We start from the raw sequence: 286666 nt of genomic DNA, 5'->3' as shown, positions 1-286666 counted from the left end.
GTTGTGAAGCACTCTGTGCTATTCCTGAGTGCTACAGAGAGTTAATAACACAGCGGACAGTGAGGTTTAGGAATCCAGCCTGTTGCTGTTTTATGGACTTGATAGTTCAATTGCTCCTTTTGTGTGGAGGGAGCGGCGGAAGATAGCGCATGTCCTCAGGACTAGAACACTCACAAAGCTCTTTATTCCAGGGAGCAGCTGAGCTTCTGGCAGTGATAGTATCACATCTTCTGCACCAAGGATCAGTCTAGTGTTGTTTCCCCCATTTGATTCTGTCTTCTAACCTTCATTTCATCTTTCCAGAATGATTTGCCCAGAGTGACTCCAAAAGGCTTTCCTGAATCCATTTCCTTCACCCCCACTGGAGCAGGGAACACGTGCAGTCAAGAGCTCCCATTTGCTGGTCCCATTTTACTGTCTTACAGTACACTGTTCAGTAAACACTGCTCTCCCCTGGAAGGGCCTCAGCATTCTGGACTTTGCACACTGGAAGTCTTAGTGTGCCTGACATCTTACGGAGGTGATCAGGTGACTTGGTGTAAGCAAGTTTTCCGTATTCATAAGGATTTCGGTGATGTGAGGTTTGTGTGTATCCCCTGGCAAAGGGATTGAATTATGTGATTGAGCTCGGATTGGAACCCCAGGACTGATTTGAACTCTTTCTTGTAATTGTAAAGGAAATGGCAAGAGAGACTAGGGAGTACTTTTAATAGATTTTTAAATCCTCTTCAGATGGGGAGGTACTGCTGGCCTGGGCGGAGTTTCACAGCTGCATTTACAAAGGGATCAAGGAAAAATCTGGGAGTTGCCTTATACAGGGCCTTGACCTGAGACTGAAGTAACCTTGTGATCTTGATCCCTTTTCGGTATAGATGTAATTAATCTCTCTTGAGTGTACCCATTGCAGAAAGAATGCGACAGTGCCCCATGAAGTTTTACCTTGTATAGGGTGACCAGATGTCCCGTTTTTAAAGGGACAGTCCCGTTTTTTGGGACTTTTTCTTATATAGGCACCTATTACCCCCCATCCCGTCCCGTTTTTTCACAGTTGCTATCTGGTAACCCTAACCTTGTATATCCCAAACATATGTACAAGCCACATGTTCTGGCTTCCAGTGTGTATCTTTGCTGTACACTCTGAGGCCTTGTTTACAGTGGAATAATTAGGACCTGTAACTCGCCGCTGGTGGTGATAGAACAAGTGGAAGCTATAGCATAGACAGAGAAATGATGCTCTGTTGTCTAACCCTGTCTTGAGTAAGTTTAGATGATACAGTGGTGAAAATGTCTGAGCCCTTTCTGAATTTATAGCTACAATCAGTGCAGCTTTGTCCATGGGGAATTACAGGTCCCATATCTGCCAGTGTAGACGCAACCTGAATGTGGTACACTTAGTACTTTTAAATATGCTCAGCTGTGAGGTCCTGTTTCTCATTTGGTTGTAAGGGGGATTGTTGCCACATCAAGGCCTGTCTAGCTGGTTGTTCCCAGAAACTATAGGTCCCAAGCTAATTTTGAGTTGTTAGTAGGGGTTATATGTAATGGTTATCTCAGAACTAAAAAACTCCATTCATTGATAGTCAGTAGGAATGTTTTCCTGTTTCCTAAACTATCACATTTTCTGTAGAATTTCACTTTTCATTTAAATAACTACAGTCCTACGCCACATGGTTGTGAAGAAAACCTGTAGCACCTTCTTTGCTGCCTCTGTGAACTGATGAGGGCAGTTACCTAGGCAATGTAAAATCTTAGTGAGAGAGAGAGAGAGATTTCAGCCTACTTTTTCAAAGATGTTCACTTATTTTGTGTGCCTCAGTTTTTGTTGAGACTCATGAGACCTGGTTTTTAAGGTGACTGAGATTGCACACCCAATAACTGAGGCAACCTAATTTAGTGGACATTTTTGAAAATTGGGCCTTGACTCATTATAATCTCAATACATCAGAGTCTCTTTTCTTTTGCTTTCTTCACAGGTGTCTAATGCAATGTTCATTCCACTTTGCCACCTGCTGCTGACTGGGTAATGGAATGCCTGTGACTCAAAGGAACTTGCTTGCAGCAGGCAGGGGAGTTAAGATGGCTGTTCTAGCTCTGTATCTCTTTTATGTGATATTTTGCTTTTGAGTTGCTTGACTCAACAAAGCCTGGCTATCCCAATTCCTTTTCCTCTGTCTGGGTCTGAAGATGAGTATTTGTGGAGTGTTTCAGAGGCTTGAATTACCCCCACCAGCACCACTGCCAGCATATGCTTTCACCCTCGGAAGTGGCTTTTCATTTCTCACATCTTGCTTAGTCCCTCTTACTTGTCTCCTCTCTGTCTTGCTGGAGTGGAGTGGCTGCTGGAATTGCAGCTCAAGCACAGGCGCCGACTCAATGGGTGGCCAGCCCTGGAGCACCCAGCAAAAAAAATTAGCTGGTGCTTAGCATGCACTGGCAGCCAGCTCCCCACCCTCCCCCCCAGCGCTTCCCACCTGCCGGTGTCCCCGCAGATCAACTCCTCCCCCTCCCTCCCAGCGCCTCCTTCCCACCATGGATCAGCTGTTCCGCGGTGTGCAGGAGGTGCTGGGAGGGAGGGGGGAGCGGGGGATGGGGCGCGCTTGGGAGGGGGCAGGGTAGATGTGGGGTGGGGACGGAGTGGGGGCGGGAAGAGGCAGGGAATAATGGGGGTTTGGGGGAAGGGGTGGAATGGGGGCAAGGCCTGGGTTTGAGCGGGGGTTAAGCACCCCTGGGGAAAATTGGAAGCTGGCACCTGTGAGCTCAAGATCTACCCATGGAAAGGAAGTGAGGCTGTTCTTATTGTATCCTCTGTGGGCATTTTTCCCTTTTCCAGGTGTACTCCTGCCTGACAGCTGGAACATCTTTCAAGTTTCAGGGATGCCAGGAGAGATCAGTGGACTGCTAATGAATTATTGATAACTTCATTGTGCTAGCATTTTTGTTTCTTTTCTCACCATGATGTTCTTTCTGGACAGTTGGCAAGACTATCTTCTCAATCAAAGCAGGATCCTACGTGCTAATGCCTGCTCTTCTGCTGCACGGTATGAGCCCAACTGGGATTGAGAGAAGGACACAATAGAGAAAGGAAGGAATATGTGGGCACTCCTTTTATCCTCCTTTAAGGAAGCTCAGACTTACAAAGTGTTGGACAAGACATTTTGCTCAAAAGCTGAATACTGTAGCAGACTTCACTATGTTCTGGGCTTGTTTGCTATTGTTCTTTGGTTCTTTGGACAAAGAGAGTGAATTGACACCAGGTAAAAATAAAGTTTTTTTTCAGAAGCAACATATAATTGACCCATGGAATTTGCTGTCACATGATATTATGGAGGCAAAAAAAGTCCAAAGGGCTTGTGTACATGGCTGGCAGGGAGTGATTTCTAAAGCACATCAACAAGTTGTGCACTAACTAGCCCATGTAGACCCAGCTAGCATGAACTAAAAGTTCCCTAGTGCGCATTAACATAGTGCTGTTTCAGTATTATTGCAATAGTCCACCCTTTGGTGAGAAAAGCATAGATAACTGCACAGTTAGGTTCATTTTAAGAGATTTTATGCCCTTTATCTGAAACATCTAGAATTGGATACCAGATGAGCTGTGCCATTGACCTATTCTTGTCTGGCAATTCTTTTCATCACACTCTACTTGCTCCTGGGTAAGGCAGCAGATCTTGCTTACTCTTCACTTGCTGTGCACTGGCCCAAAACAGACATGTCTTTCGGATGGAGTTTCTAACTAAACTATCTCAAGGCCTGGTAGGCAGGGGTCGTGGCTGAAGGAGATACCAAGTTCCCATTTCCCACACACCACTTCTTCTCTTTGGTGAGCTCAGCTGCTTTTGTTGAGGGCAATGGTTTTGTCTCATTCACATACTCTTCTTTGTTTTAGTAACCTTGGTTCTGATTTTTGTTCTGAATGGTTTCCTGCTGCTTTTTCATACTTCCTACCATAGGCTCATTGCAGCCTGTAACATTGGGCTTAGTGGAATCATGCTATGTGTGACTAGCCCATGTTTCCTATGTACCATTAGCTTATGGAGCAGGAATTCTTAATCTGCTTTTCCTCCCCTAGAAGTTGGTCTCTTGTTGTTGGTCATAGATACTTTGTAATTTGTACTCTCAGTCTAGAAACGTTAATGACCATAGAGAATTGGTGCAATCTGAGGAATTAAGCTCAGGATTGCAAATCAGAATGTGACTGTGTGTTCTGATCCTGGTTCTTCCACTAAGATTTTGGGCAAGTATTTTATCCTCTATGTCTTTGTTCCCTCCCATAGTTAAAAGTCTGCACAGCTGTTTGAAACTACAGAGTGCGGTATTGCTAAGTTTTCTTATTTCCATAATTGGGGCTACAGCTCTCCTTGAGTTATGCAAGAGGTTCTCTTCTCCCCCAGCCCTCCTTGCCTCTCTTTACTGACTGGCTTCTGGCACTGCGCTGAAGCAATGCCACTCCTGCAGTGACATGCCATCCTGACCCTACACTTGAGTGCTCAGTGATTCCTTGTTTTCTCATGTCCGCAGCTGCTGGAGAAAAGTCTGTAAATGAGGGGGAGAGGTGGCAGCAAGGAGGAAAATATTTTTGGCTTAATAAACCATCAAGGCAGTCAGCTGGGACATTCTATCAAGACTTCGATTATACACCGAACTGTACAATTCATTGAGAAACATACACACCCCGGAATTGTGTAAAGGAGTACACCATGGTCCACACAGGCCTCTTTGTGTAAGTCTCTCTTCTGGAGCCTGATTAGTTAAATCAGCAGAAAATAACTTTTAATATAATGCCCCTTTTAGAGGATTATGGCACATTTGAGCTGGAAGGTTCCATGGCAGCTGAGAGTTGCAGAAGAAAAGAAGTAATGTGCCCCAGCCCCCTGGCCCAGCCCTGATCCCCCTCCTGCACCCCAAATCCCTCATCCCCAGCCCCACACCAGAGCCCACAACCCCACCTGGAGCCCTCCCTCCTTCCCCCCGCACTCCAACCTCCTGCCCCAGCTTGGTGAAAATGAGCGAGTGAGTGAGGGTGGGGAGAGTGAGTGACAGAGGGGGGATGGAGTGAGTGGGGGGCGGGACAAGAGTGTTCAGTTTTGTGTGAGTAGAAAGTTGGCAACCCTAGTTTCAGTATAAAGACTCCAGAGACCTCCAGGGAAAAGGAAAGTTACTGAGGAAGCGAAGGGATTAGCAGTGTGGGTAGGGGAGGGTGTGGCTGTGACAGAAGAGATAAAGAGGTTTGGGAGAATATCCTATCAGGCACAGCAGAGATGATCACAGGGCTCATAACTAGAAAATTAGAGGATCAGAGAGTTTAAATAGATCTTTTAAAATTGGGTTAGCTGATTAAATCAGAAATGGTCTAGAAACTGCTTCCCATTGTCTGCCATCATCTCCCCTCCGGGATCAGGGAGAGGGGTTGTCGGAGGTGGTGGGAAGCACTTTCTGTGTAATCTGAGGACCAGGCAGAGGTCAGAGGCCTGTTACATAGGTTTATGCAGAAGATATATGTATGCAGATGATGTGCTGTATGTGTGTGCAGAATGTACTGTGTGATGTGTGTGGGTGTTGTGGAGGAGGGGTGTATGCTGGGTATTCAGAAGTGTAGCGATTGGAGGGTCTGTTTGTGAAGAGAAGGGCTCTTAGCTCTGGGTTGCCAGAGGCTGTAGATGAGGTTTGAATATGACACAAGTTCACAGAAATCCTGGGCTTGAGGGAGATGAGAATCGGTTTCCTGCCTGCTCTTCCCTACCTCAGACATCTTCAAAACTCACATGCAAGAAGAGCCCTGTCTTTGTTGCCCCCAGCCATAGCAGGTGGTTCTCCAGCTATGTACCGGGAGCAGAGTGAGACTGATGAGGATGATAGCCTCTTACCCTGCTGCTGCTGCTGCCATTAGAGAAGGGCTACCAGTAGGAGCTCCTGGGAGAAAAGGAGGCATTTAATCTCTGCACCCCCATCAGCATCAGCATAGGGTGATGCTGGTACCCGTGCTTCTCCTTTTCATCTGTGGGCTATGTGGAGCAGAGTTCAATTGGCAGGATTTGACTGCTTCTGTGACGATGCAGCGTGCAGGAGTAGCATCAGCATCAGTAGCACAGGCACAATCCACTTATGGGTCGGGAAGGAAAGGGAGACTGACAGAGCAAGAGGGAACTACACCCGTTGTGTAGTCAGCATTAGCAGTAGTTTGGGTGTCAATTTGGTCCCTTGTTTCTTCGGCCATCAGGGAGTAGAGTGTGCTGTGGAGACAGTGGGCTCAGTCCTAGCAGGGAGGGAGCATCCTGAACTTTTCTTTAGCTGACTGGAGGAGCAGTGTTGACCCAAGCTTCAGAAAGAGCCGTCTGCAGCAGGAGGGCGGGTTTTGGCTACACTAGAACATTTTAGGGCCGCTAGATAATAAAAGGGGAGAACTGGGTGGGGACCTGTAAACCAGTGCAGACAAGGGAAGCATTGGAAGACGTGAAGATTGAAAGGGAAGGAGGGGAAAGAGAGACTGGCGGCAACAATGGAGGAGTGGGTTGGAAGCGGAAGAGAAATGCATGTAATGGAAAGGATGGGGTAAAGACAGGGAAGGCAAGCTTGTAGGGGTGGTGGTGGAAAGAAGTGTTTTGTGCATATTTCTAGCTGATCTTGGTGTGTGTGTATTGAAAATGCATGTATGTATACTATGTGTAGCGGAGATGTGTGTTTACTGTCGAGTGGAATGCAATTTTTAGTGCTCGTATGTGTGTATGAGAGGTGCCCTGTGCATAGGGGAGTGCAGGTTTTAGAGGGTCTGTGTGAGGTGACTGGGATTCTGGGTTGTCGTACTGCAGTGCTGAGCCCTGGAGAGTGTTATTTATAGCAGCAGCCGCTGAGGCAGGAAAAGTTTGCTCAAGCTGTCATTTGTGTGAGCTGGAGAGCGAGTCTCCCTCCCTCCCTCTCTTGCTTCCTTCTGATTTTCACTGTAATTAGTGAGCTTTCCATGAGTGGAGTCAGGAGCTGGCATCTTCCTTTGGAAAGACAGCATTCTTCGTGCAGGAATGATAAGAGTTGACCCTCTGGGACTCTTTAGCTGTGTTCCCTGCTGTATCTTGAGTGACTTTCTGCACCCAGATTCCGAGGTAGAATTAGAAGGGAAGGGGTATTGCTGCAGACCCCTTCTTACATTCCAGCTACAAAACCCTGTTTTCTAGGGTCCACAATCAGAACCTAAATGTTCCCTTTGGGCTTAGATGTGACAGCAACATTTGTTTGTCGAATGAGAAGCTAAAATAATTCTGTTTGTTTTAGCGTTCAGGCTTGGGAACAATGTGTTTGCTGATAGGAGGCCATTCTGTGCTCCTTTTCTTCTAGAATCTGCTTCCTCTTTAAAACAGAAAAGGTTCCTGTTGAATGCAGCAAATAAAAAGGACAGAGTGATAGCGGCAAAGGGTCACTGCACAGGTCCAATATACACGCACTGCACATGTGTATTGCTACAGTACAGTACACACTAGCAGCTTCTTCTTTGGCAGGTGATATAAGGTCTCCCCTTCTAAATATACCATTATTGAGTAAGGAAAGAAAATATCAGGTTGGGGCTGCAACTCTGTTGTGCTTCAGGCCTTTTGCAAAAATTGGGCAGTTCTTGTGCTTTTCAGATACATTTTTGCATATCTCAGAAAGTACAAGAGCACATGCATAAATGGATAGGGTCATAGAGTTTAAAGCCAGAAGGGACCACCCGATCATCTAGTCTGACCTCCTGTGTACCACAGGTCGCCAATACCAACCAACATCCGCACATTAAACCCAACAACCAAAATTAGACCAAAGTATTACAGCCCACAGAAGAGGAAACTATTATGTGCCATGGGTGGAGAATAGGAGGGAACGAGGTGCACCAATGCCCAAGGCCCCTGCAATGCTAGTGAATTGATTAAGTGAGATATATATACTCAGATAATCCCGGCAAGTGACCCTCATTTCATGCTGCAGAGGAAGGTGAAAAAACCCCAAGGTCACACTGCCAATCTGAACTGGTGGGAAATTCCTTCCCAACCCCCATATATGGTTGTCAGTTAGACCCTGAGCATGTGAGCAACAACTAAGCTAAGCATATGAGAGAGAGACTACTCAGTGCCACCTCAGAGCACTGGCCCACCCCATCCAGTGTGCCATCTCCAGCCATGGCTATCCCTGATGCTTCAGAAGAAGGAGACCAAAAAACAAACAAACCCCAGAATACATCGGGGGGGAAATCCCTTCTTGACCCCTTCAGGTGACCAGCTGAAACCCTGAAGCATGCGCTTTAGGAACATAAGACTCAAACTAGAAGGGTTCCCTTAAGGCTGCTGAGCCCTGCCCCCACCATCACAAGCAATCCTGTTCATAAATTTTTCCATCTCTCTCTTAAAATGAATTAAATTGTTCGCTTCTATGAGGAGGCTGTTCCAGAACCTCACTCTGATGGTTAGAAACCTTCTTCCAATTTCTGGCCTGAATTTGTTCATGGACAGTTTATATCCATTGTTCTTGTGCCAGTACTGTCCTTGTGGCACTTCATGGAAACATAGGTACAGGTCCAAACATCCACCCCAGCCTGTACATGCAAACACTCATGCTTATTCATTGTCGTGCACATGTCCTTCACTAGACAGAGCTCCTGTTACTTTGGCATTTGATCACAGCTTCCTTAATGCAGTAGGGAAAATGTTAAAAGTGAAACTCTATACCTTGTGATGTTGTTATGTGGCCTAGATTAGTCCTGAGCTGAAAGAAGCCCTGTCTTGAAAAGCAATGTTCCTCTGGACTTCAGAAGATCATTCACTGTGGTGTCTCACAGAATCTTACTGGAAAAGTGAATTCCAGCTACTTTAGATAAGAGACCAGTTACATGGAGCGAAAAGTAGCTGGAAAGTTGTATCCAGGTGGGAAATGTTGCAATATATAGAGTTAGGGAGAAGTTTCAAAGGGGGGGGGGTGTGCTGTAAATATTGATGCTGGGTTACGTTTTATTAAATTTTATTAATGATGAAGAAAAGAATAAATGAAAACTATGTGTGATCGTAAATTGGAATGCATTGCAAACAGCAGGGAGGGCACAGAAATAATAAAGAGGCATCTAAAAAGTCCAAAAATATGGGCAGGAAATAAAATGAGATTCCATCTAGAAAAATGCAGGCTAATACTTCTAAGAATAACCTAGTGCAGGGGAGAAAACTGGAGAGCAGGAATGCTGAGGGAGACTTAGGGGTGATAGTGAACAGCTAATGTAGATATGTGTTTCAATGCAATATGGCAGCAAAAAATATTGGGATTTTGCAGAGGAATTATGCCACAGAGAAGCTACTTGATAACCCCTCTTTCAGAGACTGATGATAATAAGATGGCACCTGGGGTCAATGGAAGTTATTCCTGTCCTGAAGGATGTCTCTATAATAATATGTAATTGTCCTAGGTACCTCCTTAGTAGATAATTGGAGAGAATTTCAAGAGCACTTTCAAAAAGAAAAAGATTAAGGGAGCTGGAGGGATTGATTTATGAGGAAAGGTTTTAAAAGCTAAGTATGTATTAGCTTGACTAAAAGACAGTGGTGAGGGAGGGATATGTAACTGTCTTCAAGTATCTTACATAAAAATTAGGAGGGAGAGGAAGTGTTTATGGTTGTCTGTGGGAAAATAATGGGCTAAAATTGACCAAAGGACAGTTTATATTGAGTATTAGGAAACATTTCTTAATGATGAGAGTGGACTGGAAGAGCATCCCAAGGAAGTAGTGCAAACTTGATTGTTTGTCATTTAAAACAAAAAGTAGAAAGAGGAATCCCAAACTCAGATCCTAGGTAATTTAGGTGCTTTCAGGAAATAATAAATAGAATAAATAGGTTTGTCAGAATTAGATTTGTATTTTTTTTTATAATTTTGACAGATAATATTGATGTTTATTTTAAGTGTTTTTTTATTTTATCAACTTAAATTTTCACAGTTGTGCAAAATCATGGGTTTTAAGCATTTTTATTTTTTAATCTATCTAAATAGTCACAGTTGGTGGATATTATGGGGGAATGTCAGACAATAATTATTTAAAGACAGTAGATATTGAGATTCAAAAAGTTAAAGCTTTATAATCATTAAAACACAAATTGTTAACATCACATGTCAAAATATACAAAGTAAATATCCTTAAATCAAACTCTAATAAGTTCTCACACAGCATTTTTCTTACATTGCCTATCTGTAGATTTTGATTATTATAGATGGAAATAATTTTGGTTTGTGTGTGTACAGTGAAATTGGCGTTTTCTGACATTTATCAGTAAAAATGGAATCCTTCCAAGCCTAACTACAGCAGACAATCTTGCATTGGTCCTGGGGTATATGGACTAGAAACTAGATGATCTTAATAGGCCTTTTCTGTGTCTAATTTCTAGGAGTCTAAGATGCATGTTCCTCCTCTGCAAAGCAGAGAATGTGAAACAAAGCAACCAGTTGCCATAAGATTCAGCTGGGTTGAGAGATCAGCAGATGACACATTCAGTGCAAATGTAAAATAACTTTGAGACCAATGAACCAATGTAAGGACCAGGCATTACATTATAAATGGAACTATCAGGCCAACATACACTGATCAGGAATAGGATTATGGGGAAATCTTTGAACCTCTGAGCCCAGTGCTCAGCTGAAGTAAATGAGCATAAAAACATGTCCACCGTAAGTCTTATAACAGTATCTGAAGCTACTTTCCAACATAGTTACAGCCTACCAGGGTTGCAATACAGTTTGCATCTGTGTTTGATACAGTTAAAAATCATGTTATGGTCCCCAAACTGTGGGGCGGGTCCCCCTGGGGGGCATGGAGGGCCTGGGCCAACAGCCAAGGGAGGCAGGGAGGGAGCCCCACCCCACCCCACCTCCAGCTCTGCTCCAACCCCAGCCCCGGCTCCCAGCTCTGTGCCTGGCCCTGTTCCCAACCTCAGTGCGGCTCCGCACTCTGCCAGGGGCCCAGCTGCTGGCCCCCACCACAGCCCGACTTCAGTTCCGTTCCCGGCCAAGGGTAATGCTGGGGCGGGGCCAGGAGCAGAGCCACACCCAGCTGCGGGCCTGGCTGCTGACCCCCACCACGGCCGAGCTGCAGCTCCGCTCCTATCCCAGCCTTGGCCCCTGGACGTGGCTCCAGCCCAGGCCCCGTGCCCAGCTCCAGCCCCACCCCCAGCTGTGGCCCCAGCCTTGGCCCCTTACCCCTGTCTGCGTTTTCCCCCCTCCCTTCCTGAGCTGCGTCCCTGCTCCTGGCCCTGGTTCCGGGGGCGGGGGGGGGGGGGGCACAACCCTCAAAAGTTTGCGGACCACTGTACTGTACACTGTATCACACTGTCTGGAACAGTTCACGACTGTTAGTGCCTATCTCAGGGCAGAATGCCAAAAACAGGGCAGACACCCCAAACTGGTGGTATGTTCTGTAATTAGATTTCCCCAACCGAGTAACAAATGTGAACTCCCAGATCATTATAACTCAGGGGTGGCCAACCTGAGCCTGAGAAGGAGTCAGAATTTACCAATATCCATTGCCAAAGAGCCACAGTAATACATCAGCAGTCCCCATACCCCCCCCCCCCCCGCCGCTCCCAGGTCCTCCAGCCCACTGGCAGCTCTGCTGATCAGCGCCTCCCCATCCCTCCCCGCACCTCCCGAAAGAGTCCCGATCATCTGTTTCGTGGCATGCAGGAGGCTCGGAGGGGGAAGAGCGAGGGCATAGCAGGCTCAGGGTAGGGGGCAGGAAGGGATGGAGTGGGGGCAGAGCCAGCGGTTGAGCAGTGAGCACCTCCCAGCACATTGGAAAATTGGCACCTGTAGCTCCAGCCCTGGAGTCAGTGCCTATACAAGGAGCCGCATATTAACTTCTGAAGAGCGGCATGTGGCTCCGGAGCCACAGGTTGGCCACCCCTGCTCAGGGCCGGCTCCAGGGTTTTTGCCGCCCCAGGCGGCAAAAAAAAAAAAAAAAATTTCACGAGCTGCTGCGGCAATTCGGTGAGAGGTCCTTCGCTCCGAGCGGGAGTGAGGGGCCGTCCGCCGAATTGCCCCCAAATAGCTGGACGTGCCGCCCCACTCCAGAGGGGCCGCCCCAAGCACCTGCTTGGCAAGCTGGTGCCTGGAGCCGGCCCTGCCCCTGCTATAACACTACAACCTTGGAGTCACAGACAGTCCCCTTAGGCTCTTCAGTCTACCTTGCCACCCAAGCAAGCTGGACTTCGTGATAAATGGTCACTTACACCAAAAATCACAAAATATTCAGGTTGCTCCCAGTCCCCAGAGACCAGTCACTTACTCCGGATCAATTTGTACTTTAGATCTCACACCAAAGACAACTACTGTAACTAATCCTGTAATAACCTAACTAAAGATTTACTATCTAGGAAAAAGAAATGAGAGTTATTTACAGGTTAAAGCAAGCAAGCATATGCACATTAGTTATCATATATGGTTCCTAAAGATGACGGAGATGCAGTAATCTGTCCGTTCAAAATGTCTTTCAGGGTGAACTCAGGGGTAACCCCTAGGGATCTCTGCCTTAGTTTAGAGTCTCTGATCCTGTCAGAGTTCAAACAGCAAGGAGATGAAAAATTGTCTTGTGACTCTGTTTTATCTTTTACATTTAGTCTTCCAGTCCATGAGACCAGCTTCCTTGCATCCTTGCACGTAGCATTTCCATGGCGTGATAGGGCCATTCACCAATCCTTTGTATTGTGATGTTCCTTAATGGCCTATTTAATCTTGACAGGTATTCTTAATGGGCGGAGGAGGGGAGAATGATTCGCATCCCTGGGTTCACAAGTTCAGAGCAAACATTTTCAAACTTATAAAGCAAAACTTACATATTTCCTTATAGCATAGAATATAGACATTAAAAGTGAGATTAATGCATGCAGCAATTTACAAGCATTTCATAAAGTCTAAAAACATTCTTCTAAGACTAATACCTATTTTAAGCAATATTGTAGTAAGAAAATAGCCTGTTTAAAGTAAATAAAGCAGTCTAATTGGCACTCAAATATTCTGTTTCATAAGTATCATTTCCTAGTATAGCCAGCCCTAGCAGACATCACTAAGCCCTTTGTTTTTCTTACTGTAGGCAAGTCGAGAGTTGTATAGTTTACAAGCATGAATTAGTATATTTTGAATACACCTTTAGGATATTATAACAAAACCACAAACTACCATCTCCAGTGCATGTGTCATGGTAAAATTAACAACCTTTGGGCTGATGCCTTTGTAGCATACGCGCACGGGCTGATTTTCGGACGTAGTGAACACTTGTAGCTCCCATTACCTTCAGTTGGGTTTGTGTGCGCTCAGTATATCTGAAAATCGGGTCCATGCTGCATCTGCAAACTCTCTTACAAATGTCACAACCTCAATCTTATTTCTTCTCTCAACACGCTCTCCCTATCCCACTCACAGTGACGGAATCATCAGGCACCAATATCCCTAAAAGCTGCCTGTTGGCTCATGGCAGGTTGTAGAACTCTGTGGAGAAGTTTTAGGCCATGTCTCTATTACCGAACTTTCAGCGGCACTGCTGTAAGCTCACTTGTGTAGCTGCTCTATGCTGATGGGAGAGAGCTCTCCTGTCAATATAATAAAACCACCTGAACGAGTGGCGGTAGCTATGTCGGTGGGAGAAGTTCTCCTGCCGAGATAGCGCTGTGCACACGAGTGCTTATGCCAGCAAAACTTGTGTTGCTCAGGGGTGGGTTTTTTCACACCCTTGAATGACCTAAATTTTGCCAACATAAGTGGTAGTGTAGACATGGCCTGAGTGAAACCCTGTAATGTCTGTCATTTTAAACACAGATTTCTGCAATTACTAGGATGGTATTTTAGCTCAAGCTTGGAATCATCAGCTCAGATTCTGGTCTTGTAAGCACCAAATGTGGGTAGTTGCAGACATTGGCATTGACACACCACCTGTGTGTTGTTTTTAACCAAATTAATGTCACTAGACTTTGATCATCTTCCAAATGCAATGGTTAGTCTTAACCATATCCAAGGCAGCATTATCTGTTGGGTTTGTCAAAGTCATTCCTTGGTGAGTAATACATGGAGATGTTTTGTGTTCAATTATTCTAGTAAATATGAAACTCTGAGATCAATCTGACCCATTCAGATTAAAGGCAAAAGTCCCAATATTTGAGTGGAAGCAGGACTGGGCCCACTGTCAGCAGTTTCCATATTTCACAAAATTTCCTCTTTCCTGGACTTGGGAAGCCAGTTTAGGACTTAGAAACCTGATTAGTTTCTTCACTTTTGGTGATCACTAGCAGGCATATTCTGACTAGTTTGTCACAAACCACCAGTGCTGTGCTGCCAATATTTTAATAAGTGTGTGTGTACCCCCCTCCTCCCTTCAAAAATGTCCCTCCTGGTTCTGTGATAAATCCTTGCACTGGGTGTGTCCACTCATAGAAGGGAGAGTATGGGATTGAGGAATCTACTCATTTGTTTCCCCATTTAGACAAAAATGCTTTCTCATAGCCACAATTGAAAAAATGTTTTCTTGCATGGAATCATGTGGTGCATTCTGCTATGAATCTGAGTCCTGGGGACAAATCCTGTTGGCCAGGGATAGTTTAGCAGTATCGAGAGAGGGGGTGCCTCCAGAGACAGAGAAATCATTCCAACTTCTCTTTAATTTGGTTGATCCTCCATCCTGCCTTTCACTGCTGATTGTAAGGCCCTGGGAGGGAAGAGCAATATTGCAATTAGCAAAAGTGTAGTTAGCTAGGGAATTGATTGTCTCCATGTAGGACTCCTTCTGATCCCTGCGCCAAAACCACCATAAGTTGTAAAATAGTCTCAGCATTTTTTGCAGAAATGAAACAATTGCTGCAAAATAGATATTGAGTGAACACCTCAGCAGCTCAAATGTTGCTGTATTAGGGTTACCATTCGTCCGGATTTACCCGGACATGTCCTGCTTTTTGTGTTAAAAATAGCGTCTGGGGGGGAATTTGTAAATCACTAAAAATGTCCGGGATTTCCCCCCCATGCAGAGCGAGGCGCGGCTGGGAGGGCTGCAGGAAATTCAGCCGCTCGCATGGGGCTCTGGCAGCCAGAGCCCTTCCCCCGCAGCTTGCCGGGCTGGACTCCGGAGCAGCTGTAGAGCTCCTCCTCCCCGCATTCTGAGCCGGCCGGCCGGCCTGCCGGGCCGTTTGCATCGGGCCTCGGCAGCTCCTCCTCCCCTGCTGCCCAGCGCCCCGCTCCGGCAGCACTGGGTGGGGTGGGACCGGGTTGTGTGTTGCGCTGGGGAGCGCAGCCACGTGTCCGGCTCCGCACAGAGCCCAACACCATGTTCTGAGCGGCAGGGTAAGGGGGCCAGGGGGCAGGAGAAGGGGCAGGGAGATTTTGGAGGGGGCAGTCAAGAGACGGGGGGGGGGGGGTCGGGAGTTTGGGGGGGGGGCTTTTGGGGGGGGTGGAGAAGGTTTTGGGCAGTCAGGGTACAGGTAGGGGGTAGGGTCCTGGGGGGCAGTTAGGGTGGGGGGTCTTAAGAGGAGGCAGTTAGGGGACAAGGAGCGAGGGGGGTTGGGAGTTCTGGGGGGGGCTGTTAGGGGGCAGGGGTGGGGAGAGGGATCGGAGCAGTCGGGACAGGGAGCAGAGGGGTTTAGATGGGTCGGGAGTTCTGGGGGGGGCTGTCAGGGGGTGGGGAGTGGTTGGATGGGGTGTGGGAGTCCCAGGGGTCTGTCTGGGGGTGTGGATAAGGGTTGGGGCAATCAGGGTACAGGTAAGGGGTAGGGTCCTAGGGGGCCAGTTAGGATGGGGGGAGGGTCTCAGGAGGGGGCAGTCAGGGGACAAGAGGCAGGGAGGCTTAGGTAGGGGGTGGAGTCCTGGGGGGCAGTTAGGGGCAGGGGTCCCAGGAGGGGGCAGTCAGGGGACAAGGAACGGGGGGAGGGTTGGGGGTTCTGAGGGGGGCGGGAAGTGGGAGGGGCAGGGGCGGGGCTAGGGCGGGGCTCCTCCTGTCCTCTTTTTTGCTTGCTGAAATATGGTAACCCTAGCTGTATGTTTGTCTCAAGGGATTGCAAAAAGAGGCTCCTTTCAAAGAACATAATGAACTTGGTAAAGAACACCTTCATGCCTTAAGATAGCATTAATACTGGCCAGTCGGCTCTAGAAAAGCAAGCAAGGTACTAGGTCGGTAAGGTGATACTGTGGCTATATGAGGCATTTGTTGGATTTCACCTTGGATACTATGGGCATTGCCTGGTCCCATCCCATGGGAATAAGTTAATCAAGCAATGTTGTCAACTTTCATAATATTTTGTTCATGGGGTCATGTTATTAGGTGAGAATCTCACTTTTTTTTTTTTTTTAATGAAAGCTGAATTTCTAGCCTTCATGGTTGAAGAAAATACGTGAATCCTAAAGGCTAAAAACCCAGAAGACAAATAAAAAGAATCCTAAATTTACTATTTCTAAAAACTCATGATTTTTGAGCCTATTTCATGATTTTTTGAAGCCTGACTAATAGTTATAGATTGCTTGGGGTTGGCCATAATATTATTGCGTAAGAGAAATTGATACAGTGATAGGCCCTGTGTCGGATACTGTATGCAGTGCTGTGAGCACTGTCCTACAGCAGTGATTCTCAAACTTTTTTTTCCGTGGACCATTTGAAAATTGCTGAGGGTCTCGGCAGACCACTTAATGATCTTTCCAAATGTTGTTTGTACTATTAGCTAACTATTGTAAAGCACTTCGGATAAAAGCGCTATATATAAAAAAACTTAATAATAATTAACTTTTTTTGTTCTACAAATAAAAGCACACTACTCATATTTTAATATCAGTAGTCTTACCTTTCTAATGCGATGGATGTGCCCTCTCTCCCCCGCTGCAGCAGCCCCCGAGCTGGGGATGGGAAGGAGGGGGGTCTCTCCCTCTCTCCCCTACTGCAGCAGTCCCTGAGCTGGGGCTGGGAAGGAGGGGGGTCTCTCCCCCGCCACAGAGCTGAGGCTGGGAAGGAGGGCCGTCTCCCCCCAGCAGCTGGGGAAAGTTGCCTCTTTCTCTGGCCGCCACAGCCCTGCAGGTCCCAAATTCCCACCACCCCCTCTTCTTGCCCCACTGCCCTCTCCCACCTACTCCCTCTTCCCCCAAGGCCACCACCTCACCTTACATGTGCATCTTCTCCAGAGTCCAGGCACCTAATTAGTGGAGCCATGCCTGTGCGGTTCCACTAATTAGATGGGTGGCCCTTTATTCTCTCATGTGTGGCCGCCCAGGCATGCACCTTAGAGGGAACCATCCGCGGACCACCTGAATGGAGCTCGCGGACCACAGTTTGAGAACCACTGTCCTACAGGAAAATAATTGTCTTGGCGAGGAGAGTGAAGATGATACCGCTTCTGATTAATCTAATTTAAAGAAAGGTTTAGAGAGTTGGGTTTATTCTAGGGCTGTCAAGCAATTAAAAAAATTAATCGCGCTTAATCATTCTGTTAAACAATAATAGAATACCATTTATTTAAATGTTTTTGGATATTTTCTACCATGTCAAACTTTAGAGCCTACAGGTCCAATCAGTCCTACTTCTTCTTCAGCCAATCGCTCAGACAAACAGGTTTGTTTACATTTTCAGAAGGTAATGCTGCCTGCTTCTTGTTTACAATGTCACCTGAAAGTGAGAGCTAGCCAGCGCCGCAAGATATTTACATGCCAGATGCGCTAAAGATTATGTCCCTTGATCCTTCAACCACCATTCCAGAGGACATGCGTCCATGATGATGACGGGTTCTGCTTGAAAACGATCCAAAGCAGTGCGGACCAACATATGGGGGGAGGCATAGCTCAGTGGTTTGAGCATTGGCCTGCTAAACCCAGGGTTGTGAGTTCAATCCTTGAGGCGGCCATTTAGGGATCTGGGGCAAAAATCTGTCGGGGGATTGGACCTGCTTTGAGCAGGGGGTTGGACTAGATGACCTCCTGAGGTCCCTTCCGACCCTGATATTCTATGATTCTATGTTCATTTTCATAATTTGAATCAGATGCCACCTGCAGAGGTTGATTTTCCTTTTTGGTGGTTAGGTTCTGTAGTTTCCGCGTTGGAGTGTTACTCTTTTAAGACTTCTTTTAAGTTGTTCCACACCTCATCCCTCTCAGATTTTGGAAGGCACGTCAGATTCTTAAATCTTGGGTCGAGTGCTATAGCTATTTTTAGAAATTTCACGTTGGTATCTTCTTTGCGCTTTGTCAAATTTGCAGTGAAAGTGTTCTTAAAACGAACAACATAGAATCATAGAATATCAGGGATGGAAGGGACCTCAAGAGGTCATCTAGTCCAACCCTCTGCTCAAAGCAGGACCAATCCCCAACTAAATCATCCCAGCCAGGGCTTTGTCAAGCCTGACCTTAAAAACCTCTAAGGAAGGAGATTCCACCACCTCCCTAGGTAACCCATTCCAGTGCTTCACCACCCTACTAGTGAAAAAGTTTTTCCTAATATCCAACCTAAACCTCCCCCACTGCAACTTGAGACCATTACTCCTTGTTCTGTCGTCTGCTACCACTGAGAATAGTCTAGATCCATCCTCTTTGGAACCCCCTTTCAGGTAGTTGAAAGCAGCTATCAAATCCCCCCTCATTCTTCAACATGTGCTGGGTCATCATCCGAGACTGCTATAACATGAAATATCTGGCAGAATCAGGGCAAAACAGAGCAGGAGACATACAATTCTTCCCCAAGGAGTTCAGTCACAAATTTAATTAACGCATTATTTTTTTAACGAGCGTCATCAGCATGGAAGCATGTCCTCTGGAACAATGGCTGAAGCATGAAGAGGCATATGAATCTTTAGCACATCTGGCACGTAAATATCTTGAGACGCCAGCTGCAACTGTGTCATGCGAACACCTGTTCTCACTTTCAGGTGATGTAAAAATAAGACACGGGCAGCATTACATCCCATAAATGTGAACAAGCTTGTTTCTCTTAGTGATTGGCTAAATAAGAAGTAAGACTGAGTGGACTTGTAGGCTCTAAAGTTTTACATTGTTTTGTTTTTGAGTGCAGGTATGTAACAAACAAAATCTACATTTGTAAATTGCACTTTCATGATAAAGAGATTGCACGACAGTACTTGTATGAGGTGGATTGAAAAATACTCTTTCTTTTGTTTATCATTTTTACAGTGCAAATATTTGTAATAAAAATAATATAAAATGAGTACTGTACACTATGTATTCTGTGATGTAACTGAAATCAATATATTTGAAAATGTAGAAAAACATTTAGAAAAAATATCTAATAAATTTCATTTGGTATTCTATTGTTTAACAGTGCGATTAATCGCGATTAATTTTTTTGAGTTAATCGCGTGAGTTAACTGTGATTAATTGACAGCCCTAATTTATTATCATGAGGGAAAGGGGGCCTTCTAGGGGTGACTGATGGAGACTTTTGAAATTCCAAAAGAGATCAATAAATGCAGTAAAGCTGCTGGAGCATTCAGCTATGTAGAAGATGTCACCTCAACTTGAGGAAATAGGGAACTTGGGAGAGCTACTTCGTACTAAGGGGAAAGAAGTATGTGGAGTAAGTGACCAAGGGGATGATTTAAGTTTGGACAATGGAAGTGCTCAGAAGACATCTTGATTTGTGTCTGCAGCATGATGAGGCCTGGGAAAGGGATTTTGTGAGAAAGCAGAAGGCAGGAATAAGATAAATTGGAGATGGGGCAATGTGTTGAGCCAGCTGGTTGGTCTTTTCTAGCTCCTAACAATATCTTTTGTTTTGTGGCCTACGTCATTCCACTTGCAGGAGTGAGATCTTGCCAGATCTCATAAGTTAAGCAGTATTGGGCCTGGAGGTAAATACTTGTTCCTTGGGGCTTGCAGGACAATTTGATTTCCAGAATTTAGTTTGGGTGTCTGTTTCATTAGGTAGTGATGCTGCACTAGACATAAGCACATTATTATAATGTCATTAATAAACTAGGTTGGGTTGTGGTGCAATGGCTTTGTCTTGGGCCACATAAGTCTGAAATACGCCAACCCTAGGAGTCCTGACCTAAAGAGGCTTCTTGAGCCTTTCCCTTCTCAAATGGGGAACAGAGGCCTGGTCTACAACCAGAACTTAGATCAACCTAGCTACATCACTCAGGGCTGTGAAAAATGTCATGTTCTGAGTAGCATAGTTAGGTTGACCTAACCCCTGGTGTAGATGCAGCAAGGTCGACAGAAGCATTCTTCTGTCCACCTAGCTACTGCCTCTTGGAGAGGAGGATTACCTACATCAACAGAAAAACCCCTTCTGTTGGTGTAGGAAGTGTCTGCACTACTACGCTACAGCAGCACAGCTGTGGTGCTGTAGCAACTGTAGTATAGACATACCCTTAGTCCTGTCTCTCTTGTGGTTGCTTCATTTCATTTTCCCTCTCTTGTCTCCCATCATAAAGGACCTGGAGAAGAATAAGGGAGAACCTTTAAAATCAGGTGTGAAGTTGGAACTTGTGATAAATTCCAATATTAAGTCCCCATCAATTTCCCCATTATTCCCCACCCCATATTCAGGAACCCTTGTCTTTGGAAGCTTTAGCTCTAAATAGAATGAAGTGGATTTTTTTTATTCCTAATAACTGTTTACCTCAGTAATGGGCCCATTCTCCAAACGCTCCACCAGCCCGCACACCAGCTCCTCTTATGGGAAGCAGAGAGGTTCTTCCGGCAGTTGCTGTGGGTTTCCATCAAGAGAAATATAGTCTTCTACCAGTAAAACACAGCCCTGCCCTCCTAGAGTGTCAAGGAAATTCAGTCTCCCTGTTCATTCAGCCTTTAGCTTCTCTCCCATACTGCTTCCAGAGTGGGACCCAGCCCTGTCTTGGAGACACATTCTACTTCTGGGATGAGAGGGGAATTCAGTTTCCCTTTATTCTGGGGTTCATCCCTTGATGCTTTACCAACTCTGCTTGGAAATACTACTAATGCTTACATTTGTCATGGGCAAATTGTGCAGGAGAGTGATCTAGGAATGCAGCCTTTCTGTTCAATTCACACTGGCATGCCTTCAGAGTGCACACTGTGAGCCTCGCACAAGATTCAGCAGGAAGAGATGTTTCTTTGTAAGTGTGCAGCCATAGGCAAGAAAGCACCTCCCTACCAATCTTAAAACATTTCCTAAGGATGAAATCACATCCCCCCCAATAGAAGAACAGTTCCCAGATTGTGAGGATCCAGACTCTGAAGCAGAAAGAGCTCCATTTAGGGGCTTTAAAAATAACCGATTGAAGACTGATCGTGTTTTGTACAAGTTCTAATTGCTGATTTCCGCGGGAGTCGAGTACAAGTACGTGCGTGTAGTCTGGTGTACTCACAGGAACAGGGAGGGGCTCTGTGTGCGGCACTTGTGGTGACACAGCACGTGAGTTATGGGGCATGTACCATATCTGGCACACTTGCGTGGTCAGGGGGAGTGCAGGTCCCAGGAGAACACTCTGTCTGGTGGAGTTGGAAACCTGTCCAGTGGTGATGTGGTTTGTTGGGATGTGTGGTAGTAGGCTGTAATCCAGTGGACGCTCAGGGTATAGCGAGAGTGTGGTGAAGTGTGCTCATTGGCTTGTGGGCACCTGAGATAGACTTGCTTGGCTGCTTTCAACTGCTGGTACACTTTTAATTATTTTCTTCAGTACAGTACAACCTTTGTGGCATCTGTATGAAATATACAAACAAACTCAACACATTTAACAGAGTTAAATAATTTCAAAAGGGGAGAGAAATAAAAGTGTACAGGCAAGGGACAATAGGATTCCATCTGAGAGGTGAAGAGATATAAGATGCCACAGAGAAGGTTCTTACAGCTACAGTGGTCAGACTGCATGGCAGGATAGAGAAGAGGCCAAGGCTAGATGAAGAGAGGAGGCAGAGAGAAGGTTTTGAGGTCACCTACACTCCTACAGCATGTCCTGGGATGGTTTTAAGAACACTGAGGGCAGTTTTGAACCTAACCTTGAAATGAGTGGGGAAATGATGGAGTATTTTGGGGTGAATGTGGTCATTCATCTGTGAGTGTGTGTGAGAAGGTGGCAGCAGCATTTTACACATGCCAGAGTCTCTGGAGCCGGGATCATAAGGAAAAGGAGTTTCTGTAGTCACAGGCAGAGGAATGAAGGCCTGGCTGAAGATTTCAGAACACAACTGTTTTCTCTCTTTTGGGTTTCCCGTTAAACGCTGCGAGCCCCTCCTGGAGCTAGGGTTGGGGAGATGGGTTGACAGCAGGGGGGTTACAAGTGTGTCACATGGATGAGATTGGTAAGGGATGGTTTTCAGTGCCTGTGTTATGCCACACACAGCCTGCTATCTCATGCACGGATGCTGATGGCGAATGCCTCGCGACAGCAGATTCACTAAATCTCAGGGCCTCTCTACGGACATTCCCTAGCAAGACTCTCTCTTTCCAGCACGCCTGTTTGAGTCTTAACAAACTGTTGGTGCCACAGGGGACCCAGAGTTTGGCCACTTGAGGGCCTCCTGCTTCCTTTTCCCAGGAGAGGGCAGATGACGGGGGGGGGGGGGGGGGGGCTTGAGTGGAGAGCCGATAGCAGGTAAGCAGTTTCAGGATTATACAGGTGGTATACGTGAGAGTGAGCCCATTGCCTGTGTGGATTGGGGGGGGGGGGGGAGGAAGAGTTTCAGATGAGGGATTACTATGGGCTGGTGGTGAGACTGTGTGGGTATAGGTGTTGTGCCTTGGGTGTCTGCATGTGACGGTGTGAACATGCCAGCTCATTCCTCTGTGAATTTGGCTAATGGGGAGTGGGTGATTCTTGGGTCGGTTTGTCAGGGGCTGTGTGGATGCAGGTGGTGTCTCATGTCTAATGGGATATGTGTAAACCTATTTCCTTAGATTGCAGCTGTGTTCAGCTCATGTATTTACTTGTATACCTTCTTCTGTGGTTAATGTCACACATGAGGATGTTGGATTAAACTAAATCTAGGTTTAGCTGGAATCTTGTCTTGCTGTAGCATGTCTCTCTCTCTTGCTCTTTTCTCTAAGCCTTCACCCGACAAAGCTTTCTCTACCCCTCCCCCATGTCCTGCCATACTCGCCTAGAGAGCATGTCACAGGGAATTAAGGGCTGAAAAGGCCTGGGAGAGGCTGCTCCTTTTGAACAGTCCCTCCTTTCTCTGACCAGGAGGGTGGCCCCTCCTGGCTGCCCCTTTCATGTCCTGTCCAATTCCCCTCCTCCCCTCTGCATTCAGCAAATGCCAGCGGATAGACTAGTGCCCCAGAGCCTTTCCGAGCTGTCCTCCAGCAGCGCTGTCTCTGATGCCATCCACTGCAGGGGAAGGGGGGGTTCCTGCAGGCAGCCAAGTTCCAGGACATTCCCAAAGGATCGCTGCAGCAAGCTCAGTCTTTTCTGTTTCCTTGTGGCAGAGGGGAGGCGGTTTCCGTGCTGCTGCACTTGCTGGCTGAGAGCTCCCTCCTGTCTCCATCTCTCTGTGTGTTTCTCTCCCCATGATTCTGACAGCATCTCATGCTCTCACTTTCAATCCTTCTTCCCACAATTCACACACAATCTCCTCAGAACAGAGATGATGTCACTTCCTTCTAGAGTGTGTCGAGAGGGGGTGCGAAGGGGGGGAAGTCACGACCCCAGCTCATTCGCTCCGAGCAGCCCCAGTTGAATAAATGAGGTTGCCGTCTTGGAGGGAGGGAAGTGCTCTGAAGATGATGCCTGGCTTCCTTGGCAGACAGTCATCAAGCTGTCCTTTCCTCTCCTGACTGGGATTTTCAATGGCTGCATGAAGAGTTCGCTGTTTCCTCCTTCACTCGTGATGTCTGTCTCCATGGACGCGCACTTTCCCTGAAACACCCTCTCGGGAGAGAAGAATGTGCTTCTGCTGGACCACTTGCCATGTAAGCGTTTCTGATTCCCATAGATCTCACTCTGGCCTGAAGGGTCGGGGTCCTGGGGCTCCTTGCACTGAGCACTTGGGCATGCATGTGTTTCCCCCTAGGCGGGGCTCAGGGTCCCAGGGCTTCTCACACGCAGGGCTCTCTCAATCTCTGACCCAGGTTTCAGACTCCTGGGCTTCCTTGTGTTGTAAGTGCTTTTGCATGCTGTAACCTGGGGAGCAAAGTCTGGGGCTCCTTGCACTCGGAGCAGTCTCTAACCCACTGTTTTAAGGTCCCAAGGCTCTTCTGCACTCAGTCCTCTGACTCTTTCCCTCCCTTCCCAGTCCCCTGCTAGGTTCATGTCTTCAGGCCTCCTCAAATATAACTCTTTGGCTGCATCCCAGGGTTCCAGATCCCAGGACTCCTCCCCCTGAGAGCACTATTTCTATCTTGCTGTAAGTCAGGTATAATAGTAACAGGCCGTCTCTCACTCCTCTCTCTTGCTGTTTCTAACACGGGGGGCAGGGCCCCAGGCTTCCTGGTTTAGATTTCACACAGACGATCATTAGGAATTAATTGCACTCCATCTACCCCTGGTTTCCACATTATTATGTGTAGGGTCTTTGTAAATAGAGGACTAGCAGCATCAGTCCCACAGTATTTATCATGTTCAATAATGAAAGGCCGGATACCCCATTCCAAGCCCACCTGTTGATTTTCATCAGGAATCTACCCTAGGACTCACTTTTTTCTGCAAGATAGCACTGCTTAATCTGGTAGTAGGCAGGAAAGTCTGCAAAGTACAACTGCATGTACTGCTAGATGCAGAAAAATGATGGAAAATACATTGATGGGGCACACTAGTAAGCCAGGGAATGCTGGGAATGTCTGCATGGATAAAGAGCAGTTGCAGGTAGGGAAAGGCTGGGAGGTACCACTGTGTTCATGGGCAAGGAGCAACAGCATGTAAGAGCAAGGTGAAAAGTATCTCTGTGTGCATTGATTTAGGGTAGCATATTCAAGGTAAAGGTGGAAAGTACCACCATGTGCCAGTGGTAGATGGTAGGGTTGTTCATGATAAGGCTAGAAAGTATTGCCATATGGCCAGTGGAGTGAGCAGTTTGAAATGTACCAAGTGCGCTTGACAAGTGTGCGCTAGGGGAGTGTGAATCCAAATGGTGTGTAGTTATTTCATATTGTTTTCTGTTCTGCTGAGCATGGAATACAGTGTTGCCTTTACCAAAGTGAGTAACACGCTGGAAGTGTGTCAGCATGTTAATTGTGGAATTTCCTGAAAAGTGTTAGAGGTGTGTGTGTAGTCACTTGCTGCTGCGTGACAGCATGTGTAGGAGAGCAAATCCAACTGAACCAGGGTGACAGCAGTTGGTAGTGGACACGGGACAAGAAATGCTGCCCAGTTCTAGGATGAGCTGCAGTTCTTGTGTGCAGATTAGAGAGCAGAAACATAACTGACAGGTACAAAATGCCAGATCTTGTGACCTGTTGTAACATCAGATGTTCTAATAATGTAGCTGTGTGATGCTGCTAGGGCAGCTCGTGGGGCCTGTCATGAGCTGCAAATGTTTTTGTGGTTTGAAGATTCTAGTTAATTTAAATGTGATCACTCATCAAGTCATTTTATCCAGAGTATTTGAATTGGATTTTGAGATCTAATGTGAAAGAGCTACGATCAGTTTTGAGTTAGGACTGGGACATGGCAGATTAGTGTAGTAGTTTGTCCCTCTGAAAGCCTGATGCAAATCCTGATTATATCACAAGTAATAGAAATGAGATGTTTTTATTTTTGCCTCTGTGGACACTTGACTAGGTTATCCTGCTTGTCAGTACTTCATAGAGACAGCACTGGACTAGCCCAGTTGCTGTAATTTGGGATTGAGATGCATTGTCAGCAGTGTCTGGGTGTGAAGGAGTAGGATTAGAATAGCAGGGGGTGCTGCAGATTAAGGTTGAGGTGCATGGGCAGAGCTGCATGGTGACCCAGACTCTGTAATAGCATAGGAAGCTGCAGGTCAGCCTTGAAGTGCATTGACAAAGCTGAGGGTGAAGGAGAGACTGGAATTGCAGGGGATTCTGAAACCTCACCCTGGATGTACACGGGCAGAGCACAGTGGGTTGCTGGTGAAAGCTAGAAGTGGAATTGCCTGAGACGCTGCAGGTCCGGATAGAAATACATTAACAAAGCCATGCAGAAGTCACAGGTCGCTATTGAGGTGCAGCTTCAGACTGAAATAGCAGGGGGTGCTCCAGTACAGGATTGAGGAGCTTCGGCAGAGCTGCGTAAGGGGGAATCTTGGACTAGAATAGTGGGGGAAATGCTGCAGGGCAGGATTGAGGTGCAGAGCTGCGTATGCAGGGGAGCTTTGTATAGCCTCTGACTTCTGTTGCCAGTGCTAATTAAGGATCATCAGGTTGAAAAACTAATAAATAAAAGAGAGAAAAAGGGAGAGAAGCAATTGTCCCTTAAATCTCCAATGACTGAATGCATACAGGAGGCAAAGTGAGGGCAGAGCAAACGGGGGCTTCTAAACAGTCTGCAGTCAAGATTGAGATCTCCTTGGACGCTGCTTCCTTAGCTTTGGCACACCATGGAGGCTGTAGGGTGCACACCCCCAAGAGATGGGAAGGAGATGTACAGCTTTCCCAGTGGTGTGTGAGGGCCAAGTGTTAATGGATGCTTTGGAGCACCTGGCTGGCTGAGAGGAAGGTGTTGTGAGGAGGCTTTTGAGAGAAGAACCTGGTGGCAGATGTGTGGGAGAACACGGTAATAGGGAGCTGTACAGAGCTTAGGTTGGCACAACCTGTCGTAGGTGCCCAGCAGGGATCACTTACAAACACAGAGCTCTGTAACAGGATTCCAACTAATCGTGTAAGCTGGTGTTCGGTGAGTGTTAATTACATTCAGCATGAGCTACATACCTGTTTAAGCTAATGCTTACCACGATCTTTGACTGCCTTTCTCTTTCCCTGCCTCCCCACCTTGAGTTTGGTATGCCCACCCCTCTTTGCCTGCTGGTGATGAATGGAGGAGATATGATGCTGTCATGGGAGTGGGATGGAGAGGACTCTCAAACAGGACCCTCTCCTTGGTGTGTGGTGGATAGAGGGGATTTTAAGTCAGCACGGGGTGCATTGAGGGACTGGAGGGGACCTGCATCCTTCATTCCAGCATTTCTGTTCACTTTCAGGAGATGAGCATCGTGCCTGCTGAGCCTCCTCAGACCCGCTAGCCATGCCAGGGATTGTGGTGTTCCGCCGTCGCTGGTCTGTGGGCAGCGATGACCTCGTTTTGCCAGCCATCTTCCTCTTCCTCCTTCACACCACCTGGTAAGTGGAGAGCACAGATGCTCAGAAGAAGGCTGCTCTGCAGCAACTCATGACTTCCTTTTGCTACTCCCATCTCCAGTGGCTGGAGTTCTCTCCAGTTCCCCTGTATAGCGCAGGAAGGTTGTATTGGACACTTATCACTGGTACCAAATTGTTCTGAACTTCTGGTCCCTCTTGCTTTCCCCGTTCCTTGGATCAGTGCTATTTAAAGCCCTTGTCCCACTTTCACAGGGGAAGCCTCTGTTAGAAGCCTGGTGCCTGTGACTCTCTGATACATCCTCACCCTTTATTCTGAGTGGTCTATTGAAATTTTGGGGTGTGCTTCTTTAGAGGGGCCCAGAGGACAGTGATTTGAGTGTGATGTGTCCCAGGGGATATCTCAGAACTGCCAGATAAACGCAGGATACCAAGATGGTGAGATCTGGGCAGCATGTCTCCTGGCATCTGGGAAAGAGAATTCAGGACCAAATTAATATATAGATGATCTGCAGGTGAGTGGGAGAACTAGCAGGAAATGTACAGGCCATCTCGGGTTCCTTCTTTTAGTCCTAAGGATAAAAAAACCTGGCTGTGAGGAGACTCTAGTTGAGGAAATATTACCATATGCTGGGCTGCTTTGCTTGGTGTTGCCACTGGTAAATAGTTGGCTTGTGCATGGCAGGTTTGTGATCCTTTCCGTGGTGCTCTTCGGGCTGGCGTACAATCCCAACGAGACCTGTTCCCTTAACCTGGTGGACCACGGCAGAGGCTACCTGGGCATCCTGCTCAGCTGCATGATCGCAGAGGTGGCAATCATCTGGCTCAGCATGCGTGGCAGCATCCTGTACACAGAGCCCCGGGACTCGATGCAGTATGTGCTCTATGTCAGACTGGGTAAGAGGCAGCAGCATAGGGCCTTCTAACCACTTACCCTCCACTCTGCCATCTGTCACTCTCAGAAGACTTTTCTTCCCTACACCCTGAGAGACACCTAGATAGCCACTCTTCTGTGATATGCACATGAATAGCTATGGAGCTCTTCTGGAATGGGTACACAACCCCCTGCCCTCCCATACATACCTTCACCCACCACCCAAAACACCCTCCCAGCAAACGTTTCATTCACTCCCCCTCACTGTGACACCTCATACACCCCATGCCTACAACAAATACATTCATCCTTCTTCCTGCAATACAATTGTACACCCACTTTGTGACACATTTACACCTTTGCCCCCTCCTTCTCCACAAGATTTCCCATAACACAAGTATATGCCTCAGTACAACACGAGCATGCCCACCCCAAGGCACACACGTGCCCTTCCCTGTCACACATATACACCCAGCCTTCACCCACCTACTTTAAGACACCACTTATAGGCCACCTCTCAATACACTTACCTATCTAGCAGTGTGCTCGTAGATAACCCACCTCCATAGCGATAACTATATTTACTGGATGCCCACATGACTCCCCTCCAGTCTTGAGCTGTGCGTACAGACCTCTTTTCCTCCTAAGAACTTTCTTCCTGTCACACCTATCCTGAGCTCCTCAGAGTCATACCAGAAAGGGGAACAGACACTGGTCTCTTGTGCAGGTGTTGGGATATCCCAACAAAGGGTTTCTCACTCTATCCTTCTATTCATCCCCCAAGGTATGGAAATGTATTTAGGCCACCACATCTTCTCCCTGGGGGAAGTATTTTTATAAGGAGCCTGGTGGGGAAATCTTTTGGATAGACAAGGATTTGTGCCCCTTTTAAACGTGAGGGCAGGGCAGCCTGTTGCCTGTTCTTGTTTTGCTGGCTTCTTTCCACTTAGGACTTATCAAAAGCCCAGCATCCTCTCTTAAAAGCTCTCTCCATATGGGAGGCAGTTCCATCTTTGCTGAGTGCTAAGTGCAAACCATTAACGAGCAAAGCAAACAAATCTTCCTCTCTCCATCTCTCCCAGACACTGTGGAGTCTCCCAAGGGAAAGGAGCGGAGCCTGGCAGTTTGAGACACACTGTATTAAATCCAGGCTGAGTGGAAGGGGCAGAAAAAGGGAAAAACCAAGTGAAAGATCTCTCCCCCCCCCCCCCCCCCCCACATCTCCCTGCAAAGTCATGAAGTCCTTTAATACCATGTCTGCACTGGACTTTATCCATGTTAAGGAACTATATTGAAACTTAGTCTTGGGCCTGTCTGTGTTTAATTCCCAAAATTTCTCACTGTTGCTACCACAATTTCATCAGTTCCTCTGGTATTAGCAGTGTGGGTGTTACCACTAGTGTAGTCAAGGCCCCTGTGGCTGCAGGATAAGCACATGCCATTCGACCAGCTCTGAGCCCCCAGAAGTCTTGTCTATGCTAACAGTCCCATAGATGGAGCTGATGTGATGGTAGCAATGGTAGGAATTGGGGCGGGGGAAGAGCCAATGTACACAAGGCCTAGTGCACAGTTTTTAAACATGCCACTGGCTGGCCAAACAGCATGAGAAAGTGTTTGCTGGAACTGTATTTAAATCAGGCTCAGTAAGATGGTGCAAGCCCATGGTTGACAGGGCCCTAGAGATGACAGGAGTGTGAGTGCCTGACAGGTCTGCAGTTAATTGAAGAAACAACAGATCAATGTCTTGGGTGGATGCCTGTGTCTCAGTTGAGGGAAACAATTCCAAGGACTGAGATGTACCAACTAGTGAGGGAAGTAGTACCCGAAATGCTCAAGAAAGACAGAGGGTTCTGGCCTTAAAGAAGTGGCAGCATGTGACTAGAACAGACCTTGAGTCTGCCAGAGCATCCCCTGCTCCTGGAGCTGGCAGAGTTGGGGGGTATAATTCCTACCCCAAATCTGGCAGAGCCCAAGGGAGGTAAGCTCTCCACGTGTTCTCTCAAGTCTGCCAAAGCTAGTTGGGAACAGACCCCGCGTTACACTTACATCCTCCTGGGTTTGCTAGAGCCCGTGGGAAATTAACCCCGCCCTGTATGCCCCTTTCTGAACCTGCCAGACGCAGGAGGGATTATCTGTGTCCTGAGGCTGCTAGGCTTGGGGCCTTAACATCCCCCCCACCCCCCCGCACGCTTTGAGTCTGCTAGATGTTCCAGTGGCTAGGATGCTGGTTTGGAACTTGGAAGACCTGGCTTCAGTTCTCTGCTGTACCACAGACTTCTTGTGTGAGCTTGAGCAAGTCAGTTAGCTTCTCTGTGCCTCAGTTCCCCACCTGTAAAATGGGGATAATAACATACACCCTACAGTGGTGTAGTGAGGATAAATACACTGAAGATTGTGAGGTGCTCAGATACTGAGGTAATGGGGGCTATATAAGTACCTAAAATAGAAAAATTCCCTTCCACACACACCAGATTTGCCAGAATGTACAAGGTGGGATTAATCACATATACAAACCCTCCTAAATTTGCCTAAGGGAATTAACCTCTCTCTTACAAATCACACAGGCAGTGTATCATGGGGAGGCAGATGCATGGGTACATGGTGGTACATTACGTAGGAGTCTCTGTGAATTGGAGTGGGGGTGCGGGAAAAGGCTAGGTGGGGTATAACTGTGTGTCTGAATCAAGCCGGTGTTGCGGCTCTGTGTACGTACAGTCAGGGTGTAACACAGGGGTAGGGGCTGTTGAGGAGCGAGTGGATCTCTGTAATCATTCCTTGAGGATCAACTCCTAAAGCACTGTGGCCAAAACTGCAAGGTAATCCATTTTGTGCTGCTCTCCTGCTGGAGAGCAGTGCCTATCCTAGTGGGGCACGAACCAGCCACTGGTTAGAGTTCATTCAGCATTAGGAACTGGGATTTCTCTCTTGGCATGAGGCTGCTGCTATGTGACACAGGTGGGATTGACAGAGCTGGGGCTAGGAAGATGCCCACCTTTCTGGGGAGAAGCAGTGCTTAACTGTTAGAAATTTGCTGCTATTGCGCTCTGTGTTCCTATTGTTTCAGCCATCCTGGTGATCGAGTTTGTGTATGCTATTGTGGGCATCGTTTGGTTAACACAGTACTACTCCTCCTGCAATGACCTCACTGCCAAGAGTGTCACCTTGGGTATGTATTTGGGTGTCCTGAATGTAGTGCTCAGTTAGTGCATTCATGTGCTCCTGTGCATGTAGGGGGTGCCCCTGACTGGGGAGTTACTCCATACATGGGGAGGTACCCCTGGGAACGGATTGAAGTACTGTCACTGTGAATGTAGTGCTTGCTGTCTGGCTATGTCACTGCACAGAGCAGACGTTGTATTCATATGTTTGAGCTGTCTCCAGAGGGACAGGAATCCAAGTTCCCAGCATTGGGTCTGGTGGGTGAATCTGAAGGATTCTGTCCTTTACAATTTGTTCTGCAGAGACTTAACTAGTTATCCAGATTTCTTTTCAGGATCTCAGCTAGTCTTATTGGGTCCTAACACATGCCCTGGAATCCTTCTAGATATTGAACAGATATTTAGGTGTCTCCCTCTGTGTGGGTAACTTCCAAGCAAGAATCCTGAGGCTGGAGAACCCAGCTGTGATCAGAGACCCTCCCAAAGGAGTTCTCTGCAGGAGTGAGATGGTTAATGCCATTTCTTTGCTCTCTTTGCAGAAATGGAGAAATGAGCTGGTATGCACACAAGAGATTAGGGTGGATGAGCCATTGCTGTGGCTCCAGGACAGACCCCCGACTTTCCCCCTCTTCTCTCTCTGCAGGAATGGTCGTCTGCAACTGGGTCGTCATTCTGAGTGTCTGCATCACTGTCCTGTGTGTCTTTGACCCGACGGGACGGACCTTTGTCAAACTGCGAGCCACAAAGAGGAGACAGCGTAACCTGAGGACGTACAACCTGCGGTAAGGAAGCAGGGCACAGTTCTCCAGAAAGAGGAGGTCTGAAGCCCATATTGATCTGTCCAACTCTTGACTCTTCCCCATCCTACCTCAGGGTGCTCTCTGCTGCAGGCATCTGTGCATTTCTCTGTTGAGCATCATTTCAAAAGAATACAGGTCAGATGCTCCAGTATATTCATGCTGTGCAGCACATGTACATCAGTGTATGTGTCTGAAGTGAGAGGTCTGATTGGATCCCAATGTAAGCCAGGGGTTTTGCTGTCCCCAGTGAGCCCTGGTGCTGCAGTGCATAATATCCTATACTGGTCATCCTTTTGCATGGCTGTTTACCCTTCTACAGTGCTGCAACGCTGATGCTCTAGTTAAGGTTGAAACAGCATCTTCATTCCAAGCCCCTTTCTTTGCTCATTGTTTGTCTTTTTTCGAAATATTCCCTTCTGGTATGTTTTGTCTCTGCCCAGAAGCAATTACTTTTGTGTTGATAGTTAGACATTATAATTAAGAACCCATTGTGCCATTTGTGAGTAACCCAAAATAGAGGAGAGGGTTTTTTTTCACCCAGTAAGACATTTTTTGGATTTTTTAAAAATGCTGGACAGCACAAACTGGCTTTGTTTTCACCTGCAGTGTGGACATGTAGATAGCCCTTGGTGAGGAATGTGGCTTTGCCAGTTGAGGCTATTTCCTTTTGCATGTGCAAAGGTGTGACCATTTGAAAATAGCCTGCAAGTAATGTGTTTCAAATCAAGAATAAACAGTGAGGGGTGGTGCGCCAAACATTTGCTCCAACTTTGGCTTGAAAAGGGATCATTCAGATGCTGTTCACGTTTTGGGAAAGACCCTTGGACCATTAAAGAGCCATACAGCAAACTCATGTACCCTTTAAGGAGTTTGGATTTTTTCAATGGGGAGATCCCTCCTTACCAATCAACATGTCACTTGCATCAGTTCTGGATCTCCAGGGCTCTTCAGTACCCTGTTAGTCTATCTTTCATGCTTCAAGCTTGCTCCGTTGAAATCAGGACAGTCCCGGGAAGGTCAGGATCCAGCTCTAAGACCACATGCCAAATCCCAGCAGGTTTGATTCAGGTCTTCCTCTTCCTGAGAGAGAGAGAAACTGAGCACCCTGCAGTCTGAAAGGTTCCTTTTGCCTGAGATCTTAAAATGTACTGTTCTGTGGATATTAAAGACCCCAGGGCACCATCGGTCAGGGTATGGCTTTGTCCCAGTGTCCTTGACCAAATTTCTCCTCCCCATATTGTTATGCAGTGTGCTATGAACCTGCTGTTTACAGCCTTCCACCCTGGAGATGGCTGAATTTCAGTGGTGATTGGTATATGTAACTAGAGATCTGCTGGGATATAATGTTATATAGAAAAAATGCTATGATGTATTTATTATTATTATTATTATTATAACACTAGCCCCCCAAAAGGTTTATTTTTAAATCATCTTCTGGTCTTGGCCCTAATCCTGCAAGGTGCTGGGCATTGTCAGTTAAAGGGATTAAAGGGAGTTAAGGACACTCTCCGCCTTGCAGGATCGAGCCCTTAGTCCTCAATGGCAAGTGCCTATGACATGTAAGGGTCAATGTGACCTTTGTAAATGCATTTTAAACTTGATTTAACTGTGTTTTCACTGTCTTAACCAATAACAGAGGCTGTCAAGATGACAGATTTCCTTTGGATTTATTTGTCACATTTAGGACAGTTCATTTTTGGTGGCTTCCTTTTTGTGCTACTCAGCTGTTGTTATTAGACTCTCTGTTGTGTTACATGGCTATTTTAATCCTCACAGAAATCAAAGATAGTTCAACTGATTATGTTCAGACTTACCTGACAAATTCACCTTTGGGCTAAGACTAAACACTTGTAAGTCCAGCCCCAAAAGATGGGTTTATGCCGCCCTGCTCCCCCTGTTAGAGCATTTGTGAGGTCCTTGACACTGACAGAGGAAGTACAAATTCTGCCACCTGGGTTCCTTAGCATTTCAGGAAGCTGATGATTCTCTCTAGCTCAGTTACAGTACAGTGCCAACTCCATTTTAAAACAATATTCTTGTTTATCTTTTGGAATCTTAGTTGCAAGTTATGGGCTACTTTTTAACCCTTTACATATCCCCTTTCAGGCACTATATGTTGAATTGCTTGACTGGGTCCCATGATTCTATAGGAGGCACCCTGGTTACCAAAATCGTTTCCCAAAAGCAACCCACTGTACTCATGAGCTTTCCCCAGCAGGATCCTGTGCCTGGAGAACAGGGTTGAGGTGACCTGTTTCTAATCACACTGAAGCACATTAAACCTTAATTCATCTGTGCTGGCACCAACAGAGCGAGTATCTGATTGGGGATACCAAGGGCTGATCCCTATAGTAAAAGACTTTCAGCAGAGAATCAAAGACACTACCATCCCCAGCCTTAAAGTGAGATGAATTTCAATTTGCTTGATCTAATACTCTTTGCTTTGCATGTGCCTCAGTCAAAAATAGGGAAGGAACTGGTCACAAAATGTAGTTCCCCAAGCCCAGTGGCATCTGGGCTTGACTTGAGCTCCACTGTGGTGTATTGTAAAATCCAGTTTGCAAGGAGTCAGTTTGTCCCATCGAGGTAAAAGTTCTCTCCTTGTGAATAGCAGTAAATCCTAGGGAAGGCACCTCACCTGCAAACAATTACCTCTAGGTACTCCTCCAAGCTCCAAAGAATGAGACATCCTTGGACATTCTGCTTCTAGCAGACCATGGAACATTAATGTCCTCGTTACAACCATCCAAATCAGAAAAGGACATCATGTATGTGAGCACTGAGGCTTCGCACTGGCCAGACAAGTCAGAACTTTCACGAATGTCTCCCCCTCCCTTCCAACACACTCTACTAGCTGTCAATCAGTCATATGTGGAATACTGTCTCATAAACGATCTCCCCTGCCCTGTGTATGTTTGTCTATATACAGCATGGGCCAGACTCTCATCCACTAAGTCCCCCTTTGTACTGCTGCCAGAGCAGTGTATAGGGGCCTTAGTGGAAATGACAATTAGGCTCTGTATGTATATTGTCCTTGATAGCACATAGTCTGCAGGGTTTATACACCAGGTCCTAGTGCTTGTCTCTCTGTGTTCTTGTTGCTGTTGTCTTCGCTCCTGCCCCTCTGCTATGCTACTGCTTTTCCTTTGTCCATATGCATTCTTTGTTTTCCTGATGCAGGCATCGCCTTGAGGAGGGACAGGCCAGCAGCTGGACTCGCCGGCTCAAAGTTTTTCTTTGCTGCACACGGACAAAGGACTCCCAGTCAGTAAGTAACAAATAGCTCTGCATCAGAGGGCAAATTCCAGGCCCAGCCAGCCTTGTCCTGGGCTTTTCTGAGAATAGCACTGTGAGAATCCCCAAGACTGACAATGGAAGTGTCTCACTGGTTTCAGCAGGGGGCACTCTCACCTGGTTGAAATTTAGGGGCACTAAGTGCAGTGGGAGAGAACAGTGGAAATGTCTCTCTAGGAGCAACAAACTGAATGGCTCTCAGAATAGGTGAGTGCAAAGGCTTGCAGTATAGTGGGTCTCCTCACCCTCCTCTGAGTTACAAGTTTTCTAGAGTAGACTGGCTGATTGTCAGGAATACGAATGATAAGAGAATCTAGAGAATCTAGAGGATGGATTTGGAAGGTGATCACCTGGAGCCCCATCCCTGTATGGCACAGGAAGGACTAGATATAACTGCTATATCCATGTCCAGAGAGGCAGGTCCCCAGGTCTCTTGAAGGTAGATAGCGTTTTACCCATCTGATCCTGGAAATTATAGTCATGGGACCAGGATTAATAAAAGGGGGCATCCTCTTACAGTATTATTTAATACAGCTGTGTCCCATCTGAGTGTCACTATGGTGATGTTCAATTGTTGCCCAGAGTCTCTTACTCCGGGTGTGGGTGAGCCATCCCTCAGTTCCATGACATAACGTAGCATCTAGATGAGTACAATATGAGAGGGAGAACCCAGCACAGCTTGAGCAGGGGAAAATCATGTCTATCTGAGCTTCTGGGATTCTTTGCAGGGGTTAACTGAACAGTAGTTAAGGTGGAAACACTTGATATAGTTCATTTAGACTTTGAAAAAGCCTTTGAAGAAATTCCCTCACAAAAGGTTATGTATGTGGAAATGTAGTAGTTCCTAGGGACACTGTCAGCTTTAAGATCACACTTCTGCCTGAAGTGTTTTTACCTGCTGTTGTTACATGTAGCACCTAAGATTCCTGTAAATGAAGATTAGAGAAAAAAATCTTTTTTACTGTGTTTACTTTCTGCATTTCATGGAACTTTGTGTATAGGCAGCTTCCCTGTTTCCTCTTCATTAACACTTACTTCAGTTTTCCCTGTTGTTTGTGAGAGCCTTTCAAACAGCAGCAAGGGAGAGAGAGAGACATCTTAAAAATACGAAAATGCAAAACTACCAGAATTGGCAGGAGGTCTCTTACGGGCAGATGGAGTGCATAAAACTACTGCTAAATACAGTGACTCAGTGTCAAATTAAGTGTCCCTGTGAAGTCTTGTCATGGCTTACAAACTGAGGTAGGAGACAGTGACCAATTCTCAGTGTGAAAAGTTTAATACTGTAGATCAGTGGTTTTCAACCTTTTTTCATTTGCGGACCCCTAAAAAATTACAATTGGAGGTGTAGACACCTTTGGAAATCTTAGACATAGTCTGCAGACCCCCAGGAGTCCACGGACCACGGGTTGAAAATCACTGCTGTAGATAGTTCCCCCACAGATCTGGCCTAATGGCTTAATCCTGGCTCCCAGTGAAGTCAGCAGAAGCTTTCGTATTGACTTCAGTAGGAGCAGATTCATGCACTAGATCTGGTGTTCACTGTATTTATTAATGGCCTTCTGGAGAGGTGAATAGTAAGGTGGCAAATTTTGCAGAGGACACAGTAATAATTAGGTTAGTCAAAACTATGGAGCATTTGTGAGGAACTCCTGAAGGATCAGACAGAATGAGGGAATTGTTACCGATGGCAGATGAAAGTCATCAAAGATAAGGGCAAGCTAATACACATTGCAATGAACAATTTAAATTACTTGCACACACCGATGGGCTCTAAATTAGCTATAACCTCTCAGGAAAAGATCTAGGAGTTATTGAGGACAGCTCAGCAAAGACGTCAATGCACAGTGGTGGCCAAAAATCAGAAAAGATTTTTGGCTGCATTAGAAGGGAATAGAGAACGATATGGAAAAACTCTAAGGGCATTCTATAAATCAATGGTACATCTGCACTAATTACAGCTTGCAATTTTGGTCTCCTCATCTCAGAAAAAGACACAGGAAAGGTGCAGAGAATGGTACTGAAAGAAATGTGGGGTTGTGTATGTTCTTTACCCTGGAGAGGAGATGGTTCGAGAAGATACAGAGCACTGTAAAGTAGTGGATGGTCTGGAGAAGGCCACCGGGATGCTCTTATTTGTCCTATTTGTAAATTAGAGATTAAAGGGAAGGCTTTGTTAGACAGTGGGTAATTAACCTGGGGATGTTGTTACTGAGCCGCACGGGGCTTAGTGAGAATCACCAAAGGATCAGTCACTTGGCACTTTTGAAATCCCCCTATAGACTGTCACAATTGGCCACCCTGGTTACATGCCCCTGCAGTACTGAATATAATGCCTTGCAAATGCCATAGCATTTCCTGGGAACTTCCGAGCCCTAAACTGATGCCCAACTGACAGTAACTATCCAACATAGCCAGTTTCCACAGGTCAGTTGCTGGATGGAAGATCCAGCTGGAAAAAACAAATGTTTTGTTTCTGGTCAGATCGCTCTGAATCTGAACATTTTCATTTGGGTCATTTTTACATTGTGCCCGCTTGAGCTGTCATGGTGTCTCACTGGAGTTGAGTCTGGGTGCTCGCACATCCCAGATACATCACAGTGGCTCAGCCAGAGAGGAAACTGTGGTGCATTGTGGGAGATGTAGTGCAGTCGGGGAGCCCAGCCCATAGGGAAGAATGGGGCACTGAAACTACAACTCCCATGAGGCACTGTAGTGGCTCAAGTAGACACAGTTTAATATCTAAATAACCCAAAATGAAACATTCTGATTGAGGAATGTCAACATTTTTTGTTTTGACATTTCTGAATCAGGTTTTTTTGGTACTTTTCTTTATGTGATAAGTTTCAGTGGCCTGATTCAGGGTGAAAACAAATGTAAAATAATCAAAATGTTCTGTGAGATGGAAGTTCTGTTCTTCTGTCAGCTCTAGCAAACACTAGTCTGGTCTGCATGGGGATAGGAGCTCCCATCTTTGTGATCCAGAGTTGCAAGATTGGGGGCAGCTCCCCACAGAGAGGGAAGAAAAGTCTTTGTCCTCATTCTGAAGTTTTGTAGTCATGGCTGCCTGGCCCAGGCCTCAAGGAAAACTTGTCCCCCTCAGTCTGTGGAAAACTGTGGTCATTGTCTAGACACACAAGTGGAGTGTTGCCAAGTGGATATCACCCTGAACTACTTGGACAGAGATGGTTATTGTGGGATTGGGGAGTGACCTTTGCAACAAGGAGTCTATTAGTGCTGGTCTTGTGCACTGCAGGTCCTGCCCAAACAACCTACACTGTCTCTCTAGTCATCTCAGAGATCTTGTACCTACTTTTGAAAAGCTCCAGCACAAACCTTCCTTGCTGAGCAAGGAATAAGAACTCAACTTTTACGCTGGCCTCTCCATCTTGACAAAAGGTCTGGGAAATCTCACCAGTTCCCTCGGACTTATGGGAACTTCCCCTCTTCTCCTTTAAGGCCTTTTGCATTTCCCACATGCCACTAGTTCAGGGAACTGTGGGATAGGTACCCAGAAGGCAATGCAGTTATAATGCTGCAGTACAGTGCTAGGATTGGTACAGGTCAAAACTGCATTTAAAACAATACAGCAAGTGTAGAGATTGTGCATCATTGGTACTTGAAGTCCCATTGGTTCAGTCACTGATGATAGAGATCTCTAGTGCAGACTGTGCAAGAGCTGGAGGGAAATAATCTCGCACCCCAGAAGCCTGCCCTTCATAGTTTGCCAGAGGTGGAAGCATTTACCTCTGGAAAAGTAGAGCTTCCAAGCAGTGGGCAGGACAGGAGAAGGGAGACCATGTTCTCCAAACCAGACTCTGCTTTCAAGCACATTCTCCAGTCAGGGAGTTACATGTCTAATGACCACATTCACACATGCAGACCAATTGCACACAAAATCACAGTTGTAAATTTAGATGCTGGGTGAAGGTTCCTTTGAAAGTATGGGCCGACAGTTCAGGGTAAAGACTGTGACAAACCTCCAGGAAAGATTAAGTGATGAGGAAGAGCCAAAGTAGTGGCTAGGTATGTGCTACAGCCCTAGCTGAGCTCCGCTTTGTGGTTAGACACTCGGTTGCTATATTGGACCAAATCTCTGGATCCCATTGCTTTTAAGCCTGCTGGATCTGAGCAGCATCCAGATACCCTCTCTTAATCTGGCCTCTCCTGTCTAGACTCCTCCTTGGGATATGGGGCCCTGCGGCCCAACTGCCCTTGGCCAGTGCTGACCCCCCATGTCTCCCCAAGAGCATAAGCATGCTCTCCTCAGAGCTCCACCCTCCTGGGTACCTGCGTTAACAGTTTAATTCTTTGGGGACTATGTGACAGCTAAAGCATAGAATGCACAGACTTTGCAAAGGAACTTCTAAACCATACCCCCTTTTCTCATAGAGGTACACCTCTATCCCGATATAACGCTGTCCTTGGGAGCCAAAAAAATCGTATCGCGTTATAGGTGAAACCGCGTTATATCGAACTTGCTTTGATCCGCCGGAGTGCGCAGCCCCACCCCCCCGGAGTGCTGCTTTACCGCGTTATATCCGAATTCGTGTTATATCGGGTCGTGTTATATCGGGGTAGAGGTGTACATGGGAGTTACCAATCTAAGCAAAAATAGCACCTGTTTGCAAGATCCTCAGTCCTGCTGAGAGTCACTTGGGTCTTGAGCAGCGTCCTTCAGTGACTCAGGGATCCTCCTGCATGCTGCTCCTCCTGCTCAGTCTTCTCTTCCTTGCAGTGCTCTCCCCCTTTGTCTGTCAGGGGCTCAGCTTTTAACAGTTCCAAAGTCCTTTGTTCCAGTTTTCCCCTGTGTCAGTGCAGGTGGTGAGCCTCAACATAGTCTGAGCTAGACTTAAAGGGTTTGTCATCTGTATTGTCCCCTTAAGTTGGGGTGACTGGGATTATCCATAGCCATTGTTTATCTTCCTGCAGATGTATAAAACCACCCATGTTTGACTTAACTCATTGAAACCATGTAACAAACATGATGGCAATCAGATAATAGTTGTAAAAATAATACAGCTATCTCCCCCATTCTTCACAGTATGGCTGGGACAGAGGGGCTTGGAAGACTGTCCGGCTTCAGTATACTAGAGGTGATCATAGGACTCCCATCTAGAGAATGATGAGGTCAACAAGTAGAGGAAATATGGGGGATTTTCTTACTAAAATGAATTGTTCAAATGAAATTAGTGTTAAAAAGGAAGGCTGGCCTTGAGGTTAAGGCGCTGGATTGGGACTGAAGTTCATTTCCCAGCATACTCTCTTTGTGCCGCAGTTCCTCATCTGTAAAATGGGGCTAAGAATACTTCCTTTCTCTCCGCTTTTGTCTGTCTTGTCTATTTTGATAGTAGGGACTGTCTCTTAACATTCATGCATCCAGCACAGTGTAGCTCTAATCTCAACTGAGGCCTTTAGATGGTACTGTAATATAAATAATACATATTAATAATCATTAGACCAGAGACTTTTTCCCATGAGGTCCCCTTGGGAATGTTTTCCAGAGATCACTCTGGGAATGAGGCCATCGCTGCCATACTGATTCCCACTCACTCTTTCCCTCTTGCTCCTTCCCCCAAACTCCTCTTCCATAACCCTCCCCTCTCTCTGGATTCCACAGGATGCGTACTCTGAAATTGCCTACCTTTTTGCTGAGTTTTTCCGAGACCTTGACATAGTCCCGTCTGACATCATCGCGGGCCTGGTCCTCCTGCGTCAGCGGCAGAGGGCAAAGCGCAATGCAGTGCTGGATGAGGTGAGCGCATGGAGTGCGTCCGGATTGCACTGTCCCAATGGGGGTTCTGAGACTGCGACGCGTGTATCTCACTCATTTCCACCTGGCCCCTGTTTTACCTGCCTCAGTGTGTGAGAACCCCATGGCTCTGCCCACTTTGTTTCAGTTGTATGATGGGCTGTTACCAGTCACTGGGTTGTGAATTAAATATAAAATACTTAGTTCTTCTGTAACACCTTGATCTGAGACTCCCAAAGTGCTTTGCATACAGGGATCTGTCCTGGTTCTGGTTCTATTCAATATCTTCAGAAATGATTTGGACAATTGCATAGCGAGTACACCTAGGGCAAATCTACACTACAGCACTACATCGGTGCAGCTGCACCACTGTAGCGCGTCTGGTGAAAATGCACTATGACGATAGGAGAATTCGATGAGAAGTGAAAGCTATGTCGGCGGGAAACTTGCGTCACTTGTAGGGGAATTTTTCACACCCCTGAGTGATATAAGTTATATTGACTTAGGCTGTAATGTAGACCTGCCCTATGAAAATTTGTGGACAATACCAAGCTGGAAGGGATTGCAAGCGCTTTGGAGGATAGGATTAGAATTCAAAATGATCTTGACAAACTGGAGAAGTGATCTGAAATAAATAGGATGAAATTCAGTAAGGACAAATGCAAAGAAGGAATAATCAATTGCACAAATACAAAATGGAAAATGACTGCCTAAGAAGGAGTACTGCAGAAAAGAATCTGCGGTTTATAGTGGATTACAAATTAAATGTGAGCCAATAATGTTGCAAAAAAAAGTGAATATTGTTCTGGGACGTATTAGCAGGAGTGTTGTAAGCAAGACACAAGAAGTAATTTTTCCACTCTACTCAGCACTGATAAGGCCTCGACTGGAGTACTGGGCCCAGTTCTGGGCTACACACTTTGGGAAAGATGTGGACAAATTGAAGGAAGTCCAGAGGAGAGCAACAAAAATGATTTAAGGTCTAGAAAACATGGCCTACAAGGAAAGATTGAAAAAATTGGATTTTTTTCATCTGGAAAGGAGAAGACTGAGGGGGAGATAATAACAGTCTTCAAGTATGTAAAAGGTTGTTATAAAAAGGAGGGTGATAAAATTGTTCTGCTTAACCACTGAGGATAGGACAAGAAGTAATGGGCGAGCTTAAATTGCATCAAGGAAGATTTAGGTTAAACGTTAGGTTAGACTTCCTAACTGTCAGGATAGTTAAGCCCTGGAACTAATTACCTAGGGACCTTGTGGAATCTCCATCATTTTCAAGAACAGGTTAGACAAAACCTGTCGGGGATGGCCTACTCTAGATAATACTTAGTCCTGCCTCAGTGCAAGGGGCTGGACTAGATGACCTATTGAGGTCTCTTCCAATCCTACATTTCTATGATTCCATTAAGGAATTAAACCTCATAACCCCTTTCTTTTTGTAGGCGGGTAATATATGCAGATTTAGTGCATTATAATTATTTAACTATGTACATCAAGATTAGACCCCCTTCTATACTTTTGTGTAAAGAAGACTCCTGTATCCAGCCAAAATGACAGGGGGAATATTAGGGATAGTTACTGTACCCAGGGAGTTACTGAAATTGAACTTGGCTGATTGATACCCCTGCAGAAAAGTGCCATGGGAGCAAAGTGGTTCAGGACCCCAGTTTTCAAGGCTGTCGTGCTAGTGATGAGAGATTCAAAATCAGGGGACTAGAGATCAGACTGGGTGGGAATTGGAACAAAAATAAGCTCAGAAAGCTGACCAGATGGTAGGGAAAAAAATCTCATAGTCTGCAAGTTGTGTTGGCACAGAACAATGGGAACTTGCCTTCCCTTGTGCACAGCCATTGTGTCTTTGTGGATGGAGGGAACTCACCCATATGTGTGTGTGATTTACAGGCAAACAATGACATCTTGGCCTTTCTGTCTGGGATGCCAGTGACCAGGAACACCAAGTACCTGGATCTGAAAAACTCGGTAAGTCACTAGCCCATGGACTCACCTGCTCTGTGCAGATCCATAAAACAAAGAGCAAACTGACTGTCTTCTCATAGCTCATTTCCCTTTGTCTCTTAGCTGGTGTTTGCACTTTCATTTATTTCTTTCTCTGTCTCACATAATCAAGGAAATTAAAGATGAAAAAGACCTATTAGATGATAATAACAATAAAGCTTAGCTCTTGCCTTGGTCTTTCAAAGCTTTCTAAAGCATTATCCTCACCATGTCCCTATGAAGTAGGTGGTATTATCCCACATGGAGGAGAAAGAGCAATTAATTGACTTTTCCAAGGCAACAAACGAGGAGTCAGTGCCACAGGCAGGGTGTTAATACAGGACTTTCATATGGAAGTGCTGCCAGCATAGAACAGGGTTCTATCTCGATCAGAGCAGAAGGCCACCTACATCAAGATGGAACATTGCGTGCTGGAACCAATAGTGTCTGCAGGTTGCAGTTCTTTAATGAAGGTGAAGACAGCTGAAATCTGTCCTATTTTGTGCAAATTCTGTTTGGCTTTTGGTCTCCCGGCATGTTGCCATTGCAGCCCTTAACAGGGCACACTTTGGCCATCTTCCTGGATTGTTGCAAAATCGCTGAGGTAGACGACCCAATCCACGTCTTTTCTGATCAAGTGATTCTGTGATTAATCTACCTGTGGTTCCATTCTGCTCCACTGGGTTCCACTTTGTCTTCAGACTGCCTCTCATTCTAGACAGGTGGAGAATTGCCTATGTGTCTCCTTTCATAGACAAGGTCAGCACTGACCCACACGTGCTTTGAGGCACATGGCCCTAGACTAGAAGAATGGCTTTACAATTCCATCTCTGTGCATCTCCATGACCATCTGTGGCTATATGGGAACAATATGTTAGAGCAGTGGATCTCAAACTGTGGGTCGGGACCTCAAAGTGGGTTGTGACCCTGTTTTAATGGGGTCACCAGGGCTGGTTTAGACTTTCTGGGGCCTGGTGCTGAAGTCGAAGCCCGAGCCCCACCGCCCATGGCTGAAGCCAAAACCTGAGGGCTTCGGCTTCGGCCATGGATAGTGTGGCTCAGGTTACAGGCCCCTCCACCCAGGGCGGCGAGGCTGGGGTTTTGGCCCCCCGCCTGGGACAGCGGGGATCGGGCAGGCTCAGGCTTCGGTCCCCCTCCTGGGGTTGTGTAGTAATTTTTATTGTCAGAAGGGGGTTGCGGTGCAATGAAGTTTGAGAACCCCTGTGCTAGAGAGATCCTGTTACTGACCAGTAGTAATCTAGTGTCTCCTCTCCTCAATTAGGGCAGTGCAGGGCACTCTGGGTTTTGTGTGGACTGGGATCTCCTCAGTGTAATAGAGCTAAGACCACTGTGGGATGGCTTCCCTTGCAAAAGTTTGATAGTTTGCTGATGTGCTGCAGGAATATCTTTAGATCTAATTCTAAACGTTATTAAACATTTATGGGTGAGAGCCTCAGCTGGTGTTAATTGCCGTAGCTTGGTTGATTTACTCCAGTGGAGGATCTGGCCCAGGATAACCAATGTGCCCTCCACAAGGCAACTGATGATATACTCCGAGGTCTATAGCTGCTCTGGTGGTGGGGATAGGGAGGGCTGACGTAATATGCAGACATCAAGAGGAAACAAGGATGCACGTCCCTAACACATATTAGGGAGTTCTTGGTGGGGAGAGCGCTGGATAAGGGAGGCAAGGTGAGGCAAGCGCCACCAAAGAGAATATGAAGGGCACTTAATCTCTCTTGTCTCTTTCAGCAAGAGATGCTGCGGTACAAAGAGGTCTGTTATTATATGCTGTTTGCCCTGGCTGCCTATGGCTGGCCCATGTACCTGATGAGGAAGCCCACCTGTGGACTCTGTCGCCTGGCCAGATCCTGCTCGTGAGTGGCCTTGCCTGCCTCTCCATCTGCCTTCACTTTCATTTTCTCTCCCCATTTTGCTCCTCTCTCCCCTTTTTCATTTTTCCCTTCTTTTTCCTTTTCTTTATCCATCTCCCCTTTCTTTCCATTTCTCTTCTCCTCACCTCTTTCTTTCTTTCTTTCTTTCTTTCTCCATTCCCTCTCTTCTTCTCAGTTACTTTCCCCATCCCTTCCTGCTCTTTCTTTTCAGACCCTTACTCCCCACTGCTCATCTGTCCTCCCTATTAAATAATCCAGACTGTGTCTCAGTATGCCCTCTCTGACATGCTAAAGACCTTGCCAGACCTGTGTGCTTCATACAGCCAGCATGGGGAATTGATTAAGACGATATTCACTGAGTCAGAATTGCCATCTCATAGCTCTGGGAAGCACAGAAATGCAAGGAGCTGACATTTGGCGTCAATGAGATTTGGCCAGGATCTGTGCTCCTTGGTGTCTGGGATTTATTTCTGATGCCAGGAGTAGCATGGTCACCTCCAGGTAGCAGCACTTCACTTAAAGTGAGGTAGCACTTTCATTTTAAACATTTTATATTTTCAGTTGCTTGGAACTTTCTCATTACTTTCTTTTTTGGGGGGGGAGCGCGGGGGACGGGGGTGGGCGGGGGAAGAGCTACGCTTCTCAGGCACAGTCTCAGTCCAGAAGCTGTTTTGATTTTTAGGAACATTTGTAATAAGAGTCTGTCCACTTTTCAATCATCTGTGCATGAGGTGTAGGGAAAGACATTTTTCAAGTCCTTTTGGTGGTTAGGTTTGGTGGTTAGCCTCCAGAACTGCTTTGTTTTTTACAGACATAGACCTGAATGAGGGATGGCCTCTTTGTCTGTTACAAGACATTTGGGACTGCAGTAACAAAGGTATAGCATCCCTCCAGGCGTTCAAAGCTGTGGAGTGTTCAAAGATCCCACAGTCACATTGATGCTTCCGTCGTTAGTTGCACTGTTGCTCCTCCTGGTGTCCGCAAGCAACATTGCACCCCCTCATGATTTTACATGGTGACACTGAAAAAGAGGGTGTGTCTACTCTGGGAAAAACTAAGCATTTTTTGGCATGGGTGCAGCTCCACCTATAGTATAGGCGGGCATGGGCATTTTTACTGCCATGGCATCTAAACCTACTCAGGTCACAGTTAGGTGGTAAAAATGCCTGTGCCTTCTTGTCTATGCTCCAGCTTCATGGCACCAGCGCATAAAAAACAATGGCCAGAGACTCGCATGCAGAGTCTCTCAAACCCCCATAGTATCTCCCTGTTTCCCTTTCTTGGCTCAGTGCCTCTCCTGCTTGCTGCTTGCCCTCCCCTCTTCCCAAAGCCCCACCTTTCCTTTTTCCTCAGAGTAGTTCTTTTTCTCTGCAGATGTTGCTGTCTCTGCCCCTCGCGGCCTCGCTATGCCCCTAGTGTCACCATTGAGGAGGATAACTGCTGCGGCTGCAACGCCATCGCTATCCGTCGCCACTTCTTAGATGAGAATATGACTTCAGTGGACATTGTCTACACCTCCTGTCATGATGCGGTAAGGAGACTCTATGGCAACTGCTGTACTCTGGACATGTTCCCCAGCCACTTCCCCATGAGAGCTATGTGCTCTCTAGCATGGCTGGAAGGCCCCTAAGCCATTCCCCCGGCACTGGAGATCCCCCTCTGGACTGATTGCACCACGTGTATACAAGTCTTTATGCTACTGCTGACCTTGAACAGTCCAGAGGGGAGATCTGTCATGCAGGTGGTCTGCTTCCCTCTAGCTGGGAGGGAAAAGATGTGTGTGGGGGCGGGGGGAGGGAAATCACAGCTAGGTGGGGCTGAAGGTTTTAACAGAGTAATGCATTTTCCCCAGGTCTATGAAACTCCTTTCTATGTGGCTGTGGACCATGAGAAGAAGAAGGTGGTCATCAGCATCCGAGGAACCCTGTCTCCAAAGGTATGTGTGCTCTGTGATGGGAGTCCCCTGGCGCTCACCCTCACCAGCATGCACCAGCTTATGCTTGGTCCTTGGAAATCTCCTTCGGTACAAGCAGAGAGCTCATTTCACACTCTTGCTGTCTCTCTTTTCTCTCACTCTCTGAACTGTGTTGGATTCTCTCCCTCCAGGATGCCCTGACTGACCTGACGGGGGATGCAGAGCGCCTCCCAGTTGAAGGTCACCATGGAACCTGGCTGGGACACAAGGTACTCAGAAAATGCTGCTTATTTTGGCCTTCTAAGTTTACAGTGTAATCCCAACCCCTCTCCCCCAAAATGTTGTAAGATTCATTAATTATTTGAGAGCCTTGGATTAAAAAAGGGGCCGTATCATGGCCAAGTGGCATTATTAAACCCCCCAAAACCTTCTAAGGTCACTATGCCATTAATCAAAGAAAAGAAAGATACACAATTAATAAAAATACCACTTTAATAAAAGGAATCTGTTAAGGTGGAAAACAAATCACTGACAGCAAATTCTGAAAAGCTCAGTTGAAAGAAATATAAATTTAGCCCTGACAGAGTGTAACAGTCTCAGTGTTGCAAGGCAGATGGTCACTGACCCACACCAGAGCCTCGTCTCTATTGAGAAAACTTACATTGATGTAACAAAATTGATGCAGCATGTCTATTTTAGAGATCTGGCCTGGTGTAATTAAATCGATTTAGTTAATACAGAGAACACCTTCGACCCCAATACAGCAAAGTGCTAAATTTAAAGCATGTGCTTAATTTTAAGTACATGAGTATCTTAGTCAAAGGGACTAATCCCATGCTTAACGCTAAGCACATGCTTAAGTCCTTGGCTGGATAGAGGTGTAAGATCCTGATCCTGGAAGCCTTGCTCATGCAGGTAGTTCTTATTCACATGCATACTGTAGCTGGTGTCACTGGGACTCTGTGTTTGGTTAAGGATTATATCTATGGATAGGCTTGCAGAATGGGGTCATATTGTTGAAACCAAGCTTGCATTCTTGCTCTTGTAAATGTGAATGCTGTGTTTTAAGCTTTTGAAGTAACAAAAATTAATCAGCATAACAAACTATTATTCAGAAATAAATGAGGTAATGTTTTTGTCATATAATTGGCATTCAGAAATTTAAAATCTATGCTGCTTGTTTCATTTACTAAATATTATGCTTATCAAAAGGAGTTAGCACTAACATCTCATGCTGTTGAACTAATGCATTTTGTTCAAAATTACGTAGTATAATAATAATTGTAAACAATTTTTATGAAACAAAAAAGATAAAATTTAAATCCAAATGAAAATGACATTAATAAACTGAAAATCTAAGTTACAAGTATCTTATTATCTATTGTGCAAATCTAAAATCCATGTTAGAGGTAAAAATTTTCTCTTGACTGACCTTTTTAGAATATTTGCATAAATATGTCTGATTTTATTACATATTTTATCAGAGCATTTGCTGTTTTCTTTTTGTATTTGTTTGGCCTTTTAATTAAAATTTTCTTTGCTGTTCTTTGATTAATGGCTTTGCAACTTCAGATATAAGTAAAAGAAGTTTAGTTTGTTTTTTATTTTATAAAATCAAATTATAATTATAAAATAGTTTTGACTATATTTTTCATATCTTAGATATCACCTATTAATAAATAGCAAAGACAAATACAACTATATTTTAAAATACTGTTATCAGGCCTGCTGAGGGAGGGGGCGGGGGAACAGAAAGGCAGCAATTGCCCAGGGGCCCCCAGCTGCTGCCACAGTAGCGGTGGTGGCGTCCGGGAGCCTCAGGCCCTTTTAAATCACCCAGATGGGCCGCAGGGCTCCTAAGCACGCGAGACCGCTCCAGGCCCCGCAAGCCGATGTGATTGGCCAGCACGGGCAGTCCTGACAGATTTGTCACTTCCGCCCCAGGCCCCGCCCCCTCAGGGAAGGCCCTGGCCCTGGGGCTCAGAATTTCTGTTGGCGGTCCTGACTGTTATTAATATGAATTACTGGATAATTAAATGCTATTGGCTCCCAAGAAAGACTAAAAAGGATAATATTTTGTATGTCTCTTGATACATTTTTAATATATTGTATAAAAATCAAAAGTTTAAGTGAAAATAAATGAAGTGCTTCACTCATACTCACATGTATCTTGGACAAAAGTATATGGCAGTGTTGGGACTTACCATAAGTTGTTTTGTTTTCTTGTGTTGATTACTTTTTCACACATACACAAGTAACAGGAATAACCCACTTCCATTTGCTGAGCCAGTTTACTCTTCTGTTTCATGTACAGTTTATCATGTGATCTACAATTGGAAACTCTTGACAGGTTTGTGCTGACCTTACCACCGATTCATTACAACTACAATAGGAAGGGAGTGGTTGAGTCACATCTGTTGTCATAGTTACATTAGTTAAGAATGACCTGAGCTATTGCTGGGGCCTTGACTATATCTATATTCAAGGTTGGCTGGTTATCATTGTAAAAGTAGGGTAAAATCACAAATCTATGGGAAAAGTAATTTCAAAAAAGTCATAGGGTTACATTATATTGAGCAAAATGCCCTTAAAACTCAATCTAGTTGTAGTCATGTTGGTCCCAGGATATTAGAAAGACAAGATGGTGAGGTAATACCTTTTATTGGACCAGCTTCTGTTGGTGATAGAGTCAAGCTTTCGAACCATAAAAGAGCTCCTTGTCTCTCTCACCGACAGAAGTTGGTCAAATAAAAGATATTACATCACCCATCTTGTCTTCTTAAAACTCGGGTTATTCTTTCATGGGCCAGTGCAATGAACATATCTCGAGCCAAATTGCTAAAGAAGAAACAAAATAATAAGGTAATGGAGGAATCTTCCCTGGTAGCAAGCTAGCCTGGGTGACAGGGACCATGACTTGTAACAAAAAGCCTTAAAAGTTATGGCCATGACAAATATCATGCTCTTTTAACTATATCAGCTAGATACAACAGTTCCTAATAACAATTAATTACAACCTGCCTTCTTCCAGTAGAGCCTATGTATGGATTTTCAGAGATATTTACCGATGTGGAAAATGTGAAGGGGTTTTGAGCTAGAGCAGGGGCGGGCAAACTTTTTGGCCGCATCGGGTTTCATAAATCGTATGGAGGGCCAGTTAGGGGTGGCCCGGCCCCCACCTCCTATCTGCCCCCCCCGGACTCCTGCCCCATCCAACCCCCCCAGTTCCCTGACAGCCCCTCTGGGACCCCTGCCCCATCCACACACCCCCGCTCTTTGTCCCCCGGCTGCCCCTGGACCCCCGCCACCCCATCCTACCCCTCCTCTCATTCCTGACGGCCCCCCAGGGAATTCTGCCCCATCCAACCACCCCTTCTCCCTGTCCCCTGACTGCCCCCAGAACCCCTGCCCCTGACTGCCCCCTGCCGCCCCCTCTCCTTCCTGACTGCCCCCTGCCCCCATTCAACCCCATGTTTCCCCCCCGACCACCATCCACACCCCCACCCCTGCCCACTACCCCAAACTCCCCTGCCCCTCTATCCAATCCCCCCTGCTTCCTGCCCCCTTACTGCGCTGCCTGGAGCACCGGTGGCTGGAGCTGGGCCATGCTGCTGCCGTCGCCACCACGCAGCACAGAGCACCGGATCAGGCCGGGCTCTGCAGCTGGGCTTCCCCAGGAGCTCACAGCCCCGCCGCCCAGAGCATTGCGCCGGCGGCGGAGCGAGCTGAGGCTGCGGGGGAGGGTGGGCAGCAGGGGAGGGGCCGGGGGCTACCTCCTGGGCCAGGAGCTTGGGGGCCGGGCAGGATGGTCCCGTGGGCCGGATGTGGCCTGCGGGCCGTAGTTTGCCCACCCCAAGCTAGAGGGATCCAAAGTAATATTAGACTACCCAGATTTCAAAAAGGAGTCATTTTTAACTCCTTAGAACTACAGAACAGTACAAAGTATTTTCTTGTAACTCCCCAAATTCTCCTCTCTGCCCCCTATCAGTGATGTGCCAGTTTTTAAATTAGGCCCCATTTTTTATTCCTTCATACCTTACAGCAGGGGTCGGCAACCTTTCAGAAGTGGTGTGCCGAATCTTCATTTATTCACTCTTATTTAAGGTTTCGCGTGCCGGTAATACATTTTAACATTTTTAGAAGGTCTCTTTCTATAAGTCTATATTATATAACTAAACTATTGTATGTAAAGTAAACAAGGTTTTCAAAATGTTTAAGAAGCGTCATTTAAAATTAAATTAAAATGCTGATCTTACGCCACCAGCCTGCTCAGCTCACTGCCAGCCTGGGGTTCTGTTCACCTAGGCCGGCAGCGGGCTGAACAGGGCCTATGGCCGGGACCCCAGACCTGGGGGTGTGTGTGTTTCAGGGGTCAGGGCAGAGGGCTGGGGGAGGGGGTTCAGGGCAGAAGGCTGGGGTGTGTGTTGGGGGGTTCAGGGATCAGGGCAGAGGGCTGGGGTGGGGGGGTGTAGGGCAGAAGGCTGGGTGTGGGGGGGTTCAAGGGTCAGGGCAGAGGGCTGGGTGTGTGTGGGGGGTGCAGGGCAGAAGACTGGGTGTGTGGGGGGGTTCAAGGGTCAGGTCAGAGGGCTGGGGGCTGTGGGGGGTGCAGGGCAGAAGGCCGGGTGTGTGTTGGGGTGTGGGGGGTTCAGGGCAGAGGGCTGGGGGTGTGGGGGTGCAGGGCAGAAGGCTGGGTGTGTGTTGGGGTGTGGGGGTTTCAGGGCAGAGGGCTGGGGGGCGTGGGGGTGCAGGGCAGAAGGCTGGGTGTGTGGGGGGGTTCAAGAGTCAGGGCAGAGGGCTGGGGGTATGGGGGATGCAGGGGAGAAGGCTGAGTCTGTGTGGGGGGATTCAGGGCAGAGGGCTGGGGCTGTGGGGGTGCAGGGCAGAAGGCTGGGTGTGTGTTGGGGTGGGGGGGTTCAGGGCTGGGGTGTGTGGGGGGTGCAGGGCAGAAGGCTGGGGTGCTTGGCTCGTGGGGGTGCTCCCAGCCCCCTGCCCTGAGTGGCTCATGGCAGGGGGCTAGAAGGGATATGTCCTGTTCCACCCCCTTCCCCCAGCTCCGTCCCTACCTCTCTCTGCCTCCTCTACGGAGCTGTGTGCACGCTGCCGCTCTTCCCCCTCCCCCTCGCTAGGGCCATCAGCTGATTGGCGCAGGGACGGAGAGGAGGAGGGGCAGGAAAGCACCACGCTGGGGGAAGAAGCGGGGGAGGGGGGAAGATTGGCTGCCGCAGAACCAAGCGTCTGCCTCCTGCCCCCGCAGGGGAGAGCGGTGGGCGGTGGGGGGGGGGGGGGGGGGGGGCTAAGTGGGGCTGGGGGCTGGGACCGCGGCAGGGAGCTGCATGCCACTCAAAATCGGCTTGCGTGCCGTGTTTGGCACGCGTGCTGTAGGTTACCGACCCCTGCCTTAGTGATATCCCAGAATATCCCAGTTTAACGAAAACTAAATGCAGCTCTAATGACAATGATGAAGCCCAGAATATCCCAGTTTAACGAAAACTAAATGCAGCTCTAATGACAATGATGAAGCTATGACTATGGTTCCATAACATTAAAAGGACAGTGTGCATTAGACTATCAGTATCAAGAATATATCTATAAGGCTGACTAATTCAACACAGTTGTAACATATCATCATGGATTCAGGTCAGGATTTTCAAAAATAGGAGCCTAAAATCCATGTTAATTATCTAAATAAGTGACCTGATTTTCAGACATTCCCATTGAAGTTAAAGATGAACAGGGACTGTTCTTGAATGAGGTTGAAGTGGAAGAGCTGTCAGAAGGCCTGGAACAGAGACTTAAATGATCCTGATAGCTACTTTTTGATGATGATATTAGCATCACAGATGTCTCATTTGTAGGTTCACAGACTCATCTGCTCTTCACCTTCAATACCAGTTTCATTCAGTTCAGTGACACATTTGATCTTGAAAAATTTGAAGAAACCCAAGTTGCTGCCCATTTTTGTGATGCGCATGGATCCCTTATATCTTAATGGACAAAACTTGACAATGTTCATTTTTTACTTTAGAGATGTTTTAGTTATTTCAGTCCATCCAATCCCTTGTTTCCTATCATATTCTTCACCTTTAGGCAGATTGAGTCAGGTGATTAATTGTAATAGGGTCCTCTGCGGGCACAGGAGCCTAGCGGCAAGTGTCTGCTCGTTGCGGGGGCAGTGGTAGGGGAGCCTGGGCCTGCCCACTCCACCGGGCTCCGACCCAGGGCCCTAGGAAGGTTAGCAGCGTTTGGCCTTTGAGGGGGGCCCCTCTGAGCTACCTTCCCTGGGTTGCTTCCTACCACTGCTTCTGGTCTCAGATAAGAAGAAAAACGAAGGAAACCAAAACCTGCTGGCCCCGTCTGGGCTCTGCATATGGTCTTGTCTCCTCTGGGAGGCTTCTCCAGCTCCTTTTGGCAGGAGCCTTCTGGGTAGCTCTGCACTCCTTCCCAGCCTCTCCCTTCTGAGATGGGTTGCTCCCTTTTTAACCTGTGTCTCCATGCTCTTGGGTTGGAGTGGGGGGCTAGCTGGGCCCAGGATACTCCTTCAATCCCTTCCATCGCAGTGTGGGGTTTGTATACCCCATCACAGTCATACATCGGTGTTAGCTGATCACTAAAGACTAATCATCTGTTGCAGTATGGATCAGCAGCCTCAATATTTACTATGGATAGAATGAGAAACAGCCATGTACTGAATTCAACACTGTGTAGACTGAAGGCAGACAAATAAGATGAGCTGGCCAGCTTTCTATAGAACTGTGTTATCAGGTCCCCAGCCACCTTCCAGAAGTTTCTCGATTCTACCCAACTAAAGTCCCCCAAATAGTTTACAACTACAAACCCACTCCGATGTCTTCAGTATCCATTCACCAGTGGCCCCATTCCTCTTCCCATCTGGGCTTCTAGACAATTTTCTCACTCTCTGTTGCTAGTGAGCATAACAAGAACCTTGATGTTCTCATTATTTTCCTGTTAACTTGTTAGAATAGTTAACATTTTTATTTACAGATTGAAATTAGAGAGGAACATGGTTAAAGTGCTAGCACTCAGGAGATCCGGGTTCAATTCGCTGCTCTGCCAGAGACTTGCTGTGTGACGTAAATACCAAAGATAGATGGCCTAATGTTCCAAGTGTCAGAAAGCTTTCAAAGATATGTTGGGTTCATACTTCAGAATGACAGTGGGCCCTAGTCCTGACTGGAGCTTCTGGGGGCTACCCAGTGGCGTAGCCAGGTGGAGGGAACAGGGGGAGCAATCCAAAAAAAAGGCGCCACCCGCTGCGGTGCTTTTACTCACCCGGCGGCGCTCCGGGTCTTCGGCAGCGGGCCCTTCACTTGCTCCGGGTGTCTTTGGAGGCACTGAAGGACCTGCCGCCGAAATGCCGCCGAAGACCCGCAGAGCGAGAGAAGGTCCCGCCGCCGACATACCGCCAAAAACCCGGAGCGTCGCCGGGTTTTTAAAAGTGCCGTAGCAGGTGGCGTCTTTTTTTTTTTTTAATCGCTCCCCCTGTTCCCTCCGGGTGAGTTAAAAAAAAAAAAAAGGCACCAAGAAATTGACAAGGCGCCACTTGTGCTCAGTGGGGGAGTGGCCGCTGCCTCGCTCCCCCCCAGCTACGCTACTGGCACTACCATAATATAAATATTTACTACTTCTGCTACTGTATAGCAGTCCACAACCCTGCTAACCAGACACATACCTGCTGATACCCCAATTAATTCCTCTCCAAATGAAATGAAAGGGTGAGTCAGTACTTCCCCCATCACCCCTTGGGTGCAGTCCAGAGCCTTAGCTGGAAAGCTCACTAACTCCTTTCAGTAATTTGCTGGCCTGTGTGTGTTGAGACTGTGCTGATATGCTAATGATCACATTTTGGTCTATGCTCCTTGGTGTCTGCCCTCAGGGAATGGTGTTGTCTGCTGAGTACATCAAGAAGAAATTGGAGCAGGAGATGGTGCTTTCTCAAGCCTTCGGACGTGACTTGGTGAGTCCTTGCTTTCTTGTGCCCCATGCAGAGTGTTTAGGAGATAGGATTCTCCTGTGCCACTGGTATTGTCCCTCCATCCACACTTCCCTGAAACAGCTGTAGTAGAATTGGTCCCAGGCACTCAAAGCTTTCTTCTGATTCCTGCTGATCCTAGCCATCAGAGCGCCAACTTGTTACCTGTTACTCCAATGTCCTTGTTTCCTCCATGCTCCCTGTTCTGAAGGGTTCTCCACACCAGTCCTGCATAGCTCCAGAGCTAATTCTTGAGGCAAGGCTCAAAACAGGAAGTCATCCTATAGTGACACTGAGCAGAGAAACATATCAATAAGACTAAAATCTCTTACCCATGGAATCCATTAGTTTAGAGAGAGACTACTGGGGAGCAATGGCCACTAGCATTCATCTGGACAGCTCAGATATATACTTTTTGCATGAGCTGATCTTCCTGTACCATGAAGAAGACCATACCACAACTCCAGAATGTTGCCCTCCAAAGTGAATGTAAATTATACCACACTTTTAGCTAAGGGAGGGCTTCTCTGGACTGTCAGATTCCCTGCTATGAGAAGATTGCCCTGTTCTCGTGTCCAAAGAAGGCCTTGATCTGAAGATGGACTATTGGGATTTAGCAAGCAATCTAGAAACCAAAAAGGAGAGGAAGAAGGAAAAGAGGGATCAAAGAAGAATGGCAGATTGTAGGACTTGATAACCAAATGCCCCAATGAGATGTCCACCTTGTAATGTGTGGTAAATGGATGGAGGGATGCACAGGTCACTACTCTGATGATTTCTTAATATGATGCTCTATTCCTTTCGCCCCAGAAAGTGGAAATTGGCCTTATTAAGTGAGCTCTTACTCATGAGAGGGAAATTTTCCTGCTGTTCCATAGACCTCAATAATTGCTGCCTGGACTTGCAAGAATATAGTGGTGTTAGAAGCTCTGATACCTTAATTCTCTTCTGCACATTGTACACACAAATCTTGGTTTTGTTCCTGTCTAAGTAATACTTAATCATCCATCTCACATCAAGGTAATTTAATTTGACTTCCTTTGGGTAAGATTGTTTTAAATATGATGGGTCCAATCTTCAGCAGATGTAATTTGGTGTCGCTCGGTAGGATCTGGTCCCGGGGAAGATAAGGAGATGTCTCCATTAACGTGCTCTGGGAAAGCAACTTTGTGAAATAGTCAAGTGCTGTCTGAAGGACAACTTTACCAGAAAGAAGCTAAAGAAATGGTTCTTTGATGGACAAAGCATTCGTTTCACTTACCCTCCTAGTAGACGCGTTGGCCATTTAAGAATGCTACTTTAAACTGATAAGAAAAAAAGCAGTATTGTAGAGGTTGCTTCTAATAGTTCCATTTTGTGTCCTAGTACCAGATTTGATTTCCCATCTTAAATGGAGGGAAAGGTTTGATCCCTGACTTGATAAACGTGGAGTTCTGAGGATGTGATGGTAGACCTTCCTTATAGCCTAGGGGCCGCTAGTGCTGCTGTTGGTCATGCAGAGAACTGAGGCTATGTCTACACTACAAAATTAGGTCGGATTTATAGAAGCCGGTTTTATAGAAACCGGTTGTATGCAGCCGATTGTGTGTGTCCCCACATAAAATGCTCTAAGTGCATGAAGTCGGCGGACCGCGTCCACAGTACCGAGGCTAGCGTCGACTTCCGGCGCATTGCACTATGGGTACCTATCCCACAGTTCCCGCAGTCTCCGGCAGTCTCCGGCGCCCATTGGAATTATGGGTTGAGATCGCAATGCCCGAATGATGCAAAACAGTGCCGCGGGGGGTTCTGGGTACATTGCATCAGGCCCCTCCCCCGCCGTCACAGCAACGGCAGACAATAGATTCGCGCCTTTTTACCTGGGTTACCTGTGCAGACAACATACCACGCCAAGCATGGAGCCCGCTCAGCTCAGCTCACCGTCACCATATGTCTTCCGGGTGCCGGCAGACGTGGGACTGCATTGCTACACAGCAGCAGCAGATAACTGCCTTTTGGCGGTAGACGGTGCAGCATGAGTGGTAGCCTTCATCGGCGATCGGGATGCTGGTAGCTGTGGGGCTGGCAGCCGTAGGGCTGCATTGCACCAGCCCCTTGCCTTTTGGCAGTAGATGGTTTATTACGACTGGTAACCGTCCTCGTCAGACAATCATGGATATCAGTCATAGTATATTATTTTCTGCCAAGTATTGTCTGCTGAGCACCCAGAAGAGGCCGAGGGCGATCTGGGTGCTGGCAGACATATGGCTGGCACACGTGGGGCTACATTGCTACACAGCAGCAACCCCTTGCCTTTAACCGTTCTCGTTGGACAATGATGGCTACCAGTCGTAGTATACTATTTTCTGCCAAGTATTGTCTGCTAAGCACCCAGAAAAGGCCGAGGGCGATCTGGGTGCTGGCAGAGATGTGGCTGGCACACGTAGGGTTACATTGCTACACAGCAGCAACCCCTTGCCTTTTGGCAATAAATAGTATATTATGATTGGTATCCATCATCATCATACTGGTACGCGCCCAGTATTTGCTGCCAAGCACCCAGAAAATGCCGAGGGCTATCAGTCATGCTGCACTGTCGTTTTAAGATGTAAAAAATAGATTTGTTCTGTATTCATTTCCTTCCCCCCTCCCTCCGTCAAATCAACGGCCCGCTAAACCCAGGCTTAGGAGTTCAATCTCTGGGGGGGGGGCATTCTGTGTGACAGTTGTTTGTATTTCTCCCTGATGCACAGCCACCTTTCTTGATTTTAATTCCCTCTACCTGTACGCCATGTCGTCACTCGCCCCTCCCTCCCTCCCCTGGTCTTTAGATACTAGTTTCGCGCATTTTTTCAGACCAGACGCCATAGCTATCACTGGGATCATGGATCCCGCTCAGATCACCGCGGCAATTATGAGCACTATGAACACCACGCGCATTGTCCTGGAGTATATGCAGAGCCTGGACATGCCAAAGCAAAACCAGGACCAGCTGAGGAGGAGGCGATTGCAGCGCGGCGACGATAGTGATGAGGAAATTGACATGGACCTCTCACAAGGCACAGGCCCCAGCAATGTGGAAATCATGGTGTTACTGGGGCAGGTTCATGCCGTGGAACGCCGATTCTGGGCCCGGGAAACAAGCACCGACTGGTGGGACCGCATCGTGTTGCAGGTCTGGGACGATGCCCAGTGGCTGCGAAACTTTCGCATGCGTAAGGGCACTTTCATGGAACTTTGTGACTTGCTTTCCCCTGCCCTGAAGCGCCAGAATACCAGGATGAGAGCAGCCCTCACAGTTGAGAAGCGAGTGGCGATAGCCCTGTGGAAGCTTGCAACGCCAGACAGCTACCGGTCAGTTGGGAATCAATTTGGAGTGGGCAAATCTACTGTGGGGGCTGCTGTGATCCAAGTTGCCAGGGCAATGAGAGACCTGGTGATATCAAGGGTAGTGACTCTGGGAAACGTGCAGGACATAGTGGATGGCTTTGCTGCAATGGGATTCCCAAACTGTGGTGGGGCGATAGACGGAACCCTATCTTGGCACCGGCGCACCAAGCCACCGAGTACATAAACCGCAAGGGGTACTTTTCAATGCTGCTGCAAGCCCTGGTGGATCACAAGGGACGTTTCACCGACATCAACGTGGGCTGGCCGGGAAGGGTACATGATGCTCGCGTCTTCAGGCACTCTGTTCTGTTTCGAAAGCTGGAGGAAGGGACTTTCTTCCCGGACCAGAAAATAACCGTTGGGGATGTTGAAATGCCTATCGTGATCCTTGGGGACCCAGCCTACCCCTTAATGCCATGGCTCATGAAGCCGTACACAGGCAGCCTGGACAGGAGTCAGGACCTGTTCAACTACAGGCTGAGCAAGTGCCGAATGGTGGTGGAATGTGCATTTGGGCGTTTAAAAGCGCGCTGGCGCAGCTTACTGACTCGCTCAGACCTTAGCGAAAAGAATATCCCCATTGTTATTGCTGCTTGCTGTGCGCTCCACAATATCTGTGAGAGTAAGGGGGAGACATTTATGGCGGGGTGGGAGGTAGAGGCAAATCGCCTGGCCGCTGATTATGCGCAGCCAGACACCAGGTCGGTTAGAGCAGCACAGCAGGGCGCGGTGCGCATCAGAGAAGCTTTGAAAACTAGTTTTGTGACTGGCCAGGCTACGGTGTGAAACTTCTGTTTGTTTCTCCTTAATGAAATCGCCGCCCCCCCCCCCCACCCGGTTAACTCTACTACCCTGTAAACCAAGCACCCCACCCTCCCCTACCCTCCCCTCTTCAAGCACCACTTGCAGAGGCAATAAAGTCATTGTTACTTCACATTCATGCATTCTTTATTAATTCAGCACACAACTAGGGGGATAATTGCAAAGGTAGCCCGGGATGGGTGGGGGAGGAGGGAAGGAAAAGGACACACTGCACTTTAAAACTTTAAAACTTTAAAACTTATTGCACTGGAAATCATCTAGGCTGGAGTGATTGGGTGGCCGGAGGCCCCCCCACCGTGTTCTTGGGCGTCTGGGTGAGGAGGCAATGGGACTTGGGGAGGAGGGCTGTTGGTTACAGAGGGGCTGTAGCGGCGGTCTCTGCTCCTGCTGCCTTTCCTGCAGCTCAACCATACGCAGGAGCATATCACTTTGATGCTCCAGCAGCCGGAGCATCGACTCTTGCTTTCTGATTACAAGCTGACGCCACTTCTCCTCTTCAGCCCGCGTTTCAGCACGCAACCTCTGCTCTTCAGCCCGCCACCTCTCCTCTCGCTCATATTGGGCTTTTTTAAAATCAGTCATTGACTGCCTCCACGCATTCTGCTGTGCTCTGTCAGCGTGGGAGGCAGTCTGTAGTTCAGTGAACATTTCGTCACGCGTCCTTCGCTTACGTTTTCTAATATTCACTAGCCTCTGTGAAGGTGAAACATTTGCAGCTGGTGGAGGAGAAGGGAGAGGTGGTTAAAAAAGATACATTTTAGAGAACAATGGGTACAGTCTTTCACGTTAGATTTTGATGTTCACATCACACAGCACATGTGCTTTCGTTACAAGGTCGCATTTTTCCTCTTATATTGAGGGCCTGCCGGTTTTGTGTGAGAGATCACTCACGCAGGGCCAGGCCACAGATTTCAGCTTGCAGGCAGCCATGGTAAGACACAGTCTTTTGGCTTTTTTAACCTTGTTAACAAGTGGGGATGGTTTAAAACAGTACTGCTCTCATTAACCATACCAAGCACCCGTTGGGTTGGCCATTTAAAATGGGTTTGCAATGTAAAAGGAGGGGCTGCGGTTTCAGGTTTAACATGCAGCACAAACCCAACTAACTCCCCTCCCCCACACACCCAATTCTCTGGGATGGTCACTTCACCCCTCCCCCCCACCGCGTGGTTAACAGCGGGGAATATTTCTGTTCAGCAGAGCAGGAAGGGGCACCTCTGAATGTCCCCTTAATAAAATCGCCCCATTTCAACCAGGTGACCGTCAATGATATCACTCTCTTGAGGATAACAAAGAGCGATAAGGAATGGATGTTGTCTGCATGCCAGCAAACACCGGGACCATACGCTGCCATGCTTTGTTATGCAATGATTCCAGACTACGTGCTACTGGCCTGGCGTGGTAAAGTGTCCTACCATGGCGGACGGGATAAGGCAGCCCTCCCCAGAAACCTTTTGCAAAGGCTTTGGGAGTACATGAAGGAGAGCTTTCTGGAGATGTCCCTGGAGGATTTCCGCTCCATCCCCATACACGTTAACAGACTTTTCCAGTAGCTGTACTGGCCGCGATTGCCAGGGCAAATTAATCATTAAACACGCTTGTTTTTAAACCATGTGTAATATTTACAAAGGTACACTCACCAGAGGTCCCCTGTGTGCCCACAGGGTCTTGGGTGAGGTCGGGGGTTACTGGTTCCAGGTCCAGGGTGATAAACATATCCTGGCTGTTGGGGAAACCGGTTTCTCCGCTTCCTTGCTGCTGTGAGCTATCTATGTTCTCTCCATCCTCATCTTCCTCGTCTGCCGAACCCGCTTCCCTGTGTCTTTCTCCAGTGAGGGACTCATAGCACACGCTTGGGGTAGTGGTGGCTGCACCCCCTAGAATGGCATGCAGCTCCGCGTAGAAGCGGCATGTTTGCGGCTCAGCCCCGGACCTTCCGTTTGCTTCTCTGGATTTGTGGTAGGCTTACCTTAGCTCCTTAATTTTCACGCGGCACTGCTGTGCGTCCCTGTTATGGCCTCTGTCCTTTATGGCCTTGGAGACCTTTTCTAATATTTTGCCATTTCTTTTACTGCTTCGGAGTTCGGCCAGCACTGCTTCATCTCCCCAGATGGCGATCAGATCCCGTACCTCCCGTTCGGTCCAGGCTGGAGCTCTTTTGCGATCCTGGGACTGGGACTGGGACTCCATCACGGTTACCTGTGCTGATGAGCTCTGCATGGTCACCTGTGCTCTCCACGCTGAGCAAACAGGAAATGAAATTCAAACGTTCGCGGGGCTTTTCCTGTCTACCTGGCCAGTGCATCTGAGATGAGAGTGCTGTCCAGAGCGGTCACAATGAAGCACTGTGGGATAGCTCCCGGAGGCCAATAAAGTCGAATTCCGTCCACACTAACCCAATTCCGACCCCCTAAGGCCGATTTTATCGCTAATCCCCTCGTCGGAGGTGGTGTAAAGAAACCGGTTTAAAGGGCCCTTTAAGTCGAAAGAAAGGGCTTCGTCGTGTAAACGTGTCCAGGCTTAATTCGATTTAACGCTGCTAAAGTCGACCTAAACTCGTAGTGTAGACCAGGCCTGAGACTCAGAGCTTTGATGAAGCCAACATAGCTTTTTATTAGTAAGCTTTATGATTCAGGCCATGCCTAGAGCTTCAACTTCTGAATTTACACCAAATGCAATAGTAAAGCTCAGAAGTGGATTTTTTTTTATTACAAGAGTAAGTCTGCCAGCTATTGAGAATATCTAAACTCCAGAAGATGCAGCCATTCAAGTTCTAAGAACTAGTTTGAATTTCTCAGTTTTTGGCATCTGATTGGACCTTTAGTGGGAGATAGAATTCAAGGGAACAAACTAACATTTCTAGGAGCCAGGAAAACTAAGGACTGTGGGGCCAGATCTTGGTGTTTTCAGGAGTACTCTGGCTACGTGAGCAAGGAGCGGGAAAGGAAAAAACGCCCACATTAGGGGACCAGACTGCTGAACTGAGAATGCATTGATTTTTCCATGCCTTCCTCTCCCAGTGACTGCAACAAGAAAAGTCCAACAAGGCAAACAAATTGATCTGTGGAGTTCTTCATTCCTGAAAATGAACTGATGGAGGTTGTCTATTCATTTCCCATTCTCCGTGGGCACAGAGTCTGTTGACTCAGCTGTTTGGCCTGAATGTTGTGTTTGCTTTGTACTTAGGTGGCCAAAACCAGCAGCTTCCACTTTTTCACCAGTGTAAAACGCGTAGAGTCTCTATTCTTGGAGGAGAGATTGAAATTCCTCATGGCCATTTATGTAAGCTACTATTGCATAATTGTCACTCTGAACCTAGACGAGGTCAAGAGGGGAACTAGACATTCCATGGCCTTCCTGATCACCCTCAATTCCAGCAAATTTATATTCATCCTCCTTTCCAGAGTAGACCATTTTCCCTGGCAAGTGTGCAACCCATTGGGAGCACCCCAGTCTGTTAGTTATGCATCTGTGGTTATTCTCGCTGCACATATCTCTAAGGTTTCCCTCTGAAAAGGTTTCTGGAACTAGTCCCCCTTGTCCTGAAAATTATTCAAGTTGCCTCCGTGAATGGTAGTGGATGTGGTTACCCGCATTCTGTCTCCAGGCTCATGGGTTCCCTGTTATGAGGAGACAAATTCACAGGTAGTAACAAAAGTGTCCTACTCTCATCCGTCAGATGGGGCATAGTTGGGCCCCTGCTAAGTTATTGATGTGACTGCTAGGACTGAGGGAATTCCACTTTCACTTCAGAAGAAGGGTCCTTCCGGGGCAGGGATGGAATTTGCTTGGTGGAACTGTCATTATGTATCCTAGACTGAGGCAGCATGGAATCTGAATTCCATGACCACTCCAGAAAGTGTCGTCCTACCAGGCCATAATTAATTTCCATTGGTGGAAGGAGGGACGGTCTGGAGCACTAGTGCATGGGAGAGTCAGCTTTTGCTAAGCCTGGAGAGCATCGTAGAAAGGTGCCCAAATTCTTCCAGTATCTCAGCTGGTCTTTGTTTTGCAGGGCAGAGGAACAAAACACTATGGGCTGATTGTGGTGGGCCATTCCCTAGGGGCAGGCACAGCTGCCATTCTGTCCTTCCTGCTGCGTCCACAGTACCCATCGCTGAAGTGCTATGCCTATTCTCCCCCAGGGGGGCTGCTGAGGTATGTGTTGGAAGATGAGACCTGACTGGGGGGTTGCAGCTGATCATTATTGTGTGTTATTTGTACTATGATAGCACCCCAAGGCCTCATTGTGCTTGGTGCTGTACTGAAAAATAGCAAGAGACAATCCCTGCCCTAAAGAACTTACAGCCATGGGGGGCGATATACTATAGAAGCTGATGTTGCTGTTGGTTGTGTCCAACAGGCCTGGTTCTGTCCGTCTTGGTTTTGGATCTTGATTTTGATGCCAGGTGGACAGCTGCCCCGGACACTCACTAAATCTGTGAAGTCACATGGTACAGGAGTCCCCTGGCTAATACTGTAGCTTCACCCTGTTTACAGTAGCAAGCGCAAGCCACAGTCAAGAGGCTGGCAGCCCAGACAATGTTTCCCTTCCCACATCCTTCACTGCATATTATGTGATTCAGGGCGCTGTGCTCCTCTGTCCATTGCAGATAGATATACAACAGGTGACTCATATAGTAGTTTTAAAAAAAAAATTACCCATCTTGACCAACATAGAGAGGGGTGGGGTCCCTTGAGCAGTCACGACTGTCATTGCAGGGGGTATTTACAGCAGCTGCAGAGACTCGTCCATGATGATAGTCCTGTGTCTCTGTAGCACCCAGGGGGGGTTTCCCGTTACGGTAATCACTCTGGGCATTATCCTTCAAGACAGTTACCATGATAGGAGTCTCCACAGTATCTGTTGGACAGAGTGTCCTCCGCAGTGACTGTCAAAGGAATTACTCCCCAGGATAGTCACTGAGGGAACTCTGTAGCTTATCTATTCGCATTTCCCCTGGCAGAAATCCATTAGGCTGTTGTAGACACAACCATCGCTAGAGTGTGCTGGTAAACCTCAGACTATCCAATAGCTCTAGGAGGTGCCTCCACTTATCATATTTCTGATCTTCATTGCACTCTAACGTGGTTTGCTGTGACGTCTGTAGACCCTGTCATTTGACTTCTGTCAATAGTGTTGGCCTCTAGCTATTGAGGCCATGATTCAGAGAGAGGCCAATGAAGATGTAAATCTGCATAATGAACAGCGATCTGGGAGCCTTGGCTCACTTACCTTGGGCCAGCAGGGATGGGATGGTGCAGAAAGTGATGTTCTTAACCCCATAAGCACCATGTAGTGTCAGTCTCCGAAGGGCATGGGATGTTCTGTCCTTCCTATCTCTCTCAAGTGTCCTGGCCATCCGAAGACTATGGGAGATTCAATTTGAGGCATAATATTTGAGTACTTCCTTTCCCAAGTGTATGCAAGGGCTAATAGTGCCTGGGGCACAGGGAGTGGATTTCAAGCCTAGCACCTGTGGATCAAGGCAGAAACCCCAGATGCCGTGAGGAACAGAAATTGTGGCCTGCACAACACCACAATCCCCCAAATCCAGCCTCTTGGAAATCAGACCCTTCAGAGGCCAAGAGCAATTTGGCCATGGAATGCCGGTCTCTGCCAGTGAAATCCTACTTGTTCTTGGATCCTATTTCTCTTCCAGTGAGGATGCCATGGAGTACTCAAAAGAGTTTGTGACTGCTGTCGTGCTTGGCAAAGATCTAGTTCCCAGGCAAGTTGAAAAATCTCTGAATTCCTCACTTCAGTATCCACTTGTTTTATACCAAAGGCACCCGTTTCCTGTCTGAACTCCCCTCCCCCCCAGATCATATCTATCTCCAGTTTCCTCATTTACCTGTCCTCATGTGCTTCTTACTTGTCCCTCTTTTCCTAGTTTCCTGTATTGCTGTATCTTTTACCTGGACACCTTTATTGGTGTATCACACACCTGTGTATCCCTCCCCTCTCTCTCAGTTGCCTGTATGAATAAAAAGGTGAATATCCTGACTTCACAATTATGTTCATTGTTACATCTGATATATCTCTGCCATCTTCATGGTATCTGTATTGTGTCATCCCACACCTGTGTACTGTCTCCCTGGTTCCATGTGCTTTGTCATCTCAGACCTGTGTACCCTCTCCCCGGTTACCTAGAGTTGGACATCTCACACCTTTTTATCATCACATTGGAGATGTGTGGCCTAATGGCTGGGGCTTTGGACCAGGAGACCTGGGTTCTATTCCCAGCTCTACCATCAATTCATGGTGTGTCTCCCCCGATTTTTGAAATGGGGATAATGACACTGACCCACTTCTGTAAAGTGCTTTAAGATCTCTCGAGGAAAAGCGCCCTGAAGTACTGAGTATTATTATTATTGGTAATCTATATGATGACATCTCTCATCTGTCCATTGTCTCCCTGATGATCTGTATGGTGGTGTCTTACACTGCTGTACCATCTCCTTGGCTTACCTGTTTTGTAGTCTCGTATATCTCTGAACCATTTTCCTGGTTCCTCGTATTGTGACGTCACACCAGGTACTATATACCTGTCTCATGCCATCTCTCACCTCAGTATCCATCTCCTTGGTTATCTGTATTGTCACATCTCATACCGGTACACTATCTTATCAATTTATCTGTGGCTTCTTACACCTCGTTACCTATATTGTGTAATCTCACACCTCTGTGATGTTTCTTGGGTCATCTGTATCGTGGGGTCTCCCAAATCTTTGTACCATCTCTTGTATTGTGGTATCTCACTCTTCTGTTCTGTCAGTCCCACATCTCCTTGGTACCTGTGTTGTGATGCTTACTTCTCAGTAGTCACCTGTGCAGTTGTAGCTAACACCCTTTCTCTCTCTCTCTTCCAGGATTGGTCTCTCACAGCTAGAGGGATTTCGCCGGCAGCTTCTTGATGTTCTCCAGCGAAGTAACAAACCAAAGGTAAGAAGATTCAAATCCACCTGGAATGAAAAGCCTTGACAATTATTTGCATGGAAACACCAGACCGAATGAATAGGTGGTGTCCTGAGCTGAATCTGTTTAGGATCTCACACTCCAATTCTAGCTCTTCCTGGCCTTTAGTGAGCAATAGCCAGTAATGGACTAAGTAATGGAGCGGGTGTGGAGTTTTATACCCATGGCTCCATGGTATCTATTTCGTTGTGCAGTTTTGGGTTAAGTAGATTATGTTAACCCTTTGGAGATGGAGGATTTATATGTATACTATGTCGTAAAGATTCATTTCCAGCATACTGGGAAATGCCAGCATTCTAAGGCAGTGGTGTCCAACCTTATTACCACATAAACCTAAGCACAACCTTGTGTGGGCCAAACAGATTCAACCTGTTTCAATAAGATTTAAAGTCACCCATATTGATTTGTATTTTAAGTTCAGCTTGTTTCATATGTATTTAGATAGCTTGTTTCTAGGTACAGTATCGTCTATTTACACGCTTGTGTAAACGAAAATGATGTAAACAAATGCTAATGAATTGGCCGTTAGTATATTATGTTGAAGCAGGCTGTGGGCCTTAGGAAATGCTCTGGTGGGCCGTAGGTTGGGCACCCCTGATCTAAGGGATAACAGAAGCCTTATTAACACTAGTAGCAGTTTTAATATCAAGAATTTTAAAGGTGACCTGTAAATGGGGAAAAAGGACTCTGTGTCTTTTTGTGTGGTTGTGTAGTGTGACATGCTTGAAAGGGTTTTTTTGTTTGTTTGGGTTGTTCGTTCTCTGCTTGTTTTTCACATTAGAAATTCAGCTCTTGTCTATGCTGCTTGTCTTGCAGTGTTCTGTGGGTATATAAACTGTTGGGATTATGATTTCACAAGGACCAGGGAAGCGAAACCTGGTTAACTGAGAGGGGAAGTGGTTTTCATGCAGATTCTTTAGAACTTTGTTTTCTTTCTTTTGTTGCTAATGTCTACTTAATTCAAATGCCTAATAAATAGGTATGAGAAAATATCTCTTTGTAAAAGATTCACCATACCTGGCCCTCCAATGCAGGGCTGATAACACTTCCACGCCATGTCTCTGGCTCCTCTAAGGAAACCTTCAGCAAAAACAGGGAAGACAAGACTTTGCTATTTCTAAGGTAAAAACAAGCAGGAAAAAAACCTTGGGGTGTGGGGAGACCTTTTAACTTTCCTTTGTTTTCTGATTAAGCAAATAAGGGCACAAGCCCGATTTTGTTGTTTTGGGACACTCTTAAGGTGTTATATATCCTGTTTAACCAAACCCAGCAACAGTCTAATGTGAAGTGACCCTAGGAATATGACACTGTGCGCCCCCTTCTCCCCTGGCTTTTTATCCTATTCTTTTTTCTCATCTCCACACTGTCCCTTTCTGTATTTCGACATCACGATCCATTGCATCACCTCATTCTTCTCCTTTCTCTCTTCTTGGACAGTGGCGAATCATCGTGGGAGCCACAAAGTGTATACCCAAGTCAGAGCTCCCAGAAGAGACGGAAGGGAATTCAGTGACCAGTAACCGTCTCTGGACTCACCCCAGTGACCTAACTATTGCTCTGTCCGCCAGTACGCCACTCTATCCACCTGGCCGCATCATCCATGTGGTGCACAATCACCCTGCCGAGCAGTGCTGGTAAGTACAGCTGGAGCTGCAGCCATGCTGCAAGCCAGTGCCCAGGGCAGGGCGGGCACACTTCTGTTTTGGAAAGGGACCCAAGAGGATAGCCTTCAGGAAAGCCACAGCTTGCTTTGTCTGTAAGTGGGAGTTATTTAGCACCATCCTGTGATGGTTGTGTCTGTCCTGGGGAGGAGATAGAAGGAGGGGAGATCTTGCATCAGGATTGGGAGCAGTGGCAGCAGTATATGTAACTCAACGTCTCTTCTCTTTTACTGCCCCCCTTCCATTCTCTTGTTCTCTGTCTCTGGCCCCCACTGTCTCCTTCTCACATTCTCCCTCCTTCCCCCTCTCTGACTCACATGCTCTCCCATGTCTCCATCTCTCCCTCTCTTTTGATCCCTGACTTCTATTCCAGTTGCTGTGAACAGGAGGATCCCACTTACTTTGCAATTTGGGGTGACAATAAAGCATTTAATGAAGTCATCATCTCCCCAGCAATGCTGCATGAACACCTCCCTTATGTGGTCATGGAGGGGCTCAACAAGGTAATGCTGAGTGTCTGAGTCTCTGGTATCGGGAGGGGCAGGGGGAGACTCAGCACGGCAATATAGCTTCTGAGTCTCAGACCCTGGGAGTGGCAGGAGATGGGGAAGTTGAATGAGGGCATAAGTTGGTGGAGTCCCCACTCAGCTGCTCCAAACCAAAGCTATACCCTTGTTGGAGAGTCGAAAAGTCACGTGCTGGCACCTGGTTTTAACAACTCTTATACATAGTAGTGTATTCCAATAACACTGAGAGGCTCCAACCAAGATTGGTGCCCATTGTACTAGGCATTGTATATACACATAGTAAGAGCCAGTCCCTGCTCTAGAAAACTTACAATCTAAATGGACAAGATGGTCAAAGAGTGGGAAGGGAAACTGAAGCACAGAGTGGGCAAGTCTGGCCCAGGGTCACATAGCTCATTCATTGCAGAGCTGGAAATAGAACTTGGGTCTTCTGAGTCCCAGTTAAGTGCCCTATCCACTTGACCATGCTGCATTTCCAAAACAGCACAGTGTGAACCCCAGCTTCAGCTGTCTCCTTAGTCTTGTCTGCTCCTTGGTTCCTTCCTTCAGAACCTGCCCATCCCACACCCTACCTCTCTCTGCCAAAGGACTGCTCATGTATTCAAAGTTAATCTAATAAGCCACAACTTCCTCAGTGGGGCAGCAGTGACGCATGTGGAGGTCCCTGAGTTATCCAGCACCTCCCAACATGCTAGAGCCTCTGCAGAATCTTTCCACTGTGCCACAGAGGCAATATTAGGCATCTGCATGTCACACAGCAGGATGTGTCTCAAGTCATTGGGCCTGATTTTACAACCCTTATTTAAGTCAATGGGACTGCTCATCTGAGTGCCTACTACCACACATGGGTAAGGGCTGCAGAATGATACAAATACAGTTCCTAGTCATGAGGCAGTGGCACATAGCTTTACCCGGGTCTCCCAGGCCCCGTTAATCGTGGGGCTACCATAGGCAGGGTCCCTAGTTGCTTTCCCCCTGCTGGGTTCCAGCAGTACATACTGACAGTGTGGCTTTAGTGTCAATATTTGTATAATATCAGCGTGTGTGATCCTAGGTATGATCCTTGCCTTTGAGATCCCACTAGGCTTGCAAAGGCTGCTGATAAGAAGCAAATCGGGGATAAGTTTGCTTGTCTGAGGGATGTTCAGCAGTCAGAACAGAAACGGTCACTGAGCAAAGCTGATCTTATTTTGACTAGGTCCTGGAGAATTACAACAAGGGGAAAACTGCCTTGCTTTCTGCAGCCAAAGTGATGGTGAGTCCAACAGAAGTGGATCTCAACCCGGAATTGATCTTCCAGAATCAGCCCCTGCCCAGCGGACCCTCATTACAGATCGGGATTGGAGCCATAACAGTGGACAGAAGGAACAGCAGCGTCAAGTAAGGATGTGCCTTTAATTTCCTTGAAAACTTTACCCAAGGCCTGTGGAGAGGTTGTTGCCTCCCACAGGATCCCTGATCACTGCCAAGCTGTCCTGCAGTGGCTCAAGAGCATGAGACCAACCCCCGTATAGACTGTTAAGGAGCAGGGCACAAACCCCAAATTGGTTGTGAGATCTGTACTTAGATTTCACCAAGCTATTATCAAGTGTGAACTCCTCAAGCACTACATCAGCCTTAACATGGAGCCACAGACAGTCCCCTTGCGAACTCTGATCTATCTTGGCACCAAGGTAAGCTTACCTTTGATAGATGGTTCCTCCCACCAAAGATCCTAGTAATATTCAGGTTATTCCCAATCCCAAAGGACCAGTCACTTACCCCAGGTCAGTTGCATTTTAGATCTCATACCAAAGACAACACTTGCAGCCAGTCCTATAATAAACTATTTAAAGATGTATTAACTAAGAAAAGGAAATAAGAGAGTTATTTACAAAGGTTAAAGCAGTTAAACACATACACACACAAATGAGTTCCAGTGTTAAGTTTATAAGGTAATAAAAGCTTCTATAATAAGCAAGCTCTCTATGTCCTTTAGGGCTAACCCAGACCAGGCACTGGGGATCTTTTGCTTATGCTTAGTCTTTTTGCTGCTCTGAGTCCAAGCAGCATAAAATATACTGTTTCTCCTTGTTAGGGCCTTTTAATCCTTCCCCACTTCTGCTTCGAGTTGCAAATTCAGCTGCCAGATTAGTGATGGACAGGGAGCAGGCCAGGGCAGAGAGAGTTGGGAAGGGAGTAGGCAGTGACTGTGAGGCTGGCTGGAGCCAGACCATTGGGAGTTATAAAAACAAGGAAGGTAATTTTCAGTCAGAACGAGATGGGGAGCCAGTGGAATTGTGTAGGGGAAAGGGAATGAGTGTGGTTGCACTCATTTGTACCTGTGTGAGGGTTTGGGGCATATGCACGTGCTGGGATTGGCAGAGCTGGGACTGGGGAGGCCACAGAGTGAGAGTTGCAGTAGTCAAGGTGAGAGGAGGAGAGGACTTGGATGAAGATTGCAGAAAACGTGAAGCTGAGGGAGTGACTTATGGACATGGTTGCATTGGAGATGGAGGAGGAAGACTATAGATAGTTGGAGCAAATGGGGGTGAAGAGACGGAGCAGTGCTTGAAGGGGCCACTTCTACCCCAGAAAAGGACTTCTGTTTCTGAGATTTCAGATAAAGGAAGCTGAGAGGAAGCCGTGCACTTATCTGGCTAAGATAGATAGGGAGGCCGAACATGATGGAGTCATTAAGGGTGTTGAAATATGCACCCCTGGGATAAAACTGAGTAGTATCTGAAGTTAAAGAAAAAGATGAGATGAGAAAGTAGGAGAAGGCTGGAAACAGGGATTCTAGGCCCTGAGCAGGAGCCATCACCGGAGACAGAGTGAGAGGCTAGGCAGGGGCAGAACCATGACAGTAGAGCAGCCAGAGGAGGGAGCAGTCCTGCCATGAGGGCAGGGGACTGGACTAGATGACCTCTCAAGGTCCTTTCCAGTCCTTGATTCTATGATTAGTGAAGGCTACAATGAGGCCAAAAAAGGGAGGTAGGAGCAAGCAGAGAGGAGGAAGAGGCTGTTGACTATCCAGAGGAGAGAGACTTCCATGTTCTAGCCAGAGCAGACTCTAGAATGGAATAATGTGAGGCTATTCTTGTTTTGGAGGTGGGTGAAGGGGAGAGGAGGTTACTCTCTCAAGCCTTGTGCTGTGAATGGGAGGGTCAGAGATAGGGCAGTCCAGGATTGGAGCCTGCTGCTGCTTCACTTTCCATCATTTCCTTCCAGGGGAGAGGCTACTCAGGGAACTAGGTACAGGGGATGGGTTAAATTGGTGGCAGGCGAGAGCTTTAACTGACAGTGTTGGGAGGTAGGAGGTGGAGATTGAGATGCTGACTGCCAAGGTGTATGTGATGGTGCTGGGCCCAGAGGTGATATCTGATGTGCATTCAGTAAGCAGAGCTATGCTGGTGCTGAGAGATGGTGTCTGGGACTCCCTCGTTTACACAGGAATGAGCTGGTATCAGTCAGGTTTCAGAGTCATGCAGCTGCCTCATGTTTCTGTTCTCTCTTTGCAGGAGCAAGTCCCATTCTGAAATCAGTTTGGAGGGGTTTTATGAGACCAAGCTCCTTTCTCCTGTGCAGAAGGACCCTGTGGAGCTACTGCTTCTGGATACCAAGGAGCGCTTGTCTGTGGAGCTGCAGGACCGTCGCGCTCCTCTCGCTACCATGGAGAGTCTGTCTGACAATGAGTCCATCTACAGCTTTGAGTCGAGGCGCTCCTCTGGCTTCCGGAGCATCCGCGGTTCACCCAGCCTCCACGTCGTCATGGAGAAGGATGAAACGCACTGCTTTTATATAGACCCCGTTATCCCTGAGGAGAACCCCTCCCTCAGCTCACGGACAGAGCTGCTTGCTGCTGACAGCCTCTCCAAACACTCCCAGGAGACCCAGCCCCCGGAGGCCTTGCACAACAGTGGTGGCACTACTCCCCAGCGACGCGGCAGTGAGGAAGGAGCTGGTAGCGAAGGGGACCACGTTTCCTTCACCCCTCGGGAGGAACTGACCCTCCAGAATGGACGGCTCACTGATGTGCCCAGTCCACAAGTGCTGGAGTTTGCTGAATTTATAGACAGCCTCTTTAACCTGGACAGCAAAAGCAGCTCCTTCCAGGACCTCTATTGCATGATGGTATCTGACAGCTCCAGTGACTTTGCTGAGATGCCTAAGTCAGTCAGTGATCAGGAGATCCTGCTGAGAGCACAGTATGAGCCCAACCTAGTCCCCAAGCCCCCTAGGTTGTTTGCTGGCTCAGCAGATCCCTCTTCTGGCATCTCAGTCTCACCCTCCTTCCCTCTGAGTTCGTCTGGGGAGCTTATGGACATCACTCCCACAGGCATGAGCAGCCAGGAATGCCTGGTCACTGACAAAATCCGGACTTCCACTCCAGCTGGTCATGTGACCAGCCCTGCCAAGCAGGAGGACCTCATGATCTCAGCCCTCTAGTGCAGGAGTGGAGGGGTGAGGCTCCAAGAGCCAATCCCATGAGCTGAATGCTGGGATAACACTTGGAGGAGCTGGTCATTGGGCAGTTCGGAAGTGGGGGAGACGCCTGAGAATGTTCCTTCTGGGGTGCCATGCTGGTGGCATAGTGACGTAAGGGGGATGGATTCTGTATGCTGGGTCGTATGCTTAAGTTTGGGAGAAGATGTACTGCCTCTCAAAGCCTGCTACACTAAGAGGGGTCTCATCAATGGAGTTAGATGTTTGGTTTCCCTACCTCAGCCTACTGGATTAAATCAGGGGGCAGATTCCCTGCCTCGGAGCATCTGCTGAGGCACAGGGCTCAGATTTCCTGCTTGAGGGAGTCTGCTGGAGTCAGGGGGTGGATTCCCTGAGGTTAGAGGACTGGATTACCAAAAGTAAGGGTCGGATCACCTCCCTGTTGTCATTTAAGTGGTGTCAATAGCGAGCAGATTGCGACTTTGGGCCCAATTGCACTAACACGTCATGTCTGACCCAAGCACCAATTCGTCATCCTTTTATGGTGTTTGTTTTTATAAGACACTCTCTCCCGTTTTAAAGCCATTGGAGCTGTATTCCCGGGGAATGCAGCCACCCTCTCCCTGACCAGGCACAGCGAGAATCAGGCTGGCACTGTGTGTTTTCGCTCCCCCAATTACCTCTGAGTTCATTGACTACCAGGCTTCTTCTGAGAAGAAAGGAAATCCATGTACTAGAGAGCCGAAGGCCACTGCTGCATCCGTCCTCCACAAGAGGGGTGGAGAAGGTCTCTTGGGCCTCACCTTCATCACTTCACAGCTCCCTGGACTACTCAGAACTGGAGATGTTCCCACCACAGACTGACAGGATTTTCATCTCAATACCACATGGATGGATTGGTTTAAACTAGCTTTTGGTATTTAAAAGGCTTGCCAGTGCCCAGCGTTATCTGCCAGGTCCCTGTGGAGCCTGGGAGCCTCCTTGGGCCTGTTCCTGGTCGTCAGTCCACCTTCCCCACAGACCAACGCTGGTCTCTGCCATCGGAGTTCAGGGAAAAGATGAACCTTTACCAGGTGTTGAAATCTCATGTATGTTTACAGAGCTGCTAAGCTTTTCAGAAGGTATTCATTACGCAAATTGGAAAGCCTTCCTGGAGCAAGAAGAATGTTCTCTCTCCCCTTCCCTTGCCGTTCCCTCAGTTTGGGGGCTGAGGGGAGAGTGGAGGGGGCAGGAGGTGCTGTTATTGCAAATCCTTGTTTCAAAGTGGAGGCCCTTTGATCCAAGCCCAAGGGGAAGCTGCATGCCTCTCCCCCCCCCCCCGGGGTTCATCCCTTTCACCCCGCTGCACGACAGCTCGTTAAAAAGCCCCAATATATTGTCAACAAAATTGTGACTGAGCAACCACTCCTGTTGCTCTCAATTCCAGTGCCCAGGGTAGCCTGCTGGCTCTATTGAATGAATGGAAGGGATTTTCCGATGATGGAAGCAGGAGGGAGACTAACTGCCTAGGCAGTTAAACATACTGTGACCTACAAGAGTCCTCTAACTGGAAAAAGACTTCATATCAGAACTCAGCAGAATCAATCCGTGTCTCTGCAGCTCTGCCCTCCTTCACCGGAAAAGAATCTCCTGTTTGAGTCAGCAGTAAAATGCCCCATCTTACCGGAGCCCTTGGCTGTGCAATTCCCAGTACAGTGAGAATTCCATGCTTCTGATAGGTTAGCCCCATTACACAACAGGAATCGATGGGTCCAATCCACCATCACGGTACATCTTTGTTGTTGGTTGTTTGTGGTAGGTGCTGTACAAACACCAAACAAAAAATAGTGTAAAATGGCACCAAATAAGAACAGGAATGTTTTTACCCCCACTCAGCATGGCAATGTTGAATTGGCTCCTATGTGTCCAGTGTGACAATATCATGTAGGGTAGATTCCCCAGTCCCCACCATGAAGTGCTTAGTCATTGGGAGTGCAGACGTTTCCATTTATAAATACTAAAACAAAATCTTTTAACTGTCCCAGTAGTTTAGATTCCAAATGTGACCTTTCTTAAGACTCCGGCAATCAGAGGGAAGAATGTCCTCCAGATTCTAAATATCTTTTTTTTTTTTAATCTATTAGTTGCTGAGCAACAAAGTTCCTCTTTTTTTTTTTTTTTTAAATAGGCCCTACCAAAAAGAGCAGTGTGGTGTGTTCCCCTTGCTGGCTTTGCAGCAACAGTTAACCAGCATTGTGCTGACAACATGAATGGTTCTGGCACCTATACAAGAACAACTATTAATACCATCCTCCATTGGAAGTGCAGGGCAAGAACGCATGGTAAGGGAATTAAAAGGTGATTTTCAGGAAGGCATTACAATGAGCAGTACAGTTTAGAATAACAAGGGGAGTTTGCAGAATTTAGGGAGTCAGACTAGCAGGCTAGGCTCACCACCTGCAGCAGTCTGCTGAGGGTGCTGCAGTGTGGACAGGGTGACACCCTGCCTCAAGCCGTCTGCTAGCCTTGGGGAAAGGGCGCATGTTCCTGCCTTGCCCAGTAGGCTGAGGTCGGGTGGTAATAATAACACTTAGCACTTACCTAGCGCTTTATATCTTCAAAGCACTTTACAAACATTAATGAAGGAATCATCCCAACCTCTAGTAGTTAGGTACGTACCTACTGTATTAGGAGATGCCTCAGAGAATCTGCTGAGGCTAGGTGAAGCCGGTTCCCAATTTTGGGAGATTAGGGGGTCAGAGTCACAGAAATTATGGGATCAGATAGCTTCCCTGTTAGTGAAGGTTTTGTTAGCATTTAAGTGATTTCACTAGTGACCAGATTATAACTAATGGGTCACACTATTGCACTAAGATGTCATGTCTGACCTGGGCACCCCTTTGTTGCAGTTGTATGTTTTAACAGTCTCTACTTTTTCAAAGCCATTGGATTACAGGGAATTCAGAAGCTCTCTCCCTGACCAGCTGTAGAGGAATCAGGCCAGCAGGGTGCTTTCTTGCTCCCCAGTTTACATGCTCTGTGGCTATGGAGCTTCTGCCCAGGATTTGGAAATATGCAGCCTCCGGTGTCCCAGGGCTGCCGCTGACCAAAGAAGAGGGGAGTCGAGGTGTGAGAGGGTCCAATTAGCAAAGTTTCCAACTCCAGTATCTCATGGCCTCCCCTCTTGTAGTCATTTTTCATTGTCCCCTCCTGGGAAATCAGGACTCTTTGCACAGAGTAAACCCATGCTCTCTGCACCAGCACTGCCCAAACACACGTTAAATTTCCCCCTTGAAGTGACTGATGCGTAACTCCACCCCATTGTCTTATGCATTATAGAGAGCATTTGCAAAACGCAGCCTCCCATTGCACCCAAAAGAACATATCTGATGTGTTCGTGTTTAACACTGAACCCATCACTAATCCGCCATACACACCCCATGCTGCACTCCACCTTCTCTGCCTTTCCTCTGCTCTGATACGTTTTCTGAGACAACCATACCTAGCACTTAAGATTCCTTCACTGCTTGACTGCTGGATCTTATCCTCCAGCTCCTGTGCAGCCACCTTGTGCCTTTAATGTTTGGATGGTCCATTGAAATGTCAATGGGACATCATAATGTGACTGGGGCAGTACTGGATGTACCTGACACGTTAGAGAGCAGCTAAGCTGTTTAATCGTTTATGTCAGTTCTTGGGGCACACTCTTGCCTTCCATCCCAATCAGTGGGTGATTGGTACTGGAGTGCCGTTCCAGTGAAGGATCAGAGCAGAAGGCACCCAAATTGCTGGAGCTGAGAGGCTGGGTTTTGTGCACCTTAAAAATTAAAATGTATAAAGTGAAACCTAATACACCAATGCAGCTTTGCCAAAGAGTCCTACAAAGAAATCTCCCCAATTAGGCACTTTGTGGTTAGCTGAATAATAATGAGACTGCACTTGCATAGCATGTTTTATTTTCAAAGCCCATAGCAGACTGTGATGGACTGTAACCCTGAAACCTTGGAACATTCAGGGACAACATGGGAGGCTTTAAACCATTGTAACAGCACCAGTTTAACTCCCATATTTCCTAGGTCAAAGAGAGATGGGCTCTAATCCTATCTCTGAAAGTAGTAAGGATCCATGAAGGGCCATGTGTGCTTGGGTGATCGATATTTCTCTTGTGCTTTTTCAAACACTGGCATATTTCTGAGCTGCCCTCTGAGCTTTAGGAGCTTGATCCAAAGCCTATTGAAGTTAATGGAGAGATTCCCGTTGACTTCAGGGAACTTGGATCCAGCCTTTGGAGCAGTTTTACATCAGGTTTTAATGTGTGGAGATCCTTTCATAAATTATTTTCTTGTTTGTATTGTGGTAGCGCCTAGTCAGGGACTCTTGTGGTAGGTGCTGCACAGACACAGAACAAAAAGACAGTCCCTGCTGCAGAGAGCTGATGATCTCTCCACTACCCTTCCTTAGATCTGCACTTCTAGTTTGGGACCATCTCCTGCTGCTACTGCTTTCCTCTCTTCTCTCCTAAGCTGGTGTCTGCCTCCACCCCTTTCACTCAGTCAGGAGCCCTCTCCTCTCTTTTCTTGGTGCCCCAGATGGTGAGGTTACTCTGTGTCAAGAAGATGGTGCCCCAGTCCACGTCCTGTTTGGCACCAGTTGCAGTGCTGTATCCCACCTGCCCAATCCTGACTCCATCCACCCAGCTCACCATTGCCTTGGCTTCCGCACTGCTGTCCACCTGTTCCCACCTGGAAAGATGCTGAGCTCCTTCAGTGCCTGCTGGCATCTATGGGAGTTGAAGGTGCTCAGCACTTCATAGGAAATGGTCAGGACTTTGCAGCTTGGAGCCCTAGGTGCTTACTCCACCTTCTGATGTATGATTTAGGTGTACATTTGCAACTCTAGTAGTTTTTCCTCTTAATTTTATTCAGAAGTAGTGGTAGTTAATACAAAACACTATAGACTTTCCAGAGCTCTAAAATTGCAAAAATGGTCTAGAGCAGGGGTGGGCAAACTTTTTGGCCTGAGGGCCAAATCGGCTTTCGGAAATTGTATGGAGGGCCGGTTAGGGGAGGTTGTGCCTCCACAAACAGCCAGGCGTGGGCCCGACCCCCGCCCCCTATCCCTCCCCTGGGGAGGCCCCCCCGACTCCTGCCCCATCCACATACACTCCGCTCCCTGTCCCCTGACCGCCCCCGAACCCCCACCCAACCCCTCCTCTCATTCCTGAATGCCCCCCCCCGGGGCCCCTGCCCCATCCAACCACCCCTTCTCCCTGACCGACCCGGAACCCCTGCCCCTGACTGCCCCCCGCTGCCCCATCCAACCCCCCCTCCTTCCTGATTGCCCCCCGGGACCCCTGCACTCATTCAACACCCCTGTTCCCCACCCTCTGACCACCCCGACTCCTATCCACACCCCCTGAACTCACCTGCCCTCTATCCAGTTCCCCCCACCCCGCTCCCTGCCCCCTTACCGCGTTGCCTGGAGCACTGGTGGCTGGCGGCGTGGTTGTGGCTGGAGCCAGCCATGCCACCGCGTAGCACAGAGCACCGGGTCAGGCCGCGGCTCTGCAGCTGCGCTGCTCGGCCGCCCAGAGCATTGCGCCAGCAGCGCAGTGTGCTGAGGCTGCGGGGGAGGGGGAACAGCAGGGGAGGCGTTGGGGGCTAGCCTCCCGGGCCAGGAGCTCAGGGGCTGGGCTGGAGGGTCCCGCAGGTCAGATGTGGCCCGCAGGCCGTAGTTTGCCCACCTCTGGTCTAGAGTGTAGACCTACAAATCATAACAGTGTACTCCCCTGAGTTCTATCTTTATGCTTATAGGATACTCCTACTAGTATTTTAATTTTAATAGCATTTAAAGGCCCCAATCAGGAATTGGATATTAAATTCAAATGTTTAATTTGTACACAAAGAAGGAAGTATGCAATAAACAACGAATAAAGAAAAGAAAGGGGTAGGCGAAAGAAGGAAACTACTAAACATAGATTCATAGATTCCAAGGCCAGAGAGGACCATTGTGATCATCTAGTCTTAACTTCTGTATAACACAGGCCATAGAACTTTCCCCAAATAATGCCTCGATCATGTCGTTTAGAAAACATCCTATCTTGATCTAAAACTTGTTAGTGATGGAGAACCCACCACAACCCTTGGTAAATTGTGCCAATGATTAATTATTCTCACTGTTAAAATTTACTACTTATTTCCAGTCTTAATTTGTCTCATTTCAACTTCCAGCCATTATATCATGTTACACCTTTCTGTGCTAGATAGAAGATCCCATTATGAAATATTTGTTCCTCATGTAGATACTTATAAACTTTCAAGTCACCTCTTAACCTTCTCTTTGTTAAGCTAAATAGATTGAGCTCTTTGAGTTTGTCACTGTAAGGCATGTTTTCTAACCCTTTAATCATTCTTGTGGCTCTTCTCTGAACCCACTCCAATTTATCAACATCCTTCTTGAATTGCAGGCACCAGAACTGGAAACAGTATATCCAGCAGTGGTCGCACCAGTGCCAAATATAGATGTAAAATAACCTCTCTACTCCTACTTCAGATTCCCCTGTTTATGCATCCCAGGATCACATTAGGTGTTTTGGCTGCAGCATCATGTTCAACTGATTAGCCATGGGGGATTTTTCACAAGGGGTTTCAATTATTTACATGACTTGATCAGTATGATCTATCAATGCAAATACAAAATTCACATAGGAATATAGAAATTGTCATACTGGATTAGAGTAGTGGTCCATCCAGTTTGCAGTCCCATCTCCAGCGCAGGCCAACATCAGTTGCTTGCTAGGAAAATGCAAGCAGGATGGGCAATTATTGAGTAAAATTCTAGTAGGGACATTTTCCTCCTGATCCTCTCAGCTACAGTTTGACTTGTGTCTTGAAACATGGGAGTTTATGCATCCTTGAACTTCGTTTTCTTTTTATTTTATCTAATGTAATTCTAAATGTTCTCATTGTCCAAATAAATGTCCATTTTTTAAATCCTGCTAAACTCTTAGCCCCAGTGATATCTTGTGGCAGGGAGTTCTGCAGGCTAATTTAACATGTATAAAAAAGGCTTTTCCTTTTTATACATTTAAATATAGAATCATAGACTCGTAGGGCTGGAAGGGACCTCGAGAGGTCATCTAATCCAGCCCCCATTGGCCTGGAGCGGCAAACCGCGGCCAGTGGGAGCCGCGATCTGCCGAACCTGCAGACGCGGCAGGTAAACAAACCGGCCCGGCCCGCCAGGGGCTTTTCCTGAACAAGCGGCGGCCCAAGTTTGAGAACCACTGATCTAGACCATCCCTGACAGGATTCTTTAACCTCCCTAGGCAATTTATTCCAGTGCTTAATCACCCTGACAGGAATGTCCTAATGTCCAATCTAAACCACCCTTGCTGCAATTTAAGACCATTGCTACTTGTTCTATCCTCAGAAGTTAAGGAGAACAATTTTTCTCCCCCCTGCTTGTAACAACCTTTTATGTACTTGAAAACTGTTATAATGTCCCCCCTCAGTTTTCTCTTCTCCAGACTAAACAAACCCAGTTTTTTCAATGTTCCCTCATAGGTCATGTTTTCTAGACCTTTAATTATTTTTGTTGCTGTTCTCTGGACTTTCTCCAATTAGTCCACATCTTTCCTGAAATGTGGTGCCCAGAACTGGACACGATACTCCAGGTGAGGCCTAATCAGCATGGAGTAGAGCGGAAGAATTACGTCTCGAGTCTTGCTTACAACACTCTTGCTAATATATCCCAGAATGATGTTTGCAATAGTGTTATACTGTTCACTCGTATTTAGCTTGTGATCCACAATGACCCTCAGATCCCTTTCCGCAGTACTAGGCAGTCATTTCCCATTTTGTATGTGTGCAACTGATTGCTTCTTCCTAAGTGGAGTGCTTTGCATGTGTTCTTATTGAATTTCATCCTATTTACTTCAGACCATTTTTCCAGTTTGTCCAGATCATTTTGAATTTTAATCCTATCCTCCAAAGCACTTGCAACCCCTCCCAGCTTGGTACTGTCTGCAAACTTTATAAGTGTACTCTCTATGCCATTATCTAAATCATTGACAAAGACATTGAACAGAACCGGACCCAGAACTGATCCCTGTGGGACCCCATTTGAATTACTGATAACTATTCTCTGGAAATGGTTTTCCAACCAGATATGCACCCACCTTATAGTAGCTACATCTAGGTTGTATTTCCCTAGTTTGTTTATGAAGAGGTCACGCAAGACAGTATCAAAAGATTTATTAAAGTCAAGATATACTACATGTACCGCTTGCCCCCCATCCACAAGGCTTGTTACCCAGTCAAAGGTACGGTCCCTTTCAGTTTTATTGAATGTTCCTTTGTACTGGAACACCTTATCTACCTTCGTGATATTATTCAGTATTTTATATATCTTTATGATGTCCCCTTCTGATTTGTCTCATCTCTATACCTATGCAGTCCCAATCTTACCCATATCTTCATATGGAGGTTTTTCCATGCTTCTGCTCAGAACTGCACACACTATTCCCAGGGAGGATATCTCATTGACTTACAGAATGGCATTATATAATATTTTCAGTATCTTTCTCTCTCCCATTCTTCGTGCATTGTAATATTTTGTCTGATTTGTTGACCACAGCTGGGCATTGAGCAGAGGTCTTCATTGAACTGTCTACAATGATGCCCAGGTCTTTTTTCCCTGAGTTGTTACAGTTACTTTGGAACCAGAAAGGCATATGAGCAGTTCAAATTATTCCTTACAATGCCCATTAGCTTCATTAATCAACACTGAGTTTCAGCTGCTGTTGTGTTCCCCATTTGCCTTTCTTGGCTAGACCCTTCTGAAATCCCTTAAGATTTTAGTCTTCTCCAATCTTGGCTAATCTAAAATTTTTTTTGTCATCTTCCAGTGTTTCCACCTTGCTGCTTACCCCTTTTCCAGATCATTGTTCCATATATTACATAGCACTGGTTCTAGTATGGAATCTGGAGAGCACCCCACTGCTAACAAGGCAGAACAAATATCACCCAGCCTATGCAAAATGTTCATATTTTCCTTTGCAGGTTTTACTTGCAGAAAAAGCAGGTCTATAAATTCCGTGTGGCAGCTTGGAACGTCCTGGACTGCTCAGTTCCAGGCTATCTGCCATTCCTCTGCTTGTGTACATGCGCACACGCACACTGGCAAGTACCTTGTGTACTTTTAAACGCCACCTGCTCCAGCTAAGTCTCACTTTACCATTGTGCAGGAGGGCAGCCTAGTAAAATGTTTAATTTCCCATGGTGATGAGCAGCGCTTTCTCTGCGGTAGGTGCCTTGGGAACTCCCCCCTTCTGGTGCTTTGCTAGAGCCTGGTCTTCATTATGCTAAGTAAAGCAAGCACACTTACATTTAACCAAAAGGCTAACCCCAATTTATCCCTTCTCCCCATATACACAACATACGGTCAGTCTGGCTGCAGAGACTTTCTTACTTTGTGGCAAGGACAGTGGCTTTTAATCTACTCTTTCTGGTTACAGTAGCTCTGTGTGATTTGTATGTTCTGTAGATAGCACATAGATTTTAATACTTTCCTGATAAGGTGATTAAGTAAATAAAATGCCATAACACTTGCTGGCAAGACATCCTAAGTTAACCTATTGCAAACCCCTACTAGTTCTGCCTTTTATCAAAGTCCCTCCAGCCTTCCACCAATTTGCAGAGTTAATTATTTTATTTTTTTCTGTCTGTAGTACGGTTTTAAGTCTCAGATTCTTTCTTCTGAAGAAAGAACCGCACTGCCACCAGTTTGTCATTGACATCTCTTATTTGAATCTACCCAAATTGAAGCTGGGTTTTTGCTAAGAGAGTCATTGTTTCGTTATGTTGCCCCAACCTTCGCGCGTTCAGTTTCTCTGCATTTTTTCAGAGCAAAGGGACAATCCCCCTGATCCCTCTTCTTTCAGTTTAGGGTGATATTGGAAGTAAATGACTGTTAGCTAAGTGCATGCTCCCTCTGTATTGTTCCTTAGCAACAAAAGTTACTAGTCATAAGAGTAGAGGGAAGTAAAAGAGTAATGGATTAAATGGGTAATGTATTAAGTCTGAGGACTCAGTGTAAAAGAAAAACCCAACATAGAACAAACAGGGGCAGTATTATTATGAGTATTACTAGTGTGGTAGGCGCTGTACAAAATGATACATTACATGAACTATTAAACAAGGAAACAATAAATAGATTTAACAGTGTGGCAGCCTGCCCAGAGCAAGGCATTATGTGCAGCGAGCTCGGTGTTGGTCTTTTAATAGTTAATTAAAGTTAAACTCAAAATTTGGCTGTCCGCACCTTTAAACTTGTAAACAAACACAAAAAGTAACCGCTTGGTCACAACATGCAAATGAAGGTCCTGACCCAGCCCAGGGTTCTAAGTTAGGACTGAGGAAGTCCTCTCCTGGCCCAGCTCAGGGCTGGCTCCAGGCACCAGCAAAGGAAGCAGGTGCTTGGGGCGGCCAATGGAAAGGGGCGGCACATCCGGGTCTTCGGCGACAATTTGGCGGCAGGTCCCTCAGTCCCTCTCAGAGCGAAGGACCTGCCACCGAATTGCCGCCGAAGAATGAAGCGGCGCGGTAGAGCTGCTGCCGAAGTACCGCCGATCGCGTCTTTATCTTTTCTTTTTTTTTCCGCTTCGCTGCTTGGGGCGGCAAAAAAGCTGGAGCCGGCCCTGGCCCAGCTCCACCCCGCACTCTTCCTGGGATGAAGCAGGCAAATGTTCTTAATTTGCCTGTGCTTTCCTGTTTGGTTAGTGTCTCTTTCCAGATCTTCTAGGCTCGTGGAGGACTAAGTCTTGGTGGTACCCAAGCCTGAGTGGGTTTGTCTCAGGCAGGGTGGTGTCGAGTGCTGACACTTCCAGCCAGGAGCAGAGAAGGCCTGATAGAGCATTGGCACAAGCAGCAAATAGTCCTTATTGTCACTGAGAGATGACACACACATGCTCATAGGCGCCAACTTTCTCCGGCGCCGGAGGGTGCTCACGCCCCCCCGCCCCTGGCCCCGCCCCGACTCCACCCTTTCCCCGCCCCTGGCCCTGCCCCCCTTCCAACCCCTTCCCCAAAGTCTCCACCCCCTCCCTGCCCCTATTGGATCCCTTCCTCAAATCCCCAGCCCCACCTCTTCCCCCAGCACGCTGCATTCCCCCTCTTCCCCCCTCCCTCCCTGCCCCACAAAACAGCTGTTTTGCAGCGCAAGCGCTGGGAGGGAGGGGGGAGAAGCATGACGCAGCAGCGCGCTCGCGGAGGAGGCGGAGGTGAGCTGGAGCAGGGGGGCAGGGCCACAAGGAGCTGCCGGTGGGTGGTTAGCACCCACTCATTTTTCTCCGTGGGTGCTCCAGCCCCGGAGCACCCATGGAGTCGGTGCCTTTGCACATGCTCATTCCTCACTAGCAGTGCACACAACCCCTCTTACGCTGTCTGAAGGAATGATCTAGAAATCCACTGCTCATTTTTCACAGACGTTCTCTCCTCTGGTCTTCTATATGAGAGATTGTCCCCCTCTCTGTAGCCTCCAGCAGGACTGGCACAACCAGGAACTCCACTCTTCCTTTTCAGTGGCTACCGTGGAATTTAAGGTCTCTGTATATTCCCACCACCACTCTCTTCCGAGCTGGAGCATCTCACGTCCTCTTGTTAATGTCCAGATTTGCAGTCAGCTGTGAAACTAAACTAACAGATGTCAAAGCCACATCTCTTGTCGATGGGTTCCCTCCAATGTTGTCCCTGAATGGTACAAGGTTACATTCCATTGCACATGCTGTGACTGAGCAAGCCTCACTGTCCTGCTGTGAGTTAGGCAACTATTATCCCCAGGAAAAGCGAGGAAGAGACGTAGTTACGTGCCCAAGGTCACATAGTGAGTCTTTCTTAGGGCATGTCTACACCTAGCAGTAGATCCACACTGCTGCAATCAATGCAGTGAGTGTCGATTTAGCGGGTCTGGTGAAGACACACTAAATCGATGGGAGAGTGCTCTCCCATCGATTTGCGTACTCCACCTCCCTGAGAAGCATAAGGGAAGTCGACGGGAGACGCTCTCCCGTCAACACAGTGCAGTGTAGCCACCGTGGTAAGTGGATCTAACTATGTTGACTTCAGTTACGTTATTGACGTAACTGAAGTTGTGTAAGTTAGATCAATTTGCTGCGATAGTGTAGACCAGGTCTTAGATATATGATTAGAATTTGGGAGTTCCTGGCTCTGAAGCCTGTGCTCAAGTCACTAGATCATCCTCCTCTTGCAGAAAAGTTTGTAAAGAATGTGTGAGATGGATTGAGCAGTGTTCTTTTCCCTTCAGCCTCAAGCCCCTGTTGGGGTGTGTCTCCTATGTGCTAGTAATATTCCCTTCCCACCTACTAGGATCCCTTATTATGATAGAGGCCACTCCTGGCACCTCCTTTGCCCCCACAACAGGAAGTTGTGATATAGCAGGGATCATCCCATGGAGACTGCAGTTCCTGTTTGCTTTGATCAGTGTTTTACACCCCACTCTAAGAGTCAGGGGCTTCACTGCCAAGTAAGATGCTAGGAAACCATATTAATGTGGTGGGCAAAGACTGAAACCCAAATCTCTGTGAGTATAAATCCTGTGTAACAGGAATTCTGATGAGTTCTCTAGAAAGGAAGCCCCTAAACTATAACTGTAGTCCCCGAAGTGTGGGGTGCTGTTCTCCCCACATCAAGAGGCTAGTTGTGGGGCTCTCAGCTCCCTCAATGAGGTGGGTGTGCCAGAGGCAGCATGCTGCCTTGCTGCTTCTGTTCCCACATTCCACTGTGGTGGGTTTCTGCTTCAGCATCTCCCTGCCAAATTCATGCCCTGTGCTTCTCTCAGAGCCATCTCACTCTGTATCCTGAGCAGGAGAGGGGATGAGGATGCTGTTGGCATAAACTGTGGCTCTTTAAAGGCATATACACTGGAAAATTCAAAACAAAACCAGGGAGAGAGCAAATCCAGTTCCCCGATGTATGAATTTTGTCATAGGAAATGGTCCCAGGAGACATCAGGAAATGTACGAACTTGCCTTCAAGCACTTTGCTGTCTCCATTAATGTTGTTTTCATTGCTTCTGTGCTTGGATTCATGTCTTTGTTGTGCCTTTGTTTTCTATTGCAATGCAAGGATCCTGTTTGGGACAGGACACCTGGCCTATAGTTTCCTTTTCCCACCTACAGAGACAGGTACAGTGCTACTACTTGGGAATGGGGAAGGAAGGGAGATGACAGGTGGGGACTGGACCAGCATCACTCTGGCTGCCAGTCTCTGTTTTCCCATCTTGGTTAGGCCATGCCATGTTTCCTCGCTGTCCCCTGCTCCCTCAGGTTGTCTTAAAGTGCCAATAGCAAAGCCTGACTGATCTGAAGCAGGTCTCCTTCTCATACCCACACAATCATATAAGTCACCCTGCTGGATCGATCTAGTCTGGTATCTTGTCTTGGGCAAGGACAGTTTCCTGCTGTACTATGGGAAAGTGACCCCCGACATGCACCATGTCTAGCCAGTCATGCAATTCTGTATTTGTCCCCCAGCTGGAGATCAGAAGATCTAGTAATAATAAGCAAAACTGCCCCTGTTTTTAACTCTGGTTCTGTTTTGCAAGATTTCATGATGAAAGGAACTTACTGTGTTTAAACTGTGCATTGTATTTATGGTGTAACTGACTGCACTTAGATTGTGGCTCTAGAACAGTGATCTTCCAACGCCAGACTCAGACATTAGTGGGGTGGGATTTCTGCTCCTCTCATCCCTGTGTTTGAATCCCCTGCTAACATGGCCATGCCTTGTATTGCTTTTCTGTTACTAGGAGAGGTCCATCCAGCCATTATGTCCATGAGAGAGGGAAATGGTTATTTTGCCACTAGTTTAAATGATTTTGCAAAAATAAATACAATGCAGTGTGGGCAAAAGCCTCCATCAATATTGATTGGAGCTCCACTTTTCTGCTGTTCGTCATAGTCCTAGTGAAGTTCTGATGTTCCAAAGTACATGGTACATGGGCAGTACTGGAGGGGCGTTTTCCACTCCCACGTAGCATGTATGTTACTCAACATTCAGACTGGTTTATTGGCAGTTGCCTGCATGGTCTGTCTTGTCTTAATACACACTTTGGGGGCACGGTGCATACAACGCGCTTGCATCAGAGGTGTGATTGATGGATCACTCCCATGCACCATATCATGTCTCAACGCCCATATCAGCATGTCTGTGGCGCCCGCTGGCGGCCACTGTCTTGTGGAGAAGTGACCTCATCTGCGACGCAGAGGCCTCTGCTCCAAGCTCCCCCGCCAAGCTGCTGCAGTCAGAGGTAGAGGTCAATTCAAAGCAAGAGCCTCAAGCTCCCAATTCAGTGACAGACTGTTGATAAATCCAGTGAATGGTTTATAGGTGGTGAGTCACCTCCCCATCCCTGTGGTCAGAATGGTGGCCATCAGGAGAAGGGATGCTGCTGCCTTTTAAGACTCTTTCAATTAGCCTGGCCTTTTGCAGGAGAGTCTTGTAATGATAACTGCCTGCCTGCCTGGCCTCCCAAGTATGCTGCTGCTCATGTGCAGATGGCAAGAAGAGAGGAGCCCAGATGAAGCTCTCTTTATGCCCTAGTCTGCTCACTTTCCCTGTTGCATGCCCCTTGGGATGGAGCCCAGTTACATGGACTCAGTGTTACAGAACACCCAGCTTTGTTCTAATGGGGCCTTTGGGCCCTTGCACTTGTGGGGGGCGAGGGGGAGCCTTTAGCAAATGATTGTTGCTATGGAGAAAGGTTTGTGTACAAGAGATCACACTCCTTTCCCATTCCCCATTCCCCTTCCCTTCAACAGAAGTCAAGGCCCCTCTGTGTAGGAAAGCCCCACTGCCTGCTTCTTTCACCCTTTTTCACAGCTTGTGCCGGGGCAAATTGGACCAGGGCAATTTCTAGCAAACTCATTCACCCCACATGCCTGTTTAGAGTTTAGAGTCTTTGCATCATTGGGGAGAAGGCAACCCCCTTCTATCCAGCCCTGAGCTGCTCCAACTCCCTCTCCTGGGCCTTAGAGAGCCTTCATATGCAATCACTGGGGAAGCAGCAAAGGAGCCCATGTTCTCACACTTGCTCAAGAGGTCACTGCCCTTCCCAAGAATGCTGCCTGCTGGATCCCTGCTCCACATTGCCCCAGCATGAAGGCTATAAGGAAACTCAAGCACTCTTCATGTGCCATTCTCACGTGACTTTTTTGTACCTATGTATGAAAGATCTAAACTAATATTGCTGTAAAGAAAGATACAAATTAATATAGCATATTATATAAAGATATATGTATATAAAGGTTTCTGTATATTGTATAGAGCTGTGTATAAAATGGATGTAGAAGTATGGCTGGTGTATGTGCCTCCCCCAAGCTAGGCCTGGAGAATGGTAGAGCCATATAGTTTGACTGATGTGATGTCTTAAAGGACTGTGAGCAAGGATGAAAGAGTTGGGAGAAAATAACCCTATCTCTGTTGCCAAGACCCAGGGAACAACCAGATACTGCTTCATCATTAAGGCTGCCTGGGGGGTTTCTGTGGAGAGGCATTCAGATGATGCTGAGGTAATCTCCGGGGCCATGTATCTCCCCTCTATAGATCCCTGGGTTCTGTATCTCTCCCCCATACAGCTCTAGAGCCGGTATCTCCTCTTCTCCTTGGAGATCCTTGTGGCCCTGTATTTCCTTTCCTCTTCCCAATCCCCTGCACCCATTCTGACCTCTAAGCCTTGTATCTCTCCCTGAAAATACTAACCTCTCTGTGTCCCTGGGCAGCTTAACATGGATCATAAAGGAGAATCCTGATAGCGACAGGAAACTCCATGAGCTAGAAAGTAGAAAATGCAACCTAATTGTCTTCTTTCTAGTAAGGAGGAGTTGACTAAGAACGCGAGGGTTACAGGGAAGTTTGCTACTAGTACCTATCAGCTATCTGAAATCAACATGCTGAGAAATTGGGTTAACATGAACAAGGGCAGTAGATTCAAAGAAACAACTCCTTTTGGCAAAAGGTGTGCAGTGGAAGAAAGTATGAAAATCCACCAGTGTGGAAGAATGCTGGAAAGACGCCATCAGAAAGAGGCCATAATCCTTCTGCAAAAGAAACATGCAAGGAAGAAGTGGTGACCAGTGTAGCCTCATAGAGATCTGAGAGTAAAAGCTCTTCAAGGCAAAGGATATATCTTAATTGATGCTTGTAAAGCTGTTTGTGACTGTAAAAGTGCTGCTCGCATTATTTTTATGAATAATAATAGTAAACCTGTCCTGGAAATGGAAAAGGAGCAAGGGAACCAGACAAGAATACACAGGTAAGGAGAATATGGGGAACAATCTGGATGAGATCGTGCTGCACAAAGGGACTAAGGGGAACAGGAGCATGGACAGCTGTTAGAAATATATGGGCAGAGGGAAAGAGTGCTAGAAAGAAAATACAGTAACTCCTCGCTTAACGTTGTAGTTATGTTCCTGAAAAATGCGACTTTAAGCAAAATGATGTTAAGCGAATCCAATTTCCCCATAAGAATGAATGTAAATGGGGGGGGGGGGTTAGGTTCCAGGGATTTCACCAGACAAATATATATATATATATATATATATATATATATATATATATATATATATATATATATATATATATATATATATATAGACACACACACACACAGAGTATATGTTTTAAACAATTTAATACTGTTCACAGCTATGATGATTGTGAAGCTTGGTTGAGGTGGTGAAGTTAGGGGGTGGGATATTTCCCATGGAATGCCTTGCTGCTAAATGATCAACTAGCACTCGGCTCAGCCCTCAGGGATTAACACGTTGTTACTGTAGCCTCTCACACTCTACAAGGGAGCAGGAATGGAGGGGAGGGGAGATAGCATAGCAGACAGAGACAGACACACACCTTGTGTGTGGGAGAGAGAGAGAAATGCACACTGCCCCTTAAAGTAAGTTGACCCACTCTTAAGTGCATTGTCTTTTTAAGTGGATCAGGAAGTTGAGACAGCAGCTGCTGCCCCAAGCTCTCTCTGTCTCTCTCCGTCTGTGTCCCCTCCCTGCTCTATATGGAGAAGGGGTAAGCAGGGTGTAGGAGCAGGGGAGAGGGGGACACCCTGACATTAGCCCCCCCTCCACCTCCCCTGCACAGCAAGCAGGAGGCTTGGGGAGCAGCTCCAAGGCAGAGGGCAGGAGCAGCACATGGCAGTGGGGAGAGGGACAGCTGAACTGCCGGCAATTGCTAGCCTGCTGGGCAGATGCTGCACAGGGAACTTAGGGGACCAGGAGCTGATGGGGGGCTGCCAGTCCACCCTGGTTACAAGCCCCCACCAGCTAGCTCCAACAGGCTGCTCTTCCTGCAAGCAGTGGACAAAGCAGGAGGCTGCCAAATGATGTTAGAAGGGAGCATTTCTCAACTTTAAACGAGCATGTTCCCTAATTGATCAGCAACAAAACAACGTTAACCGGGACGACTTTAAGTGAGGATTTACTGTAGCCTCATTAACTCCCTATGTGCGGGTTAGACTAGATGGCCCTTGTGGTCCCTTTTAACCCTATGATTCTATGATTAATAAATCAAGTGGAATAGTTCTCTGAATATTTATTTTGGCCATTCCCAGGTGAGACCCAGGGCTGTTGGGGGAATTAATAACTCCTAAAATGACTGAGCTATTGAACTACTTATAAAAATGTCTTTAAAAAAAGAGGAGTTTATATATATATTTAATAATCCATAAACAGAAACAAGTAACCATGTAAATATAGCCACTGGTGAGAAAAAATGTGAATATGTACAAAGCAGGCACTCTGGATGTTAAACAACTTACAGTGTTAAGGGAACTAGCTAAGGAAGCACTGACCATTATTTTTGAAAAATCATGGAGTACTGTGCAGGTACTAGAGAACTAGAGAAGCAAATGTGATGACAGATCTTCAAAAAAGTAAAATAAAAGGATGACCCTGGCAATTGCCATATGGTACATAATTTCTATTCCTAAACAAGAGATAGTGAGAGCAAATCTGTAGGGGTTATCTAGGAGATGATGGTATGAACTGAATACAGGGCAAATCACACCAAATGAATTTGGTAATTGTTAATCAGATTCCAAAACTGGCAGACAAAGTAATAACTAGGGCTGTCAAGTGATTAAAAAACAATTAATCGTGATTAATTGTATTGTTAAACAATAATAGAATACCATTTATCTAAATATTTTTGAATATTTTCAACATTTTCAAATATATTGATTTCAGTTACAACACAGAATACAAAGTGTACAGTGCTCACTTTATATTTATTTTTATTACAAATATTTGCACTGTAAAAAACAAAAGAAATAGTATTTTTCAATTCACCTAATACAAGTACTGTAGTGCAAGGTCTTTATCATGAAAGTTGAACTTACAAATGTAGAATTATGTACAAAAATAACTGCATTCAAAAATAAAACAATGTAAAACTTTAGAGCCTACAAGTCCACTCAGTCCTATTTCTTGTTCAACCAATCGCTAAAACAAACAAGTTTGTTTACATTTGCAGGAGATAATGCTGCCTGCTTCTTGTTCACAATGTCTCCTGAAAGTGAGAACAGGTGTTCACATGGTACTGTTGCAGCCGTTGCCGCAAGATATTTACATGCCAGTTTTGCTAAAGATTTATATGTCCCTTCATGCTTCATCCACCATCCACCAGAGGACATGCGTCCATGCTGATGATGGGTTCTGCTCGATAATGATCCAAAGCAGTGCAGGCCAATGCATGTTTATTTTCATCATCTGGGTCAGATGCCACCAGCAGAAGGTTGGTTTTCTTTTTTGGTAGTTTCTGCATCAGTGTTGCTCTTTTAAGACTTCTGAAAGCATACTCCACACCCCATCCTGATCAGATTTTGGAAGGCACTTGAGATTCTTAATCCTTGGGTCGAGTGCTGTTGCTATCTTTAGAAATCTCACATTGGTACCTTCTCTGCGTTTTGTCAAATCTGCAGCGGAAGTGTTCTTAAAATGAACAACATGCTGAGTCATCATCAGAGACTAATATAACATGAAATATATGGCAGAATGGGGGTAAAACAGAACAGGAGACATACAATTCTTTCCCAAGGAGTTCAGTCACAAATTTAATTAACGAGTTATTTTTTAACGAGCGTCATCAGCATGGAAGCATGTCCTCTGGAATGGTGGCCGAAGCATGAAGGAGCATACGAATGTTTAGCATTTCTGGCACGTAAATACCTTGCAATACCGGCTATAAAAGTCCCATGCGAATGCCTGTTCTCACTTTCTGGTGACATTGTAAATAAGAAGTGGGCAGCATTATCTCCCGTAAATGTAAACAAACTTGTTTGTCTTAGCGATTGGCTGAACAAGAAGTAGGACTGAGTGGACTTGTAGGCTCTAAAGTTTTACATTGTTTTGTTTTTGAGTACAGCTATGTAACAATAAAAAATCCACATTTGTAAGTTGCACTTTCATGATAAAGAGATTGCATTACAGTACTTGTATGAGGTGAACAGAAAAATACTATTTCTTTTGTTTATAATTTTTACAGTGCAAATATTTGTAATAAAAAATAATTATATAAAGTGAGCAGTACAGTTTGTATTCTGTGTTGTAATTGAAATCAATATATTTGAAAATGTAGAAAAACATCCAAAAATATTTAATAAATTTCAATTGGTATTCTATTATTGTTTAACAGTGCGATTATAACTGCGATTAATCGTGATTAATTTTTTAAATCGCGAATTATTTTTTTAGTTAATCGCATGAGTTAACTGCAATTAATCGACAGCCCTAGTAATAACCTGTGTAGCTGTATTGTACTTAAGAATTTTTACTAAATCATTTGAGACAGTATTTTACAAACTCTTACTTAAAAATTTCATTCAGATGGTCTTGGCTGTCAGGCCTGTAAGTAGACGAGAGCCGTTATAAATGGTAGTATGTCAGGTGAGGAGAAAAGTGCTAATGGGATGCTCAAAGAACCATTGGTTAGGCCCAGTTTTATGAGAAGGGTAGATTAATGATTTATGAAGCCTCTTCCAACCCAGTTATGTAGCGTTACCTTGATCACTGTGGCTTTTAGACTGAAAGAGATGCCCAGTGCCACACCAGTGGAGTAATATCTGTTGAGTAAATATTCTCTCCTACAGCAGGTGGCACTGTCTCCCTTGCACTCAATCCACTGCTCTTCCTTAGTGCAGAATCACCTCTCCCTGGAGGTTTCAGGCTTCCCGTTGCTCTGAGCCAACAGCGAAGTGACCAGAATACTGTTCACTCTGTGGGAAAGGTTTCTGGGGGCTTGCTGAGGTCATTCCCTGGCTAGGCCCCTGACCAGTGCTCCTGTACCGGGCACTTGTATTCTGTGCAAGCACTTTGCAAGGTATCATATAGATACAATCACAGGACTATTTTATATAGAAGAGGTATCCAAAGTTTTCAGAGGTTTCTAAACTGTACTAGTTCTCCCCTCCCTCGGAGATCTGTTCAGTTGGGCTTGTGATGCTAAGTCAGCCTAGCTGCACTGCAGGAGGCTTATGAAAGAGTAGTAGTAATAGAAATATTCAAAACTCTCAAACAATTCTGAAAGTTACCGCATAGGCTGGAGCTCGGGCTCTGATGCCTAGGGAGTGGGGTGGGCTTCAGAGCCCAAGTTGTGACTTCAAAGCACTGTTTACATGGTTATTTTGGGGGTGCTAGTGTGAGCCCTGCTAGCCCAAATCTCTCATCCTGATCTGGGAGATTAGCTTCGGCGTACTCAGTGTGGCCCCAGTGCATTGAGCGCTAGACTGGGACTTAGGAGGCCTGGGTTCTAATCCTCTGTCTACTGGGGGACCTTGGTTAACCCCATTCCTTTCTGGTGCCTATAGTACAATCAGGAGCTGTGATACATGATCTAGCTCCCAGTGTAGCCACAGTGGCATGGGCCAGCCCTGCCCAACCAGGACCCTGGTCTGTGTTCATGCAGCTCAAGTCTTTGCTGCTGTTGTTACTCAAGCTAGTTTTGAGTTAGCTTGCTCAGTGTGTACGTGTTCTGCACTCACAGTCCCAATTGCAATGTAGACATACCTTCTGTGCCTCTGTGTCCCTCTGTCTTGTCTAGTTACATTGTGAGCTCTTAGGGGCAAGAGCTAATATGTACACAGCACAGCGGGGCCCTGATCTCGGTTGGGGCAGTAGAAACAGGAGCAGCACTTGCTTCTTCCTTTGAATGCGTCCAACATATCAGACCTTACATTTAGGTATATTAAAATATTAGGTCTATTAAAACTATTTTAAGTCATTTTTATGGCTCCCTTTGAACCATACACAGCTGGGTTGATGGTAACTACAGCACCTTGCTTCATAGGGGAGATACACAGAATACCTCCAGTATGGTTCTGGTTCCATATGTACATAAAGAGAAGCTGCCACTGTGGAATGGAAGTTTTAGAAGGGGCTGGTTGGAATGATTTGCCTATCTCTTGTGTGGCTTTGCTACTTGTGAATAATGCAGCCATCCCAGACTCGTGTGGGTAACCCCTTTCTACCACACCATCCCACATTTCTTCTCTCTACCTACACACTTAAGGGGAGGCTTTCAAAAGGCATAAGTGGGAGTTCGGTGCCCAAATCTCCTCAACTTCCAATGTGAGTTAGGTGCTGAACTCCCTATGTGCCTTTGGAAATCACTCCAGTACGGAATAGTGAAACCACATTCGACTATTGTAGCTTTAAAAAAGTTAAAATTCAGAGTTAAGTTGCGCAACCCCCACCCCCACCACCCATGTTAGGGTTAGGACGATTCTGAAACATCACTCGCTTTTCTAACTTTTGAAAGGAACAATGAACGACTCATTTTTGGCCTTACCCAGCTCCCACTGAAGTCAATGACTCCCATTTACTTCAATGGTGGCCAGGAGAGCCCTTTTATGCATGGCATCCTTCAGTGTAGAGTAGTCAACTCCATCCCTCATCACGTCTTCAGGGTAGAATGGGGTGCTGTGGAGACTGCAGCCAGTATCTGAGGATTGAAAGTTATTAAGGTGGCTAATTGTTTTTATGTGGAGGGGAAGTCACTGGGCTGTGGAATAAGGTAAGTAAATAGGGGTTGCATGGGACATATTGGGCTTTGTATCTTATAGTAGAAGGGTTGAAGAGGAGGACATTTGTGGACTGCATGTATGGGATAGAATTCATATTTTATGGTCTCTTGACTACAGAGGGTAGGTGGGGAGGGAAGGGCCTGGTCTTTGGTCTGTGTATGGTGGGCTGGAAGGGAGATGTTGCAGCTGGCTCGTAGAGGGAGAGTGAATTGGGGGAGGGCATGTTAGGTGGCTGATGTAGTGGACTGGCTTGTACGTGAGCGCATTGAGGGTTTCTGATGTCACACTGGTAGGTGCAGTGGTAGAGGAGAGCTACGTTGTCTCACTCTATTGCAGAAGTGAGCAAACTACGGCCCGCATGCCGCATCCGGCCCACGGGACCATCCTGCCCAGCCCCTGAGCTCGCGGCTGGGGTGGCTAGCCCACGGGCATCACTCTGGGCGACGGGGCTGCGTGCTCCTGCCGAGCAGCGCGGCAGCATGTCTGGCTCCAGCTGGGAGATGCGGCATGGTAAGGGGGACGGGGGGTTGGATATGGGGCAGGAGGTCCTGGGGGGCAGTCGGGACAGGGAGCGGTTGGCTGCGGCAGAGATTCAGGGGGGGCAGGGGATGGGGAACAGGGGGCATTGGATAGGGGGTGGGATCCTGGGAGGCCTGTCAGCCGGCAGGGATGTGGTTACGGGTCAGGGCAGTCAGGGGGCAGGGGGGGTTGGATAGGGGGTGGGATCCCAGGGGGCAGTTAGGGTGGGGGTCCCGGGAGGGGGCAGTCAGGGGACAAGGAGCGGGGGGGGGGGTTGGATGGGTGGGGAGTTCTGAGGGGGGCAGTCAGGGGGCGGGAAGTGGGAGGGGGTGGATAGGAGGCGGGGCCAGGCTGTTTGGGGGGCACAGTTTCCTACCCGGCCCTCCATACAGTTTCGCACCCCGATGTGGCCCTCGGGCCAAAAAGTTTGCCCACCCCTGCTCTATTGGTATGGGAGGGCATATGTGGGGCAGCATACATGGTTCCTATGAGAAAGGAAAGGAAAGTGGGTGTAAAGACATCTCAGAGACAGAGGTGTTGGATTAGGGATTCAGGGGCCAGGGCAGCGTTGAAGCATATGGAACCTTAGCTTGTGAATGTTGCCTGCTTTTTGTAACTGCGCTGTTCTAAGACGGTTCCTTCTGTTGAACTTACAGGGGTTGTCAGAGCCACCCTTCTATGTGGTGTCTTGAGAATATGAAAGTGTGGGAACCGACAGGAGGAAGTGCTGGAGCAGTATAGGGGACAGTGTCATTCACTCCCAGGTCATTGGCCTCGTTGGCTTTCGCACATTCTCGTTAGCAATGATAACACAGGTGATGTAAAGTACATCCCAGATTACCTTCTCCTGTACCATGGGAACAGCCCGTCTCCACACAATGGAGAGAGAGGCTGAGAGCAGAAATAAACCATAGCCCTCTGCCTCGTGAGAGCACTCCCTGCTGGTGCCAACAAGGCACTTCCATTCTTTTCACTCGGAGTCTGAGACCCCTCTCCCATGGCACTGTCACAGCACTTCAGCTGAGAGCGCTCCCTGCTGGTCCACAGAATGAACTTGTGCTAAGGGCTGGACAAGAGAATCCAGAGCAGAGAGTAACGGTCTGTAAATCTCCACAGTCTCATGCCCGTGAGGAACCTCTCCTTTTTGTGGGATAATGAACGTTAAGCACCCACTTAGTATCACTGGAAAACAGGAGCTCACAACTGCCCTAAAGGTACGGTCTGCAGTCACTATAAGTTCTCACATCAGGGCACGCTGATATCTTGCCAGATTCCTTGGTCTCTCTCATTGTCTTTGTGTTCATATCATTTCTGCCCTTCAGGACTCTCTCTCTGCTCGGCCTCCCTCAGCATGCCTTCTGCTATATCTCTCCCTCTCAGGCACTCAGATTCCACGGTGATGGGCAGGTAGCCTTATAAAATTAAACCAAATTGGATTTAGTTCTCTTCCTTCCCAGCCCTATCTCTCTCTCTTTGTGTGTGTGGGTCTCTCTCCAGGCTGCCTGATAGCTTTTATCTCTGTGTTATAGCATCTCTTGGCCTCAAACACTGCTGCAATTCTTCCCCTTGTCAGCGAGCATGGTTATTATGGGAGTCCCCGGCCAGCTGTGCAGAACCCTGCCATTTCATAGTGGAGGTTGTGCAGTCACCTAAACAAAACCCTGCTTGCTTGGGCTGCCTCTCACTAGTGCTTCAGGCAAACTGGGACTCCACAGCGTCTCTTCAGGAGCCTTCGCCCCAGCCCCAGGGGAGCAAAATGCTCAAGAAAACTCAGGATCCTCACTTCCCGTGAGCAGCATTTGTCTTCAGAACACCGTGCAAGTCACATCTCTTTGGGCAGACGGTTTTGTAGCAGTCAGGCAGAGGCACCTAATCCCTCTCGGTGTGGGCTCCTTCAAGTCAGAGATTCAGAGCGTGGGTGCAAAAGGAGAACGGCTGTACTCCATTCACAGACAGTCCCCCATACTCCGTTAGTGACCACAGAAGTGGACCCCACGGACGTTCACCTATAGTGCCAGTAGTAATCAAAGCCAGGGATGGTGTCCCTCAGCACTTTGAATGGTTTATAGCCATAAACTCATCAGCATCTTTATTCACAGCCCACGATGGAAGGGCACATGTGCACATGCCAGCTGAAAACACACACACACGTGCAAGCCTCTCAGTAATCCACCCCTGAATCCGCACCCAGGCGAATGCACACTAGTATGGACAGGACAGGCGGGCACAGTCAGGTCTGTCCAAGCAGAGGGTCCTTCCATAGGGATGGTCTGGTTTGATGTGGACCTCCCAAGTGCTGGGAATGAAAGTCCATCTGTGTAGGGGCACCTCACTGGCTAAATCTGAGCTCCCCTCCCTGAGACCCCCATGCCCACTCGCTGGCTGAAACAGACGCAGAGCTGGGCTTATTCTGTTATCTCTTCTCAGCAAGGGAACTGCACTGATAAATCTCCCGCTGGTTGGTTACTCATTAACCACAAAGGCCTGTCCCTGAGATGGCAAAAACGACGCCATTGATTTAAAAGAAATAAAGGGAGGTCGCACAAGGGAGCGTGTCCATCCGTGCTGGGGCTGTGTGGAAGTGTCCCAAAGGGGGGCTTGTCTGTGTGAAGGTTACAGGATAGAGGTGCATGAGCAGCAGTTTGGGGATCACATGCGGCTGTAAGATCACTGGTTGAGTGTGGGTCTTTGAACATGGACTCAGGGTAGGACACTGGAGCAGATTAATGTCGAAAGATGGAAAGTGCCAATTGCCAAGTATTATTCATTGCCGTTGTTACTGTCTACTCCAGTACTGACCTGCCCAGGAAGTGGAATTTCCAGTGAATGGGCACAGAGAAGCAGCCACTGCCCAGTAAAGCTCTGGGACTAGAGTAATTCTTCATGGCTCCTGCCACACTGAAGTCCCAGGCCCTTCCCATGGTCTCCAATACACCTAGCTGCTGCCGGTTAGGAATGAATTTGCAAGACTTCCAAAATGACAGCTGCTATTGCAGGGGAAATCCCATTCCTTCACTTGTTACTGATCAGCTAGTTCTTATTGGTAAACAGTCATTGACCTAGCTTTATATATAGAGAGAGAGTAAATCAAACGATGAATTCACACTACTGTGGCTCTTTTGGGTAATGTTGATCGTTAATTTGGCTCCTGAACCACTGAGTTCTCAGTATCACTGCTCTAGGTTGTCTAAGTTTTTACGAGTGTGCTACACGCCTGTTCATATGTGAAGAACCTACTGAGGGATAAGTCAAAAGATTTGTCTTGATTGGGATAAAAGGTGTTTTTAGAACATGATACCTATGATGCTCTGACTAACACATTCTGAGGCAAGTTGTACTTGCCCAAGTCTTCAACTTGACTAGCTAGTGCGTGCTGAAGTATAGCTGGCCTCATCTGCCCTAGAGTTTTAGAACGTGCTAGCTACTGTGTTCTTAAAAACACACACAGCTTAGCCTAATCCCGACGTACCCAAAGAAGGGCCTTTTGCATTTGCTTTTGGAAGTGGGTAAGTCAACGCTCATTTTTCGCTCTTGCAGCAGTGAGTTCCCTACTCCAGCCCAGCTCCTGGGAAAGTTCTGTCTTTTGCACTCCTGGTCCCCCCTCCCCTCCCCCCACTGTTATTGGTCAACAGTTTGATTGATCCAGTGGAAGATAGCTGTCATGGGAGGGTCATGGCTGCAGAAGCCAAGGCAATCTCTTAGATAGCTAGGACTTAGTGGGAGGTTTTGAATATCAGGGCAGAGACCTTGAACTGGTCCTGGAGTCAGTGCAAAGAGCAGATTACCTGGGTGGTCTGTTCATGGGGACTGCGCTGCTCAGCTTTTTCAGTAACTTCATTCCTAGAGAATTCCCACAAGACCCATCATTAATAAAGAGCTAAGGCTGATCCCGTGCAATTGCCATTGATGCAAACCTTCAGAGTTCAGGAAATAAACAGTTACAACCTAATCCAAAGCCCAGTTAAGTTAATGGGAGCCTCCCGTGATTTCAATGGGCATTAGATCAGACTCTAAGTCCATATGTGCCTAAAATGTTAAACAAACAGGTACACACTCGCTACATCCCACGGTAACATTCACTCAAGAGACAGCCACAGGATTCATCCAAACTATTTCATCAACTGCAGCAACCTTAATTGTGATCCCCGGGAAGCGCCACACAAAGTATGTCAAGCTGTGGTGTGACAGAGTGCAGCATGCCAACAGGTGCGTCTGCACTCTGATCACTCCAGTGGTAATTAGTCCCCCTTGAGAAAGCTGATGGGGTGGCAATTAGACAATCAGGCTGGCTGGCTGGTCTAAGGAGCCCATTACCCCATCAGCCCAAGGAAGAAAGGAAGTGTGGGGGGGACCTCAAGGGAGGGGGAGGGGGAGGGACCTCTGTTCCCCTTGGGTCCTGGGGAGAGGGCCAAAAGTGCTGTTGGCACTATAAATAGACTGTTGCACAGGGATTGTTGTAGAAATGCTGGAGGGGGCTTAAAACAAAAGGATACAGTGAAGGCACAACCGCTGGAGTCCATGCCGTTTCTGTGGGGCGAAGGTGAAAGGAGCCACGCCCAGTGACATATGGTCTTGCTCAGGGGTGAAAGTAATATTAAATTCTTACCCGTACGGGGGCCCGGCCTTCCTGGCCCGCGCTGCCCGGGGTGCCGGCGGCAATTTAAAAGGTCCCGGGGCAGCTGCCCCTTTTGCCCTCCCCCCCCCCCCCCCCCGTCGGCAGCCCGGGGCGGGGAGGGCAAAACGAGCAAAGACGTTAAAGCGCTGCCATGGCAGTGCTTTAACGTTGGCTGGGTATGGGACAGTACTGGCTCCTTACCGGTACACCGTACCGGCTCACTTTCACCCCGGTCTTGCTTCTTTCAACCCAACAGCTCTATTCCCCAAAACACCCGATTAGCCGCATTAAAAGGGGGACCTCTGTTCTACACTCGGCATGCCAATTTATAAGCACAACACTTGTCTTTCTCCAGTTCTGTGTCAGCAACACAAACAGACCCATCAAATAAAAAGTAATGAGCTGAGGCCATGGGGTCAAAATAACCAGCACTGACACAGTAGCAATGCCCTAGGGTGACCAGATGAGAATTCCAAAATATCGGGACCGCCGCAGGGGGAGCGCCTTTTCAATTGTTACACTCACCCGTCCGAGTCTTCGGCGGCACTTTGGCGGAGGGTCCTCCAGTCGCTGACGGTCTTTGGTGGCATTTCAGCGGTGGGTAATAAACATTGCCGCCAAAGAAGGAAGTACCCACCGCTGAAATGCCGCCGAATACCGTCGGCGATTGAAGGACCCGCCGCCGAAGTGCCGGGTGAGTGTAACAATTCAAAAGGCACTCCCCCTGCCGGTCATCGCCGCCTAAACAACAAGGGGAGGAAAAAAAAAAAAGTGCCCGAAACAAAATATCGGGACAAATGGCGTCCCGACCGTACTTCGGTCGGGACGTGGGACAAACTGCTCGATATCGGGACAGTCCTGATTTTATCAGGACGTCTGGTCACCCTACAATGCCCCTTGCTCCCAGTTCACAGACAGGGTTACAATGACCCTCCCTCCTTGTTCACTAGCAGGTAAAAGGTGATTCCAGGTATCTATGGTATCTATCCACATCCCCACAGCTTGGCTTAGTGATTCCAGCTCCTCTGGCCCCGCTGACCCCTTTCAGCTGGAAATAGACACAGGCATACCCATAGGCTGCTGTTATAGGCTGGTGTGCCCCACCTTGGTGTAGGTGACATCAACAGCCTTGTACCCGAAGGAATCCCCTTTAGCCACTCTACAGGGAATGAGGATCCTGCCCTGGTTTGGTGTTGAGACAGCAAGAGGAAACAGGCCAAAGGGCTCTGAGGCTCTGTCTCTGTTGGAAAGGCCTGGCCGTTCCCTGGGATTTGGAGGGGGTGTTTAATTATTTTTTGTTGTAATGCTGGACTTTGAGATTTAGTGCTGAACACCTTGGGTGAGTAATCCCCCTCCCTCCTCCTGGCTTGCACTCAGAATCAATCTATCTGACATAGAGGGAGCAGTGTTTACAGACAGCGGGACCTAGAGGATATGAGGAAGGGAGTGTGTGTGTGAGGGAGGGAGAAGGATGATGGAGGAAGACACAGCTTGCAAGAGAGAAGATGATGGAGGAAAACAGCAGAAGGGAGAAAAAGAGCAAACAACATGCCATGAAGGGGACTCTGGAGAAAAGCAAAGAGAGGCACCTGCTGGGGTGACCCTAAGGTCTGATCCCATGATTAGGCCCTCACAGAGTTTACTTTCTAGGTTACAGTGGTGGGTTAAAGCAGCACTGCTTAATTTCACAAGGTTAAAAATCTCTCCTAGAGCTCATTTGTTAATTACACAATAACCCCTATGTAATGGCGAGTCCTGACTTGTTCTGGAAGTGACTCTTCTCCCTCCTTTCCACAGCAGCTAAAACCGGGCTCATTCCTCACCCTCTTCAGGACCATGTGCACAACACATCTCTTACCCTTAATCAGATCCAGAGAGAGCGAGCAGCAGCAGTTCCTCTTCAGGCCAGGGATCATGATGAAGGCCTCTGGGCAATGCTGGAATTCGCTCAAGTAGAAGAAGGTGAGCAAGGGAATGAGCGTCTTGCCTGTTTCAGGAAACGGGGAGAGAAGAGTGAATGTGGGTAAAAAACTGAGTGAGACTGAAGTTGGCACTCAGCTGGGACTAAGTCTGTGGAATTAAAACTAGGTCCCCTCTCTGGGTGAAGTTGGGAAGTCACTGCATCTATCCTTTGCCTCAGTATCCCAATTGTCAATTGGGGGATAATACTTCCCTATCTTAAGGACAAACTCCATTAGTGATTGTGAGATGCCCCTGATGCTGTGGTGATGAGGATAAACAGAACCTATTAGGTGCTCAGATACCATGGCGATAAGCTCTGTACAAATACCTGGCAAGGTTGATACTATTGCCCAAAGTCACCAAATTATTCCATAAATTATTTCTAAGTCATTAGCCTGGTTGTTCTTATAACAACCCTGTAGAGCAGACACCAGAAACCAGCATGTGTTTATCCTGCATCCCCAGGGTACAGGCTGAATGTATGCTCAGAAGTTACTATGTAGGAGGACACTTAGCCAATGGTTAATAGTTACTCTCTGTTACAGTTTAAGTAGTTAAAAGGATACTCTCAAAGGGCCTTTCATCATTCTTAAAATCTCCTCTCTGTTTCTAGTAAGCAGGGTAGCCCACGACTGCCCTGTAGCACATGCCTGTGTATTGTGTTGGGGTACAGGGCTCTGCACACTGTTATTGGAAAGGTGTGCATGGGGGCTGAGCAGTGCACACTGCCGGGCTGTAACGTTTCTCGTGGCGCTGTGCAGTGCACACCCTCGGGCTGTAGCATTTCTCGTGGAGGATGAGCAGTGCACACCGCCGGGCTGTGGCGTTTCTTGTGGACAGGGCCGGCTCTGGCTTTTTTGCCGCCCCAGGCAAAAAAGCCTCCGGCCGCCGCCCCCCCCCCCCGCGGGGGGGGGGGGGGGGCGGAGTCCGGGGGGGGGGCGGCGAGACCCGGCGGGGGCTCTGCTCTCCCCCCGGCGGCCGGGGGGAGGGCGCCGGAGGGGAGGGCGGCCAGAGCGCCGGGGGCAGGGCGGCGAGCCCCGGCGGGGGCAGGGCGGCGAGCCCCGGCGGCCAGAGTGCCGGGGACAGGGCGGCGAGAGGGCGGCGAGCCCCGGCTGGGGCTCGGTGCTCCCCCCGGCGGCCAGAGCGCAGGGCGGCGAGCCCCGGCAGGAGCTCGCCGCTCTCCCCCCGGCAGCCGGGGGGAGGGCGCGGGGGGGGGAGGGCGGCGAGCCCGGCTGTGGCCCCGCTCTCCCCGGCGGCCCGAGCGCCGCGCCGCCCCCCTCCAGGTGCCGCCCCAAGCACCAGCTTGGTTGCCTGGTGCCTGGAGCCGGCCCTGCTTGTGGAGCCTGAGCAGTCCACTCCCTCAGGCTGAAGTGTTTCTTTTGGGGGCTGTGCAGTGCACACCATCGAGCTGTAGCGTTTCTTGTGAGGGCTGAGCAGTACACACAGCTGGGCTGTAACGTTTCTCGTGAGGGCTGAGTGTGCACACTGCTGGACTTCTCGTGGGGGCTGAGCAGTTCACACCGCCGGGCTGTAACATTTCTTGTGAGGACTGAGTGTGCAGATCCTCAGGCTGTAGCATTTCTCGTGGGGCTGCGCAGTGCACACCATTGGACTGTAGTATTTCTCATGGGGCTGAGTGTGCATACCGCTGGGCTGTAGCGTTTCTTGTGGGGCTGAGTGTGCACACCACTGGGCTGTAGCATTTCTCGCTGGGGCTGCGCATTGCACACCCTCGGTCTGTAGTGTTTCTCGTGGGGCTGAGTGCGCACACCACTGGGCTGTAGCGTTTCTCGTGGGGGCTAGGATGGAGGCTCTTTATTTTCCATTTAAAACAAATTACACTGAGGAATTTGCATTTGGGGAAGTGTGGGGGCAAATCCCATTGAAAGAATTACACAGACTGCAAACAGAAGGGTATAAAACCCAAGGTAGATCAATATTATTGCCAGCCTGCTCTAAAATCTCTTCAGTATCTTCAGACAGTTTTAAACTGCTCCCTGACAGATTGTCACAACCGACAGGAACTCATCCTCCTTTCAGCTGGGCCTGTTTACAGGTTCTCTTCACTGCTTGACGGTCACTAGCAAAGTGACCCACAATAACCCTGGTCTCCTGATGTAGCTTTGTCACACTTGGTTAACTGAAGCCAAGACTACAGATCCTCCTGCTACTCCTGCAAATTGTCTCCTGCCTCCCAGTTCATTACAGGATAGTCAATGGGCTCCAGGGAGCTCCTGGAATTTCCCAAGCCCTGGCTGACCCCCACACTAGAATTGCAGCCAGCTAGCACAACCACCTAACATATTTTCTCCCAAATGTTCTCCCCTCTTTCCTGCCTGTCAGTCTCCTGGTCCTACATGACAATCTATGTCGCTCCTTTCCTAGCATTCTCAGTGATGAGGGAAACTGAATTGCCCTCTTCCCCAGGTGTGGGGGGTCTTGCAGGAAGACCTGTGGTCAGGAGGAAGAGCTGTGTGCAGGGGATTAAGCTAAAGATTTAATTAGCCGAATTCTTGGTGCAAGGACCGTGCAGGATAGGAGTGAGGCCTGCGAGTGGTCAGTGCCCAGCATTGGCGTAGCTGTGCTTCCGTTGAAGTCAATGGTCTAATGAGCCACTGGTTTCAATGGGGGGCACAGTGGGGGCAATGTCCATTAACTGCATGTGGAGTTAATGGCCAATGCAGAGCTCTTTGGAAAATCCCCCCCTAAATCCGTGTCTGGCCTCTAGAGAGGGGACTCCTTTTAGGACAGGGGGCAGATCGTCAGCTGGTGGAAATCAGCATTGTCCCTTTGACTTCAATACAGCTACACTGATTTCCATCAGCTGAGGATCTGGCCTAGAGTCTGGGTCCCTTGGCTGAGTGGTAAGGGAGGGAGTGAAGCCCAGATCTAGGGGAATAAGAATATAACAATGGCCATACTGGGTCAGATCAATGGTCCATCTAACCCAGCATCCCATCCTCTGACAGTGGCCAATGCCAGGTGCTTCGGCGGGAATGAACAGAACAGGGCAATTATTGAGTGATCCATCCCCTATCGTCCAGTCCCAGCTTCTGGCAGTCAGAGGCTAGGGACACCCAGAGCATGGGGTTGCATCCCTGACTATCTTGGCTAATAGCCATTGATGGAGCTATCCTCCATGAACTTATCTAATTCTTTTTTGAACCCTGTTACAGTTTTGGGCTTCACAACATGCCCTGGGAATAAGTTCCACAGGCTGACTGTGCATTGTGTGAAGAAATACTTCCTTTTGTTTGTTTTAAACCTGCTGCCTATTAATTTCATTGGGTGACCCCTAGTTCTTGTGTTATGTTTCACTTTCTCCACACCAGTCGTGATTTTATAGACCTCTATCATATCCCCCCTTAGTCTCCTCTTTTCCAAGCTGAACAGTCCCAGCCTTTTTAATCTCTCCTCATGTGGAAGCTGTTCCAAACCCTTAATCATTTTTGTTGCCCTTCTCTGTACCTTTCCCAATTCTAATATATCTTTTTTGAGATGGGGCGACCAGATCTGTGCGGAGTATTCAAGATGTGGGCATACCATGGATTTATATAGAGGCAATATGATATTTTCTGTCTTATTATCTAATCCTTTCCTAATGGTTGCTAACTTCTGTTCACTTTTTTGACTGCCACTGCACACTGAGCAGATGTTTTCAGAGAACTATTCACAGTACAGACAGCAAGAGGCAGATTTTCAAAAGCACAAATCCTGCCCCATTGAATGACTGCTTTTCAACATCTCCGTTCTCTTTTCATCCGGGAGCCCCATAGTAGAGTGATGAAGTGCAGGATCTGAATGAACAGAGACCTGCAGGGCAGAAACGGGGTTCCAATGGCAGGACAGGGAGCTGGTGGGGGTAAAGTCCTCGTCAGCCCCCTTTTCCCCATAACACATTGTCCCAATGCTTAACATGATCATGGAACTGTATAAAAACCAAGAACAAATCAGCCAACCCACCCACGAAAAGAAGAATAAGGGAGTGAAAAGTGACTGAAATAGCAGAGAAGCATGTGAGGCATTTGCTTCTGAAAGGCCGGATCCAGCCATCTGCACTCACATCGAGTAGCAACTTAGTCTGCACGTACCTGTGCTACATGAGAAATAGGTAGCTATTCTTTGTGAGTAAGGGTGACTGGATCTGGCCTTTAACTACCAAACAACAGCTCAAATCTCCAAGCAGAAACAGAGGGAAATAAATAAATTCATTAGAATTGGTCCTGGCCAATCAAGAGCTGATTCTGTGTGTCATGAGGTTCAGGGGTGTCTAATTCCAAGGCTCTGTTTTGAAGTCCATCACTGCGTGTGGGGGGAACCCGTCATTACATCCAGATCCAGCTTTGGGGGAGCATTTGGAGCTGAGTTTTGATTCAAGTCTTGTGGCTAACGTCAACCTCCGCAGAGAAATGTTTTGCTTCCTACCCGGGTACATGCAGCTTGTGTCTGTGGGCAGGGGGAGTGTGTGTGTTTGGAGGGGGAGCGGGGGGGGATGGGATGTAATGGAGAATAACAATTGTCTTAATGGAAAGAGAGAGAGAGGGAAAAAAGGCTGTTGAGCTCTTGCTTTCCAACCCCGAAAGAATAGACCTATTACTATCCCCAAACCTCAGCCCCCTCCCCACTCCTCAGAGAAGAATTGGTCACTGCACAGCTGTGTGAGAGAGAAAAATATATTTATATATATAAGAGAATCTGCCCTTCTGAATTGGTTTGTGGGGACGGACAAAACCTCATTGTGTGCTTTATCTGCCCAGAAGATAATGGGCCCACAGTCTTCTGCTGGCAGGGGTTCTGCCTTTGGTTAACTGTGGTCAGATAACTGTAACTTCATTTAGCTACTGTACTGTTACGTTTTTTGAGGCATTATTATTGATTGTGGACACATCTGGGGAAGAAAACCCAAATGTTCCCTCCCCCCGTTGAAAGAAAGAACGATGACAGGTTTTAAGAATGAGGATCGGACCCATGGGCTTGTGCAGAGGTCTCAAACCATTTGTTTTCCACCTCTTGCTGTTAAATTTAAGTTGTGATTGGCAAAAATAATGATAATGTTAATGAGGCTCTTGTCTGTAAAGGGAGTGTCAAGGAACGATTGTTTCTTTCTTTCCTTCTGGGTCTTCTTCCTAGGGGTGGGAGTTGAGTGCTCAGAACCTAAGTGGAGTGGGGCCCTGGCAGGACACTCACTCTTTCTCTCATGACACTGGCGGTGATGGAGGGGTAAGTAGTTTGTATGAAACATGCGGAGGGCATTTCTGAAAGTGACAAATCGGTTAGTGTTGTCTCATCTAGGGAGGTGAAACTGGGCCATAAGGCCAGAGGTCTGACTGGGCTTTCTCAGATCTCTTTGTAAACTAGCTCAGGTTCTCTTCTCAAAACACATGCTTTGGGGTTATTTTTCAGCGGTGCTGGCAGTCTAGCTCCTGTCAGCGACCGTACACTAACAAATCAATGCAGTCCAGACTCCCCCAGACAGCCTACAGTGTGGGCAGGCTAGTGTTTGTGAGTGACCCTACAAAGCCCTGTGTTCAGTCCAAACCCCCACACCCCAAACAACTCTACATTAAGGAGTCAGTGCAGGCAGGCTTGTGTTTGTGAGCGACCTTACATTAACAAATCAATGTGTGCACCCCTCCCCTACCATTGTTCCTGACCTTAACAAAGCAGTGGGCTTAGCTCAGCCTGACAAAAGGCAAGGCCAGTAACAAACCAGTGCTTGACTGACCCTATAAAAAACAAACCAGTTTATGCAAGCCACCCTACAATAACAAACGGGGGGGGGGGGTATTGTCAGAGTCACCCTCAATGGGGGTGTGCGGACCTCCCAGAGCTATCCTACATAACAACAACGCTTGCTGGAGAGGAAGGGGGGAATGAGGGTGCCAGCCCCCGTGTGGGAGTGGGAATGGCAGGCGCTGTGCAGGCTTGGGGGGCAGGTGTGCTGGGGTGGGTGCGTGAGGGGAGGAAGGTGAGCCCGGCTGCCCCTGGGAAGGCTTCGGGACTATCCCAGGGCGATGGAGGGGAGCGGCTCCCCCCGGCGGGGTGCTTGCATTGCCCGCGGCGGCCAGCAGAGGGGCCGGCCCGGCCCGGGAGGCGGAGCCGGAGGGAGGAGCCGCTCGGCGGGCAGGGCGCCCCGGAGCCAGCCGCCCAAGTTGAGTGTCAGGGCTGCTGCTGTTTCTCGGAGGCCGATGGGCAGCTGCCGGGGCCGGACGGGGCCGACACCCCCCGGGGGGAGCTGCGGCGGCTGCTGAGAGCTCCGCAGAGGGGCGCGCTCGGCGGCGCCGGAGCCGGCGGACGGGCGGGAGAGCGGAGCGGGGCACCCGGAGCGCTCAGGGGCCGGTCCCCGCCGGCGCTGCGCGGCCCGAACCCCTGGGCGTCCCCTCTGCGTGTCCGGGGGGATGCCCCCCTGCGGGCTCGGCCACTAGCCCGGCGGCCCGGTGCATGGCCCAGCTATGGAGGTGGTGGATGAGACGGAGGCTCTGCAGCGCTTCTTCGAAGGTGAGAGACCGCGGTGGGCAGCCCGGGACCCCCGGCCAGAGCGGGGCGCAGACACCCCGCAGCCAGCGCCTGGCCGCATCCCCCCGCATCCCCACTGATCCCACACATCTGCCCAGGCACCTGAGAACACGACCCACCCCGAGCAGGGACCTGGGTGCAGGCCACTATCCCCTCCCCTGTACCCCCCAGCAGGGACCTGGGCACAGAAATCGCTCTGAGAGACTGGTGCTCATCCCCAGCTCTTGCATCCCCAGCGGGGAGCTGAGCCCCGGTGGCTGCCCTTGTGACTGGGCACCTGCCCTCACCGCAGATGGCGGAAGTTGAACACAAGCCCCCCTCAGACTGGGGTTTAGGTATGGGTTCTGTCCATCTCCCCGTGACAAGGCCATCAGCCTGCCGCCTCCTTACCGCAGAACAGGGGCATGTTAATCCCAACACTACCAGCTCAGGGACACAGGCTCCCAGCAGACACATGCCACCATCATAGTCTTCACTGTAGCACAGAGCCCAGCACCAGGCCAGCCTCTACAGTCACCCCCAGACCAAAGGCCTCCAGACCAGTCCCCTGAGCCATGCACCATGGATGTCAGGCTCCTTGACTGAGGACTTCAGTACGTCTCCATCACCCCATGGCTTGCAGTATAGATCCCCCTGCTCCCAGACCAAGGACATCAGCACAGATTCCCTCCCCTGTTCCCTCTGTCCCATTGGAAAGGGACTCCTTACAGAATGCTTAGTCCTCTGCTCCAAATGCCCCACCGATTGATCATACCTACAATAACATTCTGTGCTGGGGGCTAATCACCTTTTTAATTAGCTTCCGTAGGCTGGCGCTGCACAATCAGAGACACAGATTCCCCTCAATCCCCAGAAGACCTCGGCTTGTATTCTCCTCTTAACACCAATGTGAATCAGGAGTGACGCCGTTGAGGCCAGAGGAGTTATGGAGTGTAATGTTGGTACAAGAGGAGAATCAGGCCCCTTTTGCTGGGTTCTGGACAAAGATTAAGGGTAGAACGTGACCATTTAGTAATAACTGAATAGTTAGTAAAGTTAAACTGTTGCATTAAGAATCACTCAGTTGAATGAAGGTTATGGAGCAAATTGGGGCCCTGCTGCCATTTCTGACCATTGTTTTAATTCCTCTTTCCTCTCACTGTTTCTCCTCACTGCCTCGTCTTTGTGCACCTCCCTTTGCTCTGTCTCTCTGCATTTCTTTTTTTGTCAGTTCTTTTTCTCTCTCCTCTTTCCCTCTTCTTAATATTGTCTCTTTCCCTTCGTTATGCGTCCCCAGTCTCCCCGAGATCCCTCTTCCTGTGGTCTCTGCTAACCTGCTTTCCAAGGGGAAAGGCGGCAGCAGTGGGAAACTGATTAATGTTTCAGGTGTGCATGTGCAGAATATCTGCCCTTTGCATCCAGCTCATTGCACAAAGAGCCTGTGGCAAAGGGAAGATATGGGGGAACATCCTAGCCAGTTTCTCTTTTTATAGCAGGTCCTGGGAGCTTTTGTTGCTGGTGACAGTATAATCTCCAATTGTCTTGAGGGCTGGATTAATACATTGATCAAACCCAGAGTTTGGCCCCCCTCCTGCTGGTCTTTTAGTTGAGATTCACTCGCTCTGTGTTTGGGGAGTGCAGCTTGCTGATACTGTATTAACAGGACGACAGGGGGATGGGGATTGTATGCGGAAATGATGGTGAGCTTGTTTACCATGGAAGCTGCCCAGATCATAGGGAAATGAATGCATGGTCAATGGAAGGTGCTTTATCTAATGATTTGGACTATGGCTGCTACTCTTTCTGTTTCTTCTCCTGTTCTGGTTTCTGTGAAATCTTTCCCTTTGATGTCTCTCTAGCTCCTCTCTCTCTTTTCCTCAAAAGGAAAATATTCTCTTGTTTTTCTAGTCATGATCCTGAGTCCCATGTGGAACAGGATTAACCAGGCCGGAAGCCTTGCTCCAGAGGCTCTTACATGCACCAAACTGCTTCCTAGTCAGCCTTTGTTTTCAGTTGGGTTTCAGTTGGACATAGTTCCTGGTGGCCCCACTACCAATCCAGCTGCATCCTCAACCCGCTGAACCCCACTCTCCTAGCTTCTAAGCTCCATCCCCCCCCTCCCCACCCTTGGCTGCCCCACTCGTGCTGTGCTGTGTGATATTTAGAAGCAGTGAACTTCGGTTGCCTTTCTCTCGTTGTCACTTTGAGGGGGGTGTTTTGTATTTCACAGGGTTTCGAGAGCCATCTGTTTGATTTATTTTTGGGGAACCCTAAAAATCTCTTGCCCTTGCCTTCTCCTGTGAAAATGGAAAGCGAAGAAAACTGGGGCTGCAGGACACTTCTTTCATGTCTGCATGTTGCTCAACTGTGTAACTTTTTTATGTTCGCTCTTAGTTCGCACTGCAGCCTGCAGCATGGCAGTTTGTTTCCCATGGGCAGCTCATCCTGTTCTGTTGTGTTAATCAGTGTCTGTTACACTGTGGTAGGTGAGGATGAGAGGGGAATGGAGGCGTAAGCTTTAGCACAAAGGATCACTGCCCATGGAAAGGGGTGATGAGATGATTCTTTTCTCTCTCTCATACATGCCAGCTATCCAGGGTGTTTTGAAGGAGTGAACGGTGAAACTGATCATCAGGTATTAGGAGTTGAAGGTTGGTGCCTATCTTTCTAGATTTCCAGCAAGGAGTCTGATTTAACCTGGGATCTCACTGTCCTGAGAGATCAGTGAACTCAGGACGGGTAGTATACAGGTGAACAAACATACCTTGCTTCTTCTCGGTATGCTAGACGTGTATTCATTTACAAGGATAAACTCCATTAGTAGGACCGATTCATATCCACACAAATAAATTCTTTAAACTGAGTATCCCAGTTGCTTCCCATGGAAAGCTGCACGTTTGAATCAAGCCTTCCCCTCATAGAGTGAATTCATTTTTCTTTCTCCATAGCACCCTCCGAGTAAGTGGAGATTTCACAGTAACGGGAATTTCTTTCTGCACATTGCAACATGCCGAAATAATTCGGGGAGTCTATTCTACTTCATTATAAACTGAGTCTCACCAGATCCGAGTCTGCTGTTAGCACTTCCACCATATTTATGAATAATCCTTTAGCACTTGATATTTTCGAAGTGCTGTACAAGGGTTAACTCATTCATCCTTGCAACCCTTTGGAAAGCAGGTAGGATTAAAACCCACGAGATCCTAACCCCTCGCCTCATATTCAGTCTGCTAGACATAGAATCATAGAACTGGAAGGGACCTCGAGAGGTCATCTAGTCCAGTCCCCTGCACGTTGCTGTCTCTGGTATTTACACGTCTATTCATAGCAAAATCCTTCTGTAGAGGACTGTTGAAAGCCTCTATGTGGAAAGGGTTATTTTTCCATGTTTAAACTGGTGTCAATATGGCGCTCGGGGTAGAAGCTTTTCTTCGGATCACAGCATCATCCTTAAGTTTGCACTTTGCCTAAGCAGCCATTTCCTTGTGAGTGAACATCCCTTAGATCCCAGGTCCCCAGCCTTGGGCCCGGCTGGTGAGGAGTGAGCTTGATTCTGGTTCCCTTTGGGTCTGAAAATCTCAGGAGATGGGACTTTATTTCAGGAAGACGTTTCCTGGTTTCAGTCAGACTGGAGTTACCCATCTCTCTCCCATAGGAATTTGCTGCTTTGGCACAGAGCTTGGAGATACGGGGAGACAAAGGAGATAAAGAGAGAATGGAAACGTTTGGGGCTTTGCTCTGAGATTTGGGAGGGATGAGGCGATTTTGGATTAAATGAGGCTTTTAAGGCATCTAGAGGAGGTTTGGGTGCAGGCTTTGCTGATGGGAGGAAGATGCTGTGGGGGAAGGCTGGGTTTGGTAGTGTAGGCTCTGAGGGTTCTCTGGACGGATGTTTCCCTATCCTTAGTTCAAAAGAACCTGGCTCTTTGGGTCTGACTGTGCCTTAGTTTTTGCTACAGCCCATCACTTTACCACCCAGCAGAGCTGCCTGCAGCAAGGGAAATGGAAAGCCTTGTGCCAGAGAGTGGGATGGCGGAGGCTCTGGCAGGGAAGGTAAAGGAGTTAAGTTTGGTCTCTGCAGTGTTCAGTGTTTACCTAGAGCGTTTGTATTTTATATCAAAGGGAAGGTGGGGAGTATAAAAAGCCTGACCCTTGGCTGGCACCCTGCTAGAAACCCTACCTTCCTCCCTGCCTAACACTCACACGAGGGAACCAGTTACGACAGAGCTCAGCTATTCGGGATCCCTCTCTCTCTCTCGGCTAATTTACGAGATAAGAGGTAGTTGAAGAATGTACATCGGGAAAGATGTGCCGAGCGGCTTTAAAAGGAAGAACAAGCAGGACTGGGGGTGGATGGCGGCTTGGCAGCTGTCTGAGGGTTGGCCTGTTAAATCTTTTTGTAGGGTGTTAGTGGGTAAAGTTCCTCTGTGTGTAGCAAGCCTGTGTGTGTGTGTGAGAGAGAGAGAGAGAGAGAGAGTACACAGACTGATTGTGTTTGCTCGTGTGCTCACAAGGGCTGCCATGGCCCTGCTGTTGAATTGTTGCTCGCTGCCTGAAGGGTCACAGGAATCTCTCAGCTGTGAGTGTGAATGAGTGAGTGTATATCGGTGTTTATCAGCCAGGGAGTGAGTGGATGTTTAGTCAGTGTGTGTGTATTAATGGGACTGAGACAGTGCCCTTCTCTGGTGCCTTCCATCCTGGATCTCAGCTGGCTTTCCAGACATTATTAGGGAACACAGCCCCTCTGCAAAGCAGCTCAGGACTGTCATCCTTGTTTTACAGATGGGGAAACTGAGGCAGAGTGTTGAAGTGACTTGCCCAAGGTCAGATGAGGGAAGAGCAGGGAATTGAACCTGCAACTACTGACTCGCATTCTCATCCCTAGGTCTAACCACTCCCTATCCTTTTGTTGGCATGTGGTTATGTCTTCACTATAGCCGCTACAGCAGCACAGCTACACCATGGCAGCCATGCCACTGTAGAGCCATAGTGTAGATCCTTCCCACAGTGATGGAGGGTTTTTTCTGTCACTGTAGGTAATCCACCTCTCTGGGTGGCAGCAGCTAAGTCAGTGTAGCCGTGTCTACACCGGGGTTAGGCCGGCATAGCTGCAGCGCTCAGGGGTGTGAATTTTTCACACCTCCTGAGTGCTGTGTCTGTGTCACCCTAACTGGATAATGCAGTGGAACAATAAGCAATCACAAGGGGTGAGCAAAAATCAGTTGCTGAACAGAGTTGGTCTTTGAAGAAAGAGGGAGCAGAATTCCACTCAGCTGCTGGATCCTCGGCTGGGGCAGAGCATCCCCACTCGAGTGACTGGAGCTTGGCTGATTTACGTCTGCTGAGGATCTGGCTCATTTGTTAGTGAGCCTATAGGGAGGCCTGTCAAGACAGGCGGTAGTTTCAGGTTCCTACCCCACCAGGGTGTTGTGAGGGAGTGACTGGGGGGTCCCAAAGGAGCCAGAGAGAAGCTGATTTGAGGACTTCCTGGGGTACTGCAGGGGTGTGAGGGGGGTTATGAGGGGACCCAAATGGGCAGTTTGGGGGTCTCCTGTGACAGAACTGGCACAAATGGGTTATCATAATGGAAGCAAAGGGAGAAGAGGGACTTCAGGCCTGGGGCCTCCAGGGTGGAAGCTGGAGGCTGCATGCCTAGGCACCAGGCAGGGATGCTGTGTAGGAGGCAGAGGCAATACTATTGAAGTGCCGTGAACATGGATATAGGCTGAATCTGTGAACTTGTACCTCTAACTGACACCACAGACTCAGAGTGCCCTGGCTCTGAGATCCTCCCCACTGCCCTGTGCAAAGGAAAGGTGGCTGTGGGAATGGGAGTGGTGATGCAGCATTTGCCCTGGAGAGGGGTGGGGTGGTGCTTAGGGTTGAGACCGGAGCAGGACTAGGACTGCAGGGAGCTTGCATTTCTGCCGAACCTCTCATCCAGCTGGCTCCCAAAGGACTTCAGACTTTAGTATATTTAGTAGGGGTCACTTTCCCTACCACTGAAATGCAGCCACCTCTGAGGTGGAACGTGGCAGCTGTTAGCGCACACAGCAACGCTTCACATGAGTTTGGGACAGGAATTGACCATGATGCCATATCTAATTGAGAATGTAGGTAGCGTTTTGTTGGCAGAACATAATTATTTGAATTGAAATTTGCCCAGAACACAGGGTTAACACCCCTCCTCTTGTGAAGGTCTCTCGTGACCATAAGAGATCAGAGCCTCAGCTTGATGTCTCATTTGGATGATGGCCCCTCCAGCAGACTAGGATCTCATAGCGCTATGCTGTGGGGCTGGGTCATTCCTGACTCAGAGGGAGGAGCCCCATATACTGAATCACCAGCAGGTGATCTGGATTTATCCAGGGACGGGGCTTCACAAACGCTCTTCAGCCTTGGCTTGCCAGCTCAGCTGCGCTGCTGTCCGGGCCTCAGGGCTTGCTGGCTCAGCCATGCTTCCACCTCTCAGCCTTTGCCACTGGCTTCCTCTGAGCACTCCCCACTGCTGCCATTTCTGAGGAGAGCTTTCCTCAGGGGAATCACACCTCATCCAGTCGGGGTGCAGACACTGAGCGGGGAACCGCAGGTGCTCTGGCTTTGCTCTGGCCTGTGAGTGAATGCAGAGAGCCCTTCTCCGCCCCCTGGGAGAGCTGATGGAGCCACCCACTCCGAACGCAGGACACATCTGCTCCGGGGCTGGTGTCCATGCTTGGCCCTGCTTGTGTGGAGGAGGATGGGGGACAGTGGCCCCACAAGGTGGCCGTCTAGCTAGGGGCTGCTTGCTGCGGGCAGGAAGCTAAGAGGCTTTGTGTGGAGAATTTCACTGAGTAGAGTTAGCCTGTGACAGAACGGCCCTGGGGAAGCTGGTACAGCACAAACACATGACCGGCCCTTTCGGTAATCCCCCCGCAGACCCAAATCCCAGAGGGTGCCTGTTAGAGTGAGGCGCTGCGCAGAGGTGGCAGCCTCCCGGCCTCCTCAGCCCCCCACCCCTCACAGAGAGAATAGAAAACCCGGCCGGCAGCAGCGCTGGGATCCACACAAGCCGAGCGAGACAGCGGGATGACTGAGGGGGAGAGTGGGGACGCTGGAGCGTGACACCTGTTGTCACTACGCTCAGGATGCGCTGGATCCGAGCAGGTAACTGCCCAGGGCCCCTTAACCCTTCCACTGCCGAGCTTTCCTCTCTGTCTGCCTGTCTGCTCTCCTCTATCCTGCCATCTGACCTCCCCAGCCCACCTGTCTGCTTTGGAGCTATACCTGGGTCCCAGAGGAGAGCGGGCAATTTGAGGCCACTGGTGAGCATAGCCCCCATTCCAGGCCTCCTGCAGGGGAGAGGGAGGAACCCAGCACCCACTGAATGCCAGCCTTGGTTCCAGGCACAGGGAGACACAGCAGCTGTGGCCTGTCTTGGGAGGATGGAAGGAGACGGCTCCCAGGCATCATGGCCACATCCTGCTACCAAGTGTGAGCCCAACACAGAACAACTTGCTCCCCCATCCAGGGTCTCACAGTTCTGGCAATGCTTCCCCAGGTGCAGCCCACCTCCCCTCGCCTGTGCCACATGGGTGCCTCTTTCCCTGGGGCTGAGAACATGTGGGAGGGGAGAAGGAAAGAGGAAGTGGGAGAAGGGCAGAGCTGTTAGGATATATGGGGGTAGGGGAGTAGATCCTGGAGGGGGGCAGTTGATGAGGGGCTCAGAGTTACTCCTGGTGCTGCGAATCAGAAAGAGCAACATGCGCTAATGCCCAGAGAGGTTCCCTCTGGAGTTCGGGTGACCAGGGTCTGAGACCTTCCTTACTGCAAGTTCTTCCTGATGTGGGCTTCCATTCTGGCACAGGTGGCTGGGAGTGCTGGCTGGAGAAGGCAATTTGAGGCAGGAGGGCAGGGGTTGAACTGAGCTGAGGTGCTAATTATTCCACCGAGACAGCCTGACGGGGAAGCAGAGCCTTGGGAGCTGCGTTTCCCCCTTGCTTGGTCTGGCGAACCCCTGGAGAATGGAGATGCCCTCTGGTCTTGTCAGCATTGCCAGAGCTGGGCAAACCCTGTGAGGAAGCCACCCTGAACGTTTTGCTCCGACGGTGCCTGCAGCCCTTTCCCACAGTGAATGCTCACGTGCCAGGTGGCTGGTGGGAAGCAGAAGCCTTGCAGACACACCGCGAGCTGGTCTGAACCAGAAGCCACTCGTCCGAGCCCTCTTTCTGGTTTATAAAATTGTGAGTCATCCAATGAGGGGGCACAGACAATAGCAGGTGACCAAAGCAACCTATCGCCCGGCTGGGAGGATGACTATTCAGATAGTTGCCATGAGCAGTTGGTGGGCATCCCTGGGGGTGAGGTGGGTTTGTGTCAAGCATTCATGGAACAGGCTCTGGTGATCAAGCAGGGAGTGCTCACTGTCCATCCGGGAACAGGAGCAGGGGCGCCATTTGCTGGTACGCTCCTTGTCCCCAGCTCGCCACGTGACCTGTGCCAGTCTCTCTCTCATGGTGTCTCTGAGAGGGCTTTGTGCACCGATGACCCAGGAGAATGAAGTCTGCTGTATCCACAGAACAGGGGCAGCGCTGGCAGCGCCACTTCCCCCCAGGGTGCCCCTTGGCAGATGTGTTCCTAGGGGGCTCAAGCCTAAGGGGAGCAGGAAGTTTGGTCATCGGCCACAATCAGCTTTTGACTTCTCTGCTCCAACCGTCAACAGTGAGGCTGCCAACGAGTGCTGGATAGGGTGGGGTTTGCGACACAGACACCGATCTGTTTGGGAGTAGGCTGAGGTCACTGAGCTCATTGAACTGTAAAAGCATCACGTAGGAATGCCTCATAGTCACCTCTGAGCTGGGGCTGGATTGGACCCAGTGAGAGGGGAAAGGCTTGGTGCCCGGCTGGCAGCCCCTGAGCCCGCTCCTTTGGTCCTGGTGGCTACCCTTGCTCCCCAAAAGCTCCACTTGTGCGGTTTGGTGGCCACTTTTTTGTCTGGCTTGGGTGCAGTTGGTGTTTGCGACTGGCTGGCTGGCTGCGATGAGGCGTCTCTCAGCCCTTCGCCCTGCTTTGCTAGAGCAGGGAGGTCACCAAGGTTCTTGGGCCAGCTTCATCCAGAGTGTAATTCCAGGGCTGTTACACCTGGGGTGAATTGGCCCCTTCTGTCTGTTCATTGCCCAGAAGTGCTATGGAGGCTCTGTCTGAGACTAATCTGGCCCTAGGTCAGCGGCTGCTCCCCCTGGGGAGCTCACCCCACCCTAGGGCTGGGGCTGGCTCCTCTCCTCTGCTTCATTCTGTCCTGGTTTCTTCTACACCTGGAAATACAGACAGCAGATGCATTTTAAAGGGGGAGAGAGAAATGGGACCCTCCTAGACTCTTCCTCTCCTGGGCTTGGGCCACATGAACTTACCGGCCCCCGCCCTCCCCCAATGGGGCCATGGCTGATATGTCCAGCTGGGCTGACCCTGTGTGTGCAGGGCCCCCCCCCCCCCAGGATTATAGACTCTCTATTCTAAACAAGGGTCCCATGGACTTCATGGCTGTAACATGGCTTCCCCTGCGCTGCCTGTCTCCTCTCTGGCTGAAGGACCCCAGAACAATACCCTTGTTGGTCCACAGCTCAGGTGACCCTGGGGGTAGACCCCATTGGAAATTCCCAGTGCGGTATGCCATTTGTCACGCATCCAGCAAGGAAAGCTGTGGGATGGCTGCCTTGCACAGCATGCTGGGTAACTCCCCGCTCTTGATTGACTGGGCCTTGCCCTTGGACTTTGCGCTGTCTGATAAGAACCCCAATGAGCTAAATGGATCTGAGCAATGATTAACTCAATGTGTGCACTGCCAGGGAACGGGGAGCAGCTCTCTGGAGACACAAACAGGAGCCCAGCAAAGGACTGATTGAGCCCAGCCTGTAATTCCCCGTTGGGTGCCCCTCCCATGTGCCAGCTCTTAGCACTAGTCATCTCTGGGCAGCATCCTTCATGGGAGACAGACCTGGGCAAACACCTCCTTCCTGTCTCTTCCCCGCAAAGACAAACTGATTGGTGCAACCAGCGAGACAAGAGCAGCCCCCTAGATAAGGGGGAGAGGCCGCAGGAGGACAGCACGCTCCGGAGGGTAAGGTGTGCTCTTAGCAAGGATAGGGAAAGGAATCCCATGGACACATCTCATTATAAAGGTGGCTTCTCCACCCCCTCCCCTTTCTATGCAGTGCCCCCTGCTGGCTGGAACCCATTGACCTGTCCCTGGGGTGCTCTCCTCCATTTCCTACAGTGCCCCCTGCTGGCTGGGACCCATTAGCCTGTCCCCTGAGTAACCCCCTCTCCTCTGTTCCTAGGGTGCCCCCTGCTGGCTGCGGCAGAGTGGCTTCCTAGTGCACACTTGTGAACCAATGCTGTCTGAATGGATAGGGCATGGTAGGGTGATCCGTCATACATGATGGTGGTGGGGTGCCTGGCTGAGCAGGAGTTCCCCCTGTAGCATGCACTGGAGAGCGATGATGAAGGGTGTGTCTGAGCGGAGCGCTTCCCTCCTGTAGATGGAGTGTAATGTGACACCTCGAGCCAGGTACTTATCTTGCTGAACTTTATGATGCCATTACCAAAGATGGCGGGAGAGAGATCTCTGGGAGAGAACTGCAAGTCCCAGGAGACTGGCAGGCTACGGTTGCAAGACACAAATGGTAAGTGGTGTGGGGGAGCGAGTGAGGGCAGGGCAGGGCACTAGCCTGGCCTCTGGGGATGGTGATATGGGCTGCTCTTCTGGCCATGCAGGCGGCTAGAAACACATGGGATGGATTATTAAATGGCCTCATTTGTTCAGTTCCGTCACTTGTGAGGGAAGCATAAATTCCAGCCGATGAGCAGCGGTACATGAGCCAAAGGCTTCAACTTGTCTAATCCTCCACCAACCACTGCTCCCTTTCCCTATCTTCCACCCTCTCCTCCCCCTCTGTCCGTCCGTCCCTCTTTCCCATCCTCTCTCCCACCTCCTTTTCTCTCTCCATATCTGTTGTAACTTTTTTCCACTTCATTGGGGCAGGTGGATGCTTTTATTCCATTCATTTACCATAGTTATCTGCAAACTACCCTAAGAGTAAGAACAAAAAGGAGACAGGATTGAAAACAACATGCTGCTTGGGTATAAATTCAGCAGGAGCAGTGTGGAGGGGCTAAAGGCATGCTGACAGGTACATGCCATCCAAAATGTGGGGACTCCAAGCTCCGTGGTCCCTTTTGGCTTTGGAATCTATGATTCCTTTAAAAAAAACACCAAATGGAAACACTTTTTGGTGAGATTTAAACCTTCCCCACAGAGTCTGTCACCCTAACACTGCAGCACTGGGCTACTGTATGAGAGTCGAAGTGTCAGATCGACTAGGCTGGTTCTGTTGTCGCAAAGCAAACATACCAATTGATGGAGGAGCGGAGCTGCAGAGGCAGCATGGCCAAGGGGATAAGCCACTAGGGCTTCCAAAAGAACCGAAGAGAGTTAAATGCCCACAGTGAATGAGAGCTGGGAGTCTGTCCTGAAGGCTCCTTTGCCAATCCCAAAGATGCTGGGTAACCTTGGGAAGTCGCGTCTCCTCCCGATCATTGTCTGTCTTGTCAATCGGTAAGCTGCTTGGAGCAGGGCCTGTCTGCTGCAATGTGTTTTGTACAGCACCCTGCACAATAGGGCACCGATCTTGCCTGCAGCCTGTATGCAAATGCAAATAATGAAGAGAATTTAAATTAAATCTTTAGTAACTGCTTAGTTGTAATAATCTTAGGTGTTGCTAATAATATTCTCTAGATAAATGGTTTTTAATCTCTTGATGCCTCTTTACAAAATACAAATCAGCCAACCAACAGCAACCCAGATAAAGAGTCAATCAATCAATCAACCAGCTTGTTCCTTGGGCTTTTCTTTTCTGACAAATGGCTGTGATTGGCACTGATAAAGCAAAGCCCTTAAATGCGTGCTTATGCCCTGTCACAGGGGGACTGGCCCCTTTAAGAGGGAACAGGTCCCGTTCACCTGTGACTGGTTAGTTGCCTCCCGGCAGGCCCTGGTAGAGGACGCCTGTCCTCTATACAGGCCCAGGCAGTAGATGAGAATGGGGAACAAGAACGGGGAAAGCGGGGAACACGGTGAGAGATGCCTGGAAAGAGCTGCATGAGGCCTGAGAGCTGGCGCACAGAGAGGACTGATGAGAGCAGTTGGCGAGAACTGGCTGGAGCTGGGGAACCCGGCCCAGTAGAACATTCATATGCAGACTCCTAGGTAAAAGGGAAGAACCTGCTCAGTCAGGGCAGGTTGAGCCCCAAAAAAGAGGGTTGATTCTTCAGAGAGGTTCCCATGAGAAAAAGCCGAGCAGGACTTGTAGGCAAAAGGAGTCTGGGGTGTAGGAGCCCTCCTGCTGAAGCCCTGAGTTGAGGACTGCGGAGAAATGTTGCAGAAGGCATGGCGAATTGCCAGAGGCCCTGGAATAGGGGCCCAGGAATTGAAAAAGAGGGACTGTTCACTCTCAGGTGGCCTGGAGAATGGGGCCCTGGAACAGGGCCAGAAGACCTGGGGAGTGGAGCAGTTAGCTCTTGGGTGGCCAGCCTAGAGAATGGGGCCCTGGAGTGGGGATGGAGAACTGCTGCATTTTAATCTATTTTACTGTGGCATTTCAAGAATTGTCTGTTTTAAGAGGGATCAGCTGGTGGTTGCTGTTATACTAATAAATTATGCCCGGACGCAGGGCTTGAACTGGACTCTGAGTGGGACATTTCTGTCCCTGGAGAGGTGGTAACCATCAGTCTGATATGTGAGGAGAAGATGGGCAACATAGTTGGTACCAGGCACTGTAGGGGAGAGTGGGGCAGGACTTGCCTGTATTGCCACAGAAGGGTGCTCTGTCAGGGAACAAGCCCTGTTATGTGCCCTTTTGACTTCAATGGGGATTAAGCATCTGCTTAAAGTAAAGCATGTACTTAAATGCTGTGCTGAATTGGGGCCATTGGGGGTCTTTCATTATTTGTGGCATACCAGTAGAACGTCTTTGGCACTGAGCGCTGCACAAAAAAAGGCAGTCCTTACCCCAAGGAGTAGAGCCTACAGGTTAAACCACAGGTGTGATCCATTGGCAAATCCTAGGCATGGTTTGGGGTGGGGTGGGGGTGGTTCTTTTTCTGTTTTAATTCTAAACTTGTTTCCTGTGGAGGTTGTAGGAGAAGTGAGTTTCTGGAACGGGGGGGAGGGGGGCGGGAGAAGGGGGGGATGGCTTGGTAGGTGGGTCCCACGCGGAGGGGCAGCCTGGTGACGTGCATAGAGAAGTGTAGGAAACAATAAATGGGCCATTGAGACAGGTACTGTTGGTGAAGCCCCCTGGGAGTGAGGAGGGCACAGTCAGAAATGAGATGGGGAAGGGCTGAGCTGCGGAGAGCTCGGAAGGCCAGGATGAAAAGTTTGAGCTAGATGTGGTGTTGATGGGGGAGCTGCTGGAGGGACTCACAAAGGGGAGTGATGTGGTCAGCCCAAGAGTCAATAGGGAGAATTTATAATTAGAGACATGCTGATTTGCCCAGGGAAATTCTGCTCTTATTGAGAGCTGGGTTCCTCTGGCTTGCGATGTTTGCTTCCAAGATGCTCTGACAGGCACACATGGGGGGAGTCCTATCTCAGGCACCATGGTTCTGATCGTCCCAAGGAATATTTCAAGGTGAAGTAGACAATTGTTTTAGGTGTGTCTGCACTGGGAATTGTCAGCGGTAGCAGCGCTAGTGTTGTCTGGGTACAGCCATTCTCATCATTGTTGCCTAGTGGTAGAAGCGCTCTGTGTATGCAGAGCTTCTCTTGTTGCTATTCTTGGTGGGGCTGCACTGGTTCGAGAGAGGCCTTTGGGGGTGACCACAATCATTTGGTTTAGGAAACCTGAAGGGACTCTGTCAATCAGTTTAGATTCAGGAATTTGGACGGTTCCCGCAGCTGATGTCAATTGGCGTAACTCCCTTGAAACCAACAGAGCTACACTGATTTGCACCCCTTGAGGATCTGACCCATAACATATGGACTGGAAAGTTTTCATTATAGTATCTTTAAATGAAAAAAAATGGTTTATTTTATTTAAACATTCTCCGTGCAGTGCTGGAAATGCAGACACAGCAGCACTGACCAGGTAGTAGGAACTGACGGGCACTAGAAAGTAGAACTGATTCATCTTGTTTCACTGCTCAGGCTGAGCGAAGTTCAGCAACTAAACAAAGAGCACTAGGGAGTGCAAAGGAAGTTAGGGTCCAGTGCTGCAAATTACTCACAGGAGGAAATGTTATTCATGCGAAGAAACCTGTCGAAGACGATGGCTTTGCAGGGTTGGGCCCTCACTAATTCCCACCCATCTGGTTCACAAATCTGATACCTCTGGATTTACTGAGAGCTCTGAACGCACTTGTCCATTAAAGGTCTAATATCCAAGAGCTGTTGTGATGTCTCATGTTACTAAGGTGTTACTCCTTGCTATGATTTGTGTTGTGGTGGTGACTAGCGCCTGCACCTGAGATCAGGGCTCCATTATGTGAGGTGCTGGACAAACACACAGTAAGAGACAGTCCCTGTCCTGAAGCGCATACAGTCCATATAGACAAGCTGAACAAACAGGACTGGCCTCTTTGGGCAGGGGTGCCAAATCCCTGAGGTTTTTTTTGCTTGTGCTATTGGGGGAGGGGTGGCTCTGGAAACATTTTCCGTCTTGGGTGACAAAATATCTAGGGCCAGCCCTGCGCACAAAGTGGGGGAAGAAAGGAAAGATGATTATTTCCATGTTACAGTTGGGGAACTAAGGCTCAGAGAGATGAAGTGACTTCCCAAGGGAGTCAGCAGCAGAGCTCGGAATTGAACCTACATCTCCTGGGTGCCTTAACCACAAGACCAGCCTTCCCCTCTAGTGTACACACTTAACTAGGGAGTGTCACAAATAATTAAAACTTAGCTAAATTGCTAAAAATAATTGAGCACAGTCCAGTTTGAGAGTCCATATCCTTTGTGTACCTCCCCCCCCCCCCATTTGCTTACCTGCAAATTCACAACATTCCATAACTGGCGATGAAATTTTTAGCAAAGTTCTGCTGTGTGTGGTTTTTGTATCTTGAAAATGTCTCTCCTTTAAACAAAGAAGTTGTGAAGTTTCATAGATCTTTAAGCCCAAAGAGGACCACTAAATCATCTAGTCTGACCTCTTGTGTAACATTGGTCTGAATAATACAATAGCCAGCTAAAACTGAGGGGGGAATATATGAAAACGTGGGTGGTATTTACTGCAATTGGAATTTATCCAAGACATTGAGGTTAATACCCGTGTTCCTGCTAAAAGAACCATGGGATTTTTGATCCCGTGTGACCATGGTTTGAGGTCTCATCTGAAAAACAGTATAGCCCCAGAAGACCATCTCCTTCTGAATCCGTCTTTACAGAACCTTTAAAGACCCAAGTTGTGACGTGGCCCAACCTTGTGAGAGCTGCTGGGATCACAACCCATGGTGGCATGTCTGCGTGGGACAGGAGCCCCAGCGTGAGCTTGGGGGAAGGTGGAGAAGTCACAGGAGGATTAGTGCAGATTACCAATTATATATTTCTTTTGAACTAGGCTTTCTTTAAAACAATGATAACGTTTCAAACAAGAACATTCAGCTCAACTGGCAGCCAGGGCTTCTGACTCCCTGGACAGTCATGTTCTCAGCATGGGGTCCCCAGAGGATACTTTGTGTAAATAGGGTCCTTGATCCCATCAGCCTCAGCCCCTGTTACCAGCCCCCCATATGCTCTGTGTTATATCTCAAAGAGGAAGGCAAGGGGGTTGAGTGGACTGGGACCCAGGAGACCTGGTCTCAGTCTATTTCTGGCTCTGACACTGACTTGCTTTGTGACCTTGGGCAAATTTAAAAATTTAATTTAAAGACACTTCACCTCCCTGTGGCTCTCTCTCTCCTTTTGACCTTTGTCTTGTTGATTAAGATTGTCAGCTCTCTGGGGCATGGACTGTCTCACTCTGTGTTTGAACAGCTCACTTCACAACAGGCCTTCGATCTTGGCTCAGGCCTCTAGGTACTAGCATAATATAAATAATTAAGAAGGTGCCCATGAAGTTATTCTCAGCATGGGATGAGCAGAGGGGATATCGAGGGTGGCTATGCTGTATGGATCAAAGCTCTTGAGATGGGGGATATCAGGAAAACTGAAGAATGGAAGAGGAATGCCCTGTTGGCTTGGGTGGGGTGTGGTTGACTGGCCCACTGGCACGTCCCCAAATAGTAGTGCCATCTGGTTAAGAAGAGACTGTTGTATTGAAAAGCACTGTGGGAAACCGTATTTGCCTCTCACAAGATGCTTGTACAGTAGTGAGAGACGGAGGGAGGATGTGGCCTCTACAGCAATTATACCCCTAGTACCTTGGACAGCAGTGTTGTCATTTAAATATGTTTCCTATGTCATTTGTCTTGCAAGAAGCATAGATCTCTGCTCACTTCCCTGGCATGTTTCAAGCTCTAGAGGGAAACGTGAGAATTAACCTCCATATACATCACCCGGGGAAGTGCAGTGGGATGAAAAGAAATTTGAGCCTTCTCCTATGAACTCGCTGTGCCTTTCCTCCATCTGTTATTCTCCATGCAGCACACCTGGGATCTTGGGAAGGTATGGACCATTAGGCTCGTCTTCTCATTCAGCCCTAAACCACAAGAATCAGGGAACATTGCCCACCACTGACAGCCATGGAAGAGACCAGGCAATGCTGGAAGAGACCAAGGAAATCTAAGACTGGAGAAATGCTTCTTTGGAACAGCCCAGTGCAACTGATGGGCCTTTGGGAGAGAGAAATTGTAGCTCTGAATGGGGTGGATCTTTGGAAGGGGACAAGTTTAATTGGCAATGGAGACACATCTTTGCAGGGACCAGGTGCAGCACATGACTTGAAGAGCCAGAGTGCGTGAACCCACCAACTCTGAGAAGGCCGCTCTGGGGTGTAACTTGTCTGCAGTGAAAGCCCATGAAGAAGGGCCTTCTGGGTTCAGAGAAGCATCTGTGGTGTGTGGCAGGGGGAGGTTTCAGGTGGAAATGGAGAAGGGGTTTGAAGATGGCATTAGTATCAGGTGAGCAGGACAGGGAGGTTTGGCTGGAGAATGGGTGGGATGTGGATTTGGATAATGGGTTGTGGGCTTATCAAAGGGAGTAGAGAGTGGGATGGGTAGAGAATGGGTCGCTGGAGGTAGGGTTGGGAGATACTTTCCCGAACCAATTTGTACTTTGTTAAATGGTTCTAGTTTAGGGCATGTGCAACCCACTGGAGAGCTTATCAGAGCACAGAGGTCTGTGTGATAGCGTCATAGAGTTTAAGGCCAGAAGGGACCGCAAGATCAGCTAATCTGAAACAGGCCACCAACATCACCCAGCACTTGCATGCTAAACCCACAACTGAAATTAGACCAAAGTAGTGCAGCCCACAGGAGACTAAACTATCACGTGCCACAGGCAGAGAATAGGAGGACTGAGAGGCACCAAGTCCCCAGCAATGGCAGGAAATTGATTAAGTGAGACACACCCAGGTAATCCCAACAGATGACCTGCACTCCATGCCATAAAGAATGTTGAAACCCCCTGAAGGTCACTTCCAATCTGACTTGGGGGAAAATTCCCTCCTGACTCCACATATGGGGATCAGATAGATCCTGAGCATGTGAACAAAAACCAGCCAACTAAGCACAGAACAAGACAACTAAGCTCTTAGTCCTTATGTCACCAGTCTTCAGATGTGTGTCATCGTGCTCCAAGGACGTTCAGATCACATCTCGTTTTACAATCAGCAGGTCCAGAGAACTTGCATCCAAGAATTTAGAAGAGCTGGCTGAAAAGCTCGCTGGACCGTTAATGTTGATTTTTCAGTAACACTGGGGACGTTCCAGAAGACTGGAAGAAAACTAATCCTATGCCAATATTTAAAAGGGTAAATGGGATGACCCAGGCAATTATAGGCCTGTCAGTCTGACATCGATCCCAGGTAACTTAATGGAGCGGCTGATATGGGACTCGATTAATAAAGATTTAAAGGAGGGTAATTTAATTAATGCCAATCAACATGGGTTTATGGAAAATAGATCCTGTCAAACTAATATGATATATATATATATATTTATTTGGATTACAAGTTTGGTTGGTAAAGTTAATAGGGTTGATGTAATAGACTTCTGTAAGGCATTTGACTGGGTATCACATGACATTTTGATTAAAAAACTAGACTGATGTAAAATACAATGGCAAGCATTAAATGGATTAAAAGCTGGCTAACTGATAGGTCTCAAAATGTAATTATAAATGAGGAAACAGCATTGAGCAGATATGTTTCTAATGGAGTCCCACAGGGATTGATTCTTGGCCTTATGCTATTTAACATTTTTTATCAATGACCCGGAAGAAAACACTGATAAAGTTTGCAGATGATACGCAAATTGGGGAGAGGTAAATAATGAGGACAATCAGGTGACTGATATAGAGTGATCTGGATCACTTGGTAAGCCGGGCACAAGCAAATAATAAGAACATAAGAACGGCCCTACTGGGTCAGATGAAAGGTCCATCTAGCCCAGTATCCTGTCTTTTGACAGTGGCCAGTGCCAGGTGCCCCAGAGAAAATGAACAGAATGGGTAATCATCAAGTGATCCATCCCCTGTCGCTCATTCCCAGCTTCTTACATTTTAACAGGTCTAAATGTAGACATCTGGGAACAAAGAACGGAGGCCATACTTACAGGATGGGGGACTATATCCTGGGAAGCAGCGACTCTGAAAAAGATTGGGGAGGAATGGTGGATAATCAGCTGAACATGAACTCCCAGTGCTAGGCTGTGGCCAAAAGGGCTAGTGGGACCCTTTGATGCATAACAGGGGAATCTTGAGGAGTGAGAGATTATTTTACCTCTGAATTTGGCACTGGTGACTGGAATACCATGTCCAGTTCTGATGTCAACAACTGAAGAAGGATGTTGATAAATTGGAGAGGGTTCAGAGAAGAGCCTCAGGAGTAATTAAAGGATTAGAACCCATGCCTTCTAGTGATAGACTCAAGAAGCTCAATCTATTTAGTTTATGAAAGAGAAGGTTAAGGGGTAACTTGATTACAGTATTTCTTTTTTGTTTTGTTTGTTTTTGTAGGCTTTGTAGGCCTCCTTGGTCCAGTTAGGCCAAGAAGATCCTGTGGTATTACAGTAGGTCTGCTTCTGGCCAGCACCAGGAGGCACAGAGGAATGGGTAGAAATGAGAGAAGGGGAAAAAAACTGATAGAACCTCAAGGAAAGTGTGATTCTACTATCTGAGTCTCTGGTGAATTATCTGTTTAGTTCATCCTGCTACAAACTGACCATTTCCTCCATCCCTACTACTTCCCTGATATGTCACCTTTCAGTCCTGGCTTCCAAAATGGTTCTCAAAACACTGCTGAAATCTCTTAACACCCTTGGGAGGCTGGTAAGCTCCTGCCTGGAATAAGGGAATGATCTTCCTGCTTCGTTTATAGCTTCTGACCCGTGGCTGAAGGCTTATGGACGAAGCATAATGTTAAACCACAATTCTCTATTCTGTTCTGTTCTATGTATATTCTTATAGTGTGTTTGTCACCACAGTATCTGAGCATTCTCCAGCAGTGCATTAAGCAATGTGACTAACATCTGCTACGTTGTTTGTTCTCTCATCGTCTCCTCCGGGGCAAAGTGTAATGGAGTGTTTTGTATTGGTAGTGTGACTTTTTAAAAATTTTTTTTTACCTATCACTCTGTTTTTATGTCAGAGAAGGCAAGGTCAAAGAAATGCACCTTGCACTTGGTGCAGAAGGTGGTGAGGTTTGTCGTGGTCCTGGGAGAGTTCATTCCACAGTCTTGGGCCAGCCCCGGAGAAAGTTGTGGCTCCTGCACACTTGAATTCTGCCCTTTGTGTAGAGAGTTCCATTGTGCCAGAGAAGTACAGTTGTTGACCACAGTCTTCATCCCGGAGCTTTACACCATCTTTTAGATATCCTGGCCCCAGGCCATGGAGCACCTTGAAGATAAAGGACCAAGTCCATGAACTTGACTCGACATTGTATGGGAAGCCAGCGTGGAGAGCAGAGGGCAGGTATGATGTGCTCACAGTAGCCAGTGTTGCTGAGGAGATGCGATGTGGTGTTCTGTGCTAGTTAGAGTTTCCTGAGTGCTGAAGGTTTCATGCCCAGGTACAGTGCATTGCTGTAATCCGGCTGAGAGGTGGTGAAGGCATGAATAACAGAGGCTAGGTCATCGTCTGCCAGGATGGGACAGTCTCCTAGCCCAGTGGAGATGATAGAAAGTGTAGGATACATGTATGGGAGAGCTCAGCGTCAGCGAAGAATTGTGGGTGTGTGTCTTCAGCCAACGGAGACCAACTGCACCATGGCTGCAAGCTCTTCAGAATACCTTCCTCTGTCCATCAGCATCGCCTCTGTCTTGTTCAGCCTCAGCCAGCTGTCTTGGTGGTAGTGGTGTAGTCGTATGTGGCGAAGGATAGGTAGAGCTGTGTAACATCTGCATATCACTGGCACTTGAGTCTGGGTTGTCTGACCAGTTCACCAGGTGGCTGGATGTGGCTGTTGAAAAGGAGAGAGAATTGAGCTTGTGGGACTCTGTGACGGGGTCCTCCACGCACTGCTAGGATGGCGCTGCCTCCTGGTCACTCTGGAGAAGAGCTTGCCAGGTCAATGCCCCTTCCCGCAGTTGCATGCCATCACTCTGTCTTTCTCACCCAGTCTGCAGCCCCCTCTCTCTCCACAAGCTGCTGCTGCCTCTTCGTGACTCAGCCCTCCAGCTAGGTCACTATCTGTGTTTCCCCCTTCTGTGGTATCAAAGTCCCTTCTCCCTAGCAGTCCTAGGCCGTCTTCCCTCTCACTGCCCCATGGTGCCACTCCCTCAGTGGCTGGTAGGGAAACTGAGTTCCAGCTCCGGGACTGTCTAGCAGCCAAGGTCTGTTCTCTTCTAGACTTTACTGCCTTTCCCTGAGCCCCCTCCTCCCATCTGGCACTCCCCACTCTCTGGCTTTGCCAGCTTCCTAACTCCCCCCTCTCAGGAAGTAACTGTGGGCTACCTGTGCCTGTCGCCTCCAAAGACGTCTCCCTTCTTGCAGGGAGTGACTGCAGACTTTCCCAGCAGCCCCCTTTCTGCTTCCAATTTCTTGTCTTTTTATAGTCCCAGCCCAGCTCGCTCGCTCCCCAGCTGGGCTCCCTCACTCAGTCAGGGGATTACTTGGCCCCCTGATTCCCCTCAGCTGTAGCCTGTTGGGTTAATTGGCTCCCTTCCCACTCTGCATTAACCCTTTTGGGGCAAGTGGGGGGTAAACACCCCATCACAGACTCCTCAAGTGAGGGGACTAGGGTGTGTGTGTGTGTGTGTGTGCGCAGCTTTCCATCCCTTCTTGTTGGGTGTGTCCCTCCAAGAAGAACTCACATCATTTTAGTGCATTGCCTTGCACCCCTGCCACCTGTCTTAAGTGAGACAGCAGTATCTTATGGTCAACAGTGTCTAATGCTGCAGAAAAGTCTGGGGGGATGAGAATGGATGTCTGCCCTCCATCCACTGATGGGAGGAGATCATCCATCAATGCCACTAAAGCGGTTTCAGTTCCATGCCCTGGCCTGAATCCAGATTATGCTGGGTCTAGAATATTAGCTTCAGCTCGATAGGCTTGTGCTTGGTCTGTGGTTAGCTTCTTTGAGCTTGCTCGGGCATGGAAGGTTTGACGCTGCATGGTAGTTGGTTAGAACTGATGTGTCCAGGGAAGGTTTCCTCCATTTTGGCTGGACAGTTGCGTGTTAGAAGGAGGAAGGGAAGAGTTCTTCTCTGAATGTTGCATCAGCTATTTGAGTCAGGACTGGCACCAGTTGCTTCTGGCTGTATCATGTATCAATGGATCATATTAGAGGGCAGTGTCTAGAGGGGATTGCACAGCGGTCAGTGTCCACTCTGATTCTATTTAGTGTCTTAATTGATGAGTTGGAAGTGAGAGCTTTTAGTGAATGTTGTTAATGGTACTAAGTTGGTAGGAGTCATGGGCAGCATGGGGATAAGGAAATAGGGTAACATTTTCAAAAGTGCCAAAGTCCCACTGAAAGTCAGTGGGAATTAGACTCTTAAATCACTTAGGTACTTTGTAAAATTTTGCCCTTAATTCAAAAAATGCAACCCCTCACCCCCACCTCCCAAAAAAACCTGGACAATGAGTAAGCTATGGAAGTGCTGTGACTACTGCTTTTCATACTGACCAGTAATGTCTCATTGTTTCCTTCTGCTCCACCATCTGTTTGTTGAGTCCACCTGTCGTCTCTTGTCTTAACCTTAGATTGTAAGCTCTTCAGAACCCGGATCATGTCTTTGTTATTTGTGTGTACAGTGCCAAGCATTTTGGAGCCCTGATTCCTGATTGGGGCCCCTAGGAGCTGCCAGAATATAAATAATAATTAGTAATTTAAAAAGAGTTACAGGAATCAGAAATGTGGACCAAAAATAACAAAAGTGAGAAAGATGGGCCATATCCTCTCACCTGAATTTCCGTTGAAGTAAAGGGAGCTTTGCCGATTTATACCAGCTGAAAATCTGGCCCTCAGTTTGGAAAAATACAAGTTAATTCATCTGGGGAAAAATAATTCCAAGCATGGATACTCAATGGAGGGAGGCTGCTGGGAAGCAGTAAGACTGCAAGATACCTTGGGGTGATAGTGGACAGAAAATTAGATTTGGAGTTTGCAGTGCTATATGGCAGCATGAAAGGTCAATGCAATGCTGAACTGTGTATGAAGAGGCATCACATCACGCATAGTCCTTCTCCATTTGGATGTTGAGTGACAGCACCTAGGATTTTGGGCTAGGTGGATATTGGGTTTGGGGATCACATTACCAGACAGCTTGGAGGGAGGTCAGAGAAGAGTCACAGAAATGATCAGGGTCTGGAAAGGTTGACTTATTAGGAGAGACTAATGGAGTTTAGCTAAAAGACAATAGTCTGACTATGGAACCCATATGTTGGCCAGCAACAATTTATGCCAGTGGATCCCTTGATTTCACTGGTTCTTTTGATTTAATGATTCACGCAACACTACTTGTGTAATTTCCCTTCCTTCCCACTCCCTCTTGTCACCCATCTCTCTGTTAAAGTTGCACAGGCTGCCAGTGAAACTGAGTAACTGGTTCAAACGCTTATTGCTAAATTTTCTCCCCCAGATAATTTAAAATGAATGTTAAAAACATGAAGTGCATGCAGTGCTGGTAGACGGAGCTGGACTAGCCGCTGGGGAGGGGCAGTGTGGGAGATCACACATTGCCTCCTCTCCAAACATGAGAGTAGAGATCACTGCTCAGGGTCCATTCAGGCCCCAACAGCCTCTCTGAGACAGCCAACAAAGCGGCCATTTAATGCCGGCTCTCGGGGGTGGCTTTTGTGGTGTGGACACCTGGCCATTAGGAACTGGATTGAGACCCCTAAATGTATGTCACATGAGCCTCTGACCAGTCAGCAGATGGTGATTTAATTTGCTATTAACTGGATTTGAACAGTTAACCTAGCAGTGAAAGGTTCTGTCTCCTATTGCCTGTCTGCTCTCAACTGTGGGACCAGTTCGGCTCCCATGATCAGTGGGAGTCTTGCCACTGACTTTCAAAGGAATGGGGTCGGGTCCTTTTTGTGTGATCTGTTTGCTGTCCATGCCCCTTCTCACCCTTCTTCTCTCTTAACTTTATTTCCCAATCCCCTCTGCCTTTTGCAGGCTCCCAGAGGCTTTTACCCTCCTGGCCCCACTGTGGTAGCGTCCGCCACCCCCTTCAGTGCTACTCACGCAAAACCAGACATCTGATCTATTTTTCATTCCATATTCACCGTGGATTTTTATTCTGCCCTTTCCTGTGCTGAGTTTTTGTTTGTTGTAACTGTGATACATGCTTTCACCCTGATTGATTTCCCTTTCCATCCGAGTACAGCTCCTCCTACTCCTGCCAGCCAGGCTGTCCTGGGGAAAATGAGTTTTGCTCCTGAATAGTAGTGGGATATATTTGTGGTGTCCAGAGGATCAAAGATTGGCTGATGCTGGCTTTACGAGACACTCGTTGAAGAAGCCAGACTAGAAGCTGAAGTCGAAGTATCTTAGTTTGACTTACCTGGCCGTCCTCACGGCAGCAAGTCGACCGCCGTGGCTCCCCCGTCGACTCCGCTTACTCCTCCTGCTGAGGTGGAGTACAGGCGCCGATTCAGGGATTGATTTATCACGTCTAGATGAGATGCGATAAATCGATCCCCAATAGATCGATGACTACCTGCAGATCTGGCGGGTAGTGTAGACGTGGCCTATGTCCCATGCTTTAACACAAAGACCCTCCTCTACGCCTTGGTCAGCTCTCACCTACTCTCAGCTGTTCCTCATTGGCCTCTGGAATTCCCACCTTGCTCTGAGCTCATTCAGAATGCTGCCATGAGAGTTATCTTGCTTGTCTGCTACTCTGACCACATCATTCCCCTATTTGAATCCCATTACTAGCGTCTTCTTGCCTTCTGCACTGAGTTGAGACTTCTTGTCCTTAGCTTCAAGGCTCTGAATAATTCTTCCTTTTGCTTACTAGCCAAAGCCTTCCGCCTAAGTAAGCCCAATCTTACCTTCTCCCACACTTGTCTCTGTGCCTACTTCCTCGCTGCCCCCTAGTCACGTAGTGCCTTCATGCAGTGCTGGCAGAATCTTCTCTCTCTTCATTTAAATCCATCCTGATAACCCACTTCTGTGAAGTCAAACATAGAATGCACCAGCAGGTCAGAGAGTGAATTTAACACAGTCTATCTGATCTGTATAGTCTGTCTACTATCTATTTAAATGGTAAGATCTCTAGTACAGGAACTGTTTCCCCTCTGTGTTCTGTACAGGGCAGAATACATAGTTAACAATTTACAAGCAAAAAATACTTTTTCAATATAAAGTCCTTTTTTTAAAAAACTGTGAAATATTGTCAGTGGTCCAAAAATTCATATATATTTTTTGCAAAAATTGTAATAAAAATGAATTGAAAATGTTCATGTATCAAAATAAGACATTTACATAAATGATTTTTTCAGATTTTCATAAAAGTTTAAAATCAATGTAAAATACCTTAAATTAGAAACAATATATGAATAGTTTCAGTAAATGAAAAATTTAAATTAAAATTTCATGTGAACAAAAATCATTGTTTCAGAAAACAATTGAGAAGTTTTCCAACTTTTTTGTTCATTTTTTGAACTTTAATAAATAAAGCCAGTAGGAAGCGCGGAGGCTTGTAGGAGCACAGAAATCCGTTTCCATTCCATTATGGGAACACTGTGTCAATTTGGGGTATCCACACTTTTAAAAGGATGTGGACAAACTGGAACAAGAGTTACAATTGTAGGCCTGAAAAGCCGGCCTTGCAGTGAGACACTAAAGAAGCTCAAACTATTTAGCTTAGCAAAGAGAAAGTTTAAGGGGTGACTTGAGCACAGGCTAGAAGAGCTTGTCTACAGGGGCACATTGAGCAAAGTTAATCTGAATTAACTAAGGCCATGTCTACACTATGGGTGCTATAGCGGTGTAGCTACGGTACCGTCGCTATGCCTCTGTAGCCCCATAGTGTAGCTGCAGACTACATGGATGGAAGGGGTTTTTCTGTTGCCGTAGGAACTCCACCTCCCTGAGCGGTGGTAGCTAGGTTGACAGAAGGATTCTTCTGTTGATGTAGATCCCTAAGGGCATGTCTGCACTTAAAACACTGCAGCGGTGCCGCTACAGCGCTTCAGAGAAGATACTCACTACAGTAACAGGAGGGTTTCTCCCGTTGCTATAGCGCCTCCTCCTCCAGAGAGGTGGTAGCTAGGTTGACGGAAGAATTCTTCTGTCGCCCTAGCACTATCTACACCAGGAGCAAGGCCAGCATAATTACATCTCTCAGGGGTGTGGATTTTTCCCTTGTGACCTTTATGAATCTATGAAGTCTGAGATGAGTAACATTTACTATATCCATGGCTCCATCCCCCTGCAAGAGCATGGTATAGTTCCCCGGTGGAGGATGAGTCAGATATTAAATCAATCCTAGACCTTGGCCAAACAGCCAAGAAAAGTTCTAACTTGTTCATTTCAAGCAACTCCTGGTTGGTACTATGTGCTCTACAATGATGTAATTTACATTGGGTGATTGGTAGCAGCATTGAGATGCATACACCTGCAGTGGCACATTTTGAATCACCGCCTCGTTTCATTCTTAAGGAAAGGAACAACTGTCCTATCTTTACGTATTTAGTGTTGTCAGTCTAATCCTCTCTACTCTACAGCATACCTTAGATCTTGGAAAATGCTGTCATGTCTTGGGAAGTTCATGTAGGGCATATGAAAGATGTGTGTAAAAAGGGCTCTCCTGTGGTGATGGTTTCTCCTGGGAAATCTCACTTCATATTGTGCTCAGTTAGGTCTTGCAGTCTCAGGCTGTGATCTTATCAGATGATGTTAGCTAAATAGGGTTTGGTCTGCTCAAATTTTGGACGGGAGATGGATGTGCTGCCGTCAATCAGATGAGCAGTAAAGCCCACTGACCTGACACTTTTGATCATTAAAGATCTGGTGTCAGTTTTGCACAAATAGTGATGTCAAAGCCTAGCGACCTGGCAGAATTTCTGTCTGGATAAATATGTTCTGCCTTCCTGATGTCACCCTAGCAGTTCAACTAGATGGGATAGTCTTCATTTCTTCTCTGTTCTGTGCGCACTTACACAGCTGCTGCGTTCCACCCCAGCAGGGACAAAACAGAATGTCCCCCCTCTGTATGTGTTCTGTGAAATGCCTGTAAGATTGTATTATCCTGTACCTATTTTATTAATAATCATCCTGCCTGAAAGATTGGGGAGGGGGTGGGATCTTTCCCAGGACAGCTCACATAGGGCTCCAGTGTGCTGGATCTTTCCAAATCACTTACTGAGCTCCCAAGCACTATTCGTGGGGTGCGTTTCTCGAAAACTGACCTGTCCAGCTGCTGTCGTCCTCTGGGCTATGTGGCCCACTGAGTCTTGTAAGGGTGCTTCTGCTAATCCAGTCTCTTGCAGCCACCTCAGGCACTAGCAGACTATTCATGTTGGCCTCTGTTCATTTTTAGCCATTCTAACATCTTTCCAGTCTGTGAGATTTATAGAGTATCCCAGGGGCCAGTCCTGCTTGTGGCGTCCCATGGGATGTCACACTGATGCTAGGCACAGCAGCATGGTTAACGTGGCATAGGGTGACCAGATGTCCCGATTTTATAGGGACAGTCCCAATATTTGGGTCTCTCTCTTATATAGGCACCTATTACCCCCCCCCACTGTCCCGATTTTTCACCCTTGCTATCTGGGCACTCTAATGTGGCATTATGCAGCAGCATGGTTCAGTGGGTAATGCAGTGGATTTTCAATAAGGAGATCTGGCGTCTGTTTCTGGCTCTGCCACTGATCTGCTGTACAGCCTTGGTAAAATCACTCCACCTCTTTGTAGCCTCGGTGCCCCCTGCCCCCTTTGTCTATTTATATTGTAAGCTCTTTGGGGCAGGGGATGCCTCTTATTTTGTGTTTGTACAGGCCTTTGCACAATGGGACCCAAAGGCAGTACTGTCATACAAAGGCCTGGCCTACACTTGGGGAGGATTGACCTAAGATACGCAACTTTAGCTACGAGAATAGCGTAGCTGAAGTCAACGTATCTTAGTTCAACTTACCTCGTGTCCTCATGGTGCAGGGTTGATTGCCGTGGCTCCCTTGTCGCCTTTGCTTCCGCCTCTCACCGAGCTGGAGTTCAGTGGTCGACGGGAGAGCGATCGGGGATCGATTTATCGCGTCTACACTACACGCGATAAATCCATCCCCGATAGATCGATTGCTACCCGCCAATCCGGCGAGTAGTGTAGATGTAGCCAAACAATAGTAGTAGTAACTCAGTCTGGGGTTGGAAATTCCTTTTTTACGTGCAAATATGCTTCAGTGCATGTTAATATTAAGAGTGATTCTCTCCAAAAGGCTCTGTTTCCACATCAGAAACCTAGATTTAAATCTATAAATTATTTATGTTACAGCCACGCCTAGAGATCCCAGCTGTGGATCTCTAGGCGCGGAAATGTGCTGCCCAAACACATAGGGTATGTCTGCACTGCCTGCACACCAAGCCTGGGTCTGGGGGACCCAGGCTTGTGGACTCAGTGGGTATGTCGGCATGGCAAAAAAAGCTCACGGCAGTGAGTCTGAGCCCATCCCCGCCCCCCCTCCCGGGGCTCAGAGCCTGAGCTCCAGCCCAAGCTGGAACAGTTATGCAGCTGTTTTTAACACTGTTGTGCCAGCCCGGGCCCTGAGACTCTCTGCCCTGGGTTTTTTTTTTTTTTGCTGTGTAGACATACCTGATGTTTCCAAGCCTGTGCTTGAGCATTTGTACTGCATTGTAAACCTGGATTTACAGTTGCTGGATCCGGGTTTCACAGCTGTGCTAACCAGTCCATACCGCACTGCACAGACCCTCTGACTGATCTGCGGTTTGAGCTACATCCACACTGCAAAATGACAGGTGTTGGACTTGAGTCACAGTGGGACCCTGCTAGCAGGACCCAAGTCCTGAGTGCTTGCTGGCCTGAGTCAGACTGATTTGTGTGTAGATGGATGGGGGGCTTGGGCTCAAACCTGACTCAGAACCCAGGGTCAGCGTGCAGTACAGATGTACCCATAGTGAGAGATGGTCCCTGCCCTGAAGAGCTTACAGAGCCCTGGTCTACACTATGAGTTTAGGTCGAATTTAGCAGCATTAGATTGATTTAACCCTGCACCCGTCCACACGACGAAGCCATTTTTGTCGACTTAAAGGGCTCTTAAAATCGATTTCTGTACTCCTCCCCGATGAGGGGATTAGCACTGAAATCGACCCTGCTGGGTCGAATTTGGGGTAGTGTGGACGCAATTCGACGGTATTGGCCTCCGGGAGCTATCCCAGAGTGCTCCATTGTGACCACTCTGGACAGCACTCTCAACTCAGATGCACTGGCCAGGTAGACAGGAAAAGCCCCGCGAACTTCTGAATTTAATTTCCTGTTTGGCCACCGTGGCGAGCTCATCAGCACAGGTGACCATGGAGTCCCAGAATCGCAAAAGAGCTCCAGCATGGACCGAACGGGAGGTACTGGATCTGATAGCTGTATGGGGAGACGAATCCGTGCTATCAGAACTCCGTTCTAAAAGACGAAATGATTAAGCGCAGCCAGACACCAGGGCGGTTAGAAGAGCGCAGCAGGGCGCGTTGTGCATCAGAGAAGCTTTGAAAACCAGTTTCATGACTGGCCAGGCTACGGTGTGACAGTTCTGTTTGTTTCTCCTTGATGAAAACCTGCCCCCTTGGTTCACTCTACTTCCCTGTAAGCCAACTGCCCTCCCCTCCCCGCTTTGATCTGCGCGTGCAGAGGCAATAAAGTAATTGTTTCAAATTCATGCATTCTTTATTAATTCATCACACAAATGGGGGGATAACTGCCAAGGTAGCCCGGGAGGGGTAGGGGAGGAGGGAAGCACAGGGGTGGGGTAGTGATGGGGGCACCCCCTAGAATGGCATGCAGCTCATCATAGAAGCGAGATGTCTGGGGCTCTGACCAGGAGCGGACGTTTGCCTCTCTGGTTCTTTGGTAGGCTTGCCTGATATTCCAGGCAGGACTGAATCTCCATTGGACAAAACTTAAAGAAGGGAATGACCTGGAGTCACTCCCATGTCTGCCCAGGAGCCCCCGACCGACCTCATCGAGGCCGGCCAGGAGCACCTATGTCTGCCCAGGAGCCCCCGACCGACCTCACCGAGGCCGGCCAGGAGGAACCAGGAGACAGCAGCAGACGGTACACTACGGCTGCTAACCGTCTTTGCTAACTTGCAAAGGCAAGGAGCTGCTGCTGTGTAGCACTGCAGTACCGTGTCTGCCAGCAGCACCCAGGAGACGTACGGTGACAGTGAGCTGAGCGGGCTATATGCTTGCCGTGGTATGTCGTCTGCACGGGTAACCCAGGAAAAAAGGCGAGAAACGATTTTTTGCCGTTGCTTTCACGGGGGGGCTGACGACATGTACCCAGAACCACCCACGACAATGTTTTTCCCCATCAGGCATTGCGAGCTCAACCCAGAATTCCAATGGGCGGCGGAGACTGTGGGATAGCTACCCACAGTGCAGCGCCCCGAAAGTCGACGCTAGCCTCAGTACTGTGGACGCACTCTGCTGACTTAATGGTCTTAAGTGGGGACACACACAATTGACTGTATCAAATCAATTTCTAAAAAATCGACTTATATTAAATTGACCTAATTTCGTAGTGTAGACATACCCAGACAAGGCAATTATCAGGTGGGAAAAAGGAGGAGGATTATCCCATGTCACAGGCAGGACGCTCTGGAAAGTGACCCACCCCAGGTTACACAGAAGTTTGTGACTGAGCAGGGATTTCAGTTCAGATTTCTTGTGTTCTACTCCTGTCCTTTAGCCACACACCCATGAGAAGGAGTTTCCTGTTCGGATCTGGTAGAGCCGGGTGGTGGACGCATGGTAAGGCCAGGGGACGTTTCAGAGGATCTGGGCGTGTGAATTTGAAGCTTGACTCCATTGTTTCTCTGATTGAGTGGGCTCGCAGTCAATAGAGGTCCATCGTACGCAGGGGAGGCAGTCGGGGCTGTGTTGAGAGGCCTCCCTCCTTCCATGTCTCCCTTGTGGGGGAATAGAGTTAGGCAAAGAGATGCCTCTGACCTAGCTGACGGGATGAGAAGAGGCAAAACCCCTACTACTCTGCTCCAGTGTGTTGCCAACTTGCCACGGCCCTTCAGGAGGCCAGCTGAGAGGGGGAAGAGGCTGCCCCACCCTGTGTTCTCCCCGTGAATGCGAGAGAGGAGTCAGAATAAAGAAGCTGTCCCCATTCTTGCTTTCCTGTGATGGGGGAGCAAAGGGCTGGACTGTGAGACACCCTTTCTCCTCTGCAATGGGGCCTTCTCCCCCAGTCCCGGGGGAAGGGGAGCACATGGCAGGTGAGCTGTTGGTGTCATGGTTGAGCACTGAGGGACTGGCTGTTTCATGGAGGGGGTGACCCATGTGAGAAGAGTATGTGTGGGAGGCGGAGTGTCTCGGAGGGAAGCAGGCGTGTTGGTGGTGTCTGGGGTGGGGGGGTACTACTTCCCGCTTGTTGTGAAGGTTTCTTGAAGCATCAAAGTGGCCCGTCGGTGGCTTCTGTACCAAGTTCCCACCCTCTGGGCGGAGGGAGAGGGAACAGGCCCTAGATCCCCTCAGGCCCGCTGCCCCAGGGTAGGTGGTGAGGTGGAGCCCGCGGCCTCTCCTGAGGATCCCCTGGAGTGGAGCTCGGTGACACCTTTCGCCTCAGTTGGGCCTTGATTTTTATTCCCATCTGTTGCAGGGGGCAGCTCAATCCCTAGCCTCTCCCGGTCGCTGGGCAATGTGGCTCTGTCATCCAGTGTGCGTCTGCTGCCCCTCTCAGAGCAGCCAAGGGAGCATCAGATGCGTACCAGTGAATTGATTCCTCAACGCCACTCCTGGGGTGCCTGGTTGAGTACTGGAAGCACTGGGGTTAGATGGAGGGAAAACTCTGTGGGTATCTCGGCATCGGTCCTGGGTCTGATGAGGTCAGGAAGGCCTGCCAGGCTCCACTCAGGGGGACTCCACCTGGTCTTGCCCTTGTGGCCTCCCCCCGTCAGCTCCTGAGGGAGAACTGGACGTTTTCTCTGTGGCAGTGAAATTGGGTTCCAAACAAACAGGCCAATGTGCCCTCCCGAGCAGGCGCCTTCGCCACCGCCAAATGGCAACACTTGTGTGTGAGCTGCGATTTCCGCCATCTTAGCGCATGAATTGACAAGCAGCCCATTGACGGCGGAGGTGGAGGGGGGAGCAGCAGGGAAATGCACAAACGCTCCACTGTGTCTCCTCTCACACCTTCCCCCTCCTCCTCTCTCCCCGTGCCCAGAGGACAATGGCTCCATCCATGCCAATGCTCACAGCTGGCAAGGGCAGAGGAGTGGCTAGGAGAAGGGTGGAGAGACGGGATGGAGAAAGGGGTAGGCCAGTAGAATGGAGATGCTGGGAGGGAAGAGGCCAGGAGAAGACGGGCCTGGGGGAATAGTAGGGAGCTGGAGAAGAGGTGGCAGTAGAAGATAATAAGAGAAGGAGAAGGGACTCAAAGAGAGGCTGGGGAGAAGGGGGAGAGGGAAGACCTTGGGAAGAGGAGGAGAAATGGCCAGGAGAAGGGAGAGGGGGAGATCCCAGGAGGAGAACGGCTGGGTTGAGGCATTTCTTCTGCATGGCTCTGCCCATTTCTACTTACTGTGCTTCCGGAGCGATGCCACATGCCCTATGGCTGCACAGTATGGTGCTGTCAGAGAATCATAGAACTGGAAGAGACCTCGAGAGGTCTTCTAGTCCAGTCCCCTGCACTTGTGGTAGGACTCAGTATTATCTAGACCATTCCTGACAGGTGTTCGTCCAACCTGTTCTTAAAAATCTCCAATGATGGAGATTCCACAACCGCCCTAGGCAATTTATTCCAGTGCTTAACTACCCTGAAAGTTAGGAAGTTTTTCCTAATGTCCAACCAAAACTGCCCTTGCTGCAATTTAAGCCCATTGCTTCTTGTCCTATCCTCAGAGGTTAAGAAAAACAATTTTTCTTCCTCCTCCTTGTAACAACCTTTTACATACTTGAAAACTGTTATCATGTCTCCTCTCAGTCTTCTCTTTTCCAGACTAAACAAACCCAGTTTTTTCAATCTTCCCTCATAGGTCATGTGTTCTAGACCTTTAATCATTTTTGTCGTTCTTCTCTGGACTCTCTCCAATTTGTCCACATCTTTCCTGAAATGTGGTGCAATACTCCAGTTGAGGCCTAATCAGCACGGAGTAGAGCGGAAGAATTACTTCTCGCGTCTTGCTTACAACACTCCTGCTAATACATCCCCGAAGGATGTTCGCTTTTTTTTGCAACAGCGTTACACTGTTGATTCATATTTAGCTTGTGATCCACTATGACCCCCAGATTCCTTTCCGCAGTACTCCTTCCTAGGCAGTCATTTCCCATTTTGTATGTGTGCAACTGATTGTTGCTTTCTAAATGGAGTACTTGTCTTATGGTTCTATGGAGGGTTGGGGAGCTCCCAGTACTGCTATGGTGGGAAATCCCTCACGGCACCTCCTGTTCTTCCAAAGGCCCAGGGAAACGGGGAGCCAGCTCACCTCTGCGTAGGCAGGTGCAGCTCCCATTTTGTCCAGTGCATTAAGAATAGCTGTGTAGTGCATGGTGGGAGTGGATAGTAAGGAGTGAGACTGGCAGGAGGCAGGCAACCTATGATGCAAAGCAAAATGAAACACCAGGAATTGCTCTATTTGGTGGTTGGGAGAAAGTTCCCTTTTCAGTATATATAAAGGGGCCATGTGATCCTCTGTGCTCAAGCTAAGCCGGATCAGGTCTGGATGATATTTGGATGGGAGACCAGTGGGGAACACCAAAGTATTATGGGATGTGGCATTGTGACTTAATAGGGAAATGCTTGCCTTGGAGACAATGCCCCATCCGCATGGCAGGGGACGTGTGCTGCGGGAGGTGGTGATGATGATGAAGTAATGCATGGGGCTGGGGGGTTCTGTGCTGCAGAAGGGATGGTGATGGTTCACGACTGCATGGAGCTGGGGTACGCTGCTGTAGGAGGTGGGGTTGATGGTTCGTTCCTCATAGTTCCTTCCTGCGTGGTGCCGGGAGGTGCTGTACTGTAGTAGGTGACATTGGTGACTCAGTGCTCCATGGTGCTAAGGGGAGCTGTGCTTCTGGCTAGGGGGGTGTTGTGCTTGGTGTTGGGGGGCACTGTTCTGGAGGAGGCGGCATAGATTCAGTATTGCACAGCGCTAGGGGGTGCTGCATTGTAGGAGGTGGTGGCGATTCAGTATGCCTGGCACTAGGGGGCGCTGGGTGGCTGAAGGTGGCTTTGATTTAGTAAATTTTAGGGTGAGTGGTGCTGTAATGTAGGTAGGAGGGGGTGTGTGTGATTCAGTACTGCATGGCGCTCAGGGGCGCTATGCCAGGAGAGGTGTCATTGGTGGTTCCATACTGCGCGGCTCTAGGGGGCGCTGTGCTGCACTGCTGGAGGTTCCCCCAGTTACCTGTGAGATGAGGAACTTGCGGCCACTGATGATCCCATAGGTCTTATTGCAGAAATAGGGGTTTTAACTCTACTGTCCTGGTGAAGTCCCATCTTGGGCCCCTACAGTCCACGTCCCTAAAATCCCCCCTCTGCTCCCGTAGTTTCAGTCGGATGCAGTAACTTCTGAGCTTCCTGCCCTGCATGCTAAAGTAGGCGCTACCGGCCACTCCATCAGCGACTGCAAGTTAGCGGTGGATGGAGGGATTCCTGTGTCTACCCACGTTTGCAAAGGGCCAGATTCTGATCCATTTACACGTGTTGCATCTCACTTGATTCCCCAAGAAACCCCAGTGAGTTCTGTGGGACTACGCATGGAGAAAAGTATAGCTCCACACGAGGTAGGGATCAGACTGTGGCCCAGCGTGTTCTGGGATCCTTGGGGTTGAGAGGCACTATGGGGAAGTAAGATAATATTAGGAGGAGCATTGGCCTCTCCACAACGAAGCTTTTTGGCTTTGGATGAGACTTTCAATCCCTCTTTGCAACTCCACCCACTTGCCCCTTTTAAAAATGAAAAATGGGCCAGGAACTTGGAGGTGCCCTTGGACAAGGGACTAACGAGTGTTCCTGCAATGTGCTCTAGCCCCCCTGCTCCCTTTACCCTGACCTCAGGCTTCCTCCAGAACATGTCCCATGGCTGGAGTGACCTGGCCACCACGTGTGTGCTGCTGAGGCCTTAGCTTCCTACTCTCCAGTGTGGCTCTGTACCCATGGGAAAGGGGAGGCCTGTCTCTGTGGCACGCTGCAGATAATGTGATGCCAGGGGACAAAACAGAGGGCAGACTTCTCCTATAGTTGGGCCTTTGCTTGCAGTTCCGGTTTTGTGGGGGTGATTTGTGCCCTGAAGCTGGTGTAAATCGGAGTCGCTCTGTGGACTTCAAAGCCATTCAAGTCAATGGAGTGACACTGATGTCCATCAGCCAAGGATCTGGCCCTTTTGTTTCTGAGGGAATTATTTGCAGTGCCCTAAATGTGTGCAGAAAATCACTGCAGTCCCTGGAAAGCAGACTGTCCTGGCGGTGCAGCTAAGGGCACCATTGGCCTGGGGAAATCCTAGGTGAAAGTGACCCGGGAGTTCATGCTCTGTGTGTGAGTGAGATGGTGGGAACTCAGGTCATGGGTGAGTCATATTATCGCTCAGCTGGGCTGCCCTCCTGTACTGATGCTATGAGTGTGTGTGTGTGTGTGTGTGTGTGTGTGTGTAGGGAGCAGTGGGGCTTCTTCCAGGATCTAGGGCAGAGGGGGTCTTGCTCCGGGGTGGTCTCTGAAGCATTCGGGGAAGGAGGGGTTCAGCTTTGCCTCTTGCTCCGGTTACAGGAGTCACCTCTCCTGGGAGTGACTGGTTAATGTTACAGGCAGGTAATAAAGGGCATAATTAACGAGGAATGCTGGGCTGCATATCTCGGGGAGGTGTGGGGGGGAGGCATGGGCTGTGGCTGGGAGGGAGGGCAGGCGGCCGTGATCAACCCCCCAAAGCTCCTGGGACAGGGGTTGGATCCTCTAGCATCCCAGGGGGTGGGGGGTGGGGGGGGAGAGAGAGAGAGAGAGTGTGTGTGTGTGTGTGTGTGTGTGTGTATTTTGGAAATTTCTGTCCCTAGAAAAACTACTCCTATTTTATTCTTTAAGCAAGGCGCTGTCTGTTCCCTCAGCTGGCTTGTACTCCTGAGCTTGCCAGTAGGGCCCCCTTCTGAACCCCACATGTCTCATATCCCGGGGGAACAGAGTCACAGATGCCCCCTGGGGAGCAGGGCATCGGTGCTGCCCCTGACTCCCTGGGTGTCCTGTGTCACTGGTGGGTGGAGCCACATTGGGTGCCGATGCTGCCTCTGATCCCTGTGTGTCCCATCTCACTCGTGGGTGGGGATGAATTTGGGGGAGCGGGGTATTGGTGCTGCTCAAACACATGTATTTCTCACATCCCTTGGGGAGGGGCTGCACATGGGACAGGCCTTTGCTGTAACAATCGGGCCCACTGGGGCTCTAGTGTGGCTGGAAGGGCTAGGGCTGCAGGTGATGAGGAAGAGGAGCTGGAGCGTAGCTGCTGGCCCCCCAGCTCCCCAGGCTTAGGCAATGTTTGGTTAGAAATCTCTCCGGTAGCTTCTTCAGACTCCTGGCCAGGCCCCTAGCCAATCCGCAGGGAGGGAAGTATAAACACAGCAGGGGGCTGCGAGCAGAGCGAGGTGCTGGGAATGTGCCGATGCTGCAGCCCAGTGCGCTGATTTCACAACCCATTGTGTGTGTTCACGGAAACCCGCTGGCAATGGCACGCACGGGGCAGTCCCTGCGGTTTGATGCCACCTCGGGGGAACACAACTGTGATACCAGTAGTGAGCGCCTTGATGTTACGGGGTAGGGGCCCCTCCAAACACCACGGAGGAGTTAGGTAGAAGGCCAACCTGCATGCAGGACAGCCTAGAGTCACTGCACCACCATGTTAAGGAAGCACAGTGCCCGCTGCGCCAGATAAGGGGAGCTGATGCACACAACGGTGTCACAGCGACAGCCATGTATGGGTATATAGCGCTTGCTGGCCAGGGCTGCTCTGACATCCGCCTACAGAAATGCAGTCTAGAAGGGTGAGTTCAGGACTGGGAGGTTCTTCAGACCTGCTGTGCTGGCTGCTGCCTCACCACAGCTCCAGCATGGTACTCTGCCAATGATTCCCTGTGTGGCCTTGGTAAAGTCACCTGAGTGCTTTGGGCCTCAGTTTCCCCATCTGTACAGTGAGGAGAATAGCACTTAGATACCCCAAAGGGGGCTGTGGTGAGTGACTAGCTGTGCTTTACATGTGAGGCATGCTAGATGGTCTGTGCTGAGGGCCCTTGGCTTTGTAGCACTTTGCCATATGTACCGTGCAGCCATTGAGCACTCTCAGCAAAGGACTGAATCGCTGATGTCCAGGCATCCTCGCTCTTGGGAAGGCTCTTGTCATATGGGTTAAACGGGCATGAAAAATCATCAGACTTTTCCTTTCAAACCAAAATCTCCAATCCCGTTACAAACTTTAATGAATGGATGAGCGCACGGCCTGCAAACCTGGTATTAATGTCCTGTGAACCGGGCGCTAGTCATTCTTCCCAGTTTTCAGGTGGAGAAACAGAGGCACAGAGAGTTCATGTGACTCACCCAAGTTCCCACAGGGAGACAGTGGCAGATCCAGGAATAGAAGTCAGATGTTCTGCTTCCCTGCCCCTACTCTGACCGCTAGTCATGGCTGCCTCTCCTAGCTTCACTGTCTCGTACGCCCAGGAACGCCTATCATAAGAGCCAGAGCATTGCTTGCTCCAACTCAATATGGGGAACATCTTCAAAGGCACAAATGGCAGGTGGACACTAGCCCCTCTCTCCCTCCCCACCCCCACTGCCTCTGAAAATCTCCCTCTATGATGTTGAAAGTGAATGTGTGGCCATCCCTGCGGCTGGTGACGTGGCCTAGCAATGGGTGCATCTCAGAGGCTGAGGGGATCAGAGAAGCCCCCCAACATTCAGATCCAAGAGGGGTCTGAAAATCCTGAGCTCTTCCTTGTGCCTTTCCAGCACTTCTGCTCTGGGAAGCAGATTGGGCAGAGATGGTGAAAACCAAACCTGCTGGGATGTGTGGGGAAGGAAATTGAAAATGCTTTGGAAGCTGCAGGAAGGTTTGTTCAGGGGCCGGCTCTGGGTCTGGACAGAGGGTTGGGTCAGTTTTTACTCTACTCAAACTGGTTCTCTGCTCCTTGGTTTCCACAGCTCTGTGATATGACCTCAAGTGGCCAAAGGCCATGTTCTGCTCTCAGATACAGCAGAGCAACCTCCGCTGATGGCAGAGTAACCAAGAGCGGAATTTGGCCCGAGCTGGCATGTGGCAGCATTGCCCTGGGGAAGCCTACAGACCCATTGGCTGGCTTGGCGTCATCTCTTTGCAACTCCCGCCCCTCGTTCCTGCCTCTTGAGAGCTGCTTTGCTTGCACTCACTTATTCCCCTCGCTGAAGTTCAGCAGCCCATTAAAATGGTTGACCTTGTCATCCTCTCCAGGTTCTCACATCTGGTTCTCGTTAAGGGATCCCAGGATGCAGCTCTCTGTCAGTTGCTCTCCCTACCTCCCACCCCTTTTGTGACCCAGGGAGGATTATGGGTGATTAGAAGACAGGCAGCAGAGCAAGTATAGACGGGGGAGGGATTGTTATAAATAGAAATACCATAAACTTATCAGCCTATCACTCGAGGTGAATTCTGGTTTTAATCTCTAAGACCCGTAAATACAGTGACTGGAAGGGGAAGGGCGCGGTTAACCCTTTCAGATAGCTGCAAAACACTGCTGTCCTCAGGCACGCATTTCACACAGGAAACGGGGAGCTGAGCAAATGTGAGGATTCCCGGATCCCTTCCGAGCGAGATGTGCCGAGCACAGGAGCATGCCGCAGGGTGGGGTGGCACAAGCAGGTGTTCGTGGCTTGCTGATCGGGTGCCTGGGAGACTAGTGGGACAAAAGCAGAGATGAGCCACAAACCGAAAACACAAAGGAGGTGGGCGGGGTGCTGCTGGCTCTGTTCAGAGGCTGATTGAGTTGGGAAGTCTGGGGAAGGCAGAGAAAACCAGTCCAAACAGTGGGATTCCTGACATTCTCCCACGTACGGGGGGCCTCTGCTCTCCCAGCTCCTGACTCCTTCGGTGAGGAACGAATGCCATCCTGTCCTTCCCAAACAAGCTTTACCTGCGCGGCTCCCCACGCTTTCCCTCAGCCCCTTGTGAGGGAACTGGCGGGAGAGAGATTCCAAAGGAGCCTCCAGGGGTATTCCGGAGCATGGAGGGAGGCTTTGGGAAGGGTTATGGAGTAAAGGGAAGCAGGACCAATGATTATGGAGGGAAAGGTGATTCTGGGGACAGGGCATGACCCACCTTAACATGGTGAGGGCTAGGGAGCCTCTTGATGTGTTTTTGCAGCAGGGGCCAGGCGTGACTGCAAAGGGTTATGAAAGGGTGGGCATCCCAGAAGGTTTTGGAACTGGAAGGCTCTTGAAATGGCTCTGGGATGAGTTAAATTCTGCTTTTAGTTACAATGCGTGGCACAAAGCAACTCCGCTGAGGTCAACAGAGTTACTGTGGGTTCACTGCACGGTGACCGAAGGCAGAATTTGACTCGCTGAGTTTTGGAGACTCCGGGAGAGGCTGTAGGTCTTGTGATACAGCCTGTGGAGTAGTGGACGATGGGGGACTCTGGAGCGGGTGATAGACTGTGGCACGCTTTGGGCAGGGCTCTGGATGGCGGGGGACTCTGGAGTGGGTTATGGAGCCTGGGTGCATTAGGCAGAGTTATGGATGGTGGCGGGTGCTGTCTGTTCGAGTTAGCACTTTTCTTTTGAGCAAAGGAAATATGAGCTCATTGGCTGCTGGTCACTGCTGCCCTCTGCTCCATCTCCCTTTGATTGGGACTTCGAGATGAGTTCTGTTTCCTGTGGAGCCTTTGGGGTGTTCAGCTTCATGGGTCCATTTTCTGTGGCTTCCTACTCCCTCTTAATCCCCCGTTGCAAGGGGAGGAGGGGCATTGTTAATGTCGTTAGGAGCTCGTGACTCTAAAGAGAGGTATTAGCTTTTGATTAATCACCTAAGCTGGCTTTTGGTAACAGTCCCTACTGAACAGAAGTTTTCAGGCAATGAGATGCTCTTAAGAGCTCGTGCTCAGCTGCAGACATTCCAGAGATACTTTCTGCCCCACAGAGACAAACAGGGGTGCTCAGAGGACCAGAAGAAGGGTTGAAGACTCAGGGGAAGAGATTCTTAGTGGTGACCAGGACAGATCAGAAACAGTGGGAGATGGGGACCGGCAAAGAACTGGGACAGCAGTCAGCCAGGGACAGGGAATGTCACCGCATGGAGCCCGGCTACTCTCAGTCCCTTTGCAGAAGGCTCAAGGGCCTCCAGCCTCTTGTTGAGAAAAGTCCTTCATTGGATTTATTTTAAGTAGGTAAAGAACTGCCCCTCCCACCCCGCAGCCGGTCCCCCCCATTGTGGCCGTTATCAATTCTGTTGTAGCTCCAGAGCAGTTCAGCTGACGCACCTTCCGTGCCAGGGTGCTTATCGCACCCTTTGCTTGGGTCTCGATTGAATTTTCGCGAAGGTGACCTTTCAGGCAAGGTGGCTAGGAGGGTGTGAGCTGAGAGAGCAGCCAGGCTGGGGAGGTTAGTCTGTGGAATGGCCACAGTCTATCCCCGAGGGATGTATGTGAGCCTGTGTCCACCAGGAATTCTGTCCATCCATGCAGAGCTTGTTAGAGCTTTGACCTGGGACGGGGTCTTCTGAAACCAGCAACCTGGAGAGCTCTCCTCAGGGAAGCTTGGTAGCCTGTGGGAGAGGAGAGGGACTAGTGCACTGGCTCTTCACTTCTGGAGATCTGGATTCAAATGCTGGATCGTGTGGCAAGTGACCAGGGCTCTCTGAGTGGTTCCCTGGTGGGCATATGTCCACATCAGCCCATGATGTAGCATGACTGAAAGTCTTTGCCCAAGAGAGAACTGGCACTGGAATAGTAGGGGAGCTGAGAGTCATGGCTTGAGAACATTAGCAAACCTTGCCTGGGCAGGGCTGGAATAGCTGGGGCGTGCCAGGTCAGGACTGAGGAGCATTAGCAAGCGTTGGGGGGCAGGGGTGCTGCTGGACAGGCCCAGAGCTGTGTGTGGGAGCACTCAGGAGTGGAGCATCGGGGAGGGGGGAGGGTTGCTGTGGGTCAGGTGGAGAAGCAGCAGCACAGCAGCTAGGGGAAGCATTCCATCACCTGCCTACGCTGATCCTGGTCCAGCCGACACTGTCAGTCCGAAGGGCACCTGAGCCAGAAAACGTTCCAACCCGCATGATGCCCGTATCTAAGCAAGCTACTCTGACGAGGAGGCAGATCCTCAGGCCCTGGCTGGGAAGCCAGCCCGACGCTCCTGCACCCTACGGTGCTTCTCTCTGGGACTGTACTGTGGAAGTGTCTGTGCGTCTCGGCACCCCAAGTTGCACACTTGTCCTGCCCGTTGCTTTTCTGTGGGATCCCGGCCTGGACACTGGAGGGGCTGGGGACTCCAGGCTCTATTGAGGTGTGTGTTAAGCTGGATGCTTTCTTTCGTAGCAGCGAGTCACCCTTCCCCGTGACCTGCTGTTGAGGTGTGTGGTACACAAAGGGTTAGGTGTTTTACAATGGAATCCCGACCCAGGCTTTTCTCTCCGGCTTGGGTTACCAAGGAAAAGATTCCCCCACCCCACCCCCGTTCGCTTGGCAAAATTCCTAGCTGGATTTATTTCTGCCGATTTGCTTGTCTTGGTATGAAAGGGATTTTCACAGGGGAAAGATCTGATTGGCTGGACGCCGGCTGAAGCCCCTCTTTTTCACGTTTGCGGTTCATTGGCTAACCTTTCCCCACAGTGTGGCTTGGAGGGGGCGGTGGTCCTTTGATGGTGTGTGCGTGCGCGTCTGCTGGGCAAGTGACACATCGCCTCTGGCTGAAGGGATCGGGCCGTTGTGGAAGGGCCGTCTTTGTTAGCCAAGCTCTGGGGACGGGGCTGGGGCTGCTCTTCCCCTTTCTTGGCAGTGTCTTTGGCACTTGGGGTTGGCATAGGCCCCAGCAGGCTGCACACTCCTACTCCAGTGAGGCAGATAAAGAAAGCACTTTCTCTCGACGAACCCCAGCCTGGCTTCCACAGCACAGGAGGAGGAGGGACCTGTAGGAGAAAGGGGAAGAAAGTCTAGTGCTGCCCTCGCAGGAGTGGGAGGCGGGTGCATGCGGGGAGCTGAGATCTGTTCCAAAGCTGGCAGCAGCATGAGCGATTTCAGCATGTTCTGCAAAACCAAGGCAAGGGTCCAACGGGGAGGGAATGAAACCAGACTCCTGAATCCACCCACAGAGCCCACACAGCGCGGCCCTGCCGCTGGGCACTAGCCATGGGCTCCTGAGGCCTCAGGCCTAGCCACGGGCTCCTGCAGCCCACAGCAAGCAGCTTTTCCGCCAGGGCAGGTGGCCCAATCAAAGCCAGTGGCTCCTGCAGCTCACGCTAACAAGGCCTATGCTACTGCCAGGCGCTGTCATCCACATTTCTCAGGAGGCTCTGTGCAGTGGAGTCCAACAGCCCAAGCAACCAGGCCCAGCCCAGCGGGGCTCTGCAGTCGGCACAATTTACCATCGAGTACTCCCTGTGTCCCGCAGACTTTCTAATAACTCTGCCTTGTCAGCACTCGCACTGTTGCCCCCATGGCGTCCGTGTTCCCAGCTCATGGGTTGGCAGGGGTGCGGGTGGACACTGAGGTGGTCTCTCTAAAAGAGCATGATCTGATTGCGCAAGGATCAGTGGCTCTGGCCCTCAGCTCAGTCCCTTTATCCTCCTGTGGTGGAAGGGCCTGGGGCTGTAGGAGGAGCTGTAAGTCGCTCTCTGATCTCTCAGGGAAGGGGGCCTGACTTGTCTGGTTTTCTAATGGCTCTCGCCCCTTCCATTCCTTCTCTTTTCTGCAGGCCACGACATTAATGGAGCTCTGGAACCTTCCAACATCGACACCAGCATTCTGGAAGAGTACATCAGCAAGGAAGACTCACCAGATATGCAAGTCCCTGCCTCACGCGCGGCCCGGTGGTGGGGGGCTGCCAGCGGGGGCAGAGCTAGTGACTGTTTTCCCAGGGAGAAGTTGAATTTTCTCCTTTCCAGGGGTGCAATGCCTTGTTTGTAAATAGCTTCCCTGCCCCCTTTTACCCCTGCTCTCTGCCTCTGTCAGAGCTCCCATCTGTCGCTCTGTGCTACCATCGTCATTTTCAATCCCTCCTCTGTTCTCCAAACCCCTTTCTAGTTTCCTTCCTCCCAGGTAGGATCAGTGAAGAATCCTTTAATTCCCGTCCTTGGCGCACCCCCTGCTACCTTTGGACAGGACTAAAAATGGCACAGAGGAACATCAAATGAATGCATTTTGGCCCACACTCCCCTGTGCTGCTAGGAATAGCTACTAGGGCATCATGCTGGGAGCGAAATGCACTGGCATTCTGGGGAGAGAGATCCCCAGGAATGAGTGTGTGCGGAAGGGACATGTTTCCCTGGGACCAGCAGTGGACCTGGCTCTCCACACCACGCTGGGGTGCACTGACTTCACCGGGGAGAAGACGGGCACTCACCACAGGCGGGAGGCTGTAGTCCCTGTTAGTGCTGGCAGTGGGGCACTGACCTGTTGGGACGGGAGGTGCTGTCCTGTTCCCAGCAGGTGTTTGTTACACTGGGCTGAGTGGAGCCTCTCAGCACATCTGGCAAAGTAAGCAGGGTTGGGTTTGGTCAGTCTTTGCCTGGGAGCCCTCAGAGGAAGACCTGAGTGGTGTAATGGGGCCTGAATCAATGCCACAGCATGGGGCAAACGGGAAGTGAGCTGCTGGAGTGGCCACTTTCCCCAGGAGTCGAAGAACTGAGGTAATGGGCAGTTCTAGCCTTTAAAGATCCATGAGCAACATTAGGTTAGTATCCTCTGTCCTGGGAGATTACATTCCGCCTCCCTCCATTCCCCCGCCAGTAGCAGCTAGATACTCACCCTCCTTCCGCTCCCCGCCTGAGCCCCGGGGTGCAGTTTTGCTGGTGCCGTCGGGTTGTGGTGCCTCCTTCCCAGTGGTGGGTGTGTGGGTGGGGGCAGAAGGGCTGCGTGGCCGCCGAAAGGTGCAATACGTATACACTGCTGAGGTTCTCAACTTCTCTCCCACAGCTGCTTCCCGGACATCCCTGCCTCAGCCAGCTACGCACACACCCAGCCTTCCGGCTCTGCCTCTGTCAGCGCTCCTGTTGCCAGCTCCATCTCCAGTGTCGCTCATGTGACCAACCCAGCTTCCAGTGGTGCCCTCCATCTCTGTCCCCCAGGCAGCCAAGGCCCGGTCCGTCATGGTCCTCTTTTGGCCAACCCCTGTGGACCCAGCTACAGTGCTCACCTCAACTGCAATAACAACAATGGCATGGTGGTGCCCAAGGGGTACCTCAGCGGCCACTGCCTGAATAACGTGGTCCCTCCAATCAAATCGGAGCCCAAGGCCTCCTATGCACCCGGGTAAGTGTGGCTGAAGCAGGGAGGAGGAGTGAAGAGAGTTTCTTCACCTGGAGGTGATTATGCATTAGGAACTCTGAGGCCTGCTGTGTTTGTCCCACAAACCTTCGGGTGCCTAAACATTGATTCAGGTGCTTAGTTATTGGTGCTGGAGTTTGAGAGCGTTGGCTGTGGCCTTCGTGCCAGTGACGTGCATTGAGCTAGGTGGAATAGTAACGTCCCATATGAGAGCAGATGGCATTAAAGCCAGGGCCGGCGGGGGCCAAAGAGATTCATGGAACACAGAGCAGAAGGCTCTGTGAGTGAATGATGGGAAAATCTTTTAGTATCTCAGGCAGGAACAGAGGCATATTTGGAATCCATTCCAGATTGAGAAAATCCTCATTCCAGGATCTCCCTGGGGCTATCCCAGGTGAAAGGTGGTAGCTAACTCAGACAAAAAGATACGGAGTCTGGTGTCCCAAATACCTTGGGCTGGTATTTGATATCTCTCACTCTGTGTAGGAAGGAGATAGACCCTGGGCTGAATTTGCACCCACTTGCAGTGGACTCTAGGCTCACCCCCTGCAAAGAGTGGGAGGACTGAGTTTCTGTATCTCTGGTGGACTGAACATGTAGCCCCAGGAGGAGAAAGTGCACCCAGGGAGATGCTGCTATTCCTGCTCTCTGGGCAGGTGTCTACCTCAGTGGGCAGAGATGGGCCTGCCATGGCAGGCTGGGATCAGAGGGAACCGTGGCAATGCCAGGCCAGCGATTGCTCTGCTGGGTGAGCAGGAGCGCGCAGCCATTGGTAGAGAGAGGACTGCTGTGCCATGCTGGACGGGAACGGGGCCGAGACTGTCTTGGTGGCCAGGGTGGGGATTGCCCCAGAGAGTGAGACATAGATGGAGACAATTCTCTCCGTGGGTAGAATGTGCCATAGCTCCCAGAGGTGAGAGAAATAGCTCCCCACACATGCTAGTTCATACATTTCATTCCTGGTAGCTGTTAGTCCCTAGCCCCCTGCTGGGAGGAGCACCCCAGCTTCTCCCTTCCCCTGACTCTTTCAAGGGTGCTGCTGGGGAGATCCTTTCCTCACTGCTCGCAGAGGAAGACTCCAGAGGAGTCAGTCAGACGGCGATGGAAATCAATAGCGCCACATCCCTCTCTCAGCGTGGCCACCCAGCAATCTGGCATCACCCCCCCCCCCCCGCATGACCTGCGCCAGTGACTGACCCATCCTGGAGTCTCCCACCCCTCCACCTAGCACCTCTGTCTCACGTGGCGCATAGCCTCGCTGTGTTACATTTGCAGCCATCTCCTTCCTCTTTGGAATTGGTGGGTGTCGGGTGCGGAGGCCCAGGCCAGGATGGAGTCCAGGTTTTGTGCATGTCTGTGAATCTTATGTTCTCCTCTGCCTCGTGCCATCTAGTGATGCCAATAAGGAGAACATCATCATGATTCCAGGAGTTGGGAAGGCTCTGAATTCACGGGGCCAAATTCAACCTTGATGTAATTCCACTGAGGCCATTGGGTAGGATTTGGCCCATTGGAGGCACTTGGAAAGATCCTCATGAATGAGGCGGGGTAGAGAAAATCCCCGATTGTGTCCATTGCCGTTGGATTCCCAGTCTGGGAGAGGACACGGAGTTTTCTCATGAGGCAAACAGCCGGACAGGGGCCATTCCTAGGGGCTCTCAGTCATGTTAGGGGCCATCCTGCAGGAGGCTTCCAGTTGTTTAGTCTAGTAAGGACCCGTTCTGTCCTTGCCCTCGGCTGAGATGGCCAACCAGGCTCATAGAGCCAACAGTGGCCATGGCTTGTGCGATGGGGATACCTGCCCTCCAGGGGCTGGGACTGCAGCCCATTGAATGGCAGTTGGAGGGTGACGACTTTGGGTCCCTAATAACCTCGGCTTTGGTCACACTGGAGGCTTGAGAGTCTTTATCCCAGTCCCCGAGTTGGGGCCCCAGTGGAGTCAGTGTCCTAGAGGTGAAGGGCTCCGTACCCTACCCAGTCCCCCTGCCTTGGGGGGATCGTTGTGACAAAAGGCACAAGGAAGTAGCTGAATTGGGTCCTGAGATGACTTTGCAACAACTCTGGTTTGGTTTCCGTTATCTCATTGCAATATTCTTGCCCTTCCCCCCACCCCAAAGGCACATTAGGCTTGGTCTGGACCTAGCTGTGTCCATCACGGGTGTGAAAAATCCACACCCTGGAGCATTGGAGCTATGCCGACCTAACCCTCGGCGTGGATGCAGGGAAGAATGCGTCTGTTGAGGTGGCGACTGTAGTTCTGGGAGGCGGTGTTCCTATAGTGACAGAAAAATCCCTTCCATCACTACACTATGGGGTTATGCTGGTGTTAGTCCCTGTAGTGTCAACATACCCTGAGCCCGCTCGTGTCTGCTCCCCCCACCCAAGCCTGCATATCGGCACCTGGGCCGTTAAGATCAGCTGGGACTCTGGAGCTAGATTTGTTTATCCAGGGGCAGGACGTTCTCTGGAACTTACTCCTGACGGAGACCAAGGCTAGGTCTACACTACCCGCCTGAATCGGCGGCTAGAAATCGACCTCTCGGGGATCGATTTATCGCGTCCCATCGGGACGCGACAATCGATCCCCGAATCGACGCTCTTACTCCACCAGCGAAGGTGGGAGTAAGCGCCGTCGACAGGAAGCCGCAGAGGTCGATTTTGCCACCGTCCCTACAGCGGGGTAAGTCGGCTGCGATACGTCGAATTCAGCTACGCTATTCGTGTAGCTGAATTTGCGTATCTTAAATCGACCCCCCCCCCCCCCCCCCCCGTAGTGAAGACATAACCCAAGTCTTTTGACCTGTCGGGCACGCTACATGGCATGTCTGTTTTCCCAGGCTGTCTCTGAGGGTAACTGGGGAGGAGCCGTTCAGCTTTTCATGAAGGGCTGGGAGTCCTGGAAAGCTGATGTTGGATCAAACTGGAATTTTCGGTGTGTGGTTTTTAAATGACTGACGTGTCCGTGTGCAGGGAGCCTGTGTTTAGCCTCATGGTACAAGGCAAAATAAATAGAGGATAACTCAACAGATCACTCCCCTGCTGCCCACCTGCCCCATAGAACACAGGAAGTTCCTTGTCAATCCTTTTATCCCCGGACATGGTGTGTTTGGTGAGGCCAATAGAGTTTCCTATTCATATTTGGTTCCCTTTTGCAGAGTTAGGGCCAGATTCTGCTCTTGGTGCCGCTGGTGTAAATCCAGAGGAACTCCATTGACCTCTGTGGGTGCTGCTCCGGATTTCCCCAGGTGTGAGTGAAAGCTGAATCCCTCAGCCTCACAGCCTTCGCTTTCATGCATCAGATCCCGGAACAAAGCCAGGCTCCCCTAGTTATTCAGGGTGAAACCAATGATCTTTTTCTGGGAACAGATACATTTCTGTTTGGCTTCTTTTAACTGGCCATGAGCTGCAAAGAGAAGACTCTGATTAGCAGGTGAACAAAATGGCTGTGAAATGAAATGCCTATACATACAATCAAAGGAGGTACTGTGCAGGGGTGCTGACAGCTGCTGCAGTGCCAGCCTCTTCCAGCAGGAGGCACTGTAGCAAATGTTCTCAGGCCCTGGCTGTCGAGGAGTTCTGGGCCCAGCAAGAGATGCAGCAGGGAACGGTGCAGAGGCTCTGGCTGGGCAAGGCTTTCAGCTACTCCAGTCCCAGCCTGAGGCGATGTAGGTAATGGTGTGTGGAGGGGCTAGCTGGGAGCTGTGGCTGTAGGGAGCCAGGGCAGAAGAGCTGACTGCAGGGCAGCTCACGGCTATTTCAGTCCCAGTTTCTGCTGGTAGTAGGGAGTGCTGTAAGGATGGGGCAGGAGAGCTGGGTGTGGGCTCTGGTGCCAGCCTCTGCCAGCAGGAGTGTCTGTGGGCAGTGGGGTTAGCCGTGATGCCGTTTGAATGGGTTTTATCCTGGAGTGTGGAAGTCACAGTGAGCAAACTGAAAGGCTTGGTTTTGCTGGAAGCTGGTTTGCAGTGACCTTCTCTTCTCTTTCTCCATTGCTCTCCAGCACTTTACCCGACTCTCCCCCGGACTCTGGATCAGAAGCCTACTCCCCCCAGCAGGTGAATGGTAAGTGCTTAAAAAAAAAAAAAAAAAAAAAGCCCAAACCTCCCAGCCTCCCCCCTCTTTGTTTTACGAAAGTGGTTGGCTCTGAAATCTTTATCAGACGGGAAAAACAGACGGCTGCAATACGTGGAGAGATTATCAGTTAGTAAATATTCCTAGACTTTCACCTATTGTTCTCCGGCTAGTCTTTGAAAGGGGGGGAGTGAGAGGGAATGGGAGAGGGGGAGGAAGTGCGGATCCACACACACACAGCGCGGAAGAGAGAGCCTCGTACCCAGGCAGGGTGTGAAATGGAGTCTGCGAGCCTCCGTTTGCTGGTGTCCATGGTGGGGGTGTAAAACAGAGCCAGGGTGCGCGCGCCTCCTGGAAATGAAGCCCAACTTGTGGAGACACTAATGAACTCGCTGTTTAGTGGTAAGTTCTTGCTGAGCCTTTTCCTGCCGTCCAAGGAGCCCCTCTGGTCCAAGGGGGGCACCTCTCTGTTTCCCTTCTGCATAGGGCGGGGGGAACTCGGGGCCCCTCCCAGAGATGATTGTTTTCCCCCGGAAGGCGGGGTCAGGGCCATTCTGCCCCACTTGGCTTGGTGCGGGCTGAGGGAAGTGGGTGGATGTTGTTTGGTTCCAATGGCGATGCTCCCCATGCCTCGATGGCAGCACTGGCCGGGTGGGTGAGACGGTGGGAGGGGAAGGGAGCATGCCAGCTTCCCCGCCTCCCCACAGTTGCACTCTTTTTCCAGGCTCCAACCCAGTCCATGCTGGGAACGGCTCCTTCTCTTTTCTCTATGGAAGAGGTCAAGAGTTCTGTTTATCTTACTAAAAAAATCCCTGGAATTCCTCCTGGCCCTTCCTTAAATATAACAAAGAGGCCGGGCTACTCACCGCAGGGAGGGCAGATTTCCCTCACTGCCAGAGCAGCAGCACCTTCGCCTCAAGAGAACAGAAGAAGAGGCGGCTACGGAGAACCCGTCTTGATAGGCTCACTTTTCGTAAGAGAGGAATCAAACCCTTCAACCTCGTTTTGCCCTGGATTTGGCAGAGGCTGGGTCCTCAGTGAGACTATGGGGGCTGGTTTTGGTGCATGTTTCAGTAATTGACTTGGCCTCTTCCCCTGCTACGGGGTTAGAAGCATTTGAAAAACAGAGAGAACTGTTCCCTTGAGACGCAGAAGATAACATAAGGGCTGCCATACTGGATCACGCCAGGTTCCATCTTCCCCAGTGTCCTGTCTCTGACCGTGGCCCATACCAGAGCTTCACGGGGATACAGAAGAGGGTAGTGATCCACCCCGTCTTACACTCCCGGCTTCTGTTAGTCAGAGGCTTAGGGTTGCCTTGAGCATGGGGTTGTATCTCTCACCATTTCGGCTAATAGCCATTGGTGGTCTTATCCTCCATGAATTTATATAGTTCTTTTTTGAACCAGTTATACTTTTGGCTATCACAACATCCACTGGCAACAAATTCCACAAGCTTGTTGTGGGTCATGTGGGAAAAGTACTTCCTCTTGTTTGCGTTAAACCTGCTGCCTGTTAATTTCATTGGGTGACCCCTAGTTTTTGTATTGTGTGAAAGAGTAAATAACACTTCTCTGTTCATTTTTTCCACACCATTCATGATTTTACAGACCTCTATTGTATCCCCCTCAGTCATCTCTTTTCTAAGATGAACAGCCCTAATTCTTTTTAGTCTCTCTTCATATGGAAGCTGTTCCATACCCTTGATAATCTTTGTTGACCTTTTCAGAACCTTTTCCAGAACCAGAACTGGACACAGTATTTAAGGTGTGGACACACCGTGGATTTATATCGTGATATTTTCTTTTTTATTTTCTATCCCTTTCCTAAAGGTTCCTAACATATTGTTAGGGGTTTTTCACTATTGTTGAGCAACGAGCAGAAGTTTTCAGAGAAATATCCATGGTGACTCCAAGATCTTTTTCTTGGGTGGTAACAACTAATTTAGAATCCATCATTGTATATTTATAGTTGGGATTATGTTTTTCCAGTGTGCGTTATTTTGCACTTGTCAACACTGAATTTCATCTGCCATTTTATTGCCCAGTCACCCAGTTTTGTGAGATCCCTTTGTAACTCTTTTTAGTCAGCTTTGGACTTAACTATCTTGAATAATTTTGTGTTGTCTACATACTTTGCCACTTCACTGTTCACATCCCTTTCCAGATCTTAATGAATATGTTGAACAGCACGATCCTCAGTACAGATCCTTGGGAGACCCTGCTGTTCACCTCTCTTCATTGTGAAAACTGACTATTCCTATCCTTTGTTTCCTATCTTTCAACCAGTTACTGATCCATAAAAGGACTTTCCCTCTTATCCCCTGGCTGCTTAGTTTCATAGAATCATAGAATATTAGGGTTGGAAGGGACCTCAGGAGGTCATCTAGTCCAACCCCCTGCTCAAAGCAGGACCAATCCCCAGATTTTTGCCCCCGATTTTTGAAATGCCCCCCCGGATTGAACTCACAACCCTGGGTTTAGCAGGCTAATGCTCAAACCAGTGAACTATCCATCCCCCTCTTTCTTTAAGAGCCTTTGGTGAGGAACCTTGTCAAGAGCTTTCTGAAAATTAGGCTTGATAAGTTTATGGAGGGAATGGTTTGACGGGATAACGTGATTTTAGTCAATTAGGCATTAACGTGCCATCGCGGGTAAAATGAGGGTCTGGCTGTAGAATCTTGCCTGTATGCTCGGGGTACTACTGATCGCCATATTTGGGGTCGGGAAGGAATTTTCCTCCAGGGTAGATTGGCAGAGGCCCTGGAGGTTTTTCACCTTCCTCCGCAGCATAGGGCAGGGGTCGCAGCCTGGAGGATTCTGTTGTGGGTGGGTCAGCTTTTGTGGCCTGCATCATGCAGGAGGTCAAACTAGATGACCATATTGGTCCCTTCTGACCTTAAAGTCTATGAGTCTATGAGTCTAAAATCCAAGTACACTATATCCACTGGATCTCCTTTCTCCATGTGTTTATTTACACCCTCAAAGGATTCTAATAGATTGGTGAGGCATGATTTCCCTTTACAAAATTTGTGTTGACTTTTCCCAAACATGTTGTATTCACCTGTGTGTTTGATAATTCTGTTCTTTAATATCGTTTCAACCAATTTACCCAGTACTGAAGTTAGGCTCACTGGCCTGTAATTGCAGGGATCCCCTCTGGAGCCTTTTTAAAAAATTGACATTACATTAGCTATTTTCTAGGCATCTGATATAGAGGCTGATTTCAGTGTAGAATGTAGGTTATATACGACAGTTCTGCAATTTCATATTTGAGACCCTTCAGAATTCTGAGGTGAATACCATTTGTTTAATTTATCAGTTAATTACTGTTTAATTTATCAATTTGTTCTAAAATCTCTTCTACTGATGTATCAATTTGGGACAGCACTTCAGATTTGCTACCCACATCACAGCTATTCTTTTTGGGAATCTCCCCCACCCCATCCTCTCCAGTGAAGACTGGTGCAAAGAATTCATTTATCTTCCCAGAGTGTTCCTTTAACACCTTTGTCATCTAGTGGCCCCATTGGCAGGCTTCCTGCTTCGGGTGTACTTAACACAAATGTTATTGTTAGTTTTTGCATCTTCAGCAAGTTGCTTCTCAAATCCTTTCTTGGTCTGCTGTATTATACTTTTACATTTTACTTGCCAGCATTTGTGCTCCTTCCTATTTTTCTCGTTAGGATTTAACTTGCAAATCTTAAAAGAACCTTTTCATCTGTAACTGCCACCATTACTCTTCTGTTCAGCCATGATGGGATTCTTTTGGTCCTCCTAATGTCCATTTTTAAAATTTGGGAGTAGACTTTTAATCTGAGCCTCTATTATGGTATTTTTAAGTAGCCTACGTGCTGCTTGCAGGCATTCTACCCTTGTGACTGCCCTTTTTAATTTCCATCTAACTAGTGTCACCAGTCTTGTATAGTTCCCCATCTAAAGTTAAATGTGACTGGGGTGGGGCTTTTTTATGTTTTCCCCCCCTACAAGGAGGTTAAATTTAATTCACTGCGGTCACTATTACCAAGCGGTTCAGTTATATTCACCTTTTGGACCAGAGCCTGTGCTCCACTTAGGACTAAATCAAGAACTCTTGTGGGTTCCAGGACTAACAGCTCCACAATAGAGCCCAGAGGTTCTGCTCTCCTGGGATATGGCTGGAATAGCACATACACCATATCTGGCTCCATATTCCCCCTCCGATGCTTTGTCAGTGGTGTGATTTACTCCCGTTAGTGCCACACTGCCAGCGTCAGACCTTCTGACTTAACCACACCACAAAGACCGGAGTGGTTCCAATGGGCTATCTCAATAGCTCTCAAGCTGTGCTCCTCAGAGCACTTCCAGGGGGGTTATGGAGCTTCTCTCACAATCGGGAAACATCTCCTTGTCTCCAAGTGTTGATCCAGCCCAGGACTCTTCTGGGGTTTCCAGAGGCTTTGTCAGTTAACTGGACTGAAAAACACCTAGCCCGTCCCTGCACTGCTAGGTCATGCTGTTCTTTGTCAGGGGTTTCACTGGTGTAAATTCAGTAACTATGGTCATCAAAATTGGAGGGGGAGAGGCGCAAGCTGCAGAGTGACCTGGCAGGATTGGAGCCAGGTGCGGGTAGGTGTGGGGAAGGCAGCAAGGGGAGATTCAGAACTAGTCAGTGTAAAGCCCTGCACCCCAGTAGAGGCAGTAAACAGCGCAGATACACCGTGTAATGGGATGTAACCAGTCAGCTCACCCATCACATGGAAGTGAATTCAGTGTCCCTTGTCCCTTCACTCCTGCCTACTGTCCCTTTTCCATGCATCTTAGCCCTGTGGCTTTGGGACATGGGCAACCAGGAGCCTGGTCCCCCATTGGAGCTCGATTTTTAGGAAGTGACCAAAATATGGGAAAGTTTGTGACCCTCTGATCGTCCGAAGGACATTTCTAATCATCCTCTTTTTCTTCCTCCCCTCTGGGGCAGTGACAGGGAAATGGGCCATGCTCAGACACCCCTCTGATGCAGCCACAAGGTAGCATCTTGGTTTATAACAATACAAGTCCCTCCAGTGCTGCTGCAGAGACCCCTTGTGCTCAGCCTCCGTGGAACACACTGATATCGCATGCGTAGAAAATCTTGTGCTGTTACGAAAACCTGTCTGAAGGAAAAGGGTCCGGTTTGGTGACACACAAGCCTCCCCTCTCCCTAGGCGCTCTCTCCATGGAAGGGTGCTGGGCAGCTCAGTTAATTTTGCCAGGACTCCCTGATTCCTATTAAAAAAGTTTTGGACTCATCAGGCAATGCCATGCAAAGGGCCTGACCAGTTCCCAGGCCTGGTCTCTCCCCTCCCCATTGCAAGTTGCCTGGACTTTGCTCCATTCTGCCACCAGGGAGCCCGCTGGTGCTCAAGCCTCATTTCCCCCTAATGTTAGGAGTTGAGAGGTGCTTGGACCTCATCTGGTCCCTAGCCAGAAGTGGCCTGTCTAGCTCTTGTGAGCAATCTCCATTCCCTTCTCAGGTGCCTGGTGGCAGCATGGAGATGTGGAGGGGCAGTGCTGCGGGGAGGGGAGGGGGGCGTGTATCAAATGAGCTTGCGAATCTTACCCTGACCTATAACACAGACTGGGTCTGCTAGCAACTCCTTCCGTGTCACAGTTAGAGCCCTCCTCTCCTTGCCTCTTCTCACTGAGCGAGCCCCAGCAGGGCAGTACCCGTCTGCCTCACTCACATCTAGTACCTTCTGCGATTCCCACGTCATCTGTTGATGACCAACGCTTTGCTTCTCTGCTGGTGTCATGGAAGAATCCCCTATTCTGGCTGGCCCGAAGCCCAGTGTGAGTGAATCCTTAGGCTGGCCTTGTGCAGGTTCCGTGTGCGGGCAGGTGGGGCCAGCTGCTTCTGGTCAGCCAGGAATGCCGTGTCCCTGCTGCCCATATCCTCCTCCTTTTTTCTCCACGGGGGGTGCAGGGAACCTCTCTCTGCATTTGAAACACCTGCAAACTGCCCCCTTCTCCACGTCCCAGTGTTGGGTGCTGGGATCCAGTCATTCCCTTGTGCAGGAAGAGCATAGTACCCCCTGAGAGATCTGAAATCACAGACTAATGCACCCTACGTTCCCCAAACACACCCTATTGCTAAGTTAGGCAGAAGCCTGTGTAAACAGACAAGGTTTGCCTTGCGTCTGGGTCAGCAGACTCCGGTTTTGTTGGCTTACGGGGAGAAAGCGAGTTTGAGTTGAGAGAGCAACAAGCTTCTCTCAGACGTGGAAATCTAGGGCCTGTTTGCTCGAGGGCCTCAGCTGAGCTCAGCCCTGCTAGTGGTGTAATGAGGCAGGAGGTCAGGGCCCACAAGCAGGGTTTGTGGTGATTTCCTCCAACCTGGAAAACCCAGGTGTGTGGGGTTTTGTGTGTGTCTGTGTGTGTGTGTTGTTTTTTTCCCCATGAAAGAAAAATCAATCCCAACTCACCTCCTGGAAAACCCCAGGAAAACCCACGGCAGTTTTATGAAGAAGTGAGGCACCAAACACAGACTCTGTGATTTGCTTCATAAGCATGTTTAGCAGTCAACACGTAAAGGCAGGCTATGCCCAGATTGAAAGCCTACTGTTCTGTAAATAGAATACAGCATCCAACCCCCCATCTGCCAGCTGGGTAGGCCTGCCATTCCATTCCAACTGCCTTTAGCTCCCGATACGCTTTTACCGATGTATTTGCTTTCTCAGCGCCTAGCTTATTATGAAGTCTTGACCAAACCAATCTGAATATGCTAAACGCATGCTCTGGCAGGGCTGCGCTGGTTGGATTGGAGTTTGCAGGTCTTTTCAAAATGGATAATAATCTGAATTCCATTATTTTGCATCCACATGTTCCCACCATGTTGACGCAATGAACTGCAGCGCAACCGCCTTCGCAAACATAAATTTAGGGGAGTAATCTGGATCTTCAGCTGTAAATACTAAAAGGGAAAGGAAGGGACTCAATATGACGTTCCATCACCTAATACTAAGCAATAATGCCTAGCTCTTATCTAGCCCGTTTTGTGGGTAGATCTCACAGTGGTTTACAAAGGAGGTCAGCGTCATTATCCCCATTTTACAAATGGGGAAACGGAGGCACGAAGTGAGTTGCCCAAGGTTACCCAACAGGCCGATGGCTGAGCTGGGAATAGCATGCAGGTCTCCTGATTCTCATTCTAGTGCTCTATCTGCTAGGCCCCACTGCCTCCCATACCTCTATGCTTCAAGCCTTCTTTTTCCTGTTCTGGGCTTGCCTGATGAGCCTATGTATCTGGGATCAGTCACTTTGGCTAAGTATCCAAAATGTTCCATAGCTTCTCGGACTTGCTTTTCAGTTTTGTCCTAGTGTGGTTTCAGTTCTTCATTATTTAGATCAAGCTAGATTTTCCTGAATGGCAGTGGTAGTATCGTCTGCCTGTATTCTATCAAATTCCACTTAAACCTTTTGAGTTGCTTTTGCGAGCCTAGTGCCTCTCTGTAGAATCCCTTGTGCAAATGGCATGAGATGTTTTGATCTAAGTCCTGCTCTTGCTCAGTGTACAAACTATAATAATTATAGTTGGATGCAAATGTAACATAGGGAGAGAGCCTCAGATAGCATAACTTGGTGGCGCACCACTGAAGTCAGAGGAACTGCACAGATTTCCACCAGCTGACAGTCTGGCCTGCGGGGTTCTGAGCCTTCTGCCAAGAATCATAGGGAAGCTGAGGCATCAGTCCCCCGTTTCCAGTCAGCCAGCTGTGAGGATGCTGGCAGTTGCAGGACAATGTGTGAACTTCCACTCTGTGCTTTCGGTGTTACTTATTTCCCAAAGAGGTTTAATTAGTGTGCTGAACACCCCATGTCTGCATCCGACTAGTTCTAGCATCATGTTGTTTTATTTTCATTGTCTGAGCACATGGTAGAGTGTTCCTGGTCATACTTTGTTCTCCATCCTTGCACAGCATCCTCACCAACTTGGATACCATATTCTTCGGTTTTCTTCTCAGTTGAAAAAGCAAGAGAATTAAGCCAGAACACAGGTTTGCCTGTGTATATATACTTGTAGCCCTTAACAGACCATTTCTCGAGTTTGACCACCTTGCATTAATGTCAGTGTTGATTCTTTTAGTTCTTCCTCTGTTTCTTCTTCTACTTCTCATAATGGAGGAGTTTAAATCTTTCTGGAGGAGGAGTATCCATGGGGCAAGATTTTCAATCATTTATTTAAATTGATTGCTTTGTGCTGCAAAGAGGATGGTGAGGGTAGCTCTCAGGTGGTCTTCAGTTGTAGCCCCATGCAGAGCGCATGGCAGCAATCCGTTCTGGAAGTGAGCAAGGCGCTGAAGATTATAGCAAGGTCCCTTCTAAGAAATGGCTGCAATTTTCCTGCCACAGAAGAACCTGGGAATCCAGGAACAACCAAAGGGCCAGTAATACCTTTCAACTGCAAACTTCTGTGACAAAAGGTGGACGTGCCCCCTCGCTAATGGGGACAGTTCCTAACCATATTATTTGGTCATTTCCGCTAGCCAGTGAGCAATGTCTCCATTTTATACAGTTTATGCTGCCTAGGGATCACCTTCCTTCAAGCCCCCGTCACGGCCAAGTCCAGGGAAAGCACAGGCACCCCTATATTCAAATGCGATTATAAAGTGATGCCTGTCATTCACATAACACTACTGCCACTGCTCACCATGTCTCCAGTATCCTCGCATATCCGTTGCTCAGGAGGGATGCATGATTGGGGTGTGGTGGGGGAACCCTTGATTAGCAGGGAAACTGTGAGCAAGATCATCAATGTAGGCAGCTGGTATTGTGTTCTGTGTATTTACCCTTCTGGTGTTTGAGCCTTTGGAGTTCATGTTTTCAAACTTTTCTCGGCAACCACAAGAACTAGAAACCTACCTTTTGTTTACAATGAAAGCTGCAACTTTCACATCTTCACAGGATGCCAGGATCTGGGGCTTTAAGAAGATCATCAAATATCACTTGACTTGCAATTCAGAGTTGGCAACACTGCTTCAACCTCAAGCTGAAGTATGTAGTGCCGCTCCTTAATATTCAAGTATTATTGTTACCTAGTATCATATCAGTAATTCAGGTTAAGGATAGAGAGCTCCAATCAAAACCCTGATCCACATGTCGTATCTGGGACCCAAATCCAGTTACGATTTATTTAATTCCTAGACCTTTCTTCCAGATATTTACTATTTTCTGGCACCAAAAAATGACCCCTGGGGCTAAAATTTCTCATGCCTTTTCTCATCTCCCATGTGAATTTTTTTTGCAGGGTGGAGTTGGGGCCTCCAGAGATTCATGTGTGAAAAAGAATGGGTTTCACCAGCTCACAGCTGTTCCCAATACTTCTGTTTTGCTCTCAGATGCCTTCAAAGTGGCTTCATGTTAGAAACTTCCACCTTTCCTTGGGCCTTATTTCTTAATGTATTGCACTGGGAGTCATTTGACTTAGGATCAGTCCAGCTGAATGTTTGAAGCCTAGGGACGCTATTCTTTCTAACAGGGTAAGGGCCTGCTGCTGCAAACAAGTACTACCGGACTGTGAGGAGTCCCATTAACTTCAGTGAGTCTGCTTGCATGTAGTGTACTGGGTAGGGAGTGTTTGCAGGTTAAGGTGTAAGGCCTTGATCTTGCCAGGAGCTCCATGTGGACACAGGGTTTTGCTTGTGTGGAATTTGTTGCTGGATCCGGGCCTGTGGTGGGGGCAGTTAGTTTGCATACACCCTCAGATGCCGCTCGTTAAACATTTATTTTGATGGCAACACAGTCAAATAAATCCAGATAGTGGCTTCATTTCAATATCTGATCCCACATATAGAAGTGGGGAGTAGGAGTGTGTATTTGAATCTCCCTTGTTTATTTAAATGTGAGGATCAAAGTCCTCTCTGTGTGTAAAAATGTATATTAGTGAATTAAATGCACACACACAAAAATCTCTCCGCTATTGCACCACTGAGGGTGAGATTTCCAACACTTAGCAGTCAGGTTGGGCCAGCCTATGTCGTTGTGTTGTTATGTCTTTCTCCAGTCAGCCCCTACCTGTGGCTCCCCTCCCCAGCGGCTCAGAGAGGGTCGCTCCCATGGCAAGCGTTGGTGTCAGTGGAAATGAGAGAAGCCCAGGCTGGGAGGCGGCATGGCTAGGAGAGGAGGCTGCGGTGGTGGTGGCAATGACTGGAGGACGTGGGTGGGGCACGGAGAGGGAGAGGTTGGAGCTGTGGTGCAGGCCGGGGTTACAGGGTGGCTCATGGCTGCAGGATAAAGGGGCAGTGAGGGAGCAGGGAGTTGCTGATACAGGAACTGAGGAAGGATTGTCCAGTGATTACGTTACTAGCCTTGGACTGGAGAGACCCAGGTTCAATTCCCTGCTCTGCCCCAGACTTCCTGTGGGGCCGTGAGGAAGCCCCTTAGTGCCTCAGTTCCCCAGCTGTAACTAGGCTCTCTCAGAGGGGCCCCGGCCACTTCCAGCTTTTGAGGCCCCTAGCCGTAATAAAAAGAAAAAATGACGACACATCATTTTGTGTTCCAGGTTTTTGATGTGCCATCAGAACTGATATATTTTTATTAATATTTATGAACATTTTAAACTCTTTAATATGACAAAATCTAGATCAGTTAACGAAAAAATTATGTGCATAAAAACAAGTTGCAAAACTTATCAAATGCCAAAAAATTAACAAGTGTCTAAATTTGAGGCCCCCTTTGAGCTTGAGGCCCAGGCCAAATGGCCCTCCTGCCCCCCCCCCCCCCGGTTGGCCCTGGCTGTAACATGGGGATAGAAGCATTTCCCTGCATCTCGGGGGGGGAGGGTTGATGCTAAATACCCTGAAGCTTGTGAGGTGCTCAGATCCTGCAGTGTTGGGGGCCAGAGAAGTACCTATGATAGGCAGGAGTTGGGCAGGGCTGGTGCAACGAGGGGACTAGTCTGGGCTTGCAGGGTGGTGCTGCGGGCATGGCGGGGGCTGGTGCTGGGGGCACAGCAAGTGAGATTTCCCCTATCTTATTTCCTGTGCAGCTTCTGAGTGTGCTCACAAAATCCTCGGCTGCGGCGAGACAGCGTGTGTGCTGTGACCGCTGCTTATCAGGCTGTCTGTACGCATCTCACTGTTACCTGACGCGCCCTCCTGCTGCTCGTCTCTTGTCTTATATTGTCAGCTCTTTGGGGAGGGGCTGTCCCTTGGCTCTGGATGTGCACAGTGCCTAGTACGACGGGGCTGTTACAACCCTCATGAGCTCTCCCAGCCGGACGCTCCCCAGGCTGCTCTTAGCTTGCTGGGCTTGGGCAGAGTTCAGCCACGCTGTCTCTCAGGTTCTGGGCTTCTAGGCATGTGCTGCAGGGGCAGACCCCTTGTCCGACACCCCTTGTGACCACGCGGTCCCATTGCATAGGCCCTGGAACTAGTGCTGGCTCATCCAAGCCTCCCCAGTAGCTGCTGCGTGCTCCCCAAGTTCCGCCAGAGCACAACCCTCTGATTTCTTTGAGGGCTCCGTGGCAGCGTAAGCAGGTAACACGCAGACGCTGCAAAGGAGTTTCTAAGCACACACACTCTTTTCGCATAGACAAGATAGATACAGATCTCTAGAAAAATAAAACCTGCATGCAAATCCCTCCCTTGCCACTCTGAGAACCCTTTGGGTCTTGGACAGACCTTTCCCGGGTCCCTGGTCCTCCCGCTCAGCCGTCAGGGTCTAGTGCGTCTCCCTCTCTAAAGATGGCGGTCTGTGAGGGAGCCACACTTTTGTAAAGCTGCAGTCCCCTTCGACAGGTGACCCTGTCGAGTCCCTTGTCAGGTGATCCATTGCTTGGTTACCAGCTCACCTGGAAGGACGGGATATCTGTGAGCTCATTGGTCGAGGTGCTTGCATTTCAATAGGTGATCCTCCGGATTAACAACTCCTGATCTCTCTGCATTGTTTGCCCTGTGGCTTGCAATTCCAGGCCAAGATAGAGGCACAAAGACATCAGGGAAGGATGGGTCCTTCTCACGACCAAAGTGACATTTGTAGTGTGCCATAGAGACAGACAGACATAAGCTAAATCATCACAGGGGCCCCGATTCCTGAGGCTACAGCAGTCCAGCTAAATACTAACTCTGCCCCATTGCACCTACGTATCAAGGCATTAGTGACTTGTGTGCTGGGAGTTACTGGGAGCTTGAACTCTGAACATCCTGATTGTGTTGTTTAAACCTTAGCTGTAATGTAGTGTCAGCCTCCTATTACGCATGGACTAGATCCGATGTGAGCCCTTTGGGAGCCTTGCTAACTGTGGGTGTGGGGCATTCTGCTCATCCGGCTCCCTCAACCCCCTTTCCAAATCACAGGGCCTAAAGCCTTACCACGCTGCTGAGTTTATAAAGGAAAAGTAGCTGGAACTCTCCTTACAAACTGGAAATCCCCAGCCATTCCCGTGGGACACCTGGGCCTCCAAACAAGCAGGAGATGGGAGGAGAAATACAGTCCCAGAATTGCCTGCATAGTTACCCACACCAGAGTAGACTCATTTGGGAGAGGTGGGCTAGGGGCCCAAGTGTGCTGGGGCAGGGGGTAGGCAGGTGGGGATGCTGGAGGGGGGTATCTGCGGCGGGGGTACTCACTGGAGGTGGGGAGGCAGTGTTGCTCTGTGTCACAGTGGCAGGGCGGCTGGCAGAAGCCCAGGACCCCGCGCTAGCTGTCACTCAGTGCCTCCCTGTGGGACCCCCACCCCACAGCTGGGAACCGGGACCTGGGTGGGCGGGATCCGGCCGTTGTGGCTTACAGGGGAATGGACCAATCAGCTGCCGCTGCAAGGGAGGCTCTTTCTGAGCTGCAAAACCCCTGGACATTGCCTGTTGCTTTTCAAATCCTCCCACCCCAGACATAGGGCGGAGGCTCGAAAAAGAGGCTGTGTCCAGAAACCCCGGCCGTATGGTAACCCAGCTTGGGGAAGTGGGGGGAGTTTGCGGGAACATGATGTAATCTGCCGTGGGTGGGTTTGGACTCCCCTGGGACTGGGGAGGGGCGGGTGGTTGAGTGGGGAGGGAGGGGTGGACTCGGGACAGATTGTGTTTGCCCTTGTACGTGGGGTTCTAATGAATCCATTATATTTTCTTTGAAGAGCCTCACCTCCTCCGGACCATGACCCCCGAGAACATGTGCCACATGACCCCACCTTCCCGGCTGGAGCACCCTCCCCCGCCTCCCCACCTTCAGGGTCCCCCACCACCTCCGCCGCATCCACACCAGCAGCAGCACAACCCCCACTATCCCAGTATGCAGCGGGACATGTTCATGAAGCCTGAGCCGCTGATGCCGCCGTATGTCATCGGGCAGGGCATGTCCCCAGGCGATCTCCACCACGCCCAGCAGTCGCAGATGCTTCACCAGCTCCTGCAGCAGCATGGAGCAGAGTAAGAGCGTCGGGGAGGGACAGGGAGAACCGAGGGGGATGTTTGTATCCCAGAGGAGGTGCGGGGGTGGGGCATGGCGGTAAAGGGGCGGTGGGGTGCAGGGGTGGGGCATGGCGGTAAGGGGGGGGGCGATTATGACACTGAAAAGTAATGGGTCTCCCTATGCTGAGATTACAAAGTCTTTAATTTTTAAATGTTTGAACTAGACATTTGCCTTCACTTGAGTCCCTGCTCCTGCCCCCGTAGAATCGCAGAATATCAGGGTTGGAAGGGACCTCAGGAGGTCATCTAGTCCAACCCCCTGCTCAAAGCAGGACCAAGCCCCAGACAGATTTTTGCCCCAGATCCCTAAATGGCCCCCTCAAGGATTGAACTCACAACCCTGGGTTTAGCAGGCCAATGCTCAAACCACTGAGCTATCCCTCCCCCTTATTTTAAAAAATCTTCCCCAGCCCCAAGCCCAAATCCCGCTCCTGCCTTTGGGGCCCATCAGTTCCCCGCTCGCTGTTCCCTTGGTGGAGGTTGAGCAGCTGCCCTGCTTTCCTGCTCGCTGCCTTGCAGCTCAGGGTTTCCTGTCCCGGTTGGTCTCCGCAGCCTCCCAGTTCACCCAGCCAAGAAGAGGAAACACTCAGAGTCGCCCCCCAACACACTCAACGCACAGATGCTCAACGGGATGATAAAGCAGGAGCCAGGTATGGGGTCTGTGCCACTCAACCCTGACAGAGTCCAAACGCCTCCCTGGCACCAGCAGGGGGCACTCTCACCAGGTATGTGCTCTTCGTCCCCTCCTCCCACAACATTACCAAACACCTCCCTGGCACCAGCAGGGGGAGCTCTCCCCAGGTGGGGTGCATGGGAGAGGAGCCTGCAGGACAGAGTGAGACTGGAAGTGTCCCCCCAGATAAGCAAGTGAGAGAGTTGTTCCCAGAGCTGATAGTGCGGAGGGTGGACGCTCTCCCCTTGGCCCTGGGCTGGGGCACAGGGTGCACTGATAGCGCAGTCAGGACATGGGTCCCGGGCTGAGCGAGTGCAGAGTGGAAGTATCTCCCTTGTACCAGCAGGGGGAGCTCTTGCCTGGTCAGGGACCTCACGGAAATGATTTCAGTAAATATTTCCCCATGGCTGCAGGGCTAATTCAAGACAACGACAGCTTGAACGGCTCCTACCTGGATCCCAACTACCAGTCCATAAAGTGGCAGCCGCATCAGCAGAACAAGTGGGTGACTCTCTACGATGCCAACTACAAGGAGCTGTGAGTAACTGACCAGTCCCCCAGAGGTACAGCCACACTCACGTCTACCCCACCAGCCCTTTGTCCTCCCCTAGCCCAAGAGTCGGCGGGGGGGTGGCAGCGCTGTGCTGGAATCCCTGGGATCCTGTGTCGGTCTCCATTATAACCTGCCCAGGGGAAAGTTAATTCTCTGCAAGCGTGAAATGCTGGCCGGCCCCAGGAACAGAGCTGTGTGTGAGCGTCTGATTGTACCATCCAAGGCAGGTCTGGCTATTGCCATCTCCTTGCGTTACTCAGAACACATGCTTAGCAGGAGCCTGTGATACTAAACCCAGCCCGTCTAAGGGTCTCTTTGGATCAGAGGGGCCTCTGCCCCCAGCTTCAGGCTCATCCACCGCCCTGGATTTTTAAAATGAACATTAACTTTCCTGTAAAGGCGTGAGACGTGGCTCATCAAAAGAGACCCTGAGCAGGAGTGTGGAGAAGTGGGCCACTGGCCCCTGCTGCCCACAGGCTTGGAGAGAGCTGGGGAGTAGCGACAGAGGGAAGGGAGAAAGGCAGAGGGTAAGTCTGCACTGGAGGTGGAATTCGCAGTTCGGGCAGACATACCCAGGCCAGCTTTGATCCAGCCGGCACACTATGAACAGAAGCGTAGCTGCAGCGGTGCGAGCGGCAGGAGGGACTAGCTGCCCAAGTAAGTACCTCGCTTTCAGACGGGCTTGTAGTCAGGGTGCTTAGGTCCTTGCGCAGCCGTGGCTACGCTGCTATGTTCAGTGCACCAACTGGATTAGAGCTAGCATGTGTAGGTCTGCCTGAGTAGGAAATTACACCTCCAGCTCCAGTGTAGACTTACCCAGAGAGAGCTGGACAGGGAGCTGGAGGAAGAGGAAGAGAGATGGGGTGGGAAAGGGTAGGAGGCTAGGAGAGAGGGCGGAGATGTGGGGGAAGACCAAGAGGCTGAGGTGGAGTTGAGGGGTGCAGAGAAATGCTGCAAGGTGGAGGGAAGGGCTGGGAGGCTGAGGTGGAGGGAACGGCGGGGTGGAGGGAACAAGTGCGCACAGCTCACAGGGTGAGAAAGATGAATGTTCAGGAAGAAATTGCTGCGAATCCTCCCCACATTCCGGAAAGGTGACTGAAAACTGGCAAGCAGCAGTCTGGATTCCAGGAACGGCTAGTCCCGTAAACACCCCTTACTCCTCCTCAGTTTCCACACTGCCAGTCTCTGGGGCCCTATTTTGGGGCTCGGGGGAGGGGCTTTGTTGTGCGAGATACCAACTAAAATGAGAAAATGATCAGGCTTCGTCAGAACGACGTTCAGAGAAAAGGCCAAGGACTCCTGGCAGGGCCAGCTATGGGAGCAGGGAAGGGCGTGAGACTTAGGGAGGTTGCCTCAGATGGCAGAGCATGTGGCCAGCCGGTTCCAAGTCCCTGACGAGTGTGTAACAACACTGCCTACCGCTGAGGCTTTCAGTGAATTAAGCCTGATATTACAGCTGGGGAAAGTGAGGCACAGAGACATGACGTGACTTGCCCCAATCACAGGATGAGCTTGTGGCAGATCTGGGAACAGAATCCAGCTGGGCTGACTCCCAGGCCTTTGCCTTAGCGACAAGGCCGTCCTTCCTCTCATGCAAAATTAACCTGCTTCTGGAAGGACAAACCTGTTTGGCCCAGTGGCATGTGGGCAGCCAGAGGGGTCACAAAAAGGGAGCAGGCCCAGACCACGAGGAGTGAAAGGAGAGCTGATCCTTAGAAGGCAGACCCAAGCCGTCTCTCACAGCTCGGCCATTTGGGAAAGCCCCAGCCAGGAGCCCACTGCAGCAGTGCTAGAATGAGAAGGGGGCTTTGACCTCTGCAAAGCTCTCAGAGCTTCTTGTGTACCAGCTCCAGAGCTAAAAGAGGTGCTTTGGTCCAAACTGGAGGAGAATTGTAGCAGAGAGGTGGGTTCGTGTATGACTGGTTCTGTACTAGGTGTTTCATTCTCCAGAAGAAGCCAGAGGGTTTTCAGCTCCAATCTCAGCCCTAGGGAGCCGAATTGTGGGATCAAAGTCTCATCCTTTTCTTACTCTTGCCCTTCACGTGGGGCCCAGCAGGGGAGAGTGGGGAGTGAGTGCAGACCTGCAGGAGGCCTGTTTTCATACCCCCACAGGAAATTGCTCAGGTTCCCAGCCCCTGGCTGCATTTCTCACCAGCCCCATTGACTGTCTGGTGGGGGCGAGAAGCTCAGTCTCCCAGAGCATTTGGATGACTGGGCTGTCAAAGGCAGCTCTCCCTAGCAGATACCTCCACCACATGTGTAAGGATGGAGAACCAGCTTCCACATCAGCAAAGGTTTACCCGGAGCTGAGCTGTGCACAGACATGGCGGTAATATCCTCACCGTAAGAGTCGGTCTTTAATGGGCTCGAGCTGCAGCCTGCTCACAGCCCCTCTGCAGGAGTATTTCTCAGGCTTTGGGGAGTTCTGACTGCCAGGCTGCCCTTGTTCTTTTTGCTCTGCTTCAGATGAAGCCAGTCCAGTTGTTCCCAAGCTCCACCAGCAGGATGAAGAGATGAGAATATTCAGTAGATCAGCCTCCATGCCTAGCAGAGTCCTTAACGTGTCAGAACTCGATTTATTCATTTATTTTTAAGCTGATAAAATGTATCCAACCTGTGGGCAAGTGCACAGTGTTTAATGTGGCACTATAGCTCGATCTGGCAAAGCCACAACCAAATGACTCTCCCCCCACTCCCCTCGTGCACACACTAAACTACTGACCAGCCCGCACAGCTCACACCTCGCGGAAGGCAGGAGACAAGAGATGGGTCTCGCACTGTGTCCCAAAGACCATCATGCTTAGGGTCCATTGGCCCTGGACATTGAAATCTGATGGACCGTGGATTGTGGAACTCGTAACAGAGTACATCTGTGCTGACTGAGGATACCTCCTGGTCTGGTTGTGAGGCCTGTATGGAGAAATCTGTTACTGGGCTCTGGTCAGACTCCAGGGCTTTGCATATAAATTCACCAGAACTACTGGCTGTCTGAACTGCCTTCATGTACTTCGTCCATCTACTGAGCTGTGGAAGAGCAATGCTCAGGACAAACCGTCAAGTACGTTCTCATTGGAACAAACGGGCGTGTGTCCCCAAGTCCTTTGGCTAAGGGTGAACAGACCATGGATATCTTGCATGTCTCACAAATCCACCTGACAGTAGCATTCTGAGGCCAAATTCTGAGTGTCGGTGAGTTGAGCGGAGTAGCAGAAGAGGTTCACCAGTGGCAGCGATGCCAAGGAGCAGCAAACGTTTAGCAATGGGATTTGTCTGTCACTCCTCGCTACAGGAAAATGACCTGGTTTGCATACAGATGTCTGAGCTGGCTGTCAGAGGGGGTCAGGACGTGGCTGAAGGTCTGCTCTGTGCCTTTCCCCTGTGTCATTGCTTTGCAGATTCTTCCTTAGAGAACTAGTTGCATTTCAGTTGATGACCCCATCTGCTGGGAGGTGGGATTTGAAGACACGTGGATTATTTCTCCCTCAGGGACCTGCAGCGGTTGAGGAAGATAGCGACCAGCACCAAAAGGTGGAAGAACTGTGCCAGTGTTTGTTCCTTGACAAGGCTTCGTGCCTCGGATTTTGACCATTGCCGTCATCCTGGGATCAGGCTTGTTCCAGCTCTAAGCCAGGAGCATTCAATCCCAGTTAACAGTTGTCTCTGCTTTATATAGTGAGCCGGAAGCCAGCAGTGCCAGTCATCTGCTGGTTGTTGTGAATTTGGTAGAAGCATTGGGGGGGGGGGGGAGAGTCATCTTCCATGAGTCATTCAGGTGCTTGCCTGGCAGTAGTCTACTGGGCTGGTTACGCTGGATGTCTCTCTGCTGCTCCAATCCTGTGAGCTGGGGTTCGTCTTGGAACAAGACTTTTCTGTTGGCCATTGCCTTGGCTAGATGAGTGGGGGAGCTCGGTGCAGGCCAGCTCTGCTGTTGGACAGGATACTGATACTCTGCTGTGCTGAGACAAGACAGCTCCTCTGCCTCTAAAGGGGCCTAAAGCTTCAGGTGGATTTTGAGATGAACATGGCGACTGTTCGTCTGTAGATTCCTCCAGGCAGAGCTGGATCATCATCCGGTGGATGCCACTGCGACTGTCCCAGCAGGACTGAGTCCCTTTATAGCAGGCTAAAAACAAACTCTGTCAATCAAATAGGGGCACCATGTCTCAGAACCTGGGTCAGCTGAATCAGGCTTGCAGGGCTATAAAATGGCAGTGTAGTCGTTTGGGTTCAGGCTGGTGCCCGGGCTCTGAGACCCTCCCCACTTGTGATGTCTCAGAGCCTGGGCTTCCAGCCCGAGTCTGAATGTCTGCACTGAAATTTTATAGCCCCACACCCCGAGCCTTCCGAGAGCCCAAGTCAGCTGACCCGGGCCAGCCGTGGCTGTGCCGCACATCTTTTATCACATGTAGACCTATCGTTAGAGATCTGAATTACTCCACTCTGTTTAAAAGACCACCTTTCCCTTTTTAATGAGGCAAGGTTGCTTAAGTTTAGGGTGGCCGGTGTAAAGGACAGGGGACTTCCCATTTTAATGGAGCATATTGTAAAGGGCCAAGTGTCCCTGATTTGGGAGGAATGGGTAGAACGGACTGGTGTCCTGGATTTGGAGGGAGGTGCTTGAGAAATGTATGTCTCAACTTGAAGGGCCTGTGTCTCTGAGTTAGGTGGGATGGGCTGAGGGATGGGCCAGTATCTCTGATTTATTTTATTGCTAATAGATTTACATATTTAATATTGGCTTATCACACCCGTCTTGTGGTATCAAACCCATTGAACCTTCTAAAGGGTTAGCTGGTTTCCAACAACAAAGCTGAGGAGGTTTGGAACAAGGCAGTTGCTTAATTTACTCTGGGGAAAAGGGGGTAATTCATCTATTTGACAGGGCACGTTGATGAATCCCAGAGGGCCCACTCTCCTCCCCTCTCACTGTTTGTTTACAGTTTGAGGTGAGGCAGCTGGCCAGGGGCAGCCTGGAGCTGAACAGAAACCTTTTTATGCTGAGGCCAGTGCATCCATACTCTGGCCTGGAAGCAGAGCTGGTGTGTTCCTCCAGTTACTCCTCCCATTGTACTGGTTGGTGCTCCCCAGGCCTCCATCCTGTGGAGTCAGCTGGAGCTCACTGCTTTGAGCTTTGCTTGGGCTCTAGACAGTAGAGTCCCCACTGCTAGGTGATGTGTCTTAGGTGAATTCCCCTGCGCAGATGGCACTGTATATCTCAAAATAATCCCTCCTGGCTGGCTACCAATGGCAGGATAATCTTGGGTAAGTGAACCTCCAATGGCAGGATAGTCTCTATGTAAATCCCAGTTGGCCATTGGTTGATCACTGAGATCTTGGTAGTCGCACTACGTGTCGCGAGCGTGTCTCTCTTGGGTGGGTGCCATGGTTTGAGCAGGTCTCTGTGGTGGTGTTAGTGGAGTAGGTGTTGGATGGATGCTGTGTGATTTGATTCAGACTGTGGAGGTTGGCTGAAGGTCCCGTTATGCTTTTTAGCAACAGATTCCTGTCCCTTAGCCTGGCATTTATACTCGGGAAGAGGAGAAATCAGAAAGCTTATCAAATGTTCTTCAGACATTTAACTCTTGTGCATAGAGGGTGGGTACAGAGAGAGAGAAGGGAGGGCAGATATGGGGAGAACATGTTTGGAAAGGGAAAGAAACTGATCATATGTAATGACCCCATTCCTGCCTCTGACGCTCCACCTGTTCTCAGCCACAAATACAATTAAATATTTCCTACGTCCTTCTTTCTCCTCTCTGTCGTTATCACACCTTTCCTTACACCCCTTCTCCTTTCCTCCTCTTTTCAACTTGAGTGCGGCTGGGTTCCCCTTGTAACTTGCTGGTTCCTTTGAGTCTCAATGTCAGACACTGGCTTTGGGGAGTTCATAACCTTTCACCTTCACTCAGCATTAGGAGAAATCACCTCACCTCCAAGCCTGAGCTTCTGAAACCTGTGTTAATCTACTTTTCATCAGTGGAGGCCTTTTGGCTAAAATAATCCATTTGACCCTAGACCTCCTATTCCCGGGAGTTTGCCCTCTGACCTTCCCACTCTCACTGGAAAAAATTAGTGTGGCTTTGGCTGCAGCCTGTGTTTTGATTGGCAAGTCAATGAATAATCTTCATTCTCGCTCTCAGTAGCGGGGCCTGGCACCCAAGGTCATTTATCCCCCAATGCCAAATTGGCAGCAAACATGCATCAAAGCTGGAACCATCCAGCAGACACACTTAAAACCCAAGAAATGTATGTTAATTATCCCCACGGCCCAGAGTGCTGGACTTTTGTAGGCCAGCGCTTCATGAGGTGTAATTCTGGATGCCAGTGACATCAAAGGCGGTGAGTTGAAACTTGGGTGAGACAGAATTTCCAAGGGGATACAGCACCCATCCGGCAGGAGGCTAGAGATGGTGTTTTTGCTGTTACAGAATGGATTTTTTTAACAGTGGGGGTAAATAATTACTGGAGCAATTTACCAAGGGAGGTGGTAGATTCTCCATGCTTTAAATCAGGATTGGATGTGTCCTGCTAACAGAGCTCAACCAGGAGTTGGGGGCTTGACACAGGGATCAGGCTAGATGATCAGAATGGTCCCGTCTGGTTTCAAAAGCTCTGAAATGGAATTTCCACATTAGACCCTGGATGTTTGCAGAGGATTATTGCCCATGGAGATGACATCACTCACAGCCAATCAGAAAGCTCTGTCTGTTGGCGCTATGGGGAATTGAAGTATGGGGAATCGTGTTCATCTGGGCAGTGTGTTCTGGGAGGCAGAGGAGGGGGGACCCTCCAAGGGGTTTGTTCAGTGTGTGTGTGCATGTGTGTTGGGCAGCCATCAGCCGGAATGGACGTTAACCAGAACACGTTTGGGAGGCTCCTGTTGGTTTTGTGAACCCCTCCCCCTCCTCCTCACTCTCTGTGTCTCTCACTACTGCAGCTGGCGCCTGGTTCTCCCTTGGTACACCAGTGGCACATGCAGACCACTGCCCTGGTACCCTATGGAGGCAGTGAGGTTGTGGCCCGGGGGATGAGCAGAGTAGACTGTGCACTTGCTGAAGGTGCAGCGATAGTGTAGGGTGGGAGTGGGTGAATTGTGTTTCTGTGCAAAGAGGGGAGTGTGTGTCGGGGTGAGAGCGGTTGTTAGGGGCGGGAGAGTCTGTGTACGTGCACACAGTTGGTACAGGGACCAGGGCCTGAGGAGCCCAGACCACATGCTCTCAGGGACCCGTTCACGAGGGACCAAGGGGAATGAACAGCAGCAAGACATGGACCAAATGACAGAGCTTGAGGAAGAGGAGAGACCTAACGTGGAGGGCAGATAATCACACTTCTGCCTGCTGCAGGGTTTTCACACCTTCCTCTGAAGCATCTAATGCTGCCACTGTCAGAGATGGGCCAGGTCTTGGGTCTGATCCACGACGGGTAATTCATACGTTGCTGTGAGAGAGGAACCCGTGAGAGTCAATGCAGGAGTTTAGTGGGAAGAAATGGAAGGCAAAAATGAAGCTCTGAAGCTGTGAGGAAGGGGCAAGAGCAAGAGAGGGAAATTCCTCTCATTCTTTCTGGCTAAGGTAGCGCTCTCCACTTCCAGCGTCTGCTTTTTGTTCAGGTCACATCTCAGGCAGCCCAGGGTCCCTCTGCTGCTCCAAGGAAGAAATAAATGGTTACTCATGGAGCTGTCCCGGCTTCACTCGCCAGAGCCTGAATCACCAGGAAGATGTCATTCAACATTAACCCATTCACCACTGGGGAGTCCAAAAAACACAGCCCATGGGGGTGGTGTGTTTCTACTGGCAGAATGGTGGGAGGCCAGTGAGGGGATGTGACTCGTGTGGGGAACCAGGACAGTGAGAAGCAGCGGGAGCAGGAACTGGCTGGCAAATGAACTTTGGGATGACATGGGGCTGGGTGACGCTTCTAAAAGAGGGATCCAACTTACTGTTTTTGTTGATGCTTTATGCTGCTGCTGTTGTTGTTCTGATCCAGTTTGTGACACTGGAGTTTAATTAAGAGTCTTGACTGGCTGATGGGAGACCTAGCAGTTACCAATCATTTGGGAAACAATCAAGAATCTGTAGGAGATTGCAGGTTGGGAGCTGAGGGCTGCACTTGCTACTTGCCAGAAGTCCTGAGGCTGCGCTTACTCAGCAGTAAATGAAGCAGATGGCAGTGACCCTCATCAGAAGGCCGTGTGGTCTGCGAGGCCCTGTGGCCATGTCAAGAGCATAGGACTGGGAGTTGGGACACTTGGTGTCCAACCCCAACCCTGTTACTCTATGACCTTAGGTCAGTCACCCATCCTCCGTACCTCACTTTCCCATCTGTTAAATGGGGATAATGATACTGGTAATCATAAAAGAAATGAAAACGATTACCCTTCTCATCAGGGTGGAAGTGCAGCCCATACAGCCGATGATATGAAAGCGTATGTGAAAGATCCTTGCATTAAACCTTGAATAAGTGCATCCTCGCATATCTTCTGTCACCCGGGCGTGATCCAGGTGCTTTTGCAAGTATGGAAATGCCCAGCGGGCAGCACAGATCAGGACGGGGCACTGCATACTGGGACCTGTAGTCTTTGTGGGCCACGTTGCAGTGTTAAGGATGAAGATGGTAATGTTGGAGAATTTCCTGGACCACGTTTCACCCGCTGGCTGCTGTTCAGCTATCACTCGGGGAACCCCATCTTCCAGGGATCCCACACATCTTGCCCTGGATTAGTTGTGTCTCTTGTGGGTAGCTTAGGGGAATGAATTGTCTTTTGATCCCAGAAGAGAGGGGCTCCTTTTAGGCCAGGCTGGTAGTTGTGGCATTGAATTGACTAGGCCTGTGGGAAGACACATGTATAAAAGGGAGTGACCCTCTCCTGCATTTACTCCTTCCTACAAAGTCTGTCTGGTCTAATAGTCTGATGGAGCCGTAAGTCTTTCTGTCAGTGGCTGTTCTGCCCTCCCAGTCACTCTTCTCTGACACTCAGACCTTTTGAAGCTCTGTTGTTCGTTCTAAAAATTAAGACCTGGGAGGAGAGGAAGATGGCACGGTTTTTTCTTTGGCGGAAGGATGCCCCGTACTTTTTAATGCCTAGTGTGAAAAATGAGTCCTGGCACCTGTAATTATGTGCAGATTTTCATAAATAAAAAACGATGATGCTCCCCGTGATTTGAAAATTGAGGAGAAGGGGGAAAAAGATTGGATTTTGGTCTCCCAGTTGAAATGCTGAGTGACTGACTGACTTGAGGGTGTTTCCTTTCCCACCTGTGCCAGGCAGGCAGCGCCCTCCAGAGGGGCCCTAGCCCAGATTGCAGGCCAGGGATCTTGGGAGGTGGGAGAAAGGGGGACTTGGTGCAAACACCACATATTTTCGCTGTTCCCGTGGTAACCAGCCCATTAAGGAGATACAGATTAAACCTCCCCAGCTGGTGCGTGTGTTTCTTTTCTGTAGCCCAAGTTTCCCCTCCCAGCCGGGACGTGCCATGGTGGGAGCTGGAGGCTGTTAGCAGCAGCAGCAGGTGGTTCTGATTTCCCCAGGAATCCGGCTGCTTGGGGCGGGTACAGCCTGGCAGCAAGGCCAGGATGGGTCACTTGGAGAACGGAACCTGATGAGGGATCTCATCAGTCTCTCTGAAAGATCCTGTTCAGGAGAGAAACCCCCAAAGAATGTCCAGTGCCCCCCCGCACATCCCCATCCCTGCGTGGTTTCCTAGGTCAGCCTGATCCACCAGCACCGCCCCCTGTCCTGAGGAGCAGAATTCAGAAATCAGATCCCAGACGTTAAGCAGGGCTGGACCTGGGGGGTGAGAGGATGGGAGACCTCCAAGGGCAAGGCAGGGGCAGCAGGATGTGCTCATTCAGCGTGGAGCTCTCTCTTCCCTCTGAATCGGTATGAAGTCAGTGCTCCAATGTGTGGCGCAAGGAGGGGCTGTGTGATTGGACGGGATGCCTCTCTGTCGCCCAGTGGTCATGAAAGATTCTGTGGCACCTTGTATAAGAGCTGGGAGTGCCCCTGGCGGCCTGAGCGAATTCCAAGTCAAATAACTATATTCCCTTTCAATCCGGAAACATTCTGCCAGCCTAAAATCCCCCCTGCAGTTTCCATTGGCTATGGGATTCTCTTACGCTCTTTTCCCTAAGCGGCTGCATAGAGCGGCTGTGCACAGTTAAACAGCTGCTTGTGTTTGAACCCAGAACTAGCTATGGCACAATCCTATCAAGCACATTGGAATCCTTGGATAAATTACACTGTAAACCAGAAGTTTGCAGAAAGGGGTCTTGGGGTCACTGGTGACCCATGAAGCAGAGAGCCTGCTGGTGATCTGCACAGAGGTGGGTTAGTCACACGATCCTGGCTCCTCCTCCCAGTTTCCAGCTACTGAACTGCATTCAAAGACAACTAAAAATACATACAGTACTTCCCTATTGTGACTTTCCCACACTAGCCATTCTTGTAGTTGCCAGGGGGATGTTGTTTGGTTGTAAACATGAGGAGAACTGGCCTGTGTGATCATTAATGAGATGAGAAGTGTCCGTGAAACACTCTGTCTGTTTATGCTGCCCCCCCCCCCCCGCTTCTCCCCCTATAAATGATCAGACCCCGCAGAGATATCAGTGTTTGTCCTTCAGTCTAACACCTGCTGCCTTTTTCCCCTACCTCGGTGCACAGCCCCCCACCCACGTACCGGGTGGATGCGGACAAAGGCTTCAACTTCTCCGTGGGCGACGATGCCTTCGTGTGCCAGAAGAAGAATCACTTCCAGGTCACGGTCTACATCGGCATGATCGGAGATCCCAAGTACGTGAAGACTCCTGAGGGCCTGAAGCCCCTCGACTGCTTCTACCTGAAGCTGCATGGAGTGAAGGCAAGTTCTGGGGGAAGGGGGAGAACCCCGCAAGAGCTGAAGGCCATTTCAGGGTGCATGTGCGAGCGTGTGTGTCAGTGTCCGTAGGCCCACAGGCAGTGTGTGTGGCTGTGGGTGTTACCGTGTGTATGATCTTGTCAGTCTCTGGGTAGGAATGATGAGCATTATATCACTGTGTACTGTTTGTGGGTGAGTGCGCGTGTGGGTCCATGAGTGGAGCCTGTGTAGGGGAGCCAACATGTGTGATACAAGCATATGTGATCCGGCCTGCGTGTGTGGGAATCACAAGTTTTGCGTGACCAGGACGTTACCTAAAGGAAGGATAGGAGCCTTGTGCCATAGCCCCATCTGCTGGGTGAAGTCTAGTCACGAGAGAACAGGCAGTAAAGAGGGTTTCCCTGGGCAATCTCTTAGGGCTCTGTATGTGTGTATGTACATCAGTGCCTGTACATTTGAGTCTGTGTGTGAGGAGCAGGGAAGAGGCCGTCTGGCCCCGTCGGTGCAGGCAACTCCTGCCCTCTCTTACAGCTGGAGAAGAGGAGGGGAGGTACAGGCAATGGTAAGGGGACAAAGTAAATCTGGCCTTTTCTGAGCAAGGGTTATGGTGCCAGTGAGACAAATTCCCAGGGGGTAATTATGGGTGCCCAGACGCCGGGGTGATTGGCACTGTTGATGTACTGTGGGTAAGTGGCCGGATAGATTGTCCTTGGGACAATTGTGGCTTGGGAAAAGGGGCTGAGAGAGGAGAAAGCCATGCTGTTCCACTCTCTGTAATGTTCCTGGATCTTTCCCTTCAGTTAGAGGCCTTGAACCAATCGATCAACATAGAGCAGTCACAGTCTGACCGCAGCAAACGGCCCTTCAACCCTGTCACGTGAGTACTGCCCAGGACGTGGCGGCCTGAATGTGGGGACCCTGTCACAGGAGAGCCACCCAAGGAGTGGGGAGATTGAGGGACCCTGGTATGAGGACCCCTGAGGGTAGGAGGGCAGAGTAGGGCGAGGGGGTACTACGGGGAGCTGGCATGGAGGGCTCAGGCGGGTAGTGTATCTAAAGTGTTCTCTCTCTCTCTGTCTCCTTCACTTCCCAAAACAATGACTCCTCTCCCCTCCACGCCCAGAGCTCAACTAACCTGTGGTGGGTCCCCCTGACTCCCGGAGCCTTATCTGAGGCATTTTGGCAGCACCCTCTGAAGTGAGGGAGAGGTGGGAGTTCCCTAGATGATTGCAGCTGGGGGCTGATCTTCCCACATGAGGGGAAATGGCCGTTTTCTGTGCGACCTCCTTTCCAGCTCTGTGTCCTCAGTGGCTCCTCTGCTTCCCCCTCCAGGGTCAACCTGCCTCCGGAGCAGGTCACGAAGGTCACCGTGGGGCGGCTGCATTTCAGCGAGACCACGGCTAATAACATGAGGAAGAAGGGCAAGCCCAACCCTGACCAGAGGTATGGAGCAGCATGTTCCCTCCGAGCCTGCAACGGGGATTTGGCGGGGCTGCGTACGTGGGACTCAGGGAGGCCAAACTGGGGAGCAGACTGCTGCAGAGCTGCCCCTGCTGGCCGGGAGCACTGCTGCTTCATGCAGGCGGCCGTGACAGGCAGAACGGAAAGGGGGTATGGGGATGGGTGCTGAGGAGCTGTCCTGCCAGGCACTGAATGCGCTGGCTGAAGCGTTTGCAGGGAGAGCCCCAGGGCAAGCATCCATGACCATCTGAAAGCTGGGCCTGGGGCTCCAACAGCGCTGCGGCCCCTGGCACCGTGCTGAGGAGCTGGCTCAGTACCGACATGGAGGGAAGAGCGAACCCTACTCAGTCACTAGCACCAGTCACCGTGGTAACCTGGGTTTCTTTTCCAACCTCCGGTCTAAGTACCGAGCTGAGCCCAGCCCTGCTGAGCTTGTGAGCACCGATAGCACCCCCGCCTGGGCAGGTCCCGCTGCAGGCCTTGGAGGAGACCAGACTTGTAGACATGGCTACAGTAGAGGAGTGCTGCCGTGGGGGCAGCGGATGTTTGGAGACCTGAGTGCTGGCGGGATCAGACAGTGCCCGTGAGAGGTGTGTCCCTGTCTGGGGGAAATGTAGGAATTCCAGCTGTGCCCGCTGTGGCGTGGGGACTTCCCTGTCTGTGTGAGGGGAGGCAGTATCCGCCATGCCCTGCGCCCCCGCAGGGATGCGCTCCTCTCCTGCTGCAGATGACCCTTGTGGGTGTCTGTCATTTGCAGGTACTTCATGCTCGTGGTGGCCCTCCAGGCCCATGCCCAGAACCAGACCTACACGCTGGCTGCCCACATCTCCGAGCGCATCATCGTCAGAGTAAGTTTTTCTCCTGACTCACAGAACACCCCTATCCTCCCTCCGCCTCTCAGGGGCTCCACTGCCCTTTGCTTGACTGTTTGGGGCTCCTTGCCCCCTTCTCCTGGCTTTTCAGTTCCCCCACCAACCCTTTGCCTGGCTCTTCAAGACCCCTGCTGCCCTTTCCCCCCGTTCTCTGCCTGGCTTTCTGGGACCCCGCTCCCAACCCTTCCCGCACTTTATGAAGAAGGCAGCCCACGTGTTCCTGCAGGAGCCCAGCACAGAGAGACACGGACAGAGAAGAAGGCACGTTCTCCAGAAGGGGAGTGCAAGGCTGGGGTTGTGTTGCCCGGGAAGGGGCTATGGGGAGCGAGGGAATGGTGCTGTCTTGGGACCTTCAGTGGGTGTCCTGGCTGAATTTTCCAGATGCCTGAGGGGCAGCAGTGCTGAAGGCTGTAGTCAAGGCCAGGCAGGAAAGAGACCGGATTCCCCTGACAGGTTCTCCCAGCGTTCAGCTAGTTGAGCTCTTGTCTCCCATGGGGAATCTAAGGAACGTAGCTCGGTTCTGGCCCCGCGTGGCTGCTCAGAAGCAGTGAGAGTCAGGCTGTGACGTTGTGATTGGCTGTCTCCGCCTTTTAAGTGCTTTGTCCGTTTCCTCTAGCAAAGGGCCAGTTCGGGGGTAAAACACAAACGGAGGGCGGACGGGGACCCCGGAGTCTGCAGACAAGTAAGTACATGACAAGCTATGCAGCCTCCGGGGGGCTCCACAACAGAGCTGTGGGAAAAGCAGACAGGCTGGACCACACAGACTCAACCCCCTGAGCAGGGCACAGCTGCAGCCGTGGCCTAGCCAGTGCGGAGATAAGATACAGCCCAGTAGCTCCTTGTGAGAGACCCCCCAGCAGCACCTTGCGGGATTCAGTATGATCCTTGCTCCAGGTTGGGAGAGTTGGCACATCCTGGTAGCCCCCTGCTCTCATGCAGTCCCAATCCCAGCAGTGCTGGCCTCTGGGGAGATGAGTCTGTGTGGTCCTCGTTTTGGGCAGGGAGAGCATCAGCACAATTCCAGGGGCTCAGGTAGCGTAAGGCTCAGGAAATGGGAGAGGAAAGGTGCGGACGCAGATGCTGCATTTAGTCTGATTCTATTGGCCGGTGCCTGCTGAGAGAGTCTCGATCAGAGAGCAGAGAACACCCCACTGCAGGGCTGTTTCCTCACAAAGTGCAGGCAGGGCTTTGTTGCCACAGGCATGGGGAGCAAAGTCCTCACCCCTCCTTGGCCCCCACAGAACCCCTGTCTCCTGCTCCTCTGTCTGGTTTCGTTGCATCGCTTCATACTGCGCAGAGCTCTGCATCACGCCCACAACGACCCCGGGGCCGTGTGTGTCCTCTGCTGGCCGTGCTGCCCTGCACTGGGAGGGGAGGGGGAGTCCAGGCGGGTTGCTCCCCTAGCAGCCTCCTGGGGAGCTGGTACTGCTGGCTTTCGAGCTCTGCGGTCACAACCTGATAACAGTTCAAGTACCTACGCCTGAGCTTTTCCATCGGAGGCTGGACAGGGAGCCTCTTAGGGTGTGTCTGCACTGCAATAAACACCCCGCAGCCTGGCCACGACTGGCTGGGGCAGCAGGTTCACGCTATGGGGCTGTAAAATTGCAGTGTAGACATTCGGTCTCAGGCTGAAGCCTGTGCTCTGAGATCCCGCAGTGGGGGAGGGTCTCAGAGCCCGGGCTCCAGCCAGAACCCAAACATCTACACTGCAATTTTACAGCCCCACGAGCCTGAATCATCTGACCTGAGCCCCGAGTCTTGGGGCCGTGGATATTTTATCACAGGCGTATCCTGACATTGCTGGGTCTGCAGACACTTGCCAGTTAAACCCAACATGGCTCCTTGTCCTTCCCAGGCTGCCCTGGGCTCCCAAAGGTTCCATCCCACCTCACATACAAGGTAACCTTAGAATAAGGGCGCAGCCTGGCTGCGCGGTTCAGTCTTGACGCAGGCTCCATTGCTGCTCCTTAAGCCAGTTTACCACGTTTCCCCATCCCCGCTGGTGACCGGAAGCCCGGGCTAGAACGCAGACGCCATGAACCATGGCAGGCAGCCATGATAGCTCTGGGGTCTTCTCATCACATAGGAGTGTAACCCTCTGTGTGGGGGCATCCACGCACCGTCCATCCCAGCTGCACATGGCACCCTGGCCCTCTGGTGCGTGTTTCAGGGGGATGAGTCTGTTGAAGCCCCCAGTGCTCACGCTGTCTCTGCCTAACAGCACTGGCCCCTCTTCTCTTTGGTTTCGTCTCTCTGCTGCTGCTCTGGACGCTCTTCAGTCGCTGCCCTCTTGCCTCTCCACAGGCCTCTAACCCGGGTCAGTTTGAGAGTGACAGCGACGTCCTCTGGCAGCGGGCTCAGCTCCCTGACACAGTTTTTCACCACGGCCGAGTTGGCATCAACACCGACCGCCCCGATGAAGCCCTGGTGGTCCATGGCAACGTGAAGGTCATGGGATCACTGATGCACCCGTCAGATATCCGAGCAAAAGACGACATCCAGGAGGTGAGAGCTGGGGAAGGCTGGCAGGACACAGGAGGCCAATCTGAGTAGGGTGGCGGGGCTGGAGAGGCACCTAAATCAGTTTCTGTACCAAATGACTGGAGGATAGCTAATGTGATGCCAATTTTTTTTTAAGGCCTGGTCTACACTAACCCCCAAATTCGAACTAAGGTACGCAACTTCAGCTACGTGAATAACGTAGCTGAAGTCGACATACCTTAGTTCGAACTTACCGCGGTTCAGACGCGGTCCACATGCGGCAGGCAGGCTCCCCGTCGACTCCGCGGTACTCCTCTCGCCGAGCTGGAGTACCGCAGTCGACGGCGAGCGCTTCCGGGATCGATTTATCGCGTCCAGACCAGACGCGATAAATCGAACCCGGAACTTCGATTGCCAGCCGTCGAACTACCGCAGTAGTGTAGACCTGGCCTAAAAGGGCTCCAGAGGTGATCCTGGCAATTACAGGCCAGTAAGCCTGACCTCAGTACCATGCGAACTGGTTGAAACTATAGTAAATAACAGAGTTGTCAGACATATAGATGATCATAATTTGTTGGGGAAAAGTCAACATGGTGTTTGTAAAGGGAAATCATGCCGCACCAATCTACTAGAATTCTTTAAGGGGGTCAACAAGCATGTGGACAAGGGGGATCCAGTGGATATAGTGTACTTAGATTTTCAAAAAGCCTTTGACAAGGTCCCTCACCAAAGGCTCTTAAGCAAAGTAAGCTGCCACAGGATAAGAGGGAAGGTGCTTTCATGGATTGGTAACTAGTTAAAAGATAGGAAACAAAGGGTAGGAATAAATGGTCAGTTTTCAGACTGGAAAGAGGTAAATAGTGGTGTCCCCCAGGGATCTATACTGGGGCCAGTCCTATTCATCATATTCATAAATGATCTGGAAAAAGGGGTAAACAGTGAGGTGGCAAAATTTGCAGATGACACAATATTACTAAAGGTAGTTAAGACCCAGGCAGACTGCGAAGAGCTACAAAAGGATCTCTCAAAACTGGCTGACTGGGCAACCAAATGGCAGATTAAATTCAATTTTGATAAATGCAAAGTACTGCACATTGGAAAACATAATCCCAACTATAGATATAAAATGATGGGGTCTAAATTGGCTGTTACCACTCAAGAAAGAGATCTTGGAGTCATTGTGGATAGTTCTCTGAAAACATCTACTCAATGTGCAGCGGCAGTCCAAAAAGCGAATAGAATGTTGGGAATCATTAAGAAAGGAATAGATAATAAGACAGAAAATATCATAATCCTCTATATAAATCCATGGTATGCCCACATCTTGAATACTGCGTGCAGATGTGGTCGCTCCACTACAAAAAAGATATATTGGAATTGGAAAAGGTTCAGAAAAGGGCAACAAAAATTTTTAGGGGTATAGAATGGCTGCCATATGAGGAGCTATTAATAAGACTGGGAGTCTTCATCTTGGAAAAGAGACAACTAAGGGGGGATATGATAGAGGTCTATAAAATCATGACGCCTGTGGAGAAAGTAAATAAGGATGTGTTATTTACTCTGTCTCATAACACAAGAACTGGGGTCACCAAATGAAATTAATAGGCAGCAGGTTTAAAACAAACAAAAGTAAGTATTTTTTCACACAACACACGGTCAACCTGTGGAACTCCTTGCCAGAGGATGTTGTGAAGGCCAAGACTATAACAGGGTTCAAAAAAGAACTAGATAAGTTCATGGAGGATAGGTCCATCAATGGCTATTAGCCGGGATGGGCAGGGATGGTGTCCCTAGCTTCTGTTTGGCAGAAGCTGGGAATGGGTGACAGGGGATGGATCACTAGATGATTACCTGTTCTGTTCATTCCCTCTGGGGCACTGGGCATTGGCCACTGTCGGAAGACAGGATACTGGGCTAGATGGACCCTTGGTCTGACCCAGTAGGGCCATTTTTATGTTCTAAAGGTTTGCGTGTTCATATGAGCATGCTCCATCTGCACAGCTGAGCTGGAGAGCCCTTGAGTACAGGGTCTCTCCGGAGAGCGTGTGAGCTGCCTCATATCCCGCAGGCTGGAAATCCCATGAGAACAGAACAGCCTCTCTCCCAGGCACAGCCTGTCTCATGGAATTTCAGCTCTTCTTCTAGCTGGAACCAGAAAGTGCCGAACAACAAACATGAAAACCACCAAAGACGTCAAGCCAAACTTTATCCAGCCTCAGATCAGAGCCAATCAGAGGCCTGTGGGAAGGCCCTGGCGGGTTCTTAATTTAACTGATCTGGATAATCTCTTTCAGCAAGGTCAAATGTTACTAGATGCAGTGAGGTCTTCAAATCTGTGAGAGCTGTCTTTGCCCCTTCCCATGGTGTGTGGGGATGTGATGGGGCTGGCTCCCTTTTCTTGAGTCATTTGACCTGGTCCTTTTTTGATGAATCCTGGATTTTAATCCTGGCTGGTTAGCAGACTGTGTCCAGCAGGTGGGCATTCTCATTCTGGTTCTGGTGTCTATGGGACCTGCCGCTGTGGACACTGATGAGAACTCTTGTGGCCATTGCTCTTTGCTGCCTGGAGCCAGATTCTTGGACTATTAAAGAACAGCGTCCTACTTATAGATCTCATGTGTTTGCCTTGTCCCAGGTGGACACCACAGAACAGCTGAAGAGGATCTCCCGTATGCGGCTGGTGCATTATAACTACAAGCCAGAGTTCACCGCCACTGTGGGCATTGAAAGCACGTCTGAGACAGGTACAGTCCCTGCACCAATCCACAGGCTTCATCCTCACAGTTGTATGCTATGGGGGAGTTCTAGTGCAAACTAATGTTGCTCTTTAGTCATAACTCGCAGCGCCCCCTGCTGCTCCATGCTAGCTGAGCTGATGTCTCTCAATCCTGCCCTGCAGCAGTCCAAAGAAATGATAGAATACATATATGGTATACAAAGAACCTGGGAATCAGACTTTATCCAATTGTCCCTTTCCCAGCTGTTTTTCATTGGCTTTAGACTGAGGTTACATTCTGGCTGTGCGCAGGCCTTTCAGGAAATTAAGTCCCCTACACTCTATGTCTTGGTAGCTCGGGGATGGATATTGGTTTCTTATTAATCGCTGCATAGTGTGTGGGGTTCATGTCAGCAACCAAGTGACTCGTGAGAAGTAGTCAGCTATTGTGGAAGGCATCTCGGGGGCCAGAATCATGGTGAGTGGTGCTGTGGTTTCCGTGCAGGTGTCATTGCTCAGGAAGTGAAGGAGATTCTTCCCGAAGCAGTGAAAGACACTGGGGACATGGTCTTTGCCAATGGGAAAACCATCGAGAACTTCCTGGTGGTGAATAAGGTTAGTGGTACCCTCCACAGACCAGATGGGGGAAGAGTAGGAACTGGTGATTATAAGGGTGGGGGGAGGATGGTGAATTTTGGTGTGTTTTCTTTTTCCCCTTCACGTAAAGGTAGAGGTGAAACAGAGTCAAAATCTGACACCTGGGAAATGGTCTCTTGCCAACACTTTTAAACCAAGTCTTTCCTGCTTGAGTTTCAGCCAGATGTGTTCTGTGAGCTAGCATTGGCGTAACTCCGCAACCTGGACTCTGGACTCATGTCCTTCCTGGTTGGTGAGGGCCGCTGGGGAAGACCTGAGCCCAGCATTAGTGGGCATTGACAGCAGTTCTTGAGGGAGGGCAGGTTCCTGGCTTCCCTTAAGCAGGCTGTTCTGAGGCCTGTGCCCCGTCCCCAAAAAAATCACTTGCCAAATTAGGACTCTGTATCTAATCTTCCCATTCTGATTCAGATGACAAAGGAGGTTGTGGCAAGACAGCTTGGAGTACCTGGCTCCCTCAGATCTCCTTGGCTCTGGGCAGTCTGGATCCAGACCCAGGTGTGGCCTGAGGCCACACTAGCTCCCTTGGAGATGATGTCCACCGTCAGGGGATAAAAATCAGGTGTCCGTGTTGATCTCACTAGATTTACCAGCTGCCTTTCGCATTGCTGACCATGGGGTTTGGTTGACTTGCCTGTAGACCGTAGTGGGAATGAACAGGGCCGACCTGGGTGACTCCGTTCCTTCCTGGCTCCAGGTCAATTCCCCTCTGCAGTTAGATGGCCAGAGGGGAATTGACCTTCTGCATCTGACTCTTGTAGGACCTTGTTACTGCCCCTGTGGTTTTGTACACTACCGACTGGATTCCTGCAGTGCACCATACAGGGAAGCAAGAGCTGGGGCTGAGCATGGTGGGGGCCTGCCTGTTTATGTGGGGTATCTCGCAAGGAGCATGTTACGCTGGGGCTGGACGATCTGCACTGGCTGCCTGCTGGTCGCTGGGGAGAGTTTAACATGTTGGTTTTGAGCTGGGACCTGCCTATTACTATGAATTACCTGCGGGGTCCAGAGGCCCCAAGCAAGGACCAGGCCCCCATTGTTCTAGGCACATAGATCAAACAGTTGCGCACAGGGCTCAGGCTGGGATTGTGACAAGACCCAGTGGGGGGAAGAAACGGGAAAGGGTTTGGGGATAATTAGGTGACGCCTGAGAGTGCACCTCCCCCTGCCCCCATGGGACAGCGCTGCAGTTGTGAGCAGTGGGGCCTGGGACTGGAGTGCCCTGATGTACTGGAGGGACCGTGGCTGGCAGGGTGCTCGCTCTCTGGAGTGTCAGGATTGGGGGTGTAGGTGAATGTCTCTGTCATTGAGAAGGACTGTACACTGACAGTTGCCAAGGCCTGCTGGTGCCTGAGAGACCCTCCTTTATCCAGTTTTGAAGTAAGCTCATTAAGCAATGTGTATAAATATCAGTGTCCCGATGGCTAGTCTGCAGTTGGATGGGTTTCCTCTCATGCCTTCCCCCCACCGGGGTGCTGAGCGACACACTGTGACCTTTCCACTGGGGAAGGGGAGGTCTGGAGTGGCTCAAGAGAACAACAGATTTGAAGGAGGCCAGGCAGGTCTGGGTGAGTCTGTCCCTCTGCTCCTGGAGAGGGCTCATGCAGAACAATGTGGCCCCTGGCAGGAGCGGATCTTCATGGAGAACGTTGGGGCGGTGAAGGAGCTCTGCAAACTGACCGACAACCTGGAGACCCGCATTGACGAGCTGGAGCGATGGAGTCACAAGCTGGCTAAGCTCAAGCGGCTGGACAGCATGAAGTCAACGGTCAGCTCTGGGGCGTTCAGGTACAGGCGCCCTCCCTCCCTCTCCAAACATGGGGCAGGGGAGCAGAAAGGAGCGTCCCACCTCAGGCCTGCACACCAGTCAGCCTGCACTGGATACCTGCCTAGGCACTGGGGTGGGGGTGCAGGGAGATTTCCCCTTGGGCGCCGGCAGCCTGGTGTTGGAGGTGGGTGTAGGGAAATTCCCCCTTGGATCCAGGTAGCCTGGCACTGCGGGAAGGGGGGCAATGCAGGGAGATCCCCCCTCGGGCACTGGCTGCCTGGTACTGGCATGGGGGGGTATACAGGGAGATTCCCCCTCGGGCACTGGCATGGGGGGTATACAGGGAGATTCCCCCTCGGGCACTGGAATGGGGGGTGTACAGGGAGATTCCCTCTCGGGCACTGGCTGCCTGGCACTGGCGTGGGGGGCAATACAGGGAGATTCCCCCATCGGGCACCGGCTGCCGGGCAGTGGGGAATGTGGGGAAATCCGGACTTGGTGCGGTGCTGGGATAATGGGGACTGGAGATGATCCATGAGCTGCTGTTGGGGAAACAAACTGAACCTCGGGCTGTGTACGAGACTGCAGCATGGAAACGGCAGCCCGGTCCGACCGTCCATCCCAGGGTGAGCCGCGTCCTGAGGGTTAACGCTTTCCGACCCGTGAGGAGCAGGTGAAGCCCGTTTTTCAGGCCCTGCCTGCCGGATGGCTCGGTGAGGGGGCAGAGTTCACCCTGCGTTTCCTTTCACCCCTTTGGGCCTTCGCCAACAACCGGGCTGTCGGACAGGGCCCTTTAGCCCACCGTGGTGCTCAAAGCTTTCCTCCTGCAGTTACTGAGTCAAGTTCCCAACCTGCACCCCATCCCACCCAGTGGGCTCCCCTGGGGGCCTGGCCAGGCACATCTCACTTCAACTCCTCTTCTCTGCTTGCAGCCAAACAGGAAGTCAGTTCAGCCGTGCAGGAAGTGTGCCCCACAAAAAGAGGCCCCACAAAATGGCCAGCAAGGTACGGGGGCCTTTTGTGAAGGGATGTGGGGTGTGAGGTGGGGGGCTGTGTGTCTGGACAGTGTGGGTGTTCTGGGGCAGTGGTGCAGAGCCTGGGGGCTGTGTTCTGCAGTGGGGGACATGTGAGCGGGGCCTATGTCAGGCCAGAGCTGGCTGTGTCCTCCTCCTGCTCCTAGTGCCCTGCGGCCATCCTGCCTCTCGCAGCGGGGCTAGCCAACGCCTTGTGGATGAGCCATCCTGCTGCTGCTTCAGGGACCACCAAAGGGCATTGTGGGATGCAGGAGGAATGGCCTCCTGCACTGCAGTCCTCCCATCCTGGGGAAGGCTGGGGCCCGGGGGAGAGGCCCCAGGGCAGAGTGGAATAGAAATGCAGTGAGCCCTGCACCGTCCGGGCAGCTGATTCCCCTGCGTTTCTCCTGCAGTCCCCATCTGTTATCACGGAACAAGCCTGCATCAGCCAGCGCTTCTTGCAAGGCACCATCATCGCCCTGGTCGTCGTCATGGCGTTCAGGTGAGAGACTGCACAGCTCCGCGGCTGCTCTCTGCCCTCAGCACTGGGAGGTGCTTTCCCCGCCCCATGGCACAGCCAGGGTGGGGACTAATCTGGGGAGATTCCCCCAGCCCCACGGCACAGCAGGGGTCTAGCCTGGGGAGATTCCCCCCGCCCCACGGCACAGCAGGGGTCTAGCCTGGGGAGATTCTCCCCCGCCCCACGGCACAGCTGGGCTCTAGGGGGGGAGGGATAGCTCAGTGGTTTGAGCATTGGCCTGCTAAACCCAGGGTTGTGAGTTCAATCCTTGAGGGGGCCACTTAGGGATCTGGGGCAAAAATCAGTACTTGGTCCTGCTAGTGAAGGCAGGGGGCTGGACTCGATGACCTTTCGAGGTCCTTTCCAGTTCTATGAGATAGGTATATCTCTGTTTATATATCCCTGCCCCTCCCCTCCCCCCCCCCCCCACGTGGCTCCGCAGGGATGGCTCTGTTCTATTTTAAAGGTACCATGTTTTCCTGAATGAATTTGTGACAAAATGCCCCAAATGCAAGAGCAAGTGATAGAAAACCAAGTGCCTCTGCTAACAACACCACTCAGCGACTCCTGTGGCTAAGCCCTGCCCACGGCTGGCCCCTTGGCACGTGGCATTCCCTTGCCATCAGCCACCTGCCTCTGCAGGACATTCCACTGGTACATGGCGTTGTCCTGCAACACATCACCCACCTCTGCATGGCACTCCTCCAGCATCCCGAAGCTCTATGCTAGTGCCCCTCTGCAAGCCACAACACTGTAAAACGACAGGAATCTTCGTACTTCACAAGTTCCTTGTAGCTTTTATTTGAGGGTCTCGGAGCACTTTGCAAACAGTGATGAATGACAGTGCCGGGCAAGGCGGATCAGTATTGTTCTGCAGATGGGGCCCTCAGGCACAGAGAGGGAAGTGATTGGCCACGGTCACACAGGGAGTCTGCAGCAGAGCTGGGAATGGAACACAGGTCTCCTGACTCCCTTAATCACAAGACCATCTTTCCTCTTGAAAATCAGCCCAGGAACAAGGCAGATACCTAACCCTTGTCTTGCCTAACTGCTCCGGGGAGAGAGAGAGAGAGAGAGAGACACACACACACACTCTCACTCACTCACTCACTCACTCAAATGAGGACCGTGCTCCACGTCTGTGGCACTTGCTGCAGTTCTCTCACTGAGGACAAGGACTGCGCAAGCATCTGTTAGGCAGCTTCACCAGCACAACCGTCTCGCCGTGCACTGCCCCCAGAGCAGGGGCTCAGATGTGCTAAGCTGCCTTTTGTTGGAGGGAGAGATCCCCGCCCCGGCCTCTCCATACCCAGCCCCTTCCAGCCCTCGGATCTCTCACCTCCACTGTGACGCCCTCTTGCTCGCTGACTCCAGCTGGTTCCACTAAAAGCATCTTCCTCGCCAGCCACACTGGGCGTGCCCCCCTCCTGGCGCTGCTCCGTCCCACCTCAGGGTTATGGTTCCTGGGACAAACTGGTTCCTGGAGTAAGTGGGCACAGCTCTTACTGATATCCATGGAAGTCACACCTGCTTACTCGGGGCTAAATTTGGCCCCTGGCTTCACCTGGGCTACATATTCTGCGCCACCAGCACCTCCCACCAATGGAGGGGGCCTCTGTTTCCTTCTCCAGCTCATGTTTCCATGGCGTCCCTCTGTGCTGGCCCCTGTATCTGGAATGCCCTTCCTATCCCAGATCCCTTTCCTTTCCTCTGTCTGCCGTCAGCCTCAGTGCCCCTGCCTGAGCAGTGCTGGCCTATTGCCTGTTCAGACAGGGGGATAGCTCATGGCAACCCCCCCCCCCAGCCAACTAAAGAGCTGATGATAAAAAGAGCCCTGGATGAGGACCCTGTAAGCATTATCTGGGCTCAGGAGGGAGTGGTAGCTGGCCTGCAGCTGCCCACCTAACCTTGATGAGTTTGGACCATTGAGACAGACAGCCACTGTGGTACTGCAGAGGGAGAATCTCCTTCCTACTGCCATAGTGCAGATACTTATCCCCGGGCGTGTAATCTTCTCTCTCCTTCCCAGTGTGGTGTCCATGTCCACCCTCTACGTGCTCAGCTTGCGCAACGAAGAGGACCTTGCAGATATTGATGGGTACGTGTCCCCTTCATGCATGCATCCTCCAGAACGTGTCGTGGCTTCCTTTGTTCCCTGGGGGCCTGCAATACTTGACAGACTGGAGGGAATATAGAGATGAGCAGAAAAGACAGGCACAGGGCTGGAGGGATAGGTTTGTGCAGCGAGATTAAAGGAATGATGTGGCTTTGCCCAGACAAGTCAATGGTGGGGAAGTGGGGTTATGGTGCCAGTCTTTTAAATCTTAACTGGGAACAGAGGGTGAAACTGACCAAGATATATCTATAGAGATATCAGGTAGGTGAGAGAGACAAGCTTTCGAGCCACACAGAGCTCTTCTTCAGGGTTGGGAAAGGTACTCCCAACATCACAGCTAAATGCAGGGTGGAACAGATTGTCCAGCGTAAGTAGTACGTATTGTAAGCGACTATTCAAGGTAGAGCGGTCCGTTAACACGTCTGCAGTCATAGGACAAAAAGAGGGGGTTAGTGAGTTACAGGTTGTTGTAATAAGCCACAAATCCAGTGTCTCTCTTCAGTCACTGATTTTTAGTGTCTAGCAGAGTAATGAATTTAAGTTCCCAGGCTCGTCTTTTGAAAGTGTTGTGCAGGTTTCCTTTGAGGATGAGGACTGAGAGATCGGATATGGAGTGATCGCTTTGTGAAAAGTGCTCACCCACAGCTTATAGGGTGTTTTGTGTCTTTTATCATTTTCCTGTGTGAGTTCAATCAAGAGTGTTGTGACTGTCTGGTTTTACCCACGTAGTTGTTACTGGAGCGTTTAGTGCACCGAATAAGGTACACTGCATGTTGTGATAGGCATGTGTAGAACCCATGGATCTTGACAGGTGTGTTGTGGGGGTGCTGGTCATTATAGCAGTGGAAATATGCCTGCAGGTTTTGCATCTGTTGTTCTGGCAGGGTCTGGTGCCGCTATGCATTGGTGTGTCCTGGTCTGTGGGGAGCTTGCTTCTGATGATGAGCTTGGAGAGGTTGGGGTTTTTTTGAAGGCCAGACGAGGGGGTTCATGAAAGCTTTTTTTCAGGATGGGGTCCCCATTGAGCATGGCTTGTAGTTGTTTGATGATACCCCATAGGGTTCCAGTGTGGCATAGTAGGTTACAGCTTAGGGTTGTGTGGTCAGAGGGGGGTTTATTTCTGTACTGCAGCAAGTTCTGTCAGGTATTTGAGAGGGTAACAAGCCTTGTGGATAGGGGGAAGCAGTAGATGTGGTATATCTTGACTTCAGTAAGGCTTTTAATACTGTCTCGCATGACCTTCTCATAAACAAACTAGGGAAATACAACCTAGAGGGAGCTGCTATAAGGTGTGTGCATAACTGGCTGGAAAATCCTTTCCAGAGAGTAGTTATCAGTGGTTCACAGTCAAGCTGGAAGGAAATATCAAGTGGGTCCCATGGGGATCAGTTCCAGGTCTGGTTCTGTTAAATATTTTAATCAGTGATTTAGATAATGGCATAGAGAGTACACTTATAAAGTTTGCAGACGATACCAAGCTGGGAGGGGTTGCAAGTGCTTTGGAGAATAGAATTAAAATTCAAAATGATCGGGATAAATTGGAGAAATGGTCTGAAGTAAATAGGATGAAATTCAACAAGGACAAATGCAAAGAACTCCACTTGGGAAGGAACGATCAGTTGCACACATACAAAATGGGAAATGACTAACTAGGGAGGAGTACTGCGGAAAAGGATCTGAGGGTGATAGTGTTATACCAATAGAATAAAAACCAGCAGGAACTTATTAAGAGGGATAAGGCAAAGATGCCACATTTATTGTAAATATAATGATAAAGCAAAAGATAAAAGTAAACAACGTTGTTTGACTACTTATTCCTATCACTACTTATTCCTTATATACACACACACACACACACACACACACACATATATATATATATAGAGAGAGAGAGAGAGATTCATTCACACAATCATTCATTCAAGTTCTGTATAGGTGTTGTAGTTACCAGCCTAGAAGTTGCTCATGCCAAGTTACTGGCCAGGTATCTTGGTCATGAGGATGGAGCCGAGTCTGTGTCAGATGCACCTGTTGCTCCTGGAGGTTGGCAGCAGAACCAGAGACTCAAAGTCATCAGTCTTTAGAGTCCATTCTTATAGGAATTAATTCCTATGTTAGTCTATGGGAGCTGTTTCATCCTGCTGTTGCTGACTCAATCAGCAGATGGCACATTCTTGGTGGCTCCACACTGTCCAAAGTTTGTGTTTCTCATCCTTCCAGGTGATGGGGTGGATCCCAGTTTACCCTCAGGGGGTTGTCTGGTGGTCCTACTCGACACATTCTTCGGCCGATGGATACTCCCTTTCTAGGCTGGCACCTCCCTAACCATCCATGTATATCAAGCATTCATCAGCATACATTCCATACCTAAACATATTTTAATTTACTGTCTCCACCACTTTCAGGGTGTGTGCTAATTCATTTGAGACTCCCGGCCCTTTAATCACAGAGGGTGGGGGTCTGTCCTAGGAGCCCTTGAATGAAGTGAAAATCACTTAAGGGCTTATAGTGTTTGTTTACATTGTATCAATTACTTCAAGAACAAAGTCAATTAACTTGTTTGTAAGTTTTACATAGTAATAAAGTATCTTTCACAGGATAGATATAATCAATGGTTTCTACAGACAGTAGCTTACAAGTTTAAACAGAAGACCCAAGAGATTTTTGTACTTGGTGAAACTGTTGGATTTTAAAGTGTGGGGGACAAATTATGAGGGGGTCACTGTCACTTGGGGGAATCACTGTTAGTACCTTCTTTAATATCCCTACATAATCCCCCTTTTGACACTACGATATTTATATAATCGTTAGTGTCAGTTTCTTTTTAACCTGTTTAAAAGAAGGTACTGTGAGGCAACATGTGTTTGTGATTCCAATTTAGCGCACATTCTTTTTATCTGAAAACACATGCCACACATACCAATTATACAAATACAATTTAATATCAAGACTACTATCAAGGGGTGTAGCATTACTGATAGGATGCCAGTGGTAGTCGGGGACCATCCAGAGAATATATCATACCAGTGGTAGGTTGTAATTTGTTTCTCTGCAGTGGCAATTTGTAACATGTCCCCATTGGCATGTATAATATGAATAGTCCGATTTCCTACTTGTTCATTTGTCTGTTCTAAAAATTTGGTCACTTCTTTGCTTTTAATTAGACTATCAGTAAGATCTTGCCATCTAATTCCAAGGTCAATTGAGAAGTCGGCCAGCTCAGCTGTTAGTGTTAGCTGGGACCTTTTTGGCCGTGGTAAATAGTAAGTTTGATTTCTAGTAAAAACAGTACTGACATTGCATTTACATTCATCTACTGGGGGGTTGCTAACACTCCCATCCTCCCAAAATACTTCGTCCCACGAGTGGATACATACACATTGTCCATTGTACGATACTTTGGTGTCATTATCCAATTCATCCCACATACATGATCCCAATGAAACATGAAACATCTCTGCTACAAGGCTCTGGGGCAACAGGTAAGGTGAGGCATACCCACTTTTGAGGAGTCCATTCGGTACAACCTCTAGTGTCCAATAGTTTTCCTCCCTCCCCAGCCCACTGGCTCGAGGTCTGAGGCAGCCAGAATGATCCCATGTGTAATATGGGGAGTGGGCTAACCTTTCATACCTTTGCCTCCAGAGACTATTGATGTGCTATTTTTACAATTATTTCCCCAATTAACAAGTCTGATTTCACAGTGCTGGAAACATACTGCATCCAGTCATATTGGTAGGTATCAAACAGATCATTTCCTTTGTTTTAACAAATGCATTAAAACCTTAATATTACCCAAAATTACCCAAAACATTTCGTGTTCCAAAGTAGATAGGGCGAGTATCTGCATTTCAGTGCATCCCATAGCTATAGCCGTTTGGTTTCCAATTTCTAGATTTTTCTTATGAAGTAACCAGGTGGTAGTATTCAGCCATTGCCACAGATTCCATTTGGCTTTTAGGTTACCCAGGCCAATTTGGACTAAGTCTACATTTGCGTGTACTTGTTTTTATATCAGGCTGTCCTGCAGTTGAGCCAGGGAGCTTAATTTATTCTTAATAGTTTCCAAGTCTACTGAGTTTGCAAGTCCCGCTCCTGCTCCAAATCCACGTAGCATAGTATCCATAATATCTCTTTTAGTTCTGGGATGTGGTGTATCTGGGGGGGACAGTCTGTGTGTCCTCATCCAGGCTTGCAGTATAGGGAGGGAAAAAGGCTTGCACTTTGGTCCTACTTTCGAGACATTTAATCTTGTCCAGTCCATGTCAATTTTCACTTCTACCAGCAGGGGGCTTACTAAAACTTTTACCGGAGCAGTCTGGATTTTAAATAAAGCTGGTTTTGCCATTTTTAACGGGGTGTTTCTTATAAACACATGTTCTTTTTCCCATGTCCAATCACACCCATCAGGAAATAGTATCGTATGTGCGTGGTTTGGGCAGTAGACTATGATTACTGTTATAAGGGTTCCTGATGTCACGAACCCATCCCATACATAGGGGAGCGAGGGGTAGTCTGAAAGCATCGTAGTATCACCTGCATACCCTTCTGTTCGCACCCCCACCATCCAATGTTTTTCCCGTCCTACGGGGACTGAGATGTTTGCTTGTAGTCCCAGTTCCCCTTCCCCAACATATACATGAGTTTCCCCTAAAGGTGTTATTGTCAGATTAGTTTTCAAATCGACCCATCTTAGGCGTATATCTGGTGGGTGTTTTGGGGTCCATGGTATGTTGTCTCTGTGTGAGTTGTTGTGTATTAGTAATGCGGTGAGGATTGTTTTACCTTGTCCCAGGTATACTGGAGCATGGATAGCTTTGTTAGGGTTTGGCGTGGGTGTGCCCGGGTGAGTGTGTTCTTTGGAGATAGGTAGCGTCTTTATCATCGGGATTAGGGCGAATGTTGTGATCCAGACCAAGAACTGCTGCTGCTTTGTGTTCCATTTCGCTGGAGTCATCATTTTGTCTGGTTTCCCACCGCCCTTAAAAATAAATAAATACATAAATAAAACGGAGATAGGATTAGAACCGGCGGTCTCAACAACCGTGTTTCGTGTCTGATAGTTCTGCAGGGATAAAAATACACCGTGTCCACGGGTCCTGGTTCGCGAATGCTATCGGGGTGTTGTATCTGGAAATATAGTTGCAACAGAATAAAATTAGTTTATGCAAACAACTTCATTTGTGAAACATGAACCCACTTTAATTTACCATTTTTGTCTATGCGGTAAATGAGAGGGCTGAGGCGATCAACTATGGAGTAGGGACCGGTCCATTTTGACTCCAGTGTGTGATCCCTTTTGCCCAACTTCAAATACATTACCTGATCCCCTGGTTCCCACAGTAGGGAATCTCCATTCTTATTCTGATCCATTTTTGTATTCATGCGCTCAATGGCTTGGCTTATCCTATGCTGCAGGGTGGCTTTGTCTTCCTGCAACTGTTTTAACCACTGCCAGTGCTCATGAGTTGCAAGCAGATTGTTCGTCTCTCTGTCTGCCGCTTGTTCTGGGTTGATGACCAACCTCATTGCCTGTCCGAAGAGGATCTGGTATGGCTGGATCTTAGTTCTCAGCCTGTTACTGCTGCGAATGGCTGCTAATATTAGCGGCAGTTTCTCCGGCCAGTTTTTACCAGTGTTGTCTACAACTTTCCTAAGGGTTTCTTTAATAGTGCGGTTCATCCTCTCTACTTGTCCTGAAGACTGCGGTCTGTATGGGACATGGAGTTTGTGTGAAACCCCTAATGCTTTAAGCAGTAGAGTAAATATGTCTCCCACAAAGGATCCTCCGTTGTCTGAGTCGATAATCTTGGGAGTCCCATATCTGCAAACCACTTCAGAGAATAGTTTCTTAGCGGCTGTGTGGGCGCTATTGTTCCTAATAGGGAAAGCTTCTACCCAACCTGAAAAGGAATCTATGATTACAAGTAGATATCGAAATCCTTCTTTACTCCTTGGCAATTTATCAATGAAGTCAATTTGGATTCTATGCCAGGGTCCCAGCCTTCTTTGATGTAGCATCTGAGGCTGGTGTGGAGGACGAGCTTTATCTTTGGCACACTGTATACAATTCCTGACCCATGTATCCACATCATCTCTCATCCCCTTCCATTCTGCCACTTGCTTTAACCTTCCCAGCGTCCCTTCCACTCCTTCATTCATGAACTGATGAGCTATGTTCACCAGTTCCTGTCTTTCAATTCTTCCTGGGACGCGGACTTCTTCTAATACCTTCTTTTCCTGCCTTCGGGTCACCGCTGCTATCCCTTCATAATCTCTGGCTATGGCATCAGCACGGTTATTCCATACTGTTTCAGCTGCGGAGCCTTTTCCATGTGCCTTGACATGTTTGATTTTAAGCCGGTTGGGATGAGAGGTAACCCAGGCATAAATCCATCTCCATTCATCTATATATGCTATCTCTTTCCCGTCTGCGGCTTTCCAATTGTTCCTCTGCCAATCAAACATCCAATATTGCACCCCATTTACACAGTAATTGCTGTCAGCATAGATGTATACAGTCTTGGGGCAGTTCTCTGTTTCATATTGTTTTAGGACTTGGTATATGGCATGGAGTTCAGCATGTTGTGCTGAGCCATGATCCAAATACTCCTTTAGTACCTCCTCTTCTAAATTGATGGCTGCATATCTGATTCTCTTTTTACCGTGCACCACCATGGAACTGCCATCGGTGAATCAAATATGTCTCTCCTGACCCACGGTATCCAATTCTTCCAGGGGGGGTGCTTGGGCTTGTGCTATCCTCTGTTCTAGTGTGACTGCTGGACATACATGCTTAGTCCCCTTTTCAATAAGAGCATGTGTCAGCATGTCAGGTTTGAATCATAGAATCATAGAATATCAGGGTTGGAAGGGACCTCAAGAGGTCATCTAGTCCAACCCCCTGCTCAAAGCAGGACCAATTCCCAACTAAATCATCCCAGCCAGGGCTTTGTCAAGCTGGGCCTTAAAAACCTCCAAGGAAGGAGACTCCACCACCTCCCTAGGTAACGCATTCCAGTGCTTCACCACCCTCCTAGTGAAATAGTGTTTCCTAATATCCAACCTGGACCTCCCCCACTGCAACTTGAGACCATTGCTCCTTGTTCTGTCATCTGCCACCACTGAGAACAGCCGAGCTCCATCCTCTTTGGAACCCCCCTTCAGGTAGTTGAAGGCTGCTATCAAATCCCCCCTCATTCTTCTCTTCTGGAGACTAAACAATCCCAGTTCCCTCAGCCTCTCCTCATAAGTCATGTGCTCCAGACCCCTAATCATTTTTGTTGCCCTCCGCTGGACTCTTTCCAATTTTTCCACATCCTTCTTGTAGTGTGGGGCCCAAAATTGGACACAGTATTCCAGATGAGGCCTCACCAATGTCGAATAAAGGGGAACGATCACGTTCCTCGATCTGCTGGCAATGCCCCTACTTATACAGCCCAAAATGCCGTTAGCCTTCTTGGCAACAAGAGCACACTGTTGACTCATATCCAGCTTCTCGTCCACTGTGACCCCTAGGTCCTTTTCTGCAGAACTGCTACCTAGCCATTCGGTCCCTAGTCTGTAGCAGTGCATGGGATTCTTCCGTCCTAAGTGCAGGACTCTGCACTTATCCTTGTTGAACCTCATCAGGTTTTTTTTGGCCCAATCCTCTAATTTGTCTAGGTCCCTCTGTATCCGATCCCTACCCTCTAGTGTATCTACCACGCCTCCTAGTTTAGTGTCATCTGCAAACTTGCTGAGAGTGCAGTCCACACCATCCTCCAGATCATTAATAAAGATATTAAACAAAACCGGCCCCAGGACCGACCCTTGGGGCACTCCGCTTGAAACCGGCTGCCAACTAGACATGGAGCCATTGATCACTACCCGTTGAGCCCGACGATCTAGCCAGCTTTCTATCCACCTTACAGTCCATTCATCCAGCCCATATTTCTTTAACTTGGCGGCAAGAATACTGTGGGAGACTGTATCAAAAGCTTTGCTAAAGTCAAGGAATAACACATCCACTGCTTTCCCCTCATCCACAGAGCCAGTTATCTCATCATAGAAGGCAATTAGGTTAGTCAGGCACGACTTCCCTTTGGTGAATCCATGCTGACTGTTCCTGATCACTTTCCTCTCCTCTAAGTGTTTCATAATTGATTCCTTGAGGACCTGTTCCATGATTTTTCCAGGGACTGAGGTGAGGCTGACTGGCCTGTAGTTCCCCGGATCCTCCTTCTTCCCTTTTTTAAAGATGGGCACTACATTAGCCTTTTTCCAGTCATCCGGGACCTCCCCCGATCGCCATGAGTTTTCAAAAATAATGGCTAATGGCTCTGCAATCTCATCCGCCAACTCCTTTAGCACCCTCGGATGCAGCGCATCCGGCCCCATGGACTTGTGCACGTCCAGTTTTTCTAAATAGTCCCGAACCACTTCTTTCTCCACATAGGGCTGGTCACCTTCTCCCCATATTGTGCTGCCCAGTGCAGCAGTCTGGGAGCTGACCTTGTTCGTGAAGACAGAGGCAAAAAAAGCATTGAGTACATTAGCTTTTTCCACATCCTCGGTCACTAGGTTGCCTCCCTCATTCAGTAAGGGGCCCACACTTTCCTTGACTTTCTTCTTGTTGCTAACATACCTGAAGAAACCTTTCTTGTTACTCTTAACATCTCTTGCTAGCTGCAACTCCAAGTGTGATTTGGCCTTCCTGATTTCACTCCTGCATGCCTGAGCAATAGTTTTATACTCCTCCCTGGTCATTTGTCCAATCTTCCACTTCTTGTAAGCTTCTTTTTTGCGTTTAAGATCAGCAAGGATTTCACTGTTTAGCCAAGCTGGTCGCCTGCCATATTTACTATTCTTTCTACACATTGGGATGGTTTGTTCCTGCAACCGCAATAAGGATTCTTTAAAATACTGGATACTGTGTCAGCCCGAACTCCTCTGTTTACCAGTGTCAGGGTCCATTGTGCCATTCGGGTGTTGGACACCCTGCCTTCTATTAGTTTTCCAGATAGGATGTATTTCAGAGGCGTATGTGTGCTTTGTATAGTAATTGGGGCACTGCCGGTGAGTGGCTCGAAAGACTGAACTGCCCATACGGCTGTCAGGCATTCACGTTCACAGGCGTCAAAATTTAGTTCAGCTCCCTGTAGTTTTTTAGATTCATAAGCCACAGGTACCAATGTCTGGTTTTCATTTTGTTGCAAGAGAGTAGCTGCCATGGCCACCTCATTAGCTGCTAACCGGATGACAAATGGTTTAGATTCATCCGGGAAGCGTAAAGCAGGGGCTGCTAGGGCTTTTTGCTTCAGGATATTTAAAGCGTTCTCCTGCTCTGGACCTGTCAAGGCTGTATCCCCACTTTGAACTTTAGGGTACAAATGTAGGGGCCTGCATGAAAACTTCTAAGCTTATCTACCAGCTTAGCTCTGGTCCGCTGCCACCATCTTAAGAATTCCCTCCCTGGGAAGCCTTGAGAAACCTTTCACCAATTCCCTGGTGAATACAGATCCAAACTCCTTGGATCTTAAACAAGGAGAAATTGACCCTTCCCCCCTCCTTCCTTTCACCAACTCCTGGTGAATACAGATCCAAACCCCCTTTGGATCTTAAAACAAGGAGAAATCAATCAGGTTCTTAAAAAGAAGGCTTTTAATTAAAGCAAAAGGTAAAAATCATCTCTGTAAAATCAGTATGGAAAATAACTTTACAGGGTAATCAAACTTAAAGAGCTCAGAGGAATCCCCTCTGTCTTAGGTTCAAAGTATAGCAAACAAGATAAGCACTCTAGTAAAAGGTACATTTACAAGTTGAGAAAAACAAAGTAAATCTAAGACGCCTTGCCTGGCTTTTACTTACAATTTTGAAATAAGAGAGACTTGTTTAGAAAGATGGGGAGAACCTGGATTGATGTCTGGTCCCTCTCAGTCCCAAGAGCGAACAACCCCTTAAACAAAGGACACACACAAAAGCCTTTCCCCCCCCAAGATTTGAAAGTATCTTGTCCCCTTATTGGTCCTTGGGGTCAGGTGTCAGCCAGGTTACCCGAGCTTCTTAACCCTTTACAGGTAAAAGGATTTTGGAGTCTCTGACCAGGAGGGATTTTAGTACTGTATACAGGAGAGCTGTTACCCTTCCCTTTATAGTTATGACAGGACCCCATTCCCAATGCATCTTCTTTTTTAGCAGTTTCCATAAAGGAAGCGTGATCTCTGCATATTTATAGATATGGGGTCGTAGAAAGTTAAATCCGCCCAGCAAAACCCTTAAGAAGTGCACATCGGTAGGGGCTGGCATTTCAATTAAAGCCCGTACCTTCCTTTGATCTACCTGCCTTCCCTCCTGGCCAATGATAATACCTAGGTAGATGACCTGGGTTTGCACCAATTGTGCTTTTTCCAGGCTTACCTTGAAGCCAGTGTCCTGGATCAATGCAAGGACGTCATCTGTAAGTCTTTGCACCTGTGCCTCGAGTTGGCCAAAAACCAAAATATCATCCACATACGAAAAGACGAGTGGTCGGTCAGAGGGACTTAACTGTTCCAGCATATCTACCACATGTTTGTGGGCGATAGCTGGAGAGTCTTGAAATCCTTGGGGTAGGCGCTGAAATGTGTACTGCTGGTCTCTGATGGTGAAGGCAAACCGGTCCTGTGAATCAGGATGTAATGGGATGGCAAAGAAACAGTTAGCAAGATCTATAACTGAAAAATACCTGGAGGTGGCTTGTACCTTTTGGATGACTTGTGTCATATCTGCCACGATGGGGGCCATGGGTATACTTCCTTTGTTGATTCTCCTATAATCAATGGTTAGTCTCCAGGATTGCCCGTCTGCCTTCATGACTGGCCAGACAGGGGAGTTAAAAGGGGAGTTAGTTTTTCTAATTACTCCCTGCTCTTCCAGGTCCTGAATGATTTGGACGAGCTGTGTCTCTGCTTCCCTGGGATACCGATATTGCTTCTGTGGGGACACCAGTTCACCTACAATTTTAACACAAGCGTTAATCCTACCACAATCTGTTTTCTTATGCGTCCAGACTGTGGGGAACTTTGAACGCCATTTCTCCTGCTGCTCTGCGGTGAGGACAGCGACGAGCTTATCACTTTTGGTAGTGATAAAGTTGTCACGGCTTGCTGTAGGGAGATAAGGTGGAAGGGTTTCAAGTCTCCATAGAGTGCTTCTGGGGAGATCAATAATAATGTTATTTTTAAACAGCCAGTCTGTGCCCAGAATCACGGCATCGGTCATATGCTTTGTCTGAATCAGGTTCCCGGTGGTGTGGAATCCTTGAACAGAGAATGGTACCTGCACCCATTCTTGTCCTGGGCTAGGTTTTCCCTGAAAAGACTGAAGCATAATGATTTGCCCTCTGGTCCCTGTCTGTGGAGCGGTTTTGATTAGAGAGACCGAGGCTCCGGTATCAATTAGAGCCAGCATAGGAGCTTGATTTCCCTGCTGGACGTAGATATAGGGTCTTCCTCCTGGATCCCATGTCAATTCCCCTATAAACCTCCACTGTTGGGCTCCTATGTCAAGTGGGGGTTCTACGTCCAGTGGGCTTCCCTAGTAATATTCCTGATCATTTGAAGGAGGGGGAGGTGGCAGGTCCATCAGGGGAGCACTTGGGGTTGTTACCCCCGAAACGTTTCCTCTCTGGCACTGCAGTCTGAGAATTTCCTTCATAATATCAGACATGGGGGCTCTATCCCATTTTTCTCTGTCCCCTCCCAGCTGTAATAATAGCTTCCACGCCATACGGCGTACATCAGAGGTGGGTCTTTCTAGCTGTTTAGCCCCGTCGGCTGACTGAGACTTTTGAAGGTCTGGATATAGCCGACCCCTGGATTTTCCCCTTGAGTGTCTTCCACGGGATCCTGCAAATCCCTTGGTTCCACTTTCGTTTGAGAAAGTGACTGTCGGTTCCATTGCCGCTACATAAGCAACTGTCAAGGCTGCTTCCCCACTCTGAACTTTAGGGTACAGATGTGGGGGCCTGCATGAAAACTTCTAAGCTTAACTACCAGCTTAGATCTGGTCCGCTGCCACCACTCCCAAAGCTAATTCCCTTCCCTGGGTAGCCTTGAGAGACTCTTCACCAATTCCCTGGTGAATACAGATCCAAACCCCTTGGATCTTAAAACAAGAAGAAATTAACCATCCCCCCTCCTTCCTCCCACCAACTCCTGGTGGATCAAGATCCAACCCCTTGGATCTAAAAACAAGGAAAAATCAATCAGGTTCTTAAAAAGAAGGCTTTTAATTAAAGAAAAAGGTAAAAATCATCTCTGTAAAATCAGGATGGAAAATAACTTTACAGGGTAATCAAACTTAAAGAGCTCAGAGGACCCCCCTCTAGCCTTAGGTTCAAAGTACAGCAAACAGAGATAAACACTCTAGCAAAAGGTACATTTACAAGTTGAGAAAACAAAGATAAACTAACATGCCTTGCCTGGCTGTTTACTTACAAGTTTGAAATATGAGAGACTTGTTCAGAAAGATTTGGAGAGCCTGGATTGATGTCTGGTCCCTCTTAGTCCCAAGAGCGAACAACTCCCAAAACAAAGAGCACAAACAAAAGTCCCCCCCCCCCCCCAAGATTTGAAAGTATCTTGTCCTCTTATTGGTCCTTTGGGTCAGGTGTCAGCCAGGTTACCTGAGCTTCTTAACCCTTTACAGGTAAAAGGATTTTGGAGTCTCTGGCCAGGAGGGATTTTATAGTACTGTACACAGGAGGGCTGTTACCCTTCCCTTTATAGTTATGACAGCAACCCTTTCCTTTTTTATTTGGGGTTTAGGTCCTGCATGTGTGGTAATTTGTTGTACCATTCCCCTTAATTTTTCTAGCGTTGCGGGGTGCCCGTCCTGCCAAACCGCAAGTTTCCCTGAATAATATGGTAATAGTGATGCGGCACAGTCTCTCAGAGCCGAGACTGAGAAAGGTAGTGTGTATAGATTGCTAACGCCAGTCACTGTTACCAGACCGGACATTACTTGCATTAATGCCCACCGGGTGAGGTTGTTTTCTGGGTCCTCATTGGGGCCCTGGGTGGAAGCTACAGCTTGGGCTATGAAGTTTCTCCTACCTATTTGTTCCCCGAACATTGCCATTAGAGATAATTCGCTGGCAGGCTCAGTTATTCTAATGCGGTCCAGGGTAGCTCTTATGTCTGGAGCCGCACATATCCCCATAAGCCGGTAGAGTTCTGTAGTGGTCAGTGCCTCTCTCCCAGTTAATAGGATGGCATCGGTACACCATCGGGAGAAGGATTCCCTGTTCAATATACCTAGGTGATCAGCCATTGCCTTTAGGTCGGCTGCTGACACCGGGATAGTTGTTGTTTGTTCGTTACCCCCACCCTGAGCGTCTGCTCTGGGGGTAGTTATAGTGCACCGCTCTAAAGCTGCCACCGGGGCTACAGGACCCTTCTGTGGGTTATCCCAAATGTCTCCCTCCCAGACTTCTTGGGGGTCCCAAATTTCTGCCTCCCAATCTGCTAGAATTTGACAGTCGTCAGGGTTCCATTCTCCTGATTTGACAGCCGCTACTTGGCGGGTAGCAAAACCTAATTTTTGTTTCAAGTGTTTAATAATAGAATCACAGTGGTTATGGTTTTCCGGGGCTTTGCCCTGTTCTAATGTTAATTTCTTAACCATGCCTTGCAGGATTTGGTTTTCTTTGATTAAAGCCTGATTTTCTTTTTCTATGTCTTTATAGGCTGTCACCTGGTCCGTCAGGAATCTCTCATTACTTTTACTTTCCTGTAAGGCGTGTTTTATCATTTCCATTTGATTGTGGGAATTTGTTGCCATTACTTTCCAATTTTCTACCCCTTTTTCCAATTGGGATAGTTTTTCTTTTAGAGATATCTTCTCCTCTTTACAGGCTGTTAGGCGGAGGTAGCTGTCATTACAAGCCTCCCACAGCAGCCAGATCCCTGCAGCGTCTCTTTTTGCTGCATTTGGGGGTTTACATATGAGGATATATTGGACCAATCTATCCTCTAGATCGGAAATAGAGCAAGCATCTGCAAGGGCTTGTTCAGTCCAAGGACTGTGCCCATATCTCTGAAGGATTTGTTTAAAGGGTGTTATTTCTTTTACAAAAGGTGAGGTTGGAGCTCCTTCAAACTCCATTCCTCCCTCTGAGACTTTTCTCCCTTGTCTTTTCTTAAACATTTTTAACATGTGTATAGTTTCCTTTGTCACTCCTGAACCCTTGCAGTGAGTGACACAGCCTAAATTATCTTATCCTGCTACCCCTGATCTCGTTCAGCGAGCAGCTTTACCTTGCCCTATAGGCTCTTGTTACCCCTGATTTCTCAGTGAACACTTTGGATAAGATTAATTGTAGCTTAAAGTTTCTATGAGCTCTTTTATGAAGCCTCTACCCTCCGGAGGTCAGTAGGCTTTGGTTAACCAAAAATAGAACCGCTCTCTATAGAGCCTGCTGTGTGCACACCAATGTTTACAATACCTGAGGCTTTTTTACCAATATTCCCCCTTTTGCAATTCTCCACCAAAATGTTATACCAATAGAATAAAAACCAGCAGGATCTTATTAAGAGGGATAAGGCAACGATGCCACATTTATTGTAAATATAATGATAAAGCAAAAGATAAAAGTAAACAACGTTGTTTGACTACTTATTCCTATCACTACTTATTCCTTATATACACACACACACACACACACACACACAGAGAGATTCATTCACACAATCATTCATTCAAGTTCTGTATAGGTGTTATAGTTACCAGCCTAGAAGTTGCTCATGCCAAGTTACTGGCCAGGTATCTTGGTCATGAGGATGGAGCCGAGTCTGTGTCAGATGCACCTGATGCTCCTGGAGGTTGGCAGCACAACCAGAGACTCGAAGTCATCAGTCTTTAGAGTCCATTCTTATAGGAATTAATTCCTATGTTAGTCTATGGGAGCTGTTTCATCCTGCTGTTGCTGACTCAATCAGCAGATGGCACATTCCCGTCCAAAGTGGCACATTCCTGGTGGCTCCACACTGTCCAAAGTTTGTGTTTCTCATCCTTCCAGGTGATGGGGTGGATCCCAGTTTACCCTCAGGGGGTTGTCTGGTGGTTCTACTCGACACATTCTTCGGCTGATGGATACTCCCTTTCTAGGCTGGCACCTCCCTAACCATCCATGTATATCAAGCATTCATCAGCATACATTCCATATCTTAACCATATTTTAATTTACTGTCTCCACCACTTTCAGGGTGTGTGCTAATTCATTTGAGACTCCCGGCCCTTTAATCACAGAGGGTGGGGGTCTGTCCTAGGAGCCCTTGAATGAAGTGAAAATCACTTAACGGCTTATAGTGTTTGCTTACATTGTATCAATTACTTCAAGAACAAAGTCAATTAACTTGTTTGTAAGTTTTACATAGTAATAAAGTATCTTTCACAGGATAGATATAATCAATGGTTTCTACAGACAGTAGCTTACAAGTTTTAACAGAAGACCCAAGAGATTTTTGTACTTGGTGAAACTGTTGGATTTTAAAGTGTGGGGGACAAATTATGAGGGGGTCACTGTCACTTGGGGGAATCACTGTTAGTACCTTCTTTAATATCCCTACAATAGCGGACCACAAGCTAAATATGTGTTAACAGTGTAACACTGTTGCAAAAAAAGCGAACATCATTCTGGGATGTATTAGCAGGAGTGTTGAAAGCAAGACATGAGAAGTAATTCTTCCGCTCTACTCCATGCTGATTAAGCCTCAAGTGGAGTATTGTGTCCAGCTTTGGGTGCCAAGCTGCAGGGAAAATGTGGACAAATTGGAGAAAATCCAGAGAAGAGCAACAGAAATGATTAAAGGTCTAGAAGACATGACCTATGAGGGAAGATGGAAAAAAAATGAGTTTGTTTAGTGTGGAGAAGAGAAGACTGAGAGGGGATATGATAACAGTTTTCAAGTACATAAAAGGTTGTTACAAGGAGGAGGGAGAAAAATTGTTCTAATTAATCTCCTGAGGATAGGACAAGAAGCAATGGTCTTAAATTGCAGCAAGGGCAGTTTAGGTTGGACTTGGGGAAAAACTTCTTAACTGTCAGGTTAGTTAAGCACTGGAATAAATTGCTTAGGGAGGTTGTGGAATCTCCATCATTGGAGATTTTTAAGAACAGGTTAGACAAATACCAGTCAGGGATGGTCTAGATAATACTGAGTCCTGCCATGAGTGCAGGGGACTGGACTAGATGACCTCTCGAGGTCCCTTCCAGTCCTATGATTCTGTGTTTTCTTGCATGATTTCCAGGTAACTTTCCTGTGTTTTTTTTCCTTCAGTGTGTGAAAGCTTAAATTCATTGCTCTGCTAGACAGTAAAAATCAGGGACTGAAGAGAGACACTGGATTTATGGCTTATTACTAGGGCCCTACCAAATTCTCGGTCCATTTTGGTCAATTTCACGGTCCTAGAATTTTAAAAATAGTAAATTTCATATATTTAAATCTGAAATTTCACGGTGTAGTAACTGTCGGGTCCTGACCCAATAGGGGGACACTGTGTGTGTGGGGGGGGGGGGGGCTGCAAGGTGGTTGTTGGGGGGGTTGCAGAATTGCCACCCTTACTGCTGGTGGTGGCGCTGCCTTCAGAGCTGGGCAGCTGGAGAGTGGCAGCTGCTGGCTGGGAGTCCAGTTCTGAAGGCAGAGCGACTGCCAGCAGCAGCACAGAAGTAAGGATGGCAGGGTATAGTATTGCCACCCTTACTTCTGTGCTGCTGCCTTCAGAGCTGGGCCATTGGCCAGCAGCCACCACTCTCCAGCCACCCAGCTCTGAAGACAACAGCAGCACCTCAGTACAATAACCCGTATGAACCCCCCACGACCACCTTTTGGGTTGGGACCCTCAGTTTGAGAAATGCTGGTCTCCCCCATTAAATCTGGTCTTTTGTGTACGATACAGATTTCATGGGGGAGACCAGATTTCAGGATCCATGAATTTGGTAGGGCCCCTACTTATTACGATATGTAACCCACTAACTCCCTCTTTTTGTCTTATGACTATATCTTAATGGGCCACTCTACCTTGAATGGTCCCTTACAGTATGTTCCACAAACAATCTGTTCCACCCTGCATTTAGCTGTGATGCTGGGAGTACCTTTCCCAGCCCTGAAGAAGAGCTCTGTGTGGCTCCAAAGCTTGTGTCTCTCCCCAACAGAAATTGGTCCAATAAAAGATATTCCCTCCCCCACCTTGTCTCTCTAATCCCCTGGGACTGACATGGCTACAACTATGCTGCATACAAGATACATCTATGCCAGCAAACCTTTCCTGACAGTGAGTTGTGGTGGGCTGGGGAACAGTCCCCCAGGGTAGTGGTGAAAGGCCTATCACTCGAGGTGCCTAAAATGGATTGAACAATCCCCTGGTGAATGGGCTGTAGGGCCTCAGTGGGAAGGATTTGATGAGACCCGTCAGGCCTTTTCCATCTCTGATGCCTGTTGGTCTGTGATATTAGACATGCAGCTTTATCCAAACAGCCTTTGGGTAGCTGCCTGAGGAATGACAGGTTGAATTTGGCCACTGGGGGGAAGCCCATAACAGTAACGTTATTAGGAGCTCCTTGACGGTAGAGACTAATGAGCAGATGCTGCAGAGTCCAGCCAAAGTACGTTCCCTAGTTCATGCCAAGATCAGTGGGCAGAGATCAGAGTGATGCCTTCTCTGTTTAGTTGCCTCAAGCAAAATGGGAGAAGCAGAGGAAGGAAAAACAGTGTACTGATGTTTTGCTAGAAATGTGCCTTTGCGGCACCTGTTTAAACAGCTGCTCCCGGGTGTCTGGAGCAATTGGCTGCGTAGCTAAGAATCAGCAGCACTCCGCTTGCACCAGGCCCTCCTAGGGCCTGAGAAGAGAACCTGAGCACAATGCCCTGCTCAGATTCTCTGCCCACTTTGCTCCTGCAGGGACAGCGGCAGACAGGGTCTTTGCAGACTTGCCTCAAGTCATTGTTGGCACTGGCATTACTGAATAACTGATCTCTCCCTTTCCCTCTCTCTTCCTCCCATTTCTGGCCATCTCCCTTCTGCCCCATTTACTTCTCCATCCCAACCCATTTTCATTCCTGTATTTTCCTGTCCCCTTCCCTCCTTTCCTCTATCTTTTCATTTCTGTTCTCCTCCCTTTCTTTTTCTCTTTCCCTCTCTCCTTGTCTTTCCTCCTCTCTCTTCTTGGTGCCCTGCAGCTCTTTTGCTGTGCCCACTTCCTGTCTCCTGGCCCTTTTTCGGCACAGGGGTCCTGGGGTCCCGGTTGCTCTGTGCCCACGGTACGTTACTCTTCTTTCATTGTACTGTTGGTTTGAGTGCTGCCTCCCTTCTCCGTCGCCTCTTTTTCTTTCTCCTCTTTCTGCGTTACAGAAGGCACAGATGCTCCTAAACAAAACAGGAAGGCAAAGGGGAAAAACCAGCATGGCTGAATGGCCAGGCCATTTGTGTCAAACGGGTATCCTTCCGACTATGGGGATCCAACCCTAGCGAAGCCAGCAGGAAGGAGCCTGGATGTGAGCGGGCAACGTGTAAGATGGGAATTGGGGGGGCTAAGATGGAATTTGAAGAGCAAATAGCTAAAGGGGGATTAGAAACAAAGAAAAAGACATTTTGAAAGTCTATCAGAAGCCGAAAAGCAGCAAGAGACTCATTAGGTTGGCAGGACCATCGGGGAGCAGAGAGAGCATGTGTGGAGGGTACGGGTAGGGTTCTGCCACCTGTACGCCTGCTCAGTAGAGCCACCATACGCAAGTAGCCTTTCTGCCAGCTGTGGGACCAGCCCTGGAGTATGGTGCTACTCAGTGAGCAAGGGTGGCTGAATCTGTCCAAACAATTCTGAGTGTCCGCCACAGCGGGGGTTGGAGAGACACCCACCCAGCCCTCTGACTCTCCGGTAATATAAGAATGAGGTGGCAAAAGAGGAGGTGCTGGAACACGTGAATAAATTAAAGAGCAACAAGCCATCCAGAGCCCAGGTACAGCCAAGAGTTACGAAAGGGCTGAGCTGCCAACTATAATCTGTGATCTCGCATTAAAATCAGCTCCTACACCGGAAGAACAGAGGGCAGCAACTGTTGTACTTAGCTTTAAAAAAGACACTGGGAACTGCGGCCCAGCAAGCCTCACTTCAGTTGGGGAAACGGGCTGAAATATTAATTAAAAAGAGAACTATAAACCACCTGCGTGATCAAACCAGCACAGCTTCCAAAAAGAAAAATCATGCCTCATCACTCTCTTAGAACCCTTTGATCACGTCAACAAAATAGTGGATAAAGGAGAACTGGGTGGCATGATTTATTTGCACTTTCAAAAAACCCTTGACATGGTCCTTCACTGGAGATAGCAAGTAAGGAACAAATGTTAACTTAAGTGGTAGTGAGACAGGGCCTCAGTGTTGAAATAGGTAAAGTAATGCACGCAGAAGGGAATAATATGAACTATTCCAGTGCCTTACTCGGCTCTAAATGTGACCATTCTGGAAAGATACCTGGGCATGTTTGCAGTCAGCTCAGTGAAGACCCCTGCTCAAGCTGTCGCCGTGGTCAGGAAACCAAATCAAGTGTGAAGGTGCAAGAGGAATGGAGTGGAGAATAACCCTGACAGTATTATCTACTGCTGTTCTAGATCATGAATGAGCCACATTCACTTGGCATCCTGTGATCAGTTCTGGTCACTGTGTCTCAAAAAGAGCAGAGCTCTGGAGCTGAGCAGTGGAGGCATGGAGAGATTTCCTTATGAGATGAGAGAGAAAAGATGGGGGTGGGGGAGCGGTTTTGTTTAGAAAGGAGGTGGGTCTGAGAAAGGAGAATACAATGACTGGGAGGGAGATGGTAGACCAGGGACTTCTCTTCACCCTTTCTTGTAATGCTAGAATAAGGGGATATTCAAGAACATAGTAAGGCAATACATTTGAATCTGATAAAAGGAAACCCTTTACACACAGCATAATTAGTGTGTGAAACCCACAGGCACAAGAGATGATTGAGACACAGGGCTACTGGGTTCAGAAAAGGATTAGACGTGTGTCTGGTTAAGGATACCCTCCGCTTATGTTGGGGAGCACCAAGAGATCTTTTAGAAAGGATGTAAAGCTCCATGCTTCAGGCAATAAACTAACCCCTAGCTGACCGGAACAGAAAGAAACTTCCCCTGGGTGCAGGTTATTCCATAATTACCTACTAAGGAGCTTCTTAGAACTTCTTCTGAAGCAGCTAGAGCTGGTCAGTGCCAGATCCAGGATCTTAGGCTAGATCTGGCCTGACAATCCCTGTATTCCTAGCTCTGCTCTGTCTCTGCCAACCATTTCCTTCCCCAGCCTGGCACTCTCCCCCTTTCCTGTCCTGCTCACTACTTGCCCATTCTTCCTCTTTCTCCATGTCTGCTCTCAATCCCTGTCCCATCTCCCAGCTTTTGCTTTCCCTCCATGTCTGCTCTGCCCCTCCCAATCCCACCCTGCCCATTGCCCCTCATACCACCCCTTCTATACAGATCTAGACAGTGCTTGTGTTTCTTATGTGAAAGGCTCTTACACACATTTCCTGCATTTTAGATTAAATCAGAACTTTGGTAAGACTCAGCTTGTTTCTTCCACGGCTTCGTCAGACAGACCTAGTGATGGCACTTCCCCGCACCCTGGTAGGTAACAGCTCTGCAGGCCGGAGCGGGGAGTGAGTGGCAGGGGACATGCTTCTGCTCCAACCAAGCCACCGCAAACAATGCTGGCAGTTCTCTGGCAGTTCCATGTACAATAGTAGAGCTCATGCACTTTCCCAGAAGCTTTGATACAATAGGGGATGCAGCCATGTCTCGGGGGAGGGGCGTGTTCCCAGGGACTGTAATATAGCAGAGGGGATGGGGCCGGGTCTCAGTGCTGGGGGTTCCCAGGGGCTGGGATACAGCAGAGGGGATGGGGCTGGGTCTGAGTGCTGGGGGTTCCTGGGGGCTGGGATACAGCAGTGGGGGTGGGCCGGAGGTTCCCGGGGGCAGGGGTTTCGGGGGGCTGGGATACAACAGCGGGGATGGGGCCGGAGGTTCCCGGGGACTGTGATACAGCAGTGGGGGTGGGGCTGGGTCTCGGCGCTGGGGGGTCCCGGGGGCTGGGATACAGCAGAGGGGCTGGGGCCGGAGGTTCCCGGGGGCTGGGATACAGCAGAGGGGCTGGGGCCGGAGGTTCCCGGGGGCTGGGATACAGCAGAGGGGCTGGGGCCGGAGGTTCCCGGGGGCTGGGATACAGCAGTGGGGGTGGGGCTGGGTCTCGGCGCTGGGGGGTCCCAGGGGCTGGGATACAGCAGAGGGGCTGGGGCCGGAGGTTCCCGGGGGCTGGGATACAGCAGAGGGGCTGGGGCCGGAGGTTCCCGGGGGCTGGGATACAGCAGAGGGGATGGGGCCGGAGGTTCCCGGGGGCTGGGATACAACAGAGGGGATGGGGCCGGAGGTTCCCGGGGGCTGGGATACAGCAGAGGGGATGGGGCCGGAGGTTCCCGGGGGCTGGGATACAGCAGAGGGGATGGGGCCGGGTCTCAGTGCTGGGGGTTCCTAGGGGCTGTCTTAGTGCTGCTTATGCTGTTCCATCCCTCTGATGCTGGCTCATAGCAAGTCTCCTTGGTGTTTATCTTGCAGTGACAGTGAATGGGCCTGACTCTGCCTATCGCTTGCCCGGCCGTAGCATCGCTGTGTGTTTCAGCCCTCCATGTTTTTCCATGTGCTGTTCTGCTGCTCCCACCAATGCCTCCGCTGTTGCTGTCTCTGAGAGCAGCCCCACGCATGCCCCCAACAGGACAGGTAAGTACCAGCCCACCTGGGACATGCCAAGACTTGGAGTGAGCATCTGCTCTGGAGGGTGACTTTGCCCAGGCCCAGCACTGCTTCCTGCTTCTGCACCTTCTGAAGGGACGTGTGCCCCCTGTCTGTGAACTTTGTCTCCCCTCGATGCCGGGTGCTTTGAGGAGCTGATACCCCCATGCCTGGCCCCCAGCAGCCTGTGACGGCTGGAAGTGATGGGTCACACACACTAATGTTCATGCACACGCTATAAGTCACCCTCGGTGACTGAAACCTCTCTGGGGGCAGCAAACGCTCTGCCTGGGACATATAGCCCAGATGCTACCTGCAGTCTCTCCATGGTGTTGGGGGAGGATTTAGAGAGAGTCTGTGCCCTGAGCTCCAGCCTCATTCCTGCTGGTCAAGTCCCCCCAAGATGGAGCAGCATGTGTGTTTCCCCACCAGCCGTGCTAGCTGCAGCTGTCACAGAGACTGAGCGCTCCCCACATCTGTTATAGCTCCTGGGTCTGTGCTGTTACGAGTTCAGGCTTGCTAGGCCGTCATCCAGCTATGATTGGCCCATCCGGTAGCTATACGGGCAATGGTTCTAGAAGCTGGCTTGCTCCCTTTCGCCTTGTCTGGTATCACAGCATGAATGGAACCTGAGATGGCCACTACAGATCCCACGGCAGCTCCAGGAGCAGAGGTCTCTGGGCGATAGTGTTGTTCATTGACCCAAGCTGCACCCGCCCCGACTGCAGAGCTTCGCTCCCGCCTGGGGAACCTGGACTCTTCTTGCCAGAGGCTTCCCCTCACCTCCGTTCCCTCAGCAGATCCCAAACTCTCATTGGCTTCCCTTTCCGTCAATGGCTCTGGAGTTTCACTCCAGGGACGGGTTACCTGGAGAAGGGGGTATAAATTGGGTAGCAAGAGGAGTGATGGGACAGATGAACAGAAGATGGGTGCTCTCCGTCTGCCTCCTGTAACAAGCTGCTGCCTTCCTCACAGATGGCCTGATGGTGCTTCTGCTTGGAGAAGCACCTGCCTTGCTTTGTCTCTGTCTCTCCCCTCTCTGACTCTGATCCCTCTTTTCCCTTCCTCCCCAGACCAGATCCACACCTCCCTCCTGCCAGGGATGAGTATCAAAGCCAAATCAAGGGGTGTGACGGGGAAGGTGACCTCTCACGCCAAGTGGCCAAAGACCCCGGAGCGGTCGCAGGGCTTCGGCAGCCCCAACGCCAGCCCCTCCTCCCCCTTCACCCACATTCAGAGCAAATCCAAATACATCTCCAGCTTCTCGCTGTCACGAAACAGCTTCCCGCTGGGGCAGACCCGGCAGCAGCGCAGCATCACCCAGCCTGCCAGCCAGCAGCCAGGCATCGCAGGCACTGGGCACGACGGTAAGTGGGCCCCCTCCCCCTCTCCCAGCAGTCTGGTCGGCTAGATCCAAACAGCAGTATTACGCACCAGAAATGTCCTTCAGCCCGTTTGTAACCCGCCCCCCCCCCCCACACACACACACACACTGCGGCCATACCCAGACCCCAGCCTGCGCTCACTCCCTCCCCCACACTGCAGCCAAACACGGACTCCCATCTTCCCCCATATGTGGTCAATCCTGTAACCCTCTCATTCCCCCCACCGCACACAGTGGCCATGCCAGCACACTGCCCTGGGGATCTCATCTCCCCACCCTGCCTGGGAGTAATAGACAAGAGAAATCTGTATAGTGGCCATTCCGTTAGTATCCAGACAGTGACATAATGCCCCAGTACATCCCCGCAGCATCACTGTGATGCATCTGTCAGGGTGGCTGTGTGTGCAGTCTAGTTGATATTCTCCCCCCCCCCCCCCCCCGCCAGGCAATTTCAGACCAATCTGTTGTTCTTCTCTGGTGCGTTGTCCATCTCACCAGAGCTGAGGCGCCACTTACGTCAGCGGAGTGGAGCTGCTGACAGCAGAGCTGAGTTTTGCCCGATGCCTGTAAAGCGCTTTGGGAATGAGGGGTCTTTGCAGCTCTGGGGGTGAGGCTTTCTGGAAAGGCCAGGGGCTAGCAGCCCAGCCGGCAGAGCCGTGAAGTGTGGAGTTCTCCATCTTCTTGGCTTGAGCACTCGCAGCCTCTTTGCACTTTGGGTTGTGACGCTTCCCAGCGGTGCCCAGAGTTGTGAGGCACCTCACTACCACCTGCCCTTAGTGTGAGGGAGCCTTGTCTGTGCCTGCCGGGGGTCAGGTCCCCAATCCCATGGGCAACACAAGCACTGCCCTGTAGGCCTCCCAGGCCCTCCACAGGTTAGCGATAGGCATGCTCCAACCCCTGAGCCCTCTGAGCATCTCCCTGGAGTGTCCAGCCCCTGGTCCACTGGGCACTGGCATTGTTCACAGATATGCTGCTTCCAAAGAAGCCGTACTGCCCATCTTACCAGTTCCAGCTCAGATCACTGCTCCGCTCAATTCACAGCACTTGGATATGTTTGTAGTGAAGTCAAGTATAAGGTTATTTACCAAAGCAGAAAGAGTCAAGTAGTAGCGAGTGGAAGCATTGGAAACAAATGGCTACATATAAACAAAATCATAACATGCATACTAGAGCCTAGACTTAATTCACAAGATACTCTCATGTCTTGTAGAATATTGCTCGCCCGAAATCCTTGCAGAGTTTTAAAGCCAGGCTGGTTGTGTATCCTCCTTTCATGAGACGAATACACTGTCAGCTGGCTTCCTAGGTGAAGGATCCTTTATGTTTCTTTGCCCTCCATGATATACCAGTCCCATCCTTTGTCTTTGTTCATCAGCAGGCATCCCCACTGAATGTCATTTAGACTCATAGACTCTAAGGTCAGAAGGGACCATCATGGTCATCTAGTCTGACCTCCCGCATGATGCAGGCCACAAAAGCTGACCCACCCACTTTCCCTTAACTCAGCTGTTGAAGTCTCCAGATCATGATTTAAAGACTTCAAGTCGCAGAGAATCCTCCAGCTTGCGACCCCTGCCCCATGCTGCGGAGGAAGGCGAAAAACCTCCAGGGCCTCTGCCAATCTACCCTGGAGGAAAATTCCTTCCCGACCCCAAATATGGCGATCAGTAGAACCCCGAGCATACAGGCAAGATTCTCCAGCCGGACCCTCATTTTACCAGCGATGGCACGTTATTGCCTAATTGACTAAAATCACGTTATCCCATCAAACCATTCCCTCCATAAACTTATCTAGCCTAATCTTGAAGCCAGAGAGGTCTTTTGCCCCCACCGTTTCCCTCGGAAGCCTGTTCCAAAATTTCACCCCTCTGACGGTTAGAAACCTTCGTCTAATTTCAAGCCTAAACTTCCCCACGGCCAGTTTATATCCATTTGTTCTCGTGTCCACATTGGTACTGAGCTGAAATAATTCCTCTATATTTAAAGAGAGCAATCATATCTCCCCTCCGCCTTCTTTTGGTTAGGCTAAACAAACCGAGCTCCTTGAGTCTCCTTTCATAGGAAAGGTTTTCCATTCCTCGTATCATCCTAGTTGGCCCTTCTCTGTACCCGTTCCAGTTTGAGTTCATCCTTTTTAAACATAGGAGACCAGAACTGCACACAGTACTCCAAATGAGGTCTCACCAGCGCCTTGTATAACGGAAGCAGCACCTCCTTGTCCCTACTAGAAATACCTCGCCTAATGCATCCCAAGATCGCATTAGTTTTTTTCACAGCCACGTCACATTGCCGACTCATAGTCATCCTGCGGTCAACCAGGACTCCGAGGTCCTTCTCCTCCTCCGTTACTTCCAACCGATGCGTCCCCAGCTTATAACTAAAATTCTTGTTAGTCATCCCTAAATGCATAACCTTACACTTCTCACTATTAAATTTCATCCTATTACTATTACTCCAATTTACAAGGTCATCCAAGTCTCCTTGCAGGATATCCCGATCCTTCTCCGAATTGGCAATACCTCCCAACTTTGTGTCATCCGCAAACTTTATCAGCCCACTCCTACATTTGGTTCCGAGGTCAGTAATAAATAGATTAAATAAAATCGGACCCAAAACCGAACCTTGAGGAACCCCACTGGTGACCTCCCTCCAACCTGACAGTTCACCTTTCAGTACTACCCGCTGCAGTCTCCCCTTTAACCAGTTCTTTATCCACCTCTGGATTTTCATATCGATCCCCATCTTTTCCAATTTAACCAATAATTCCTCATGCGGTACCGTATCAAACGCTTTACTAAAATCGAGGTATATTAGATCCACCGCATTTCCTTTATCTAGAAAGTCTGTTACTTTCTCAAAGAAGGAGATCAGGTTGGTTTGGCACGATCTCCCTTTCGTAAACCCATGTTGTAATTTGTCCCAATTGCCATTCACCTCAAGGTCCTTAACTACTTTCTCCTTCAAAATTTTTTCCAAGACCTTGCATACTACAGATGTTAAACTAACAGGCCTGTAGTTACCCGGGTCACTTTTTTTCCCTTTCTTGAAAATAGGAACCACATTAGCTATCCTCCAGTCCAATGGTACCACCCCCGAGTTTACAGATTCATTAATAATTATCGCTAAGGGGCTTGCAATTTCTGGCGCCAGTTCCTTCAATATTCTCGGATGAAGATCATCCGGTCCGCCCGATTTAGTCCCGTTTAGCTGTTCAAGTTTGGCTTCCACCTCCGATACGGTAATGTCAACCCCCCCTCCTTTATTCCCCTCTGTCCTGCTCCCTCTGTTCCTAAGCCCTTCATTAGCCTTATTAAAGACCGATGCAAAATATTCATTTAGATATTGTGCCATGCCTAGATTATCCTTAATCTCCACTCCATCTACAGTCTTCAGCGGTCCCACTTCCTCTTTCTTTGTTTTTTTCCTATTTATCTGGTAGATTTCCTTTCTTGTAGACTTTACAATCTCTTGATTAGCACCTGGCTTAGTGTGCAACCAGGCACACAGTGTGAGCACACAACACTCAAATGGCCAGACAGGGAGATAGCCTAGGCGTCTATTACCTCCAGCCTGAAAGGAACATTGCCGAGGTATGTCACTGCCTGGTAACCGGCCTGGTAACTCCAAGACTTTATGAACATAATTTTTACTATAGATACGTGACTCTTTAATTATTACCCACACATACATTTCACACTGATTGACAACCAGTAGGCTACTGGCTCTCGATAGAGAGCTCACATGCCACCCTTCGGTGAGCTATAATGCAAATAGTCAACCCAGAGGATCCCTGTAAAACCCTATGCTCCCCTGGTGCCCTCTGCCAGCTCCCTGGGTCACAGGGGGATGTCGCCCAGACCCGAGCCCCATGCTCCCCATGGCTGTGTGGCTCCCACACACACTCTTTGCCCCCAACTTGTCCTCTCTCTGCCAAACCAAACCAAACCAAACCAAACCAAACCAAAGGAAGTAAAAGGGAGAGAGAGAGAGAAAGAAATGCTGTATGGAGAAGACATGTGGCTTTAGCCACATGATGGCACCAGAGCCCAAGGATGGCCACTCCCAGAACTGTCTGCATGCCAGCCTGGAGTCAGAGACACCCTCGTATCTCTCCCCAGTGGTGTCTGTGAGGGAGAGTTCCAGTCCTGGGTGTGGCCCTCCCCCAAGCAGTGGAGGTAAAGAAGCTGTATAAAGTGGAGATCGGTGCTACCGGGGCCCAAGGAGGGGTGCAGCTGTAGCAGTGCCTCATCTGGGCTATAAACCCAACCAGGTGACCCAGTGCAAACACACTGAACGGGGGCAGCGAACCCCCTTGCTGAAAGGTGCAGTGATGGTGAGGCTAGGAGAGCTGCATGTGTCTAGTGCTAACAGTCACCTCCATGTCCCAGCTGGCCAAGGAAGGGGAGAGAGGAACCTAAGGGAGTTGGGCATCTCTAAGTCCCTTAGACTGCTCTGAAACCCCAGTCTGAGTCAGCAAGAGTCCCTTCCCCACCTCTGAAGTTAAGCACCTAAATACACATCTAGGCACCCAAAGCCAGTGACTTTATTACCGGGGGGTCGAGCACCCCAACTGCCATTGGAGTCCCTGGAGTCTGCCAGTACGCAGCACCTCTGAAAACCACTTATTGAAGGAGGGAAGCCGAGTGTTAGAAAACCTTGGCCTAATCCCTAAGGCTGAGCAGTAGGAAGTGCTGTCTGCCAGGGAAACGTAATGGGCAGTGGACTTACCCTGCCCAGGGGAGAACTGGCCAGGCGATTAGCAGGGAGCCTGCAGAAAACTGTGACTCCTCTGCACTGATGGGCTTTGGGGGAAGGGATAGCCTCAGGGACCCCAGAAGTCCCTTCCAGCTCCAACCACTCTGACTCTCCAAGCCCAGGAGTTCTGGCCACCTTTCCCCGTCTCAGTAACCTCTCTCCTCCCTGCAGGGCCGGACGCTTCGCTCCGCTCCATCCGGATTGTGGAGAATGACATGACCATCACTCCCCACTACTGTGCAGCCAGGGATGCATGCAGGTGAGTGAGAGGCAGGGCCCAGCCTCCCCCGGGATGCTGAGTGAGTGCCAGATTGACAGCTCCTGAAGTCTTCTGGTTACCCATAGGGCAGGGACAGCAATTCTGGCTTCCCACATGCTGCCCTGCTAGCCTGCCACAGCCTGCATAGGCCACCTCTGGCAGGGAGGGGCACTCAGTCTCCATCCCCCAGTCAATCCTTGGCCTCTCTGCTGGAATTGCCAGCAGGGAGGCCTGTTACTGTCAGCTGCAGGGATGTTTGTGATGTGCTCATCTGACCCAGTAGGAACTGGACTGAGACACCCACCAGCCCATTTCACACACGCTCCCAGTCATCTAATGACTCTGGGCCACTGCTGACATAGGGCCATGTTTGGAGTTGATGCTCTAGAGGTGAGTGGTTCCATCTCCTCTCCTGGATCCTCTGCCCATCCAGCCTTGATGGGCTGTGTTAGAACCTGCGTGCTGGCGATGAATGGATGCATCTCACATTAACGATCTCTTGAGCCAAATTACCCAAGCTCCATCTTGTGCTGCTCCCCAAAAGCCGCAGAGCCTTGCTGGGGTGCTGCCCGCTTGGGTGGGGAACCCAGCGCCCATCCCACAGAAGGTTCCGTCCGAGGTATCGAATTCTCTGTCTGTGTCCGCAGGAGAGGAAACATCACCTACCGCATCCCCATCAGCCCGTCCACAGCAGTGAACACCAACCTGACCTTGGAGATGAAGTGAGTGAAAATGCTTGTCTGCCGCTGGTGTCCGAAAGCCAGGGTTACAGTGGGTGGGCGTGCGAGGGGTTTATCAGGGTGACAGTGAATGGAAGGGGACTCGAAGGGATTCTGAGGGTAACAATAAATACAGAGTAGGGCGGTGTCACGGATCCACAGGATCGGTGCTATGCCCCAGCTTTGGAACAGTCTCTAGGAGGAACCCCTCAGTGGGCCAGATCCCCGAGGGGTCTCGCTTTTCCTCCAGGGCAAGCCACACGGCGTCATCGCCTCCTCAGACTGAACCTCTGGGCTTTCTGCACTCCTGCTTCACACTGTGAGTTCCGTTCAGCGAGTCCCACGCAGACAGACTCCTGGCAGAGACGTGTCCATCCTTCAGGGATTAATGCACCTCACCCAGCATTTGCTGTGACACCAAACGGTGTTGTCAGAACAGCTGGGGGAGTCAGTGGGAACGCAGCATAGGAAGGCCTTAGGTTAGTACAGAGGAATGAAGGGTAAAGCTGCGTCCATTCTGGGTAGCCCAGCTAAGCTGTAGTGACCCCCAGGGTTCAAGCTCCTTGTCTCTCTCAGGCCTGGTCTACACTAGGAAACTAGGTCAGTATACCTACATCACGCAGGGGTGTGAAAAATTCCGGGGCACAAAGGGCAGGAGCGGGTTCTGGGGGATGAGTGGGAAGGGAGGGGCGCGAGGGGGAGGAGCTGGCTCTGGGGGGACTGGTGGCGGGGAGGTGGCGGGGGCGGTGGTCGAGGGGCGTACTCTGAGGGGACAGGTGGGATGGGAGGGCACAAGGGGGAGGGGTGGGCTCTGGGGGACCGGTGGGATGGGGGTGTGTGAGGGGGAGGAGCTGGCTCTGGGGGGACTGGTGGCGGGAAGGTTGCAAGGGGGGGATGATCTATGGGAGGGGCGGACTCTGGGGGGACAGGTGGGAAGGGGGGGCGCAAGGGGGAGGAGCGGCTCTGGGGGGACCTGTGGGATGGGGGGGCGCGAGGGGAGGGGCGGGCTCTGGTGGGACCGGTGGGAAGGGGGGGATATGAGGGGGAGGGGCGGAGGCGGGCTCTGGGGGGACCGGTGGGATGGGGGGGCACGAGGGGGAGGAGCGGGCTCTGGTGGGCAGGGAGGGGCACGAGGGGGAGGAGTGGGCTCTGGGGGAATCAGTGGGCAGGGAGGGGCGTGAGGGGGAGGAGCGGGCTCTGGGGGAACCAGTGGGAAGGGGGGGGCACGAGGGGGAGGAGTGGGCACTGGAGGGACCGGTGGGCAGGGAGAAGCGGGCACTGTGGGGACCGGTGGTTAGGGAGGGGTGTGTGGGGGGGGGAATGGTGGGATGGGAGTGGCATCGGGGGAGGAGCGGGCTCTGGGGGGACCAGTGAGGAGGAGCAGACTCTGGGGGGACTGGTGGGATGGGAGTGGCATCGGGGGAGGAGCGGGCTCTGGGGGGACTGGTGGGATGGGGGCGCCCGAGGGGGAGGAGCAGGCTCTGGGGGGACTGGTGGGATGGGGGGGCCCGAGGGGGAGGAGCAGGCTCTGGGGGACTGGTGGGATTGGAGGGGCGCGAGGGGGAGGAGCGGGCTCTGGGGGGACCGGTGGGAAGGAGGGGCATGAGGGGGAGGAGCGGGCTCTGGGGGGAATGGTGGGATGGGAGGGGGAGGAGCAGGCTCTGGGGTGACTGAGAGTAGCGAGTGAGTTGCGGGAGGCAGAAGGCGGTTATGGGGTAACTGGATGAGGTGTTAAGCTGCTGGGGTTCTGTTGGAGTGGCCAGTCTGCTTTCCTGGTGCTAGGCAGAACTCACTCACCTCTCTCTCCAGTGCCTCCTCTGCTGTGTCCATCTACCTTTGTGGCCTCCAGTCCAGTGACCCATGTCAGAACACAATGAGCATGGACAGCTCCACCAACACCACAGACACCCAGGTAGGGACACACAATCCCTCAAAGGACTGGCACAGCTTGGGCAGCCAGACCGTCCTTGAGGTCCCCCGCGGTTTGTCGTAAAGGTCCCTGGCACCCCAAGCTGCCTGGCTTCCTGAGAAGCAACACGGGGGTGCTAGGGACAAACCTGGCAGCCTTTGTCTTCTTGTTGAGCAAACAGGGTGTGGTGTAGTCTGGGTCTGAGAAAGGGAGAGACCCAGTTGGCTGACACACGAGTCGCTGACACTGTGGTTACTAGAACTACTGCTTTGTAAAACTGAATCGCCCCCCTTCCCTCCCCCCCCCAGGGCTACCTCCTCTGTTGTGTGACCTCCGGGACGGTTGGGAAACTGCCCGGGTGGGGCCGTGAGCTTCTGTGCTGTGCACAGCTGCTCCCAGAGGGATGGCGGAAGGAGGAACTAATCCCTGACTCCCTTAGCTCCTGATTGCTCTGCCTGTGGATCTAGAAGCTGCTAGACTCACTGAGCTTTCCTTCAGGGGTCTCCCCCAAAGAGCTGTGCTGGTCTCCATGAGGTCGCTGACAGGACTGAGGTGGCTGCCTCTGTGGTGGGGTCCACTGGTCCATCTCTCAAAGGACATGCAGCCTGAGTCTCCTTCATTCACTGGGCTCCAGTTAGATGTTTCTCAGATAGGAGATTTTGATCCCCCAGGCCTTTAGCCCTGGTGCGGGTGACTGTGACGTCTTTGCCTTCCTTAGCACAAGACCCTGTTGGTGCTTCAGCTTCCTCGTGTCATGGTGCCTCCTCGTCTCTGGCCCCACAAGGAGAGGGAATGATCCTTGCCTCTGACACAAGCCTATGAATCTGGCTGTCAGCAGGGCCGCTTGCGCTCTGTGGCATGATAACAGGAGTACTTGTGGCACCTTAGAGACTAACAAATTTATTAGAGCATAAGCTTTCGTGGGCTATGCATCCGAAGAAGTGGGTTGTAGCCCACGAAAGCTTATGCTCTAATAAATTTGTTAGTCTCTAAGGTGCCACAAGTACTCCTGTTATTTTTGCGGATACAGACTAACACGGCTGCTACTCTGAAATGTGGCATGATAGGCCCCAATTCCTCAGTAAGACCCCCCCAGTTTCTGGGGCACTGTCGATTATTTGAATGTACTCCATTCCTATGGAATACCCTTTACTCCCATCTCCCCACGCCCGTACACAGGCGCATGTGCACTGGGTTTGCATTAGCTTCAGTTAGCTCCTCTTTTCCCCCACATCCTGCTGCTGCCCTTCCAGAGCCTCCCACTGCTGGGGCGTTAATGTCTTCCTTAGTGCCAACACCCTCTTAGCACCATCTGTTCCCTCAGTACCATCCACCTCCAGGTCACCAATAGCTCTGCTTGCACTACCCGATTTAGTCACACCACAGATTTAATTGACATCAGTTGTTCCCTTTAAATCTGTGGTTCAAGGTATCGAGCCACTCTGGTTTCTGAGCCATTCTCAGAGCTGTCCCACGTGCAGCTCTTCTAATTAACATTCAGATCCTCCAGCCAGAGATTTATAATCAGGGTTTGCAGCCTTAGGTTTACACCATTCAAACCCATACGGACCCATCTCCTCATCCATCACTTTTATGGCATGATGGCCGTGAGCCGACCCCTTCTGCAAACAGATTGCTGTAGTCTCAGCCAACTTACGTTCTCAGGACAGCTGTCCATCTGGATAAACTTCCCCAAGTGTCTGATCAGGATTTGGGGTTCCCTCGCACCCATCCAGCTCCAGGCACTGTAGCCCCAGACAGGCAGAGAAGGACTTCAGTTCTTTTTCGGCTTTGCAGGACAGTCTCAGAAGCCTGATGAGTGGAGCAGGCCAGTTCACTATGCAGCATCCCTGCTCACCCAAGGGATGAATTACTTAACGCCTAGTAGTAACAGGTTCATTCTGTCTCCCCCCACCGGTTGTATCTTCTTCCCCAGGAAATGACACAGCGTTGGCCCATGGTGATGCTGTCTTTCCGGGAGTTCACCTACCACTTCCGAGTAGCCCAGCCTGTGAGTATGGGACCTGCTATGTCCTCTGCACCATCCAGGGCAGAGCTGAGAGGGATCGGGCTCTGTGGCCTCATTCCTATCACTCGCCAGGATGAGGGGGCCTGTGAGAATTCCAGAGCCCTGTGCCCCCCTCCGGGCAGGGATGCGTGTGTAAATCGTGACCGGGTTCCCCTTGTACACAGCAGAGCACATTGTGGGAGGAGGGAAGTTAGTTGGGGTGAGTGGCCAGGACTTTCCAAGTCACACACTGCAGGGATGGGTGTGGGCAGGGGAAATGCAAAACTGGAGCTCTTTACTCCTACAGGCTGAGATTGTTGTTCTGTTTTAAAACACTTGGGAGGTGATGGGGGCCATATGCAAATCTAGCTGGCAAATCCTCTACTTTCCCAGTGCACAAGTGGGATAGCAACTGAATCCTGCTCCTTCTGAGGAAGTTTCTCTTGACAGCCCTCTCTCCCTTTCGTAGGGCAAAGCCAACTGTAGTACCACCCCGGAGCACATGGGACACCTCTTCACTGACTATTATTTCCAGTTTTACTGGCTCTGTGAGTGAGTCCCGGCAGCACCAGTGCCCTTTGCTGGGAGAGAGGAAGGGGACTGGTGAAACCTATCAGATTGCCACATGCCTTCCTCTGTAAAAGTCCCCTTCTGCTCCCACCTTCCCCTTGGGGCTCTGAGCTACTTTGGTTCTGTCCTGGGGACGATATAGACACTGAAGTGCTCCAAAAGGAATATAGGAACTCTGCCAGGAGCAACACAACCAGCCCCAGGGATCTACTGGACATGCCAACCAAACACCATAGCCCACAATCCTGGGCAACTGTGTCCATCTCCTTCCCTTCTGGAGACACTGGCACCCATCTCCCTCCCTCTGCTACACTGGATTTGAAAGTGTTACACTGGATCACGTGTGGACAGGCTTGTCCCAACCTCTAGAGCTGGGACTGTGGTCTGGCTGGGAACAACAGCCCGAGAGGCCTATCGGTTCCTGTAGCAACGCAGCAGCTCTCTGCAACACTGGAATTTATCTTCCAAGACTGGAGCTCTTGTCAATGCTGAAACACTGGAATTCCATCCTGAAAAGAGGGCTCTGCCTGGACATACTGGAAGTCATACACTGGAGTTGCTGTTCCTTCTGGTCAGCCACTGGCTATTCTCCTGTATCCCTACTCCATAGGATTCCTGGTGACATTGGGATGCTCCACATGGACAGCCAGAGAGAAACCCTGCCAAGGAGGGGGCTGCAGAGGCAACAGGGTTCTCCTTGGTCCCTTTCCTCCCTGCCCTGTTTCCCACACTCCATGCAGACCAGGCCTGAACAGATGAACTTAAGAACCCCACAAAACCCCTAGTCAGCCTGTGCCAGCCAGTTGGCAAGGGCTTGCCCTTGATTCCCCCCCCCTCGGGAAGTGGGGAGAAGAGGCACCTTGGGAGCAGAGTCATCCCCCCCCCAAATACATCTATCTAAGGGGTCAGTTTGCAGGTGTTTGTTGCGGTACCCCATATTTCTGTGGTTGGGGTGGGGACTGTTCCTGTTACTCTAGAGTAGCTAGAGCTGGCTGGTCCCAGAGCCAGCCCCACAGAACATCCCTGAAGCCCAGGTTCACCCTGCCTGCCTCTGCTCAGGGGTGCCAAAGGGAGGCCCACCAGCACAGACTGCTCTGCACAATGGGAGTGGGGCTGCTGGAGACTCAGGTGACTGGTTTCACTGCACCTACTGGTGAATACAGCTCTGTTCCCAACAGGTCTCTGCCAGGAAAGGTGGCCCCCTACCGATTTCCCCTAGGAGGGGAGGGGGCAGGTCACTCAAGGCCTGGCTCCCATTGCCCCCTGGGTAAGCTGGTGAGTGTATTATGGGTATTTTACTGTTACAAGGTTTTAACTTGCTAAACTACTGAATTTTTTTAAAGCAGTATAAAAACAGGCCTCTTAATTCTGTCCTTACTGATCTATTTGTGTCTTACATAGGAAACCAAAGGGGGTGAGTGCTGAGCCCCAGCCTGACCGCTATATTGGTGCTGGGGGAGCTAGGACCTGTCAGACTTTGGCAGCTCTTGTATGTGTGTGTCTTTCTCCCACCCCAGCACTTTTCACCGACGGGGGAGGGAAACTTCTGCATTCCTGCAGTCTGAACCTGTGCCAGGGTAATCCTGTGCCCAGTTCTGTAAGAAAGTGGCAGCAGCCTCTAGAGAAAGGGAAGGGCAGGCGGAGGAGTAAGCAAGGCAGCTGGAGCGGAAAGTCCACTCTGCAATGCTGAACCAAAGCACAAAGCTGGCTCCAGAGGCGGAAGTGTGTTTCCCTTAGCAAAGCGCCATCACCTGATGTAGGCAGCTTTTACCAAACGGGGGCTGGGTAGCTGTGGCAGGGACTCTGATGACTCTTTTCTTGCTGGTAGTGGAGACAAATACACCAATCACTGAATTCCAGACAGCAGAGCAGGATCTGTAAGGAATGTATGGCTGCAATTCCTGTTGCCCCCAGCAAAAGAGCAGGGAATGCTTTTTTAGTCAAATAGAGATGGCTCCTGTACAGCCTTTGGGGGCCTAGGCTTATCTGCGTTTTATTTTGGGGGTGATGCATAGCAAACATCACTCCCAATTGTCTCTGTGACTGCCCCCACACAGGCCAAATACCTGTAACTCTTGGTGACTTCTATGGGAGCTAGATCCTTGGTTCCTCTAAGGATCAGGCCCTTTATTTGAAGGTGTGGTTTCGGACCAGCTCTTCAGTTTCCGTTGTCTGCCAATTAGCAGAGCAGTCATAGCTGTGTTAGCAATCTAGCTACTCCAACACACTGGCTGCAGACAATGAGTATTGAATGCCCTGCGAGTGAGAGGCACATTTTCTGTGCTACACCAGGCAACTAATAGGGGAGAACAGAGGGCTGAGGGGCCGGTGCGAAGCAGCCACACATCCAGTCTCAATAGGACTGCATTCCTGCCAGCAATTTACAGGAAATCCTCCACTGCCACTCTTTGCAAAGTACACTTTTTACATTACTTCCCCCCACCCCATTTGCCCTGAACTTTGCTTTGTTTTTAAGCTGGGAAATTCCTTTAGTGGCAGCTTTTGTCCTTCATATGGCAATCACTAGCCCCAATCTTGCAAACTCTAGTCAGTAAGCAAGCTCACAGATTTTGCTGGGCCCGCTCATGTGAGGGGTAGCACTATCAGGCCCACTCAAAGTTTTCCTCTTGTGTTTTTAATAGAGCTGAACTTACTGCCTGTGCTTTAATTTAGTAGAGCTGGCCTTTCCCTAGGCTGAATTCACTGCCTGCCTGCAACCACCATATAAATCCCCTTTCTCCTCCGCCCCCCCCCCCCAAACTGGTGTTCTCAGAGGTGGCAGCTGGGGGTCTTCCCAGATGCCTTTCACATCACTACAGAGGATGCAACCCACTGAGTGCAGTCACTGGAGATTTATAATGGTGGGTGGTAGGTTGTAGCCCTAAGTAAGATCTATAGCATTCCAGGTAGCCCCATGATGCTTAAGCATAGGTCAGGGTCACTGCTGATGTTAAGGAGTGGCTATCTCCTTTTCCTGCCAACACACAGGCACAACACATGCTGTGGACCTTGAAGACGATGGCTGGGTAGTTTCTCAGTAGTGAGTTCACCTCCTTTCCAAAAAGGAAAGGAATAATTAAAATCCAGAGGCCTGTCCTACATTTACAACTATTTTAAAGCAAGATGGCAGTGATTAGTTAATACCTTAGATATTTACAAAATACAGTAGGATTAGACTCAGAATGTACTCTCAGAAAAACTTCTTACTTTTATAGTGCTTTTCATCCCAAACTACTCCATGAACTACACACAGAGATCATGTCAGCCAAACCATAACGGTACCTCCAAGACAGGAGCTAGAGTTTCACAGTAGGGTTGTAATTGTTAGGGAAAGAAATGGCCACATGATGGCACCAGAGCCCATGGAAACAACTGGCCAGTGGCCAACTGTGCTGCTTAGAGACAGCCTCCTAAGGCGGTCTCTGCTCTACTCACCTGTAATTAAAGAGGGTTTTCTCCCCATCCCCTTCCCAAAATAGTAGCAGGAAGAGTTTCAGTAGGCTTTTCCCTGTGTGAGACGGAGAGAGCTCTGAGCCAGTGTTTCCAGCCTCACAGGCAGGGAACTCCCCTTTCTCTCTGCATCGGAAACCTGAAGCTTCATCTCTCTAGACATTCTTAGTTGGAAGGAAGGATGACAAGTGTGAACATGGGGCCACTTTCTAAAGTTTGCCTGTTTGGGGGAGAGTTTGTTTCAAAAGCAAATTCCCTTATCTTTTGCCCTACTTCTAAAGCTTAAAGCCTGTAAATAAAGACTGCGGCACCACTGCGAGGATTAAGGAAAAATAAAGCACTAATTTGTTTGGTTTAAATGTTGCTGTCACAGCTTTAATCACTGTATATTGCCAGCAAGTTTGTAGAGTTGCATTCTGAGCAGATATTAATGATTATTGGTTTTTATTTGCTCGGGGGGGGGGGGGGTGGCTGGCTAAGCACTGCTTCCCTCCTTTCTTTCTGATTTGTATTTATATTTTGCTGAGTTTTGGGGGTGCTGGTTCTCAGGACTCCCCCACTTTTTTGTTTGGCTTATCTAGACTTTGTTTTATGCTGGAGGTAAATATACCTGTATAAAGAAATATATAAATACAGCTTTGTATCCAAGTATGGCTCCTGGCTGCTTTCCTCCACCAGTGGAAAAATTGTGTTTCTTAATGCAGTTGTTTATAAATTGTCCCTTTCACACAACTGGGCCCTGAGACCACAAGCACCATGGGTTTCCTCCAGATGACATCAGTTACTTAAGATGCTCAGGTGTGGGCAAATCAAATTCCAAGCTCAGTCCATGCTCATGGCTGTGGACTGCATGTTAAACTGTACTTAAGGATAGTTATAAAATGGAGCATTCAGTTTATACTCCAGTGTTGACAGATACTAGGATGTGGAGCAAGGGAATTTAGGATCTTTTTGCAGGATGCCATCTGAAAAATAGATGAAGCTACTGCTTTAGATCTATAAATTGTGAAGAGCCTCAAATTGTGAACTGATGCAATGTTGGCATAGTGGCTCCAAGACACATTATGCTCCCAATTTTCAAAGCAGTGTACAAGCAATGTTACACCATGCCTATAAGGTAGGTAAGCATTATTCTCCTTTTAGAGGTAGGGCAATAAATCATTGATTATCCCAGGACCACACAATGAGGCAAAGCCAAGATTACTTCATACTTTCAGTAATGGCTTGCAGAGTGCATGGCTGATGCACATCGAACCAGCAGGACCTCCAGTCTCTATCCCTGAACCTGTATCAATTTTACAGGATACTGCTGCTAAACCTAAATGTTATTGTTAATTTGTCTAAGCTGCTGCTCCTCCTCTGTTATTTTATTGGTTTCATATCAAAGACTTCCCCTTGAGAGTGCCCATTTGTGCTGCAGGCAGAGGAGCCTGAGCAGTAGCATTGTGACTGAGTTCCATCTGATGTCATTGTCTCCCTCCAGCAACTCTAGCCCCTAACCTTGCTGCCTGCCTTGGTTGTATCTCCCCTAGGCAGTGCCTATTTGGTGCTACAAGCAGCGAGTCCTCTGCCTGCAGCACCACATGGGCACTGCTTATGAACTAAACCAATTTTGACTGGGCAAAGGTAAATGATCTTGCCTGAGCCAGGCATAGTGTGGTGGGAGCCAGGGCACAAATCTCCAGCCTCACTCCTACTCAGCCAATACAGCTCCTGATCTGAAGCAGCCCCTGCTAGGCCAGTCCTGAACCTCTGCATTCCTTCAACTCTGCCAAAGAACCTCAGTGCTGGCCAGCAGAGAAATGCCATCAAATGAAGTGTTAGACTACACTTCACTCAGCCAATAACAGTCTTTCAGAGGATCTCTCTTCCCGCTACAAGCATTAATTAGCACAACATTCACTAGGCAGATATCCCCACTTCACAGCTGAGGACAGATACTGATATAAAAAGTGGACTTGTGAGAGGGTGTACAAACCCTGCACAGGCAAGAAGGGATTAAAGAGCAGCTTTGTGCTCAGGCAGCCCCACCTGCGAGGCGCATCAATCTCGGAGGAGCCTTGAAAAAGGGAGAAGCCCAGTTCAGAAGAGCCAAGCCCGGGAAGGTGGACAGACGTCGCGTCCTCAGCTCCCAGAGAGTCGCACAGCAGAGTCAAGCTATATTAGATTATCTGTGAACACAGAGCAGTAAGACAGTAGCTGAAAGATCCTGATAGGAGAGAGGAAGTAGTGTTGCTCGTTATTTCTGATCTTTTAGTTTTCTGTTGTTTGAAATTTTGAGAACTTGGACTAGGGGGTTGACCGAAAGGCAGACCCCCACTGAGAATACAAGCCCCCTCAGGAGATATGGGGCCAGTATAGGAAGCAGCAGCCCAAGGAAGAAGCAAGAGGTCTGAGAAGACAGACCTTAACCACTTGCTACAGAAAAACTATTAGGCCTTGATCTGGGCCATCGACCTAGTGAGATGTCCTGGGACTTTTCTGTGAAAACCATGGTTTACGCTGAAAGGAGTGGAACCAAACATGACCTAGCCAGAGAGCAGAGGTGCCTACACTCGCATCCTGTATCCCTCCTCCTACTCCTCGCTCCCCTGCCACAGACCCCCTCCTCCCCCACTGTGAAGAGTGGTGGCTCACTTTTCACTGCCCCGCTCGCAGCCAGATCCCCACCGCCCTCCTCACCCTGCTGCTGGCTCACCGCTCGCCTCCTTACTCCTCTTCCAGCGCCTCCCTGCCACTCGCCTCCTCACCCTCACCCGCCGCTTGCTTCCTCACCCCCTCGCCCGCTGCTTGCCTCACCACTCCCCCGCTCGCAGCCAGCCCCCCGCTGCTGGTTCTCCACTTGCCTCCTTACTCCCCCAGCAGGCCCCCCGACGCACTGCTCGCCTCGCCACTTGCCTCCACACCCCCCCCCGCCTCACCTTGCTCCTTAAGTGTTGTGTGTCCCACCTGTGTCTCCAGAGAGGTGGTGCATGCAGGAGCAACAGGGAGGAAGGGGAGGGGGGCTGATCTGCGTCCCCCCCCCCCCCCGAAACTGCCGTGGCCTCAGAGAAACTTTCTGTATAAAGCCAGGCCTGGCGCCATAGCAGTTCTCCTTGAGTGAGGGATCCTGAAAGCACCAGCACTTAAAGCAGATGACCCCAGCTGCAGCTTCCCATTCCTAGGCCAACTCACTCAAAAAAATTGACAGCTAAGCTCCAATAATGTAACAGCTACCACCAGCCTGGATGCTTTGTAATTGGGCTTCGGACCAAAGTAATTAGCCTCTTCACAGCTATGGAAAGAGGCCCTGTCTCAGCACTTACGTTACTCAACCTCTTGGAAGTTTTCAACAGAGCCATAGGTATGACCCCAGCTATTCCATGCATGCAGGATGGTATGTGGAACTACACTACAGTGGCTCTATTTATTCCTCTAACAGGACCCCCGAGAGTGGTGATGGGTAACAGCTCTTCCAAGCTCCCATCTGCAGAGTCATTCCAGGATCTATCCTGACTCCCTTCTCTTCACCATCTATAAGAGGCCACAGGCTCTGATGATAGACAACATGCTAAGAGCACGCACCTGTATAACTTATTTTTGGTCCCTTGTAAGGACATTGGAAGGACGCTGACAGGAGACCAACACCTGTTTGAAGAGCAGCTGGCTCAAACATGCACAAGACTAAAATGATGCTGACCAGAAGGGGAAAATTGTCCAAAGAATTACCGGGTTCACTGACCTCCATTTATCAGTTGGTGCAAAGCTTTATGGTCCTGAACACATCAGTAGCAAAAAAAAACCCACCACCATCTTCAGCTTGCTAGGAAACTTCCTCCCAGATGAGAAGCTGGCCAATGATCCATCCATTTGTCACCTCCAGACAGGATTATCAAACTCACTGCCTCTGAGACTGAATACAATGCAGAGAATCCAACCTGTGCGGAATGAATATACCCCCCTCCCCAATTACTTCATCAGGGCAGACTTCCATAAGCACATTACCTCTGTGCACCACTCCCTCCTGTGGCTTCCAGTCTGCTTCTATTGCCAGTTCCAGGCTATGGCCTAAAACGATCTTCAACATTTTAACAGATCACAACCCAACTACCAGTGCCGGCTCCAGTTTTTTTGCCGCCCCAAGTGGTGAAGGGGAAAAAAAAAAAAAAAAAACCCAATTGAGCTGCCGCCGAAGAGGAAGAGAGGGAGTGAAGGACCCGCCACCCAAGACCCGGACATGCCGCCCCAACAATGGACGGAGTGCCACCCCTTTCTATTGGCCGCCCCAGGCACCTGCTTCCTTCGCTGGTGCCTGGAGCTGGCCCTGCTAACTACATCAGTACCCTCCTCTCTATCCATGACGCCACATCAAGACCGCTCCAATCCTCTGGGACAATGTAATTTACAAAACCCAATACAAAATGAGAGACAGCGATAACGGATGCTTGGTTGAGGGAACTGGACTGTGGAATGAACTTCCATTGCAAATTAGATCAATTCAGAGTCAATCTTGGGAGCACTGTGAGAACGTCCTCTTCAATAAAGCTGTACTACTATTAGGCATTATGTTTAAAATACCCAGACACAGCAACTCCTCACTTACCGTCGTCACAGTTAACGTTTTGTTGTTACATCACTGATCAATTAGGGAACATGCTCGTTTAAAGTTGTGCAATGTTCCCTTATGTCGTTTGGCAGCCACCTGCTTTGTCCCGCTTGCAGGAAGAGCAGCCCGTTGGAGCTAGTGATGGGGGCTTGGAACCAGGGTGGACCGGCAGCCCCCCTAAGTTCCCTGTGCTACAGCCACCCAGCAGGCTATCAATTGCCAGCAGTTCAGGTGTGTCTCTCCCCACTGCTGTGTGCTGCTCTTGCGAGCCTGCTGCTTGCTGTGCAGGGGGTGGGGGGGAAGAGGCATGCTGATGTCAGGGTGTCCCCCTCCCCCTGCTCCTGTACCCCATCTCCACAGAGCGGGGGGGGGGAGACACAGGGCTCACGATGGAGGGAGCTTGCCGGCAGCAGCTGCTGTCTCAACTTGCTGATCTACTTAAAAAGTGTACTTAGAGTGGGGTCAGTATACTTAAAGAGGCAATGTGCGTCTCTCTCTTTCTCTCACACATACACTCCCCGAACACTTTGGAAAGTGGAGGGAGTGGTGCGCCCCAGTGGGATAGCGTGGGTTCATCATCATGTTCAGTTTCTGCAGGGAATGTTTGCAGCCACTGCCATGCTGTGTCTCCTCCCTCCATTCCTGCTGTCTTGTAGAGTGTATGGCTACATTAACGTCTTAACCCTTGAGGGCTCAGCCGAGTGCTAGTTCATCATTTAGCAGCAAGGCATTCCCTGGGAAATATCCCACCCTCTTCCACCCTCTGACTCCACCACCTCAGCCAAGCTTCACAATCATCATTGCTGTGTACAGTATTACATTGTTGTTTTCCCTGGAACCTAACCCCCTCCCATTTACATTAATTTTTATGGGGAAATTGGATTCGCTTCACAATGTATCGCTTAAAGTAGCATTTTTCAGGAACAGAACTATAACATTAAGCAAGGAGTTACTGTGTGTGTGTATATATATATATATATATATATCCCAAGCAGAGCTTCCTACAACCAGGGAAGGGAGAAGAGCACAAAATTCCATAAAGTCTAACAGGACATACTCCATACATTTAATTTTTCTTCAAAGCACTAAGATACCACAGCGGTGGCCATTATAGAAAACCCTAAGCTTGATAAGAATCAGTGACAATTTACAGACCACCTCTCTCACAACCAACAAGTACTAGAAGCGAACGTTGTATATCATGAGATTCTCACACTTTGGTCTCTGGACCACACAATCCACAGAGCCCTTCAAAATGGCCCACAGAATGGAACACAGAGAACCAAACAGTGAAGAATTAGGGGTTTGGTGAGGGCCAGTGAGAAATCCCAGCTCTCTCATTGGTTACAGTAAAGGCTCTCCATCTGTTCCGGTCTTTTAATCTATCCCTAAGAGAGAGATCCTTTCACTGATCATAACCCCTTCACCATGGTCCTCTAAAACGTTAGTTCGACAGACTTCTTAACTCTAGCGATGGTCCACGGACTACAGATTGAGATCCACTGTGCTGAGTTAACACTTCATAAAGTGGAAGGATCGCCGCCCTACTGTCAGTGTCTCACAGATACCAACATCTTCAGTGTTGAGGCCCTGATTATCCAGCACCAGCTGAGGTGGAGCGGGCACTGTGTGCACATGGACGCTTCCCAAAACAACTGCTGTACGCCCAACTCCCCAAAGAAGAAAGGAAATGGGGAGGCCAAAAGAAATGTTTTAAAGACACGCTCAAGATAAACATCAAGCGATGTGGCATTGACACCACCCACTGGGAGACAGTAGCCCAGGATAGGGATAACTGGCAAAGACTTGTCACCTTGCCTTGGTCGCAGAAAAACGCCAGAAAAGAAAAGACAGACACTGTCACGCAACAATCTGACTTCCAACATCACCTGTAATGTCTGCCGACGAGCCTGTGGCACAAGGATCAGACTCCTCAGTCACCAAAGGACCCATAAAAAATAAAACCTGCATAAGAGATGGTCCTCAACCTCGAGCTGAGTTAACAGCCTATTCCCAACCCTAGGCCACATTCCCCTCTGAGGCCCATTGATTTCAATGGGAGTTACAGAACAAAACCCCTGCTGTAACATGACTGACTTACACTGGTAATGAATTTGGACATATAACTGTAGATGAGAGTTTATTTGGGAACATGATTTCCTCATTTCACCAAACTTGTACAATAAAATCAGGTCAGTGCCAGTTTGACTTCACACTTCTCCTGCACTAGCTCCATTGTGATATAGGATCACACAGCAGGAAGAACATTAAGATCAAAAGCAGCTATCTACCAGAGAAGGAAGCAGTCTTTTGGAGAGGATGTATCCACTATTAAATTGACACCTGATCTCATTCTCTCTACAAGAAAACAATTACTTTAAAAACATCTTTTCATGGTACATTTCTACACCTGTGAGATGATGTGAAACCCTTTTTTGTTTGAAACAAACCTTTAACATTATGCCTACGCTCCTTGTCAGTGGATGGCAAGTTACACTCCAGCTTTCCTTATAGTTCACATCTGTAAGAGACAACTGGAAATTAGCCCCATCCTGCACTGCAGAGGGAAGTGGACTCCTTCAGGGCTATACTCAGTTCCTCTCAATATGGCTGCAGTTGGCTGGAGCCTGTGAAAGGGCCATTCTATTTCTGAACACAACAGAGGATCTATCCAGGGGATGCTGATCTTGTGGTGAGATCAGAGCACATCTGAAAGTCAGATAAAGAGCCCCCAAAACACAGAGTAGGACCCCAAAGTTTGCTACATCACAGAACCAGCTTTATTCAGGCTTGAGGTGATGTCACTTGGCAGGACACAGAGTCTGCATCTGCAATAGGCCATATCCTTAAAGTACAAAAATAGAAAAAAGACGGAGCTTCTGTGAGGCCTTCCACCTGGAATCTGAAATGACAGAGGCAGGAAGTTAGAGTGACAGCCTTCCCCCAAAACCAAGCTCCTGCTGCTACCATAACTGCTTCCCATGGCATTAGGTGGGAGTGAGACTAGGACTCAGCAAACTCCAACCCAGCTGAGAAATGGAGGTCAGCTCCTTTAATCGGACCTATTGTCTGACCCAGAAACACAGGGGTGAGTGGGATGCTTTACTGAAGCAGTGCCAGAGGGAGCGTGTGTGAAAGCAGGCAATGAGAGACAGAAATTCAATTCCTTAGCCCCGCTCATTCCAGATTCATTTATTTATTCACCGTTTGTCAGAAGACTCTGGGAATCCCAGTTTATAGCATTAAGATTAATTCGGATTCCTCAAATGCACATGTGATTAAAATAACTGGTTTGGGATGGCATGTGTGTGCCGCTGAGCTGCCTTCATTCAAAACCCCCATGTACACAATCCATAGAGGGGGAAATGATAAGCAGCTCCACATCTGCAGAGAAGTGCTGAATAAAGAGCAGAGCTCTGCCTCAGGATAGTTGCAGCCCCTGTTACAGTGCTGGAGAATTAACCAACAGCAGCGATTCCACATAGAGGGGGAAATGGTGGCATAGCAGCATCTTTGTCCACTGCCCTGTACCCCAACAATGATCCCTCCAAGGGAGGTTCCTGTACAGAGCATTCACCAGCTCAGGGTGTGACTCTGTCTCCAGGAGATGAGATATCTACAAATGCTTAACTAGGCATTTTTAAACTAGCATCTATCAGCCTCTGGCAGCTGGGCCTGTAACTGAGGACACGCTGACTACTCTATGTTCTGGTTCTACAGGTCTTACCTAGAGTAGGTCCCTGGCTTAGTGTCACACATAGATACCGACCCACAACAGCAAGAAGAGAACTCCAAAGCCCATGAAAAGTGAAGCCACCAGGGAGATAAGCAGTTCCTTGTAGATGTCCCGTGTGTACTTAGTGGAAGTCACTTCATAGCTGAAAAGGCTAGTTAAAGCAATAACCAAAGAGACAGATCAGAGGGCTTACAGTACCACATTCTAACTTTGGCCTGAAAATGAACCAAAAGGGTCTGCCAGGGAGGTAGCCTTCCGCAGTAAAAGCTGTTTTATCTGGCACTTCACCAACCGGAAAGCTCTATAAACCGGCATTTCTGATCTTCATTGAAAGTCCAGTTGGCACAGGGCTGGCAGGGGGTTGCGGCGCAAGAGGGAGTGTGGAGCGCAGGCTCTGGGAGTGAGTTTGGGTGTGGGAGGGGTCTTGGGGCACGGGGTGCTGGGTCTGGGGGCCACTCACCTTGGGTGGCTCCCCGCAAGCGGCGACCTATCCCGGCTGCTTCTAGGCGGAGGCACGGCAGGCGGCTCTGCGCGCTGCCTCCGCTTGCAGGTGTTGCCCCCGCAGCTTCCATTGGCTGCTGTTCCCGACCAATGGGAGCTGTGGAGACAGCACTTGGGGCGGGGGTGGAACGCAAGGCCGCCTGCCGCGTCTCCGCCTAGGAGCAACCGGGATAGGTCGCTGCTTGTGGGGAGTCGCCCGAGGTGAGCACCCCCCGGATCTGGCACCCCGCACCGCCTCCCATGCCCCAAGTCCCCTCCCGCACCCAAACTCCTTCTCAGAGCCCATGCCCCGCACCCCCTCCTGCACCCAAAGTCCCTCCCTCTTAGTTAATTGCCATTTTTCACTTACTAGCACCCCCAGCCCCCCAACATGCTGGATAAAATAGCTTTTACTGTACCAGGGTAATATTTACTACGCAATCTAAGATCCCTGCAGAGACTGCTTCCACGGCTTGAAGGGCTCCAGCCAAGCAGCCTTTCCCACTTCATCCTCAACACCAAGTGCTGTCAAAGAACATTATCAAAAAGCAGGTTCACACCAAGCCTGACTCGAACACATCCCCAAGTTGTGGCTCCTCCTTGTTCTTGGCCCTCTTGTCTGTCCTCCTGACTTCTCTACCACCAGCAAATCCTCCCCCCCTCAGTCCCAGTCTAGGTACACCCACTGCTCAACTTTTCAAGCAATCCAGTTCAACCACAGTGTATCTCGGGGTGGGCAAACTTTTTAGCCCAAGGGCCACATCTGGGTATGGAAATTGTATGGGGGGCCATGAATGCTCACAAAATTGGGGGTTGGGGTGCAGGAGGGGTGAGGGCTCCAGCTGGGTGTGCAGGCTCTGGGCTGGGGCCAGAAATGAGGAGTTCAGGGTGTGGGAGGGGGCTCCAGGCTGGGGCAGGGGGGTGGGGGGAGGGCTCTGGCTAGGGATGAGGGGTTTGGGGTGCAGGCGAGTGCTCTGGGCTGGGAGGGAAGGAGGGGGATCAGGGCTGGGGCAGGAGGTTGGGGCGCAGGGCATCAGGGGTGCAGGCTCTGGGCGGCGCTTACTTCAAGCAGCTCCCAGAAGCAGCGGCATGTCCCGCCTCCGGCTCCTATGCGGAGGCGTGGCCAGGCGGCTCTGTGTGCTGCCCTGTCTGCAGGCACCGCCCCTGCAGCTCCCCTTGGCCGTGGTTCCCAACCAACGGGAGCTGCGGGGGCGGCGCTTGGGGCAGGGGCAATATGTGGAGCGCCCCGGCTGCCCTTATGCGTAGAAGTCAGAGGGGGGGACATGCCACTGCTTCTGGGAGCCGCATGGAGCAAGCCCCCTACCCTGCTCCCCGGCTGGAGCAGCAGAGTGGGGCAAGCCCCAGACCCCACTCCCTGGCAGGAGCTTGAGGGCCGGATTAAAATGTCTGGAGGACCGGATGTGGCCCCTGGGCCATAGTTTGCCCACCCCAGTGTATCCCCCACCCCAGACTGTTACACCCTCCAAAACTGTGGTTATCTACCCTCTGCTTCCAGCTGACCCACCCCAACTATGATGTGCCCCTTTTGCTCCCTGAGGCTCCTCAATACTCCTAGTAGAGCCATTCCCGCTTTGCTTTAAAGGGCTCTTCCCCCAAGTCCAGCCTCTGCTGTCAGTGGCACCGGGCTACTAATTTCTTGCTGCTCTGTAGTGGATGGATACACGAAGAACCAGGCAGTGAAGAACATGCCAATGGCCAGCAGCACCACGGTGAGGTGCGGGAACACAGCCGGGTTCACCGGGCTGGTGTATCTGCTCATGGCCTCGAGCTCCTGGGAGGAGAGAAAGAGCAGAGCGATACTAGCACCACAGCGGAAGCTGCAGCCCCAGGGCAAGACACAGCCCCAGCCAGTCACCGGGCGGGAGCAGTAACCCCGGCCTCCCACTCAGGCCGGGCAGCGCTGGTCATAGGGTGACCAGACAGCAAATGTAAAAAATCGGGACAGGGGTGGGGGGTAATAGGAACCTATATAAGAAAAAGACCCAAAAATCGGGACTGTCCCTATAAAATCGGGACATCTGGTCACCCTAGGTGGTCACCACGGGGCAGGACACAGGCGCCATGGGGAGGGGCAACCCCAGGGTCCCAGCTTGACTGGGGGAGCAGGGCTCGGGCCCCACGGGGAGGAGGCGGCTCCGGGGCCCCGGTCGCTGGGGGGGGACGGACTGAATGTGAAGGTTTCGGTCAGTTTCAGGCCTAGACGCGGAGGAAAAGCCCCGCCCCAGGCTCCGGGGGGGGTATAAGGAGCGGAGCAGCGCCCGGGATCGGGCCGTCCCCGTCTCTCACCATCGCGCCGCTCTCCCCTCCACCGGCGGCCACGGAAGGACACGTCTCCTCCAGTCGCCCCCGCTGCCCCGGAACCGGAAGGAACAGGCGCGCGGCTCCCGGGGAGCGGGGTGCGCGGGGCCGCCCGGACGTTGTAGTCTGCGCGCCGGCCCGTCCGCGCAAGACACGGCGGGAGGAGCTGGGCGAGCGGGACTACGCTTCCCAGCGGGCAGTGCGCGGCGCGGCGAGCGGCGCCCGGCGCGCGATTTCAGAACGCGGGAAGCGAGAGTCAGCGGCGGTGTCTGGAGGCCGCGCGCGTAGCCAAGTACCCAGCAGACAGGTAACCCCCTCCCCCCACGAGAGCGCGCGCCCCGCTGCCCCTCAGCACGTTTTCCGGGTGGGGGGCTCTGGGCGGTCTGCTGGGGGCGCTGTCCCGCGGGTGGGGTGGGGGGCTCTGGGCGGTCTGCTGGGGGCGCTGTCCCGCGGGTGGGGTGGGCTGTCTGCTGGGGCCGCTAGTGGGGTGGGGGCTGGGCTGTCTGCTGGGGGCACTGTCCTGAGAATGGGGTGGGGGTGTTGGCTGCAGGGAATGGGTGGTGTCTTGGGTGCAGGATATGCTTTGTAGGATGCTGCAGAGCTCCCTGGTGTGGATGTTATATCCTGGGACACTGAGGCCTATGTGGCAGGGCCGGGCATGCACAGTGTGACTGTTCCCCCCACCACCTGAAGAGCTTTTCCCCCTTTGAGCTCTGGCTCATGTTGCCTGCTGGGCGCAATGTGCTTTGGGGCCACTCCTGGCTTCATTCCCCTATTTCTTGCTGGTAGGATGGGAATCCACGGCCTGGCCAAGCTGATCGCAGACGTGGCGCCCGGTGCCATCCGAGAGAATGACATCAAGAGTTATTTCGGCCGGAAGGTGGCGATTGACGCCTCCATGAGCATCTACCAGTTCCTGATTGCTGTGCGGCAGGGAGCTGACATGCTGCAGAATGAGGAAGGTGAGACCACCAGCCACCTGATGGGCATGTTCTACCGAACCATTCGTATGGTGGAGAATGGTATCAAACCAGTCTACGTCTTTGATGGCAAGCCCCCCCAGCTGAAGTCGGGCGAGCTGGCCAAGCGGACTGAGCGCCGGGCCGAGGCAGAGAAGCAGCTCCAGGAGGCCCAAGAGGCAGGGGAAGAGGACAACGTGGAGAAATTCAGCAAGAGGCTAGTCAAGGTGACGAAGCAGCACAATGACGAGTGCAAGAAGCTGCTGACCCTGATGGGCGTTCCCTATGTGGAGGCGCCAGGTGAGGCTGAAGCCAGCTGTGCCACCTTAGTGAAAGCTGGCAAAGTCTATGCAGCTGCCACTGAGGACATGGACTGCCTGACCTTTGGCAGCCCCGTGCTGATGCGGCACCTTACGGCCAGTGAGGCCAAGAAGCTCCCTATCCAGGAATTCCACCTGAACCGTGTCCTGCAGGACCTGGACCTAACATGGGAGCAGTTTGTGGACCTGTGCATCCTTCTGGGCTGTGACTACTGCGAGAGCATACGTGGCATTGGGCCCAAGCGTGCTGTGGAGCTCATCAAGCAGCATAAGACCATTGAAAAGATTGTGCAGCACATAGATCCCAAGAAGTACCCCCTGCCTGAGAACTGGCTGCACAAGGAGGCCCAGCAGCTCTTCCTGCAGCCTGACGTGGTGGACCCTGAGGCTGTGGAGCTGAAGTGGAGCGAGCCGGATGAGGATGGGCTTGTCCTTTTTATGTGTGGGGAGAAGCAGTTCAATGAAGAACGGATCCGCAATGGGATCAAGAGGCTGAGCAAGAGCCGCCAAGGCAGCACTCAGGGCCGGCTGGATGACTTCTTCAAGGTGACTGGCTCCATCACCTCAGCCAAGCGTAAGGAGCCAGAACCCAAGGGCTCAGCCAAGAAGAAAGCAAAGGGCAATAGTGCAGCAGCAGCAAAGTTCAAAAAGGGGAAATAACCAGACCTTCCAGAACTGTCCTAGTTCTCTTCCACTCCCAGATCCTCCAGGGGTTTAAATTTGGTAGAAGATCCTGTATTCTTCCTGCACTGCTCTGAGTTATACCCTGCAGGGGAGAATGGTACCTGTGCTGCTTCTGCTCCTCCATATAGTGCTTCCCTGTCAGTGAACCAGATGACAGTCTCGTAGCACAGAAGCAGTATAGGCACAATGCTGCGGGAAGAGAGGGACAAAATTAGTGGAAGGGTGGGGGAATTAGGAGGAGTTGGAGAGATTGACAAACCAAGGGGCGAGGGAGCTGTACTAGCAATCCAGTGACAGTGTTCATCAGCTTCAGACTTACTTTGTCCAAGGCCAGACTGGGGGTGCTGCAAAGATTGTGCAAGCAACACCTTGTGTCACTCTGGCTGACTGAAGGAGTGCTGTTGACTAGCCATAATGCAAGCCAAATCCAAATACTGAAAAGGAGGATGTCAGCCAAATGGACCAAGAAATCAGCTCAAAGTAGAGTGTGGAAGAGATGGCGACTGAAGCAGAAAGTGGGGAAGAAATGCGTAAAATCCAAATGTGGGGGAGGGAGGTAGAGAGCTACAGAAAGAAGGGAATTTCTTACTTTAATGGGGATTCTCTATGGTCTTCCTTCGCTTATCTGTATGTATTAGATTGGTAATTAAGTGATTGATGGAGAGAAAACATAGACCTTTAAAATCCTCTTGAAGTTTTAAACTCTCCCCCTCCCCTATTTATAGAAGTATCTGATCAGGGAGGGGAAGATTCTTCCCCCCCCAGAAAGTACTGAAATTTAACCATTTGATGCAGATTATTTTGGTTCCATTCCAGATCCCAGCCCTGTGTTGGTTTGGTCCCAATATGTAAATGAGGCGGAGCTGTGAAAGAATTGTAACTCCCCAAGTTTAACATTTGTCACTAGGTTTTATTTTTTAAGTTTTGAAGAAAAATGTAAATAAACCTAAAAATGGAAAACTGTTCAGTTGTTCATTCGGATTTGAAATGACTGCTTCACTGCAGCCCATTCCAAAGAAAAAGTTACTCAAATGGAATAAAGGTTAGAAATCCATAGGAATAATGCAAGGTGAGAAAAACCTTGAACATTATCCCAGCCCTTCTCACAAGCTGCATTCATTTTAGCAGAGATTTCCAGGCTCTGTGGAATGTGAAGGAACTAGGATTTAGGGAAAGACATTTGGTCTTCCCTTGTGCCATTCTCTGCTTCTCCAAACTGTACAGGGGACCTAATACTATTTGCATTTTCCATTATAAAAGTGCTGTACAAACATGAATTTGTGCCTCTTGATTTTCCATATCATTACAATGGGAAAAGAGAGACCGATAAAGTGGTTCACTCATGAGCAAAAGTGGTCTTGCAGATTCAGTGTTGGATTTGGGCATAAGGTGATCTGAAATTTCAATCCTGGCTTGGATGGTAATTTGGTTTGGGCTTTATACAAGTCGATTAAGTTATCTGAGATTCAGTTTTCCTCATTTATAAAATGGGAACAGTGATACCTACCTCACAAGGTGTTTGAGGCTGAATTAATTAGTTTTATAAAGCACTTTGAGATCATGGAATGGAAGGCGCTATTGGCAGGAGAATATCAGGATCACTGAAGTGACAGCAGAAAATAGATCTCTTGAACATTTTTGCCATCTTGCTTGGTTGCTACATTAATATCTCTCTTCCTCTGCCATCTAGTAGTTGTTGGTCTGGTAGCTGACGACGTGTATAGGCGTAGCCTGCATTCATCAATCTGCATGTTCCATACGGTACAATTTTAAGTGAGCAAAATTCCAACTCAGTCAATATAAAATAGAAGTCCATATTGAAGCCGCCTGAACAAATCAAATTTGTGCTTTCTAGGACAAGCTGGAATTTGAAATGACATTAGACCAATTTTCAAACAGAAGAAACAATGTTGAAGTTGGAGGAGGGAATCATCTCACAAATGCTCTGTCAGGTTATAACCAAATTTTTCTCAAAAAGTCATTTTCCTCTGGCAGACAGGTACATTTACAGAAGATTGATTTAACTTTGTCAAAATTAAAAGGTGGAAGGGGTGTCAGAAGCAGCTTTCTAATGGAAAATCAGCCATCTCATCTCTGCAGGTTGCTGGACCTTTGATGGTGCTGGGTCTGACTGACTAGCTTATTGCTTTGTAATGGAAAGCTAACCACCTAACATTCAGTGTGTAATAGGTACCTTACTTTAAGCAACTGAGACAAAGGGTACATTTTTCAAGAGCACCTAAGTCCTATTTTCAAAAGTGATTTAGGCACCTAAGAACCTTAGTTTCATAACTCAATGGGACTTAAAAGGTTAAGTGCCTGGCTGAGTCACTATTGAAAATTGGACTTAGGGATGTGTTGGTTATTTTTTTTTTTTTAATTTACCCAAAGTTTTAAGTAGTGAATGTAGAGAAACTAGCCTGCTGAAACTCATTTAGTCCAGTCCCCTGCACCCATGGCAGGACTAAGTATTATCTAGAGCATCCCTTACAGGTGGTTGTCTAACCTGCTCTTAAAAATCTCCAACGATGGAGATTCCACCACCTTCATAAGCAATTTTCTTCCAGTGCTTAACTAACCTGACAGGAAGTTTTTCCTGATGTCCAACCTAAACTGCCTTTGCTGCAATTTAATCCCATTGCTTCTTGCTTTATCCTCAGAGGTTAAGGAGAACAATTTTTCTTCCTCCTCCTTGTAAAAACCTTTTATGTACTTGAAAACTGTTATCGTCCCCTCTGTCTTCTCTTCTCCAGACTAAACAAACCCATTTTTATTCAATCTTCCCTCATAGGTCATGTGTTTCTAGATCTTTAATAATTTTTGTTGCTGTTCTCTGGACTTTCTCCAATTTATCCACATCTTTCCTGAAATGTGGTGCCCAGAACTGGACACAATACTCTAGTTGAGGCCTAATCAACATGAAGTAGAATGGAAAAATTGCTTCTCATGTCTTGCTTACAACAGTCCTGCTAATACAGGAGTAATAATGGATCTTGGATCTTTACCTTTCCACTGCAGAGCAACATTACAGATATTCCCAGTTTAGGTTATTATCTCTGAGGCAGGGCTGCTGGGGAAACTGATTTATTGAATTTAGTTTTTTAATGATGTTGTGGACCCAATTCAGTGTTCCCGGCCAATGGGAGCAGGGGAGCCAGCACTCGGAGCAGGGGCAGCATGCGGAGCCATGGCTGACCTTATGCCTAGGAACCAGAGGGACGTGTCGTCACTTCCCGGGAGCTGCGCAGAGCTGGATAGGGAGCCTGCCTGTGCTGCCAACCAGACTTTTAATGGTCCGGTCAGCCATGCTGACCAGAGCTGCCAAAGTCCCTTTACGAGCGGGGTTTTGCCCTCAAAAACCAGACACCTGGCAACCCTAGTCACAAGAGATTGGTAACAGAATGAACTTTCACTGGGAAGGTGGAGTGTCACTCCCAAACAAAGACAAGGATTTGATTGACAGTGACTTGAATTTCACTGGAGGGGGTGTGGCTGTCACTCCAAAACAAACAGAGGAGATTGGCTTGGCATCACCTGGGTGATGCTAGACCAGTCAGTTGGCCCCAGAGAAGTGGCTGGAGAAGACACTGCTCCCTGGTGGGGAGGAGTTTAGCTTGTGTGTGGAGAGAGTGAGGGGGGCTGGGAGCTGTGGTGGATGGGTTGATCCAGAAAGCAGCTGGACTGAGTCGGGAAATCCAGACCAAACTAACAGCAAAGGGGATGGATGGTCCTGGCAACAGGAATCAGAACCCAGCCTCAATGAGTTTGAAGTGCATATAAACATCAGTGACTGCAACAATGGTTGGTTCTTACTTATAGTGGACAGAGGTCAGGCAGGGCCTATTGGAACCATTAATTGTGTTGGGTAGTGTTAATTTGTGTAGTGAGGTAGCGAGGATGTTGTATTATTGCTCGGGAATGTGCATGTGTAACTTCCCATTGGGGTTTTCTCCTATCTCGGGGGGTGTAAGGCCTGAGAGCCCTCTAACAAATAAACAATAAAGGTCTGAATGAGACTTTCTAGTAGGTCAAAGAGAATACTAAATCTGCGAGCGGGCAGAAAATATGCCCATTCTACAAGATGGGACTCTAGTGAAAAACTTCCCTGCTATAGAATTTTACTGGAGAGGGAATGAAACCATCTCCACCAATTCCCTGGAGCAGTAATGAGCTGTCTGCAAGACTGTTCAAAGTTACCCATAATGCTCTGTGTCTTGAGTAGCACTAGGTACTCTAGGACATAAAAACTCAGAAGGCATTGCTGCTGACTCAGTTGAGTGTAGCACTAGTGGTAAGGCAGGGTAAAACACTAAACATGGGCACTTGTGTAAAGTACGGATGTGCTGAATAATGTCAATTACAGTCAATCCAACTCCTTTGGAAGGTCTTGGCAGGATGGAGCAGAACAAGGTCCATAGAGACAGACAGTGAAAATGGTTATTTAGATTTATTCAGCTCCTTTACAAGCAGTAAGACCCATACTTCACCCAAAAGAGATTACACTCTAAGGCCAGGTCTACACTACCGCGGTAGTTCGACAGCTGGCAATCGAACTTCCGGGTTCGATTTATGGCGTCTGGTCTGGACGCGATAAATCGATCCCGGAAGCGCTCGCCGTCGACTGCGGTACTCCAGCTCGGCGAGAGGAGTACCGCGGAGTCGACGGGGAGCCTGCCTGCCGCGTGTGGACCGCGTCTGAACCGCGGTAAGTTCGAACTAAGGTATGTCGACTTCAGCTACGTTATTCATGTAGCTGAAGTTGCGTACCTTAGTTCGAATTTGGGGGTTAGTGTAGACCAGGCCTAAGATAGAAAAGAACACATTGAGAATTAGGACAATATTTCAGGGCAGTGATAGAATAAAATAAAACAGAGTGGCTGCTGTTCTCACTCCAAAGGCCCCTTTTCTTCGGGGGGCCTGAATTCCACATCCTTGATGTAAAAAATGTACTGTCCTTATTTTAATGTATTGCTTGTATTAGAGTGGTGCTAGGAGACCTAATCATGGATCAGGACTCCATTGTGCTAGGTGTTGTACAAACACAGAACAAGAAGACAGGTTTCAGAGTAGCAGCCGTGTTAGTCTGTATCCACAAAAATAAAAGAAGACTGTCCCCATTTCTGAGCCCCAGAGAGAAGCAAAGGGAGAAGCATGTGAAGGAAAAGGAATGGGTTTTTTTAAAAAACCAAACATCATTCCTGGAATCAAACTTTCCTAGCAACCTCCCTCCCCCTACTAGTCAGGCTTTCCCATTTCCCCAAATCTGCTAGCCTTACAAGGGCTTCATTTTTATTATGTATTTATATTATTTTTGTGGCAGCTGCTGTATGCAGAATGTCTCAAGGTGGTGTTGCTGCTCATTTATGCAGATAGACATCACGCCAGAGCTCCCCATAATCCTTCAGAGAGCTGCAGGAGAGAGAGGGGGAACCCATTAATCATAGTAATTGTTATGCTACATCAGCCCAGTAGCTGGATCATGGATGCCAGAACAGGGGGCACCAGGGGCCATGGCCCATCCCACTTTTTACTGGCCATAAGGGTTAGCAATGGGGGGAAGGGGCGGAGCCTTGGGGGGAAGGGATGGTGTGGGGGGGCCATGGTTCAGGTGCCAGTTGCCCCCCCCCCAATTTTAGGGACCTTCTGCTGCTCTTGAGCTGGACCACTGCTTTATCTTCATTCTAGCATTTCCTAACTTTTGAGTGTTTGACTTTGCAACCTTAACATTCTTTTAACATGGTGTTTTAAATATAATGTTTTATACTTTTAGCACATCCCTCTCTGTCTTCTTTCTAATGTAGACAGTCCTGTTCTTTTTAATCTCATGTCTGTGAACCAAGTTTACTTCCATTTTATGTTTTTTTGAGATGGGGTTACCTGCAGTGAATACAGTGCTCAAGATGAGAGCTTCCCATTCGTTTAAACAGCGGCATACTATTTTCAGTATTCTCTATCCCATTCTTTATGGAGTTTAACAGTGTCTGCTTTTTTGACTGCTGCTTCACACTGAGCGGAATTCTCCATTGAGTTATCCACAATGGTGCCCAGACAGTGTTAATGATACCTGGATTATCCTTCTCCAACTGTTTCAGTTAACTTAGAAACCAACAAAGGTGTATGAGTACACCTCTACCCCGATATAACGCAACTCGATCTAACACGAATTCGGATATAACGCGGTAAAGCAGTGCTCCGGGCGGGAGGGGGGGGGACTGCGCACTCCAGTGGATCAAAGCAAGTTGGATATAATGCGGTTTCACCTATAACACGGTAAGATTTTTTGGCTCCTGAGGACAGCGTTGTATCAAGGTAGAGGTGTATTTCAAATTATTCTTCCTGTGACGGGTTTGATCAGAGAAACCCCCTTGGGAATTGCCAACTGATGTGCCAAGACTACTTCTGCCCCTGCTTTCCTGCCCTGGCAGCTTGGGACTTCAGTGCCCTGCCTGGTTTGAGCCAGACCCTCTAGCCTGCTACAAACCCTGAACCACATCCCCTAACAGCTGTAGGCTTAACTGAAAGCAGCTTAAGAAGTGTTCCTGTCTTTAACACTCAGATGCCCAACTCCCAATGGGGTCCAAACCCCAAATAAATCCATTTTACTCTGTATAAAGCTTATACAGGGTAAACTCATAAATTGTTCACCCTCTATAACACTGATAGAGAGAGATGCACAGCTGTTCGCCCCCCCCAGGTATTAATACATACTCTGGGTTAATTAATAAGTAAAAAGTGATTTTATTAAATACGAAAAGTAGGATTTAAGTGGTTCCAAGTAATAGCAGACAGAACAAAGTGAATTACCAAGCAAAATAAAATAGAACACGGAAGTCTATGTCTAATACAGTAAGAAAACTGAATACAGATAAAACCTCACCCTCGGAGGTGTAAAAGGAAGCTTCCTTTTACAGACTAGTCTTCTAGTCTGGGTCCAGCAATCACTCACACCCCCTGTAGTTACTGTCCTTTGTTCCAGTTTCTCTCAGGTATCCTTGGGGGTGGAGAGGCTATCTCTTGAGCCAGCTGAAGACAAAATGGAGGGGCTTAAATAGACTTTCTCTTGTGCGTGGAGACCCCCTCCTCTCTCCTATGCAAAGTCCAGCTCCAAGGTGGAGTTTTGGAGTCACCTGGGCAAGTCACATGTCCATGCATGACTCAGTTTTTACAGGCAGCAGCCATTGTTTACATGCTACCCTGAATGTCCTCAGGTAGACTTCTTATGTGGATTGGAGCCTTCCAAGATCCATTGTCCATTAAGTGCTTCTTGACTGGGCCCTTAACTTGCAAATTCCTTTTGAAAGAAGCTGACCAAATGCCTTACTAAGGCTATTTAAAATCAAACAACTATACAGCCAATATTAATAACTTTGAATACAATAATGACACATGCATACAAATAGGATGAATAAATTCAGTAGATCATAACCTTTACAGAGATATGTTATATGGCATATATAGCATAAAACTTATTCCAGTTATGTCATATACACCTTCATAAGCACACCTCCATAAAGCTTATGGGGTGTGCACTGTCACACTTCCCACTGTGCATTATCTTGCAATTGTCAACATAAGTTCCATCTGCAATTATGTTGCCTATCTTTGTCAGGTTCCAAAGTCTTGACTGAATTAAATACATTTGTCATCTGCAAACTATACCAGCTCTCTGCTCACCACTTTTACAGATCTTTACTATATTTAAACATGATGCTACCGATGGCTGTTGTGATAACCACTCCTAACATCTTTTGCCATGATAAAAATTGACCATTTCCCCTCCTCTTTATTTTCTAGCTTGCAGCCAGTTTCTGATCTGTGACAGTACTTTGACTCTCATCTCAAGAAACTGAAGTCCAGTTTCTGTTCAGAAAAGGTATGACAGGCAGTGGTTGGAGCTATTTCCCTTATGCTGTCCCTGCCAGTATACCTCCTTCCTTATCTAGAAGATCCCCTCTAGGGGTCAAAGGGCAATTCTTACTACAGTCCATTCAATCCTATGCTTCTCTGCTGACATTTCCAGCAAGAGGGCAAAACAGGGCCAATTATTAGGGTAAGTTTTGTGATGCAGACACCTGTCCATTAAGTACTAAAATTTGAATCCTACCAACTATTCTCACCCAGGCTGTCAGCTGCTAACTAGTCATTACCAATGACTTGGTTCTGAGGCAGCAACCTGCAGTTAGATTTTACATAGTGAGTGAGATGTGAAAGGCTCTCTGTAAAACACTCCTATGATGGGACTGGCTGGGTCAGGGCCCTATCTATCACATCTCCTCACTACATACTGTGCAGCTCTCCTCCCATTTCCTATGCTGTGGACTCCTCATCTGCTAGTGATTTGAATCTTCCAGATCAATACTTACTGCACAACGTCTGCAAAGGCGGTGAGGAGGGGCTTGCAGTGGTACTCAATGCTGTGCTTGGCACACAGGGACTTCACCAGGGGGGCCACCTTCCAGTTATTGTGTTGAGGCATTGTGGGGAAAAGGCTGTGAAAAGAGAATGAGAAGAAATTTAATTACGATTTACACCCTTCCCCAGTGCACCTGAGGGATCACCTCCCCCCCCTCCCCCAGGAATCTGAACTGGTTCCCCATAGGGTTTTTGTTCCTTCTCCAAGGCCTGTATCTACAGGTGCCCCCCAGAAATCCCATCTTTCCTCAGAAGTCCAAATAATCTGATTTCCCCAGAAGGATCCTATCCCTCCCACTGGGAAACACTCACTCAATAAGACTAGGTCAGAGTGAGAATGGCATCCTGGGATATGGATGGTTATTGCCTTGTCCAGCTCCTGCCTCAGCTGAGAACTACTGCTGTGTGCATAGAAGGAGTTCCATATGGATGTCCTAGATCTGGCAGCTTCTTTCAGACAGTCTCTCATCTTTACATTCAGCCTCCTGCAGTCTCCATGTTGCCCCCAGTCAATGCAACTTTCCTCCCCACCCCCCACAATGCCACCTATCTGGGTTTGTGTCGGGGGCTTGTGACAATTAGGGTCCAGACACCCCAAGGGGAGAACAGGGGGCCTGAACCCCAAAGAATAAGCAATTAAAATCAACTGGTTCTATATAATTTCATTGTATATAAAAATGTCAAGTAAGGTCTTTGAACGTTACAAGCTTCCATAAATGTGATGTTCATTATAAGAGGTCTACAGGTTATGGTTATGAGGTGTGTGTGAAACATATGTGTACACACAGAGAGAGAGAGAGAGAGAGAACTGTAACTGAAGGGAAACTGTAGCATCAGTAGTGAAGCAATCGGGCAGGGAGGGCACCTCCCAAGCCAGTTATTTACACGAAACAAACTTCAGGTACCATCCATTGTTCAGCCCAGGAACAGACAATAATGGACCCTTGGAGTTAAGAGAAAAAAATTCAATAACTGGTAATTTTCTTTCCCCCGCCCCACTCCACCCCACCCCCGAATAACCACGTCATGGACCATGAAATCTGGTCTCCCCCCATGAAATCTAGTCTTTTGTGTGCTTTTACCCTATACTATATAGATTTAATGAGGGAGACCAGCGTTTCTCAAATTGGGGGTCCTGACCCAAAAGGGAGTTGCAGAGGGGTCACAAGGTTATTTTAGGGGATCACGATATTGCCACCCATACTTCTGTGCTGCCTTCAGAGTTGGGTGGCCGGAGAGTGGCGGCTGTTAGCGGGGCGCCCAGCTCTGAAGGCAGCTCCCCACCAGAAGCAGTGCAGAAGTCAGGGTAGCAATACCATACCAGGCCACCCTTACTCCTGTGCTGCTGCCTTCAGAGTTGGGCGGCCGGAGACTGGCGACTACTGACTGAGGGCCCAGCTCTGAAGGCAGCAGCGCAGCAGTCAAGGTGGCAATACTATACCCTGCCATCCTTACTTCTGTGCTGCTGATGGCCGTGGCTCTGCCTTCAGAGCTGCTCTCCAACTGCCCAGCTCTGAAGGCAGTGCCGCCACCAGCAGCAGCACAGAGGTAAGGGTAGCAGTACTGCAACCCCCACATAATAACCTTGCGACTCCCCCTCCCCACAACTCCTTTTTGGGTCAGGACTCTACAGTTACAACACCATGAAAATTTAAATTTAAATAGCTGAAATAATGAAATTTAAATTTTTTAAAAATCCCATAATGGTGAAATTGACCAAAATGGACCCTGAATTTAGTAGGGCCCTTAACCATGAGTCACCATGCTGGTGTGGGGGAAGAAAGGCTTTTTAAAAGCGGGCTTGTGTCTGAGACTTTTTATCCAGAAACTGAGCGGTAGCATCTAAGTGGGAAACTGCCTGTGAAACGCTGGATCCCACCTATGACAGAAGGTGTGCTGGGGAACTGTTCAGCAGCAATAAATAATGTATATTAGAAAAGGGAATTTGTCTAATATCAAAGTGTAAAGCCGAGTTGTCATAGGTCTGTTTTCTGTGTAACTTGTTTGTTTTTCCTTATTATTTCATCTTTGAATCTGTGATTTTTCCCCCCTATAAAATAAACTTTTTCTTTATTGTTATGTAAGCAGTCAGAATGAGCTCTACCCTGAGCTGTGGAAAAGGACTTCAGGGGCTGATCTCGTTTGTATGGGCTCACCCACCCCACCTCGCATGATGGGACTGCTTGCCCAAATGGTCACTTTGGCTGCTGTGGGATCCCCAGTCTCTTTGTTATTGGGGCAGGAGTAATGAAGGGTTGTTATCCTGGTTATGGAATCAAGGACAGTAGATCTGTACTTGGCATTTTATGATGGAGGGACTCGCCCTCAACTAAGTAGCACTTGCTAGGCAAGGGACATGGGTTCCAAAACCTGCTGAACTGAAAGGGGGTGGGGATAGGTGTGTGTAGTAGGTAGGGTGGGTGGGTCCCTTTGGAGGGTCCTAAACATGGCTTTGACTACTTTTCTCTCCACTGTGTAATAACAGAGCTAATTTTGACTCTGAGGAGTCTTGTTATATGCTGCAGAGCTGAAATCACTGATACCTAGATTTAAGCATTAGATCTACTTTGGACTAGCACTGGGGCCCTCCTACTAGTAGCTGAAGTTGCTGAGAGCTGAAATCAGTGAGAGCTGTGTAGGGAGGGGGCTGAAGACATATTGATGAGCAGTTAGCAGGATGGCTGGCGGAGAGGCGCAGGTGGCGGTGAAGACTGCAGCAGAACCCCACAGAGAGGCCAGGCAATCAGCCATCGACCTGAGCAGTGGAGCATGTAAGATGCCCCCCCATAACTCCCCCCACTTCCACCCAGGCTGGGAGGTAAACTCTGCAGAGGAACTTCTGAACTCTGGGGGCTGCACTGACCAAGGACAGAAACTGTGGGAGGGGTGACAGTTGGGTTGCTGGACTTAAGACCCTGAGAGGAAAAGGACACTGCCAAACTTACTTGGCGGTGGGTCTTTTGCTCATGGTTTGTGTTATGAATCCTGTTTGTGGTGTTTCCCCAACATAATGCCGCATTGTTTCCCTCCTTTATTAAAAGGTTTTTGCTACACTCAGACTCCGTGCTTGCAAGAGGGGAAGTATTGCCTCTCAGAGGTGCCCGGGGGGTGGTATGTAATTGTCCCAGGTCACTGGGTGGGGGCTCAAGCTGGTTTTGCATTGTGTTATTGAAACGGAAGCCCTAGATGCTGAACCCGGCCTGTGTTGCTGCCAACTCTGATGGGCAGAACGGTTACAGTTACCCCAAGCAAGTCTCAAGTCAGCAAACTATGAAGTTTGTGCCAAAGTGAACTAATAACTGGGGGCAGGGGCAACAGAAAGGGCAAGCGACAAAGGTAAAGGGGCAGGGTTGTGGGGAGGGAAGAGGCAGAGTGGGGCCTCGTGGGAGGGGAAAGGGGCGGCAAAAGGGCATGGGGCCTCAGGGGGGAAGGGGTGGTGCCATGGTTTGGGCAACAGTGACCCCCCTCCCGCACTGTTAGGAAGCTTCCGCCACCCCTGAATGGGGGCTGTTTTCATACCTTTGGGAGTGACAAACGGGAGGGGAAAGTCTGAGTATCTGGTAGTTAAGAACTCAGGGTACGATGGGTTTTGGGAGACTTGGGACCACAAGGGCTTTTGGGCTCACCTGCAAGGAGTAATTAGGCTGCTGGAAACCAGGGTGAGACTTTTATGCTTGTGGGCTGGCCACTGGTGCAGGGCTCTGAGCCACAGTTGTCTAGTGTAAGCTTATACACTACCCCAATGGAATTGGCTAGCGAAAAGATCTGAGGGGTACTCTCTGGACACTTCCCTGACCCACTGATCATTACATATAGTTCAAGCAAATACAATGTATTAAACAGCAATCAATTTTTAAAAAATAAAGAAAAATGGGAAAGGTTAAAGAAAAACACATCACCCCACTCTGGGGCATGGGGACATCACAACCAGTGTCTCTGGAATATAAGGGAAGTTCACAGTCTGTTTCTCACACATCCCAGGGCTCCTGCCCAGGCCCTGGCTTTAGGGCAGGGATGCTGCGGGTCGGACACTTGCTCTGGCAGTGGCCACACGCCTTCAGGGGCAGGACCCTTCTTCCAGCATTGGCCCCCTCGTCAGGGTTATGATGCCCCTCCAAGTCTGGCCTGCAAGGTCTCTTGGCTGGGGGCGCCTCCCTGAACTGGGCCCTCTGCCCAGGGTCCCCCCTCGCTCTCCCTAGCTGCTCACTGCACCTGGTTCCGGACTGCTCCAGCCCCAGCTCCAGCCCCAGCCCCAGCTCCACTCTGCCTCAGCGCTGCTGCTGCTGTGCCTCCAGCTCAGCTCCCTGGGCTGCTCATCTGGGCCCTCTGGCTCTGGCTGCTGCAGCTCTGCTCCCAGCACAGCTCTCCGGGCTGCTTCTCTGGCCTCTCTGGCTCTGGCCGGCACAGCTCTGTCTGCTCCACTCAGCCTGCTCCTCAGCTCAGCCTGGGGTCCTGCTCTCTCCTTAGCTTGGCCCAGGCAGCTCCAGCTCACATGGAGGACAGGACCCCCTGGCCTCCTGACTCCCTCATTAGCTTGCCTGCCCTGTTAATCAGGCTGACCTGGAGCATTGGCCTCTCCCCATTGCCCTGGGGACTGTCTGTATCAGGGTCCTGGTTTCCCATCGACCCTTCCCCTTTCTTTTGGTACTGGGAGATGGCCAACCAACCCCCTCCTCACTTTTTAGTAAGAAGCCAACAGTCCCCTTACATTAGCATTAAGGCATCCAAAGTTACAAGGTGGGTGGTGAGAGAGGTCTGGGTGATCACTCAAAGTCACATCCCCCTCCTTTATCTCCAAGCCATTGTATATCCCTCCCTGCCGCAGCCATGAGTTTCTTGCTCGCCCCCAACCCTAGGCGTCACAAATACTCCCTGTGCCATTGTACCCGGCCTGGAATTCAGGTTCTTATCGTAATCAATGTTAATTGGGATGTGGTTCACTTGCGTCACCCAAACAAACCAGATACTCTCCAGAACGCTGTGGAGACAAACACACACAAGGCAGTCACTGATCCTGTGCCTGCCCAAGCTGCTAATACATCTATAGATCTACCTGAACACTACAACACAGGTAAGTGACAATCCCATGGACCCAAGACAGCAAATGTTGAATAAAACGTCTGCCCAAACAGTCAGACTCTAGCAAAAGATTTGCATACTCCAGTCAGCCAACGGTCAGTAAAAGGGATGGCACAAAGAGAAACCATGTATTATTTGAGTCAGGGTCAGGGCCCATTGTACTAAGTTCTGTACAAACACACAAGTGACAATCCCTGCCCTGAAGAGTGTACAGTCTAACTGAGGACAAAACACAAGATGATGTATCAAACAAGCAGGGAGGATGAGGGTAGGAGGAGACACAGAATAGGCATGTGCCCAATTAGCTCCCCTGGTCCCTGATAGCAGCTGCTCTGTCCAAGGTACTGCCCTCTTGCAGTAGGAACCCAGTCCTCTCTCCTTGGTCTCTCCAGCAACTGACCCTGCTCTGCCCTGCAGTTTCCTTTTAGGTGAACTCGCTGGGCCCTGTTTGGTTGCTCCGTGCAGCCTTTCTCTGACTGGCTGCCCACTGTGCAGTCTCCCTAGGCGTCTTTTAACTCCTTCCTTGAGAATGTGGGGTGAATGCTCCATCACAGTGCACCAGAGAGCTACATTGCAGTATCATATCGTGTTTAGCCTAGAGAAGAAGGCTGAGGGGGATGACATATCACGGTACAATCCAGACTAATGAGTAACTGTATCATCCCAGCCCTCTAACCTGGGGTGCCTTTTACAATGCTTTGCTGGTGTAGCCTCCAGTCTGGACAGTTCATAAAAAGCCTCCAGCATGCAAGTCACTCCCAGCTATGTCTCTGTGTGTGTGCTGCAGCCAGCCAGCCACACCTTACTAGCCTTGATTATACTGCAGAGTTACCCCAATTCACACCCAGTCTTAGATTTTCCCCCACCAGTGTCTGTCCTCTACTGCCCAACCCTCTCGTGGACAATACAAGTTTATATAAAGTCCATTATAGCTTAATAGAGATAATATGCACACATTTTGTTATGCCAAATGGAGTTTCACAGACAATTCAATTTAAACAAACTGAATTAGATAAAACAATAAAACCAGTTTAACAACTACAAACAGAGATTTTAAGTGAGTACAAGTAATGAGGCATAAAAATCTGAAATGGTTACAAGAAAAATAAAGATGAAACGCAACTGGTGCCTAATGTAATAAATTATGTTAAATTCAAAGCAAAGTTTTCTCACCACATGTTCTTGGCAGTCTTACTGACCAAACTTCTTTGATCAGGACCCCGTCTCCAGTTCAATGGCTGCTTCCTTTGTCCCTTCTGGTGCAATGAATTAATGGACAGAGAAAGACAGTGAGAGAGGAGGGCTGGCTTGGGATTTTTGTCCCTTCTTTTTATAGTGTCAGTCCTCCTCTCTCGGAAAATATTTCCAGCTGAGATCCAGGAGACAAGGAATCCATAGGGGAAGTTTTAAAGAACAGATTAGATCAACACTTTTTGGGGATTATCTAGTTATACTCAATCCTGCCTCAGCACAGGGGGGTGGACTAGATGGCCTTTGAAGTCCCTTCCAGATTTACATTTCTATGATTCTATAAACACTTCAAATTCCAGCCTCAGAGACCAAGAATGCAGTCTCAGAAGCAGCAGATTTGAAAGGAGTGTTAGGAACCACATTGAGACCATTTCAGACCTAACTTCTGAAAGTTGCCTTGTCCCTTCCATTGTGAGTGGTCTGTGATAACAGTCAAGGAATGGGTTCTGGATGTCGTCACCCATGTCTGCACCAGCCACTTTCATTCTTTGCCTGCTACCCAGGAACCTTCCTCATCCCTCTTCAGGGTTTTTTCTCACAAGAGACTATTGTAAAAAGAAGTGACCTTGTTGCTGCATGTAGGAGTCATACAGAAGGTGCTGCAAGAGTGCAGGGGAAGAAGCTTCTCCAGTTATTTGTTGATTCAGAAGAAGAAAGGGGGACTTTGTCCTGTCATAGAAGTACATGAGATTTACAGTTGGGCCAAATCACTACCAGTACCAAAGCACTCTCAGAGTGATCCATCTACCATCATCCTAAAAAACAGTCTTTTTGGTGGCCATCACTTTGGCTAGAAGAGTGAGTGAGCTCAGCCTCTCCTAGTGATACCCCATGTGACAGTCATTCCCAAGGTGGCTTCCATATTTCACTCAAACCTACTAGTTAAGTTATCCGTATTCTTTCCAAAACCACATTTGGCAGAAAAGCAAAAGAAACTACATATTCTTGATGTACCTAAAGTTCTTCATTGTTATCCTGACAGGTCCAAATCTTCCCATGTCCATTTGTGGCTATAGCCAGCTGCTCCAAGGACCAGGCTATTTCATCGCAAAGACTAATATAAAATAGATAATGTGTCCCACTGTGTTACCAGGTGGCCTGTGTACCACTCACACTGACTACTAAAGCTCATGTCATCATACCTCAAGTGACATCCTCAACCTGCTTCCAGAATGTGCTGACATCTGAAGTCTGCAAGGCCACAACATGGAGCAATCCACTCATGTTTGGCAAGTGTTATGCACTGGACTTTGCTGCTAGATCAGATGCCAAATTTGTAAGATCAGTACTCCAATCGCTATTTGACTGATGCAGTTGATGCACCTCATTTCCATCATTTGGACAGTGGAATCCACACTGACACACACACTGAAAAGGGGTTCCAAAGAGGATGGATCTAGACTGTTCTCAGTGGTAGCAGATGACAGAACAAGGAGTAATGGTCTCAAGTTGCAGTGGGGGAGGTTTAGGTTGGATATTAGGAAAAACTTTTTCCACTAGGAGGGTGGTGAAGCACTGGAATGGGTTACCTAGGGAGGTGGTGGAATCTCCTTCCTTAGAGGTTTTTAAGGTCAGGCTTGACAAAGCCCTGGCTGGGATGATTTAGTTGGGAATTAGTCCGGCTTTGAGCAGGGGGTTGGACTAGATGACCTCCTGAGGTCCCTTCCAACCCTGATACTCTATGAGTCTAAGGCCTGGTCTACACTAGGCGTTTATATTGAATTTAGCGCCGTTACATCGAATTAACCCTGCACCCGTCCACACCACGAAGCTATTTAGTTCGACATAGAGCTCTCTTAAATTCGACTTCTGTACTCCTCCCCAATGAGAGGAGTAGCGCTAAATTCAAAATGGCAATATCGAATTAGGCTAGGTGTGGATGGAAATCGACGGTAATAGCTCCGGGAGCTATCCCACAGTGCACCACTCTGTTGACGCTCTGGACAGCACTTCGAGCTCGGATGCTCTGACCAGCCACACAGGAAAAGCCCCGGGAAAATTTGAATTCCTTTTCCTGTCTGGGCAGTTTGAATCTCATTTCCTGTTTGGACAGCGTGGCGAGCTCAGCAGCACTGGCAACGATGCAGAGCTCTCCAGCAGAGATGGCCGTGCAATCTAATAGAAAGAGGGCCCCAGCATGGACTGATCGGGAAGTCTTGGATCTCATCGCTGTGTGGGGCGATGAGTCCGTGCTTTCCGAGCTGCGCTCCAAAAGAAGGAATGCAAAGATCTACGAGAAGATCTCTAAAGCCATGGCAGAGAGAGGATACAGCCGGGATGCAACGCAGTGCCGTGTGAAAATCAAGGAGCTGAGACAAGGCTACCAAAAAACCAAAGAGGCAAACGGACGCTCCGGATCCCAGCCCCACACATCCCGTTTCTACGAGGCACTGCATTCCATCCTAGGTGCGGCCGCCACCACTACCCCACCACTGACCGTGGACTCTGAGGATGGGATATTGTCCACGGCCGGTTCCTCGTCGGAAATGTTAGCGGACGGGGAAGATGAGGAAGGAGATGAGGAGGACGAGGCAGTCGACAGCGCTTGCACCGCTGATTTCCCCGACAGCCAGGAGCTCTTCATCACCCTTACCGAGATCCCCTACCAACCGTCCCCATCCGTTACCCCGGACACCGAATCAGGGGAAGGATCAAGCAGTGAGTGCTTTAAACATCTAAACATTTATTTTTAACATAACTGGAATATTTATATTGTTAACAATGGGGTTTTCATTCACTCATTTAAACATATAAACTTTTATTTATAACACAACAGGAATATTAATATCAGCAATTGGGTGTTCATGATTTCTTTGCCTTAGGCAACTATTTAGTCCCAACTATGTAAAAAAAATCAAATAATGTCCGGATTTTCATGATTAGGCAACCACAGGACGCTCCACTCTGTAGTCCCTTGCAGTACAGCTACACCAAAATACGGTCTATATGTCCGGGAATTGACACAAAGTCCTCATGGGAGAGCTCAGCATAGCTCTCCTGGAGGTACTGCTCAAGCCTGTGCATCAGGTTCCTTGGCAGGGCGATCTTGTTAGGTCCACCGTGGTACGACACGTTCCCACGCCATGACTCTATCAAGTAGTCCGGGATCATAGCACGGCAGAGCATGGCGGCATACGGCCCTGGTTTCTGCATGCTCTCCCGAAGCATCCGTCCCCTGTCGCTCTCCGAGATCCTCATCAGCGTGATGTCGCACATGACGCCCTGCTTTGAATTAGGGAGGGGAATGTTAGTATTGGGACTGCTTTACAGCCACGCGGTGGAGGCGGCAGAGGGGCAGCATACAGGGATCTTTCCCTGGGACAGCCGCGAGGTGGTGGGACAGGGGCAGAGCTCATGCTTCCCTGATTGCTGCCAGCAGAGAGTGGCATTGCTTTCAATGCGAAAGGAGCCCAGTGCTACTATTAAAGTTTTAAGCTGCCACAAGTCTACGGCTTACCATGTTTTCCTGCTACAAAAGTTGAGGTGTCCTGCCACGCTTCTCAGATCGCAACTGCAAGACCCCAGGCACTGAAGGCGAGGGCCGAAAATTCGACCTTGTCCTGAGTGCGCATGTGAAAGGTGCAGTGCATGGTGTTGTTCACAGAGAAAGACTATGTTCTTTGTTAGCAACTTCATTTATCTGTCTCAGGAATTCATTCCCTTTTTCCCATTCCCACAGACACATCTGCGACTGTCTCCCAACCCAGCCTGGCATCACACTCCCAGAGGCTAGCGCAGATTAGGAGGAGGAAGAAGACGACGCGTGAGGACATGTTCTATGAACTAATGGACTGCTCACGAGCGCAGGCAGCCCAGCAGACACAGTGGAGGGAGAACTTGTCACAAATGCACCGAGCAGTCATGGAACGGGAGGAGAGGTGGCGTCAGGAAGACCAGCAGGCTACTCAAACCCTGCTTGGACTAATGAGGGAGCAAACGGAGACGCTCCGGCGCCTTGTGGATGTTCTGCAAGACCGGAGGCAGGAGAACAGAGCCCCGCTGCAGTCTATCTCTAACCGCCCTCCCCCGCCACAAAGTCCCACACCCCCCTCACCCAAAGTCCAAAGAAGGAGGGGCGGCAAGGGCCGTTAAAACTTTCAGTCAACCCCTGCAGACTGCTGTAGCACTAGAAGGCTCTCGTTCCACAAAGTTTGAAAAGTCCTTTCCTACCCATCTCACACAAGCCCCCGTCCAAGTTCCCCCCCCCCCTTTTCATGTGCGGTTCATAATAAAATATTTGTTTCTGTTAAGTATTGTTTCCAAGATTTTCTTTTAGAGGAGATTCTGTCTGAAGGGGGGGAAGGGGTTTGGTAATTGGACAGGACAGTCACCTTTAGCAGGCTACAGAGGCGGGGGCAGGTCCAGCATCAGGACACATACACAGTGCAGTCACCAGTTACCCTGGTCAGTCTGGGAGGTGGTTTTCATGTTCTGGGGGGCGGGGGGGTTGTTCTGTGACTTTGTGTCGGGGGAGGGCAGTTAGAGATCTTATGCCGCGGTCCTTATCCTGGATCACAGAGCCACGCAGCAGGGGGTCTGTAACCCTCCGCCCCCTGCCAGAAAGTCACTTGGCCGACACATACACGCAGTCCCGCCCAGGACTGCTGGCAGGCTCCGTTGAAACAACCAATCCACCACTGCGGAGCCTGTCATTCCCGGAGTTTAGAAGCATCATTTGCATCAGAACACTAAACCCGCCCCCCGCCACAGTCTGCGTCCCCGGTTTAAAACATTCCCGCGAAAACAGTAAGAAAAACAACGTTGTTCATTAACAAAACGGAACAGATTTTATTTGTTGGGAAGGTGGTGAAGGGGGTATGTAACTTGGAAGGATAGTCAACAGTAACTGGGTAAAGAAACGGGGGCAGGTTCAGCATCTGTGTCCACAAACTAAACAGTCACTGGAGACCCTGCTCAGTCAGGAACCTAGCTTTCAAAGCCTCCCTGATGCACAGCGCGTCCCGCTGGGATCTTCTAATCGCCCGGCTGTCTGGCTGGGCGTAATCAGCAGCCAGGCTATTTGCCTCAACCTCCCACCCCGCCATAAAGGTCTCCCCCTTGCTCTCACACAGATTGTGGAGCACACAGCAAGCAGCTATCACAATGGGGATATTGGTTTCGCTGAGATCACAGCGAGCGAGTAAGCTTCTCCATCTCCCCTTGAGACGGCCAAAGGCACACTCCACCACCATTCTGCACTTGCTCAAACGGTAGTTGAACAGTTCTTTCTCTGAGTCCAGGGCGCCAGTATAGGGCTTCATGAGCCAGGGCATTAGCGGGTATGCAGGGTCCCCGAGGATCACTGTAGGCATCTCCACATCCCCTAGACTTATTTTGTGCTCCGGGAAGTAAAGACCTTCCTGCAGCCGTCTAAACAGACCAGAGTTCCTGAACACGCGAGCGTCATGAACCTTGCCCGGCCAGCCGACGTTGATGTTTGTAAAACGTCCCCTGTGGTCCACCAGTGCTTGCAGCACCATTGAAAAGTAGCCCTTTCTGTTAATGTACTGGCTGGCCTGGTGGTCCGGTCCCAGGATAGGGATGTGAGTCCCATCTATAGCCCCACCGCAGTTTGGGAATCCCATCTCGGCAAAGCCATCTATGATGAGCTCCACGTTTCCCAGGGTCACTACCTTTGATAGCAGTACCTTGACGATTGCCTTGGCTACTTGCATGACAACAACCCCCACGGTAGACTTGCCCACACCAAAGTGGTTCGCGACTGACCGGTAGCTGTCTGGCGTTGCAAGCTTCCAGAGGGCTATGGCCACTCACTTCTGGACAGTCAGGGCTGCTCGCATCCGGGTGTCCTTGCGCTTCAGGGCAGGGGATAGCAAATCACAAAGTTCGATGAAAGTCCCCTTCCGCATGCGAAAGTTTCACAGCCACTGGGATTCATCCCAGACCTGAAGCACTATGCGGTCCCACCAGTCCGTGCTTGTTTCCAGGGCCCAGAATCGCCGTTCCACAATATCCACAAGACCCATTGCCACCGTGATGTCCTGGGCGCAGGGTCTCGTGGTTTCTGAGAGCTCTGAGCTACTCTCCGACTTCAGGCCCTCACGGTGGTGCCGTAGCCTCCTCTCCTGATTTCTCTGCAGCTGCCTCTGGTAAAGGTGGATGAGAAGCTGCGAGGCGTTGAGAACGGCCACAACTGCAGCGATGGTCGCAGCGGGATCCATGCTCGCACTGCTGTGGCGTCCGCGCTGTCACTGATCAGAAAAGTGCGCAAACTGATTTCCCGCCGGCGCTTTCAGGGAGGGAGGGAGGGCGGGAGTGACGGACGGATGACGACAGGTACCCAAAAGCACCCTCGACACATTTTTTTACCCAGAAGGCATTTGGGGCTCGACCCAGAATTCCAATGGGCAGCGGGGACTGCGGGAACTGTGGGATAGCTGCCCACAGTGCACCGCTTCCAATGTCGACGCTTGCCCCGTTAGTGTGGACTCACAAAGTCTCACAAAGTCGAATTACTGTCCTTAGTGTGGACACACACGTTCGACTTTGTAATATCGATTCCACATATTCGATTTAAGTGAAATCAAACTACTCTTGTAGTGTAGACATACCCTTAGAGAGAATGGTTATTTATCCTCCAGTATCTGTGCTTCTTTGAGATGTTTTAGTCAGTGTGGATCCCATAGGCTCACCCTCCGTCCTCACTTTCAGAGTCCTCAGCAGACACTGGCTTCGAATTGCAAGGGATCTGAGGGCTGGTTGCAGCCACTCCACTCTTCATGCCCCTTCATGGCAGCTCCAGGAGACACAGGGCACAATCATGGCACCGATGGACATTGTTATTCAGAAAAGATTGAGCTCACACATACAAACTGCATGTGCAGATACAGTGGGATCCACACTGACTACCACATCTTGAAGAACCACAGTTACTGAAGGATAAGGAGCCTGTGACGTTGTGCAGTCTATATGGTTTTATAAAAATAGGATAATAAGTGACTATAATGTAACTGGGATATGCTTCATGCAAAAGGTCTCTTGTAAGGTATCATTACAAAGCTTATAATCTACTGAGTGTGTTCATCCTATTTGTATAAATGTACCACTCTTGTATCTAAAACTAGAAATATAAAATATAACTCTGAGGGCCTATTGTAATTATGCAAAGTGTGGGCCACTAATGGTGGTTTGGAATCTTGATGACTCCCATTAACCAGGACCATTGTCTGCAGATGGCTGTGTTTACCTGTGACTCTTCCTGTATGTATGTGTGCTGGCAAGTGGGTAATGAAGTCTTGCAGTGACATGTGATCATGTCACCTGAACTCGAATCCATCTTTAACCTGGTGCTTTTCCAGTGAGGGGGCGTGGAAACCCAGAGGGACAAAGGGTTCCTGCATTATGCAAAAGATATATAAAGGGGTGGAACAGAACAAAGGGAGAGAGAGGAGCCATCATGAAGAATCCCCTAGCTACCACCTGAGCTGGAACAAGAGCTGTACCAGGGGAAAGAATTGTGCCCAGGCCTGGAAGGTGTCCAGTCTGAGAAAAGAAACTTACTGAAGCATCTCTGAGGGTGATATTATCTGTATTCAGTTTGATTAGACATAGATGTGCGCAGTTTATTTTATTTTGCTTGGTGACTTACTTTGTTCTGTCAGTTACTACTTGGAACCACTTAAATCCTACTTTCTGTGTTTAATAAAATCACTTTTTCCTTATTAATTAACCCAGAGTATGTATTAATACCTGGGGGAGCAAACAACTGTGCATATCTCTCTTTCAGTGTTATAGAGGGTGAACAATTTATGAGTTTACCCTGCATAAGCTTTATCCCAGGTAAAACGGATTTATTTGGGTTTAGACCCCATTGGGAGTTGGGCGTCTGAGTGCTAAAGACAAGCACACTTCTGTGAGCTGTTTTCAGGTAAACCTGCAGCTTTGGGGCAAGTAATTCAGACCCTGGGTCTGTGTTGGAGCAGACAGGAGTGTCTGGCTCAGCAAGACAGGGTGCTGGAGTCCTGAGCTGGCAGGGAGGGAAAACAGGAGCAGAAGTAGTCTTGGCACATCAGATGGCAGCTCCCAAGGGGGTTTGAAGATTGATCCATGAGTATTCCAGCTCCTGTGCTTCTGAACTGTCAATTACTCTAAAGCAGGTCATGATATCTTTGCTATAGAGTGCCACCCCCATCCCCTTCTGCCCACTCCATGTTTAGTACATAGAGTGTATCCAGTGGTTATAACATTACAATTGTATGAATCTTCCCACCATGTTTCAGTAAAACTTATGTCAAATTTATTTTGATAAATTAGCATTTATAATTCCTCTTGTGTATTATCCAGCTGTCTAGCATTGCTGTATGGACAATTCAAGATTATTTTATGTGTACATCTCTTGACACCTTGATCCTTTATATTCCTAATACCTTGAACCTGAGATATGGTTGTGTAGTTGTATTGTGTTTACCCCTTAACACTCTCCCCTTCTGTTGCTAGTTTTAGACAGACAAGGGAGTTTGAGTCATAGAAGGATGAAGTAGAGGAGGAGAGAAATGGAGCTGCTAGTCAGGACCAGAAGAGATCATATGCCAGAGGGGTGACAACATAGAATCATAGAATATCAGGGTTGGAAGGGATCTCAGGAGGTCATCTAGTCTAACCCCCTGCTCAAAGCAGGACCAACACCAACTAAATCATCCCAGCCAGGGCTTTGTCAAGCCTCACCTTAAAAACATCTAAGGAAGGAGATTCCACCACCACCTCCCTAGGTAACCCATTCCAGTGCTTCACCACCCTCCTAGTGAAATAATTTTTCCTAATATCCAACCTAAACCTCCCCCACTGCAACTTGAGACCATTACTCCTTGTTCTGTCATCTGGTACCACTGAGAACAGTCTATATCCATCTTCTTTGGAACCCCCTTTCAGGTAGTTGAAAGCAGCTATCAAATCCCCCCTCATTCTTCTCTTCTGCAGACTAAACAATCCCAGTTCCCTCAGCCTCTTCTCATAAGTCATGTGCTCCAGCTCCCTAATCATTTTTGTTGCCCTCCACTGGACTCTTTCCAATTTTTCCACATCCTTCTTGTAGTGTGGGGCCCAAAAATGGACACAGTACTCCAGATGAGGCCTCACCAATGTCGAATAGAGGGGAATGATCACATCCCTCAAGCTGCTGGCAATGCCCCTACTTATACAGCCCAAAATGCCATTAGCCTTCTTGGCAACAAGGGCACACTGTCGACTCATATCCAGCTTCTCGTCCACTGTAACCCCTAGGTCCTTTTCTGCAGAACTGCTACCTAGCCATTTGGTCCCTAGTCTGTAGCAGTGCATGGGATTCTTCTGTCCTAAGTGCAGGACTCTGCACTTGTCCTTGAACCTCATCAGATTTCTTTTAGCCCAATCCTCCAATTTGTCTAGGTCCCTCTGTATGCAATCCCAACCCTCCAGCACATCTACCACTCCTCCCAGTTTAGTGTCATCTCCAAACTTGCTGAGGGTGCCGTCCATGCCATCCTCCAGATAGGAGGACAAGAAGATGAAGAGAGAGGAGGATACTGTGTCCCACACTCAGTTTCTCACACACTGTGACCTGTCAGGCTGGACTGGGGAAGGGGAGTCCTTTCTCTGTCCCTTCCCCACTGGGAGGAATTAATTCAGGAGTCTATGACAATTGCTGGGTGAGTGCCCTTTGGGGAAGTAGTGATACTGACTGACAAAGAAGTACTTGTGCTGGTGGTTGTAAGGCATGAACTTCTTCTTCTTCATCCCGAGCTGTGAAGGGAGAGAGGACCATGGCAGGTCAGCAAGGCTAGAAACACCCAGACACAGGCTTTCGAACCCTAACACACCCTGAGAGTTACCCTTTCAGCCACTTCCCAAGTTAAATGACCTTACTGGTAATGACAAGCTTCACAAGTATAATCAAAATACAGTAACCTTAGGTGTCTGTCAGAGGTAACTAGAAGACAACATGCACCTGCCTAGGATAGGGTTCCAAAGTGTGTAGGGTTTGTCTCTTGTTCATTCATCAATATTCTCCTTTCATCCCTTAGCCTCCCTGCCAGAGGCACCAATCCATTCAGAACGGGTAGGCAATGGACTTGTGCAGAACTAATTAATCACAGGAGCAATCTCAGATGGGGTAGAAAGTACAAAGGTTGGTACCCTTGGCAGGGAGATCCCTCTTGTTATGGGAGTTGCCATAAAAGAAAGGACTTTACAGCTGTTCAGATCCCTGCTCCTGTTCCTTATTTGGAACATGAAAAGCTGCTGCAGAATATACCTACTGCAGTCTCCATGTTGCACTGTATTTTAAAAAGAATGGCTCAGCTGTTTTTGCTCCAACTTTCCCAAAATACTCACCTTCGGGCAGAGACCACATCTGAGTAATTTCAATTTGGAGGATGAACTTTTAAGAAGTTGTTATAAGCTCTTTAAATGGGGTGTTGGAATGGAAATATGAAGGCAACCTAAACTATTAGTGTAGGTATCACTAACTTTCCAGATGTTTTCCCTTTCCTCCCCTTTGCTCTCTTTTCTCTTTTTCTGTTCTTTTTTTGTCTGTCAGCGTGCCTGACAGGAACAAATGAGATTTTAAAGCACAAGGCCATGTACCCCCCAACCCTTTCCTAGCATGTCTGAGGGCTGGTCCACACTAAGCCCCCAGTTCGAACTAAGATACGCAACTTCAGCTACGTGAATAAGGTACTTAAAGGTACTTATCGCAGGTCCACACGCGGCAGGCAGGCTCCCCTGTCGACTCCGCCTACTCCTCTCGCGGAGCAGGATTACCGGCGTCGACGGCGAGCACTTCTGGGATCGATTTATCGCGTCTAGACAAGACGCGATAAATCGATCCCAGAAGATCGATTGCTTGCCGCAGAACCAGCGGGTAAGTATAGACGTACCCTGAGATGCAGGTAGCACAGATTCTCTGAAGCCTTACAGAATAGACACTTTGTTTCTACCCATGTACAGCATCTCACATTTGGATTCTTTCCGTAACCCAAGCTGTCCCCCATGCTCACCTGCACAGAGAGCACCTTCCCAAAAGTAAACAAGGCAGGGTGCATACTGAGATCAGGATCCTAGCAGATGCAGTTGGGTTTAGCATGGTGCTGGACGTGCGTGAGTTTCCACCAGCTGGCAGACAAGCCCTGTGGAAAAGAAGACCAAAAGATACAACCATATGGCTGCAAAAAGGAATAATCTCATCCATCATTTCTTCTCCCATCTGTGAGTTACACCATGTTCCCCTCCTTGCTGTATATATAGAGCAGATCCTCAGTGAGACATTTTTCTGAATTCAAGTGGATATCCCATATTAATCAGTCCTACTGAAGCTCCAGTTAGAACTCCCAGGATCAGGTACTTACCATCAGTTGGCCTATCACAAACATATGAACCACTTGGTTCCATTTGGGCTTGCTGAATACTAAGAAGTGTCCCAAGTCATGTTGCAGATACCCAGCTTGGGTCTGGAAGGGAAAAGGGATCACTGATAAAACAAAAGCCAAGGTAGTGCTATGTCTATTTTCTACACATTCATCCTAGAGACTCCTCTCTCATTGATCCTGTCAGCATCCCCTCACCCCACAGACCCATCTGGGTGAAGGATCCTCTGCCTGATGTGTGATGCTGTATAAAAAGGAAGGGGACCATCGACACTAATATTGTCACCACTGTTACACAATTGCAATAAACCTTGTACAAAGTATACCTTGTAAGGTATCATAGGAAATATTGTAATCTGTGGACAGTGCTATCAATGAAATATGCATATCACCATTGGGTATGAAGTTATGAAATTTTACTGTATGCTTATTACTAAACATGTTGTGTTCCGGGGTAACACCCACAAGACAGATTAACATTGAGTTTAACCAACCATGGTTGATGGGCCATTAAGGAGAATCAACTCTTCCTGTGGGCCCCTCCTGAGGATGCCTCAGAGAGCACATGGACAATGGATGCCCCATGACTCAGCAAGGCACTTAGAACATGTGATGCATAACTCCATGTTTGAGCCAGTACTTTACCATGCACATGGACTAGGGGTATAAATGGGAGACGGTGATATCACCTCCTTGGCTCATTCCTGCCCCACATCTCTGGACTGTGATTTTTAACAAGGGGGGCTTTGAACAATGGACTGAGGACCCCCATCTTTTGGGTGAACCAGAGAGACTTATTGCAAACTAGCAGATTTGATATCACAGCTATTACACTGATCTACAGACTCTAAAATTAACTGTAATGTATAGGATTCATTTTTTTTTTTATTAATTAACCTTTAGTTTTAGTTTACTAGAGGACTGGCATCAGCGTGGCTTTTTGGTGAGATCCTGAAGTATATATTATTTTGGGGTGAGTGGCTGGCTCGCTGGAGCTGGAAGATCCTAATGTGCGATGAATTTTGGTTTTAACAACCTTTCATCATAAGTAAGTCTGGTTGGTACATGAGGGGCTAGGGAACCAGAAGGGGACTGTCTGTGGCTTCACAATAACTAGTATAGTACTTTGGAAGCACACATTTGTTAGTGGCTTGGTGAAATCTTACGAGAGTGTACCACCAGTCTGGGGTACATGCCCTGTACTCTGGCAGTCTGACCTAAGATTGGCTCTCTTAGCTGTGTCCCATACCAAGCAGCATGACATGCTGATCCTAGGGAAACATTTCCATTCGTTGCACAGTCAGTCCTTGTTAGGTATGTAGTTAGGCCAAAGGACACAAACTTATAGAGAAACTGTCCAGTAGCTAAAGTTAAATTCAATCTGGTCACTGCATTTGCAGAATTAGTGAAGGACACGGTCTATGCTTGGATACCAAAAGCCTGACTCTCTACTGCCTTGTGTAGCATTTACAGTAGTTGAATGAGGGTGTAAAATGTTACACAAACTAATTTCTTCACTCTCACACACCAGTGGTAGCAGGGTTTTACATCCAATACAACCAGGTATAAATGACTGGTTAGGGAATTGGAGAATCAGGTCCCAAGTCGAGAAGAGGTCTACATTATAGTAGCACCAATGGAGCAAAATACTGTAGTGCTAGCAGTGTGCTTTGTGACAATGGCACAAATATGAAACATAACTTGGAGTAGCCTTATTCCACTGCCAGTGAACCCTGCCCTCAAGCTCCTAAAGCGGCAGAGAACAGTTAGGTTGTTTTCATGATTAGAGGAATGAAGAGGTGTCACCACACTAGCTGCTGTTCTTTTCAGGTATGTGATCTAACAGCCTGGTGTGAACATACTAGGTTATATACAAGGGTCATAGGAGAGCTACCAGTGGGAGGAACAGCTGAGGAATAGGAATATGGAACTGGTGCTTAGTGTATGGAAGGAACAGGCTGGTCTATTGCTATATACTGTAGAGTGGGTACTTTACCAGGGAAGTTGTCAGCAGCATTGCAGAGATGAGGAAAGGTACTAGGGAAGTTCCAAAGTACCAGAGAGTGATCCAGCTGATCAGTGATCCAAATCAGGAAGAAGAAGAAGAGGCCATTAGGGTTCAGAAGTCCCATCCTCTCGATAGTGGCGCGTAACTCACGGAAATCCTCTACCAGCAGTTTCTGGGGGGAGACTCAACATTGCACACTCTGTGCTCTGGATGTGCTGCACAGAAGTCTCGGGGGGGGGGGAGAAGAGAAGAGAGGGGAGTTTCTCTGGAAAAGCCTTTGGACTCTGCGCCGTTGGTCAGTCTGGCTGGACACTATGGGACAAGATGCCCCTGACTCATTGTGCTGCTGCTTCGTGGGAGCTCTCCAACACTGGAAAAAGGTTATGGTTGATGAATGCAGCTCACTCGGAGGGAGAGAAGGTGTGTGTGTGTGTTTCTGAGGACGATGTCCCTGTACCTCTGGGATTAGCCTAGGACTAATGGGCTGAGTCCCTTCCAGTCAAGCTTGCTGCAAGACAAGCAGAAGCCAATGGGCCCCTCTCCCACAGCAGGCTCCATGTGACTCCATGAAGCAGTGAGGGTCCTGGAAACCAAATAATAACTAGAAACCCAGATTTGCATGATTTTACCCTGTTCCTTCCTGTAACGGGTCGATGCTCACATCCGCAGCGCCTCCTGCTGGCCATCCTGGGAATTAGCACAGCAGCCTCCAGAGCGCCCTCTGCCGGCTGGTGTCTCGCCTGCCCCCTGGCAGTACCCCCTCAATTTCTGGGTCTCCCCACCCAGGGGAACCCCCATCCACTATCCCCACCTCAGTACCACGCTACTGCCAGTCACCATCTAGCCCCCATTCACTGGGGGCTACTGCAGTGTATAAGCCACTCATCACTGGCAAGGGGGGTTTGGACCTGCTGCCTTGGCTGCCCCTCTGCAACCCCAGTACCTTCTTGGCCCTTAACAAGGCCTGCAGCCTGGGGGTTTTCCAGGCCGGAGCTTCCCCAGCTCCTCTGGCTTTTCCTCAGCCCTGCTCCACTTTAGGGACCCTGCTCAGCTCCCAGCAGCCAGACCCATCCCTCTCAACATCCAGAGAGAGAGACTAGCTTCTGGCCCACTGCCCTCTTATAAGGGCCAGCTGGGCCCTGACTGGGGCGTGGCCACAGCTGAGGCTGCTTCCCCAATCAGCCTTGCCCCAGCCACAGCCCTGGCAAGGGCTGCTTTTTAACCCCTCCTGGCAGGAGTGGGGTGACTACCTTACTACATTTCCCAATTGGGATCCCAACCTGCAGCCATCCCTCAGGGCACTTACATTTTTGCTGGGCTCCATGCTGATTTGATCTGGTGCCAGCTCCCTAATCAGCAATGAGCTCCTGTACTTTCTCACCAGTGCCTTGTTGACATGGAATGCTGTAAAGGCATCCTGCAGATGCACAAGGAAATAGGGTGAGAAAACCACATACCTGAGAGGTGTGCAAGTCAGATACCATGTTAATTCCTTACTGAGGGAGATCACCAAGGTTGCTCAGTGGCTCTGGCTGGTGCCCTCCTCCTCTTTCTCTGCCTAAGCTCATGCTAACTTTTCTTTTCTTCTTTTATTTTGGCTTTTCTTTGCACATTCCAACATGAAGAGTAGGTCGAAAATTTGCTCAGTGAATGGGAATGCAGGAAAAATACAGAAAATAAACTACTCCTGCACAGTTCCAGTTCATAGGGGATCATGGACCTGTTCCCTTTACCCCCCTTGAAAGCCATGAGTCTGACTGGGTATTGGTGGGATGGGGTAAAATACCATACATCATATGTTCCTGCATGGACTGCTTTTAAATTGTTAGCATTTTTCAAGTGATACACTTAGTGGTACACCTGAAATACTACAGATGATATCTCTGTTTAGAGGAGATAATACTGTGGTATTTGTGGGCAAATGTTCCCTTTTTATTGGAGACCACTGGTCTTGATTTCAGCATTGTGAGTAATGGATTGGTGGAAGGCAGTAGAATATGGGTATTAAAATACTGACACAAATTTTGAGAAATTAAGAAACCTTGGAGTCCGTCTAGTTCCCAATGAATCATTGGACACACTCCTACCTTTTAAACCACCTTTGCATTTTCCTAATCTGGTGCTCTGGGGGCTGGTGCAGCCCATGGTTCAAGTAAATATAGCAGTGTATGGCTGCAGTCTAGGATAGTACGTTGACCCTTCTTCGTCCACCTCCAGCCACATGCCTACGCTAGGAGCGATAGAGGAGGGCAGCGTAGGGCTGCATGGCACCTTGGTCAATGATCTTTTCTCAATTAATAAAGTTCATATATGTACATGGTGATTTTTGGGGGACAAATGAGCATGGCTTCTGTAAACTTCAGTTGTGTCTCTCCAATCTACTGGGAAACTTGCAACTTGTCAGCAAAATAATTGATAAATGAGATCCAGTTTGTATAACTGATCTGCATTTTCAAAAACATTTGACTAAATCTTTCACAAGTGGGCAGAAAGGAAACTAACTTGTTATGGAGTGAGAGGTAAAGTCTAGTCATGGATTTAGGAACTGGCTAAAAAAAAACATAGAACAAAGACTAGGGATAAGGATCATTTTCAACATGGGACAAGGTTAACAGCAGGGACCCAGGTGCTCTTCCTTCTTCCCTCCATTGCCAGTTCTCATTATGGCAGCCTGCCCTGCAGAGTGGCTGATAATCTGGGTTCCCCCCACCCCTAGATCTCACCGTGGCGTCCTGTCCTGCATAGTGACTGATGATCTGGGCACCCCCCGGGTGCTGCTGGTAGAACTGGCTGATGTCATAGACCTTCCTGTCAATTACCAGCCACCGCTCCTGCTGCGGGTGCCCCGGCCCATGCAGAGTCCAATGTCCTCCCAGGTGAACAGCTGCACGGAGGAGCCCGCATCAGACTGTGGGTCCTTTTTTGCCTCCTTGCCTTCACGTGCTGGCTGCAGCACCATCACTACACTTCTCACTTAGTCCCACTGATCCTCTGCCTGCAACTGTCACCTGCCTGATCAGACACTGTGCAGGCTCTGCCTTTTTATGCTATCTGTGTAGGGAGTAATGACGCAGCCTGCCAAGCACTGCGCCCTTCTGCTTGCCAAATGGCTACAAGGCTCCTCCCACGGCCTTACTCCTTTCATAAATCTTTCTCCCTTTGTTCAGCTCCCTGCCACAGAGAGTAATTTAACTTCCACGATCCCCCAAGAGCACTCTGCTCCACCTGGGATGACACAGTGGGACAGATCCAGATTGTAGTTATCAAGCCCTGGGAACAGAGTATTGTCCCTATCAGAAAATAATCAGACTGTACCCAAGTCTTCAAGTACTTTGATCACAAACTTACCCACGCCTGCTCCCAGCCTGGCTGCTCACAATTAAAAAAAGAAAAATTACACAAACACACACCACCACAACAGACCCCCTAGCAGCTGCACACACCCACACCCACACTTCCCAGGCCCAGCGGAACAGTGAGAAAATCAACATTTTGTTCTGAGCTTTTCTGTTCTTTGTTTTTGTTATGTGTTTGATACAAGGGCGATAGGTGCTGTTTAGAAACCCTATATAGATAAATAGGAGCCAAGAGAACAAGTGACTGAGCCCTTGTCTACATAAGAAAGTTGAATTGGTGTAATTTATATAATTATTCCGATATATGTAAACCAAAAGGGTTATTTCCCCATTGCCTTGCATACACTAGTGTAAGATACTTTTTTTTCCCCTTCAGAGGTTGGCAAGGTATTCCGCTGAAGATAACATCTCTGTATGAACTGTGCTATGCCAGGTGCAAACAGAACAGAGAAACGGTAATAGTAGTTATCATTTCAGAAGTGGCCACCATGGGGCGCAGATAAAATGTTGCTTTTCAGTGATTTTTCTCAGTTTCATAATTCCGTTCCTTATATCTCAGACTATTCTGAGGTCAGCATGGAGATGGTAATACCTTCAATTATTTCCCTTAAAGAGGGTTCCTGCACAATGGTGTAGTGTTCCCAAAGTAAAAGTCCTTTTCTTGTGTGCAAGTGGGAGGGGAGGCCAAAATTAAAGGGGCAGATTAGGAATTGCAGTTGAGTTTTTGCAGGTTGTCTTAACTTTGGGGGACGTGGCCCTGAGACATATCATGAAAAGCATAGGAAGGCTAGGGACCAGCTTGGTAGATTTGCTGCACTGCTATTTGCCAGGATTGTGCCCCCAGAGTTAATGCTGGAATGGAGGGAAAACATCGATTATAGAGGCTGGTGTGGAAAATCAACTTTATCTTGTAATTAGGGGGACCATATTTCCCAAAGGGAAAATGGGACACCGTGTGGAGCTAGCTCAAGCCCCTCTCGCACCACCATGCAGGGCTGGCCCAAGTTGCTCATCCAAGCCCCCTGCATCCCCATGTGGGGCTGGCCCCAGCCACTTGCCCGAGCCCCCCTCCCCACGCAGGGCTGGCCTGAGCCCTGCCCCCCATTGCTGGGTTCGCTGCTCACCAGAGCCCTGCCTGTCCCCCCACGCGCGGGGCTGGGGCTGCGGCTGCCATTGGCATTGCTGCTCACTCGAGCCCTGTCTGCCCCCCTCCGCCCCGCACAGGACTGGCATCGCCGCACGTTCCTCTGCACCCCACTTTTTTGACAAAAGTGAGTCTTTGTCCCATTTACTCTTGCCAACTAATCAAGCTGGCAAGAGCAAATGGGACAAACGCCCACTTTTGCCAAAAAAGTTGGGATGGCTGGAATAGGGCTTAAAAAAGGGACTGTCCCAGCCAAAATGGGACATGTGGTCACCCAACTTGTAGTGTAGTGGGGGAGGGATAGCTCAGTAGTTTGCACATTGTTATACAGACAAAACTACACAGGATCTTTTCAGGGGGCAAGACAAAGATGCCACATTTATTATGATAATACAATTTGATCTATAACCACTAGCTAATGCCTTAATACTTATACACACACACACACACACACACACACACCCCAAATGTTCTGCAGCTGCTGGATAGTTACCAGTCCTGAATGTAGCTTGAGTTCGTGGCTTGAGTTCGCAGCTTGGGATCGGAGCTCGTGGCAGCTAACTGGCCACGAAAGCTGGGCACAAGGAGGAGCCGGGTCTCTGTCGGGCGCGCACCGATGCTCCTCGATGTTGATGGCAGAACGTTACCCAAAGTCTCTCAACTCACCCATCTTTTTATAGGCTTTTAGTTTGAATTCAAAGTCTCTGGGTCTTGCTGCATCACACTGCCTCTGGGTTTGGTGATTGATCACCAGACTTGACTTTCAGCCTCGGACCTGGCTTTGATCTTCCTTCTATTGTACCTTTTCTTTTTAGGGTGGACTCTTCTTACTTTGTTTAGGGTTGTGGTCTGCATCTTCAGCCGTTGTATTTCATCAGGACAAACTGGCGCTGGAGGTTGATTTTATCATCCATACATACCTCATTCACACATTTAAACTAAACTAATACGATTACAGCAGGGTTTGCAAAAATGAAGGTTGCAGCAGCAAGCATTTTACAAAATGGAATAAGCATTTTAAAATGGGGTTTGAATTACAATATGGCAAACAATGAACAGAAGTTACAGTGTAGGCAAGTGTAATGAATGGTGAACAGAAGTTACAATATTTAGATACTGAAACAGTGCAAGTCTCAGTGACTTAAACAGAAATGGAGTAAGACCATGTTGCCCAAGACTGCTAGAACTGTAGACACAGCAAATGCAAGGAAATGTAAACAGAATACACTCGCTATAGTCCAGCTTTTAACCTTCCAGAGGCAGATTATTTTCCTGTTAACATTTTGATATGTTAATATTTTAAAATAGAAATAAAATAGTTGATCAGATACTATAGTGATGGGATCCATGTAACTGGTAGATATATTAAACAGACAGTAATGCCAGAGGCCTTCAGCTCCTCCTCCTACTCAACTGTCAGTAAACCATCATTGGTCCTGGTCACCTAATCAGTCTAAGAAGCTTCCCATATTTTTAGGTTAAACACATTTTGAAAAGATCTTTTGTTCATTGTTTTTAAAATAGTGCAGGAGTTGTGATTTCCCAACATCACCATCCTGGAGAATCCAGCTAAAAATATATTCTGATGGTGCCGGGAGCGGAGTCTCTCTGCTGGTCAGAATATTACGAGTTCCAGGGATGATGAAGTGTGAGGTTTTGGTATAACTGAGCTCCAGCGTGGTATCTCTATGAGGGATTTCTGAGACATTCATGTACAGTCTGCATTGCTTTTCAGGTTTGTGGACTCATAATTCTCTTTCCCAGCTTGCAGGCCAGGAATGCTCAGCCTATGATGGCAGAGAAAGTAAAACAGAGGTGTTTGGTTGTTTAGCTGGAGGCCAGCAGGGAAAACATTTCTCCTTAGCAGGAGCTGGTTTTGAAATGTCATTCAGTGATCAGGAACAGAGGTATGTTCCGCAGCAGAACAGAACAAAGAGCCATCTCAGCTGATATACTGTCTTTGATGGTAACCAATGTTGCCAATGCTTCAGAGGAAGGCATAATGCTCCCATAGGTATTTAACTGTACAATAATATTAAACTCATGGGGAAATTAGTTCTTGATCTTGCAGCTGGTGACAACCTTGTGACCCTGAAGTCTGAGGGTTTATGACTTCTGCAGTTTTCTTAGCTATTGTTATTAAGTTATAAAAGCTTTTAAATGTCTGGAGTCCATTCTAGAAATGACATTCCCACTTTTTAAAAGGCAGTTCTACACAGCCACTCTTTGTAGAGGTGATAGTAGGGAGTGCCTTATGAGAAAGGAGTTTGTGGTGAGTATAAATAGAGCTAGGATGGACAGTCCAATCACCTGATAGCAGAGGTAGCCTTAGAACAAAGCAGCTTGTGAACGAGAGAACCTTGTTGAAGGTAGACAATTCTTCTCAAACATTTGTCCCTAAAATGTTGAGACACATTCCTTTCCTCGCTCATGCTGACCTCATGCCGTGGTACAAGCGTAGGACCTCTCTGGCTTCAAGATTAGGCTTGATAAGTTTATGGAGGGAATGGTTTGATGGGATAACGTGATTTTAGTCAATTAGGCATTAACGTGCCATCGTGGGTAAAATGAGGGTCCGGCTGTAGAATCTTGCCTGTATGCTCGGGGTTCTGCTGATCGCCATATTTGGGGTCGGGAAGGAATTTTCCTCCAGGGTAGATTGGCAGAGGCCCTGGAGGTTTTTCGCTTTCCTCCGCAGCATAGGGCAGGGGTCGCAGGCTGGAAGATTCTGTTGTGGGTGGGTCAGCTTTTGTGGCCTGCATCATGCGGGAGGTCAGACTAGATGACCATATTGGTCCCTTCTGACCTTAAAGTCTATGAGTCTATGAGTCTATGAGTTGAGTGATCAACCCAAAGAAAGACACCCTAGTAAAGGTCAGTGGCAGTTCTTCCTTCCCCTCTGCTGCATTGCCATCTCTTGCCTGAACAGATAGCACCAGCAGAAAAGTGGAGAGAGACAAAGACATGACTTGGCATGCAGGCAGAGTGCTGAACTGCCACTGGGGATATCCTCTGCCACATTAGCATGGTTTGCACACACATCCTGCCATGTTAATTGAAAGATCTTTAATTTGCATGTGGGAATTATCTGATTGACTCTCTTCCATGAACCCTCTTTATAATTATGCAAATGGTCCCCAGCACCAGGGAGAAACAACTCATTTTATTAACTTCAAAAGCAACGTGTTTAAAAAAAAGAGAAGATGATGACGATGAAACCTGCTGGTGATATACAAAGCACTAAAAACAGGTCCAAGAAGCACATGCTGGACCCTTTGGCAACTGGAGACCTTTATTTTATTTCCGTTTCTATTGAGAGGAAAAAAGTTTGCAGGCACAAGGGCATTGAGGGGGTGTCCATTGTGCAGCCCATAAATGATGCTTTGGCTCACTCCAGATAAAAGTGTTTTCTCAGCCTGTTTTACAGCCTCACCCCAGGGAGCAGTCAGTCTGAGTTGCTGTAGTGGAGACCTGCAGCTCATTCTGAAATAAACAGATCACTTGTCCAATCCTATTCCTCCTTAACCTTGTATACATTTGAAGCCTACTGTGGCCTACACCATGGTTGGAATAGTGTCAACTTTGAAATGAAACTCCCCTTCTGGAGTCATCTAGTGGTGCTGTTTACTTTTATGAGAATAAGGGAATGGTGTTTGGGACATGGGGTTATAGCTACTGTTTCTGCATAGTCCCATGGGAGCCTTAACTTCCACACTGCCAGCCCTCTACTTAAAGTAATACTCCATAGGAAAAGAGGTGATGGTATCGTCACATCTGTTTATATGCAGAGTTTCAGACAGGGACAAGTACACAAGAGAGAAACTTACATTTTATAATAATAATAATATATGGAGATATATCTATCTCATAGAACTGGAAGAGACCTTGAAAAGTCATCGAGTCCAGCCCCCTGCCTTCACTAGCAGGACCAATTTTTTGCCCCCGATCCCTAAATGGCCCCCTCAAGGATTGAACTCACAACCCTGGATTTAGCAGGCCAATGCTCAAACCACTGAGCTATCCCTCCACTCCCCAATGCTTGTGGCACTTCCTTTTTCCTGCTCTGCATTAACTTTTATTTACTTTTGCATTTAGTTTTGGGGGTATTATGGGGATTGGTGGTGATTCAGATACAGTCCTGGCTAATCTTCCACAGTTCACTCATTTGCAGGAGGAAATTCTGACTTGACTTCAGTCCTCAGAGAAACAGAGAAATGTAGGTCTTGAAGAGACCGTGATAGGTCATCTAGTCCAGTACCTTGCACTAAGGAAGGGCTAAGTAATGTCTAGACCATCCCTGACAGGCGTTTGTCTAACCTGTTCTTAAAAACCTCCAATGATGGAGATTCCACAACCTTCCTAGATAATTTGTTCCAATGCTTAATCACACTTGTAGTTAGGATTTTTTTCTTAATATCTTACCTAAATCTTCCTTGCTGCCATTTAAGCTCATTAGTTCTTGCCCTGTCTTCCATGGATAAGGAGAACAATTTGTCACCCTCCTCTCATGCAGTGAATGAGGAGAGTTAGGCACCTAAGAAGGGGATCCTCAGAAACCAGTCAGCTGATCAGGGAGCCACCTAAGCTAGCCAGGAGTGAAATGCTGAGGAGAGGGGCATGGAGAGGAGCAGGGCTTAGGCACCTAAGCAACTGATCCAGTGTGCCTGACTGATCGGCCAGAGATAGGTGCCTACCTCCTCTTGGGATCCTCAGATGGGAAGCATCTCCTGTAGTTAGGCACCCAAGTCAGACCAGCTGCTTAGGTAGCCCAGGTCCTAGCAGCTGAAACCGTGTGTCTCTTTTTCTCCTGCTCATGCTCGATACCTCACTCATGCTCGCCCTACGTTTCCCTGTGCCCCTGGTTGTCTTTTGTGGGTGTGATATGTGACATCCCTCCCCCCCACACACTTACCACTGGTTTACATCTGACTTACCTACTCTGGAGCCTTACGGGTATCAGGGCTTAAGCCTAACCAGAGCATACCAACAGGATTAAGCCCTGCTGGCAAGGTAAGCATTCCCCAGCCTTGTGTGAGAATCTTGTTTCTGTGCTTTGGCTTGAACTAGGGTTTTGACCTACTCCTTAGCTGTGGGGCAGTGTCAGGGTTTAGGTGGCTTTGCATATTCTGACCACTTGAAACTTAGGTGCCCAGGGAACTTAGCTACCTACAGAGGTAGGAGGTAGCTGAGTGTCGATTTTGAAAATGTCCATGGCACCTAAATGGTGGCCTAAGAAGCCGAACAAGGCAGATAGGTGCCTAAATACTTTTGAGGACCTGGGCCTGAGTGCCGATGGACCCCGTGGGCCACTGGGAAGTTATCCGCATCTCTGATGCCAATCCTGAAGTGAACTCCAAGCAGGTGCAAGGGTGTGTCCACCTCACTGCAGGATCTCTGGGCCTTATCATGCGACCCCACAGACCTGGCAGCATATGAGATGAGCTCATCATTTTTCACTCCTTCCATTTCATTAATTCCTGAAGCCATTTCTCAATGCAGAATAAGGCTTCCTTTCCTCTCCCTATTTTGCCTCCTCCTCTTATCCCCTACCTCTTCTCACTGCCACTCCATTCAGCTTGTTCTAATCCCCTTTACTTGCTAGGCAGAACAGGGAAAAAAACCTGCTGAGAAATGGATTTTCCCTTTGGGTCGAGGCAGACTTCAAAAGGAAAATCAGTCATTTTGAATGTGGGGGAAAAGTTTAATCATCAAGAGCAATAATTACTTTTTAAATATTAGCATGGCAGATAAGGAGAAGAGAATTGAAATCGGAAGTGGGGCCTTCTCAGTTATTCATTATGTTTGATTTGTGAGTTCTGAATTTCTGTGGGTTGACTCTGTACTGCTGCCTTATCCAGGCAGTTATCAGCTGTGGCTCTAGTGTTTCCCCCAAGATAAAAGATGACAGCATGAAAAGCGATTGCATAATTTTTTTTTCTCTAGCCCAGGGATCGGCAACCTTTGGCACGCGGCTCACCAGGGTAAGCACCCTGCGGGCCGGGCCGGTTTGTTTACCTGCCGCGTCCGCAGGTTCGGCCGATCGCGGCTCCCACTGGCCGCGGTTCACCGCTCCAGGCCAATGGGGGCTGCGGGAAGCAGCGGCCAGCACATCCCTCGGCCCGCGCCACTTCCCACCGCCCCCATTGGCCTGGGACGGTGAACCGCGGCCAGTGGGAGCCGCGATCGGCCGAACCTGCGGATACGGCAGGTAAACAAACCGGCCCAGCCCACCAGGGTGCTTACCCTGGCGAGCCACGTGCCAAAGGTTGCCGACCCCCGCTCTAGCCTGATCTCTTTACTTCTCCTACTCCATGCTGCGCTGAGGGATACAGAGTTGTGTCCTTAAGACCATTGCTCATGTGCAACCATTTTTGATACATTTCAGGGCTATGAGGACTTTGGTCTTGATCCTGATCCCATTAAAGTCAATAGAAACTCCCCCTACCCCAGCAGGAACTGGCTTGGGCTCTCTGTAGGCTACGCAAACCAGACTCCATGTTACCTATGTAGAAACCATTAGCTCTGAGATGGCAAAGACCTACAAAGTCATGTGTTCCATACATACACAACCACCATCCTACCATAGCAGGATTGTTCCCCAAAAATGTTCATCATGAGTTTGTCCAGTCCAATGTAAAAGGACTTATCCACCTCTGCCCTTGGCCAGTCTATACATACCAATAAAAATAGCATTGAGATGCCAACATGCTAATGTCTCAGACCATATACCTGGGAAAGCTCATCTGGAGTTCAGCTGATGGAGTCTTCAGCTCACAGGCAATGCAGCACAGCAACAGGCATGAACAGGCAGTTGCAGAAGCCCAGACAGCTCCTACTGACATACAGCGGCAGAGAGCTCATTGATACACAATACATAAGACCTCTTGTTCGCTTGGTTAGTCACATCATACGGGGTCAAATTACCACAATCATTAGATAAAGAGACAGACGCTCCACTTAAAGTGAAATTTCACTTGCTGAAAGGGAGAAGTAATTAGCTGCAAGGGATAGAAGAGACCCGGACTGAATGCAACATGCCGTAAATCATATCAACCGTCTGCTGGTTAGATTGAAGTGGTCAGCCCTCATATTTTTTTAATAAATAAGAAAGTATTTTGTATTCAAGTTTGGATTTCAATAAGTTTATAGCTTAGTTTGTGAAAGATAGAAGGAGCAGAAGAAAAAATCCTGTGCTGTGTGAAGATGCCAATTGAGGCGTAACCCTCAACGTAGGTATCAGCTGTTAGAAAACTGCATTAAGAAATAAATCAGCCAGGTTGGCTGAGGTTGCTAAGTGTCTGGTTCAGTAGTAGCTAGATGTAAGACCTCGAATAAAAAGACAGGTGAAGATAGAAATTCAGTAAGTGCCATCTTCCCCCCCTGAGAGAGTGCTGAGCGAATTCTCTAGTCTAGAGGGATGGTAGCGGGAGCTGCTTGAGGTGTCATCTCCTGGATAAAAAGTATCATATAGTATTTGTTAGAGCACTGAATGGTAAAACTGGCAATGTGGGGTCCAGTTCTCAGTTGCTCTGCACCTTATATAGTTGTCTACATCAGTGCAAAGTGAGTGCAAAATGTTACTAAATTAAAATAACAATGATTTATATGTACTTTCACTTATTTTGAACTGCTATAAATGACTACACAAGGGGCAGGACAGGTGAGAATCTGGCCCCCGGTTTATAGTCTTGACTCTGCCACTGGCTTGCTGTATATCTTTGGGCAAGTCACTTCTCTATCACAATTGTTCCATTTCTAAAATGAGGCTGATGATGTTTACCTTCCTCTTGGGGTGCCGTGGGGATTACTTTGTTAGTTAGCTGTTGGTAAAGCACTGTGAACACGTAAAGCACAATTTGTATTATTAATGATGTATAATTATTCCTAAGCATCCCTGGTCATTAAAGATCCAGTGGCACCTTTTTATAAGAACATGAGTGTTTCTTCTGGTGTCCTGGCCAAATTAGAGACAGGACTCTTCTTTGCTTCCTGTTAAAAAATTGTTTTGGAGTGGTGCTGTGCACTGTTGAATAGCTGCCTCTTTCCACCCCAGAAATGGCTACATTTCAAAGGCATACTTTATAATTTGTAAATCTCTTTGGGATCACCATCTTGAAAGGCACGATATAAACATGAAATTGTTTCTGTTATAGAAAAAAAGAGGGAGGACAGCATTCGAGATAGATTATGGGCCTGACGCTGCACAGCCTAGGTGTGGAGAAATGCATTTTGAAGTGTGAGGTGAAAAGTGATGAGCAGGGTAGGGAATATTCTTGTGCAGCTCACAGATTACACCTATCTAGTAACAGAATGAGACTCAGGAAAGAAGCACAGAGCTAAGCATTTCATTACTATGGCTCATACTTTAGCCTGTAGGCTAGATTCCCTAGTATGAGATGTTCACTTTGCTCCTCTCAGGCCATACAAAGTGTCTTGTTGC

The 286666-nt window shown here is 49.2% G+C and overlaps 4 protein-coding genes and 1 pseudogene across 4 annotated transcripts; 3 read left to right on the top strand and 2 right to left on the bottom strand.

The window, feature by feature from the left end:
* The first annotated feature begins 27083 nt into the window (after positions 1–27083).
* Positions 27084–72613, top strand: DAGLA (diacylglycerol lipase alpha). The gene is made up of 19 exons (XM_065404117.1): positions 27084–27178; positions 27840–28051; positions 31093–31194; positions 31830–31968; positions 35167–35254; positions 40901–41035; positions 42935–43012; positions 44780–44904; positions 46297–46453; positions 46775–46858; positions 47029–47106; positions 54732–54812; positions 63034–63176; positions 64682–64750; positions 65892–65964; positions 67435–67631; positions 68032–68161; positions 69384–69565; positions 71686–72613. The coding sequence occupies exons 1-19, from the start codon at positions 27084–27086 to the stop codon at positions 72611–72613; spliced, it is 3096 nt and encodes a 1031-aa protein (XP_065260189.1).
* A 35631-nt stretch (positions 72614–108244) lies between these two features.
* On the top strand, positions 108245–229069 carry MYRF (myelin regulatory factor). Its single transcript, XM_065403361.1, has 28 exons — positions 108245–108290; positions 150949–151036; positions 152169–152504; positions 156517–156578; positions 169671–169962; positions 170557–170729; positions 171091–171214; positions 181891–182086; positions 182884–182960; positions 183416–183526; positions 184302–184392; positions 185033–185098; positions 186721–186921; positions 189533–189641; positions 190119–190228; positions 191895–192055; positions 192968–193040; positions 193462–193550; positions 195598–195666; positions 213885–213965; positions 216236–216321; positions 217306–217467; positions 218553–218846; positions 223790–223877; positions 224525–224599; positions 226406–226508; positions 228442–228516; positions 228983–229069. The coding sequence occupies exons 1-28, from the start codon at positions 108245–108247 to the stop codon at positions 229067–229069; spliced, it is 3525 nt and encodes a 1174-aa protein (XP_065259433.1).
* Positions 229070–239875: 10806 nt separating this feature from the next.
* Positions 239876–243739, bottom strand: TMEM258 (transmembrane protein 258). Its single transcript, XM_065403142.1, has 4 exons — positions 243642–243739; positions 243017–243126; positions 240846–240996; positions 239876–240020 (listed from the first exon to the last, which is right to left on the bottom strand). Exons 1-3 carry the CDS (start codon positions 243642–243644, stop codon positions 240870–240872), a joined length of 240 nt encoding a protein of 79 aa, XP_065259214.1. The 5' UTR covers positions 243645–243739; the 3' UTR covers positions 239876–240020; positions 240846–240869.
* A 151-nt stretch (positions 243740–243890) lies between these two features.
* Positions 243891–246887, top strand: FEN1 (flap structure-specific endonuclease 1). The gene is made up of 2 exons (XM_065403670.1): positions 243891–243960; positions 244443–246887. Exon 2 carries the CDS (start codon positions 244444–244446, stop codon positions 245590–245592), a length of 1149 nt encoding a protein of 382 aa, XP_065259742.1. The 5' UTR covers positions 243891–243960; position 244443; the 3' UTR covers positions 245593–246887.
* A 4086-nt stretch (positions 246888–250973) lies between these two features.
* Positions 250974–276685, bottom strand: LOC135877814 (acyl-CoA (8-3)-desaturase-like; annotated as a pseudogene).
* Between the last annotated feature and the right edge of the window lie 9981 nt (positions 276686–286666).

Source organism: Emys orbicularis, chromosome 4 (genome assembly GCF_028017835.1).
Source record: "Emys orbicularis isolate rEmyOrb1 chromosome 4, rEmyOrb1.hap1, whole genome shotgun sequence".
Lineage (NCBI taxonomy): Eukaryota > Metazoa > Chordata > Testudines > Emydidae > Emys > Emys orbicularis.
The sequence above is the reverse complement of the archived record's forward strand: the minus strand, read 5'-3'. Positions and strand labels throughout refer to the sequence as shown.

Bases quoted from the DNA above. Each gene is read 5' to 3' on its own strand.
- DAGLA (XM_065404117.1), top strand. From the start codon at position 27,084: ATGCCAGGGATTGTGGTGTTCCGCCGTCGCTGGTCTGTGGGCAGCGAT. The intron at 46,454-46,774 runs GTAAGGAGACTC...CATTTTCCCCAG, and splicing joins ACACCTCCTGTCATGATGCG to GTCTATGAAACTCCTTTCTA. The intron at 54,813-63,033 runs GTGAGTCCTTGC...TTTGTTTTGCAG, and splicing joins AAGCCTTCGGACGTGACTTG to GGCAGAGGAACAAAACACTA.
- MYRF (XM_065403361.1), top strand. From the start codon at position 108,245: ATGGAGGTGGTGGATGAGACGGAGGCTCTGCAGCGCTTCTTCGAAG. The intron at 171,215-181,890 runs GTGAGTAACTGA...CTCGGTGCACAG, and splicing joins GATGCCAACTACAAGGAGCT to CCCCCCACCCACGTACCGGG. The intron at 190,229-191,894 runs GTTAGTGGTACC...GGCCCCTGGCAG, and splicing joins ACTTCCTGGTGGTGAATAAG to GAGCGGATCTTCATGGAGAA.
- TMEM258 (XM_065403142.1), bottom strand. The intron at 240,997-243,016 runs GTATCCATCCAC...TAGCCTTTTCAG, and splicing joins TTCACTGCCTGGTTCTTCGT to CTATGAAGTGACTTCCACTA.
- FEN1 (XM_065403670.1), top strand. From the start codon at position 244,444: ATGGGAATCCACGGCCTGGCCAAGCTGATCGCAGACGTGGCGCCCGGT.